At 44.1% G+C, this 288,358-nt stretch overlaps 6 protein-coding genes and 1 long non-coding RNA gene across 22 annotated transcripts in view; 3 read left to right on the top strand and 4 right to left on the bottom strand.

Annotated features, from left to right (window-relative positions):
- Window positions 1-32,874, top strand: part of LOC309663016 (ephexin-1-like) — a 42,099-nt gene extending 9,225 nt beyond the window's left edge. Inside the window, exons 2-3 of the mRNA XM_082466307.1 lie at window positions 190-304; window positions 32,825-32,874. Coding sequence (XP_082322433.1) covers window positions 190-304; window positions 32,825-32,837 — 128 coding nt within the window. The 3' untranslated portion in view covers window positions 32,838-32,874. The remainder of the gene's footprint in view (window positions 1-189; window positions 305-32,824) is intronic.
- Window positions 1-34,349, bottom strand: part of LOC309663018 — a 37,432-nt gene extending 3,083 nt beyond the window's left edge. The window contains exons 1-2 of one of the 6 annotated variants that reach the window (XR_014265067.1): window positions 34,159-34,349; window positions 30,520-30,602 (exon numbers count right to left, since the gene is read on the bottom strand). This is a non-coding gene — a long non-coding RNA (uncharacterized lncRNA). Of the gene's footprint in view, window positions 1-30,519; window positions 30,603-32,811; window positions 32,948-33,056; window positions 33,189-34,158 lie in introns of those variants that run through there. The other 5 variants (XR_014265068.1, XR_014265069.1, XR_014265070.1 and 2 more) reach the window with 5 other exon arrangements.
- Window positions 32,992-76,708, top strand: NGEF (neuronal guanine nucleotide exchange factor). 2 transcript variants are annotated; one of them, XM_082466284.1, is made up of 13 exons: window positions 32,992-33,642; window positions 34,356-34,498; window positions 39,796-40,091; window positions 62,309-62,469; window positions 63,740-63,892; window positions 65,180-65,309; window positions 68,175-68,249; window positions 70,407-70,496; window positions 71,815-71,978; window positions 72,439-72,594; window positions 73,332-73,411; window positions 74,181-74,285; window positions 75,705-76,708. In XM_082466284.1, exons 1-13 carry the CDS (start codon window positions 32,993-32,995, stop codon window positions 75,893-75,895), a joined length of 2,394 nt encoding a protein of 797 aa, XP_082322410.1. In that variant the 5' UTR covers window position 32,992; the 3' UTR covers window positions 75,896-76,708. The 2 variants fall into 2 exon arrangements, with proteins under 2 accessions (XP_082322410.1, XP_082322411.1); XM_082466285.1 differs by lacking the exon at window positions 68,175-68,249.
- Window positions 76,709-77,234: 526 nt separating this feature from the next.
- On the bottom strand, window positions 77,235-85,941 carry SNORC (secondary ossification center associated regulator of chondrocyte maturation). Of its 2 annotated transcripts, none has more exons than XM_082466301.1 (3): window positions 85,528-85,941; window positions 79,000-79,470; window positions 77,235-77,838 (listed from the first exon to the last, which is right to left on the bottom strand). In XM_082466301.1, exons 1-3 carry the CDS (start codon window positions 85,682-85,684, stop codon window positions 77,702-77,704), a joined length of 765 nt encoding a protein of 254 aa, XP_082322427.1. In that variant the 5' UTR covers window positions 85,685-85,941; the 3' UTR covers window positions 77,235-77,701. The 2 variants fall into 2 exon arrangements, with proteins under 2 accessions (XP_082322427.1, XP_082322428.1); XM_082466302.1 differs by lacking the exon at window positions 77,235-77,838 and having other exon boundaries at window positions 79,015-79,193; window positions 79,288-79,470; window positions 85,528-85,932.
- Window positions 85,942-95,931: 9,990 nt separating this feature from the next.
- GIGYF2 (GRB10 interacting GYF protein 2) lies at window positions 95,932-221,775 on the bottom strand. Of its 7 annotated transcripts, none has more exons than XM_082466258.1 (30): window positions 221,675-221,775; window positions 216,368-216,433; window positions 197,920-198,003; window positions 187,985-188,114; window positions 186,872-186,967; window positions 180,640-180,751; window positions 176,301-176,412; window positions 175,415-175,451; window positions 163,603-163,675; window positions 152,709-152,888; window positions 149,053-149,270; window positions 148,798-148,960; window positions 148,518-148,706; window positions 145,318-145,514; window positions 144,182-144,341; window positions 137,874-138,040; window positions 134,980-135,071; window positions 133,822-133,929; window positions 132,716-132,816; window positions 130,970-131,070; window positions 128,916-129,077; window positions 127,566-127,724; window positions 124,207-124,443; window positions 109,649-109,771; window positions 105,766-105,963; window positions 105,430-105,635; window positions 104,106-104,260; window positions 102,411-102,595; window positions 101,478-101,625; window positions 95,932-96,995 (listed from the first exon to the last, which is right to left on the bottom strand). In XM_082466258.1, the coding sequence occupies exons 3-30, from the start codon at window positions 197,958-197,960 to the stop codon at window positions 96,928-96,930; spliced, it is 3,918 nt and encodes a 1,305-aa protein (XP_082322384.1). In that variant the 5' UTR covers window positions 197,961-198,003; window positions 216,368-216,433; window positions 221,675-221,775; the 3' UTR covers window positions 95,932-96,927. The 7 variants fall into 7 exon arrangements, with proteins under 7 accessions (XP_082322384.1, XP_082322379.1, XP_082322378.1 ...); XM_082466253.1 differs by lacking the exon at window positions 163,603-163,675 and adding an exon at window positions 219,992-220,092 and having other exon boundaries at window positions 175,411-175,451; window positions 221,675-221,715; XM_082466252.1 differs by lacking the exon at window positions 163,603-163,675 and having other exon boundaries at window positions 175,411-175,451; window positions 221,675-221,774.
- KCNJ13 (potassium inwardly rectifying channel subfamily J member 13) lies at window positions 152,896-175,404 on the top strand. 2 transcript variants are annotated; one of them, XM_082466299.1, is made up of 3 exons: window positions 163,579-163,638; window positions 168,589-169,064; window positions 171,198-175,404. In XM_082466299.1, the coding sequence occupies exons 2-3, from the start codon at window positions 168,605-168,607 to the stop codon at window positions 171,818-171,820; spliced, it is 1,083 nt and encodes a 360-aa protein (XP_082322425.1). In that variant the 5' UTR covers window positions 163,579-163,638; window positions 168,589-168,604; the 3' UTR covers window positions 171,821-175,404. The 2 variants fall into 2 exon arrangements, with proteins under 2 accessions (XP_082322426.1, XP_082322425.1); XM_082466300.1 differs by having other exon boundaries at window positions 152,896-168,828; window positions 171,198-171,384.
- Window positions 221,776-231,497: 9,722 nt separating the features above from the next.
- On the bottom strand, window positions 231,498-273,817 carry EFHD1 (EF-hand domain family member D1). 2 transcript variants are annotated; one of them, XM_082466324.1, is made up of 4 exons: window positions 273,426-273,817; window positions 250,558-250,705; window positions 243,464-243,598; window positions 231,498-232,803 (listed from the first exon to the last, which is right to left on the bottom strand). In XM_082466324.1, exons 1-4 carry the CDS (start codon window positions 273,716-273,718, stop codon window positions 232,669-232,671), a joined length of 711 nt encoding a protein of 236 aa, XP_082322450.1. In that variant the 5' UTR covers window positions 273,719-273,817; the 3' UTR covers window positions 231,498-232,668. The 2 variants fall into 2 exon arrangements, with proteins under 2 accessions (XP_082322450.1, XP_082322451.1); XM_082466325.1 differs by lacking the exon at window positions 273,426-273,817 and adding an exon at window positions 272,203-272,221.
- Window positions 273,818-288,358: the final 14,541 nt, after the last annotated feature.

The following is a 288,358-nucleotide window of genomic DNA, read 5'->3' as shown; positions in this document are numbered from 1 at the left end:
GCAGGTCACTGAATACAGCACAAAAAGTGGCAAATTCCCCTTTGGGGGCGTGAGAGGAAGGACATCCCTCTTCACTCCACTTCCTTCCCCTCTCAGGGTGACAGTGCTACCGTCCTAGTCTCATAGAGAGAACTGCCTGAAAAGGGGAGATGCACATTCCTAACTCCCTACATGTCTCACATGTCACAGATACACTGGAAAATGGGAACTCTGTAAATGAACCCCTGAACTTGAATCTCCCCCAGAGCAGAACTCGACCCTGGAGAATACCAACAGGGACAGACCTAGGAGCCAAGAGAGCAAGGTGAGAGACAGCAAATCATGCGGGGTTGGTTCATGAAACAATGTAACAAGGGTCGTTCTGCAGAGTCTTGACGGGGCTACAAGGGTGTCTTGTGTTTAAAAAATAATAATAACTTTTAGTTGTTCATGTTTTTAAAAACTCCATTTTTTTTTTAGATTCCATATATATGCATTAGCATAAGGTATTTGTTTTTCTCTTTCTGACTTACTTCACTCTGTCTGACAGACTCTAGGTCCATCCACCTCACTACAAATAACTCTATTTCATTTCTTTTTATGGCTTTTAATATTCCATTGTATATATAACCTAGAGAGGTGGGATAGGGAGGGTGGGAAGGAGGCTCAAGAGGGAGGGGATATGGGGACATGTGTATGCATATGGCTGATTAACTTTGTTGTACAACAGAAACTAACACAGTATTGTGAAGCAATTATACTCCAGTAAAGATCTATTAAAAATAAATAAATAAATAAATCACTCTCAGAGCTCTGAGTAGTGCCTCAGTTTAAAAAAAAAAACAAAAAAACTCCACAATGTCCTTTTAAAAAGATAAATAGCTCCACTGTTACTCTGCTGTCACAAAACTAGGAAACTTTAGATACTAAACACATGAAGAAGTAGAAAAGAAAAATCACTGCATCACCACCACCCAGAGGTTTTTATGTGTTGTAGCTGTTTTGTCTTTTTTTCTATATGTTTTATGCATATTTTCTCTTCATAAAATGGGATCTTATATACATGCCATCTTGAAACCTACTTAACAATACAGGCAAACTTCAGACACATTGAGGGTTTGGTTCCAGATCATCACAATAAAGTGAATCTTGCAGCAGAGCAAGTAGCATGAATTTTTTGGTTTCCCAGTGCGTATAAATGTTATGTTTACACTACACTGTGGTCTATTAAGTGTGCAATAGCATTATGCCTAAAAAATATACATACTTTAATTTAAAATGCTTTACTGCTAAAAAATCCTAACCATCATCTTACAACACAGGGTTGCTACAAATCTTCAATTTGTAAAAGAAAAAAAAAAAAAAAAAAAACCTACCCAATATCTGAGAAGCACAATAAAGCAAAGTGCAATAAAACAAAGTATTCCTGTATATCATGTCACTAAATATTTTTCTACATCGTGATTTAATGGCTATAAAATAATCTATAGAATGGTTGGATTGTGATTAATTAACCATGCTCCTGTTGTTTGGATGCTTGGATATTTTATCACTTGGGACTGAATTTAGCTGCTTGTAACCAAAAAACCCAAATAACACAGGCTAACAAGGCAGAGGTCTATTTGGTTCTTGTGTGAAAGAAATCTGGAGGATTGTGACAGCAGCTTCTCATGCCGTCAGGGACCCAGGCTCCTTCTAGCTTCTTCTCTGCCATCTGTCAAAATGACTGCCAGAGCTCCAGCCATCAGAGCCTCAGTTTAGGTGGAGGGAAGGAGAAAAGAGGAGGACAGGGGGACACATACCAGCCTAGTCTGCCCTCCTTTAAGGAGTTTCCCTGAAGCCTACTCAACAATTAGTGGCCAAATTGGGTCTTATTGGTCAAAACTGGGTCACATGGCCACCTCCACCTGTAAGGAAGCTGAGAAATGTGTGTTGTTTTTAAATCAGGTCTGTTTCTGTCCCAAATAAATTGGTTCCATAGGAGAGAAGAAAGGGGAGTGGATACAAGGGAAGCGGCAGCAATCTCTGACCTGAGGGCGTTTCACATTTTTGCTATTTTTTAAGCCACACTATGATAAATATCACTGTGACAAAATCCTGAAGCCAATCCCTCATTATTTCCTTAAGTTAAATTCCTAGAAACTTCACACTCTACAAATCCCTGGGTAGTTATGAGAAATAATGTTCCCATATCTGCACTGGGGAAGCACGGACTGGGCCATCTGTCCCACCAAGAGGTGGGGAGGCACCCCTTTGCTTCCTGACATTACTTTGCCCATAGGGTCTCGATTTATATAGAGATATAGTAACAAGGACCTATTTTACTTACATGTAATTATATGTTAGGGGCAACTGCTTCCTGCTGTGTCTGATTTGGCTCTGATAAATCTCAGGAACCAAACACAACACAATCAATGTCCGACCACCTACACAGGATACTCCAAGAGAAAGTGAGGTCGCCCTTGCCAAGGGGTAACAAGGGTGATGGTACAAGTATTTGACAAGCAGGACCCAGCGCTGGAGCAAGGGTCCCAAAAGGGCAGAGGAGCGGCCCTTGGGAGCGGTGGTTCAGGAAAATGGCTATTTCCCAATCAGCACATAAATGTTTTCATATCTTAACACTCAATTAAAAAAAAAAAAAACAGGGTAGGGGTGAGGAGAGTGGCTGCTGGGTTTTGTTTGGAGGGAATTGTTGGGGTGCCCTGAGTCATCCACTTCTCCCCAAGGGGGGCTCCTCCTTGTATTTGTAAGGGTTCCTCAGAGAAACAGAGCCAACAAGATATGGAGAGAGAGAGAGAGAGAAGGAGAGAGGAAGACAGAGAGAGAGAGAGGGAGAGATTCATTTTAAGGGACTGGCTCCCACAGTTGTGGAGGCTTGCTGAGTCCAAAATCTGCAGGGTGGGCCAGCAGCTGGGGACTCAAGGAAGAGCTGTCATCTGAGTCCATAGGCGGCTGCTGGCACAATCCCTTTTTACTCCGGTGAGGTTAGTCTTTGTTCTATTAAGACCTCCGACCCTTTGGATGAGGCCCACTCACATTAAGGAGGGTCTTCTGCTTTACTCAAAGTCCACTGATTTAAGTGTTAATCTCATCCAGAAAACACCTTCACAGAAACATGCAGAATAATGTTTGACCAAATATCTGAGCATCATGGCCCAGCCAAGTTGATAAATCAAATTAACCATCACACCTCTCACCTTAATCCTGGTGAGGGGGGCTTCAAGAGAGGGAGGGCTTGGAAATTTCAAATCTGGGGGATACAAAGGCTGGAAACATCTAGAGGTGAGCTGGCTGACAGCCTGCATGGGAGGCGAGGGGAGCAGGGCCGAGAAAGGAGTGAGGGGCATCTACACCAAAGGCAAGGCAGAGGTATGTGTTTTCTTGAAAGCAAGTGTGGACCTCAAGGAAAGGAACCAGCTCTGAACCACTGTGAAAAGAACTCCACCCAAAAGACTTCCTGCTAGGGGCCAGGGGAACCTTGGCAGAAAGTGGCTGCAGAAACGTGGGGTGTCATAAGTGGCCAGCTTGAGAGCTTTGCACACGCCCCAAAACTGCAGTCAGAGACCCCTGGCAAGGTATCTCTGAGGAGCCCCTAAATTGCCCCGCTTTCAGGGCCCAAAGTGCAGCTAGGGGGACAGGGAGAAGACAGAGCATGAAGCAGAGGCTTCCCAGCTTTGGGAGGCCTGGATGTGGAGAAGGAGTTGGAGTTTTGTTTTGTTTTTTTAACTTTTGGGTTTATTTATTTATTTATTTATTTATTTATTTATTTATGGCTGTGTTGGGTCTTCGTTTCTGTGCGAGGGCTTTTCTCTAGTTGCGGCAAGTGGGGGCCACTCTTCATCGTGGTGCGTGGGCCTCTCATTATCACGGCCTCTCTTATTGCGAAGCACAGGCTCCAGACGCGCAGGCTCAGTAATTGTGGTTCACAGGCCTAGTTGCTCCGCGGCATGTGGGATCTTCCCAGACCAGGGCTCGAACCCGTGTCCCCTGCATTGGCAGGCAGACTCTCAACCACTGCGCCACCAGGGAAGCCTGGAGTTGGAGTTTTGAAATAGCTTTCAGGTGCACTTTTTATACCCAGCAAAAGAGGCCATTTGTTTATAAGCTAAGAGTGACCAGAGAAACTTTGCCTGTGGTCTGCCTGCGATTTCACCCAAGGCTGGGCAGGCAGTACCAACCCACAGAGCAGGCTGAAGTGGGGAGTCGAGGGGAAGATGAGAGCCCTTTCTGTCTGCTCCCCACTGAGTCAGTTTGGCTCACAGAAGTCACCTGTGCTTCCTTCCATCTTGGGCTTAGTGAGGACAGAGGTTTGGGGGAGCATATCTAGGTCAGTCTCAGGAGCCCCAATGTGACACTTGTTTCTATTACGTTTTCTGAGCTGGATTTCTATGGCCAGGCAGGTCACAAGGTACTTATGGAAAAGCTTTCTAGTCAAAAACCTCCTGCTGGGCTGTCAGGCTCCCACAGCTTTGAGTTACTGCTTTTATAGGTAAAGTTCCAAATATGAGTTTCTCCTGGGAAACATTACCATTCGACAGTTAATGAACCACCACATCAATATCTGCTTGACATGAGACATCTGGGGTACCATTAGTGAGTGCCATCCATCCTCTTCCGGTCACTCCTCATTTCACCAGCACCTTGGCATACAGAGGCTCAGATCTTTATTTGTGTGAAGTAATTTAATCTCTGCTCTTGCCCACATCTCTGTGTCCCTCTCTTTATACACTGTGCGCCTCATGTAAAGTGCCATGGTTCACTCTGAGCATCTCTTGTTCGGTTTCCATGGTCACTTTCCCAATGCTGTTAGCCATCCACTCCTGTTGAAATCCCCTTTGCTCTAAGCCAGGAAAATAATTCTCTACCTCCTTGCTTATTTGAGTGTATAAATGCAAGATTCTGATCTAAATTTGACCCCCCCCCAAAAAAAAGGAAAGAAAGAGAACCCCACATTGTACAAAGACTGGAAGCAATTGAAGGAGGACTAGAGTGTTATGCTGGGCCCCAAACATTTTACCCCTCTTTTTTGTAATTGTCACTATAGTAAATGCTTTCATAAAGGCAATTTTAATAGTACTTATTAAAGGAAATTTTACATTACAATAAAATGTACAAATCTTGGATATATAGCTTGATGAATGCATTAGTCAGTTGGGCTGTCATAACAAAATACCATAGACTGATGGGTAGACAACAGAAATTTGTTTCTCACAGTCTGGAGGCCAGAAGTCCTGGATCAAGGTACCAGCATGGTTGGGTTCTGGTTTGCAGACAGCCACCTTCTTGCTGTGAATTCACACAGTGGAGAGGGAAAGTGAGCTCTGGTCTTTTCCTCTTCATGGGGCCCCACCCTCCCAAAGACCCCATCTCCAAATACCATCACACTGGGGGTTAGGGCTTCAACATATGAATTTGGGGCGGTGGGGGGGATACAATTCACTCTATAGCAATGAACGTTTACATACATATACACCCACTTGACCATCAACCAGACCAAGATCTAGAACATGAGCCAAGAAGCTAAGACCCTTTTCCTATGAATACCCATCCCTCTCAGACAGAACCATCTTCTGATTTCTATCACCGTTAGATTAATTTTGCTGGCTCATGAACTTCATAAAAACGGGATCACACAGTGTGTCATCTATAGTGTCTCTCTTACTTTAATCAACATAATATTTGAGATTCATCAATGTGTGTCTATCAGATTGTTCTTTTTATTGCTGAGAAGTATTACCACAATTTGCTTATCCGTCCTTCTGCCGATGACTATTTGGATTATTTCTAGTTTCAACTAATATAAAGTTGCTACGAATGTTCTTAGACAAGTCTTTTTGTGGATGTGTGTACTCATTTCTCCAGAGTGTGTACTCAGGAGTGGAAGTGTTGGGTCTTAGGATAGGTGTTTATTTAATGTTATTAGAAACAGCCAAGTAATTTCTCAAAATGCTTGACTATTTTACACTGCTACTTGACACTCCTATCAGCAAGATATCAAAGTTCCGGTTGCTCTAGATCCTCATCAATGCTTGGAATTGTCAATCTTTGTAACTATATCCACTCTAATATATTGTGGTTTCTCACTGTGATTTTAATTTGTATTTCCCCAATGACTCATGATGTTGAGTACCTTTTCATATGTTTGTTGGCCATTCATGTACTTCTTCTGTGAAGTTCTTATTCAACTCTTTTGCCCATTTATTATTATTCTTTTAATTTGTAGGATTCTTTATGTATCTTGACCACAAATCCTTGGTCAGATAAATGAATTGCAAATATGTTCTACCAGTCTGTAGCTTGTCTTTTAATTTTCCTGTTTTTTAAAGAGCAGAAATTTTGACGAAGACTAACATCAATTTTTTTTCTTTTATTGTTTGTCCTTTTCCACTTTAAGAAAGATTTGACTACTTCAAAGTCAAAGATAGTCTCCTATGCTTTTCTTATGGATGTTTTATACTTTTAGCTTTCACATGTAGGTCTATGGTCCATATGGATATCCAGTTGCTCTGGCATCATTTATTAAAAAGAACGTCTGTTTCCCCCGATGAATTGCATTGGTGTTTTGTTTGGTTTTGATTTTGTTTTTCCGAAAATCCACTGACTGCAGACACATGGGTCTTTTCTGGACTTCTATTCTGTTTCATTGATCTAATTGTCTTTCCTTATGCCAGTATTACACTGCTTAAATACTGTAGCTTTATGCTAAGTTTTAAAATCTGGTAGTGTAAACCCTCCTACTTTGTTCTTTTTTAAGACTGTCTTGGCTATTTTAAGTCCTTTGCATTTCCATATAAATTTTAGAATCAGTTTGTCAATTTATATTCTGAAAAAAAGTATGCTAGGATTTTGGTTAAGATTGCATTATCTCTATAGATAAATTTGGAGATTATTGACACCTGAAGATTGAACAATTTAAGGTACCAATCTATGAACACGTCCTAATTTTCCATTTATTTAGATACTCCTTAAATTAATCCAGCAATGATTTTATAGTATACTATAGAAGATTTACACATATTTTAATTATATTTGTTTCTATGCATTGAATGGTTTTCATCCTATTCTAAATGTCTGTGTTTTGTAATTTCATTTTTCAATTGTTTATTGGTAGTATGCATAAATACAATTAATTTCTGCATGTTCGCCCAGTATCATGTGACCTTGATAAGTTCAGCTGTAGTTCTGTTTGTATATTCCTTTGGATTCTCCACACACACAATCCTGTCTTCTGTGAATAAAGATAGTTTTAATTCTTTCTTTCCGATCATCATGCCTTCTATTTGTTTTCTCTTGTCTTATTGCACTGGTGAGGACTTCCATTATGATATTGAAAGAAGTAGTGAGAGTAGGAATCCTTATCTCATTCTCTGGTCACAGTTACTTTGATTGCAAAGATCAGAGCCTACTCAAATTTGTTCAAGTAAAAGAGGCATGTGGTAAGGATGCTGGAATCCCAAAGAATCCAAATAAAAGAGATGAAGCCCAACTCTATAGGAAGGGAAAAGCCATCAGGAGAGCCACTTTCTCCTCTTCTCAGGGGCCACGGGGCCCCTTCCTCTCTGCTCTGTGGACTGCTTTATTCTCCTGCTCTCTTCTCAGACCAGCTTCTCTTGCTTGTCACATTGCACATGACCCAAAATGGCAGCCATAGCCGATATGACCTTTCAGCTTGGCTCTCCACAGCCAATGGGGATTTTTGTGTCTCTAAGACAGAATTTCTAAGGAAAAAAATTCTGGTTGGCCATCCTTGGGTCAGGTGTTTAGCTCTGGACCAATCAGCTAAAAGAATAGGAGGCAGGATTAATGAGGTCATTCCCACTTCAGAGGAAACTGTGTTGGGGAGAATCTTTGAGAAGTATGTTAAGGAGAGCCAGGCACCCAAAATGTATCTCATGTAATTACAGTCTGGGCTTCCCACACGAGGGAATGCCAAAGGGGTCTTGGCTGAGGTGAGAAGCAGCAGAATGGAAGTTAGAGCAGTAGGGGCTGGAGGCTAGATTAGAGGATTAACGTCTTCTGAGACCCAGATGGCCAAGGAACCAGTCCTCCATTTGCTAGAAGTTTGGGTGGTACTGATACGAAGCATGTGATGTTCTTCTTAGTGGTCAGTGCCTATCCCCAGAGGTTCTAGAATTGTCCGCAGCTCACCCAAGGGTGTCCTGCAAGTCCTCTTCCATATGCCCACAAGCAGGGTGTTCATGGTGCTGCTGGGCAGTGCAGCAGGAGGGGAACACAATTACTATAGACAGATGTGCTAGCAAGAGGAGTACCGGAAGGGAACTAATGTCTGTTGAGGGTCTTTATGTGTGCTATCGCTTTAAATTCTCTTACATTATTCCCATCTCACAGATTAGAAAACTAAGACTCAAAGTTAGTAAGTAGCCTTTGGTGGCACAGCTAGTAAGAAGAGAGCCAGACCAGGAACCCAGAGGCTTAGACTCCACAGCCCATGACCTCCCACTTCCCAGGCTGTCCTGGATGGAGGTATTGCCAGGGTAACTTGGCTGTGAGAAGGAGGGTGTTACGGTTAACCTGCCCACAGTGGGCAAAGCCCAGAGGCACCCCCAGTCCGTCACCAGATCGGTCCCTTCAGGGTCCTCTCAAGTCAAGATGTTATAAGTTGGGTCTTTACTATAGATGTAATGTCCCAGAAATCATTTCATATCATAAAAGTACCAAATTGATAAATACAGATTCACACATATGAGAAAAGAACTCAAACGTGCTTTGACGAATTGACATTTCTATATAAAATTAAACTACATTATAAAATTTCACATGGGGCAATTTTTCAGCAGGCTGATGCTTCTTAAAATATTTGTCCACTGACCTTCCCACTGAAAATGCCTTTGTCTTTTCCTGGCAGTGCCCTGAGGGAATTGCAGGAGTTTCTAATTGTTCCAAGGATTTCAGCCTGTATTAAGCATTAGAGTCACCCCAGGGTTAACACTCACGGGGCAGCCAGGGGCAGCCTCACTCAGTGTTAACAGCTCTGCTCTACTTGGTCCAGCCAAACCTTCCTAATTATTAAATATTGTGACTGTTATCCTTGGATCCATGTCCAAAATGATCATTGCCATGAAATCCCTCACTGCCATTAAAGGCTCATGCATGGCACTGTGAGTCTTTGAATGCTGATATGAGGGAGGGACCAGTTTCCATATTGGAAACTGTATATGTTTCCATGGAAATATACAAGTTCCATGTATTGTAACCCTGGGGGCAACTTGTCAGATGTTCATAAATGCTAGTTTGGGTTGTCACTAGGAGAGCCTCACAGTCTTTACAATCTGTAAACACAAGAAACAAATGTTGAGTCACTGCAGATTGGTGGCTGTCTCTTTGGTTCAAGGAAGCTGTTTTGGGTTTTGCCATTAGTCAGTCATCTGGGGCAATACAGGAGCTGAAGAAATGCAGCCTGACTCTAATCAGCCTCTAGAGCTACCAGTTTATAAGAAACACGGGAGCGAGAGGAACCAGTAAAACACACTGCAGTCGCAATCAACAAAATCCAGACAAGACAGATGACCCAATTTCTCAACATAGTACAAGGAGAAAACAAGAAAGTGAAGTAGCGATTCAAAGGTTCTCAAGGGAAAAACAAGAAAGTGAGGTAGCGATTCGAAGGTTCTCAAGCAACATCAACCAACTGCAACACGTAGACCTTACTTGAATCCTGTTTCAGACAAACACTGTGTCCCTTCTCTGGGATGGAAAGTTTCAAAGACAATCAGGGAAATTTGAACATGGATCAGATGTTTGATGATACTAAGAAATTCTTAATTTTTTAAGGCATGTTAAAGGTATTATGGCTATTTATAAAGTCCTTGTCTTTTAGGGCTACATTCTGAAATATTTTGGATGAAATGGATATGATGTCTGGGATTTGCTTCAAAATAATGCAGGCCCAGGAAGGCGTGGGTAGAGTAGGGATGAAAGAAGATAAGCCATGAGGTGGTTAGGAATCCACCTGCCAATGCAGGGGACATGGGTTCAAGCTCTGGTCCGGGAAGAACCCACATGCCGCAGAGCAACTAAGCCCATGCACCACAACTTCTGAGCCTGCGCTCTAGAGCCCGTGAGCCACAGCTACTGAGCCCGCGTGCCTAGAGCCCGTGCTCCACGACAAAGAGAAGCCACCACAATGAGAAGCCCGCGCACTGCAACGAAAAGTAGCCCCCGCTCGCTGCAACTAGAGACAGCCCGCACGCAGCGACGAAGACCCAATGCAGCCAAAAATAAATAAATAAAATTTAAAAATTAAAGGGACTTCCCCGGTGGCGCAGTGGTTGGGAATCCACCTGCCAATGCAGGGGACATGGGTTCGAGCCCTGGTCCGGGAAGATCCCACATGCCGCAGAGCAACTAAGCCCGTGCGCCACAACTACTGAGCCTGTGCTCTGGAGCCCGCGAGCCACAACTACTGAGCCTGAGTGCCACAACTGGTGAGCCCGTGTGCCACAGCTACTGAAGCCCGAGTGCCTACAGCCCGTGCTCTACAACAAGAGAGGCCACCGCAATGAGAAGCCTGCGCACCGCGACAAAGAGTAGCCCCCCTAAAAAAAAAAAAAAAGAGTAGCCCCCGCTCACCGCAACTAGAGAAAGCCTGCGTGCAGCAACAAAAAGCCAACACGGCCAAAAGTAAATAATCAATCAATCAATTTATAAAAAAAAAAGAAGATAAGCCACGTGTCTTTAACTGTTGAGCTGGTGATAGGTATTTGGGTAGTTCATTATACTTTTCTGTCTACTTTAGTGTATGTTTGAAATTTTCCATAATAAAAAGCTGACTTTTTATTATATTTTTTGAGAGCTTATTTTTTAAAAAATAAACAGGCAGAAGTGGAAGTAGAGAGGCCCTTCAGGCCCCACCCCAATCCCCCTGCCTGTGTCCCCTTTTCCAGGAGGTTGGGCAGAATCATCAGCCCCTACCACTGATCACGGTGGTCTAGGGGACGTCGACTGTAGGCTCCCTGAAGGCAGGACCATGCCAAGTTTTGCTCCCCCTGAGCACTTAGCACATGCCTGACTCACCAGGAGCACTCAATATTTGCAGAGGCAGGGAGGCTCCCTGGGCAGAGGTTGCAGCCTGGGAACTTGACGACCCCTTGAAGGCACACCTGTGCAAACTAGTCCAGCAGTGGCCCAGGACTGCTCAGACCAAAGCTCTCACAAAGCCAGGTCACAGTGTCACCGGGATAGGTAAATACTGCAGTCCTGGCAGGAATGCAGCACCTCTAACGCGGAAGGGTTTGCCTGCCCCCAGCTGCCTTCTGGAGATAACCCACTTCTCCAGCTCCCCCAGTAAGACAGGAGACCCAGTACCCTCGACAATAAAAATGCAAATGGAGCATTATTCGTTAACTTCCTCTCCGGCATCCCTCTACCTGGGCACTGGCTAAGCCCGGGAGTGCCCACCCCTTCTGTGCAACGTGAACAAAGGACACTGCCACGCTCAAAGGATCTCAGGCCGCTTGGACATGGTGACTGAAGAGGTTTAGATTTTCTGTCTCTGAAATTGTTTCTATTCTTAGACTGTCTCAGAACAAATATAACTGTGACTTATGTTTCACAGTTTATGCAGCTAATTTCATATATTTTTGACAGCTCTATCTTATTTTTAGCAGTGCTAAACTTTTCTTCCCTTTGGGAAGTTGAAGGACTGTGTTCCCCACCTCCCCACCAGGCCTTGACACGGGCTGCAGGGCAAGTGGCTCTTTCAGGGTGACCTTGGGATGGGCATGGCTCTCAGCTCTCCCTCCTCCTGCCGGGCCCAGAGGTGACCAGACAAAGGCTCAGGAACTTGCAAAGGACTCAGATCTTAAGGGGTTAAATGGACAGTCTCTTGGACTTGCTAACGCCTTTAACATTTGAAACAACAATAATAGTAATAATAATAGGCATCGGGCAGAGCCTGACACGTGGGTGTTTGTTTTTCTTGCCTGCATCGAGTGCAGCTTTCGGGATCTTATTTCCCTGACCAGGAATTGAACCTGCACCCCCTGCAGTGGAAGTGCAGAGTCTTAACCACTGGACTGCCAGGGAAGCCCCTGATGCATGGGTTTTACCTATGTAATTATATCTTCGGTGTTTTAAGCTGTTGACATCTTCTGACTTGTTAAGTTGTCCTTTTAGGTTACTTTTGCCTTAATTGAGTTATTCTAGTTTATTTTACCTATCATTCTTTTAATTTTTAGGCTTCCTTATTTTACCCTTTTATCTTCCTTCTTATTCTCCCTCTATTTAAATCACCTTTTAAATGTTTTCCTTTTAGATTTTACCTTTATAATTACTTCTACTAATTAAATCCAGTGCTTCTGGCTTTGCTCTAGTATCAAATCCTCCCCCAAACCCCGCCACTTTATTTTGTTTTTAACTTACTGTTTAACTCCCTAAGCTTCTGGGGGATTGTAGGTCTTAACTTATTGTTTTATTTCTTATTTCTTTTTAAGCTATAATGTTTTATATGTCCTTTTATTTTGTTTGCTTGACTGTTTACAACCATAACTTTTCAATAACCTGATTTTGTTCTTAAATCATTATTTTATTGGTTCTACCCCCTTATGCATGTTAATTATTCTGTTTCTTTTGTTAGTCATAAATCTGTATCTTAGTGGTTGTATTTTTCTCTAATTCTTTTGAATACTTTTATTTATTTATTTATTTATTTTTAAAATTTATTTATTTATTTATTTTTGGCTGTGTTGGGTCTTCATTGCTGCGCACGGGCTTTTTCTCTAGTTTCGGCCAGCAGGGGCCAGTTGCAGTTCACGGGCCTCCCATTGTGGTGGCCTCTCTTGTTGTGGAGCATGGGCTCTAGGCGCACGCGCTTCAGTAGTTGTGGCTCGCGGGCTCTAGAGTGCAGGCTCAGTAGTTGTGGTGCATGGACCTAGCTGCTCCTTGGCATGTGGGATCTTCCCAGACTAGGGCTCGAACTCACGTCCCCTGCATTGGCAGGTGGATTCTTAACCACTGTGCCACCAGGGAAGCCCTTGAATTCTTTTTTTTTTTTTTTTTTTTAATTAATTAATTTATTTGGCTGCTTCGGGTCTTAGTTGCGGCACACGGGATCTTTAGTTGCAGCATGCGGATTCTCAGTTGCAGCATGTGGGATCTAGTTCCCTGACCAGAGACTGAACCCGGGCCCCCTGCACTGGGAGCAAGGAGTCTTAGCCACTGGACCACCAGGGAAGTCCCTCTTTTGAATTCTTAATTTCAAAAATTTTACCTCCTGCACTGGCCCTGGGGAGGATGTGGAAGCTGGGGCAGTGGACCCAGGAAACCTGTTTCTCTCACCTTCAAGACCCGCCCTGCTCTGACCTTAGGAGGCCCAGGAGGATCCTCATACAGGCAAGAGATCAGAGAAGTTCAGAGCGGGGCTTGAGTCCTGGGTTGTCCTCCTACCAGCATGTGGTTTGCGTAAATAAATTCTCACTCCTCCCAAGCCTCAGTCACCTCATACTATAAAGGAACAGAGCCGAGTCTGAAACCAGAAAACACACAGACAGCGTGGAGCACATACGAGCAAACAATAAACTGCATCTGTCTTTGGGAGGGATCAGAGAATACATACAGTGTGATTTCATTGTGGTAAAATTCAAAAACCTGCCCAGCTAAACAAGGTGGGCAAAGCCTGAATCTAATCATAGAAAACCTCAGAAAACCCAAATCAAGAAACAGTCTACAGAATAATTGGCCTGAAATCACTGTCAAGGTTACACATGCCAAAGACTGAGGAACCATTCCAGATTGAAGGAAACCAAAGCAGCTAGACACCTAGACACACTGGATGACTCTGGATTGGGTCTTTTTGCTGTGAAGGACATTATTGGGACAATAGGTGAAATCTGAATGGAGTCTGAACATTAGTTGGCAATAGTGTATCCAAGTTAACTTTCTGATTTTGGTGATATTTTGGTTATACAGGAGTTGGTCCTTGGTTGTAGAAAATACACACTAAAAAGTATTTGGGGATGATGGGACATCAGTCAACAACTGACCCTCCAATAGTTCAGTAAAAGTTAAAAAGAGAAAAAGGTTCTTTGTACTGTACTTTGTACTGTACTGTACTTACAACTTTTGAGATTCTTTCAAAATGTAAGAAAAAATTTTAAATATCTTGAGCCTTGAAAAATAAAGGCTGCAGGCTCTTGATCTAGATTCCCAAGTTTGACTCTGGCTCCATTATTTACTAGGTGTGATCTTAAGCAAGTTACTCAGGCTTGCTTTGCCTCAATTTACACATCTTTAAATCGGGGATGATTGATAGCAATGCTTAACTCACTGGAGGCATTATGAAGAAAACTAAGTTAATATCTATAAAGTGCTGAGAACAATGATCAATACCCAACATGCATTACCTGTTTATCTCAAGGATTTAAAAGTGCTCTCACTTCAAGGCCTTTGCACCTGCTGCTCCGCCATCAACCACTGTTGCCTGGATACTTTCTATTCATCCTTCAGGTCTCACTTAGCTTCTTCCAGAAAGCCTTCCCTGACCCTCCATCCCTCCGTCACACTTCCTGCCTCAGGCTGCATTAGAAACTCCTCTCTCAAGCTCCCATAGCACCATGTACTATCCCCATCATATGTATTAATTTATAATTTCCTGATGACTTATCTTTTCTATCAGATGATACTTAGCTCAAGGCATCTTTGTTCATGGTCATATCCTCAGGCCTAAGATAGTTAATGAATGAATGAATGAATGAATGAATGATCTGGTTGCACGCCTCTCCTGTCATAGATTTGAGAATGAAGCATCCTTTGTTTGAGGATGTGATTTCAGGGCCCAAGTCTGGAGGGCACCATTCACACTGGCATCTAGGTAAAAGGGACCCCTGGTGTTGGGCAGTGCACAGCCTGAGCTGCTGTACATGGCAGCCCTGAGGACAAATCAACAGTTGCCTTCATGGATGATCTGTTCTGTTATCCATATACCAGTAGGAAGAATGAATCATTTTTATGGTTGGCTGCTCTAAAACAAAAATCATTACTCTTGGCAGATGCTTCACCCTGCAAACCAGAGGAATCCATTTATGTGTTCAGTCATTTAATGAATATTTATTGAGCACCTCCACTGTTCTGAGTGCTGATTTCTATCAGAAAACTCCTTATTTGGTGACGCAGGGGAACATTTAGCAACCACTTCCCTGAAAACTTCCCAGAAAGCCTCAACGCCCTAAAGCCTATGGTCCAGAAGCCTACTGTTGGACTTTAGTTGTGTGGCTCTGGCGCATTCCTTCTTGGAAAGGTTTCCAGGCCCCAATCACCTCAAGTCATGCTCCATGGAAAGAACTGTGACCTTGACTACGTGTCCTGGAGCATCCACAGAACAGCTCTTGCAAGGAAGATTCTGGCTCTGGGCAGATCACTGAGAAGTTTGTGCCACTTAATTTTCATAAAAGGATGTATGTCAACTATCCTCTGGCCTGATTTATTACTGTTTGTTTCTCATTCATTCATTTTGAGCACACTGGTCATGTAGGAGTAGCAGTCTCAGATTTAAACCATCAATACCAAGAGGTAGATACACCAGTCCCTTTTCAAAAGGAGATTGATCAAGGCAATTGATTATGTTGCCAAGAGTTTCCAGCAAAAAGATGGCAAAGTCAGAAAATACAAACCCCCAAAATGTTGTTTGGCAAATAATACTATTTCCTTGTAGAAAGTGACCCATGAAGTTAACTAATCTACTATTGGAAAGACATAGTAATCACCATGAGAATAATCAATAAAACAGTACTAGATGCAATGATAGGTCATCTCCCAGAAATCCTGGAACTTACGTTGGCTGGTAGATAAAGCAGCGTACAAGAAAAAAGCAAATGCCAAGCAGCAGAAAAGTTTCTGAAATTTAATAAGTATTACCCTGCTCCACAGAGTCATGAGAAATCAATGAAATCAATGAAAGAACAAATGGAAAACATTTAAAACAGTACTTGCCACATAGGAAGTGCTTGATAAATGTCTGCTGGAATCTGCATAGCTTGAATTTCCTCTGCAATTCTTATACGTATTAACAATTCTTATATTACATGGTTCTTATGTGTTGTCCTTGGATTTACATTCATATTTCCAGTTTCCATTAGCATTACTCTGGCTTTATTTTTTATTTTATTTTATTTTTACATTTATTTATTTTATTTATTTATTTTTGGCTGCATTGGGTCTTCGTTGTTGCGCGCGGGCTTTCTCTAGTTGCAGCGAGCAGGGGCTACTCTTCGTTGCGGTGCGCGGGCTTCTCATTTTGGTGGCTTGTCTTATTGCAGAGCACAGGCTCTAGGCGGGCGGGCTTCAGTAGTTGTGGCACATGGGCTCAGTAGTTGTGGCTCGTGGGCTCTAGAGTGCAGGCTCAGTAGGTGTGGCGCACGGGCTTAGTTGCTCCAGGGCCTGTGGGATCTTCCCAGATCAGGGCTCGAACCCGTGTCCCCTGCATTGGCAGGCGGATTCTTAACCACTGCGCCACCAGGAAAGCCCCACTGGCTTTATTTTTAAAGAGCTGCTTTAATCACCACGCAGAGCACACAGGTTCCAGGTCTTTGCCTGAGGTGTGAGCCCCAGCCTGTCACCAACAGAACCCTCCTGGTGGCAGCTGAAGGTTTTGCGACCCTTTTATCCTTTGGTAACCTGGATTTTGTCCCTGGACGGCATCAGGCCCTCACAGAGCTCTGTGCTTTCCCTCTACCTTTCAACTCTAGCAGCAAAGCCTCCACTAAGCCTCACTTCAATGTCCTGCCTCTGGCTTACGGTATAAGTCAGCCACAGACAGACAAATACCGTATGTTTTCACTCATGTGACATCTAAAAAATAAACAAATGAACAAAACAGAAACAGACTCACAGATACAGAGAGCAAACTAGTGGTTGCCAGGGGGGAGAGGGGGAGGGACAAGATGGGGGAAAGGGATTAAGAGACACAAACCACTGGGTATAAAATAAGTAAGATACAAGGATGTAATGCACAGCACAGAGAATATAGCCAATATTTTATAACAACTTTAATGGAGTTTAATGGAGCATAATCTGTAAAAATATTGAAGTACTATGTTGTACACCTGAAACTAGTATTGTAAATCAACTACACTTGAAGTTTAAAAAAGGAGATACCATAAAAAACTGCCACTCAAAATTTCCCGTCACACTGACCATAGCAATACCATTGAGCAAGTCATCTTTCATACAAGAATCCATGGGAGAAATGACTTCTTTTGCCCATAAACAATGTACGGGGATTTCCACTGCACATAAGGGAATTGGGGGGTTAGGGGCCGGGTGCGCCGGCTAGAGACAGTAAAGAGCAAGTGATGTGGCCCTCGGCACCCTGGTGGCACCAAGAGCAGGCAGCACGCAGCGCCCTGGAAGGGAATGTCAGACCTCCCCCCTTGCTTTTCTCCTCTCTGACGTGGGTAATTGGCACTGCCGGTCTCCTAAATCCTGACACTGTCAGTCATGCAACTATAAAACCTCCAAATTAAGATCTTGACTCCACACTGTAGGATAATCACATGCTCTATTTTGGCCAAGTTTAATTACTATGCCAGGAGTCAGGTCTTCCCAGGTTGCAAAGTCATATGCCAGCCAAGACAAGGCCATCACACCTGGCCTGGGGAGAGATCTAAGAACCTGTGTGTGAGCCAAGGAAATGAGATGCTGGATTTGGGTTCAAAGTGGAACAGCAAATCACAGGTAATTCATTTTACAGAAGGAGTCTGCTACATCTAAAGAAGCCACAGGAAGTGCCTGGGGTGATGCATGTGTGCAAAACCCCGTGCTGCCGGAGGGTAACCCCTGGTCAACCAGAGAGGGCTAAAGGGACAGCAGCTTCGGCAGAAAGGACCCAGTGTCTTTGTCCACTTTGCAGTCTTTGCTTTGGCGAGTGTCAAACACACAATGGGACAGTGACACTGGTTGTCCTCAGAATTTTCTGGCAAAAAGCTGAAGGAATGTGGGGTATTCCTCCTCCAAGACACCCAGTGACCCCACTGCCCAGTATTCATGGCCTCCTATTGAGTGTGGGCTGGACTTCATGACCACTTCTAACTGATAGGAATGCTTAATGGCATGTAAATTAGAGTCAAGGTCATAAAAGGCAGCAGGCATTAGTCTCTCCCTCTTGTGGATCACTCGCTCTGGGGAAACCAGCTTCCACGTCAGGAGGACACTGGGTAGCCCAATAAAGGCCCACATGGCAGCAGCTGGACCGCATCCCCATGAAAGAAACATGTGCTTCCTGGCCCAGGAGAGAATAAATGTTGCTGTAAGCTGCAAAGTCATGGGGTCATTTGTTACACGACAATAGATAACTAATACATTGGGAACATTCTATAAACTGGGCTAGAAGGTAAATTCTACCCATATACACAATATGCTGGGCAGAATGCTTGGCATTATATCCCTCTGACCCCATCTGCCTTTCTCCTGTTCCCCTGCCATCTGGGACACTACACACACACACACACACACACACACACACACACACACACACACACGCAGGGCCCTCACAGCCCTCAGGCAATGACTGACACCACAGTATAAAATTCCAGCTTCCTTGTGATCGAGGGGCAGTTAATGTCCCACAGCCCCTGTGGGGGCAGCTGAGACTGGGGCTCTGCCTGAAACCCTCTGCTTGGCACTTCATCTCCCTGTCCTGCTTCTCCACTCCCTCGCTCGTTTCTCCTGGGAGCTCTTCCTTAAGGAGCCATCTGCACGCGAATCTTTATCTCAAGGGAATCTGACCTAGGATACCCCACATTAAAACCCAGCCTCCTTGAAAAAAGAAAAATAAAGATGCCAAGTCTTAACTGAAATTTCCCCTTAAAGTTATCAGATTCTTAAAGAAATTCTTCCATTCCCCTAATTAAGATAACTTTTAAACAAAGAAAATCTGTTTACAACTTAAAGTGTACAATTTACCCAGTAATTTTTCAAGAAGTATTTACTAGGCCTCTATGACGGGTAAGTCAATAAAATAAATCCTTCAGCAACTATAGGTGAAATAATGGGCCCTCAACGAGCATCTTTTCAGAAACCATCAGTGTAATATTATCAGCATGGTGTTGTTTGTCGTTTGGGGGCTTGCACATAATGACCATTTAAAGTCAATAACAGGCAGCTGCATGTTGGATGCTCCCGTGGGTGCGGAGGCCTAGCCGTCTGCAGGGGCTCCGAGTGTGGATGCTCGGCTCTCGCTCGTGCAATTAATTACTGGACACTTGGCAGCTGATACACATTTGTCAGCTGTTCTCCCTTTTTTTCTGAAGCATGCGGTGAAATCAATCATCTGTTGGTGAAACAGACTGAACCAGCAGACAAGGCAAGTCTGGTTTTGATGGTGACAGTTTCAGAACAAACTGTCTCAGACGAGGGCAGGGGGATAGGCAGTGGTGAGGGGACCACCTGGAAGTGACCTGAGGTCACAGCAACTTTCAGGACTAAGAGCCTCCCCTGACCCTCTCCTTGCCCAGGTGGCCCTGAACAGCACGCGCCCATGGAGAGAGGTCCTGCCCCCTTGGCTGTCTTCTGTAAAATCGGAATACAGCTCTTCTAGCCTGGCTGAAGGCAGGGGCTGGACCAAAAGACCCTGTCAGGCCTTCCTCTGCCCCCCCAGACCCTCATCTCCTACCACCCTGCCCCACACCCCAGTGGGAAAGTGGAGCCAGGAATCCCGGGGCGGGGTGTCAAGGGAGAGCGGCTGCAGAGCCAACCCCACTGCCCATCCCTCAGCAGCCCCGGCAGCCCCGCTGATACTTACACTCACACATATCGTAGAAATGTTCTTTTCCTGCAAAATGGGCCACGGTTTTTGATTAATTTGTTTATTTATTTGTTTAATTTTTTTGGCCGTGCTGTGCAGCTTGTGGGATCTTAGTTCCCCAACCAGGGATTGAACCCGGGCCCTCAGCACTGAGAGTTCAAGAGTCCTAACCACTGGACCGACAGGGAATTCCCAGGCTATGTTTTTTAAAAAACGTATACAAACAACACAGCTCACTGAATTTACAAATCCATTGGAAAACCATAAAAACCCTAAAATTAAAACAAGCAAAAGAGGGCTTCCCTGGTGGCACAGTGGTTAAGAATCCGCCTGCCAATGCAGGGGACACAGGTTTGAGCCCTGGTTCGGGAAGATCCCACATGCCGCAGAGCAACTAAGCCCGTGTGCCACAACTACTGAGCCTGCACTCTACAGCCCGCGAGCCACAGCTACCGAGCCTGCGCTCTAGAGCCCGCGAGCCACAACTACTGAAGCCCGCATGCCTAGAGCCCATGCTCTGCAACAAGAGAAGCCACCGCAATGAGAAGCCCCCGCACAGCACTGAAGAGTAGCCCCTGCTCGCCGCAACTAGAGAAAGCCCACGCGCAGCAACAAAGACACGATGAGGCCAAAAATAAATAAATTAAATAAATAAATTAAAAAAAAAAAACAAGCAAAAGAAAAACATTACCGAACCAAGCTGGGTTCGCCCCACACACAGCAAGCCAAAACGCTGAGGCTCCGAGGTTTGCAGCAAGGAGAGGGTTTATAAAGAAAAAGGATGGGCCAAGACATGTGGGGAGCATGGGAAGCACGGGGAGTGTGGGAGAGTGGGGAAAGGAAACTGGGAAAAGGTGCAGTCATTCTCATCCTGCTCAGGTGTAACTAAGCTACAGACCTCTACACGTTCAACAGTGGAGGCTCTTAGCACGATCTGAGGGTGGGGTTTTCAGTCCTCTGACATCAAAGGGTCACCCGCTTGCTCGTGCCCAGTTGGAGGGTCAGTGGTCCTATCCAGTCTTAACCAGCCCAGCTCTAACTAGATGCGGCTGACTTTCAGCTCAGCTCAAACTAGAGGCAGCTGACTCCAAGTTCCTCGAAAACAACTCAGGCAAACATCTTACTGTTTAGGCTAAGTGCCATTTGGAAGACATGCAAGTCTTAAAATGACCTTAATTATTGAAGGCAGGTGAAATGGATTTGACTAATAATTACTCAGTTTCAAAAAGATTAGTCACAAAAGAAGAATACAAAACCATCATAAATACACACAAAAAACCAACTTCACTAGTAAAGAAAAAAATGCAAAACAGAACAAGGTTTCATTTTTCATGTATCAAATTGACAACTTGCTTAAAATTCAAATATTGAATACTGGAAAGGGTACAGAGAGAGACACTGGTTGGGTGTAAACTGGCATAACCTTTTGTAATTTCATGAAATATGTGAAAAGCAATAAAAATCTTCTTAATCTTGACCAAGAGTCTATCCTAAAAAAATAATCAGAAATCAGACAAAGGTATTTATCACTGAGCTATTTACACTTCATTGCGTCAGACAGATGCCTGTTGAGCACCTACTATGATCCAGGCTTTGCTCTAGGTACCAGGGGGTCAGATAGCGGACACAGGAGACCAAAAGCTCTGCCTTCCTGGGGCTCCCATTCCAGTAGGGCCTCCCAAGCTTGGCAAGGTGACTAGCAAAGGCCACTTCATTCCCTCAGCCTTTATACCATCCCTAACTCAATATTCTATACTTTACATCCGACTGCATTTAAAATTGATTGTTAATACAGTTTTTTAAACCAAATGTGCCCTTTCTCTAAATACTTCTTTTCCTTTCCCCCAACTTCTTATAAAGAAAGAAATTTAACCTACAGATATACCCTCAACCTAGACCTCCTAAATTATTAACACCTTGTATATTTGTATTCTCTTTCTCCCTCTTCTGTTTCCACTAAACCACAGGAAAGTAAATTGCAGGCATCAAACACTTCACCCCTAAATATCCAGTGCAAAGCTTCTAGGAATCAGTATTCTTCTACATAATCACAATGCCATTATCACACCTAAGAACATTCACAATCATTCCATAATCTATCTACTAGCCAGTCTATATTCAAATTTCTTCCAACTGTCCCCAAAATGTCTGTTTTCTTTTCTTTTTTTTTTTGTGAATCTGCTGAGTGGCTTACGGGATCTCAGTTCCCTGACCAGGGATTGAACCCCAGACCACTGCAGTGAAAGCTCCAAGTCCTAACCACTGGACCACCAGGGAATTCCCCACAAAATGTCTTTTACAGCTGCGATTTGTGAATCAAGGTCTAATTAAATTCTGAGCACTGCATTTGTCAGATGTTCTCTTTAGACTCCTATAATCTCAACAGTCTCCCCATTTTTTTCCATGACTGACTGCGAAAATCCAGGCTGATCAATTGCAGAATGGCCCCCATTGTGTGTCTGACTGCTTCCTTGTGCAGACTTTTAACCTGTTCCTTTACTCCCTATATTTTCTTTAAACTGAAAGTTAGGGCTAGACACTTGGTTACATTCAGGTTAGACATTTTTAGCAAGAATGCATCTAGATGGTGTGTACTTCAAACTGCACCCCATCAAGAGGCACTAATGTCAGCTGGCCTGCTATTCCTGAGGCTAAGTTTGATCATTTGGTTAATTCAGGAGCTGCCAGACTGCTCCGAAGTAAAGGTACAATTTTTCCTTTTGCAACTAATAGGTTATCTGGAAAGTGATAGTGTGAGAACATGTAAATATCCTCTTTCCTATTAATGTTTCACTCAGTGTCTTTTAACATCCATTAATGATCCTTCCTGTATCAACCATTACATTGGAAATTGTAAAATGAGAATGTTCTGTTATTCCTCCTACTTGTATTAATCGATATTCTTCTGTGAAGAAGACCTCTCCTTTGTTTTTGGTTCTATTTTGTTTTTGAGTTTCACTATGGATTCATGGTGGTTGATTGTTTTTGTTTAATTCAATGTGTCCAGTGAATCCATTACTGTCACTAAGTTGGCCAGTAAGAGCCCCTTTAAGATGGCTATTATGTCCCTTTGACACATTCCTTCATGTCCTTGAGCATTTCCTTACTTTCTGACACAGGAAGATACTTTACATAATTTCTACATCCCAGACCTGAAGTCAACCATTTCCCCAAGGAGCCCTAGTTTTAGTGCAGAATGATACTTAGAAACCAAGATCTTCAGGCTGTATGTGCTCCGTACTACTGGAAGGTCATCGCTTCTAGGACTTTTCAGTGGACAGAGCGAGGAAACGTGTTTGTGCTTGTGTGTGTGTGCATGCATGTGAGTTCATATGGACACCTTCAATTCCAACCCGACACACAGCATTCCTCCTCTCTCTCCCTATTCCATATTTTCATCATCTCCTTTTTCTAACAGTGAGGCCCTTGGGTCTCAACATCAATGTATTATAGGATAATGCTCTATTCTACAAATACTCAAAGAAGAATTTCACAATTAATCTACCTATACCATAACCAATAACGAATCTACTATATTAGTTTCCTAAGGCGCTGCAACAAACTACCACAAACTGGGTGGCTTAAGAACAACAGAACTTTGTTCTCTCACAGTCTTGGAGACCAGAAGTCCAAAATCAAGGCAGGGCCACGCTCCCTCTGAACGCTGCAGGGGAGAACCTGTCCCATGCCTCTCTCCTAGATTCTGGTGGTTGCTGGCAACACTTGGCATTCCTTAGCTTGTAGATGTATCACTCCAACCTCTGCCAACGTCTTCACATAGTGTTCTCCTGTCTGTGTGTCTGTGTCTCTGTGTCCAAATTTCCCTCTTCTTATAAAGACACCAGTTATTGGATTAGGGCTAATCAGTATATCATCTTAACGCCATTACATCTGCAAAGACCCTATTTCCAAATCAAGTCACATTCAAGGTACGAGGCATTAGGACCTCAACGTATCTTTTCAGGGGACACAATTCAACCCGCCACACCTACAAAGTAAAGTTTAAAATGTCTTTGCTTTTTTTAGTCCCAGAATAGATCTCAGTAATGGCACAAAGACAGAGCACTACATTAAAAAGTTACTTCAATTCTTTTGTGTTGTAATATTATCAACTTGATAATTACTTAAGTTCATTTGCTTCAGTTTATTTTCAATTCTAGGGTTTGATTTTTCCCCCCATACTTTTATATTTTTAAAAATTATTTGAATATGTAAAACATCTACATGGTTATACATTCAAAACTATATAAAAAGTACACTCAGAAAGGTCTTACTCTCCACCCCAGCTCTGGAAATAACCATCTTTACTGGTTTCTCTTCTTTCCTTCCCGTGCTTCTCGTTTGGGATGGGGTGAGGTGGGGTGTGTAATTGTATGACTTCCTCTTCTTTAGTTCACAAACTGCGTGTGCTCTTCCATACCTTGCTTCTTTCACATAGCACTGGAAATCACTCCATACCAGTTCAGAAACGCCTTCCTCATTCTCGATTCTGCTACATAGGACTTCGTCGGGTGACTATACCATGGTGTAGTCAACCAATCGTCTTTGGATGGCTATGTAGGTTGTTTCCAATATTTTGCTCTAAAAAATAATGTCATGAAGAATGACCTTGTGCACATCTTAGTTTGTATTTCAGGGCGTGTCTTCAGGGTAATTCTGAGAAATGGAATTGCTGGGTCAGAGGGGAAATGCGTGTTGTTTCAGTCTGACTGGGCCAGGCTAACAAAATAGCATAGACTGGGTGGCTTGTAAACAGCAAACACCTATTTCTCACAGTTCTGGAGGCTGGGAAAGCCAAGACCAAGACGAGGGATCTCTCCGGGGTCTCTTTTATAAGGGCACTAATCTCATTGATGAGGACTCCACGCTCATGACCTAATCATCTTCCAAAAGCCCCACTTCCAGCACCTTTGGGGGGTTAGGATTTCGGCATACGAATCCGCGGGGCACACAAACAGTCCACTGCACATACGTGGTTCTGTTAGTTAGGGTCAAATTCCCTTCCATATGAGGTTGGACAGTTCTGCTCTCCCATCAGCAATGCACAAGTGCCTGTTTCTCCCGAAGATTTTCAATTCGGTCATAACAGAAAATGTAGAGCACTCCATCTTTAAGACCCACACACGGTTGGTGGAGATTCACAACATGTGAAGTGCTGAAACGAAGGCCTTAGGTTACGGAAGGGACACCATGTATTCTCAGGTGCTCCCAAAAGGAAGGAATTTTCCAGTTCGGTTCTATTGCTTCCCTGACTCACTGTGTCTAGGAGGCTTTCTTCTCTCCTGGTAAAAATCCATCACTTCTTACGGAAAACACTCAACTGATGACAGGTTAGAGCCTCTTTCTTTTTAAAGAACAAATGCTAATTTCAAAGGGAAGAATGTATTTCTGGTGAGCTTAAGACCCTCCTCTGAGACCCCCTACAAAAGACCCTCACGGTTAGGAAGAAAAGGGAGACTAATAAGGACCATCTCTTTACCCTGAGCCTAACAAAGAAACAAGCCTCGAGATCCCACTGACACTGTGACAAATAAAAGCTACTCCAAGGGCTGAGCAACACTTTAGAAATAGCAATCATTTAGCATGCAGTCTTCACTGCGTGGAAAAAATGAGACATGGGTTTAAAATTAGGAAAAGAAGCATCAACCGGTCAGCTCGGGGGAGGGGTGAACAGTAAATAGGTAAAGAAACAAAAGTGAAATTTCACTTCTTTGCTGGTAAACTTACGTTTCCCCCGGGGAAGGGATGGTACTTCAACTAACAGTGCACTCACCTGCTAAGGCAGTAGCAAGGAGAGGAAGTTTGTATTTAGTGGGTGAAAGGAAAGGGTTTGTAAATGTTTCTATGACTGTAATTTACCAAGCACTGGGAGGAGACCAAAAGAACGCCTGTGCTTTCAAGCCTCCTCCACTCCACCTCCATTTGGTGACTATGTCTTGAGCCTCCAGGATGTACAAGGTCTCTGCAGGCACAGTGAGGGGGTGGACATCAATCAGGCTGAGTCCTGTCTCCACGAACAGTCCAGGAGGACAGAGAATTCATTCTCCAAGAATATGATCACGCCTTAGAGACAACCCTGGTGAAGTGCTACAGGAGACCCTAAGTGAGCAAATACAGCCTGCCATGAGATAGGATGCAGGGTGGGCTTCATGGAGGAGGTGGCATTTGAGCCAGCCCAGGTGGGATATAGCCATGCAGGAGGGCAGGTAAAGGCTTGTGGTGTTAGGAGAACTGCCTTTGATGGGAGGCAGTCATTTCTTTGATGACTCCTTCGATGGGACCAGGACTTCAATGGAAAAGGAAGGAGCATTCTGGTTAGGAGTTGTTCACGTGGGTTTATGGAAGGAAAAGGGGAATTTCTGGAAAAGGGACTATTTTTACAACCAGGCAGATTAGAATATCAGGTAAGTGCTTTAATTTTAGAGACTGCCAGGAAGTAATCTACTGTAAAAATTTGAATTTGTGATTCTTTGGAAACTGAAGAGCTTTTTAAAAGATAGGTTTATGTTATGAATTGAGGTGTTTTCCCCCAAGTAAATCTAGAGAACACAAAATAGCTAAGCCCCCTTTTTCAAGTTCATCAGGATTCCCTATGGTTATGTGAACACTTTAAACTCGTGTTCTAGATGTATGCACATTAAGGGATTGATTTTTTTTTAAGTAACTTTTTTCCCCTTATTACATAAGTGACACATTTATTGCAAAAAAAAAAATTTTTTTTAAACACATATGAGTAAAAAGATGAAAATTCCCTCAGAATCTGACCAATCAACCACAAGTACTGGGAAATGTTGTTGGTGATCATTCTTCCAGTCCTTTTCAAATACATATGTATGCTTAAAAGTCCATATATATAACTCCATTTACAAACAAAATAAGATCGTGCTACCATCCAGTTTGGGAATCTGCTTTTCTAGTCAATATATTATGGGCATCTTTCCAGATTATTAAAGATTTTCTAAATCAGTTTAATGATATTCCATTTTAGAGACATGTCATAATTTAAACAGTCGATTTCCTATTATTGGAATTTTAGGCTACTCCAAGTATTTCACTATTATAAATAACACTGTAATAAATATTTTTGTAGCTAATTTTTCACATGGATTCTTACAGTTCATTAGGATACATTCCTAGAATTAGAATCTCTTTGCCAAAGAGTATGAACATTGGCAGGTTTATGATATGGGTGTCAGAGTGCCCTCTAGAAAGGTTACACCAACTCACACTCCCACCTCCAGAGGCAAACGACAGTTTCCAAGCCTTGGCTAACACTGGCTTATCATTTCTTAAATTCTTTGATTGCTGTGTATCTGCTATGCTTTTGAAATATCGTGCTTTCTCTTTATTATAACACTCATTTGTTTGTTGTACACTGTGGTCACCAGTTCCCTTATTTTAGAGCCTTCCAAATAGAAATACCCAACAGTAGTCAAAAGCTTTGAATTCCTGGGAAGAAAGGCATTTTCATCAACATGATGACAGGCAGTCAAGGACCTGGAACCGGGCACTTAGAAGCACGAAGGAGGTGTCTGGTGGGATACCTCCTTCGTGCTTCTAACAGCTCTTGTCATAAAGTGACCAGTCTCTACCAAAGACATATTGGTCTTTTTATGAGACTCTAAATCCTTGAACGTTTAGTCCTGGTGACTCAACACAGAACATTGTTTCTACTGGATGTTAAGGGCGAGGTGGTTTTCTTCGGTAGGAAATGGAAAGTTGTCATGCTACTTACTTCTTGTTAAGGAAAATATTTCTCTAAAATCCAATTATTTGCAATTTTCAAAGAACAATGTGTGAACAACGTCTAGTTATTAATTTTGTTAACTACATGCTTTTCCTTCAAGTATATTTTATTTATGAATGGACATCTTTTTCTTTCTTGTTTCATATCTTAAATAGTTTTGCTACATTTGGTTAATAGTTAAGGCAATGCATTCTCCATTACAATAGCGAATGTATTTTAGCGTCAAATGTAGGCTTCCTAAATAATATCACTTTCTATTTGTATAGTATACTATAGTTTACAAAATGCTCTAATTAATATAGTACTAAATTAGATCTAACTATATAGTTTGTAAGGTGATTTAAAATGAATAAATGTTTGAGTGGAAGGAAGTGGGCTATCAAAGCCTTTACAGTTTGAGTTCCAACTAAGAGTGTATAAACCCTAATGGCCACAACTTAAAATGTAAATTATTAGATTAGGAATGTACCAAGGCAACTCCTAATCTCATTTTCTTCAAATTTCATCCTCAACATATTTTGGAAATAGCAGTATTTTCTCTTAGGTCCCCCTTATTTCAGAAATGCTCCTATTGGTCAAAAGTATATGACATCACCCATAGCCAAAATCCTCAGGCTCTATGTGTCCCCAGCTCCTTGGTTAGGAATGTTCCAAAGAAACCCACATCCCAGGCCCGCTCTCATTTTCCGCAGTTTCAGACAGACACACAACATGATAGTGTTTTATCCATGAGTTATTTTGGGGAGCCTGTTTTGAGAAATACATTTCTATCCAGGCCATACAACTGTCTGCATCTCATAATTGACGATACGGCCGCCATTTGTCTCAGCCTTTTAAGGACAGTACTAAGGACACACGAACCATCAAATTGCTTTGGAAATCCCGACATTTCACTAGCCAAACAACATCATCCAGGCTGCCTCTCACGCCTGGAAGTGGAGCAAAGCTTGGCTGCCTATTTTTGATTCTGAAAATGTATTCAGCAGAGCAATATTGAAGCTTGGGCAGCTAAGCCCTCGGACTGCAATGCCTACTTCCCATGATCACTGAAACCTGTCCAACACTCGCATATCTTCTTAAATCAGACAAAGATTTGTATGCATCTCTTCATCCCTCTGGGCTTTTCCCTATTTAACCAAAACTATAACAACTGTCCACCATAGCAACCACGTCCAAAAAGAACAAAACAAAAACAAAACGCTCCTCACTTCACCAAAACAACAAATCCAGTTTTAATGGGTTTTTTGACTCACCACAGCAGGCCAGTTACCTCCCCCACGCTTGAGGCACCAACCCCAGAAACCTGCTGGTTCCCAAAGAGGGCAATGAAAGAATTACCTTCTAACCCAAGAAGGCCAAGATGTAACACCAAGGGAGTGCTAGTGCTAGACTCAGTAACTGTAGAAGAAAGAATGAAACCAAGGACATGTCCACATAACACCTACCAACTTCCCCATATTTACTTATTCACTGACTATTTCCCGATGCCTCCTGGCTGGGCTGGATGCTGGGGATGCAGAAATAAATGACATCTTCAGAGCTGCCCCACCCCCAAATCTCAGGTCACTGGGAAGAGAAACCATGCAAGTGGGTGATAACAGGGCAGAGCTAACACAGCAAAGGCAGGGCCATGGGAGCTCTCAGGGGTGACCCAGCCCCCAAACGGGCAGCCCGAGTCCAGGCTGCACATTAACTCCATTAGCAATGAAGTGCCAGCAAGGTACTGGGGAGTCACTGAAAACAACAGATGTGCGGAAACAGATGTGCTTGAGGGAAACTAACCTGGCAGCGGCGTACGGGGCAGACTGACAGAGAGAAAAAGATACCAAGGAAAGGAAGGCTGTAAGAGGAACGTGGCCACCGTACTCTAAACCAGAGTCAAGGCTTGCAAAGTTAGGGTACAACCCACAAGACTGCCCTCAGTTCAAAAATTCATGAGAAGGACTCAGAGCTGTTACTGATGGTTATGGCGTATTACAGTGAAAGGCTACAGTTTTAAATGAGACAAGGGTAGAGATGCATAGGACAGAATCCAGAAAAGTTCCACTTGGAACTTCCAGTTGTCTCGTCCCTATGAAACTGTGGACAGAGCTAACATCCCCAGGTAACAATGTGTGACAATATTGCCAACCAGGAGCTCATCTGAGCATGGGTGTTCAGAGTTTTTATTGGGGCTCCATCAGCTAGGACTGGTTGGCCACCCAGATGGCTGACCTCAGTCTTCAGCCCCTCTGGAGGCTGAGCTATTGTCACGTGGCCCAAAGCCTCCACCTTATCTGATGTGGTCCCAGCCCCCAGGTAAGCAAAGACACTCTTATCAGACATTCCAATGGCTTAGAGGTCACCTCCCGGGAGCCCAAGGAAAAGGTCAGACCTCTCTTTGGGTAAGATTAATTCTTTACTAAACAGGGATAAATTGATTGTGTTTTAAACTTATTTCTGTAACGTGTTACAATCCCACATTTACAAATTATCCTTCTGATAATAAGTAAGGAAAGATCTCCCCCTCCACCTCACCAGTAAAATACTTCTAACCACACAACAGAAGAATCTAAGTTCGGAGAGTCTCCTTGTGGGGAAGTCTTTTTATCCACTGAGTATGGTTTCTCTTGGAGCTGCAGTGAGAGAGGCTACATCTTGCCCTTTTCCTAACTTTCGCCTGGATTTGGGGGGGTCCATTTAGCCTCAAGCCTGTAGCCTCCTGGGGACTGACTGCTGGTGCTGCCTCTCTGGTTTAAATTTGTTGATTTTCAAAGCAACTGAAAAAGTCTTTTAAGAGTGACAAAAATAAACTGTGTTTATGGATTTAAAAGCTACAGTTAATTAAAAGTTATCAAGCACCTGTTTCTAGAAGTTTTAAAATGTATATTTGAGGATTACCTTCTCACTACAAAGTCATTTTCCTACTAGATTTAAGAATACACATGTGTTTTAACCTGTAATAATCTGGTGGCATACCATGTGACCCTAAAAATATTTAGAATAAGAAAACAGAAATTTGCAGTTCCTTAATCCATACAAGGTAGTCTTGACTTACTAGCACATACTTCCAAAATCTGCCATTAGCCAGCTTTGTGCTCTTGGGCTTGTCATTTTAACCCTCTGGTTCTGCTTCTTTTTCTGTAAAATAAGAGTTGGACCAGATCATTTCTCAGCTTCCTTCTGCTTCTAGCAATTCTCCCTCAGAATAAAGTAACATTTTATAAACATAAATGAGAATGCCTGAAGGCTGAGGTTGCTACATAAATAAGAATCCACTTTGTTTCCAATATTTACCTTTTATAACCCAAAGAAAGAGATAAAGAATCTTTAGATAAAATATATAACATAACTAAATATTTTTTTAAAACATATCATTAATTCTTTAACAAATGCTTATAGAGCACCAACGATGGACTAATCAAGTATAAATATTTGAAATATTTACCTATACTTTATTTTGTGAATGATTCAGAGCAAAATGTCAGTTAAATGGAGATTTTAATAATAGCCTGCCCAATAAGCACTAAGTATGATTGAAAATAGAACATGGGGAATTTAGCTTAAGGTTATATGCCTTCAGAACGCAGTGACTTTCTAAACTGATTTTATAATTAGAAGGATATTTTTAGCTTATTTTTCAATTGGAAGGTTTTATTATACTCATCTTAATATATGTAATTCACTTGAATATTTTCTGATTAAAAAAAAAAAATGAGTCTTTTCTCCTCAGTGCAACCAAGTGTGAAAGTGACAGCTTCCATTTAGTGTTACATCAAATTTCAGGGGCGGTGAAACCATGCAAAGCAGCAGGTCCCAGTGACCGCCCAGCCAGTGCACCTCCTTGGACCCCGATGAAAGATGACTAGGACACCAGGGTGCCAACCCTAGAGGAGCCCACATCTTAGTGTAAGGATGGCCCTCTTCACAGGGAATTACAGTGCCAGGCAATGCCGCTGGTTATACAGGGTTAAGGGCCTGGTGGGGATGCTCCAGGGAGCCTCAACCAGTAACCGTGAGGACCTGGGGGGTAAGGTGGGCAGTTCTAGCCAAGGAAGATGGCAAGGAGTGGGACACCTGGTAAAGAGCCCATTACAGAGGCAGGAGGTGGCCTTCGCCCACAGGGGATGGGACTCCAACAGAGGTTTTTAAGTAGGGGAGGGACAAAAGGTTAAAAAGGAGACAGAGACAAGGATGGACAGAGAGAAGGAGAGGTCTAAATACCAAGGAGGGGACAGCTTTGAAAGCTTTTGGGGATCCAGGGGGCTCAGTGGGGCATTGACATGTGGGGTGACAGGAGGTACAGGAGCAGTTGAGGCTGTCCCTCACGTTCTGCCTGGCCTCCTGGCTGGCTGGCTGCTGGTGGTGGTGGGGATGTGTTTAGCAGGCATCCAGGTGAAGACTGCCAGTGGACAGATGAAAATGTAGAGCTCAAGGGAGGGCCGCCCGGAGATACGCAGAATGAGTCAAGGAAGGGAGTGGCTCGGGTTGGAAAGACAGAAGACCAGATGGTTGTCACGCAAATATTATGAGTCCTTAAGGGCAAGGGGAGATCAGACCTGTTCGTTCTGGCCCCTCGAGGGGAACGAGGGCTAAGAGGCAGCTTTAGGAACTGGTTTGCGTCAACCTGAGCACCTTTTCCTGGAGTCCGATGGAATGCACACGGACCGCCGGCGCCGCCAGCTGAAGTCTGGGAAAGGGAGTTCCCCTCTTGGCAAAAAGGCCCCTTCCTAAGCTGCTTTCTCTCCTTTTCCACTCCAATTCTCCCTTTACAATTGCCGCGCTCTAGACGGCTGGCTAAGGAATGCATTAAAGCCAACCTACTAACTAGTAAGTGAACCCCTCCCAGCAGGAGTATTTGCATCGAAAAACGAGGAATCTGTTAATTTAAACAAATGCCCCGTGGGTAGACTGTGCAGGGGAAGGTGCCGAGAAGATTTTCCACTTTTGGTCTGCACAACCCACCCCCCCAGGTACCCTCCGAAGAGCGGGAACTGGCTCTGGCCCGCAGAGGCAGGCCGCCGTCCCGGCACCCGGCACCCGGCACCGCCCAGGGGAGCGGGGAGCGGAGGGGCTGCCCTCAGAGAAGGCCGCCGCGGAGGGCTCCAGTTCTCTTGCTGGACTTGGAGTCGGATTTTGGAGTTGTCCCTCTAGATTTCCAAGTCACACGGGACCACTCACACTCCCCTCGACTCCAGTTTACCATTTTTGCTTGCTCTCTGTATCCGGAAGCGAGTTGAACTAGCTAACACAAAGGTGCAGATTCCGAAAGTCATTGTGACCGGGCAGGGAAACCGGGTGGAGGCTTGGGGGCACTTTGTTTCTCCTCCACTCCCTCCCCTATACCCACCCCGTGCTGCCAGGACCTCGGGGTAGCTGGGGGCAGACAGACTCGTCCGGGAGAGGCTTCCGCGCTGGCCCCCTCTGCATAGTCAGGTCAGGAGCGGACATCCTCGAGGGTCCCTCGAGGCTGGGCCCGGAGCGACAGAGGCGGGGGTCTCCGGGCGGGTCCCTGCGAAGGGCCTCATAGGATGCGCGGGGTGGGCAAGGCGGAAGTTCGAGGGCGCGCCGGGCAGAGGGTCACCTGGCCCCTACCTTCCAAGTTCGCCCCGCGAGCTGGAGGGATCTGGCCAGACGGCGAGGAGGGGGCGGGAAGACGAAGGCGAAGCTTGCCGGCCCCCACCCATCCTGCCCTCCTCGTCTCCCCTGCCCGGGCAGGGCCGCGGCGGAGGAGGGAGGCGCGGAACTGGCGGGCGGTCCCGGGCAGCAGTCGGCGCCCGCGGGGCCTGGGTCGCGCCCAAGGCCAGGCTCCCCCGCCCAGCTACCGCCGGGCCTCGCCCCCGCCGCGCGCGCCCCACCCGCCTCCCCCGTTGCCGTGGCAACCCCGGGAGCCTCCAGGCGCGCGCCGGGGCGCCTGCTGGAGCTCTTGGCAGCGGCGGCGGCAGCGGCAGCTCCTGCTCCAGCTGAGCGCGCTGCGACCCCGCTCCGGAGCCCGCTCGTCGCCCCCCGCCTGGCTCCGGGCCCCCAGCGCGGTCCCCGACCCGGCCCCAGAGCCTGCCTGGCTGCCGGCCCCCATGGAGCTGCTGGCCGCAGCCTTCAGCGCCGCCTGCGCCGTGGACCACGACAGCTCCACCTCGGAGAGCGACGCGCGCGACTCAGCGGCGGGACACCTCCCTGGCAGGTGAGGGCGAGCGGCCGTCCCAACCCCTGCGCGCCACCACTGCGCGCCTGTGGCCCCAGCTTGCGTCCCTGGCCGGGGACGCCTACCCGAACCGCCCGTCCCCCGCCCCCCGCCCCGCGGGCCCCGCAGCCCCTCACTCCTCCCGCGGCCCCCATCGTGCCCGCACGCCGCCTGGGGTCGGGGGTGCGCCCCAGCCGGACCGCCGACACCCCTGTCCCTGCCCCGGGCCGCCTCCCGCGCCCTCTCTCGGGCGCCCTGGGCGCACGCGTCCCGTTTGGTGGCCCCTCTCCGCGCCGCGTGGCCCTGGGACTGGAGGATCGCTACCCAAAGGGGGCCGGGGGCCGTGTGACAGCGAGCGGCGCGGGGTGCGCAGCGAGCGCAGGGCCCCTGGCCGCGGGACCCGTCCGGGCGGCCGGGCGGCGCCGCGAAGCGGGCAGGACGCGCCAAGTTTCCGACGCCTGCCCGCGAGCTCCGAAAACATGAAGGTTTGGGCGGGCTGGTGTGGGAATGAATTACCCGGTCGCGCCCTGGTGCGGTGACAGAAAGGGCCTGTGGGGCCTGCGTGGCAGGGAGCGGCGGCGGCCGCTCGGCCTGGACATCCCGGTCAGGGTCCATCTAGCCAGGGCCGCCTGTGCGGACGCCTCTCGCGAGCTGGCCGAGGTGTGTCGTTGCTTAAAAATAACCGGTTCCTGCCTCTCCTCTCTCTCTGGCAGCGAGTCGTCCTCCACCCTGGGAAATGAGGCCACACCCGAGGAGTGCCCGGCCCTCGCTGACAGCCCTACCACGCTCACCGAGGCCCTGCAGATGATCCACCCCATTCCCGCCGACTCCTGGAGGAACCTCATCGAACAAATAGGTGGGTGTCCCCAGCGGCGACGGGGCGTCACTGGGGGAAACGTGGGTTCCTGGTGGACTCTGAGGGCTCCCCTGCTTGTGGGATGCCCTTGCGTTTCCCCTGCACAAATGTTTCTGACAAGGAAGGTTATTGACATATTTGGTTCTAAATGGTTCCAGAGGCAAAACTGCCACGTGTATAATTGGGCTTTAGCAAATGCATTTCTTTCCTGCTCTCTTGGAGAGGTGTGCTTGCCCAGCCCTTTCCTGGGGAGGGCTCTCTGTCCTCTTGCGTCTTCTGCCAGAAAGTCCAGGGGTTAGGTGCTTATGGGCCATGCGGGGGGGGGGGGGGCTCCATGCGTCCCCCGCCATCCCCGCCCGGGGGCCTGGGGAAGACCTGGAAAGGGAGGGGACCCTGCAGAGGGGACTTCTGGAGAGAGTCAGGCTGACTGGGGCAATTCAGGAAGGGGTGGCAGCGGCAGACGTTGCACAGGGGAAGGAAAGGTAAAGTAGAGAGAAGCTGGGAGCCCCAGAGGCCCCTGGGTTAGGAAGGGAAGCCTGGCTTCACCTGCCTGTCCAGAGCATGGCCAGAAGTGCAGGGCACAGCCCGCGTGTCCAGCTCCTGCACAGCTGCAGCTGAAGCTCTGTGAAAGCAGAAAGTGGATTGAGAAGGCGTCCCCAAAACCCGAGCACTCGCATTTAAAAGTCAAAAATTGCCGATGACATCAAACTCGTTCTCATCTTCATCACCAGAGGTGGCCACGAGTGGGTGACGTGGGTTATGCGGGAATGGTACCGCCTAGAAATCTTTCTGTTCTTCAGGGTTGTCAGAGCAGCAGTTTATTCATTAAATTAAAATTTGGGCTTGAAAATTTTCTTTCCTAAATTCATCATTATTTTTCTCCATCCCAAACACTCAGACGGACATGAAGTGTCTCCAATAGAAGTGGAGCTTCCATTGCCCCGGGAGACCCGTGTTTAGGAGACTTTTTGGGCAGGTTCCCTTTTCCCTGGCTGGGGTTTATTCTGGACTGAACCCTGGGAGGAGCTGAGCCCTTGCAAAGCTGAGGGTGGAGCGCACACTGCATGCTGTTAAGCAGCGCTGACTCCAGGGATATTGTTCCTAGCGGGCCCCATGCGTGTCGGGCTGGGTGGTGATGGTGGTGGCGGCTTTTCCCTTTGTTTGCTGGCGGAAATGGAGAGGGGCTGATCTAAGGACAAACACACCCGAAAATCCCTTTCTTCCACCTCTGCCACATTGCCCTTTATAGCGAGGAGGGCCACCTCGGCCTTGGCATGTGCTGGAAGCCTCGAATTCCACCCTCTAGAAAGGGATCCTCTGGCTGAGATCGATGTCAGGACTAGGAAGGAAATCGAGGTGGGAGTGGGGAGATCCGTGCCTCCTCTCACGGAGAGAGAGGCTCCCTTCTGCAGTGTGGGCGTGTGGAGACCTCCTTCCTGGAGAGCCCGTGGCATAAGCTCAAAGCTGGGAGTGGGGAGCCCTGAGCTCTGGTACCTGCTCATCCTGGCCCTCAGTTTCCTCATTTGGTAAACAGTAGAGACTGACATTCCGAGGCTTTTCTCCCACTATCTCCTGGTGTAATGGTGACTATGTGTTTCTGGCTCCTGGGCTGGATCCATGGTCGGTGCTCAACAGATGTGCTGAATGACAGCACAGGACCGAGGCTGCCTTCTCCTCACATCCTTCATCATAGACTCGAGGCTTATGCCAAGCAGATTGCTACAGGAGGCCAGCTGCTTTTAGCTCAACGAATGAAGTGAATTCTTTGCCAGGTATCAGGAAAGGACAACGCGTTCCTAAAGACACAGTGGAATTAAGGGGGAAGGAAAGTGGGAAGACTATATGGGCATCTTGTAGACCACTGTGTTGAATTTTGCAGCGGCTCCCACCCAGGCAAGAACAAAATGATGCCAGGACTATGCATGATGTGGTATACAACTGTCATTGTAGTTGGTGGTGGCCCTGAAGATCATAGACTCTGAGACCCTGTGATTGTGTGTGTGTGTTTGTGCACACGTGTGTGTGTGTGCTGTGGTTGTCTCTGGCACCTAACAAATGCTTGGTGCATAGAAGGTGCTCACTAGAAAATAAATGAATTCTCTGCCCTTTAGAAGTTTCTATCTGAAGGATTCAAAGAAAAAAATTATTCCCTTCAGAAAGTGAGATTTTGAAGGACTCCAGGAGCTTATCCTCCTTCTGCAGGGTAGCACAGCCAGCCTGATATAGATCATTTTAATTAGGAGAGATGGGAACTGAGCCTTCTAATTCTGCATGAATATAATACCAGGTGCCAGCTTTTACAGGTAAAATTAATTTTGCTTACTGAATGTACAAAAGAGAAAATAGAAAAACATGATATCTCAACAGTATATCTCTACTACAAAAATTTAATCAGATAACATAGTTCCTCAGGTAAGGCTAATAAAAATAAACAGGTCATGAAAATGGTTACACAGTGTGTCAGATAACTCTTTGTAATCATAGTAACTCCAGGAAAATGCGTGTTTAAGTTCATATTCTGAAGACTTCAGAAAGAAGTATGAAGTTTTAAGAAAATGCTAAAATTACTTGTATTGGGAGTCTTTGGCTGAGTGTAATACAATATCCAGCACCCCCCACAAAAAAATGACCTTAAAGAATGAAAGTATTCTATCTCAGTTGAGTCCAGGAATGAGGTAGGAAATTCTGCATTTGGTCATTAAGTCAAGCAATCACCTAGTTCCTTTCCCTCCACCATTCTCAGCATTTGGGCTTCATATCACAAGATGGCTGCCAGAGCTCCATGCATCACATCCTCAAGCAACCATGTGTAAAAACCAAAAAAAAAAAAAAGGAGCAGTTTGTCTCCAAGTGTCTCCTGGGGAAGGGCATCTTTTTGAGAAGCCCTTCTCAAAGATGTAAGATGTCCCCTTAGTCTCCTTGGCCAGGTCATGTCACATGCTCATGTCTAAACCCAGCAGTGGCAAGGGGAAGGGAACCATCATGGTAGGTTTTGATCAGTCAGCATTCATCCACTTCCCTGAGCACAGACTAGGTCAGCACCCAAACAAAACCCCTCCCTGCCAGCTGGGAAGAAGGGCTGTGAGGGGATAGAGGCGAGGCAACCACAGTGTCTGCCACAATGTGATTTCAGAAATATTATTTTCAACCCAACTACCCACAATGCTGATATTTTTGTCTCTTTTCAGCATATGTATCACATCATCAGGTGAGATGTTGGAGATAGCATTTACCCATGATTTACCCATCATGCTGACCCATGATACACATGATGTGCCATGTAGCATACATAAGCCATATTTTTGAACTTTCAAAAAGATGCCAAATTGGTTAGATATTTTTGAGAAGCTTGGAAACTGCATTTTTAAAGGTGTTCAACTCAACAAATATGTGAGTACCTACTAGGTGGGAGACACTGTGCTAAGCTTTGAAAAGTGAATCCAAGTCAACTCGTGGAATCCTGGTTTCTTTAAACCTCCGTAAAAACAGTATCGGAATCACAGGAGATTAATTGGTTCGATGTTGGCAACAGTAATCATATCTTATGCTCATGACTGAACCGGTTTAGGCAGTGACTTTAAACCTCTGTCTTTTTAGATCTTCAATCCGGGTTGCATTTAGCATAGATTTAGATTTTCTTTTTCATTCCTTTGTCAAATTAACTCCATGTTGTAATCTACTGGATTGTAACGTAAAATCACAGGATCCTTTTTTTTGAAGTAAATGTTATACTTAGCATAAATGCTTTATAATTTAGCATTATGGAACATAGGAAGCCAACTAATTTAATCCACAGGTAATTTATTGAGTTCCTGTTATTTATAAATTATGAATATAATTTATCCAGCCATTTTTCAGAATTTTGAACATCATCTGTTTTTTTCCTTCCTTTTTTGTACTGTTTAGATATATTTAACAATTAAAGAAGGAATAATAGCTAATGTTTGTACTGCATTGCATGAGAAAGTGCTTTACAAGTGGTACACTTATCCCTGTTAGAACTTTCCCGGGAAAGTCATCTTTGTTTTATAGATAGATATATCAAGGGGCCCAACAGCTTTCCCAGGCTCCAGACCAGTCCAGCTGCCCACTGGTTCTCTCCACCTGCATTCCCTTCAGGTGCACCTGGATCTCACCACCACCCCATTCCCCAGTCGGATCCTCCTCCTATGTTCCTCATCTCCTTGAACAGGGCCACCGGACCCCCTTGCCAACTGGCCACCTGGATATCGTTCATGACCCAGCACCAGCCAATCACCAGGACCTGTATTCTACCTTATAACTGTCCCTGAATCACGCACATGGCCCCATCCCTCCACCACCACCACTGCAGTTCAGGCCTCCATCATCACTCCCTTAGAGAACTGGCATGGCCTCTTTCTTCCCATCCACGGGCCTCCTAAGATGTAGACCAGAGCTGTTTGCCTGAGGGGCTTCCCTTTTGCCCACAGGATAGACGAAACCCTTGGGGTGACCCTCCTCTCCTCCCAGCCTCATCGCCAGCAGGACCCCCCCTTCCTCTCCCCACCCAGCCCTGCTTCCCCTCTCCCTGGGCTGGGAGCCCCCTTGCCACTGAAGCTTTTCTGCTGCTCCTGTGTGGAGAGACCATCCCTCTGCCCTGCAGCCAGGACATCCAAAATGAATTTTTCCCTGTGGAGGTGCTACATTTTTGCTGATTCCTCTGTACCCCAAAATGTCCTTGGAGACTTAGACTGCATTTATTTCAGGTCAGGGAAGTAAGTCTGAAAGTGTGAAAGCAGAAAAGGAATGTTTCCCTTTTGAATCATAAGGTTGATGAAATATTGACTTTTTCCTTCAAAATGAGAATTTACAACTATTCCCATTTCACCAATGAATATACTTGAGTTTTAATATTGAAGCATTTAGGCTTTGAGAAGCATCCTGTTGGGATACTGAAACATAATTGGGACATTTCCATCAACTCTGCACACATTGGTTATTAACACGTCAAATTCTGGATTCTTGTTGTTTGCTAAGTATGTGTGTGAAAAGCATATATTTTTGTGACTGGATTTTGAATCTGTTCAGGGATTTCTTCATTCTTTGTTGAAAAAGAAAAAACTCATGCATGCTGATCCTTCCCAAGAAATGAAGACAGTGGCAGTTTGTTCAGTGATAGAGCCTTTTCTGAGACCTGTGCGGGTCTGGCTTTCTTTGTATTTTCATAGGCAGAGCATCTGCCCTTGATAAGAGTCCAAAGCCTTGACTTAGTGATTCCAAAAGATCTTCCTCTGAAATCTTTTTCGTGTCTTCAGTACAATTCCATTTGATTTCAGGGCTCCTGTATCAGGAATACCGAGATAAATCAACTCTCCAAGAAATTGAAACCAGGAGGCAACAGGACGCAGAAATACAAGACAATGTTGATGGGTCCCCGGCCAGCGAGGAGACCCCGGAGGAGGATGAAGAGGAGGAGGAGGAGCCGGCAAGCCCACCGGAGAGGAAGGCTGTGCCCCAGATATGCCTGCTCAGTAACCCGCACTCGAGATTTAACCTCTGGCAGGATCTCCCGGAGATTCGGAGCAGCGGGGTGCTGGACCTCCTCCAGCCGGAGGAGATCAGGCTGCAGGAGGTAATGGGCTGCCCTAGGGTGGGAGCTTCCAATCAGAACGTACAGGTGTTTTAACCAATGTGGGGGAGCCTTCTTCTGCGGGGTGAGGCTCCCTGGCTTGTTCACCAGAGGAATTACTTGCAGGGTACATCCATCCAGAACATGCAGGAAAATTCACATTATTTCACAGGCAACAAAAAGTACCCAGTTACCTTCTAGGATAGCTCAACCCCGATACTGAGTGTTCTCCACATTGCTGTTTCGTCAGATAGTAAGATTGCGTTCTCTAAACCTTCAGTTGTTATTGTGGGGGCACTTCCGTGGTACGCGTGAACGCTGATGCAGTAGGTGCTGCTGAACTCACTGTGACGGTGAACTGACTAGTCATCTGTGCTTTGCTTTTCACTCGCAGGCTTATCCCACATCTTCATTTTGTAGTCGCTTGAAGCTTGGGTGGGGCTCTGAAAGAAAGCCCTTGGCCCCCTCCTGAAACGGTGTGGGAATCTGGGACTTGCGTCTCTCCCACTTCATCCGATGGTCCAGGCAGACTGCCCGTCAGTTATGCTGAGGCAAGATCACGGAGTCACCTAATAGTTTGTTGCCAGCAAGGAGAAATAAAACATGAACAGTAATAGAAATGAGTAGCTAAGAAGTCTAGCTAAGTGTTCATTTTAGTTCAACCAAGATTGTTTGGGTATTAGAGGGGAAATCTGTGGTACAGAGAGACAAGTTGGTCAACAGCAAGGAGAGAGACTGGGGGCGAGAAATGGTGACCCTGCAGGTGTGTGTCTTCGTGAAAGTTAAAAAGTGGATGCAGAGGGAAAAAGTGAAGAGATTTTTTTTTTTTAACTTGTTCAGCCCAATTCCATCCTCTCTATCCTCTCACGCTCCCTCTCGGCCTCACCCCCCCCACTCCCCTCTACTCACGTGTTCCTTCAAGCCATGCTTGAACTTGTTCCTAGTTGCAATCCTGACTCCAGATGTTCTGTCCTTCTTTAACTCTTGGTTCTCCTGCGCGAGATTCTATAGAAAGGCAAAACTGCAGATTGTGTGTACAGGTAATGACCAAGACTGAGACTAGTTCCCGACGAGGGTTAGCTAACGCTGCCTCGGTTGGTACAATACCTTTGCTCTTCTAGAAGGCTTGATAGCACTCCACTTTTGAAGGGCCACCGAGGTTCCCTGTGCCCTGTCCCACAGACTCAGGAGGGATGGGTTTAACCTCTGACATCACGTGTGACTTGCAAGCGGTGATTTGTAAAGGATGCCACAGTTTTTTTATGAAACTTCTGATGTCAGTAGTGTCTAGTCATCCTGATGGGGCTTATCCCAGCTTCTCACAAAGATACTGGTGAGGGGATGTAAAGAACCACGCACCCCACCAGAAGTGAAGATGCATGGTCGGGGGATCTCCAAGAGGCAGGTGGAACTGGACTGAGGAATGCCACTGAAAGCAACCATGTGGAAGGTGCTGGAAGCCACAGAGAAATCCCCCCACAGGCGGCTGTCCACGAGCCACTGACAGAGCCATCATCCCTAACTTTTTGGGTTTTTTTTTTATCATCCCTGACTTTTTTTCCTTCCAGTTTTATTAAGATATAACTGACACACAACACTGTATAAGTTTCAGGTGTACAGCATAATGATTTGACTTTCATGTATCATGAAATGATGGCCACAAGAAGTTTCATGAACATCCATCATCTTGTATAGATACAACATTAAAGAAATAGAGATTTTTTTTTCCTTATGATGAGAACTCAGGATTTACTCTCTTCCATATGTAACATATGTATACCAGCAATCTTAATTATATTTATCATGTTGTACATTACATCTTATAACTGGAAGTTTGTACCTTTTAACTGCCTTCATTTAATTCCCCCTCCCCATCCCCCTTCCCCACCCCACTGTGCCCCGCCTCTGGTAACCACAGTCTGATCTCCTTTTCTGAGTTTGCTTTTCGTTTTTAAAGTATAAATGACCTACAACACTATGTTAGTTCCTGTTACACAACGTAGTGATTTGGTATTTCTGTACATTTCAAAATGGTCACCTAAACGTTTTGATTAAGTCTAGTTACAATATGGCACCATACAAAGGTATTACATAGGTATTGACTGTATTCCCCACACTGTACATTTCATACCCGTGACTCATTTATTTTGCAACTGGAAATTTGTACCTCTTAATACCCCTCATCTATTTCTTTCCTTCCCTACCCTCCTCCCCTCTGGCAACCACCTATTTGTTTTCTGTATCTATTTCTGTTTTGTTATGTTTGTTCCTTTTTGTTTTTTAGATTCCACATATAAGTGAATCTTTTATACCTGAAAATATAATATTTGTCTTTCTCTGTCTGACTTTTTTCACTTAGCATAATACCCTCTAGGTCCATCCATGTTGTCTCAAATGGCAAGATTTTATTCTTTTTTATGAATGAGTAATATTCCATAGTATATATATATACACCATATCTTCTTTATCCATTCATCTATTGATGGGCACGTAGGTTGTTTCCATATCTTGGCTATTGTAAACAATGCTGCAGTGAACATAGAGGTGCAAATATCATTTGACTTAGTGTTTTCATTCTCTTCAGATAAATACCCAGGAGTGGAATTTCTGGATCATATGATACTTCTATTATTAATTTTTGAGGAATCTCCATACTGTTTTCCATATTGGCTGCACCAACTTACAATCCCACCAAGAGTACATGAGGGTTCCCTTTTCTCCACGCCCTCACCAGCACTTATTATTTGTTGTCTTTTTGATAATAGCCATTCTGACAGGTGAGAAGTGATATCTCATTGTGGTTTTGATTTGCATTTCCCTGATGATTAGTGATGTTGAGCATCTTTTCATGTGTCGTTGGTCATCTGTATGTCTTCTTTGGAAAAATGTCTATTCAGATCCTCTGCGCATTTTTTAATCGAGTTCGTTTTTTGATATTGACTTGTGTGAGTTCTTTGTATATTTTAGATATTAACCCCTTACCAGATATATCATTTGCACATATCTTCTCCCTTTTGGTAGGTGGCCTTTTCGTGTTGTTGATAGTTTCCTTCTTTGTGCAAAAGCTTTTTAGTTTGATATAGTCCCATTTTTTTACTTTTGCTTTTGTTTCCCTCGCACTATCCCTAACTTTGACTTTCATATAAAAGGGATTATACAATGCTATTTCACATTTGGCTTTTTTCACACAATATTACCACCACGGGGCCTTTTTTATAGTCCTCAAAATAAGGAAAAGTGTCTAGTTTCTGGAGGAATACTTGTTTATTTTTTTACCTTGATAATTAGAGAAATAAATTTAAAATAATTTGGAAAGCTTAGAGATAAACCCCAGTAGAACTTAAAACATGGTATAAACCTTCTCCAACAACAAGCCAAAAGCAGAGAAAGCAGGGATCTTGTAATAAAAGGAAAGCAAACAGTAAAAAAGCACAAAAAACAAATAGCATAAAATAAGGTGGCAGGGACTTCCGTGGTGGTCCAGTGGCTAAGACTCCACGCTCTCAATGCCGGGGGCCCGGGTTTGATCCCTGGTCAGGGAACTAGATCCCGAATGCCACAACCAAGAGCCGGTGCAGCCAAATAAATAAATTAAATAAATAAATAAATATTAAAAATAAAATAAGGTGGCAGAGTTCATAGCACATGTATCTGTTATAACCACAAATGTAAATGGCTTAAATCCTCCATTGAAAGGCAGAAATTATCCAACTGATTAGAAAACCAAACCCACGATATTATCATACAGATTACAATTCAGGACAAGAAAAGTTACCAAAGGGAACAATGAGTCACTTTGCATTGTTAAAGTTTATCACTTTATTTTTTAAAGTTTTAAAATTAAATAAGCTACTCATTAATACATTTTCATTATTTAAAAAAATGCAGACAACGCACACGTGTGCAGGCCTTTTCTTGGCTCCTGGGTTCTCACTGGAGGACCAGCTGTGTTCACTTTCTCTCTCCTGGTAAATCCCAGTCATAAAGTGCGGTGTGATTTTGGACTTTAGACACTTGTGAAGACTCTTAAGTGCAAAATCCTTAGAGATCTTTATGATGTTTTCCCCCATATTTTACACTTGTTTATTCAAGAGCAGTTTGATTTTGCTTTTGGTTTTCAGCAACTTGCCTTTAACCGGCCTCTTAGAGCTTTCAGCTTACTTTTCATAAAAACAACTCTCTTTGTACTGACAATTCTTTAGTTTTTATCCAGTAAGGACATAATTGCAGAGCAAGTACGACTGGCTTGCATAAGTTTAAGGACAAACATGGGGCGCACAGGTGGGGAGAGAAGTGTGCAGGTGGCAGGTGGAGGGCAGCCTGTGCCCGGCCCTCAGCGGGTCTTCGCAGGGCTTTGCAGGGAAGCAGTGCACGTGACCCCGGGCACGTGGGTCATGTGGAGCTGGGTTAGGAGAGCTTCTGTGTGCCTGCATCTTCACGCCCGTGGGAGACCACAGCTGTAGGATAGATGCCCGGAAGTGGAATTGTGGGTGAACAGTGAAGTGCGTTTTCAGTGGTGGTGGATACCACCAAATCGCCGTTCAAAAAGGCAGTTCAAATTTCACACTACGGCAGTGCGAGAGGCCATTTTCACGCACCCTCCTAACCCCGTTAGCAAGCTTCTTGACTTTTGCTCTAATCTGTTGGATGAAAAATCATATCGTGTTTTAACCTGCCTGTCCTTGATGACATAAATTGAGCATCTTTTCTTATGCTTATTGGCTGTTTCCATTTCTTTGTCTATGAATTGCCTGTTCTTTGCCCATTATTCTATGGGGTTTTTTTTTTTTTTTTAATTTGGTTTTATTTATTTATTTATTTATTTATGGCTGTGTTGGGTCTTCATTTCTGTGCGAGGGCTTTCTCCAGTTGCGGCGAGCGGGGGCCACTCTTCATCGCGGTGCGCGGGCCTCTCGTTATCACAGCCTCTCTTGTTGCGGAGCACAGGCTCCAGACGCGCAGGCTCAGTAATTGTGGCTCACGGGCCCAGTCGCTCTGCAGCATGTGGGATCCTCCCAGACCAGGGCCCGAACCCGCGTCCCCTGCATTGGCAGGCAGACCCCCAACCACTGCGCCACCAGGGAAGCCCTCTATGGGGTTATTTATGTTTGTCTTCTTGACTGATAGCATCTTTTTACATATTATGGATATGATTTGTTTATATGTTTCAAATGTTTTCTCCCACAGTAAAAACATAGGGAGGTGATGTAGCACAGAGTTTATGCACACAGGCACAGGAGCCCAACTCCTTGGGTTTGAATCCCAGTTCTGCTACTTCTTAGCTGAGTGACTTTGGGCAAGTCACTTAACTTCTCTGTGCCTCTGCTTCCTTATCTGTAAAATTGAGCTCATACACAGGGTTGTGAAGATCAAATGCGTTAGTACAGATAAAGAGCTGGCAACAGGCTGACATTCTTCAACAAAAAGTTGTATCTTTTTCCACTTAAAAATCTTCTCTCATTTTTATGGAAAATCTGTCAGTCTTTTTATTTATTTAAACCTGATCTTCTGGATGTTGTGTTGTACGATTAGGAAGGCCGTTCCCAAGAGGTGCACTTTACAATGAAAAGATAACTATGATAAAAGTATCTTGAAACGGAAGCCAAACAGAGCAGAGTCTGTCAGAGACATGAGCAGAAGCTGTGGTACACGCTGTACTGTTTCTGTAGCAGTGGGACATAACAGGGATATAAGGAACCTGAAAAAAATGATGAGATTGACTTCAAATATTTTCACTGATCTTTGTACTCTCTAAAGCTGCACTGCCCACTTTGGTAGGCCCCTGCCACATGTGGCTCTTGAGCACTTGACACGTGGCTAGTCCTAACTGAGGTGTACTGTGTGTGTAAAATACACACCAAATTCTGCAGATTTAGTACAAGGAAAAAGCAAGTAAACTATCTTATTAATAATTTTTATATTACATGTTGACATAATATTCTGGATATATTGGATTAAATAAGAGATATTAAAATTTCCCCATTTCTTTTTACCTTTTTTTAATGTGGTTACTAGAAAATTTAAAACTGAATATGAGACTTACATTATATTTCTGTTGGACAGCACTGCTCTAAAGAGAGGCAATATTTTATTTCCCAGTGTCCATAGATACCACCAAAAAGCAGCCGTATATTAAACCATAAGAAAAAGCTCAGTGAATATTTATTAAAATTGTATAGGCCATAATCTCTCACTACAGTGCACTGAAACAAAATAAATTTAAACAATGTAAAAACCTCAAATCAGAAATGTTTAAAATGTTCCTAACTTTTGAGATAGGGAAATAAATTTTATAATTACAGATATTTCAAAGATAATGAGGAGGGTACTACATTTAAAAATATATGGAATGCCGCCAAAGCTGCATTTGGATAAAAATTCACAACCTAACATGCTTTAATTATTAAATAAGGAATAAAGGTAAGTTAAATGAACTAAGATGGCAGCTTGAGACATTAGGAGGAAAACACACACACAGACACACTCCTAAGGAAAGCAGGCAGGGTCGAGATCCGAAAGATACCGTGTAAAAGTCTTGGTGAGATGAGTGATTTTCTAGGAAAATATACGCTACAAAAATTGACTCAAAAATAAAAAGTAAAATAACCACCAAAATATACCAGTAACTTTTAAAAAATCTACAAAAGAGATGTTGCACCCAGATGACGGAATTGTCCGAAATGGTCAAAGCACAGAAGAGTCCCGTGTTGCTTAGAATAACCTGGAACACTGCTGTCCAGCAGAACTTTCTGTCATGTTAGAAATATTCTATGTCTGCGTCTTCAATAGTCCGTAGCCACATGTGGCTACTGAGCATTTGAAATGTGGCCAGTGCAGCTGAGGAGCTAAATGTTTAATTCTACTTAAACTAAAATTAAGCCGCACATTGCCAGCATATCGGTCAGTGCAGTTCTAGAGCGGGGATCATCAAACTTAAAGGGCCACTTTGTAAATATTTCAGGCTTTGTAGGCCATACAGCCTCCTTCACAACCACTCAGCTGTCCATTGTAATATCATAGCAGCAAATAGACAATGTGTAAAGGAATGGACATGACTGAGTTCCAGTACGACTTTATATAGTTACAGGTGGCCAGCCCTGACCCCTGGTCTAAAGATAGAAAGGAGGGAAACACAAATTATTTGACGGTAATATAATATTAGTAACTAAATCTGATCATTAGAGCACATATACATTAAAAACAAAATCCACAGTTATAGATAATAACTTCAACACTCCTTTCAGTAATTAGTAGAAGTAGGAGACAAAGTCAGTAAGGATCTAAGAGGAGTTGAGTGCCATCAACCAACTGGAACTAATTAACGTGTATAAAGCACTCCACTCAACCATAGCAGAATACACATTGTTTTCAAGGACACAAGGAACATTCACCAAGATAGACCACACCACACTTTAACAAATTAAAAGAATTTAAATCATACAAAGTATGACCTGACCATAATAGAATTAAACTAGAAATCAATGACATAAAGATAACAGGAAAACCTCCAAGCACTTGGAAATCAAGCAGCACATTTCTGTGGAAACCCTGAGTCAAAGAGAAAGTCTCCAGGGAAGTTAGAAATAAACTGCCCCTCTTCATGGATGATATGACTGTGCACATAGACAATCTCAGGGAATCTACAAAAATTCTTAGAACTAATAATAATAATAATACACACTGGCTAAAAATAACTAAGTACAATACGAAGTGCTGGTGTGGATGTGGAGTAACTGGAGCTCTCATACATTGCTGGTGGGATTACAAAATGGTACAGCTGCTCTGGAGAACTGTTGGCAGTTTCTTATAAAGTGAAACATACACTTACCTGCAGCCCAGCAATCCGAGTCCTGGGTGTTTACCTAGAGCAGTGTCTCCACAGCAACACTGTTGACATTTGGGCTGGAGCATCCTTTGTTGGGGGATGCTCTCCTGTGCATTATAGGTTTAGCAGTGTCCTTGGCCTCTGCCACCAGATGCCTGTAGCACCCCTACTCCCAGTCGTGACAACCAAAAACGTCTCTAGACCTAGCTGAATATCACCCAGCAAAAATAGTTGGTGGTTGAGAACCACTACCCCAAGGAAACAAAAACCTATGTTCCCACAGAAGCCTGTACATGAATGTTTATAGTAGGTCTATTCATAATTGCCCACAACTGGTAACAACCCAAATGTCCTTTAACAGATAGATGGATAAACAAACTCTGGAACATCTGTACAATGGCACACTACTCAGTAAGAAAAAGAAATGAACTGTTGATACACACAACTCAGATGAATCTCAGAGGCATTTTGCTGAGTGAAAGCGGTCAGAAAGGTTACACAGTACGTGATTCCATTTGTATGACATTCTGAACATGACAAAGCTATAGGGACAGAGAACAGATCAGTGGTTGCCAGGGGTGAGGGGCAGGGGTAGGCTGTGACTAGAGTGGGAAAGCACAAGGGGTTTTTTTTTTTGGAGTGATGGAACTGTTGTGTGTCTTGGTATAGTACTTGTTGCAAGAATCTATAGATGGGTCAAAAGTCATAGAACTGTACAGCCCCCAAAAGTCAATTTTACTGTACGTTCATTTAAAAACTAAAGCATTGTAAAAAGAGTTAGATGTCTCCATTTTGTTAAATACTCTTCTGGCCTCTCCCCCAAAATAAAACATAGATCTGTCTCACTCTGAATTAAGGCAGCAATTTACATAAAACATAAGTAAATCAAATCTGGAGATACATTAAAAGAATAACATTGAGCACAGAAATTACTGCAAAGATGGTAATGTTTGAAACCAAAATTTATCATGTTAATAAGCCAGAGGAGAAAAATACCCTGACCTTCAAAGGGGTTCAAAAGGGGAGTAAAACATCAATTTCTAAACAAAACTCAGAAGGATACTTTCTGAAATTTACAAAGAGTATCTCAGATCTATAACCAGCCTCCTACTTAATGAAGAATCTTTGGTGGCAATAAAGGTGAGAGGACAATGCTTGGTAACCCTGCGGTTGCTCTGGAAGCTGCGGCCAGGGCAAAACAATGAGAAAAGGAACAAGAGACAAACCCATAAAGAAGGAAGGTCAAAACCACCCTTACCTGCCAGTGACAGCTGCCTACTTAAAAATCCCGAGGGAGTAAAAAATACTGGATCTCATAAGGCAGAGCAGGGAGGTGGTGGATTATGAAATAAACCTGCAAAAATCAGTTGTTTTTGTATACATCAGCAAAACTCAGGTTTCCATCAATTAGAAAGCTCTATGGATAAGAAAAAGATAAGCACCTTAAAGAAAAATGGGCAAAACAATTCTCACAGAAAAAGTGGCTGGTGATTAAATGAAAAAAGGAAAAAAGTCAAACTCACTGGTAATGAAAGAGGTACAAATTAAAGCAACATTGAGGCACCGGCATTTCAAAATGGCAGAGACTTTTAAATATAAATATATTTAAAACCTAGCGTTGGGGGGATTTTTAAATGACTTCTCTCGAACACAGCTGATGGAAAGAGTATAGCAATGCTTGTATTAACCCCCTTACAAGAATATGTTTATTTACCGTCTAGTGTTTCTGTTTCTAGAAGTTATCTTGAAAAATAATCAGAAGTGTACACGAATACTTATTAGGCTTTCCATTCAAGCAAAAATTAGGGGAAGAATGGAGGAAGAACCCTAAATGCCCAATTATAGGGAATTATTTATTTAGTAAGACAGTGTACAACTATACAAAGGCACAAACATTAAAAAGCATGTTTTTAAAGAATGAAATGAAATGTTTTTCATTTCAAAGAATGAAAGAATAACATATTGTTTTTAAAATGCAGGATAGAACATTACATGTATAGAAGAGTGGGCATAGAAAATAAAGATATTTAATAAATTGTATTTTTGTCATTTCCAATGGATCAGATCAAGATATTTAAGTAAGTTAGGATGACCTAAGAATAACCGCGGTCACGTGCAGTAGTGAACAGCACAGGGCACACGGGCTTCAATGCATCTCTCTCTGAGTCTTTATAGCCTGACTTTTCATATTTATTTTAAAGAGCTTAATGTGAGTTTCTATTTTCTATTTTGTTAATATCTGGCAATGAACACAACACTGAGATCTTCAGACTTTATGTTCCAAATCAGTGACTTCTGCATCAGATCATCTTTTCATTTATCAGAGCAAGTCGGGCAGCTTGTACTGGCAGCTCAATCTGTTGTTGGAACACCTCTTTCTTTAGCTACAAAAGCAGCAGGTCCCAATGAACTACTGTTCACACAAGGAAAAGACCCCCAAATGATGGCCTTTTGGTGGGCCTGAGTCTTAATCAGTCACTGAAGAATCAGGATTTAAGAATAAAATTGTATGTTTTCCACCTCCTTTTTAAAGTAAAAATTAGGCAGCTGAAATTGCAAAGTGTTGTCTTAGATGTCGTGTAGGATTTTCTTGGTTTACTTTTTGTTTTTTAACTTACTCTGAAGCGCTTGGTTCCCACCCTCCTATTTGGAATGGTTTCTCAATTACTGTTTCAGAACACAATGGTTTGAGAAAATAAGTAGACAGATATTCAAATTATAAAGTTAGGAAGGGGGCAGCTGGGGAAGGGTCGGGTGTTCAAATGGGGGAGGTGGGGACAGTCACTGCGATAAACCTACAAACTCTCGCCACAGCTGACACCGTGAGAAACAAAGGAGAAGCTGGAGGTGCTGCCCCAGCAGCGTCCCTGGAGCAGTCGCTCCTGCCGCTGGCGTGGGTGGTGCCCCCAGATCAGATAAAGACGGACTCCACATGGTCCCTGATCTTGGGGGGCTGGCTGTGCACAGCTCGAAAAATGAGCCTGGAATGATACTTTGAGCATCTCCACGGAAACAGGGCTACATGTACACTCCTGGGGTGCGGTCCACGCAGCCTGGCACTTGTGGTGGCACCGCCCCTACGTGCCCGAACTAGACTTCCAGCCTCGTCCCCCTGGGAACGAGGAGGGAGTGACTTCCCAGGGAGCTAGCAAGTTTGGATATAACTCACAGTCCGAGTGTGCTCAGCCTCTGAAATCAGACTTGTATTTTTGTTGTTTTTCAACTTGTTTTCACAACTAACTTAGAACTGAAATATACTTACTTTTTTTTTCCAAAAGAAAACAGTCCATTTTAGAAGGAAATTACTTACGGTTTTTAACATGATATACTTCTATCAGAAAATTGAATCGTGATTGTTATTTTATTTACCAACCTTCATTGAATCATATATTTCTCTCTGTAGGATAAACCCTAACAATTCAGCACATTAATCCCGAATTCAGAGGGGACAGGGCTCTTTGCCCCATGCTTTAAGGCGGACAGGAAACATCACCCAAAATATCAGATAGCTCCCCTTCTATTTGATTTAGAAAGCAAGCGCCTATACCTACTTTAGCAAAGTGACAGTGTTACCATGTGTCATTTTTAAAGTAAATTTTTTGGATAAATAATTTATGCACCTGATATAAAGTTGAAACAGAGCAAACAGAATTACAGCGAAAATAGTTTCCCCCGCCAACCCCTGGCCCTCAGGGCCAGTATGTGCGTGCTTGTGCGTGCGTGCGTGTGTGTGTGTGTGTTACACAAATGGTAAACTCTATGTACACCGCTGTGTGCCTTGCTTTTTTTTTTTTTACTTAGCAAAATGTTTTGACAGTATTTCCAGATCAGCCCAGAGTTCCCCATTCTTTTTTTTCTTTTCTTTTCTTACTTTTTTTTTTTCTAGTTTTATGGACCTCCATTGTTTATGATGTTCCATAATTTATTTAACCAGTCCCCTGTTGACGGACTGCAACTAGAAATGTTGTGTATCAAGGATGTTCATTGCAGCGTTATTTATAGTAATAAAAGACAGAGCTGTGCGATGGAATACTATGGGAACTGCGAAGTGGAACTGTTGGGTTCAAGGTTACATACTTTTTAAATTTTGAGAAGATATTGCCAAGTTGTCTTCACACTTCAGCTGTGTGAGAGGGTGCTGGTTCCCTATCACCAATGTGGTACAGCATCCAATGAGTTTATGTTGACCAGCGTTCAAGATCATAAATGATATTGTGTTGTGGTTTTACTTTGCATTTCTCTTGTTGTGAATGAGGCTGGGCATCTTTTCAAGCATGTGTCTTTTAAAATTTATGTCTATTTTCGTGTGTACTTTTTTGTAAGTTATCTTATTAACCAGGTCATCTTGAGAAAACGTCACAATTGGCTTGTGATGTGTGTGAGCTTGCCAAGGCTTGGGTTTGGGCAGCTGGTGGTGTGGAGGCGCACCGGGCCCCCCAGGGCCTGCATGCCAACTCACATTTAATGTGTGATCCCTAGTTCCACAGCCACCCCGGGACTAAGTTGTCATCACCCTGGGTGACGCTGAGGCCCCGTGGCCCCCGTGGAGGCCCCTGGTCTTGGCACTTCTTGCATTTCCCGCACTGACTAGAGACCACGCTGCAGCAGAGCCTGGGCTCTGGAATCCGACTCCATCGTAATTATTCGAGGATGAGAGAGGGGCTCTAGAGGCTGCTTCTTAACTCAAAGCCTTTTCGGAGTCGCTTCTGTCCATCCTAATGCCTCTGGGGTATGAATTACTCTTCTAGCCGCAGAAGTGAGGGAAGCTTCGCGCATGGACAGTAGGAGCACGTGGGAAGCAAGGTCTGGCAGAGCGAGGAAGCACATCCACCCAGGGTGGCCGCTGCTGGCAGCAGAAGGGCTCAAGGCCCAAAGCAGAGGGCAGGCGCAGCCTCTGGCGGAGGACGCCACTCCCCGGCTCCTGCTGACACCCCCAGAGGAGAGCGGAGGCAGCTCGCCTGAGTGGCTGGGGCAGCCTCAGGCCCTCGGGGGCCACGGGTTTGTCTTTGGGGTCTGTGGTCTGCACAGGGCCTGAGCATCTTAAGCACAAGGCTCAGCCTACAGCCAACCCAGGTGGTCGTAACTCCCACCAGCACAAGGGCACAGAGCCTGCGCTGTGACATACCATGGCCTCCGAGGCAGCCTGAGCCCGAGGAGGGACCCCCCAATCCCCCCACCAAACCCCTCGGCATTCTGGCCCAGCTTTCTCTCCATCTCCTCCCACCCTCCAGGCACTAACAGCGAAGTCTGGCATCGGGCAGGTGCCCTAACGCTTAGCACTCAAGGTGATAAGTGCGAAAGAAAGGTACCCGGGGAGGGTTTGGGGCTGGGGGCCCCCAGCCCTGGCACCAGGGGTCCTCAGACTCTGCCATGCCTCAGAACGACCTGGGGATCTTGTTAAAGGACAGGTTATGCGGGGGACTGGGGAGGTTCCTGGGACTCTGCATTTTCACAAACACCTGTGGTCGCAGGACCAGGCTGAGAAATGCTGGGGTTTTTTTTTTTTCCTTTTTGCCTGGCTAAGTCTTATTGGTTCTTTGACTCTGACAGCCCCTTCCGGAAGCCTTCTCTGGCTGCCTGCCTCCCCATCTCCCCCTGCCATGGCAAAGCCCCCTCCCACTGCACCGTGGGCATCACTGCAGAGCTGTCATTGGCTGTGCCCAAGCCGCCGCCTCCCTGGTGTGTCTGTGTCCTTCTGTGTCCCCAGCATCAAGCCGAGCCACTACCTGGAGGTGGCTCTGGGCACATGTCTGTGGAATGAGTGAGGTGGGGAGGGCAGGACAGCATCACGGACCCCAGCCCCCCAGCAGCTGTGGTCTCCTGAGCCGGCGACCTCGCAGGGGCAGGGATCAGCTCTTGGTCATCTCGGGAATCCCCAGTGCCCGCAGCCCCCAGCCCCCAGCTCTTGGGAGGTGCTCAGTAAACACTTGGAGTTTCCTGTGTGCTGCACCCAGGCCAGGCCTTTCAGGAAGCCACCTGGTAAAGGAGATGGGACATCGGACATTCAGGCCAGCAGGAGCCAGGAAAGGAGGACGAACGACGGGCACAGCTAACAGTGTCCTTGTAAAGAGACAGCCAGCAGGAGCCAGGAAAGGAGGACGAACGACGGGCACAGCTAACAGTGTCCCTGTAAAGAGACACAGACGGCCCCGAGGAGGACAGGTCTGGGAGCCGAGCCTTTGGGTGGAAGTTGTGAGTCGTGGCACGACTCACCCGCCTGTACGACCCATCGACCCGACGCCAGGCCTGGTTCGCATTTGAGCACTGGTTTAAAGGTTTTCTCTTAACAAACGTATTATCAAGCACCTACTTGAAAGCACCATGTAAAGCTAAAAAGATGATTAAGAACCTGGAAAGAGCCTAGGGTGGGAAGGAAGGGGCTTCTGCGTAAATAACAGCAGACCAAGACCGACCTGCAAGGAGATGGGCTACCAGCCTGGCGCCACTGCAGGCCCGCAGGCTCACGGGAAAGCCTGGGCATTTCTGTGGAAGGGCGTCTCTAGCAGAGTGGTCAAGACACAGAGCCCTGAGGTCAGAAGGATGGGGTGCGAACCTTGGTTTTGCCACTCACCGGCTGTGTGGCCCCGGCCCTCTCATCCACACAGTGGGGACGGTTGGGTGACCTCCAGGATTGTGAGGACGGAGGGAGGTGACACATTGGAAGTACTCAGCATTACACCAGGCACGGGTTAGGAGTTGGACAAATGGCAGCTGTTACTATTATTTGCCCGCTGGTGCCATTTATCTCTGATAACCCTGCATAGACAAGGTGGAGAGAACAAGGACATTTATGGCCACTATTTTTTTTTTTAATTTATTTATTTATTTTCGGCTGTGTTGGGTCTTCGTTTCTGTGCTAGGGCTTTCTCTAGTTGCGGCAAGCGGGGGCCACTCTTCATCGCAGCGCGCGGGCCTCTCACTGTCGCGGCCTCTCCCGTTGCGGAGCACAGGCTCCAGACGCGCAGGCTCAGTAGTTGTGGCTCACGGGCTTAGTTGCTCCGCGGCATGTGGGATCTTCCCAGACCAGGGCTCGAACCCGTGTCCCCTGCATGGGCAGGCAGATTCTCAACCACTGCGCCACCAGGGAAGCCCCTTATGGCCACTATTTACCAATGAAGTGTCACACCCATCAATGTGTCTCAGACAGGAAGGTATTGACTAAGAGAGAAATGTAGCCAAGAGTTTCCTGGATTTGGAGAGAAAGTGATGCCCAAACTGGCAAAGGGGCATCGCGGAGTGCTCAGCAGATCTTGCAAAACAGCCTTTTTCTCCCCGGTGTGATTTTTTGGAAGCAGTACATGCTGTTTTACAAAATATTGATGAACAGCCATCATTCTGGTCTGAACCTCCCCAGTGACCTGGGAGCCTCCTGCAGAGAATGTCTCCTTTCTCTGGACTCTGGTCCCAGGCCTCGTTTACAGCAGTTTGGAATAATGTCTAGCGTTGCCTTGTTCCTTGAGGGATGTGTGTCCTGTGTCAGGAGGGGCCCCCCGCCCTCGCCCTCCAGTCCGTGACCTGGTCAGATGGGGGGTGAAGGCAGCATGGACTGAATGTCCAGCCCGGAGGATGGAGAGGGACAGAGTTCTTGGAGTTGGATGGGAAAGCAGGTGGTGCCTTAGCCAGCTTGGGCTGCCATAACAGAATACCTCAGACTGGGTGGCTAACCCACAGACATTTATTCTCATAGTTCTGGGGGCTGGAAGTCCAAGATCAAGGTGCTGGCAGGGTTGGTTTCTGGTGAGGCCTCCCTCCTTGGTTTGCAGGTGGCCACCTTCTCACTGTGTCCTCACATGGTCTTTCCTCTGTGTATGTGCATCCCTTACACAGAGGTGTGAGGTGTCTGTTCCTCTTCTTGTAAGTTCACCAGTCATATTGGATTAGGGGCCCACCCTTACGAGCGCATTAACTGTAATTACCTCTTCAAAGGCCCCATCTCCAAATGCAGTCACATTGGGGGTTAGGACTTCAACATATGAACTTTGGGGGACACAATTCAGTCCATAACAGGTGGGAAAACGCAGGCTACCTGACAAGATCCTTTCTGTACATCGGCTCAGACAAGAGCTTAGTCCCGGCCACTGCAGACAATCTGTCCTGGAAAGAACCTGGGATGCAGGCAGAGGTGAAGGTGCCTCCTGGGACCCTTAGGGGTAAGGGGATGCTTTTGCTTCCTGGCTCTGCCAATGACACACCAGACAACAACAGTAGTGAAGGGAGGTGGTGGGTAGCGTCTGTCCTCGGTCAGCCCGCTTTTGTCTCTGACCCCTGGTGACTCAGGCCACGCAACAGCGTCATAATAAAGGTTATGGCATCAAAGACCGCCGTGAAGCATTGACACCAAGGTCAGGAAGCTGAAACCAATCCAAACCAGGATAGAATGACCACACACGGGGTCCATAGAGAATCCTGAATTGTAAGAAGGAGACGGTGCAGGTAAAGGACAAGGCAAAGGACTGTTCAGCCTTGAGCTTTGCTGATGCTGTAAGAAGGAAGGACCCATACCAATGCGGACATCAGGGTGGAGTGTGGAGGCCGATGATGTGAGCTGCCTGCCCGGACCATGAGGACCCGCGTGGAAAATGAGATGCCACAGGCTGAACTGTCTTAGATCACAGGAAATTGTGGGTCAGTAAACTGAGTTCTTAACGGACAGCGCTCTTTGTGTGTTAGGGGCTGTGTTTTTCACTTTCTTTGATCAGAAGCAGACTTTTCTTGGTGTCCTGGCTTCCTCTTTCATCCCCTTGCTGATGGGTCAGGGGTCTCTTCTGTTTCTTCAAATGCACTGCTTGACTAGGGTGGTCCAGGTGGGCCTGACTCAGGGCCATTCCGGTCCCAAGGCTGCATGAGGGCCCTGAACCTAAACAGCACCGAGGCCTGGGCTGCATCGGGAGAGGGGTCCTGGTTCCGTGCGTCTGTGGGGCATCTTCTGTTCCGTGGGGTGCGGGGCTGGCCTGGGGTCTGCAGGCTCGGAAGTTTCTGGGCTCCCCCAGGGAGGGGGAGATGCTCACCGACCAAAGGTGAACCCTGTCAGCTCATGAGACTCTGTGGCGATGGTCTCAGCTGCAACTCCGGCGATTTCTCTGATACGTTGTTTCCTTTTTTTGGAGAAAAATCTAAGTTTACTGAGAAAACTATAACCCAGTTCTTCCGAAGCCTGTGGGGCGACAGGCACGGCTTCTCATCCACAGGCCGGCGGGGGAAGCGGCGAGAACACGTGCGGAGCGCAGGAGCATCGAGCAGCCCCGGGGACTCCGGAACACAAGGCTGTGTGGTTCTGGTCCACACGGCGGCCAGCAGGGTGGACTTAAGACTGTACACAGAAGCCTGCTCTGCCCCCACGTGACCCCTCTAGTGGCCTGGCCGCCAGGGCCCCTCCCCCAGCTCCCTCTCCACCACCCCGTCTCCCACCTCCACCTGGTGTCCACACCCCTGCTCTGAACGGGTCATACTTTGGGACTCAGACCCAATGTCACCTCCTGGTACAGGCCCTCCTTGACCCCTCTGGCTGGAGCTCCATCCGTGAAGCACTTGAGGTCCTGTGAAGACGACACACAGATGTCGGACGGATTACGACCCCAGACATCTGTCTGCCAGGTGCTTTGAGATGGGCCGGCTCCAGCGGGGCCTTTCCTCTGGGGACTGTGGTCCTCGTCCTGCACACGTGGAAACACGCTTAGTGGGATGAAGCCATTCTCTGGCTGACTCCAAGGCCGAAGCCTTGACAGCTCTGCTCCTCAGCGGCCTGTGGTGGACACCAGGCCCAGCACAGCCCTCGCTGGCTGCAAAACCACCTGGACTGGCCCCTCGAAGAAAGGTCCAGAGCTGACCAGCTCTTAGCCTTAGCAAAGAACCCAGGAGGGAGTCGGGCTGAGCAGTAGCGGGGTTGGAAAAAACCCAGGAAGCATATCATGACTGTTGGCAGATACCAAGCGGATTATTCCGATGGGAGACCAAGCTGTGATTCAGAAAATTCGGGTCAGTCTAACCGAGCTCCCGAGGGTAACGGTCCTGCGTGAGCCCTGCAACCCGACGGTGGGCAATGCCGGGCCTTAGCCAGCCCGGCCGCAGAGCAGCAGCTGCTTTCACCAAGGAGGGATTCTCTGCAGTAAGTAACTCACTCGCATACACTGACATATACGCACTCACGCACACACAGTCACACACGTACATACACACTCTCATGTGCTCACACGCACACACACTGACATATACGCACTCACGTACACACAGTCACACGCGTACATACACACTCTCGTGCTCGCACACACACACACACACACACTGACATATACGCACTCACGTACACACAGTCACACACGTATATACACACTCTCATGTGCTCACACACACACACACTGACATATACGCACTCACGCAGTCACATACACACAGTCACACGCGTACATACACACTCTCATGTGCTCACACACACACACTGACATATACGCACTCACGCACTCACAGTCACACCCATACATACACACTCTCATGTGCTCACACACACACACACACTGACATATACGCACTCATGCAGTCACGTACACACAGTCACAGGTGTACATACACACTCTCGTGCTCACACACACACACCGACATACGCACTCACGCACACACAGTCACACGCGTACATACACACTCTCATGTGCTCACACACACACATATACGCACTCACGCACTCACGCACACACAGTCACACGCCTACACACACACTCTCGTGCTCACACACACACACACTGACATATATGCACTCACGCACACACAGTCAGATGCATATATACACACTCTCATGTGCTCACACACACACACTGACATATACGCACTCACGCACAGTCACACGCGTACATACACACTCTCGTGCTCACACACACACTGACATATACGCACTCACGCACAGTCACACGCGTACATACACACTCTCATGTGCTCACACACACACACTGACATATACGCACTCACGCACTCACGCACACACAGTCACACGCGTACATACACACTCTCATGTGCTCACACACACACACACTGACATATACGCACTCACGCACACACAGTCACATGCGTATATACACACTCTCATGTGCTCACACACACACACACACTGACATATACACACTCACGCACACACAGTCACACACATACATACACACTCTCATGTGCTCACACACACACACTGACATACGCACTCACGCACACACAGTCACACGCGTACATACACACTCTCATGTGCTCGCACACGCCTCTTCCCGTCTGCTCGCAGCATCCCTCACACCCAGCGGGATGCATTTTACTCCCGTCTGCTCTGCCTTCACTGCCCTGGGATGGAAGCAGGGAGTTTGCTGTGTTCGCGGAGGAGGAGTGCCGGGCACCTGGACCAGTGCCCGCCAGCGCTTGCGGACGAATGAATGAACAAATGAGTGGATGAGTGAGCAGGCCCTGGATCCCTGTCGGCTCCACACGCTGTGCAAAGGCTTGAATGACTGAGAGTAAAAATGATATTGATGAGGAGAAGACGACCATACTGATGTGGCAAATAATTTGACCAATAAAATAAAGACAAACACCCTGGAAAACAAAAACCCACGGATGACTAATCGCCTATAAACGGAGAAAGAGGGGGTGAGTTTGTGGTGAATGGGCACAGCCGGGATCAAGGAGCAGTGATTCAGGCCCAACGCCCGCTGCGTGTCAGCGGCTGAGAGGCCCGCCTGCCACTGCCCGGCGGCCCCCGACCCCCCGTCCTCCCGGCGATCAGGATGGTGGTGCTGTCGGGGCTCTGGGCGCCTTTCCCACGTGTGATCCCACAGCTGTGCCTCACATTCGTTGCTCAGGGCGACGTGGTTTAGCAGACACGCCTTATCTGCGGGGCTGCGTCCTGGCCATGGTGATGTTTTCCTCTCTTGGTATCTGCAACACTCATCTGTCTCAGTTTGGGGTGTTTTGTTTTGTTTCTTTTAGTTATATTTGCTTAGAACTTGCAAGCTGTAATGGCCTGACGTTTTCTCAAGAAACTTAAATTTAGCAGCAGGAAAGTGATTTGTTTTCAACATCTGTAACAGAGATGCTTCCAGGAACTTCCTGCCCAGCGGGTCTCAGCCTTGCCAGGCAGGGCTTGGCTGGACGTTGGCAGGACAGAGGGTGGGGCTTTCCGTGCTGAGGCCTCAGCTCTGCCGTGAGTGAGGTCAGCGGGATGTGCCTTGTGTGGTTTCGTATCTTTAAGCAGACCAAGCATCTGTGACCTGGGGACAGTTACAGAGAGGCCGCCAGCTCGTTTCAGTGCCTCGTCTCACTGTCTTGAGTGAGGCACAGACACTAGGGGACCGGTGGGCTCTCCTCTGATGGTGGCCCATGGTCTGTCATTTGTGGGCCACCCTGGAGTGAGCTCTGTGTGAACTTTCTCAGTGGTGCTGGGAAGTTTTATGCTGTTAAGCATCCCCAACTTACAAATATGTCGCTTATTTTAAAGTACTTTGCCAGGTTGGCTGTCCGAGCTTTGCAGGGAAGCAGCAGAATGGCTGCCCAGCAGGCCAGGCCACCTGCAGACGCTGTCGAATCCCTGCTCTGCCTGCGTCTACGTCGGCAGGGGTGGGTACTGGTGGGCAGAGCCCAGAACTTGGAAAAACCTTGGGTTGAATCTTCCACCCTCCAGCAGTAACTTTGGGGCATTACTTAACCTCTGCATCTGTTTCCTTTTAGTGAAATGCGAACTTCTGTATGTCCTTCCTGGGGGACCAGTGAGGATGGAACGAGAAAGCGCCTTGTGTGTTTGGAACACATGCTGGTCCTCCCTTCCTCTTCCCTTCCCTGTCTCCCTTCCTGCCACCATCCTTCCTAGCCCCGGGAGCGCTAGCTTACGTGGCCAGAGCCTGGAGCCCTGCCTGGGTCAGGGTTCTGGCCAGTGGGAGGATGGAGGAGCCCAAAGGAGTGAGATGTGGGGTGGTCGGGAAGCTGGGAAGGGACCAGGGCCCCCTACGCTCATCGCTGTCCCATCTCCCAGCCCTCCTCTGTCTGTCTGTGTTTGTTTCCTGGGGCTGCAGTAACAAATTACCACAAACTGGGTGGTAATTTACTCTCCCCCAGTTGTAGAGGCCAGAAGCCTGAAATCAGCGTGTTGGCAGTTCTGCCCCTTTCCGCTTCCGGTGGCTCCAGGTGTTCCTTGGCTTGAAGCAACATCACTCCAGTCTCTTCCTGTGTCCTCACCTGGCCTTCTTCCCTGTGTGTCTGCCAGGTCTCCCTCTGCATCTCTCCTATAAGGACACCTGTCATTGGATTTAGACCCTCCATCCAGGATGGTCTCCTCACCTTGACATCCTTCACTTACATCCGCAGAGACCCTTTTGCCAAATAGGTTCACATTCACAGGTGCTGGAGCTCAGCATGTGGACACAGCTTTGGGTGGGCGCACACTTCATCCCACTACGTTGTCCCTTCTGGGCAGCCACTGTGGGCCCAGACCTGAACCCACCCTAAGCTGAGGAACAGCAGAGAGAGACGGGGGAGAGGAAGGTGAGGGTGGTCCCAGGGTGGCCTCAGGAAGGGTCATGGGTTTGCTTGAGAGCGAGGAAGGAGGGTGAACCAGCAACTACTGCCCTCGCTTCACAGATGACACGTAAGGGAACAGAGGTCCAGTTACTTTGCTGTTTCATAGGCTCAATAATCAGGTGATAAGCATGATAGAGAATGAAGGTGCCTCCAAAAAGCTTATCAGATTATGGATTTCTTTCTCTGTCTTCTTTCTCTCTTTTTCAAAATGAAAATTGCTTTATCGATTACATTATAAAATAAGACCATGAAAGAAACAATATATGCTCATTCTTCAATTTTTAGACAATTGAAAGGGTAAAAAGAAAAGAGTAAAAGTCACCCCCAAACTCCACCCTCTACTGACACCTGTGGTTGACATTATGGCCTGTTTCCTTCCAGACATTCTTCTGGGTGTGTAGAAGTGGGGTTCCTTCTACTGCTGACTCTCTCACCCATTCCGCAGCAGGAAACAGTCCTGAGTCACCCTTAGCAGCTGTCGGGAACCCAACGGATGGCTGGCCCCTCGTGTTTGACCTTGTTCCGTACTTGGACACGAGGCTATCTCCGGCTTCACTATTGTGAGCGGGGCACGCGGTCTTGGCCGCGGATGGCAGCGCCCTTGCCAACGCAGACCCCGACAGCAGCCTTCTTTCACTTTTAAAACCTTTGCCTCTGGGGACTTCCCTGGCGGTCCAGTGGTTAGGACTCGGCGCTTTCACTGCAGGGGGCACAGGTTTGATTCCTGGTCGGGGAACTAAGATCCCGCAAGCCGTGCATGGCGGCCAAAAAACTAAAATAAAATCAAACCTTTGCATCTGTCTGAGAGCGGGGGGAGACGAGTCCTGGGTGCTGACCGCTGGCCCTCCTCACGTCCCAGGCCATGTTCGAGCTGGTGACTTCCGAGGCCTCCTACTACAAAAGCCTGAACCTGCTGGTGTCCCACTTCATGGAGAACGAGCGCCTGAAGAAGATCCTGCACCCGTCCGAGGCGCACATCCTCTTCTCCAACGTGCTGGACGTCATGGCCGTCAGCGAGCGGTGAGCCTCCGCCCCGGTCCTCGTGGGGCCCCTTCCTGTCCCTCCTCCTCGCCTGGGGCACGTCCGGGGCTGGTGGCACTGCCTGTTACTCTGGCTTCTCTGCTTTCATATGTTTGGAATTTTCTGTAATAAGATATAACTAAATACACAAATCCAAAGATTTCCCAGCAGCGAGGCCCGTCGCGCCCCCCGGGACAGGACTGCTGCCTGCAGGTCCCTCCCGGCCACGCAGGTGCTCCGTGTGTGTCCCACAGTCAGGCACGTCGGTGGCGGGTGTCACGACCTGGTCCGGGGGTGTCCGTGTGAGCTGCTCTTTATCCTGACGTCACAAGGCCCTGGCTTGGTGCGTGTGGGGCCCGAGACCCTCTGAGGGCCAACGCGGAGCGCGGTCCTGGATTTACACTTTCTCTTCTCCGGTTGCGTGGTGTTTGCAAGAGTGTGTGGAGGTGGCGATTGGGACTGTACTTATATTTTGCCTAAAGAAGGATGGGATGAGCTTAAGTGGAGGAGGAATAGACATCTATTGACTGATTATTGCAAAGAAGAAATGAACTCCAGTCATTCTGTTAGGATAAAAGATCCATTTACCCTTTTCACTGTAGCCTGGGGAGGTTTGCAGCTAAAAGTGCAGAACTCAGCTTTTATCAGCTGGTCCGACCCCGCCTGTTCAGATGTGAAATAGCACGCGGGCAGCAGCAAACCCACACCGTGTGTGGCTCTCCATGGACCCTCCTGAGTCGGTCCCCCTCCACATGGACACCCCACCTTCCCGTTTGCAGCCCCCAGATCCTAGTGGCAGCCCCCCACCCAGTAGGCTCAGGAAGGCGAGAGCTGACTGAGACCAGAGCAGCCTCAGAGACCCCTCGGTCTCTGCCGCTCACCCCCACTGGGGGAGGAGTGTCTATTTATTTTTGTATTTATTTATATTTTATTATGGAAAACCCTAAACATGCAGAAGTAGAGACACCAGTGTAGCGAGCCCACGCTTCAGCATCTAGGTTCACCCCCGGGATCATTCTGAAGCAGATCCCCATCGTCATCTCACTTCATCTGTAAACGCACCAGTATGGATGTGAAAGTTGAGGTCTCTCCCTTTTAAAAATGCTCCTAATGTCACTACCCACCTAAAAAACTGAACAAGTAATTCCACGATGTGACGGAATGTGCCCACCTGGCTGGGACCGCCTCCTGTCGTGTTGGTTGGTTTGGTGGAGGCATGCCCCAGGTCTCTGCAGCCAGCCGCCCCTAAGCCAGCCACTGCCCGCCGCAGGTTTCTCTTGGAGCTGGAGCGCCGGATGGAGGAGAACATCGTCATCTCGGACGTGTGCGACATCGTGTACCTCTACGCCGCCGACCACTTCTCCGTCTACATCACCTACGTCAGCAACCAGACCTACCAGGAGAGGACCTACAAGCAGCTGCTGTGAGTATGGCTGGGCGGCGGGGCCGTCGCGCAGGCGTGGCCCCGGCGGCCCCCTCCTCTTGTGCTGACACTGAGCTGTGCTCCCTGGGTCTCTGCTTTCCCAGGACAGCGTCCAACTCCGGCACGTTCTGGGGCTTTTGGTGTCACTAGGGAAATGTTGGCCCCGGGACAGTCAGCCGTGGCGCCCACTGGACCTGTGTCCAGATGGCCGTGCAGAGCTCTGTGAGGTTTAGAAAAGGGAGCTTGAGGCCAAGAGGACAACTCGAGGCCCAAGACGGCAGGAAAGTGGTTTGAACTAGAGACAAAGGCAGGGGTTGGGGGGAGGGAGTCTTTTTGGTGGTTCTCCAGCAAAGCGCTTGAATTTACTAATCTGCCCATTTTGTAAACTTTCTTGGGGTTTCCGTTGATGAGAGAGTTTTTTCATTAACTTGCCTCTTTTGAATTCTTCACGTTTCTGTACCACGTTTCAACCACAGTTTAACCAGTGATATGTTCTTAGCACACTCATGGGCACCAAAGGACTCTCCGAGTAGTGACCTCTGGACATTATACTTCGTTGGGTCTTTCCATCAAGCCGTGTAGTTCACTGGGGATGTTTTAAAGTTTGAGTATTCAGGGGTTTGGCTGTTTTACACTTGGGGTTTGAAACTGGGATTTGAGGGAATCGGGATGCCAGTTTTGAGGACAAACATTGAGAAGACAATCACACAGGAGAATAGGATTCTAGATGTTGCAGTGCCCAGGGGTCCACTGGTGTGGCCCGTGAGAGCAGACTCTCTGGGCCTGAGTGCCGTGTCCCTAATGACGGGCAGTCCAGGGCCTGCATCTGATCTCCAGCAGTGGTTCCCACTACTCAGCCCATCTGCAGACGAGACATCCCCATCTGGCAGGAGTAGCACAGGTTCTCCCTGCAGCCGTCTCCAGCCCGCTGCCTGCTGCTGTCATTACGTGGGTTTACCTTGCCACCGTTTCCTGCTGGGTAAATCATCGAATCCTGAGTCTGATTCATAGTCTTGGCCACGCAAGGAATTCTTGCCCTCCCACACACAGCATATTTTGCTAAGTCTTCATGGGCCTGGCGTGTGAAGTCACTATTGTTATTTGACTTGTACAATAACAGTTTATTTTCCTTTTTTTTAAAAAAAAAAAAAAAGAGAAGGGAAGAAATCGACGCGTTTTCTGTGCTTGTGGGCTGTCTGGTTCTTAGGAGGCTGAGGATGGGGAGGAACCCCCTCCGATTTGCGCCTCCCACGAGCCAGAGACCTACTCTCTTGTCTGTGTCCCCAGCCAGGAGAAGGCAGCCTTTCGGGAGCTGATCGCGCAGCTGGAGCTGGACCCCAAGTGCAGGGGGCTGCCCCTCTCCTCCTTCCTCATCCTGCCTTTCCAGAGGATCACGCGCCTCAAGTTGTTGGTCCAGGTACCGGCCTCTCTCCCCTGACGCACACTTCTCCTGCTGCAGGCTGTTTCCTTTGGTCATTCCAGGCTGGCTTTCCATTTCCAGAAGTCCATTTGTTCCACAAATCCTAATTAAGCTCCTACTGTGTGCCAAGCAGTGGGGGACTCAGCCCCTGCCTCCACAGAGCCACATTCTGGGGGAGGGTGGGGAGAGATCGACACACACACACACACAACCAGGAAGTGGTCATGGCTGAGGACGGTGAAGCGGAGTGACATGATGGTGGTGACTGCCTGCCCACTGCCAGTTGGGGGATCAGGAAAGACTCTCGGATGAGTGACATTTAAGCTAGGACTTGGCTGACAGGGAGGAGCTATTCATCTGACAGGGAGCTGCTTATGCAAAGGCCCCGGGGCAGCAAGGTTCACAGACCAGGCTGCCAGTGGTGAGCTGGGGGAACATGATGGGAATGAGTGTGCAGATGTGGGCAGAGGCTGATCAGGGGCCTAAGGAGCCAGGTAAGACATTGGGTTCTATCCTCAATGTGATGGGGAGTCATTCCATCTAGTTGACGCTGCTAAGAGCTCAAAGCAGCTGCCGTGTGGAGGGTGTCGGGCAGGAGGGCAAGAGTGGAAATGGGAGAAGGGGTTAAAGAGCAATTCAAGAAAGAAAGGTGGGTTCGTGGAGGTTGGGGTGGGAGATCCTGGGGGGAAATCAGTGGACTGAGCTGTGCACTTGCTACTGTGGAGAGAAAGGGAAGGAGACTGTTTGGTTTGAGCAGCTCAGGTGCTGGTGCTGTTTCCCGAGACGGGGAGGGCGGGGTTCAGTGTTGGACCAGCTGAGCTTGGGAGGACTTTGAGCCGTTGCATATCCAAGTTTAAAGTCAAAGGGAGAAGTCAGGGTGCGAGCCCTCGGCATCAAGGTGGTATTTAATAGGAGAGACCACCAAGGATGGAGAGAAAGGGGTCCCAAAACCCAGCCTCGGGACATCGTGCCTGAGAAGGAACGCGGCGAGGGAAGAGGCAGGCCAAGAGAGCTGGAGTCGGGGGAGCCTGCAGAGGGTGAGATGTCCCGAAAGGGGGTCTGCAAGAGTCAAGCAAGACAGGGCAGAGAGCCCTTGTGCCTGCCGCGTGCTGGTGGGTAGAGGGGACCCCCGGGCCACCAGGCAGATGAAGTGGGTGGTGTGGATCCGGCTGTGGCTCAGAAAGGAATGGGCTGAGATGGTGACCTGTGACCCACAGTTAGGGGAGGTCAGAGGTCAAACAGGCGGGAGGCCAAAGGCCACGGGCAGCTAGTTCCACAGGAGAAGGGCAGTATCGGAAAGGAGAGGTCGGAGCCTGGGAGGAAGGGGCTCTCGGAGGCCTAGGACCAAAGAAACCCGAGTCAAAAGAAGCCCAGACAGGGGGCAGTGGGGGGAGGTCCATGGCACGGTGGGAGAACAGCTGGGGCCAGCCCAAGTCATAGGACACCGCGACTGAAGGAGTTGCATGTGAATTTTTTAAACTTGGAAACAATGAAACAGAAGACAGTTACATTTCCTAATTATGCAGAGAAAAAAATTTATAGGAAAAGAGTATATAGTGATACATTAAAAATCTTAACTTCTGGATGATAAAACCCAACAAAACTAAGATCAAGACCTATCTTAATGTCGCAAGGAGAACGGTGGCATGGGGTGGAGGGTGCGGGCAGGGGGACTGAGGTTCAGAGGCAGCGTGTCCGTGGGGTGAACGTGGGCGGGGTGCTGCAGGTAGACCCGCCAGGTACCGCAGAAGGTAGGGAGGGGCCACCAGAGAGGAGGCCAGCGTGGAGGGCTCGTGCACCAGGCTGAAGAAGCCACGCCATCCTCTGCCTGAGGCCAGGAGCAGGCCCTGGTCAGGTGGGGTTTCATCCCAATGAGAAGAGGTGGAGCCTGAGCCATCCTGTTGGCTGGGAGCTGGATTTGGGAGCCGGGGGATGGTTACGGGCAGGGTTGGTGACCCCACGTTGGTGGTGGGGGGAGGGTAAGGAGGCATCGGAGCCGACTGCGTGTGTCTGGCTTGGCTGGCAGGCAGAGGCGGGGCAGGTGACCGCACAGGGGAGGCTGGGGGCCTGCAGCTGGGGGACATCCAGAGGCGGGAGGGATCTGGGTCTGGTCTGGAGCTCAGGAGAGAGTGGAAAGGATGTCCAGCACCCTGGTGTCTGGGTGGCAGCAGGTGGCTGGGGACGTTCGTGCCACCACATGGGGCAGCTGGGGGCAGGTGAGCTGTGCTCAGACGCACCCAATCCTCGTCATGGAATGAGAGCAGATCAGAAATACGGGCACGGGGAGAACAGTGAGGCAGAAACCAGTGCAAACACTGTAATCTATAGGCGAAACTCAAGTAAATCCAGCTACTGGAAAAAAGACATCTTTATCAATAAGACCCGAGTTAACGAAGCCTCGGGGTCGCGGCTACTTGGCTTCAGACGGCAGCCCCACTGATGCTGCAAGCATTGCACCTGCCTCGGGGACAGCCAGCCCTGAGCCACCCTTCCCTCACCGTCGGACCTCGCCCTCCCCCTTCCCCACCGCACTTGGCTGCCCCCTTTGCTTCGGTCTTCGGTCTTCGCTGTAAGGAGACTGGAGCCCGGGTTTGGCCCTCGTAGTTAGTCCTTGTGCAGTCCTTGACTCGTGGTTATCACCTTAGAGCCGGGCAAGGCTTGTGTGCGATGCTCGGCCCTCGGCTGGTGGAAGGTTCTCCCGCCCTCAGTCCGTAACTGGTGGGGCTCTTTGCTCCCGGCTGTTGCAGCAACACGAGGCTGTTGGGACCAGTGCAGCAGGGAGGCTGCCACTGCCAAAGGGGGCGGAGAGGGGAGGAATGGCTGTACGTGACGAAACTAAATGCAGACTTTGCCTGTGCTCAGAACATCCTGAAGAGGGTGGAAGAGAGGTCTGAGCGGGAAGGCACTGCCTTGGACGCCCACAAGGAACTGGAGCTGGTGAGTTGTGCTTCCTCTTCCCACATTTCCCGGTCAGCTGTCTTCCTCCTCTAGACCTGCCTTCCCGTCCTGCCCCCTCCTGTGCCCGTGTGTCTCTGGAAGATGCAAATTCATTTTAATAGTTGGCAATCCAGAGAAGTCACCGGGTCCAAAAAATAAGTCGGGTGGGCTTCCTTCTCACCCCAGGCTGCTGACGTGCGGGGTGGACCAGGCCGGCCGGGCGCTCTTGACCTGCAGACATGTTCATGGACCTTCCCGCCAACCCCCGCTCTGTGGCCACCCACAGGCCCAGGCACTCCCCGCAGCAGCCCTCGGAGGCTCCACGCTTGTCCTTACCTGTTTCCAGTGTCAAAAGCCATGGCTCTTGCCTCCCTTGCCGCGCTCTGAGGCCGGCTCTGGCTCTTCTTGGGCCCTGATGCAGCTCTGCCCTGTGCGCCTCTCCGACCCCCCGATCCCGCCTCTCCCGGCCCTCGAGCTGCACCTCTCCTGTCCCCGCGAGAGGACTCCCCGGCCCTGCCAAGCCTGGGCTCTTCCTGCCCAGGAGTGGAGAAGGCATCTCCGCTCCTGATCCTCGGAGAGAAGAGGTTCCTCCTGGAAGCTGCCGGCAGAGCAGGGGCTGTGCGGGAGGGGTCAGTGAACGTGTCGGTTCCCACGTGTTTGTCTTAAAGCAGCGCTGTCTCGTGTGTTTGGCTCCAGTGTGTCCGCTGGAGCTGCGAGCCCACTCCTGGCAGCCGTGCAGGGGCCACTCTTTGGTGCTGGTGACCCTGAAACGGACTAGAGCCTGGTGTTGGGAAGTCTTTTCCACTTAGTGTACCAGTGGCAGCAGCTTAGTAAAAGGACAAGCCCCAGTGGGCGTCAGGTGGTGGTTCTAAGCCACGTGGAGCCACATGGAGCCATGAGGACTTCGTAACTTAATGCAGTCTTCCCCCCCAGGGGCCTCTCCTTGCATCCCTCACTCAGGCCAGTTGGCCTCCAAAATCCTTCTGGCGATTATACCCTTTGTATACTGGGAAAAACAGCACTCCCCTCCCAGCCTAGTTGGGGAAAGGCTGGAGCCTCGAGCAGGCTGGTCAGGGAGGGTCAGTGACCTGCCAGCCAGGCTGTATCTCTCGGGACCCTCTGCCCACCCCTGGAACGCACACACCTGATCAGGTGGGAGCTTCATTCTGGCCCCCACTGGGCAGCCGGCCACACTGGGCCCCAGGGGGTCTCAGGGCACCGGCAAGTGTTTTCTGTTTTCAAGTTCTTTTCTGTTTTCATCTCCTTTTCATTTCCCAGGTATACGCTTGCTTCTCATTATTTATCTTTTTAAATAAAGGTAGGTTTTTTCCCTTAATTTTTAAAAATGATGCTGAATGCAAACAAGTCCACAAACTGTTCATAAGCAAAAAGAAGATGGTAGAGATCAGCAGTTCTCCCACACCCCACTGCCCACATGCTGGCGCCTGCCCTTCCAGACCCCTTTCCAAACAGACGCCTGCACACACAACTGTACTCTTTGCAGGTGGGCTTGTGGTTTATGAGCTGGCCTTTCCCTCCATTTTAGTGCGTGTAAAATTATTGCACTTCTTCATGATTTCAGAGTACAGGGTTATGTGGATTGATGAGCGTTAATCAACCCCTGTTGACGGACATTTAGGTTGAGGACAGTTTTTCTCGCTCTGAACGCCACTGCAGGGGACATCCTAGTACGCACGTCTCTGGGCTCCTTCCTAGATGCTGAGTGCCTGCTGGGTGCCGGGCCCTGTTCTAGATCCTGTGCAGATATCGTCTCTCGGAATGAGTCCCCGGAAGTCCCAGAAAATGTGGTTTCATTCGGCCCCTTGGTACCTGGGTTGCCTCCCAGGACGGTGGGGGGACTCTGTGCTCCCCCCACAGTGTGTGACGGATCCTGACCCCCAGACCTTGGGCATTTCCAGTCTGACAGATGAGAAAGGACGTCTTCTGGTCGAAATTTGCTCTCTTAGGTGACATGAGGGGTCGGCATCGATTTACGTGTTCTCTGGAGTTCACGTCCCAGCAAAGACAAGGCCCTGATTTTCTACACTGGAACTGAGACCCAGTTGAGACTGACCAGCTGTGGCCTGAGTGGGCCGAAGGGAGCGGCCAGAGACAGCTGGCTGCGGGTGGCCTGATGTGTCCTCCTTCCCGTCCCAGGTGGTAAAAGCATGCAACGAGGGCGTCAGGAAAATGAGCCGCACGGAGCAAATGATCAGCATTCAGAAGAAGATGGAGTTTAAGATCAAGGTGAGCCCAGGCCCAGCCACATGTCCCCACCCCAGCCTGGCTGTCCTGGAGCATTGGTCACTGGCCGGGCTCGCTGAATGGCCGCCCTTGGGTCTCAGCACAGTATCACCTCCACCGAGGCCTTCCCTGACCCCTTAGCTGAAGGCCCCACCTACCCCCAGTCACCAGGCCGTCACATTGGCCTAGACCAGGGGTCCGCAACCCATGGGCCGCAGACCGGTAACGGTCTGCAGTCTGTTAGGAACCGGGCTGCACAGCAGGAGGTGAGCGGCAGGCGAGTGAGCAAAGCTTCATCTGCCGCTCCCCATGGCTCCCCACGGCTCCCCACCGCTCCCCATCGCTCCCCATCACTCCCCATCGCTCGCACTACCACCTGAGCCATCCCACCACCCACCCCCATCTGTAGAAAAGTTGTCTTTCATGAAACCGGCCCCTGGTGCCAAAACGGTTGGGGACCGCTGGCCTAGACTGTCTCCTGCAGGGAGTCGGGAGCTGCCTGCTCTCACTTACTGGCTGTGTGACCTTGTACAGTCAGCTCACATGAAGAAGGTGACATGGACTGCTCCAGGGATTCTTAAATGTGGGCGATTTGAAAATCTGACAGAAGCTACCGACCTTTCCCCCAACTTTGTGTAAAGCTTCAGGCATTAGTGACCCTAAGGGCCCCGAGGGCTTGGGTTTCTGGGGTTTTGGGCACATGAGTGCACGGTACCTGCCGAGGGTCCCTGAGGTCATGCTGGGTTTGGGAGCTGAGCCCCAGCTGAGGATGCAGACCTCCGGGCCCCCCACGTAGCTCCACCTGCGGGCCGCATGCTGGGTGCCGGGTGCCTGCCCCGGAGCCACAGTGGGGACCTGCCGGCCCAGTCTCCTCGCCCTGTGGGACCCAGTTCTCCCCTCTCTCCTGTGAACTTGGCCTCTCCTCTGATCCTGCATCACACAGGCTGAGCCTAGTAGGAGGATGACAACACACATACACACACAGAGGCACCCACGTGTACACACTCACACGTGAGTACAGACACAGGACACGTGGACACTTAGACGTGAGCACACATACATAAAAGCACACGTAGATACATAGACAACAGACACACACCTGCCCACTCAGGCACACGTGCGCATGCACACACACACACGCCCTTCCCATGTTTGCCCAGCACCCGTCCGTCCCTCCCGCCAGCACCACGCGTGTCCTGGGCCCAGCGCGGGCCTCACACACCATTACTCGCGGTCATCACTCCAGTCAGAGCGCGAGGGGAGCCTGGGGCGGGGGGTGCGGAGGGGCACAGCCGTTCTGATGCCGTCCCCCCTCACGCAGTCGGTGCCCATCATCTCCCACTCCCGCTGGCTGCTGAAGCAGGGCGAGCTGCAGCAGATGTCAGGCCCCAAGACATCCCGGACCCTGCGGACCAAGAAACTCTTCCGGGAAATTTACCTCTTCCTCTTCAACGACCTGCTGGTGATCTGCCGGCAGATTCCGGGGTGAGTGGCAGGCAGGAGGGATGGGGGGTCGCCACGGCCTGGGGGCGGCGGGCGTGGTGGTGGGATGTTGCCCAGGCTCCGGATCCGGTTTGAAGGTCTGCTCCGTTCTGGTCCAGCCTTGGGCCTTCGGGCAGGTGTATTTCAACGCCCTGAGCTTCTGTTTCCCCTCCTGTCTAGCGGGGGCTGTACCCCTAAGGACGGGGAGAGTCCAGCTCAGTGCCTGACGCCTGGGGCGGGCTCGGCAGAGCGGCCACTGCCGTGTCATGGGTGCTGACCCCTCGTCCGCCGTCCACACTGTGGAGGACGGGGGCCGGGGGTGAGGGGGACCGGCGGTCAGGTGGGGGGCTTCCGGAAGGAGGTGAGGAGTGGCAGCAGTGGGGCCGGCCCCGCTGGCCAGGGTACAGCGTTTCCTGGAAATCCTCGGGACTGACCTGCCTCTGCTGCCACCCTCGGTCCCCAGAGACAAGTACCAGGTGTTTGACTCAGCCCCGCGGGGCCTGCTGCGAGTGGAGGAGCTGGAGGACCAGGGCCAGACGCTGGCCAACGTCTTCATCCTGCGGCTGCTCGAGAATGCGGACGACCGGGAGGCCACCTACATGCTGAAGGCATCCGCTCAGTGAGTGCCCGGTGCCCCCGCCACCTGCCCGGGCGGGGCGAGGCTCCTGTCACCTGCCCGGGTGGAGCGAGGCTCCAGGCTCGGCACACCGCCCGCCCTGTTCCTGTCCTGCCTCCCCGCAGGCCCTGCCGGGAGGGCTCCTGTGCAGTGTTAGCGTCAGGGTGCGGGGCGAGCATGTTGCTGTGTGTGTGGGGCGGGGGGGGGGCTCTGGGCGGGCCCCTCTGTTCTGACGAGTTGTTGTAGAGCCCTTGGGCCCGACCGACCAGCGAACCACTGTCGCTGTGTGGCCTCAGGCCCACCTGCCCCTCTGAGCTGCCAGGCCAGCCGCCCTGCAGCCCCGTGCGGTGCCCAGCACCCCCCAACCCAGAACTCACAGGTGTCGCCCTGCACATCACGGTCCAGTTCCGACTGCCTGGGGCAGGGGTGGCGTCAGCCTCTCCCGATTCCACGGACCATGGCTCAGGGCAGCTGGCAGCTGAGGGCTCGCCTCTCGGTTAACTTTGGGGTGTCATGGGCTCACCCTCACCCACTGACTTTAAAGATGTACCAGGGAGGTTCTATAGCGCTCCGCCCCCGTCCCGCCGCTGGATTCCCGGCCCCATCCATGATGTCCTGCCGCGGCCCTGTGCCAGGCCCGGGACCCAGTGGCCAGCTTGCTGGATGCCTGGCGCAGCAGGTCCCCTCACATGGGGTCTGTTGCTCTGCGGTTGGGGCATTTGTCCTCTTCCCTGTCCCAGGAGCGAGATGAAGCGTTGGATGACCTCACTGGCCCCCAACCGAAGAACGAAGTTTGTTTCCTTCACGTCCCGGCTGCTGGGTAGGTGGCCCACTGAGGAGGGGGCACCCGCCGGGTGGGGCAAGGGAGGGTCCAGGGAGCCTCGTGGCGGCCCTGCCTGTCACAGCTGTGTCAGCCTCGGGGGCCTCTGCACTCTGCCTGAAGGGCCTGCGGGCCCGCTGGGAAGACTGCTTCGCCTGCCCGGGGGTCCCTAGCACCCCAGTGCAAGCTTAGTACCCCACGGAGGACACGGGTGTGCCTGAGCTTTGCAAACGTTTTGATGGTTAATGAAGAAATAAAAGCCACTGGGTCATAAGTGACAGATGCCACAAGGAAACCAAGAGGAATTCGGGCCCAGAAGGCAAACGTCAGTGTTCTCTGGGGTGGCCAGTTGTCTGAAAACCTTACAAAATATAAAAGGGCACAAGTCCAGCTGCCTGATAGAGACGCTGCCATCCTGACCAGCTCACCGAGTCCTGACTGTCCCCAAACTGCTCCCAGGGCCCAGCCCAGGACCAAGCAGCTCCTTCTGAAGTCTCAATAAGAGCCCCTCACAGCCTGTTCATCCCTGTATCCATGTACTTTTTGTTCAGAACTCCTGGCGCTTTAACGGCCTTTTCTTTGGAGCCACACACCCCGCCCTCGAATGAGCCCTTTCAGTTGCTGCGGGAGTTTGCGTTGTCTCTTGGACAGGCAGCGTGTCCCTGCTAACTGCTGAGGCAGAAGTGGGGGGCCAGGTTTTGCCCGTGTAGGGACCAGGGCGGGTGCCGTGGTGATGAGGACGTGCCACCCCCCTCTCTCCTCCCGTCAGACTGCCCCCAGGTCCAGTGTGTGCACCCGTACGTGGCCCAGCAGCCGGACGAGCTGACGCTGGAGCTGGCCGACATCCTGAACATCCTGGACAAGACAGAGGATGGTGAGGCCCCGGGGCTGGGTGCCTCTCCCACTCGAGGCTCCCTGCCCCCGCCTCCTGGGGCTCTGCCCCAGCCTGAGGGACGTGGTGGAGAAGCAGACAGAAGAGCCGACTGAGAGGCAGGCAGAGCCCAGGGCCGTGCGGCCTCTCTGCTCCAGTAGACCGTTCTGCCCGCCATGGCTTCCGCTGGCCTTTCCTCAGCATAGAGCAGGCATCTCTGCCAGTGCCTCCGCTCTCCTTCCCCGGAGCTGTGAGGTCCGCCTTCCCCCGCTTAGCATGAGGCCCAGCCGAGCGCCTGGCTCCATGTCCCCTTCCCCTCATCCGGCCCCGGCATCAGCCCCCATCACAGTGGGAGGCATGAGGGCCAGGAGCACGCTGACCCTGACCCCGTATTTGCAACAAGCTTCCGGATGAGCCCGTGACCACCAGGCTTGTAGCCCCACATGGGCCAGAGGGCCACCCGCCGGGGCTCCCACCCACTCCTGCTGTTGGCATCAGTGCCAGAGGTTCGCTCCCCTCCCCTGAAAAGTTGATCCCTTATTTCTACATCAGTTGTTCCTAATCTAAATCCCCAAAAGTGCACAAAGCATCTCCCCCCAACCCCGGTTCCTCCTCTTTTTCAAGACCCTGGCTGGAAAGTCTCAGGCTGGTGACCTCCAGAGAAGGCCATTTCCGCCCTTCCTAAATCCTAGGGGCTCACCCAGCATTGGGAGAACAGTAGTTCCTGCCCTCCCCCTCCCCCCGCAAAATATAAACAGCCTGACACCCCTCCCACGTGGCCTGCAGAAGGCGTGCCCCTGGCCCTCAGGCCCCAGGTCTTAGCTCTGCCCCAGGACCTGCCAGCAGGACCTGCGGTTCGGGCCCCAGGCCCCCAGCAGAGACACTGTGATATGGGGGGTGAGGGGTGGAGAGCTAGGGCACTCGGCCAGTTCGTGACGGCCACCCTCGGCTGACCACCCAGCTCCCAGGAGGCTGAGGCTCAGGGAGGAGGGGCTGCCCAGCCAGAGGGTGACAGTAGCATTCCAGGCCAGGGGACCACGCGGTCAGCTACCACCCCACCAGCCCCTCGATGCCTCGTGCTTTTGGGGGTGGCCCCTGGGGTCTCCTGGCCTCACGTGGGGCAGCCTAGGATGCGTGAGAGCTTGGGAGTGGGTTCCAAAGTCAATACACCCGGGACACGCAGTGGTTCTGCCCCCGCCCTGTGCACACACCGCACCCCCCGGGAGGGCAGCACGCGCCCAGCTCATGGGGGATAAACCAGGTCTGGGCATTTCCAGCAATGCGTCTGAGGGCAGGGGACCTCTGGAGAGGCCAGCTGGACCCCTGCGTCTCCCTTTCCTCTGCTCCCCACACAGGCCAGAGCGAGGCCCAGCCTGCGCCACCTGGAGAGCTTCTGACCCCCCCCTTCCCCTCCCTACGCAGGGTGGATCTTTGGCGAGCGCCTGCATGACCAGGAGAGAGGCTGGTTCCCCAGCAACATGACTGAGGAGATCTTGAATCCGAAGATTCGGTCCCAGAACCTCAAGGAGTGTTTCCGTGTCCACAAGATGGATGACCCTCAGCGCAGCCAGAATAAGGACCGCCGGAAGCTGGGCAGCCGAACTCGGCAGTGACCCCTGGCCCCCGGCCTGGCCGAGGGATGTGGATGGGCGGGAGCAGGTCGTGGCGGGCAGCCCCCAGCGCACAGCGGAGGGGCTCAGCGGGAAGGCCGGACGCTGCCGCAGGCAGCAGGGCGTGAGCTGGGGTGCCTTGGCAGGAGTCGCCTCCACCCCTCACCCCTGCTACGTGGTTAGCGCTCATGTGTCTCGGCCCCTCGCTCACGAACTGCAGAAAAGGTGCCCACGTCTCTCCTCTGCTGCATTTGTAAATGAAAAAGTGTATTTTAAACAGTGTTACAACCACCTCTTCTTGTCTCTTGGGAGGGGCAGACAGAGAACGGGCATGCTCCAGGGCCCTTCCCAGGCACTGAGAGGCCCCAGACCCAGGGTGTCCCTGGCCAAGGGCAGGTGCAAAGGTGATGATGTCATGACCCCTGCACGTGTCCTCTCCCCTGGAAGCCGTTAGAATTGGCCAGGTGCACAGATGGTGGACCACCCTTGCCTGATGAGCTTGACGAGCGTCCTTTGGTCTCCGACTCAAAGGACTGAGAGACCAACCGCCTCTGTCCACCTCCGCCCCAAGCCTCCGCCAGCCTCTGGCTGCACGGCCAGGCCTGCCTCATGGCCACCAGAGCTTGGCTGAGGGCCCACGCCGCCTTTGGCTCCCTGATGGGCTGGATGTAACTCGTATCTTCTGGCCCCTTCCGGAGCCCAGGTGTTATAAAGAAATAACTTGGTCACTGCATCCTGTATGGCTTATGGTTCCGAGAAAAGCAAGTATCATTTCTGGCTGCATTAAAAGAAGCATCACGTATAAAATAAAAGAGAGGAAGGTCTACTTTTTATTACCCTTGTGCGCATGAGAATGAGGTGTTTCGGTCTGGCAGGGAGAGAAGAGCCCCCCTTCAAGCCCAGTGGAGGGGGTGTGTCCCAGGGAAAGGGCTAAGGAGGCTTCCCGTGGAGGAAGAAGCAGCTGGGGTTGGGGCCTCAGGACGGGCGTGGATTTGGACCTCCCCTTGTGGAGGGACTCCAGAAACAGAATAAGCTGTTTGAGGCAGTGGGGGACACCCTTCTGCAGGTTTGAACACCGTGGGACAGAGGTGTCAGTGGGTGGTGGTCCCATAAGGTTTGGGACTGTGGCTTCCCACCTGGCCGGTCACTGGCCTGGGACACTTCTTCCCATCTCCAGAGGCGGCAGCCAGTTACCGGAGGCTGCAGCTGGCCCTCAGAGCCACCCCACACCTGGCTGTGTCCTGGAATGTGGAGGGCCTTGAATCCCACCCTGCCCAGCCCTGCCTGCCTGTGGCCATGCTCTTTCTGCCAGGACATACTTAGATTAGAAGCCCAAGATTTAGATCAACTGGGACGTTGCAGCATCTTCCCACAGGCCACAGCACGGCCCTTGGCGTTCTTGAGACCTCAGACCCTTTGAGAACTGGATGAATCCCTGGAAGAGGCATACATACACAACATGCTGGTCCAACTGGAGAGGGACCCCCCCTGGTCCCAGTGAGGGGCTGATGCTCTTGGGGCCTCTGTGCTGCAACCCCAGGGGGAGCACCTGCACCTGAGTTTCCCAGGAGTGAGGGGACGGGGAGAGGGACCATTTCGGAGCCCCATATTGCTCTTGGCAGGGTGGGGCTGGGGAGGGGAGTTGTTGGTCCTGGCCCTTACCCCGCTTTTCTTCTTGGAGCTGGGAAACAGCATACTAACTTGGGTCACCTGCTCTAAGGAGGGCTTCGGCTACTGCAGGTTATGTGTAATAATGTAAACAGTTTCATGAAAACCAGTCAGTTTCATAAGTCTTTTATAAGCAGAAACTTAAGCCGTGATGTGTTTTGGGGAGTGTGAGTGGGTACCACATGTGGCCATCTGGCGTATCCAGGAGGAGAAAACTGGTCTTAGCCAGAACAGGTGTAGGCAGGAGCTCAGAGAAACCAAGGAGGCCAAAACAGTTACTAGAGACAATGGTGGAAAAAAAGAGGAACAGCTCACTCCGCCAGCACTCACTCACGAGGATCCTCTTGTGGCCCAGGTGTTAAACCATCACTGGGGTTTGCAGACAGTGCCCCCTCTAGGCCTTAGGGTCGTCACTCCAAGGGCCCTTGGAGGGTGGGTACAGGACGCAGTTCTGACTTCTTTCCTGCTGCACCCAGAGCAGGTAAGCCACTATTTTAAATCCCTCTCTCTAAATTATAAAAGTTAGGCTTCCTGGGAAGTATGGAAGACAGAGGGCATGACCAAGGACGCAGTGCCAGGGCCAAGCTGGGGCATGGCACGGCTGGGTGCTTCCTCATCCCTCATTCAGCTGCCATAATTTCAGGGTTGAAGTGAAAAGAGATGAGCTTGAAAAGCCTTTTTGTTTTCTTTCTCTAAACAAACAGCCCTCCTGCGTGGTGTTGCCCGCTCTGCCAGAGGCTCGGTGAAGCCCCCTGCACAAGCTTACCCAAGCCAGGGGAGGGAGGCGGTCTGGGGCTGTGGGTTGGGGAGCCAGGACAGGGGCCCACAGCACCCCGGCTTCACCCCTCTGCTCATTCGCTCCTTGGGCTCCCTGGGGTAGAGGGGCCCCCAGGGGTCCTGAGGGTGCAGGTCTGGGGCTCAGAGCCCACAAATAGCGCGCTGGCTGCCACAGTCAGAAGACGCCCCCCACCCCCAAAGTCACTGGCCTCTGGCTGGGGAGCCGGGACAGCCGAGGGTCCCGCGGACCCCACCATCACCCAGCGAGGCGCAGAAAGCAGGGCGGCGGGCCCGGGGCAGGCCGCTGCCTCTCCTGCCCTCGGGGCCTCACGCCGGTCCGCGCTGGCAGCGCTCCAGGGCCGGAGCTGAGGGGGCGGCAGAGGGCAGGCCCCGGGCAGTTTGCGGGACGAGCAGGGGGCTGCTGCACGCGGACTCCGCGCTCCCACGGCCTCGCCGAGGACTCTGCCCAGAGCGCTCCGCAAGCCCCGCTCCCGCACACCGGCGGCCTCCGGCGCACGCGCATCGCGCACGCACCCACGCTCCTGCGGGGCCCCGGCGCACGTGCGCTCACGCACGCGCACGTGTGCGCGCTGTCGCGCGCCTCGAGCCCCGAGCACGTGCACGTCGCCCGCCCCCCCCCACCCGCTCGCCCACACACTCACGCGCGGACACATGGAGACACGGGGGCGCGCACCGGCGGTGCCGCCGAGTCGCGCCGCAACCGGGGCGCGGCCCCTTTATTCGCTTCAGGAGGCGGAAAACTTTCTCAGCGCGACGACCACGAGCGCCAGCACCACGCAGGTGGCCAGCAGGGCGGCGATGACGATGGCCGCGATGGCGCCGGGCCCCAGCGAGCCTGCAGAGGACGGAGGGCCGCGTCAGCCCCGAGGCCCGGCCCCACCCCCACCCCTTCCTCCCGGCCCGCCCGGCCCCCGCGCCCCAGCCCGTACCGCCGCCCTGGTCCAGATGCTCCCGCGCGGTGCTGTCCTCGGGGCTCGGCGCGGCGGTGGGCGCGGGTGGGCCGCTGACCGCCGGCTCCCAGGCGGGGCTGGTGCTCTCCACTGGGCCTTCTCCCGATGGCAGCTCGGCGGGCTCGTTCCACAGGGTGGGCACGGGCTCCTGCGGGCCCTCGGCTGCAAGGCCAAGGACAGGTGTGGGGGCCTGGGCGGCAGGGCCGACGGGGACGTCGCCCCCGCCGTTGAGCGACTGGGAAGGGGCGCTGAGTGCGGGGCTCTGGGGCTCAGCGCGGTGCTTGCCGCTTCGCAGGTGGGGCGACGGAGGCCGAGTGGCCCACGTGTGGCCCCAGAGCCCCCGCTGGGGTCAGGCCGCCCCTGCCATGAGAGGACAGGTTGATGGGGGAGGAGGGCACTGAGGGACCAACAGGCCCACTCGGGAGGAAGCTGGAAGAACTTCGGGCTGGCAGCGAGCTTCAGGGCAGGGGGGCCGGGGGAGGCAGGGCACTTCGACTCCCAGCAGAGCCTGGGGCCCCCCATCTGAACTGCTGGGCTCTGTAGGTCCTGGGGAAGTGACACTTGTAAAGGGTCCTCTCCCCGCACCCGCACAGGGCAGACCCAGGGCAGCCTTCACCCTGGAGAAGGCGCCAGGAGGGTGAGGCAGTGCCCTCTCCGGGAACCAGGGTTCCTGCCCAGCCCGGCCGGTGAGGGCCCACTGCTGCAGGAGGTGGAGAGGAGAGGCCCGCCCCACACCCCAGGGGCAGCTGACCCTGCTGCTCCTCGGCCCTAACCTGGGCAGAGTGGAGCAGCCCCCAGGGCACGGGGTCTAGCGCCCACACGTGCCTCCACACGCCCCCCGAGTGTCTGAGGCTTAAAGCGCAGGGGCCTCTCTAGGCTAAGAAACTGTGATGCCAGCACGTTGCTGCCTCCACACAGAACAGGGCCAGAGGGGTGGGCAGGGGTGTCTGTGGTCAGTGTAAGGGAAGCCCCAGGAAAGGGTAAGCCCTCACCCCCGCGCTAGCTGGGGCTCCGTCAGCACATCAGTCTCCGGGCAGCGTTTTCTGCAGGAGCCTTTCTCTGCTCATGGTTGGGGGTTAGCAGGATTTAGGGTACCCAGGGGCCCCAGAGAACGAGAGGGACAGGCTGAGAGGCCTGCATGGTAACCCCAGGCAGCCCACACCAATTTTGCTCCCCCATCAGGGGTCCTAGCCTGAGGAGCTTCAGAGCAACACCCCGGCCCTGGCCCCATCCAGCCTTGCCAGACACCCAGTGAGGTCCAACACCAGGATGGGAAGCGGGCTCCAGGCCCCCCCGCCCCAGCCCTGAGTGATCTCTGTTGTGATCCAGGGGTGCTAGAATGGGCTTAGTGGGCACCACAGCACACCGTCTCATTGATACCAGCTGCTCTGTGGTCTTCCAAGAAGCTTCAGGGCAGGGGGGCAGGGGGGCCGGGGGAGGCAGGGCATTTCGACTCCCAGCAGAGCCTGGGGCCCCCCATCTGGACTGCTGGGCTCTGTAGGTCCTGGGGAAGTGACACTTGTAAGTGTTAAGCTGAGGTGGGCACTGCGTTGGCAGTTAGGTGCTGCTGGGGATTGAAGCCCCTGAAGAGGTTGTGCTTCCCGAGAAACTTCCTGGGAAGTTGTGGTTCAGTCAGTACAACCCTGGCCAGCCCACCTGCGGTCCCTGGGGCACATTTCACACTTGGGGGCTCCACCCCTGAGAGCTCCCGCAGGGCACAGACAAGCCAGACCCACACCCTGCTTCCAGGCTCACCAGCTCCTGGAGAGGGGGCTGCTCTGGGAAGACACAAAGGTACTTCCAGGGTTCTTCTGCCAATGTGTCCACCTGAGGCAAATCATGAGTAAACAGCCAAACCCAAATTCCAGGGCAGTCTTAAAATAACTAGGCTTTCAAAAACTTTTAAGGTCGTGAGAGACAAAGAAAGGGTGAGGAATTGTTCCAGGTTGGGGACTAAGGAGCTGTGACAACACAACGCACCATGCGTTCCTGGATGGAACATTATGGAGTCCACTGGTGAACTATGAATAAGGCTGTAGTTCAGGTGATAGTACTGCGTCAGTTTTCACTTCCTGATTTGGATAACTGACTCTGCTTATGTAAGAGAATGTCCTTGTCCTTAGAAAGTATTTAGGGACAAAGGGGCATGATGTCTGCAACTTACTGTCAAATGGTTCAAGCAATCAGATAGGTAAGTGAGTAAATAGAGACAGGAAGACGGTGAGAAGAGCAAATATGGCAAAATGTTGGTGGTCCGTGAATCCAAGTGAAGAGCCTACTGGATTATTCTTGTAACTTTTCTGTAAACTTCAGATCGTTTCATGACAAAATTTTACAAGGTCCCCAGCTCCCAGGCCCTGCCCCTGGTGCCTCTCCCAGGCCTCAGCTGGATCAGTTCCGAGGCTCAGCTTGCAGGCAGGGACCGCTGGCATAGTCCCAGGGCTTTCCCGGGCCTGTGCCCCTTTTCAGAAACACCCCTGGCAAGGAGGCCTCGCAGGGGCGGAAGGCCCCTGCACCCACTCTGTGGAAGCCTCCCTCTCCCAGGGCCCAGGCTGAAGCAGTGCTGGTGTCTGGGGGCCACCCTGGTCCACCGCCAACTTCAGAGACTTCCCTGTGAGGAAGGGGAAAGTGACTCTGTCAGGCCTCCCTTGTCGCTGCCTGGGAGGGCTGGGGTCTGCAGCCTGCAGCTGCCGTGGAAGGCTCCAGGCCCTAGGCATGGGCTCTCCGGGGCTGAGCAGAGAAAAGGCCTGGGTCTACCCACCGCTTGGCAGGCCCTGAGGTCTAGGGCTCGCAGACTGCCTGCCTCCCAGATAAATGAACAAACCACTGGTCCCCACTTGTTCACCACATGCCCAAGACAGAGTGGCAGCCGGGCACCTCCCTGTCCTACCACCACTAACCAAAGCTCACCTCCAACTGCCAGGCCTCTGGCCAGAGAGGCCACCACAGGGCTACTGGGTATCAGGGCCAGCCAACCTGGTGGCGTCCAAGGAGTCAGCCCCAAGCTCAGGAAGAGGAGTGACAGGCAGGGGCTCACTCCCAGGAACTAGTGGTCACCCTCTGCCCTTTGCCAGAGCCTGGGAGCCATCTCTGGGGGAGAAGGGCCCTCTGAGCAGGGTGCTTGGAGACCCACCCAGACCTTCTCCCTGTCTGCCCCCAGTGACCCAGCCTCACTCTGTTCCTCCCCACAGAAGCCTGGACCCTCCCTGCCAGATACACCAGCCCAGGCCCCCTCATCCCTGTTGTGCGCACCCCCTCCCGCCCCTTCAAGACTCAGCCGGTCTCTGAAGCTTGAGGGGCTGAATCCTTTGGCTTCCAAATCCGGAGGGCTGGGTCCAAATCCCGGCCCCGTCACAGCCTCGCCCTGGGACCACCGCGGACTGACTTCGCCGCCTGCCTTCACTTCCCGACCTGTGGAATGGGGGTTGGACCGTGCCTCTCACAGCCCTCGCTAGGTGGCGACTGTGCTGTCAAGGCCATCGTCAGCTGCTGCCTCTGCCCTAGGGCCTTTCTGGCCTGGGCACCATGGCCCTTGCCACCCTGCGGGCTTTGCGCCTGCTGTAGCTGACCATCACCAGGAGACCCCCAGAGGCTGATCCGGGCTTCAAGGACTCATCTGCACCCAAGCAGCCAGGGCCCAGGGCCCAGCCAGCTCCCTGCCAGCCCAGGTGGGTGCCCCAGCGGCACACATGGGCCAGAACCGCAGCCTGCGCTGTCACCAGCCCTCCGGCAAAGAAGGTGCAGCTGCCAAGGAGGGCCAGGCGTTTTCTTGTCCCCATCTACGTGCCTCCGTATTCTCTCAATTTGCTGTAGTCAGAGGGGGAAGCAAATCTATCCTTCTGGGGAGCCATGAACAGAGGCCGTTGTCAGGGGGCTTCCGCACAGCAGGCCCCATCTGAGGAGGGGGAAAGAAATGCCAGGCGGAGGGACTGGTACGAGGGCAGGCGTGGAAGGCGAGCAGAGGTGTCACGTGAGGACGGAGACGGGGGAGGGCAAGGACCAGCGTGAGCAGTGACCCGCGGCTCCGCGCGCTGAGAAGACCAGGAGAAGTGGGGGCCTCGTGACCCTGCCACAGGCCTGGGCACCGTGGGCTCTCCTCCAGCCCCACCGCCTGTCAGTAAATAAGCTTGTTTAACGCTCAGTCTGACCACTGGGCCCGGAGGCCAGGCGCCCGAGCTCACAGACGGCCTTTGTGCGGCCATGAAGGGCCTTTTCATCCCTGCCCTGGCCTCCCGCCCGCTCAGCCTGGCCTGCTCCCCCCTCACCTCGGTAGCTGTGGCCACGGGCGACCTGCAGGGGGGGCAGCAGGCCGCTCCCTCCCCGCCTGCCTGCTCAGGACCCCAGCCCAGGGAGCAGCGGGCCGGGGGCCCGTGGGGCCTGCTGCACACCTGCTCTGAGCCTCCAGCCGGGGGTGGGGCGGCCAGGGGCCTCCCGAACCCCCTCCCTCCCAGAGCGGCAGGAACCCCAAAGACTCCGGGGTGGGGCTGCCTGCCTGCCCTTGGTAGGACACGTGGAGGGGACTCGGGAGGTGAGGCCAGGTGAGGTCCTGCTGCCGCCAGACGCGAGGCTGTCCCCAGGCGTTCCTGCGGCGGCAGACGCAGCCCACCCGCCCAGGCTGTGTGTGCAGTGTGATCCCGCGCCTCTGGCCGGCAGCCTGGCTGGGAGGGCTGGCTGCGTGGGGACCAAGAAACCGGACAGAAGCTGCCCACACGGCCCCAGACCCCGGGCAGACGGACGCCAGCACCTTCACCTCCACCCACTTTGACCACCAGGCGGGAGAAGCTTTCCACTGGGGTGGGTGGGGTACAAGGGAGCCACGGGGGACGCCACCCCACTTTAGATCACTTCCCGAATTCCCTGGGCACCACACCAGCCCCCAGGCTTGCCCAGCTGGCCCCTCTCCCACCAAAAGGGAGGCTGGGTGCTTTCCCAGCCGCGTGAGGAGGTGCTTCTGCCAGAGACTACCCTGCACCCAGCAGAGCGGCTGGGGATGTTTTTCTCCTAACATGCGCTGAGCGCTACCAGCTGCCTGGCCCGTCCTGAAAGCTCACGTGTGTGAACTTGGCAGACCTACAGTCTCCTGCGAGAGAGGCAGAGGCGCTATGGTTATCGCCAGGGTACAGCAGAGGAGAGGCACAGAGAGGCTGAGAAACAGCGAGGAGGACAGAGCCAGAAATGAAGCCAGCCCGCAAGCTTCTTCCTAGGGCGTCCAGAGGGAGGCCGGCAGGCCCACAGCCTCCTCGCCGCCCCACCCCGTTTCCTCCCGTGTTCGTGCCTGAGTGTGTGACCGCAAGGGTCCCCCCAGGCCTCGCATCCCCCAGCAGCTCTCCCAGCACCACGTCCACACGATGGCATCACAGCCTCCCTCAGATCCACAGACACTCCCCCGAAACCCATGCCGCGGAGGGTCTCCAGGGGCCCCCCACCCGCACATTTCTCCAGTCCCAGGACTCCCCACAGGAGCCCTGAAACACCTCCCTCTGGCCCACCTCGCGGCCATCAGAGGTGGCTTTCTTCCAGGAGAAAGACCACCCATGACCCGTCTGTGCCTTTTCTCGCTCAGGCTTTGAAGCCCCACAGCTGTGCCCAGGACGGGGGCTCAGGTCCCAGGAGCCTGCCGACCCAAGCCTGGCGGGACCCTTCTCGCCAGACCCCGGACCCGGCCATTTTCAGCCTCAGTCCAGCATCCTCATGGTTTTACAGAGGGGTCTCTGGCCCTGTGCTCCCTCTGGAATTCTTCCCAAGATGGAAACAGTACCTGGGTCTTCACTCTCAAAGGACATTTCAGAAAACCAGCAGAGAAGGGCTTGCAGGGCTTGACAAATAAATGGTAGGGCTCTGTGGTCTTACATCTAGGGGCCTGGGGCCTCTGCCCCTCAGCTGCTTGCCTGGTGCCCCCTCCTGTCTCCCAGATCTGAAGGCCTTCAGATTTTAGGGTGCTGGAGTAATCCCCATGTCCCCTAGGCAGCTAATGTCCCTGGCCCTGCTCCCCAAGTCACCCTCCTACTTCAGAGGTCACTGTCTCTATAGCTAACGATGCCCTGAGGCCTCTGACGCAGCTGCTGCCAGCCTGTCTTGGGGGAGCCCTTCACAGAATCACCCCAAGCTGCCGCCCCATCTCCTGTGAATGGCCTTGCCGGTGGGCATTAGAGATTCTGGCCTAAGGTACTTCTTAGCCTTGGGAGGCTGGTGGTAGCAGAGCCCAGGGAGCACGCTTACCTGCGAGCACCGCAGGGGCCAGGACCCCGGAGAGCAGCAGCAGCGCCACGCGCAGGGCCAGACGGAACGCCATCCCGGCCCGAGAGCGAGCGCGGCCGGCGAGCAGGGTGCACCGAGGGCTGAGCTGCTTAACTTCAGGGCAGAGGGAAAGAGGCATCAAAGGGCTGGGAAGGGTTTCATCAATGCAAACTCTGTCCTCCTGGGACACCGTGCCCGCCCCCCACACACGAAAACACACACACACAGACACACACACACAGCAAAGCTTACAGAACTGACTGCTTTCCTGAACTCTGGAGCAGCCCCACCCTCAGAGAGGGAAAGAGGAAATTGCTCTTTCCCGCTCTCCTTCTCTCTCTCTCTCTCTCTCTCTCTCACACACACACACACACACACACACCTGGGCCACTGGAAGTGAGAGAATCTCAACCTCCATGTGCAAGACTCACCCAGGGAGCTTGATAAATGCAGATGGCCCTGGCACTCTGTTTCAGTGGGTCGTGGATGGGCCCAGGAATCTGCATTTTAGTGCTCAAGGCCCAGGCTTGGGAGACTCCAACCCTAGGCTGGCAGCACTGATGAGGGCCAGGTTCTGCTCACATTTGGGCTCTCGATGCCTGGCGGGGAGTGGGCACACAACAGCGCTTGTTAAAGCAGCACTTTTAAAGCAGTTTCCATCCAAACCTTCTGGCAGCTCTAGTCTCTCCAGAAAAACTCACGTCATAAAACGCCCTGTGTCCCTTCTTCTTGCTCTCTGTTCTCCTAGGCACCTGGGACTTGAAATACCACCTGTGTGTTCATAACACACATTTCTAACCCAGTTCTGGCCCAGAACTTCAGCCCCATCACCCACTGCCTCCCGGACAGCCCCAAGGGTACCTAATGAGCATCTCCAACTTAACATGTCCAAAACAAACCTTGACTGCACTGCCTCCCCAGCCCTGCACAGTAGTTAAATCCCAGCTCCCCACCTTCCAGATGTCGTAGCCACATAATTAAAATTCATCAGAGGTCTCTCTCTTTCCCTTGTCTAAGCTCTCAGAAAGTACACCCCCCTACTTCAAACCCTTCATGGTTTCCCACTGCTCTTAGAATAAAAAGCCAAACTAAGGACTTGCCTTGGCCCTGCTCACTATGTTCAGCCTGCTGGCCTTGACGAGGTTCCTCCAATACACCAAACTTAATCCTGCCTCAGGGCCTTTTCACTCGCTGTCCCCTCTCCCAGAAAGCAGTCTCTCAGCTCATTACATGGCTACCTCCTAATCACCATTCAGGTCTCAGCTCTGATCATTCAGTCCCCCATCCACCCATCACATGGCTTTAAATTTCTTCTTAGCATTTATATTTGTATGAAACTCTCATTTCCTTTTTTTTTTTTTTTTTGTTAATTTTTTGAGGGATGACCTATATATTGTGAAGTACACAAATCTTATATTTACAGCTTGATGAACTTTCATACATGTATAAACACCACCCAAATCAATATAGAACATTTCCAGCACACCAGCAGGATTCTTCCTGCCCTTCCCTAGTCAGTACCCCCAAGGTGCCGATCTGTCTTCTATCACCATAGATTAGCTTCCTCTACTCTTGAACTTCAAATAAACGGAATCATATGACATGAACTCTTGTGTCTGGCTTCTTCTCAACATTCTGTGAGATTCATCCACATTGTTGCACGTAGCAGTGGCTCAGTCTTTTTTATTGCTGAATAGTATTCAATTGTATGACTGTGCCACAATGTATCCACTTTTATCCATTTTATCCATTTATTTATGTCAATTTGGGTTATTTCCAGGTCTGAACTTTTATGAATATAGCTCCTGTGGGTATTCTTGTACCTGCCTTTGGTGAACATATACACTAATTTCTCTTGGTTATGTATCTGAAGATAGGATTGCTAGGTGAGAGTATAGTGTTTAGATTCTGTAGATGCGGACGAGCTGCTTTCCAGTGTTTGTTCTCATTCATACTCATCAGCAGTGTGAGAGTTCCAGTTGCTCCACCTCCTCACCAATACCTGGCATTGCCCATCTTTTTTATTTCTAGCCGTTCTGATAGGTGTGTAGTGGTGTCTCACTGTGGTTGTACTCCCATGACTAATAAAGTTGAACACCTTTTCATATTTATTGACCACAGGAATATCCTCCTGTGTGAAGGGTCTGCTCAGTTTTTTTTGCTGATATATTAGGGTGGTCTATCACGTTGAATTTATTTTTAGGATTTTTTCGGTGTGCGTACCCAGATAAAAATTCTTTGTCAGATATATGATATGGTGCCTTTAAATGAAGTGTCCATTGGTTGTCTGTCTCTACTCTGTGACTAAGTCCTAGACAGCTGGGGCTGTGTTTAGTTCACCAGTGTATTTCTAGAACCTAGCACATGATAGGAACTTAATACTGGAATTCAATCAGTTGGGATTTCTGGGATAGAATTAACATCGAGCATCTTCTCACTTGTTCACTCGTCTGTTGGTGCTGCTCGTTTGCTCTATCTCCCGTCCTCACCGTTCCGTGCCCTCAATGTAATGTAGAGTCAGGCTCCCAGAGCACACTCCTGAGAGATTCTTGCCAGCTGACTCCCTGTTGGCATCTGCAGTGGAGGCACTGGGGGGAGATGAAAGGCGGGAGAGAAGTGCCTCTCCTTCTGATTCAGATTTCTGACAATGTCTCTGGCAGCAGCAGCAGCACTGGCCACAGCAACTTCAGTAACGAGGAAGTGTGGCTTGCAAAATTACAGTCAAATTGAATTCACAGCTGTGTCAATTCTTTAGGTGAAATTTATGGCACTGAATGGGAAGGAGTGAGACCCTGAGACCTGGAATGGGGGTATTTGGGCAGACTCAAAACAAATCTGAGAATCTTCCACTCACAAATCCTCAGGCCTCCCCTGCAGAAGCAGCGGGCTCCTTAGAGAAATGGCTAATTCCAAATCTGGAAAAGTAAAAGTAAATGATGAGCCTGGAATATCTTATGCCAAATTAAGAAAGTGCTCAAAGGATGATAGGGATATGGCAAAAGGACACAAATGTCAACTTGGAGGGGCTCCAAATGGACAATTTGTGTACAATAGTATCCGATTATAACCTACAGTGTGTGCATGAATGCATGCGTGTGTGTGTGTGTGTGTGTGTGTGTAAAGCTCCTTATAGTAGAATGCTGACTAAAATTACAGGAAAGCTTGACAACCACTAATTGTTCAAGCAAGAATCATCAATGACTGCTAAAACAAGTGGATAAAAGTTTGATGAGAGCTGGATATTTACGTAGTCTCAAAGTATCTCCCATAAAGAGAAAAATCATTACAGTGGAAAAACCTGGCAGATACTATCTTTAAGTAATTAAAGTTAACATCACCAGTAATGGTTCAAACTGACATCATGTACCTCCTGATATGACGCATCAAGGACATAACATCACTTCTGTAGTGTTCCTGCCCAATTGCATAATCTCAATTAAACCATGAGAAAAATACCAGACAAATGCAAACTGAGTACATTCTACAAAATAATTATCCTTTAAAAATCTCAAGGTATGAAAGATAGAGGAACTGTTCCAGATTAGGGAAGACTCAAGAAACATGACATCCAAATACAAAAAGCAATCATGATGGCATCCTGCACCTTTTTGTTTTTCCTTATAAAAGACATTAGTGGAACAACTGGTGAAATATGAATGAAGCCTGGATATTAACTAATAGCATCATATACTTTATTTCCTAATTTTAATAACTGTACTGTGGTTATGTAAATGTTCTTGTCTCAAGGAAACACACCCTGAAATGTTTAGGGATAAGGGACATAATGTCTGCAATTTGCTTTCAAGTGATTCATAAAAAATAGTTACTGAGAGTCATTATTGTGAGTGTAGTTATTGAGGAAAAAAATGATAAAGCAGGTATGGTAAAATGTTAGCAATTGGAGAATCTGGATGAAGGATATGTGGGAGTTTTTTCTACTGTTCTTGCAAGTTTTAAGTCTGAAATTATTCAAAATTTTAAAAATCCCCCTTCTCCCCAAAAAGAATCACTATATTTCAGTGACTAATGAAATAATAGACCTAGGCAATGATCATCAATGAATGTTAAAACTGCTACATGAAAGATCAACAGAACTTTTATAATGGATGAATCAACCTGATAGCAACAGGACTGATGAATTTTGACATAGTGAAAATGGGACAACCAGACAGTGCTGCCTGTGGTGCAACAGGACGTACAGCAGTTAAGTATTCTTGGAGGGGGAGGGGAGAATCTGAATCCAATTAAGTTTCCGGACCTGACTACTCATTCACGGAAGATGTGGGGGAGAGTAACAGATTGACACTATAAGGACGCTCCATGCTGAGTCCACATTATGGGATGTTCTGTGGGTAAATGATCTTGCTTCTTCATTTTTTTTTTTTTTGGAGGGGAAACTGGTTAGACTAAAAGAAATGTAAACAGCAACCAAATACGATCCGTGAACCTCATCTTGATTTTGATTCTGATTCAAACTTTTATAAAAAGACATTTTTAAGATAATCTGAAAAAATCATGCTGTTTAGATACTAAGAAATTATTAATATTCTTAATGTGGCATTGGTAGGTACTTTTTTTTTAAAAGGTATCTGTGTCTGTTACCATGCACATTAAAATATTTACGAGTGACTCAATGATATCTAGGATTTGTTTTAAAATATTCTAAAGGAAAAAAGGTGAGATTAAAAAAACAAAATTGGTAAAGCGGTAGGAGTTTGTTACATTAGCTGCTGTGACTGAAAGTTGTGTCCCCCAAGATTTGTATGTTGGAAGCCCTAGTCCCAATGGGATGGTATTCAGAGGTGGGGCCTTTGGGAGGTGGTTAGGGTTAGATTAGGTCGTGAGGGTGGGGTCCGCATAATGGGATAAAAAGACGATTTTTAAGAGGTAAAAAGATGGGATAGAAAGAGAAAGACCTGAGATCTCCTTCTCTGCCATGTGAGGACATAACAAGAAGATGGCCATGTGCAAACCAGGAAGATGACTCTCACCCGACACCTGATCTGTCAGCACCGAGATCGTGGGACTTCCCAGCCCAGACTAAAGACACTAGTCTACTTCAATGTATGCTTAAGTTTTTTCAATTAAAAAGAAAAAAACTGAACTCAGGCAAAAGCTAATTAAAGACGAAAGCTGCAATAACCTCAGTACTGTTAAGGACTCAAACCCCTTGGGAATGAAGGTCTAAGTCACCCACCAGCTCACAGGCTGGTGGAAGGCAAAAAGAACATGAAATGGGAAGTAAATAAGGAAGTTGTACAAATATCACCCACAGCCTCATGACAAGGCACAGAAACAAAAACTGATGTATATTTTATTCCTTGCTGTATATATACATATATATATACACTAATTTTTCATATATATCTGTGTGTATATATATATATATATGTAAAATAAAATTTAGTCGTTAAGATACTAATTATCCAGGTGAGACTGTAAGTGAATTGAAGAGATATTAGTATCACCTAGAAAAGGATATGATAACTGACCATCAGATAAGGTATTAGTGATCTCCCTAGTTACTAATCCTTCAGTAATCTTACCTTCCTACTCTTGCAACGCCAATTCTTTTGTCTCCCCTGCCCTCCGCCCACATTTCTTTTGACTGAATATTTAGGACGGTTTCTGATTCATGATGGGACCCTGACCTGCTTAGGGCTTAACTTTATGTTATCAAAAGTCAGAAAATCCAAGTCAGTGACTCGTTCCCTTAACTGAGGCTCACCATGCTTACATTTTGACCTGGGTCTGCTTTAGTAAAACCACGACGGGTATTTGTCAAAGACTCACACTAAAACACAAGTGCTAAATCTGCAAACACCAAGTGTCAGCAATATGCTGCAAAGATGTACAGATGCACACACAGATCACGCTTGCACATATGTACTCAGGAGGTGAGAGCTGAAGGAAACCTCACAGATCAGCTAGGCCAGTAGTTCCCCACTCAAGCTGTCCATTTAGAGTCACTTAGGGCACCTGAAAAATAATTTCCAGGGCTAGGCCCCACCCTAAATAAGAAACCATGGGACATGGGGCTCAGGGACTGATTTTTGTTTCAAGTTCATCATTTGATCTGGGCCAAGCCCCTCATCTGACAGGCAAGGAAACTGAGACCCAGAGACAGGACAGGAAGGGCAGGTTAATAACGAAGCTGGTGCTAATATCCAGTCTCCTGGAACCCAGGCCACATTACCTCCCTGAGGGGTACTTCTTTACACTGATTTTCGGATGCCTAAGAGGGAGGTTGCCCATTTTTAATACGTTCCACTGCACCTACACATGAGCCCACAAACTCCCTTCTCCCTTGCAAAATGGCCTACAAATATTTATCAAGCATTTATGCGCTGGGCATGGTACTATGCGATTACATTTTAAGTTACTGATCACAGCTACCTCACAGTTCCCATTTCACAGATGGGGAAACAAATACTTGCCTAAAGGAGACAGCAAGATCAACATTCAAATCTGACAGCTTGACTCCAGTGTCCTCACCCACAAAACCACTCATAGGTTCATGCCACAGGGTACCTTTAAAAACACACACACAAACCAAAACCTAGATTCTGTATAGAATTGGGGGTTGCTAGACACAGCAAGGTTGAGCCCTTGGAAATCACTCCAGGTTTCCAGCTCTGCACAAGAATGGAACAGAGCCTGTTCTGAGCCCCCTCGTCAGGGTAACCATTAGGATTCCTTTCCCATGGTGGATGTGCACAAACTCAACCATCACAAACTCTTCCAACTTCAAAGCAGGCTAAAGAGAATGATTGTGGTAGAGGCTGCTAACTGCCAATGTAACATCCATTCCCCGTGTTTCTTCGAAACAGAATCCCAATGGTATTTGGGGTGGCAAACCACTCAACTAAAACCCCCAAATTTCCAGCCTTTCTTGAACTAACTATAGTTACGTATCCATGTTCCAGTTGAAAAGACTTAAGATGTTTGGTAGAGCTCCCAAAAGAGCTCCTCATGGAGGGCTGACTGAACAGGGAGGTGTGCTCCCTGAGCCTCACCCCAATCCTTCCTCCTGCCTGGAATATAGGCATGATGGTTGGTGCTCTAGCAGTCACCTTGGACCATGAGTGACCTTGAGAATGAAAGCCGCAACCAGGAGGGTAAAACAGAAAGAACCTGGGTCCCTGAGCCACACCAGCCTTGGACTGATGACCTCCAGATTTCACTTGAGAAATAAACTATCTTTTTTAAGTCACTGTTACTTTGTATCTTGTTATATGCAGCCAAACCTAACACTGACCCACTGACCTTCAGGACTACTTCTCATGCTAAAGGAGGCATTCAAAGGAGAAAACAACTGGCTACCAAGGGAAAATAATCCCCCACTCCTAGATTTGGGGGGACAAGTAAACAATCTTTAAGAAATGATGTCTCTGCTTAAGACCAGCTGGACTGAACTGAGTGTTGAAGCTACGGTGAGTTCCATCCCCATGATGTCATCACTTTGCCAGCAATGAAAGGGGAGGCAACTGCAGCTTTTAGGCTGCAGGTCAGTTGCTGCAATTAGGGAAGAGCCCAGTTCTCTTCTCTTGCTTCCGACATCTATGTGATGTTTCTCCCATACATTGAACCATAGCAGTGTCTGTTACTTTAGCTGCAAAACATTCCCACTGACGAATCCCTGGAGGGAAACTCTTCTCTCAGAGGCTCCAGGTGCCCCGTCCAGAACCAACACTACCAAAAGCTATGCAGGTCCGTCATACTCAGGGCATCTGACAATGTCTGTAAAATGATCACACATCTGGCTGCCTCAAGGTTCCCAGGCTCTCCACAGTCCCAGCAAGCACTGCGGCTTCATCAGGAATTGCCTGCGCTCACAGCCATCCTCTAGAGCTGGGCTTTTTTTTGTTCCCAAATAACCCATTAACTATGAGGCCAACTTCCATTTGGAACGTGCTCTCGGCTGCACCTTACTCTATTTAGAACGTGCGTGCCTGTTGCTCTTTTAATGAAGCTCTACTTCCCACACGGAAGCATAGGAGAGAACTAGGTTCATTTCACATCAGGATCATACACAGACTTTTTCATTAATAATGTAGAGAAGACATTCTGTATAAAATAAACTTCAATTTCTTCACCTGATCAATTTAAAATAGGGTGTAGAAAATGGCACACACACTATTTATGTGTGTATATATTTGTATGTATGCATTATTTAAAATAAAGCCTGAAGTACCATTATCCTGAAATTAAAAAGAAAAAAAATAATCCCTCAATTTAGAGCCAAGGAAGAATTGAAGTTCCTTGATGTATATGCATAAACTAATTTTATGCAGCTATTTCCCCAAAACAGCAACAACAGTACCTCCCATCCCACATGCTCTTCTATAAAGTGACCTTACCACTCATTCCATCAAGGGAGATGTTGGAGGTGGCCACGTTCCCCAACCCCCTGAATCTGAAATAGCTCGTGACTACTTTCACAAAGTGTCACAGGAGTGACACTACGTGACTCCTGAGTCCAGGTCAGAAGAGGTGATGCAGCCTCTGCCTGGTTCTCTGGGGGAAGCCAACTGCCAAATAAGCAGTCCACCTACCCTGAAGCTGCCATGCTGGAGAGGGCACACGTAGTTCCTCCAGCCACCAACCCAGCCGAGTTCCCTGGCAACAGCCAGCATCAACTGCCATTCACACGAGTGAGCCATCGTGCCGGCCAACCTATCAAACCTTCCTAAGATCGCAGCCCCAGGTGACCTCTGACCATAACCAGAGGAGACACCATGGAAGAACTGCCCAGCTGAGGCCTCCCCCCCAAAGTCCTGACTCACAAAATTACCAATAAAATGCAAGGGTTGCTGTAAGCCAGTTTGCGGGTAATTTGTTATGTAGCAACAGTAACCAGAACACCAACTACCTTGGGGAAAGTATCCATAATCAAACCACCTTGTCTGGGTATGTTTTTTAAATCTCTGACTTAACACAACTGGAAGCAAACAGTGTACAAATACTTTAAGACTCAGGAAGAGTTTAGATAATCTGCAAGTAAGTTCACAGAAAGCGGTAAGAACGCGGTCACTGGAAGTAAAAGAGTGAGCAAATGAGAATGTGAAAATTGGCAGAATTGAGACAGAAACAAACATTCTTAGGAAAGAGTGGTTTCTTTCCACCATGTGGGAAATTCCTCAGGTAGAAGCAATGCTCCTGGTTAAGCAAATGGAATGTTCCATGAAAAAAACGACGTTGCTCCCTGAAATCTGCCTACCCCTACCCCAAATGTTTGTGTTTTATTTTTAAATTTCCCCTGAACAAGCATACAATAGAATCTAGCTTGGAAGGTGTGGGCAGGCTCTGGAGAGGGCACCTTCAGGGGTGTGTGTCTGTGTTGTGAGGACAGGAGACGATCTGCAGGTCTGCAGAAAGGGGCAAAGGAGGAAAGACATTTAATCAACTTACCCACGTTTACCTTGACCTCTACATTCTCAAATACAGAACCAGTCAGCGTTCCATAGCCTGCCAGAGAAAGCCAAAGCTGCCTCCATGTCTTGCGTGCTCACGTGTCTGGAGCTTTTCCATGGTGCCAAGAAGATGGTTTGGTGTAAAACTCAGCCTTGACAAGGGTGAGTACAAGAAGTGTACTCAGATAGAATACCACCAGGTTTTATTTAAGTTCCTTTTTATTTTCCTCCACACTGGCAAAAGTTCCGAGGGAGCTTAAAGTTTTGTAAACATTTTAACTATCCCTCTTCCCCACCCCCCCCTTTTGAATTTACAAAGCAAAGGAGAGCAGGAGCCCCAATTTTTAATGGTTCCCCATCTCCTCATGCTATTTTGATCCAAAAACTATGTACAAGTCTGTAGCAGTCTCTGTATAGTTATTGTACATGTTTAAGAGGGAGGGAGGCAAAAAGGGATAGGGAGAATGGTGATCCAAAAGAATAAAAACAGAAACCCAAATATAATCATCCAAAACCAAACTGCTCTCAGAGCAACTCCAGCCTTCTTCGGGCAATGATGACAGAAAGAAAAGGCGCTCTACCAGGAGCCACCCGAACCACAGCACTTCTTGCACAGGGACGGACGGTCCAAAGGCTCCAGACCAAAGTGTGACTGGCAATTCCAGGTGATGTTCTGTGGGGGGTTGGCAGAGGCAGGAAGAGTACTGTTTATAAATAGGGCTTGAATACATTTGTATCTGAAGTGAAGGGGTATCAGGAGGCCACAACCAGAAGCCAGAACCAGGCTTCTCTCTCCTGTTCTCTCCCATCCCCTCCATCCCACTGCAATCTCCTGTATAGTGGTTTCCATGGATGAAGGTCTTAAAGATGGTCAGGTTTTATATGTTCTTTTTTCAGAAAAGGCAAGCAACTTGCCATTCCAGAATCTTTAAACAAAACCTTTCGGGGCCACAGCAAGACACACACGCAATGCTCTGAGGAACCAGATGAAATTCCGGGCTTTTATCAGAAGCAGAAGTTTATCCCTATGCAAAATGAAATTACACAAATTCATACATATGGTAAAGATCCTAACTGCCTCTTAAACGAGACAAATTTTCAGCAGAAAGGCCCAAAACAAACTGGTCCTAGTCCTCTGAAGTAAAAATATTTATGGGAAAAAATCCGTTTTTGTAAGAAAGAAAAATTAAAAATAAGTCCCTCTCCCAGGCCACAGGGCTTCCTTTGTCCAATCAGGCTGGAGTATGCCAGGGGAGAAGTCAGCTTGCTTGGAAGTCACTATCTAATGAAGAAAACACAAGAATCCTTTCTCTGAAAGGATGCTCAGAAAGAAGAGGCGAGGGGTGTGCAACATCAAACCAATCAATCTAAACTCCATCCCACTCAGGGCCTCTTTGACGCAATCCCAGAGTTAGCGGTGGCAATGCAACCTTCAGACTGGAAGAGCTCTCACTGTCTCTGTCGGACACTCAAATCACAGTCCGTGGGCGTTTTTGTTGCTGGCCAATGTCTGTTACCATTAACTCTCTTCATGATTGCAGTCAGACCCCATGCCCATTTTTTTGGGGGGGGTGGGGGAGAAGGAGAAGAAAAACAAAATAGAAGGAAAAAAGTGACAAGAGAAAGTAAATTGCTATTGGCAGATCCCAACACACTTTCTGGGAGACAGTAGGTGAAATCACGGCACAGTAAACACGTCTGCCCAAAATCAGCCTTGTTGGGGAGTAATCCCAACTGCCACCCCCAAGACACAGGGTCTGGTCCACTTATCTACAGTCTGAGATGCTCACCAACAAAAATGGTTTAAAGAATCTTGGACACAAAGGGCTGGAAGAAAAAGCCTGAGATGATCGGTTCTGTGATTTGTTGCAGTGATAAAGAGTATATGGTGAGTAAGTGTCGTGTCCAAAGGTGCAGAATCCATGGTCAGCAGAGAAAAGAGGGAAGGCCAGGCCGCTCTGGCAGGTGCTCAGTAGTCATCCAAAGTCTCGATTTCACCCATATTGAGTCGCTCCGATGAAGCATTGACTGAAAACCCTGCAGGGAAAAATTGGCAACAAGTGACTGACCACACCCAGACAACCATGTGGCTCAAATTCTAGGCAGGCAGCTGGAATTTTAGTCTCCTGTTTCTGAGCACACAAACAGGGATACTAAAAGGAGGGAGAAGAAAGGATAAAAGTCAATGTAATGGTTCTTTTGCCCTTCCAATTAGACATTCTATTTTTATATGTTTTATCTTAAGGTTCTGATATAATTTAATTAGGGAGGAAACACACACACACATACACCCAGCACCACTGCTTAAAAAGAATTGCAAACCCACTGCCTTAGAGAGTCCTGAGTAGAGCCTGGGTTGTAACTGTGTTTTAAGGCCAGGCTGGCTAGGGGGGAAAGTTCATTCAGAAGGTGTACCTTAAAAGAATGGGGCAGGGGGAGGACAGGAGTAACACACTAAGTACTTTGTAACCACTCGACCAAATGATTGTGAAATGTGAGTGGGAATAACACTATCGGGTTGGCCAAAAATTTCGTTCAGGTTTTTCCGCAAGATGTTATAGAAAAACCCAAATGAACTTTTTGGCCAACCCAATACTTCAGCCCCATTCGCTATCGGGAATACTTTGGGTCCGAAAGTTTGTCAAAGTTCTGGTCAAGAGATTTCGCTTTCAGTGGTAGGAGGCTCCAGGGAAGACCCACTACAAGATCCTTAGAGCCCGCAGATGTTCCTCCTATCACACAGCAGATAGCATAAAAACATTAAACTACTTTATTCAACTCCATCTACTCTAAGTAGACCAGCAAAGGCAAGGATTTCATTTAGCAATATTAATTGACTGAAATGCAACCTGGTTTAGAAAAAGCAGTACTAGCACAGCCACTGAAGGCAACAAGCAGCACTTACAAACACTACTGAGGTTTGAAAACCTAATGCCATCAGCCACGTGTAATTTTTCAATAAACTCCATGATCAGAGATTGATAAAAAGTACTATTAACAGGGCCTCTTTGGAATGAGTGATTCTCAAAAAGCTTTCAGTTCATCCACCCTAAATGAAATCCCAAACTGTTTCAGCTGCTATTTGAATATCAAAAAGTAAACAGGCGATGCTCTCCAGTCTAAAGGCAGTTCTGTTAATATTGAGTTTTCTGCCCCCTCCTTTTTGTTCTTTAATGTTCAAGTTTTCAAATACACATTTTAAATGTACCAATAATAAACAAAAAATGTCTTACATAATAAAAATAGCTTAATTACATTACATTCTTGATTCCAAAATATCATGATTTGAAAAAATAAACATGCCTATTTATTAACCAAGGAAGCTGTGGTACAAGCTGCTTACAAGGCCTCCTACTGGGAGAGGCTAGGATTCCAAATCCCAACCTGAGTTCTACCCCTCAACTATGTTCCCATAACCTGCAAGATTTTTTTCCCTTGAAAATAATGAAAGGCTTAGTGTTCATATTTGAAAATAACAGTTAATTAGGTAAGTGTAAAAACCTAAAGACCAAACAGTTTATGAAATGAACTATTACTCTATTCCAAAGCAGGTTTTTCTTTGACTTCACATATATCTCAAGAACAAATAAAATGTGATAAAAACAATGAGCTACATGAAATAAAAGTGGGAATGTAACAAAAACACAAACTAAAACAATTTTAGTCATACAAAGACAGGAAGGGAAAAGAAGCCTGGGGCCAAAAAAAGTTAAGTATTTGCTGCTATAATATGACGATTACCGGGCTGGGCTTTTAGCAGACATGGTCTCATTTACCTGTCAAAAAAACCAGTAAGGAGGGCACGTCTCCTCCCCACTTGACCGAAGGGGGAGCTCTGGGATATAATGAGACCCCATGCAATACAAATGAGGATGTAAGCCCAATATGCCCAGCTCTAAAGACTATATTAGGTTCAGAACAACAGACTCCCACTCACATAATTTCTTTAAGGTTTGGGAGACTGTTTCTATAAGGAAAGTATGACTGGTGAAAAAATGGTATTGTGTGTGTATATTTCTCATATCCAAGTACAGGATGCTGGCTCACAATGGCACTTGGTAGCTCTAAAAACTAGAGGAAAACACAAGAGTACAATGGAGGACATGATCATTAAAATGAAGCTGGGATCTCTCTGAAGGTTTGTTTTAGAAGCAAAATTCTCTTTTGATCAACGACCACTTTCTCAATGGATACTTCGGGGTCAAATTTGAACCTGTTTTCCCATTATGTGCATGGGGAACTTGTGACTGATGGATATTTGTTAATTTTTCTTAATCTATAAGTCAATAAGGCATATACCAATTAAAAACAATAATAAATGGATATGAGCAGGTAAGGGGCAGAAATTACCAGAGGAATTTCCAGAGGAAAGTTTAGTTGAGCAGAAATTCTCATTAAATGGTCCAAGCAAGAGCCCACGCAAGTGAGCTTCTTCACTATTTTGTTGAACAGTTTTACTTCCCTTATATTTATTTATTTTTTTCTTCTCTTTCAAGATATATATTCCTTAAAACTCTATTCCTAGAATGACCTATGTCTCATTCCCTTGAAGGGGGATTTTAAGTCCCTTTCTTTCTTAGGTCTATAATAGGAGATGGGGTCAGATCAGATATTTAATCCAAAAACCTTTACCTCATTTTCAGAGGAACCTTTTCCCTGAGAACCTTTTCCCCCCCTCCCCCCGCCAAGTACCACAGCTAAATAGCGGGGGATTCTTAGCTAGAACTCACAACCAGAACTGAAGGAACACTCTTAAATCTACATTCACCTATCTCTGTCAAAACTGGATAAAATTTTGGACTGTTCCATCCATCCTTAACATAAACTTCCAAGACATGCAGAAGAAAATGAAATTTCGCCAGATCTCTAGGTTTCCAAAGCCAGCTTGCAGAGCGCCGGTTCCAGAGGGCAATCCTCAAAGCTGGGTTTCTGTTACTGATACTTTGATTTCTCCAGGGCAGGAAACCTCTGAAGTATGGATCCTACCAAGGGCAGAGCAATCTACCTCTTGCTGTGCTATCAGCTCTTTCACCTCTGCATCATGCCTCCTAGTCACTTCACACTCAATCTACCCAGCGCTGCAACGCTGCGTCATTCCCCCGTAAGCCTGCCTCCTAGTCACTTCACACTCAATCTACCCAGCGCTGCAACGCTGCGTCATTCCCCCGTAAGCCTGCCTCCTAGTCACTTCACACTCAATCTACCCAGCGCTGCAACGCCGCGTCATTCCCCCGTAAGCCTGCCTCCTAGTCACTTCACACTCAATCTACCCAGCGCTGCAACGCCGCGTCATTCCCCCGTAAGCCTGCCTCCTAGTCACTTCACACTCAATCTACCCAGCGCTGCAACGCCGCGTCATTCCCCCGTAAGCCTGCCTCCTAGTCACTTCACACTCAATCTACCCAGCGCTGCAACGCCGCGTCATTCCCCCGTAAGCCGGCTCCACTTTCCAGGGCTCATCATGTTAGCAAAAGGGCAACTCTTTTCATCCTGCTGCCTAAACCTTTCCATTCTCCTTGTCCATCCCCTAAATTCCTAAAATCCATCTAACTCCTCTCCATCTCCACTGCCAAAACCCTATTCCAGGCCACCAGTATCTTTCACCTGGTCTATATTGCAGCCTCCTAACTGGTCTGCCTGACTTCCCAATCTGCCACCTTTGCCAATGTAACCATTCTATTCCAGACAACACAGTTTCATAATAGCCTATTCTACATCCATAAATAGAGAATAATTTTAAGTTCATCATTGCCTGTGAGGTTGTTAGGCCAATTTAAGAAACACAGGTGGCCCATCAGCTTTGCCTATGCTGTTTATTATTCCAGAAACACCATTCCTTATTCTTCCTGTCTTTCAAAGCCCCAATTCAGGTGTCACCTTTTCCCCAAGGCTGGCTGCCCTGTATGAAGACACTGGTCCTCAATGTTAGGTAAGAGTAGCCATGGGTAACACAGAAGAGTGAAAACAGGCCTGCTCTGAAACCCCAGCTGCACTGCTAAATGCTGTGTGACTCTGGGAAACGTCCTCAATCCTCTAGGCCTTGGTTTACTCATTGGTAAAGCTGGAACATCACCTCATAATGCAGGATAATTATGAGAACTGTATTATACATACAGTGAATGTCAACAGATACTGGTTCTTTTCTGTGAACATCTGATTGGATTTATGGTCTGCTTCCACACAAATCAGCACTTTAAATTTTAAACAACTTTTACTGTTGTCCGTTAGCATTATTTTCCAACTAAATTGAAAGTTTTTTTTAACGAAATTCATATTAGATATGAAAAAAGACTTTAAAACTGAAGGCACCGTACAATGTATTACTTTTCTTACTCCCTATAGCACATGAGGCATAGCCCTTGCACTGAGATGCCCGGTAAATACTGACTACTAATTTTGAACTGGTCAAAAACGTTTATTTTTTATAAGAAGTATTTCCCTTCATGAAAAACACTCCACCACGGGACTCGCATATCATCTCCCCCCAGCACCCAGCTAAGATATTAGGCCTGTGCTCACCTAATAAACTCGGATCTGCTCGGACCATCTTCTGCTTTTTCTTCTTCTTGCCACTTTGTACAGCTTCAAAATTGGACTGTTGGTTGTTGCTTTGATTGGTCTGAAATACTGAATGGAGTGCACTGTGGTTCATCCCCCACACAGAGTCCTGTAAAATGAGACAGCACAGCTGAGGTTACACGGTGGATACAGGCTTGGCCCACCCTAAGGAAATGGCTGATCTGGCCTCACCTTACCAAGGATGAGTTTAAAAACAGAAAGCCAACCATGGATTTTGGTAATAACGAAACTAAGAACAGTCCACTGAGCCACGCTTTCCCTTCATTTAGATTCAGACATCCCACTTAAGCTCTGTCTCCACAAGGCCCGTCCTGCTAAACTCCAGGTGTCCACACTGCTGTGACAGCACAGCTGTCAAAACCTCTCCAGATATACATGGAATCTGTATCATCCACTAGGAATTGGCTCTTTGGCAATCCACACCTCTCACCTACTCAAAGTGGAAGGTTCCTTTGTTCTCCGGGGCCCATGAACACTGTGTGAAATGTCTGGCAGGTTACAGTACTGTCAGTACTGGGTACCAGTGGATCCTGAGCAGCAGAGAGCTAACATTTGTAAGTTGTAACTATTTAAAACCAAATTTATGGTCTATGACAAGTTGGAATTTGCAATTTGACAGAGGCACTTGTATGAACCAAGAACAATGGGGCCGATATGCCTAACAGAGAATGAATGGCTATATTTGCTAATTGGGAAATTCACAAAGGTCTCTGGACCCTGTTTGAAAATATCAAGTCCACCATGTTTTAAAAGGTTCCAGTCATGTGATGTACAAAAATGGGAACACTGTTCTAATTTTCATTTCTCTGGCTGCTCAACACTTCAAGACATTAACACTCACAAGGGCACTGCACTCACTCTGCTGCCTCATACCTGCTGCTGCGGCGGCGGCTGTTGCTGCTGCGGCTGCCGCTGGCTGGCTTTCTGTTTGGCGCGGCGCTCGAGGAACTGCTTGGCAAACTCCTTGGCCTCAGAGGTATCTCCTAAATAGGCCCTAATGTAATCATGGACCTCATAAGGAGATTCTACTTCTTTCAGGAAAGAAACAAATGTGGGAACTGTAATATGAGAGGGAACAAGACATAAAGAGTAACAATGAAATATCACACAGAAGAGATCAGTTTCAGTTTTTAATATATTTTAACACCTAATACAGACATTAATGATGGAAACTTGAAAGGCATGCAGCTATTATGTTAAATATTCTTCAGTCTCCTCTGGAGTAGTAGTCGGGGGGGGACCCACTATCACTGCAATGCCCCCAAATCATCTGAAATAGCACAGAGACAAAGATACCATGCATGTTTAGTTTCACTAAACGTTATTTTGGTAGAAACTAAAAGTCATGTTGATCGAAACAACTGCTTGCCTAAGGCTAAAGTCATCTGGGGATTCATTTCTTTTTTCCTTAAATTCAGTCAGTATTTATTAAGTGTGATAATGTGGTCAGGCACCACAACAGATACTGAAGATATAGGCATAGCCTCCTTTCACCTCACTGAGATATCCTAAGTTTACAAGAAAAACGGAACATGAAGCAGTGTGGTGCAGGAGGAAAGCACAAGTATCAGAGTTAGACAGACATGGGTTTAAAACCTGATTCTGAAATTTGCTGACTGTGTGACCTTGATGAGTTACTTAACCATTCTGAGCCTCCGTTTCCTAATTTATAAAATGGGGATAACATCACCTACATTGTAAACATATATCATAAAATTACTGCAAAAATTAGATGCCTAGGATAACACATGTTAACCCCTAGAAAGTGCCTAGTACAAGGTAGGTGCTTAATGGATGGTAGCCATTGCTATTTTTCACTACTGTTTCCTCTGGCTCAGGCGGACCATTAGCTATTGTTACAATGCTACAAAGGAACCCTTCAATTCCTTTACTGCTCTGTTTTAAAAGACTCTTGGTTTTAGAAGAGACATCAGAGGTGGACTAGTTCAACGAAGCCCATGAGCTATGGGAACCCCTTCCACACCGAGCTGGCGGGTAATGGAAGGACTCACTTCCATCTAAGGCTGATAATCCTCTTTGTGAACAACTAACAATTAGCAAGTTTTTCTTCAAACTGCGCTGAAATCTTTTCACTTGCATACATTATGGGTCTTAGCTTTATCCTACACAAAGTAAGTCTACTTGCTCTGTCACATGATTCCCACCCCTGCCCCCAAAGGCAGGAAGGGAAAAACCTCACATCACCTCAGCCTTGTATTGCCCAGGCTGACCTCTGTCCCCACTATAACAGTTACTCTCCTTTGTCCATCTGGCAATGCCCCCCAGAAAATGAGCAGTATGGAACTATGACCTCTTCTGCCCTGTACATCATAAGACAGCCTAAGATAGCATCTACTTTTTGGTAACCACTGATAACCTATTTCAGCACAGTATTATAGAACTTTTCTATAATACTATTAAAGAGTGAAGTTCCTACGGTAGGTGCAGGACTTGACCTCCATCAGATTTCACCTCCTGAGTGTTGGCCCATCATCATTCCAATTTTCTAACTCTTTGTGGGTCCTGCTCTGCCATTCCACATGCTGGGTTTCCCTCCCCAATTCTTACCATCCAAGTTATTTGCCGTATTAAGGGCATGAAGCATCTGTTCACACCACTGGGTAAATCCATCTTGGGCTTTATTTACTCCCTGAAAGAGCTTCAGCAATTTTTCTTCTTCTTCTACTTTCTTATTCTGCCGGTTAGACACACCTACAGATTTACTAAAGCAAAACAATAGGGCGATATTATATTCCCAGGAACTGTTACTGTATGATTATACTCTAACACCATAAATAGATAATGTCTTGGCAACACTGGATGGCTGCCCAGCAATCCAATTCTTGGCTCCAAAAATGAAAACAAACAAACAACAACAACAAATCTGAAACAAAAAAACTGAAATATTGGGGGGGGGGAAGGAGGGGTTACTCAATACCCCTTAAAATCTAGCCTCAGTGAATACATTCTAGTTTGTGAATACAGGGCTTCTTTACAGAGAAATTATTAAATTCTCCCCTATGTGTCCTTCAGTAAGATTTTAAATTTTGCTAAGCCTCAGTTTCCTCATCTGTAAAATGGTACTAATACTTCTTTGGGTTATCAAAAGGAATAAAGACACTATATGCAAAGGCCTAGAGCATAGTGCCTGGCAAAAATGCTCAATAAACTGACAGTTATTTAGTGTCCTATTCATAACACATTAAGCCCTCAATCAAGAAGAAATATTCTGACAACACTACCATTTATTAAGTAGTTACTATGTGCCAGGCACTTTACTAACTACTTCACATGTATTCATTTAACTTTTAGAACCACACCCATGAAGTTATCATCTTCATTTTACAGATGAGGGAACTGAGGCTCAAAGAGGTTCCCTCTTGCCCAAGGTCACACAGCTAATAAGTGGTACTGCTGGGATTTGAGTTCATGTATTTAACATTAAAACCCATGTTCGTTCAATAAAACTGTATACTGAGGAAAGAAAGATGAATGTAAAATGTGACTAATTTATCATAAAAATAAAATGGTTTTAGTGTTTATAATACTCATAGTATAAGTAACTTAAAAATATAAATTTAGAGAAAAATGCTAAAATCTAGAGAATACCTTGGTGAAATATTCCACAGCAATAACAAAAATATTAAGTGGTTACCATGTGACAGGCAATGGACTAAGTGTCCAGCAACCAAAGGAGCTCCTAGTAGTAATACAGATGTGTTTCCACAGGGAAGAAAAGCAATCATCAAACTATGACCTCACGTGCTAGGATAGAGGTGAAAATAAGTAAAAACTACATAACTACCTTTCTCTGGCCACCCCATATTCTACTCCTCACACGCCGCTTCCCGCAACCCACCAAAGAGCGTAGGTTGATCATTTTGAGCCCTACCTGAGACTGGCGTTGTTTTTGTTTTTGTTTGTTGAATTCCTGGGTCCCACCTCTTTCACTGCATCATCCCAGAATCCCATGTTGGAGTTTTTAGTGTCAGCATTACTCCAGATACTACTGACTAGGTCAGATGCCCACTGGTTAGGGGGACCAGCATTTATAGAGCCCCAAACAGAATTCCCAAGGCTGGTGTGCAGGTTGGAATGCTGTTAAAGAAAAGGAGACAGATAATTACAGTTAACAATACTAAGAAGATAAAAAGGGAGACCACAAAAGTTAGGGAAGATAACCTCTAACACCAGTCCCTACAGTGGCCGCTGAGGGAAACGAACCCACCGGATTATTCCGGGCTCTGCTGGGCTGCTGGTGCTGCTGCTGCTTCTGCATTTGCCGGGCTTCTTCCTGTTGTATCTCCAGAAGGGACTTTGCAGTACCTGCGGGTTTGCTGACATTCCCCCACCCTGAGAGTTTCTGCTGTTGCTGCTGTTGCTGCTGCTGGAGAGCTTTCATCAATTCCCTCTGCTGGCGCCTTTGCTGGAGGCACAGAAACAGAAGGTACCTCAGGATTCTGTTGTTTAAAACAATGTCCAGTATACTAAACGGAATGTGAATACACAGCAGCTATAGAAAACTAAACACCATGACAGGGTTAACTCTTCTACTGCAAATAAAGATGTAAACTGCCAGAAGTACTAACAGGAGAATAAAAAGAAATTAAGAATTACTTCTTAAAAATTAAGTAGGGCTTTTGGTTAAGCATAAAAGCGAAATATATGTTTACTTCCAAAGCCCTACCAAAATGACAGAAAAAAATTTTTTTCTAAAGCATAAACCTTAAGGACAAAGAGAATAAAATAGACTTTAAAAGCTGGAAAGCAGGCAGATAAAGATAGCCAATATAACAGACCCAGTAAGTTGAAACCTAAGTAAAGGAAGCTCAGAAACAGGCCAATTCACAGAGAAAGCTCAGGAATTAAAGGGAGGGGTATCTCACACAGAAGAAGACAGGCTGAAGGTCTGTAAGAAGCAGCACGGAGACCCTGGCGACCTCCCCAACCCAAAGCAGTTAACAGCTATCCCTCTCTCCCCAGCAGAAAATTAAATCTTTCCTTTTTAAAGAGGCTGAACCAGATTAGCGGATTAGTCTATAGGAAAGCTGACCCAGGACAAGAGAATACACCTACAGATACCAACAGATGGTGGGACTCCAACAGAACAGACCATTACAGAGACCATTACAGCAAAGCCCAGCAAGGTGCTGTATATACCAGAACCTCCAAACAGCTTTTCTGTGCCTTATTCCTAAATACGAACGAATAGCCCAGGATCAACAAACACCTGACAGAGCTTCTAAGATGAAAGCCAAAGACCAAATCAAACAAACAAAATTCTGTGGAAACAGAAACAAGACAAGGGAAAATAGGAGCTAGCTTTTTAAAATGCTATCAGTAAGTAATATTTTTAGAGGTAAGATAGTGCAGTCAGTAAAACAAGAATAAGAGGCTATAAAAAGAAACACTTAGAGGAAGAACATACGGACTCAGAACTTCAAAATAAGAGAACATACATTAGAAGTTCAATAGAAGGACTGAAAGATAGGACTGAAGAAATACCCCATCAGAAAAGATAAAAAAGACAGAGATGGAAAGCGGGAGAGAAAATATGAGAAAACCAAAATCAGTCCAGGAGGGCAACATGCAGATGACAAAAATTCGAGAAAAACAGAGCACCTGTGCAGCAAGCCAAGCACGTTCAGATCTGAACAGGTTACAGGGTCCTGGAGAGGACACCTCCAGGGAAAGAATGAAACAGAACCGTCATAGGTTTTCCCTATATGAGAAATATCTATGGAGTGGCATCTTATACCTTTTGAAGAGTGTAGGAAGACTTAACAGTTCAAAGAAAATTAATCAAATAAAAACACAAGGCAATTATTAACTTCTAACAGACAAAAATATGAACAAGAAAAGACCTGTGATTTCAATTCTGATGACTATTATTTTTTTTTTATTTTTATTTATTTATTTTTGGCTGTGTTGGGTCTTCGTTTCTGTGCGAGCGCTTTCTCTAGTTGCGGCGAGCGGGGGCCATTCTTCATCGCGGTGCGCGGGCCTCTCACTATCGCAGCCTCTCTTGTTGCGGAGCACAGGCTCCAGATGCGCAGGCTCAGTAGCTGTGGCTCACGGGCCCAGTTGCTCCGTGGCATGTGGGATCTTCCCAGACCAGGGCTCGAACCCGTGTCCCCTGCATTGGCAGGCAGATTCTCAACCACTGCGCCACCAGGGAAGCCCCCACTATTATTATTTTTAAGCAGAGACCAAAATTATTGGAACAATTTCTAGCCTTGAAGGAGGAAGATATGCTCTGCTCTGCATGCAGTTGTTAACCTTTTAGGAAAGAGAGATGATTTCAGAGAAAGTTCAGTCTTTTTTTTTTTTAAGAGGGTGGGAAATAAGGTAATTTTTAAGGTGAAGCAACATTTTAACCTACTGGATGACGTCACGCACACTACATGGTAAACTTGTATAGACAATTCCCATGGCCTTCAGTGAACCACACCACCCAGACCAGAATGACAGCTTGCATTTGCGAACAAATTGACTGCTCTGTCTCAAATTATATCCACATAAAGCACTTTCTTCAAGACTCTGCTACACTTCATGCCACCTTCACCTTCATACTTCACCTCAGAGATGCCTTCCCAGATAGCACTACCTAAAACTAGACAATCACTACCACCACCAATACTATCCCCAACTCCCAACCCTCTCTCTATGCCCCTCCTCACTTTACTGTTCTTTCTGACACATATTGCCTTCTAGAACTCCATGTTTTACTTAATTTTTATTGTCCATGTCCCCTCAACTAAAGGTAAGCTTTATGAAGGCAAAGAATTTTGTCTGTTTTAGACTCAGCTATATCCCCAGACTAAAACTGTAACTGAGTAGCAACTATGTGATGGATAGATGGATGGATGGGTGGGTGAATATGGCACCTAATGGCATGCTGAGCCAAACCATTTTACTTATTTTCTCTTTTCTGTCAAGAACTGTGTTCTGGGCTTCCCTGGTGGCGCAGTGGTTAAGAATCCGCCTGCTAGTGCAGGGGACATGGGTTCGAGCCCTAGTCTGGGAAGATCCCACGTGCCACGGAGCAACTAAGCCCGTGAGCCACAACTACTGAGCCTGCGCGTCTGGAGCCTGTGCTCCGCAACGGGAGAGGCCGTGACAGTGATAGGCCCGCACATCGCGATGAAGAGTGGCCTCCACTCGCCGCAACTGGAGAAAGCCCTCGCACAGAAACGAAGACCCAACACAGCCAAAAATAAATAAATAAATTAAAAAAAAAAAAAAAAAAAAGAACTGTGTTCTGCTGCCCGCCCCCCCAACCCCTTTCAGTCTTTTGTATCCTTCCTATCCTAATGAGGAACTACAGGATATAGACTTACAGGCAGAGAGGCGTTATTTCTGTCATATTTTAAGTTTTTCTAGGTAGTCAGAAAACCCAATACCCTTTAGGGAAAAAAGTATTCTGCATTCTAAGCATCAAATTTACAAAAGGATATCTGCACAAAACTCACCCCCAATTTTGAAACACCCAAGTAACTTTTATTTACGAGCTATTCTCTCAAGAGCTACGGTTAAAATGTTTAAGGTAACTGAACATTTATGTACCCAATCTTAATGTTATTCCTATGAGATTCTTCATACTTGCTAGAGACCATATTACAGGATAAAGAGTTGAATAACAAATATCCAATTCAGACACACAGCAGCTCTGACAATAATAGTTATCTTTAGTAGCCACTCATCCATGATACACACTAGCTATTCTGAAACACTGATTGTCTAGATCACTGTTACTTTTTTTTTTTAAAGTGTATGTCTGTATTATTTAAAATTTTTGTTTATTTATTTATTTATTTATTTATTTTTGGCTGTGTTGGGTCTTCGTTTCTGTGCGAGAGCTTTCTCCAGTTGTGGCAAGCGGGGGTCACTCTTCACCGTGGTGCGTGGGCCTCTCACTATCGCGGCCTCTCTTGTTGCGGAGCACAGGCTCCAGACGCGCAGGCTCAGTAGTTGTGGTTCACGGGCCTAGTGGCTCCGCGGCATGTGGGATCCTCCCAGACCAGGGCTCGAACCCGTGTCCCCTGCATTGGCAGGCAGATTCTCAACCACTGCGCCACCAGGGAAGCCCCACTGTTACTTTAAAAATTTACCTCCTCTCGAAGTTGCCGTTCTCGTTCCTCTTCTAGTTTTTGGATTTCAGCCAATGATAGCGTTGCCTGGGACTGACATGCTGTCGTATTGGACTGCTGGCCCCATGTTGAAGAAGAGGGAAGCTAACAAAAAAGGAAGGCGGAAGAGTTCATGAGGAAACACGGACAGGAGACAAAGGGGCAATAGTGCATTAGGTACAGCCAGAACATTCATGTTTCTTTCAACTCCATTTATGACACTCAATTCAAATTTCCTTCTTTAATCCTTTTACGTACTACTCTCCCAGTCAGTCTGCTTCTTTTACATAATTTTTTTGTCACAAGATTATTTTAAAACAACTTAAGTATATCAATACACTTTTATTTTTACCATTTTATTTTACCATACCACTTTTACCATTACGCAACTGCAAATTTGTTACACCTGGCATTGACATATACAACAATATACAACCATAAAGAGAAAGAAGTAAACAAAAGAATCACTAAGTTTTTAATCCAAGGAGGTAATAAAGGACAAGATATGCTACTTTCCAATGAAAGTAGCAAGGGCAAGATTTCTGAAGGGAGAGCTGAGGTGGGCAGCTGATGAAAGATGCCAGGCACAGTTTTCAGTCAGTCTTTCATGAAAGGGAGTTAACCAGGCTGTGCCTTCTAGTAGTGAGCACTAAGCTGGTTTTAATCAATAATTCTATTTTTCCTATGCCTTAAAATTGTCAACTAAAATAAAGTGTAAATATATGAGTCCTGAATACTTTAGTGTTCTCAAAAGCTTGATTATTTCTAGGGGAATCCCCTGGTCTTTCTGGGCCAGAAAAAAGATACACTCTAATTTTGAGACATCTTATGGCTCTTAAAAGCAACAAAAACCAAATCTAACCAGACTTAAAATATGTTTAATAAAAACAATACATGAGCACGGATGGATCAAAACAAACAAAATACCAAACAGTCCCAAAAAAGAATGGCTCTTCAGTAGGAATCTCTAAAACTGGAACTGATGGGATAAGAGTAAAAACAGTTTAAACTGTCACTGATGTTACCAGACAGCTCTCCAAATGAGTACCCTCAACACTACCGAACATAATAGATCCTTTAACATTTTTTGCCCAATGATGGGTAGTAGCGGCATTTCTCTCAAAATGCACCTGCGCTAGGGTAGGAGAGGGGTACAGGAGGCAGCTAAGAGAGAAAGATGGGGGACTAAGTAGGCAAAGTCGAGCACAAATGAACTCTTTTTCTCCACAGGAAATGACACGTTTGGGAAAGCACTATCAAGATCAAACCTGGCAGCATCACCTGGAGGACCCGTAAAAATGCAGATGCCCCGGCCCCACACTCAAGGAATCAGAAGACCCAAAGGTAAAGCCAACCAATTCGCATATTTTTGTAATTCTGATGCAGTCAGAACCAGCATCCACTGATGTTGTCGAAAATCTCAGTGGCTGTATCACCCCACCGTACCCAGAAACCAATCGCCAGTCCTCTCAGCAGAAACTCAGCCAGCACCAAGAACAGATTCACTGCCTCCTGAAATGGCCTATTTCTCTTTCAAGAACCTCTGAAATCCTCCTATATTTTGTGCCAAAGTATACGTCACTGTACTTTTCGCTCATGATTCATGAGTCTGCTCTCTGGAGTAATGCAGAACAAATCTAACTGTTTTTCACATGACAGACAAACGTCTGCAGATAGCTATCAATTTCCCTTAAGTCTTATTTGTACATAAGAAATAATACCCCATCACTCCATCAACATTGCCTCAGGGCATTTTCCAGTTCAACCAACATCCTGTACTGCCCACTCAGAGAACTGAAATTTGTCAATCACGCTTTTCAGAACAACTCTCTCCCAAGTCAGAAGCAAACAGTTGGGAATTTGGTACATTTTCTGCCCCCTGAATGTCTAATTATACTTTGCTGATTTAAAACACCTTACTTTTTTTTTTTCCTGCCCTGACATTGCTACCTTAACTTTTTCAACACTATTTTTGATAACATTTCTTTAAGAAAATCTGCTAAAACTCAATAAGAACAGAGAGTCTGCGGTACTTGCACCATGACCCACTCTCTCCCAACTCCTAGCTCAGCCAGACAGAAACACTACTTCAGATGAAGGCAGCAAAGAACACAGGCCTCCCTCTCTCACCATTAGCTGACAGTCAGTGGGCTGGCTTCCCGGAAAGAGCACAATATTAGCAATTCTCATCCTGGCTCCAGCTACCTGTTGCAAAGGCTACGTTACGGACAAATACAGCTGAGAGGTGGGGTGGCTCCCTTCTTATGCCTAGCCCCGACTTATGGGATGGAAACTACACAGTGCTACAGAGACTACTAGGGCCCTGACTGCCACTTTGAAAGGCAGAGGTTCCACGCCACCAGGAGAGGCAAGCCAAGAAGACCTGAGGCTACTGCCCCTCCCCCAAGGCTCAATTCATAAAGCAGGCGCCACTGTTCCCAACTCCAGAGCTGTGACGCTGGGACTTCTGCCTTGAAGCAGAGGTGGGAGGAACAGATTGGAATAGAGAGAGCTCCAGACCTCTTCCCAAAGGAATTGACTTCATTTGCAACAGAGTGTGGAGAGTGAGGAGTTCAAGCCTAAGGGCACTGTCAAAAACAGCGGATGTTGCAGTGAAAGGCAAGGGGTTAACTGGTAGATTCACTGGAGATACAGGCTAAACTGTACTCTGCTTCTTTGTCTCAGAGAACCAAGCCAGAAGAAGTCTGCCTAGGGTCAGAACAAATCTCAAATATAAACCTCAGCAAGTACCTCTTCAAAAGAGCCTGAGTTTGATTGGATCAGCCTTTTGGAACATTTTATGCCCGAGGGTTCTTCTGAGAATACAGTAATCCAGTTAGCAACTAGTGGAGTTTAACAGCTAAATGTGGAACAAGACAGTCAAAGAGAGCCCAGCCCAAACGACTGTCAGCCCAGAGTGACTGTGAGCATACCCAATGCTGCATCCCCAGAGAAGCTGCAGCAGAGGCTTCACACTATTGGGGAGAGGCGGGGAAGTTCACTAAATTAATCTAGCTAGCCACAAAACAAATAATAATAATGAGTGGGGGTGGAGGGAGGACCAGAACCCAGAATTGCTACAATGCATTAGCAAAAAAGTCTAGTTTCCAACAAAAAATTATGAGACATGTAGAAAAATTATGAGAAAGAATATCTATATACCAGGAAAAAAGCTGGCAATAGAAACTGCCTGTGATAGTGAGTGACCAGATGTCAGATTTAACAAAGACATCAAAGTCTTATAAATATGTTCAGAGAAGGAAACCATGATTAAAGTAGTAAAAGTAGACATGTTAACAATGTCACATCAAATAAACAATATCAATAAAGATACAGAGATTATTTTTTAAATAATCTATGAGATTAGAAAACGCTATGAGATTAGAAATCAATTACAGGGAAAAAAACATAAAAAACACAAACACAAGGAGGCTAAACAATACGTTACTAAATAACCAAGAGATCACTTAAGAAATCAAAGAGGAAATCAAAAAATACCTAGAGACAAATTACAAAAAAAACACGACGATCTAAAACCTATGGGATGCAGCAAAAGCAGTTCTAAGAGGGAATTTTATAGCAATACAAGCCTACCTCAAGAAACAAGAAAAATCTCAAATCAACAATCTAACCTTACACCTAAAGGAACTAGAGAAAGAAGATCAAACAAAACCCAAAGTTAGCAGAAGGAAAGAAATCATAAACGTCAGAGCAGAAATAAATGAAATAGAAACAAAGAAAACAATAGCAAAGATCAATAAAACTAAAAGCTGGTTCTTTTGAGAAGATAAACAAAATTGATAAACCATTAGCCAAACTCATTAAGAAAAAGAGGGAGAGTACTCAAATCAATAAAATTAGAAATGAAAAAGGAGAAGTTACAACAGACACCACAGAAATACAAAGCATCCTAAGAGACTACTACAGGCAACTCTATGCCAATAAAATGGACAACCTGGGAGAAATGCACAAATTCTTAGAAAGGTATAACCTTCCCAAACTGAACCAGGAAGAAACAGAAAATATGAACAGACCAATCACAAGTAAGGAAATTGAAACTGTGATTAAAAATCTTCCAACAGGGCTTCCCTGGTGGCTCAGTGGTTAAGAATCCGCCTGCCAATGCAGAGGACACGGGTTCGAGCCCTGGTCCGGGAAGATCCCACATGCCGCAGAGCAACTAAGCCCGTACGCCACAACTACTGAGCCCACGTGCCACAACTACTGAAGCCCACACGCCTAGAGCCCGTGCTCCACAACAAGAGAAGCCACTGCAATGAGAAGCCCGTGCACCGCAACGAAGAGTAGCCCCCGCTCACCACAACTAGAGAAAGCCCGGGCGCAGCAATGAAGGACCAACACAGCCAAAAATAAATAAATAAAAAAAAATTTATTAAAAAAAAAAAAATCTTCCAACAAACAAAAGTCCAGGACCAGATGAGTTCACAGGTGAATTCTATCAAACATTTAGAGAAGAGCTAACACCCATCCTTCTCAAACTCTTCCAAAAAATTGCAGAGGAAGGAACACTCCCAAACTCATTCTATGAGGCCACCATCACCCTGATACCAAAACCAGACAAAGATACTACGAAAAAAGAAAATTACCAGTATCACTGATGAATATAGATGCAAAAATCCTCAACAAAATACTAGCAAACAGAATCCAACAACACATTAAAAGGATCATACACCATGATCAAGTGGGATTTATCCCAGGGATGCAAGGGTTCTTCAATATACGCAAATCAATCAATGTGATACACCATATTAACAAACTGAAGAATAAAAAGCCTATGATCATCTCAATAGATGCAGAAAAAGCTTTTGACAAAATTCAACACCCACTTATGATAAAAACTCTCCAGAAAGTGGGCATAGAGGGAACCTACCTCAACATAATAAAGGCCATATACAACAAACCCACAGCAAGCATCATTCTCAATGGTGAAAAACTGAAAGCATTTCCTCTAAGATCAGGAACAAGACAAGGATGTCCACTCTCGCCACTATTATTCAACATAGTTTTCGAAGTCCTAGCCATGGCAATCAGAGAATAAAAAGAAATAAAAGGAATCCAAATCGGAAAAGAAGAAGTAAAACTGTCACTGTTTGCAGATGACATGATGCTATACACAGAGAATCCTAAAGATGCTACCAGAAAACTACTAGAGCTAATCAATGAATTTGGTAGACTAGAAGGATACAAACTTAATGCACAGAAATCTCTTGCATTCCTATATACTAATGATGAAAAATCTGAAAGAGAAATTAAGGAAACACTCCCATTTACCACTGCAACAAAAAGAATAAAATACCCAGGAATAAACCTACCTAGGGAGACAAAAGACCTGTATGCAGAAAACTATAAGACACGGATGAAAGAAATTAAAGATGACACAAACAAATGGAGAGATACACCATGTTCTTGGATTGGAAGAATCAATATTGTGATAATGACTATACTACCCAAAGCAATCTACAGATTCAGTGCAATCCCTATCAAATTACCAATGGCATTTTTTACAGAACTAGAACAAAAAAATCTTAAAATTTGTATGGAGACACAGAAGACCCCGAAGAGCCAAAGCAGTCTTGAGGGAAAAAAATGGTGCTGGAGGAATCAGACTTCCTGACTTCAGACTATACTACAAGGCTACAGTAATCAAGACAATATGGTACTGGCACAGAAACAGAAATATAGATCAATGGAACAGGATAGAAAGCCCAGAGATAAACCCACGCACCTATGGTCAACTAACCTATGACAAAGGAAGCAAGGATGTACAATGGAGAAAAGACAGTCTCTTCAATAAGTGGTGCTGGGAAAACTGGACAGCTACATGTAAAAGAATGGAATTAGAACACTCCCTAACACCATACACAAAGATAAACTCAAAATGGATTTGAGACCTAAATGTAAGACCGGACACTGTAAAACTCTCAGAGGAAAACATAGGAGGAACACTCTTCGACATAAATCACAAGCAAGATCTTTTTTGATCCACCTCCTAGAGTAATGGAAATAAAAACAAAAATAAACAAATGGGACCTAATGAAACTTAAAAGCGTTTGCAAAGCAAAGGAAACTACAAACAAGACGAAAAGACAACCCTCAGAATGGGAGAAAATATTTGCAAACGAATCAATGGACAAAGGATTAATCTCCAAAATATACAAACAGCTCATGCAGCTCAATATTAAAAAAACAAACAACCCAATCCAAAAATGGGCAGAAGACCTAAATAGACATTTCTCCAAAGAAGACATACAGATGGCCAAGAAGCACATGAAAAGCTGCTCAACATCACTAATTATTAGAGAAATGCAAATCAAAACTACAATGAGGTATCACCTCACACCAGTTAGAATGCGCATCATCAGAAAATCTACAAACAACAAATGCTGGAGAGGGTGTGGAGCAAAGGGGACCCTCTTGCACTGTTGGTGGGAATGTAAATTGATACAACCACTGTGGATAACAGTATGGAGGTTCCTTAAAAAACTAAAAATAGAATTACCATATGACACAGCAATCCCACTACTGGGCATATACCCAGAGAAAAACCATAATTCAAAAAGACACATGCACCCCAATGTTCACTGCAGCACTATTTACAATAGCCAGGTCATGCAAGCAACCTAAATGCCCATCGACAGACGAATGGATAAAGAAGATGTGGTACATATATACAATGGAATATTACTCAGCCATAAAAAGGAACGATAGTGGGTCATTTGTAGAGACGTGGGTGAATCTAGAGACTGTCATACAGAGTGAAGTAAATCAGAAAGAGAAAAACAGATATCGTATATTAACACATATATGTGGAACCTAGAAAAATGGTACAGATGAACCGGTTTGCAGGGTTGAAACTGAGACACAGATGTAGAGAACAAACGTATGGACACCACAGGGGGAAAGCGGCCAGAGGGTGGGGTGGTGGTGTGATGAATTGGGAGATTGGGATTGACATACATACACTAATATGTATAAAATGGATAACTAATAAGAACCTGCTGTATAAAAAAATAAAGTAAAATTCAAAAAAATAAAAAAACAGAAAAGAACCAAAAGGAAATTCTGGAGTTCAAAAATGTAATAACTGAAATGAAAAATCACTGCAGGAGCTCAAAAGTATATCTGAACTGGCAAAAGAATTTAGTGAACTTGAAGAGAGAGCAACAGAGATTATGCAATCCAAAGAACAGAGAAAAAACGAATGAAGAAAAATGGAGAGCCTTAGAGAAATGTGAGATACCACTGAGTGCACCAACATGTGCATAACGCCAAGTATCAGAAGAAGAGGAAAGAGGAGCAGAAAAATTGTGACCTAAATCTCAAATTTATAGAAAAAACATTAATCTACATATCCAAGAAGCTTAACAAACTCCAAATAGGATAAACCCAAAGAGATCCACAAATAGACATTATCATGGTAAAAATGCTGAAAGCCAAAAACAAGGAGAAAATCTTGAAAGCAGCAATAAGGAGGAAAAACAAATTGTCACTTACTAGGGAATCCCAATAAAATCAACATCTGACTTCTCATCCGAAACAATGAAGGCCAGAAGGCAGTGGGATAAGATATTCAAAGTCTTCAAAAGAACAAAAACTGTCAACCAAGAATTCTATATTCAGTAAAGCTACTTTTCAAAAATGAAGGCGAAATAAAGACATTCCCAGGTAAAATTAGAAAATTTGTTGCCAGCAGACTCACCTTACAAGAAATACTAAAGGAAGTTCTTCAGACTAAAAGCAAGTGACCCTAGAAAATAGTCTGAATCCGCATGAGAAAGCGAAGTGCACCAATAAAATTAATTATGTAATTATAAAAAACAGTAGTACATGTACATTTCTTCCTCTTTTAACTGATTTTAAAAGCAACTGTATAAAACAATGTATATATATTGTTGGACTTATAACATACAAAAATCTAATATGTCAAAAATGGCACAAAGGAGTTAAGTGAAAACAAAGCTGCATTAAGCTAATGACTCGATACGGTAACTTGAATCCACAGGTACAAATTAAGAGAAGCAGAAATGATAAATAAGTTTATATAACAAAAGCTATACGTCCATACTTGCTCTCCTCTCAGCATCTTTAAGAGACAATATAATATAAAATAATAAATATAACATTTTATCATTGCATTTATAACATTTATAAGATGTGATACAACAAAAATACTACAAAAAGGAGAAAAAAGGAACAGAGCTTTAAGAGAGTAGCATATCTGTGTCAAACTGGAATTAAGTTAGAGTAAATCTGAAGTTGATCCTGGTAAGTTAACATGTGTATGGTAAGCCCTAGATCAACCACTGAGAAAATAACACACAAAAAATATAGTGATGAAAATCATTAAGGATATTAAAATGTTACATTAGAAAATAATTTATTTAATGCAAAAAGAAGCAGTAAAAGAACAGAGAAACAGAAATGATGTAAAAAACAGAAAGTAAAATGGCAGATATAAATCCAACTATATCAATAATATCATTAAATGTGAATAGGTTAAAGAATCCAATAAAAAGGCAGAGATTATCACATTGGATAAAAAAATAAGATTGAACTATACTGTTTAAAAGAGACGAAATTTATATTCAAAGGTATAAACAGATCAAAAGTAAAAGAATAAACAAAGATTTATCAGGCAAACAGCAACCACAAGAGAGCTGGAATCACTATACCATTATCAGACAAAACATACTTTAAAACAAAAAAAATGTTAATAGAGATAAAGAGGAACATTTTATGATAATAAAAGGGTCAATCCAGCAGGAACACATATAACAATTATAAACATATATGCACCTAACAAGAGAGCACCAAAATACATGAAGCAAGAAATGGCAGAAATAGAAGGAGATATACACAATTCAACAGTAATACTTCGAGACTTCAATACTCCACTTTCAGTAAGAGGCAAAACAACTACAAGATCAATGAGGAACTAGAAGACTTGAACAACACGATAAACTGACTAGACCTAGTAAACATCTATTGAACACTCCACTCAACAAGAGTAGACTATACATTCTTCTCAAGTGAACATGGAACATTCTTCAGGATAGACCTAAAGAAGGTAAAACTTTATGCCAGAAATAAAACTTTATTCTAAGACATAAAACTAAACTTCAATAATTCTTTTAAAAGAATAGAAATAATACAAAGTATGTTCTCTAATCACAACGGAACAAAATTAGAAATGAGTAAGAAATAAATTTTGGAAACTCTCAAATAAGTGAAACTAAAACACTCCTAAATAACCAATGGATCAAAGAAGAAATCAAAACTTACGGGTAGCAGCTAAAGCAATTTATAACTGCAAATGCCTAACTGAGAAGATAGATATCAAATGAATAAAAAACTAACCTTCTACCCTGAGATACTAGAGAAAAAGAGCAAACTAAACTTACAGCAAGCAGAAGGCAAGAAATAATAAAGATTAAAGAAGAAATTAATGAACTAGATAAGTGAAAAATAGAGAAAAATCAATGAAACCAAAAACCAGTTCTCTAAAAATATCAACAAAACTGACTTAATCTGATTGTCCATGAGGAAAAAAACCCAACAGACTCAAATTACTACAATCAGAAATAAAAGAAGCACATCACTACTGATCTTACGGGAACAAAAAGAAATATAAAGGAATACTATGAACAAGTGCTTGCCAATCAATTAGATAACCTAGATGAAAAAGACAGATTTCTATAAAGATATAAACTAACCAAAACTAACTCAAGAAGAAACAGATGATCCAAACAGACCTATTAGAAGTAAAACATGGAATTAGTAATCAAAAAACTATCCACAAATAAAAGCCCAAGCACAAATGGTTTCATCACCACTGAATTCTACCAAACATTTAACAAAGAATACAAATTCTTCACAAACTCTTCCAAAAAATTGGAGGGAACATTTCCCGACTCATTCTTCAAGGCCAGCATTACCCTGACACCAAAACCAAAGAAATCACAAGGGGAAAACAAACAAACACTACAGACAAATACCTCTTATGAACATGGACATAAAAATCCTCACCTCCTTTAGCCTAACGAAGGGCATCTACAAAAAACACACAGCTAACATTAAATTTAATGGTGAGAGACTGGATGTGTTCCCCCACATCAACCCAAGATCAGAAATAAGACAAGAACATTCACACTTGCCATTTCTATTCAACACTGCACTGGGGTTCTAGCCAGGGCAATTAGGCAAGAAAAAGAAATAAAAGACTGGGGGAAAAAGTAGTAAAACTACCTCTATTTGCAGATAACATGATCTTGTGTACAGAAAATCCTAATGAATCCACTAAGACACCATTAATTAACCAGTCCAGCAAGATTGCAGAATACAAGCTCAATATACAAAAATCAACTGTACATCTATACACTTGCAAAGAACAATCTGAAAATGAAATTTTGAAAATTCCATTTACAATAGCATCAGAAAGACAAAATACTTAAGAATAAATTTAACAAAAGAAGTACAAAAGTTATACTCTAAAAACTATAAAGCACTGAAAAGAAATTCAAGAAGATCTAAATAAATATAAAAACATCCCATGTTTATGGATTAGAAGACTTAATATTGTTAAGACGTCAAAACTCCCCAAACTGATCTACAGAGTCAATGAAATCCCTATCAGAATCCCAGTTGGCTTCTTTGTGAAAACTGACCAACTCATTCTAAAATTCATATGAAATTGAAACACAGGAGAGCCAAAACAATATGGAAAAAAAAGAACAAATTTGGAGGACTCACACTTTCTGATTTCAAACTTAACTACAAGGCAATAGTACTGTCAAAGCGGTGTGTTACTAGCATAGCGATCATACAGATCACCTGACTAGAATTCAGAGTGCAGAAATGAACCCACATGTCTAATTTTTAAGACGAGCACCACAGCCATTCAGTGGACAAAGAACAGTTTTTTCAACAAATGGTGCTAGGACAACCAGATAAATCACATGCAAAAGAATGAAGTCAAACCCTTACCTCACATAATTTACAAAAATTAACTCAAAATGGATCAAAGAGCTAAAACTACAAAGTCTTAGAAGAAAACATGGGATTCTGTAAAACTTTATGACCTCAGATTTAGCAATTCTTAGATATGACAACAAAAGCACAAGCAACAACAACAACAAAAATAGGTAATTTGGACTTCATCAAAATTTAAAACTTTTGTGCATCAAAGGACACTATCAAGGAGGTGAAAAAAAACAAATAATAGGAGAAAATATTTTTAAATCATTTGATACGGAATTTAAATATCGAACATATAAAGAACCCTTAAAAAACTCAGTAATAAAAAGACAACCCAGTTTAAAAATAGGCAAAGGAGGGCTTCCCTGGTGGCGCAGTGGTTAAGAATCCGCCTGCCAATGCAGGGGACAAGGGTTCAAGCCCTGGTCCGGGAAGTTCCCACATGCCGCGGAGCAACGAAGCCCAGCCCATGCGCCGCAACTACTGAGCCTGCGCTCTAGAGCCCGCAAGCCACAACTACGGAAGCCCGCGTGCCTAGAGCCTGTGCTCCTCAACAAGAGAAGCCAACGCAATGAGAAGTCCACACACTGCAACAAAGAGTAGCCCCCGCTCGCCGCAACTAGAGAAAGTACACACGCAGCAAGGAAGACCCAACACAGCCAAAAATAGATAAATAAAATAAATAAATTAATTAAAAAAAAAATAGGCAAAGGATTTGAATAGACATTTCTTCAAAGAAGATATACAAATGGTCGATAAATACATAAAAAGATGCTCAACATCACAAGTCACCAGGGAAATGCAAACCAAAATCACAAGTTATCACTTCACACCTACTAGGATGGCTATAATCAAAAAGTCAGATAATACAGGTTGATGAGGATGTGGAGAAACTTGAACCCTCATACACTAAACGTAAAATGGTGCAGCCACTTTAGAAAACAGTCTGGCAGTTCCTCAAATCATTAAACACACTGTTATTATATGACCCAGGAATTCCACTTCTAAATATATATATGTGTGTGTGTGTGTGTGTGTGTGTGTGTGTGTATCCACATAAAACTTGTACATGAATATTTATAGCAGCAGTAGTCATAAAAGCCAAAAGGTAGAAACAGCTCAAATGTCCATCAACTGATGAATGAACACACAGAATCTGGCATATCCACATAACGGAATATTATTCAGTTATAAAAAAGGGGGAAAAGTATTGATATGTGTTACAACACAAGTGAACCTTAAAACATTATGCTAAATGAAAGAAGCCAGTCACAAAAGACCACATATTATATGATTCCATTGATCTGAAATGTCTAGAAATAGGCAAGACAGAATAAAGACAGAAAGTAGATTAGGGGTTACTTAGCCCTAAGTTAGGGGAAAATAGGGGCTAGGGTGTGATAGAGGGTTTGGGGGGTGGTAATGAAAATGTTCTAAAATCTATTGTGTTGATGGTTGCACCTATCTATAAATATGCTAAAAACCATTGAATTGTATACTTTAACTGATTCAATTGCATGGTATGTGAATTATATCTAAATAAAGCCATCTTAAAAAGCTTTTTTCTCATGAGAGCCTTCAGCAGTTCCTCATAACCATCTCGAGCTCTTTATCTTCAATCAGAATGCTTATCCATAAAATAGCTCTACAGTCTTCATGGGAGGATAGGAGGGCAAAACCAGACACACAAAAGACACAGAAAAGTTAGAGATCTGGAAGTTACCCCTGCCTTTGTCTTCTCTCTCACCCCCATATTCTGATCAGTCACCACATCCTGTGATGTAGGGCCTCTTAAGAAAGTCTTTTGACGGCCTTTTCAGGGCCCTGGAGCCATAGACACATGGGTTCTAATACAAGGCTGTGCTATCAACTCTCAGCTGGACCCAAGGCAAGCGACTTAGCTTCTTAACATTTCTCCTCTTTGGTAAAACACAGGTATTAATACCTAAGTTTTATAAGGGTGGTTGTGGAAAAAAAATGGAGAACTGTCAGTACGTGCCTGACACAAAGCAAGCACTCAGTTATTAGCAGTTTCTCCAACTCCTCCTTTCTAATCTTGCCACCACTAGGCTTAGATCAAACTTTTCTATTCCTTGCCTGGACAATTCCATCACCCCCTCTCAACTGGTCTACTGACCTCCAGTTTTGTTCAAGTCCATCTCCTATTTAGCTCTCAAAGTGACTTATTCCCTCCTGTAAATCTAGCAGTGTTATTTCCTAGCCGAAAATTCTTTTTACCACTCTAGGTCCTAATTCCTTAATAGAGTATATACAGCCCATGGTGATATGAACCCTGCCCACACTTATCTCATACCTCACTCTCCAGCAACTTCATTCTGCTCTCACAAACACCCTCTATTCCCCAAACTGTCTGTTTGACTTTTTTTTTCTTTGAATTTAATTTTTCCCTCCCTTAACGACTCAGTGTAGAAGCTATCTTCTTTCAGGAAGCCTTCCCTAACTTCTCAGGTAGACAGTGGTTCTCACGTATTAGTGAGCATCAGAATCCCTGGAGGGCTTATTCAAACAAGACTGCTGGGTCCCATTCCTAAGAGGTTCTGATTCAGTACGTCTGGGGTAGGGCCCGAGAATGCACATTCCTAAGGAATTCCCAGGTGATCACACCCTGAGAATTACTGCTCCGTGCCCCCTCTCTCACTACACCCAGCCCCCGGTCTTCTAATTTTCTGTTTATGTCTTTATCCCATGAGCTCCCTGAAGACAGGGGACACTAGGCCTTATGGCTAGCCATACACCCCGTGAGAGGTTCTGCAGACCCTACCATAAACCTGCTCCTCCTCCTCCTATTACTCAGAGTTCACCAATAGTCCCACTACCTTCCCAGTCACTGAAGGCTTACCATCTAAGAGCCATTCCAACTTCTGCCCTTGTCCCTCAGACCCAGAGAACCACTAAGTCTTGCTGATTGCTATTAGGCCAATTCTCATCCTCTGGCCCTACTCATTCTTACACCACCATCACACTCTCTTTACTGGTCTCCCAGTCTCACTTTCTACTTATTTCAAATAATGCTTTGAATCCTCCTAAAACAACACTTTGCACACATCACCTCAATCCAACTTTCAATAAACCCCCATAGTCAGCTATGTTTCAAGCCCTGTATGATGGTTCCTACTTACACGTCCAAATGTTTATGTTTCCTGCCCTCATAAGTCTATGAGCTCTCTGAGGACAGTTGCCTTGTCTCATTTATCTTTGTCTTAGCAGTGATGAAATGATACAGAGTAGGCACTCCAGTGTTTTAATTTATGAACCATACAGACTTACTTGGTTTTGCCTGCATCACTGCTCGTGTCCTACCCTCTTTTATTTATTCTTCCCTTGTTTAAATGCCTAACACAAAGTACAATGCATCGTATTGTTTCCTTGATCAAAAAACGAAGGTAGCAATGTTTAACATAAAAAAAGTACACTGTTTCACTGCTACTGTACTGCCAGCATCTACTTAACTAAAAAAAAAAAAAAAGCTAACAAGTAGCTCCTACGGATGGTCTGGTCTGGTCCAGCTGCTGTCTAGGCTTTACCTTCATCTGCGCCAGCTGCTGCTGCTGCTGTTGCTGCTGCAACCTCCGGAGAGCCTCTTGCTGCTGCTGCCTCTGGCGCATTAACTCCTTCTGCCGCTGGAGCTCCAGCTCTTTCCTCTTCCGTTCCTCCTCCTCGTGCCGGAGTCTGGCTGCCTCCTCTTCCATTCGCAGCCGGTTCTCCTCTAATCGACGCTGGGCTTCTTCTTCTTCCCGGGCCCATTTCGCAGCCTCCTCTTCCTTCCCAGAAGGAAAAGTAAATGATAATAAAATTTAACTGTGTTTAAAAAAAAAATCTGAATCACTTTTCAAGGCTTCAGTCAGAGGCATGCTTACAGGATAATTATCATGTTTAATTTATTTGCTAATTTCTACATGAAAGGAATGTCACTTTGAACATCTATGGTAAGTGCTGATCTCTTAGAAATCACCACAAACTGCAGGCAAGTCTCTTGGAAACTGTTCCAACACTGAGGCAGAGACAGCTTTTCAGGGTGCTGAGCGCAAAGAGCTGTCAGGACCTGCAAGAATACGGATTACCAGGAAAGCCTCAGCCAGTTCCGGACCCAAAGCAACTTTACAAAACCACTTAATTCCATCCCAGGTTCTCACCCGTTTTGGCTCACAGGCCCCTTGGAAGGTCTCTCCTTGACCCATCCTCTACCCCTCTACTACTTTCTGCAGTACCTTGGCTCATTTTCCTTCTGCTTCCCTCCCTCAAAACCATTCCATGTGCCCCGTGGAATTTTCTTGGCCTTCCTCCATGCAGTCTGATTACTGCACCTGCAATGCTCTAGAGCTCAGCAGTCCCCAACCTTTTTGGCACCAGGGACCGTTTTCGTGGAAGATAATTTTTCCAAGGACTGGGGGTGGAGGTGGGGTGGTTTCGGGATGATTCAAGCTCATTACATTTATTGTGCACTTTATTTCTGTCATTATTATATCCACTCCACCTCAGATCATCAGGCATTAGATCCCAGGGGTTGGGGACCCCTGCCTAGCTTATCCAGACAGCACATTCCCCTCCATTCTCCAGAACTCAGGGCAGACACCAGCCACTCTACGAGTACTTCTCTAGCCTTCAGGAGGTAGACTTCCCCTCTGCCTTTTGATTATGCCCAACTACACCTTGTCCTCCTCTCTCTGTTTGCTCTTAGCCCATCTGTGGCAGCAACTGTTACTACCTATCCAGCAAAAATTCCTTTCAGGTTGCTTCTTTGCAGACAGAACCTCCTGTCATATCCGAGGTTTAAAATGCCAGATTTTGCTTTTTAAACTTCCAGTGTAAACAGGGACAGCCATGTGATCTGATTTAGGCCAAAGGGATGCTTCCAGAAAAGATATTCTTCCCAAACAAAAGGAAAGAAGCATGAGAGAAGGGCCACTCCCTTTCTGGGTACAGGGTATGGTATGATATCCAAAACTCCTAACCATGAGGCAAAAAATGTGAACTCATAAGTCAATACACCGGGACTTCCCTGGTGGTCCAGTGGTTAAGAATCTGCCTTCCAATGCAGGGGATGCGGTTTCGATCCCTGGTCGGGGACCTAAGATCCCACGTGCCGCCGGCAACTAAGCCTGCGAGCCGCAACTACTGAGCCCGTGCACCACAACTAGAGAGAAGCCCGCGTGCCGGAACAAAGAGCCGGCGCACTGCAATGAAGACTCCACATGCCACAACTAAGACCCAATGCAGCCAAAAAAAAAAAAAGGTCAACATACCAAGAAATGGTAGAGCAGAGCGTGCACCATGAGGTGAAAAAATCAACACACCAGGAGACGACAGAGGAGAAGCATGCAAAGGACCTGGATCCTTAATGATATCACTGAGTCACTGAAGTTCATGTTTAACTGCCTTATTTCCAAAGAACACCTTGTTATGTGAGGCAATAACGTTATCTACTGTTTAAACCATTTTTAGGTGAATATTTTGATTTTTCAGCTGAAAGCATCCAAAATGTGGCATTTATTTCTTGTAAAATCATCACCTACATAGTCTGTGAGCTTCTTGAGTACAGAAACAATTTCTTAAAAAGTTCTGGACTCTACCAGCAAACAATCATAACAACTGGCATACGGTGTATTAACAAAATCTATTAACTGTTAAATGAATAAACCAAAGAATCTAACCTGGAAGTTATCTATCTAACTCTAAAGAATTTAGATTTCTCAAAGAGTTTCAATCAAGAACTTAAGCAAAAGCAGGTCATCTCCAGCTTCGTGTCAGTCCAACCAACAAACAAAAACCTACACCCCTAAGTGTGGACTGCTGTACACGGTGACTTCCTTCCAAAGAGTACAGTAAGGGGGAAAAAGAGTAACTTTACAGTGGAGACACCTGACAAGCACTACTGCAGCCAGATGATCAATGTCAACATCAATAACCATAAATCATGTTGGTAATATGTACCCTTGGTATGTGATGAAAATGGTACTTAACTTCTGTGATCTTCTTCTGAAACACCCATAACTCGTCTGATTGTGAGAAAAACTTCAAACAAACTCCGATAGAGGGTTACCCTACAATAACCTGACCAGTATTCCTTAAAACTGCCAAAGGCATCAAAAACAAGGGAAGTCTGAGAAACTGTCACAGCCAAGAACAAGCTAAGGAGACATGACAACTAAATGCAATATTCTGGATAAGATCCTGGAACAGAAAAGGGACACTGGGGAAAAGCTGAAGAAATGTTAATAAACTATGGTCTTTAGTTAATAATAATAACAATAATAATACACCAATATTGACTTATTAATGTGTCAATATTGGTTTATTATAACAAATGTACCATACTAATGTAAAATAATAATAGGGGAAACTGCAGTATCATCCCAATTTTTCTGAAAATCTCCAACTGTTCTAAAAAGAAAATCTACTAATAAAAAAAACCTACCTCTGTTCTTAAACATGAAAAGGAAACGCTTCAGGGGTTCCGGCTGCCTGGAACGGCAGGATGGCACGGTTACAACAGCGTCAGATAACGGTCATCGCTGCCATCATCTTATGCATATACTAAGCAGCAAGGAACTGTGCACTCTAAAAGTGTGAACCGGGGAGTGCCCTACGGCAAAAAGTTGTCAATCTCCAGATCTCACGTTTGGTTTTTTAAGAGCAGGTCTTCTTCAATTTTTCTCTGGTGCCCTCGTTTTTTGTTTGTTTTGATTCCTTGACATTTTGTTCAGCTTTTATAATTACATGTGGGATGGTTATCACAAAAGTAGTAAGAGCCAGTTAGATCTCTTTTGGTAATTTGCAGCAACCTGAAAAAGTTTTAGATAGGCTCTCCTAATATCCTAACACTTTCTTAATCACTAATTCCTAGCTTCAAAGAAGCAATGAGAAGAGCAAACCATCTGATCACCTGCTTGCGTAACAATTCTTCCTGCTTCCGCCTTTCTTCCTCTTCTCTTCTCCTTTCCTCCAGTCTTCTAAGAGCTTCTTCTTGCTGCTGTCTTTCTTCCTCTTCTCGTTGTCGCCGTAATGCAATTTCCTGCTCCCTCTGGCGTCGCAGAGCCTCCTCCTAAATTAAAAAAAAAAAAGTGTGTGTGAGTGTGTGCGCACGCGTGCGTGCATCTCAATTAATATATTACATCATAATTTGGAAAGAAATAGGCTATGTGCTGCTAAGATCCTGTTAACAGTATATATAAAAAGTATCTAACCAGGATCTAGGGCAAAAAGGATATACGTAAGCTGGGGAGTAGGTATATTAAGAGTTAAAATAATTTGTATTTGAAATATTAATAGTTTAATAGCACTACATGCAAAGTCCATCCTGGTTTCTACATTAGCTACATCATTTCCTGATTAACACTAAAAAGGACACAGGCTTTGGTTTCTCTGTTGCTACCATCAGTCCCTATTTTTTTAATCAAATGAGAACCTAAGGCATAGAGAAGTCAAACCAACATAGCCACCAAAAATGCCTGGTGAGGTAGAGAAGTTTTCCAGTCAAAAGTATTGAATAAAGCCATGTGTCTCAGAACATGTTCCCAGAACTAAAGTCCCACGGATATTAAATATACAGAAACGGGTCCCACTGTCAAAATAACTTAGGAAGAAATAACGAGCAACACAGAATTAAACAGATTTCTTTACTGCAATACTTCCTAAGGTCCTTACATTGCTAATGCAGAGTGTGATTCTAAGAAATACTAGCAGTTCTAATCTAATCTCAGCATGGACATGGATGCCTTTTTTCAGAGTTCTTCTTAGGGCAAAAAACAAGAAGGAAATGTGACGCAAAGGCTAGACACTGGGGCTGTTACAGAGTGGATTCTTTCAAATGGGATCTTAAAAAATCCCAGTAGAAAAATGGTCCAAGCACATAATAGAGAATTCCCAAAAAAGAAATACAAATGGCCACAAAACATGAAAAACATTCGGTGTCACTGGTTATAAATACTTAAGGACTTAATTACTTCTGAAATCTAACTCGTTTATAAAACCCCAGGAAATATGTAAAAGCAATCAATTCCAATGAGTTACTAGGACTGAAGAATATCCCTCCAGTGGGTGTTAGTGGATAACAGACATTTTTCCTAAAGGGAAGTGAGTCTCCTAAGATTCTAATCCCAATCCTGCTAACTCCCTGATGCCTTAGGGAAGCCTTCTCCGGGAGAACTATGACCTGTGAAATGACGGGAGTGAGCAAGATATCCCCCAGGCCCTCCTTCAGCGCTAATCGTATGAGCAGAGTTCTCAGACATACCTGCTTCCTTCGGGCAAGCTCTTCTTCCTCTCGCCTTTTCCTTTCTTCCTCCTGCTGTCTCCGAAGAATTTCCTCCTGTTGTCTCCGGAGTTCTTCTTGCCTCTTTCGATCCTCCTCTTCCCGTTTTGCCCTCATTTCTGCCTCTCTTCTCTCCTGCTCTAGCTGTGGTTACACAAGGGTGCGCTTAGAAACTTGAGGCCAAGCACAGAACACTCCAACATCACTGACCAGTACTGTTAGGAGCTGGTCAGTGCAGACACTGGAAGGTGGAGACACTACCATTCACTCAGTTACGTGTAGTGCAAGTGGGTGATGAAAGCAGCTCTGTGAGAGCTCTAAGCTCTGCTATGTCATAGTAACCAGAAAGTTTTACGCTCTTCTAAGCTGGATGCACTCACCCCTACTTTTACCTGTCTTTTCGCTCCATACTACTACTGCACATCTCCTATATGTGGGAGAGTGGCCTGTGTTGAGAGTAACATCAGAATTCTCTTGGGATGGCATTTCTTTGTTCATCCCTACAAAGGATTTTCTGATTGAAGATCTAACAACGTGTCTAACAAGGTTTCAACCGCAATGTTGTTGAAAAATTACAGAAATTCTTTAAAATCTGAAGACCAACCACTTAACTAACTCTATCATGTATAATTCCCCAATACTAGCCAAATCCAGCCCCTAGTCTCCAGTCCTATTGCCACACATATAATTCAGGCCTTTACTTTCTCATCCACATTCCTAACAGTCTCTTACCTGGTTTCCCAACATCCTGTTTTGCCCAGAGTCCCCAGTTCAACATCCAACCTGCACCAAAAAAATCACTCCCAGGCTTACATTTAATACCATCCTTCACCTTGAAAATAAATCCTAAGTCTTTAACGTGACACGGGCAAGGATCCTCCTGATTGGCCTGCCTCATCTTCTTTAATCTCTCTCATCATTTATTCCTCAGACACACCAGCTCTAGACTGGACCAAATTATTTAACTGTTTCCTGTGCCAGGATGTTCTCATACACGTCTAGCCTTTACAGGTCTTGTTTCCTCCAATTGCAGTTTAATTTTCACCTCCTTCTACTCCGTCAACCCAAAACCCTTCAACTGAGCTAAATCCTACTACCCTTCAAGTGAAATCAGCTCAGGTATTACCATCCATCCAAAGTGTCACCCAATTCCTGATCCCCACCTCTCCTGCTAGGTAGCTGGCCCACGTGCTTCCTTGTGTTACTTGCCTGTGTCATCATCTTCCCAACACCCTCAACACACACACACACACACACAGACAAGAATGCACACTTTCATCATCTATGTGTTCCCAGCACAAAGCGTTATCTATGGAACAAGAACAACCTCAAGAATTGTTTGAATTATGGTCTGTCACTCATATGGAGACAGATTCTGACTCTGAACTCATTTCATATTCTGGGCACTCTAAGGATACTGTCACTACCTCGGGATAAGAATGCACTAAACATAAAATAGGAACAAGATTCTCTCGGAGGCATGAGAACCCAGAAATCATTTCAATAACACTAGGTGTTCACAGACAACCTCTTCTGACAAGTACTAAAACCAAAATTCAAGATTCCTAGCTCCTCCAGAAGATGTGAATAGAACACAGAATGTAATATTAATGTTGAGGTTTTCAGCTGTATGTCTTAGGCACTAAGAAGCGTAAACAAACACCACCATAAAGATTCAATGTGGGAACTCAAGCCTCAGATCAAGGGTCTTATAATAAGCTATGCAGTGGATATTTTCTTATGATCTTGTAACAAGCATTTATACCATGAATAACATACCACCGTGATCATTAATGTGTCGACAAACCAATTTTAATTGATTTAATTTAAACTTGTTACTTTAAATTGTTGTGAGGTCTTTTTGGGGAGAAGGCGGCACAATAATGACAGAGTATGAATGTGCTTATACCAGCTACATAGCCGTGAACTAAAAGGAAAAATGTGTAAGTAGCTAGAGAAATAGAGACATCAATAAACAAACGTCCATGACCTGCAGTTGGAAAGCATGCACTGCTATGGAAGAATGAGTTTCAGACCTTTGCAGCTTTGGCCTTCTCCATCTGCTGAAGCTGTTCAAGGGCAGGTCCTGGAGTTGTGGTGTCAAGGGGAAGATCCCATACACTACCACCTTCCCAAACTATAAGACATGAGGGGAAAAAAGTGAGGGATATCAGACTTTATATACATGGCTAAATGTCCAGAAGAATAATGAAAAAAGCTGTTTCCCTGTCCCTGAATGAGCTCCATCACCTATATCTGTTCTGCTTCTAAGAAGACTTAACTGGGCTTCCCTGGTGGCGCAGTGGTTGAGAATCTGCCTGCCAATGCAGGGGACACGGGTTCAAGCCCTGGTCTGGGAAGATCCCACATGCCGCGGAGCAACTAGGCCCATGAGCCACAACTACTGAGCCTGCGCGTCTGGAGCCTGTGCTCCGCAACGAGAGGCCGCGATAGTGAAGAGGCCCACGCACCGCGATGAAGAGTGGCCCCCACTTGCCGCAAGTAGAGAAAGCCCTCATGCAGAAACGAAGACCCAACACAGCCAAAAAAAAAAAGAAGACTGAACTACCAGTGGGCTCTAGTTTATATCAGTACCCTTCAACACATCTAGAAGAAAGTACCAGGCATTTATTGGGAACTAATTTCATCCTCAAAAAAAACCGTTATCTGTTCATATCCCCATTTTTACAGATGAACAAGCTAATAAGGGTCAGAGGTAGTTTTGTAACATTCCCATGGGCCCTGCTGACCTGAAAGGCAGCACAGGGTCTGATATCAAAGTAAATGAACAGATAAAGGCTTCTGAGCCTGTTTTCCTATTGCCTGTAAGGTTTGCTGACACCACTTTTCAGCATTCTCTATTTCCTACATTCCTATTATAGTCTATTTATGGACTATAAATTATTGTCTGCATAAAACCAATGGACTGTTTGTAAAGGACCTTAATTGCATACCTGAAGAGAGAAAATGTTTAATAAGGTATTCATAGTTTTTTAAAAAGTGAAGACTATTTTAACATCCTAACAACTATAAATGACTCCCAAGAAAAAATAAGGTACATACAGCATGGGAAGTTGAGTTGATAAGAGACAATAATCAGTCCTTCTCCTGCCATAATCCCCAGGCTCAATGTCAGCAAGAGAACTATGACATGAATGGCTCAATGGCTCAAAGAAAACTCCATCAGTGCCCATGGTCTTTACCTCTTGTAAGGACTATCCATGGTTCAAACTACCCATACCTCTGCATGGATCAGACCTTAAGAAACAGAAGCGCTGCACCAATATCAAAATGTTTCCAAAACCCCAGCCCTAAATTTTCCAATTTGATGCAAAAAGATGAGCGAATGAGGTAAGGGTAGCCTTTTCTATTCCCCAAATTTCTGGGTACCTGCAGTGTTAAACTACTCATCAACCCTCGACTCAAAAGAATACATCATCATTACTTATGTTTTTAACTTACGCTTTTTCTCACTCTGGTGAAGAGAATAAGAACAATTCAAAAGACTTTTCTACAGTGGTTAGAACAACATAAAAAAAGAGAGGCTGACTCAAGTTCAAGAAATCTATCTACTAAGTAATTTCTAGCAACTCCTTAACAGCTATTTTCAATAGCTGGGGTCTATTTAAAACAAAACAAAACAGAACAAAAAACTCACTTTTTATTAATATTCAATACAAAACATGTCGAAAAACTGATATATTTTTAAAAAACTGAATTATAAAAGTTATACAAGTCTAAATCCTTTAGGAGCTATCCTAAAGGCCAATCTAAGGTTTTACCTGTAGGCTGTGAGGTTGTTGGCTGGAGTTCCCAGATAGAACCAGTATCTGGCACTGACACAGACCTAGTTACTGAGGGAATGACGTTCTGATCAGATATTCTGCAAAAGGGAAATTAGAAAATTAACTTGTTCTTGTCATCCACGAAAATAAAGAGATATTTCCAGATTATCTGTAGGTTTCTGAGGTTATTTGGCCAGAAAACTTCATTGTTTTAACTAAAACATAACACTACCAAAACATTTAGGAAAGGAAAAAGGATAGAGGCAAGGTAATCACACTTCTGGACCTTCAAGGTATTAGCAAATTTTGATTTCCAAATAATGGATATGCCTACTGTCTTTAAAAAATCCAGAATATCTCAATAAGAGTCACAGAGGCAGCATGTTATCATGAAAAAACTCACAGACCTTAAGTCAAAAGGTCTGCGTTTTAATTCTGTCTCTGAAGTGTTCCGTGTATTATGTCAACCAAGTCCTTTAGCCGCTCTGAGTCCCAGTTTGCCCATCTTTAAAATGGAGACCTGAACACCTAACCTGCCTACCTGCAGAATGGGTTATGGCTCAAAAGAGAAATATAAAAGGTTCTGGTTAAACTAGACAGTAAAGTTTTTAACAGCAGTGACTGACACCTCTGCAGGAGGTGTGCAGGAGACCTACCACCTTGCCCATCTCGTAGGAGACAAAACACATACTACCCTGAATGTTAACTTGAAACAGCAGGAATTTAAGACTTTTTGCATAATTTCCTTTTCCTTAGACCTACCTTAATGGCTTTTGGGTCTGGAAAATTATAACCCTGTGTGGCATTGTTAATATCTTTCTTGAGACATCACAGGTAAAAATGAGATTAAATTTCTTGACTACATTTTTTTGTTGTTGCTGATTCCATGAGCCTACACTGCTTTTCAAGCGTTCTTAGTATTCTTTGGTTATTATTCAAAATTTATCCTCTGAGTATAAAGACCAAATAAATGCTTTACTTAATTATTATTATTTTTAAAAACTATATTCTATTTTTACACACAACACAAAAAAAATTTCCTTTCCTCTCTTTCTTTAAAACATACACACACAATGTGACACATCATGGAAACGACCACCAACCTCATCTTCAGTGCCTGGAACTGCTGGAGAAGAAGTGCCAACTGTTGCTGCTGCTGGGAAGACAGTGCTGCTTTCTGTTGCTGAGCCAGAACTTGTGCGTATTGTTGTCTTCAAAAAGTAAAATACAGTATAACCTTTCTATCCACATTTAGTTCACTTTACTGAGACATTAAAACACAAAGTTCAGGCCCCCCCAACAAAAAACACCATTAGAAATAGCTATCAAATATATTTTACACAAATAGTTCTGTAGTTTATTCTAGAAAGAACTGAACTAATAGATGGCATGTTTCTGAGTGAAAAGAGAACAGAAAAAAAAAAAAAAATTAATGAAATGCCCAAAACTGGAAAGTTCCCTTAAGATGATAGTAGCCTTTTATCAGAAGACAAGTGAGAAATAAAACAGATTCAAACTAACAGCTATTTCCACATGAAGAACTCTTTGCAAAAATAAAATCACTTGTATAAAAATCCTCAAATTTATATGTTTCAGCTTGGAAAATTTTAGGTAAGATTTTTTTTCACTAGATCAGAGGTGGACAATTTTTTTTCTGTAAAGAGCCAGACAGTAAATATTTTGGGCTTTGCAGGACATTCACAACTACTCAATTCCGCCTCTGTAGTGCAAAAGTGGCCATAGATAATACACAAACAAATGGGTATGACTCTGTTCCAATAAAACTCTGCTTATGAAAACAGGTAGCCGGCCAGTTTGCCAACCTCTGCACCAGATGATAGCAAATCTTACCTCTTCTATGAAAGGGACCCATAACCTAAGTGACTCTACCATCATTCCATACCACTACTAATAGCATAAACTTTTACTTCTTTCCTGCCCTCTCATCTGTTTTTTCTCTGCAGCATTCAAAGTTGACCCATTTAGAAGACACTTAGTTCTTAAAATGTTTGTTGATTCTTGCTTTAGGAGCTAAAGATCTTGCAAAATTATAGTTATGTGTCATCTTCTACAAACTTCTGGTATTTAAGAAACAAGGTAAGACCAAACTTAGAATGTATAGTGGTAACATGCCACTAGCTGGATTTGATGACTGAAGTATCCTATTTAGTTTTCTGCTGTAAATGGTGAAATTTGGGAGCAGATTACATCTAAAGGCCCTTTTGGTGCTGCAGTACACCCAACCGCATTACTGCTCTTACTGTATTAAGAACTGCTGATACTGGAGGTGCTGCATCTGGTATAAGGCTGTGAGTTCCTGCTGCCTGGTCAGTCGTTCCTGGTCCAACTCTCCCTGGGAGTAAAGGGGTGAAGGAAAGAAATACCACTGAATAAACTGAAAGAGCCTAAAAGCAATTTAGTACTTATATCTGAAAGGAAAATGAATCCTAGACCTTCACATCCCGCCCCACCTTTATACCCCAAACCCAAAACACCTATTAAAAAAAAAATCAGGCATCTTAGAAACTAGTGCCATCTAGCGGAAGAAGGTGGTGTCAGCATTATAAGAGATTCCCTAAGGTGAGAAAGGTTCCTTATTTAGCTGCTGTTCTCCCCTCCTGCCCTTGAAGCTGAATGTTGTACTGCACTCCAGAGTTATTAGTGTAACTAAAAAAATGTATAATTCTCCCAATCTTAAAAGTGATTTATAAATTTGGAGATTATGGAGAAATTAGAGAAGTAGGACAAAACAGAAAGGAGTAAAATTAAATCTTATGGTAGGATTTTATAATGACACATAACAATTACAGGGAGGTAGTGTATAAGTATGTCTTCTTAAAGGGGATGAGAAATTTAAAATTAAATGGAATATAAAAGAGCTCTGAAAACTGTTTAACTATCCAAAAATTAGGTGTTTCTATTGCTATTAATACACCATGAGTTTAAAAATAAGCTGTAGTTGGGACTCCCCTGGTGGTCCAGTGGTAAAGAATCTGCCTTCCAATGCAGGGGACATGGGTTCGATCCCTGGTCGGGGAAGATCCCACATGCCGCGGAGCAACTAAGCCCGCGCGCCACAACTACTGAGCTCGCGCACCTCAACGAGAGAGCCCGCATTCCGCAAACTACAGAGCCCACGTGCCCTGGAGCCCGCAACAACTAGAGAGAAGCCCACATGCCTCACTGAAGATCCCGCACACTGCAGCTAAGACCCAACACAGCCAAAAAAAAAAAAAAATTTTTTAAATAAGCTGTAGTAAAACCCTGTTTTTTAGCTTATATGTCAAATAACACGGCTGGAATTTATATTTTGGAAAGCTAATAGTGGAAGAAAAATGAAAAGTGAAGTAAAGATAGTAGAAATAAAAGCATAAGGGTGACATAGACTAAATTTAGACAAATCATTAGTGAACAGTTTATATCCTTACTGCACACTGATTATAGTTTGGAAAAAAACATTTGATATATGATTTCTTGGGATGAGGTTCATCTGAAATTCAAGGACATTCTTCTTTCTTATTAAATATTCATGGATAGAAGCTACACTAGGTTAGTCTAAAATTAACTTAAGGGCAAAGGCAATACCTGACAGGAAGCAGAGCTTCCCATGGATTTTCCCCTTAAGTGGGTCTGACTGAGGCTCAGACCCTAAAATTGGAAGTCAGGAAATGGATTAGAGCAAGCATGCCAAGCTCCAAGTGATGAGCTTTCAGCGCTGAAACATGCAAGATAAAAACCCATCCCAATTTCTGAGCAGGTGGTAAAAATACAATTTATATACAGTAATACACAATATAATTTTTCTTTGGATTTACAACAGAAATGTCAGGAATAATTCTCCTCACCTAGGAATTTTAATTGCTCTCCAAACTATACGAGGTCTCAACCCATCAGTGGATTGTGAAATCAATTACTGGATTGTGAAATCAATTACTGGATTGTGAAATCAATTACTAGGTCAAGATCAACATTTACATATTGGAAAAAAAAAGAAAAGAAATGGAAAGAAAATATGTACATGGCACCAAATGTTTTGTGAAACTTGTTTCAGATATACCTGCACATTAATAAGTGTACAGAGTAGTGACATAAAAATCTTTTTTTTTTTTTTTCCTATGGGCTGTGGTCATAAGTTCGATAGCCATTGTTCTCACTTATGAACTCTCTTGGCTACAGATGTTGTGACTGACTTATTCATCTTCGTCGCGTAAGAACCTAACACAGCCCTGGCACAGATCTTCAATATATAATTGGTGAGTAAATCAATGGATATTACTGTAGAAATCCAGTGTTCACACTAAAGGTTTTTGACTATGGCCACTTTTGACTATGGCCAGCAACCAGACACTGCAAGCTGGAGAAGCAAAAGAGAGGCACAGATCCAAAGTCCCCCCAAAAGGAGCTAAACAGGGAGAGGCCCAGGAGCAGCTGCAGAAAAAGACTTCCCCTTCAAAGGCACTCCAGGGTCAGCATACTAGAAGGGTTACATTATGATCTAATTTTTAGTTAAAATATCAGTAACTAATGTTAAAAAAATAAAAAAGTCTTCAAAAAATTCTGAAGCAATGGAATTTTATCTTAGTAACATTTGCTTTAAGGCAAAACTCAAATTTAAGAACTCCAGAAGTCAGAAAGCAAGAGGCAAATAAATGGAGAGGAGAATGTGCATTCTAACTAGAGGCAACAAGAAACTCTAAGTCAATTGTGCTGAAGCACAGCAGATAAAGGTAAAAGCTCTGAAATGAACTTAGAAAGGTAAGGAGCCAGAACATGCGTGACCTGGTAGGGAGGCCAGGATAAGATGTTCTTCTTTCAACACCTGCTGGAAAGCTACTGCAGGGTTCTGTTTCTTGAGAGAGAGAGAGAGAAAGAGATGGGGGGGGGGGGTGGTGCGGGAGAGAGAGAGAGAGAGTGTGTGTGTGTGTGTGTGTGTGAGAGAGAGAGAGAAAAGGATGGGCACAGTATTTGAGTTTTGAAAAGATCATTATAGCTAGGTATGTAGTCTCTGACTCAGACTTCCCATTGCCATTTCAGTTAATTACTTTCAAGGAACTAGTTTCTTCTTCATTAGATGTAACATCTGGATTGCGTTTACAAAGAGAAGCAAGTGCTTCTGTGTCCACTATGTGTTCTGGGTGAAGCATAAGGTACTTACCATATGAGGAGGGGGAGCTGGTCCAGGAGAGAAAGGAACCCTTCCCCACATTTTCATGATATCACCAAGAGGTTGGAAGCTTTCATCACATGCTCTCTTCACCAACAAAGACATAGTGAAATAGCCCGCCTGAAACCATTCCGCCATCTCCTGATTATTGAAGGGACCTACAATAGCATTAATTAAACAGAAAAGCAATAAGAATCCTTTCAAGCTAAAGAGGAAAAATATATTTCCGGGGTCTGATCCTCACCCAGAGGTAACAATTTATTTCAGGTGGCACCTATCAAATATCTTGTATAATATCTTAATTTATCACAAAAAGTGGTGAACAGGACTCAAACTAATAAAATACTACAGACACAAATTAGAAATAAGCCTATGTCTACACACCCCAATTTCTCAGCAGTGTTTTAATTATTTTAAGGAGCATAATTGTCTCCAACTCAATCTCTAAAGTTCATTTGTCAGAAAAGCATAACACTAAAAAGAGTTAGTGTTTGTTAGACTTTGTAGCACTTAGGCATAGAGAAATAAATATGCAGGGCTGAATATGCTCTTCTCTACTTTTCATTTTCTGTTAGAGTTTACTGGAGGTTAGGCAAAATATAAACAATAATGAATTAAATTAAGAAAAATTACAATTTATTTATCTAGGGTAAGATTAAATCTGGCCTTGGTAAGGGAAAAAAAAAAACTAACATTCTCTAGATGTTTTACAATAAGAAATAACCGAATATTTTATACATAAAATTAACAAACTCACTATCAATAACCATTGATTCAGCAACTATTTACTGAACACCAGTCACATAGGTCCAGGCAGGAAGATACAGCAGTAAACAAAACCAAGCCCTCGAACTTCCACCTCTGGGATGGTGGAGTAGATGTACTTCTCCCTGCTCCTCCTGCCAAATACAACTAAAAACTCTGGACATTACATATAAAACAAACAAACAAAAAGACTCCTAAAGGTAGAGAGAAGGCAGCAGACTGACTAGAGGCCTTGGAGCCTGAGGAACCAGCTGGTGGTGAATTCCCTGGGTTTTCATTTTACCTCACACTTCCCAAATTTGGAGCTGAAGAAGCGAGCAACAAGAAACATGGCCCAATGTATACAATTGAAAACATGACCCAATTATAGGCTATCTACAAGAAAGTCACTTAAAATATAACAATATAGGCAGGTATAAAATGAAAGGATAGAAAAAGATATATCAAACAAACATTAATCAAAAGAAAGCTGAAATGGTTATATTAGTATTTAATAAAGTAGGCTTCAGAGCAAAGAAAATTACCAGAGACAGAGAGGGACATTATATAATAATAAAGGGTCAATCCACCAAAATGTATGCACCAAACAACAAAACTGTGAAATATGTGAAGCAAAATCTGATAGCTGAAAAGAGACACAGAACAGATCCACAAGTAAAGTTGAAGAGTTCAATAACTGATGGAACAACTAGATAGATAATCAGAAAGACTACAGAATTCAATACCACATCAACCAATAAGATCTAATTGACATTTACAGAACACTCCAAAGACAGCAAAATACACATTCTTTTCAAGTACCCACAGAACATACAGCAAAACAGACTATATTCTGGACCGTGAATAAATCTCAACAGATTTTTAAAAACTGAAATCGTATACAGTGTGTTCTCTGACAACAACAAAATCAAACCAGAAATCATACACAGAAAGTTAGAAAATCTCTAAACACTTGGAAACTGAACTACACACTTCTAAATACTACATAGGTAAAAGTAGAAGTCTCAAAGATAAATTTTTTTTTAAATACACTCAATGAAAATACATATAGCAAAATTTGTGGTATGCAGTTAAATAAGCTCTGAGAGGGTCATGTATAGTATTAAATGCTTACACCAGAAAAAAGTCTCAAATCAATAATATAAGCACCCACCTCAAGAATCTAGAAAAACAGCAAAATAAACCCTAAGATGCAGGAGGAAAGAAATAATACAGATAAGAGCAGAAATCAATGAAATTAAAAACAAAAACAACAGTGGAAAAAATCAATAAAAGCTGATTCTTTGAAAGGATCAGTAAAATTAACAAATCTTTAGCATGACTTACAAAGAGAAAAAGAGAAATGAACAAATTACCAATATCAAGAATGAAACTGGGGATTATCACTACAGAAACTGCAGACATTAAAAAGATAATAAGGGAACACTTTTATCAAAAAGATAATAAGGGAATAAAGAAGGGAATACTCTACACACATAAATTTAGATGAAATGGACCAATTCATCAAAAAACACAAACTACCACAATTCATTCATTACTATGTAATAGATAATTTAAATAGTCCTGTAACTATTAAGGATATTGAATTTGTAACTTTTAAATTCCAAAAAAGAAGTCTCCACCTGGAGAATTCTACCAAACATTTAAAGAATTAACATCCTGTGGCAAATGTATGGATGTTTCTCAAAAAACTAAAAACAGAACTACCATGTAACCTAGCAATTCCATTCCTGGGTATATACATCAAAAAAACAAAACAAAACAAAAACAAAAACACTAATTTGAAACACACTCCCTTATGTTTACAGAAGCATTATGTACAATCGCCAAGATATGGAAGCAACCTAAGTGTCCACCAACACTTAGAATAAATGGATAAAGACAATGTGGTATATACATATATAATGGAATGCTACTCAGCCATAAAAAAAAGAATGACATTTTGCCATTTGCAACAACGTGGATGGACTGGTGAAATAAATCAAAGAAAGACAAATACTGTATGATATCGCTTACATGTGGAATCTAAAAAATATAACAAACTAGTAAATATAACCACAAAGAAACAGACTCACAGACATAGAGGACAAATTAGTCGTTACCAGTGGGAAGAGGGAAGGGGAGAGGGGCAACACAGGGGTAGGTAAGAGGTAAAAACTATTAAAAAAAAACCACACACACACACACAAAGAATTAACACCAATTCTAAACAATCTTTTCCATAAAATAGAAGGGGAGGAAATTATTGACAGTTCATTTTATGAAGCTAATATTACCCTGATACCAAAACCAGACAATGAGAATACCAAAAAAAAAACCCAAAAAAACTACAAAATATCCTTTACGAACAGAGACACAAAAATCCTTAACAATATATTACTGAGTAAGATTCAGCAATATATAAAAAGAATTACACAGCATGACCAAATGGAGCTTATTCCAAGGATGCAAATCTGGTTCAAAATTCAAAAACCAGTCAATGTAATCAACCATATTTAACTGGTTAAAGAAAAATCACATGATCATATAAACAGATGCTGAAAAGGCATTTGACAAAATCCAATATCCGATCATGATAAAAGCTCTCAAAATAAAGGTTACTTCCTTAACTTGATAAACAGTACCTACAAAAACTCAACAGCTAACATTACCACTTAATTATTATTAAAGTTTCCCCTAAGATAGGAAAGTAGGATAAACAAAGCAAGTATGTCAGCTCTCACCCCTCTTATTCAACAGTGTTGGTACATACAGTAAGGCAACAAAAGGAAATAAGAGGCATACATATTGGAAATGAAAAAAGAAAACTGTCCCTATTTGCAGATGACAATAATAATGTCTACACAGAAAAGCCTATGGACTCTAATGAAACAACTCCTAGAACTAGTAAGTGAGCTCAGCAATGTCACAGAATAGACAAACATCTAAAATTCAATTCTATATAGTAGCAGTGAACAGATACTGAAATATAAAATATACAATTGCTCAAAAAAATCATATACTTAGCTATACATTCAACAAAACATGTACAGAATTTTTGTTGAAAACCACACAGTGCTGATGAAAGAAATCAAAGATCTAAATAAACTGAGAGACATACTATGTTCACGGATGGGAAGACTCAACATGGTAAAGATGTCAATTCTTTTCAAAATGATACAGAGGGGGCTTCCCTGGTGGCACAGTGGTTAAGAATCCACCTGCCAATGCAGGCGACACGGGTTCGAGCCCTAGTCCAGGAAGATCCCACATGCCGCAGAGCAACTAAGCCCGTGTGCCACAACTACTGAGCCTGCGCGCCTAGAGCCCGTGCTCCGCAACACAAGAAGCCACCGCAATGAGAAGCCTGCGCACTGCAACAAAGAGTAGCCCACGCTCACCACAACTAGAGAAAAGCCTGCACACACCAAACAAAAACCCAATACAGCCAAAAATAAAATAAATTTTTTAAAAAATGATATAGAGATTTATCATAATCCCTCTTAAAATCTCAGCAAGATTTTTGGTAAATATAGACAGGATTATTCAAAAACTTATATGGAAAAGCAAACTAGAAAAACTAAATGCTCTTTTGATAAGAGGAATCAGTCTACCCAATTTCAGGACTTACTCTATAGCTACGGTAACCAAGACTACATAGTATTGGCTGGAGGGACAGACACAACGATCAAATAAAGAACCCAGGGAATTTCCTGGCAGTCCAGTGGTTAGGGTTCTGCTCTTCCACTGCAGTGGGCATGGGTGCAATCCCTGGTCGGAGAACTAAGATCCCATAAGCCGTGCAGTGTGGCCACAAAAAACACAAAGAAAAGAAGAAGAACCCAGAAATCGACCAACACAAATATGCTCAACTAAACTTTGACAAAAGTATAAAAACAATTCAGGAGAGGAAAGACAGACTTTTCAACAAAAGGTCCCAGAACAACTGGACATCCATAGGCAAAAAAAATAAACCTTGACCTAAGTCCCATACCTTATATAAAAATTAACTCAAAATGGAACACCAACTTAAGTGTAAAACATAAAGCTATAAATTTTTTTGGGAAAAAACCTTTGGGATGTGAAGCTCGGCAAAGAGTTCTTAATACCCAAAGCACAATCCATAAAAGAAAAAAACTGATCAACTGTATTTCATCAAAATTTAAAACTTTTGCTCTGTTAAAGACTGTTCAGAGTCTGTTCTGAATCTTGACTGTATCAATATGTCGATATCCTGGGGCTTTCCTGGTGGCGCAGTGGTTGGGAATCCACCTGCCAACGCAGGGGACACGGGTTCAAGCCCTGGTCCGGGAGGATCCCACATACCGCAGAGCAGCTGGGCCCGTGCGCCACAACTGCTGAGCCTGCGCTCTAGAGCCCACGAGCCACAACTACGGAGCCCGTGAGCCACAACTACTGAGCCTGAATGCCACAACTGCTGAGGCCCGCGTGCCTGGAGCCCCTGATCCACAACGAGAGAGGCCACCACAATAAGAGGCCCACGCACCGTGACAAGGAGCGGCCCCCGCTTGCCACAACTGGAGAGGGCCTGCGTGCAGCAATGGGGACCCAACACAGCCAAAAATAAATAAAATTTTAAAAAAACAAGAACAAAAAACAAAATATCCTGGATGTGATATTGTTCTACAGTTTTGTCAGAGGTTACCATTGGGGGAAACTGGGTAAAGGGTACATGGAATCTCTATATTATTTCTTACAACTGCTTGTGAAGCTATAATTATCTCAAAGTAAATTTAATTAAAACACACACCTGTATATGTTTTAATTACAACAGATTCTACAGGCATGTAAAGAGATCATGAACAAATATATACAGTGCCAGGTAGTGACAGATGCTATGAAGAAGAATAAAGCAGGGTAGGGGGACCAAGGACAGAAAGGGAATAATGATGTTAGAGAGAGGTCACAGGCTGTACTTGGTAAAACATTATCATGAAACTGACACTAATACAGTGAACAACCAATTTCAGGTTATAAGCAAAAACGAAAAATCAACCAATGTCCTTCACAGCATTCTCTCCCCATTCTAATCTAACTTATGCACCATACACATATTTTAAGCAATTAGTTTATAATATGGTACTCTTTTTTCAGATATTTTAAATAGTTCTTCATCATTTATGATATCAACTCCACTTCAGTGAAACAATCAACCAAGGTTTCCCAAGATGGCTGCTACCATCTTTTTTTATGGTAGGGAGACTGAAATACAGTGAACGTACGAAACTCAACTGCCTAGTTAACACCTGGCATGCCAGAAATGAGGGCGTCTTAAGCATACTGTTCACAACCCTATCATATAAGTCATCACATTCTGCCTTGTATTCAAATTGTTTTCACTAGACTCCCTCCCATCACTGAAACTGTAAAGTACGATGGAGGGAACCTATAAGCAAGCCTTCTATATATGAAGAAAGCTGGTAGCACTGACTTTTGTTCTACTAGTATGCAAATTAACGTTAAGTAATTACCATCCTACAGAATCTGGAGTTAATGGCATATTTCTGTACATGAAGTAGAATGGAACAACCTACCTTGAATTTCTCCCTGAGGATCTTTGTAATACCACTTCTGCATTGCTTCATGCATCAATGGAATTGAGACTCCCTTAGCTCTGTGCTCTTGCAGTTTTGATGCCAGTCTCTCGTCATCTAGTGCACTGTCTTGTAGATAAGCCACCATCTTCTCAGCTTGCTAAGGGAAAAATTAAAAAATGAATTGTGGAAACAAATGATCCTAAATTAATACTTGTACATATAAAAATTGTCTGCCTTTTTTGGACTACCTGATCTGTGAGAGGCATTGTACAAATAACACAGCAGGCAACAATTTAATTCGTCCAACATGCCATGAAATAGGCACTATCCCCATGTTACAGAGGGGGAAACTAAGGCTCACAGGGTGTCAAGTCTTGCTCAAGGTCTCAAAATTATTAAGCAAACCCAAATGAGACTGAAACACAAGCTGGTATGGATCAAAGCCCAAGCTTCTAATCAACACACTTTAAGAGTGCCATTTAAACAAATAAACAAACAATCCTAAGTTATACAAGGTAAACCTATAAAAAACATGAACATTATCAGATCAAAAGGTTCAATTACAAATAAAATCTTTTACAAGTTTTACTAAGACACTGTCCCCTTTCTTCCTTTCTTCAACATTTCCTGCCACCAACCACTCCACCCTGAAGAAAAAAGAATTTCTTTTGTAGAAAGCAAATTATCATTTACTTTACATATAAACAATAGTATATAAAATCTTAGGGAACTCTAGAGACATAAATACGATGGTAATATCCTGAGAGTTTAACTATTTTCCCTGTTACACTTTAGGCAAAATACAGAAGACACACTGCCTATCCACAGCTGCCTTGTATTCACCATTTTTGGCATTCCATTAATTTCCAAAAAGAAAAAAGAAAAGCAAACAGCTAAGGCCAACCTCAAAAGAGCAAAAAATAACCTGATATAATGACTCTACACAGCAGAAACTTAAAAGCATGAAATGATTTGAAAGAAAATTACTCATAAAAATAAATACTAGACATAAAAACAACTTTTTCAGTACACAAAACCTAGTGCACAAAAGTTCCATTTTTGAATATTCATTTAATGCTTTTCAATTTTTATGGCAGTTCGAGAGGGAGAAAAAAGCATTACGTGATTTATACCTGCTCCAAATGTTTGAGACCCTCCTCATCATCTGGCTCTGCGGAAACACTGCCCATACCAGGAGCACCTACGACCGGCGTTTCAACTGGCCGGAGGGCAGGACTAGGATTGGGAACAGGAGGTGGAAGGATGAGAAGAGGAGAGGCTGTATCTGAAGGAATCTGTGACAGGGGCTGCTGGACACCAGGAACCATTTCTAGAGGAAAAAAATGTAGACAGATAAAAATCCTTTAAAATATAGAGACTCTTACGAAGAATAACTATCAAGTTGGGCAGCTTACTAAATGGGCTCAACAGATATGGGAACCGTGTCATGAACACTGCTGCTACTTCTTATGGAGAAGTGTAGTATTTCTCCCTAGAATGACAGAAGTACCTGCATAGGATGACAACAAATAAGATTAAAAGGTATCCAGAAAGGCCTTTTACAGTGCCAACCTGTATCACTAGAGCATCTACCCAATAGTTATAGGTCTACCTCCTGAAAACAAACAGAATCAGTCCAATTCCTTCCTTACATCATGTCTCTGAATAGTAAAGACAGTTTAAACAGCACTGCAAATCTCCGCGAAGATGCCACATCTCAGCATAAAAACTATTATTAAAAATATCTGCAATTATTTTGAATAAGTACCTATTTCAAGTTATTATTAACATTAATTCAATGCAACACATTTTGTAGGATAACAAAAAGCTCTCGGAGTCTACCTGTACAGTGCAGGAGGTTCTTTGCAATAAGAATAAAGACTGCAAAAGAGGTTGTGTCTTGGTTCCTATTTCTAACCTCTCAGTATGCAGGTTCTTAAAGAAGGAAAGGGGGATGGAAGTAATTAGATACAGTTGCAGTTTCCCCTTTGAAACCTTGTTTGTTCAATTACAGATAGCTTCTCCAAATTCCTGTTCCTCTCACTCTATCCTTTCTTTGCCAAACTTCTTAATAGGACAGTCTATACAACCTGTCTCTACTTCACCACCACCCACACTGCTACAATGTGACTTACACTCCCAAGCCCCCAGAAAAGCTTCTCTCCCAAAGATAAGCAGTGACCCAAAGTCCCCAAATCCAATAGCTTTTCCTAGTCCCCATCACCTAACCTTAGTCTGACATTATCTTCCCAATTCTAAACGGGAACATTCTCCTTCCTTCATTTTCCTGCACTCTATTCTTGCCTCTGAAGATTTTTCTCTGGCTTCTCTATCTACCCTCTAAAAATAGGAATTATCCATGTTCTATTCTCCCAATTCGTCTCACCCCTAACAAGTGTAATCTTTTAAATTTTCATTCTCTCTGTGGCCCTAAACTCTTCCCATTGAGCTACAGTCCCCTCACTCACAACTGCTCTCTGGCCACTGCATCTCTAATTTCTCATCAACACCTCAGACTCAATGTTCATAACTGAACTTGTTCTCTCCCCTCCCAAATGTGCTCCTCAACTTCCACTCTTTTTCTGTTAAGGACACCACAATCCTCTCAGGCACCTCACTCATCTTTGACTCTTCCCTCTTCCTTGCCCTGATATACAACAGTAACTATGTCCTGCCAATTTCTACTTTGAAATCTCATCTGCCACTACCTCCCTTTACAAGCGCACTGCCTACAACACAGTGACTGCTCAGGACACCAACAGGTCACAGAGCAGCCCATCTGTCATCACAACCTACCCTACACAGAGAGTTGTCAAATATATGTTCCAACCGTGTTTCCCACCAGCCTCCTTTTCACACCTCATACTTCATGTAAATAAAAACAGGAGCTGATTTCCTGCCCATACCTGGATCAGTCCTACTTCCTCACTGTAGCTTTCACTGCTACCTAGTACTGGAATGCCCTCTCGTAATTCATCCAGCTACACCTACCTCCAAATTCTACTTATTATTCCAAGACGAGCTCAAAGACACTTGCTTCCTGAAGCATTTCAGGAGTCTGCCAATCATGAATTCCTATCATTACTTTTTGTCCTAGGTCATTGATATACACATGATTTATTTCCCCTAGAGACTATAAATCCAGAATTTCAATCTTTAATGCCACTTATGCAGCTTTCCCAAAATATACATGTCAAGACCCCACCCTAAAATCTCCTGGAGTAAGGCCCCAGGCATGTACATTTAAGAGTATGAACCACAAGTAATTTGGGGGGGCACATCATAACTGAAAAACGAAAGAGGTCTCAAAACGTACAAGTCCCATGGTGCCTTGTATATATAGTAGAGATTCAAATACTTGCTGAATTCATTCACTCAGCTTTATGATAGACATAAAAAACTGAAAAACAAAAAATCCTTGGTTCAAGCTATCAAAATAGTATTTACTGGGCAAAAAAGAGAATAAACAGATCTTTATAATATTGTATTGCTATGTTAGAAACAGTGCTGGTTGTTTAAGAAGAAAGAGAAGACACCTAACCTAGCTTGGGAACTTGGGGTGGGAGAGTTTCAGGCACAGAGAACAGCATATGCTAAGGCACAAAGGCAAGAGAACAAGGCACATTTCAGGACCTAACAGGCTGTGAAGCTGGTGAATAGAGTACAAAGTAGAGAGAGTTGGTGCTGAAACTGCACGGAGGGAGGCAGATGCCAGGTCATGCAAGGTCTCTTAGGCCATGTTAAAGGGTATAAATTTTTATGATGAACAAATCAATTCACCTTTCAACATCAGGTATTATACGGTCATTTTATGTCCAAGAAGAAACATGGGAATGAACATTAATTTTACCTACTAAGGTATATGAGCAACTTAAAATCAATATAATGACACTGGAGAAGGAGATCCACTTGAAGCTTATTCTCCAGCAAAGGTGGTGGACTTGCACAGACTCACCTTGGCCTCTTTTGAAACAACGGCATTCTGGTGTGTCATCTGGATGCACATATAGCCATTACATAAAAGGAATCTGATATGGGAATCAAACTACCACAGAGGATCCCAAACTCAGTTTGCTTGACTGATACCAGCGTGGCTATATCATAGCATCCTAGGAAATGATACTACTTTGCTGCTTCTAATTCTGTTTTGATGAATTCTGAGATAGATACACAGGGGAAGCAGTGTTTGAGAAGGTTTACTGGTAAAATAATCTATTCCAATAATTTACCACTAGAAGCAGTTCAAAGAGGCATAAACAGAAGCCTCTCTTATCGGTGATCACTGGCCCCAGCAGAGTCCAAGTTTGGCTTGTTGCCTCTCATAAATACATACCGTCCCCCCTGCTGGGTACTTTGGCTGGTAGACTATTTTCTGTCCGACTCTCTTCTTCAGCTTTTTCCATTTGCTCAGTTTTGGGTTCCTCTTTCCTCTCAAACTGCGGTGCCTCCTGAGGCTGAAGGTCTGAAGGAGTGCCTGGTCTAGCAGATGAGGTGGAGGTTTGGGGGGTTTCCTCACTAGCTTCTGTAACATGACGTAATCTTAAATTAACAACTCAGGAAACTTTTAGTTTGATTTTTTTTTAAAAAAAGTAAAGGACAAAAATGAGCCTTACCAACTCCTACTCTGTCTGTCTTTTCTCCTTCCTTCTTATTTGTCTTATCGGGTTCTTTGGCTTCTTCATTATGGCTACCTTCAGAGTCAGAGCATTCCTCCCCTTCTTCTACAGGCCGGAAGTCCATCTCCTGCTCTTCTGGGATAGGCTCTTTCTGTACTTTCTGTAGCAAGAAAATTAAGCCAAAGATTCACAGCATATTTGGATTTGGAAGAAGGGCAGTACCTGTCATAATATTTAAAACAAATGTCTCACCTTTAGAGACAGGAATGCTCCAGATGAGTCAAATGTGCCCATTTCTTCCTCGGCATCCTCTAGGCACCATTCAGGCAAGCTATCCCTGTCGTCATCTATGCTTCCACTGCCAGAGCGCACCCTTCGGTAACCCCGTTCATCATCCCGATCTCGAAAATCAAACTCAAACCTTCGCCGTCGTTCCATGTGTTCCCGCCAGCCTGCAGAACGAGGGCCATCTGGGATGAAGAGGAGGACACAAACCTTAGAAAAGTTTTATGACAGTATTTGAGAAAGAAAACCATAGCTAGGAAACAAAGGAGAAAACTACAACTGACAGCAAATTCAAATGGATCAATCTACTAAAGAGAAAATTAGGCAAATGAAACGAAGCTCAAGGCTCAGTATTATATACGATACACCATCACTAAGTGACAACAGTAGTTATCTTCATTAACTACTGAGTCACACAACATACTCTAAAGCTTTTAAAGATAAATTTAAAACACATCATTTTTAAAGGACAGTTCTTCAAAGTACATACTTTTAATAAGCTCTAGATATCTGACTGAAATGCTGATAGGCCACTCACGTGGCCCACTCCTAGCCCAGACTTACAGCACTGGATATCTTTCCATACTGAGGTCCATGCCTTCCCTTTGGCAAGTCTTAAAGCATTTTCTTTCTTCTGATGAAAATATCATTCTTTATGGATAAGACCAGCTCCCTTGATAATATAATAATATCCAGGATACTATGATATTATGTCAATTCATAATATCAAACTCATCATGTCCACTTACCAGCGCTAGGATCCCATTTGTAATTCTGATTCCCAAAAAAGGTCATGGAATTATAGCACTGACATGTCCTATTCGGCCCACTATCCTAGTTTTATAGTTTAAGAAGCAAAACCTCTGACAGCAGAAGTAACGTGCATAATGAAAAGTAGAACTAGAATCCAATTCTGCATCCTCTACTGCTTTTTCCACAATAACATGCTTACTCTCCTTTCCCTTTTCTCTCATCTCTTAACTCTCCCTAGGAGTTTTAATTTAATACCCCCAGGGACATTCCTAAATCCACCCCTGCATATTATGTAGCACATCTACTTTCCAACAAAAAATGAATGCCTAAGACTAAAAGCTACAAGTTAAGGTATTTTCTCTAAAAAAAAAAAAAAAAAAAAAAGCGGGGGGCGGGGGTTGGTTCTTGTTAAAATCTGACAAACCTGAGCCTAACAGTCTTAAGAAGAGACATGTTTTAACCTATATCTTTGACTGCTTTCTCTGTGGGAGACACCAAAAGAAATGAGGTCAAAGTTAAATGTTACTATACTACTGAGGCCCAATTTGCTAAAACCAGCAATCTAAAAATCAAACTGAAAACCAAAGGGCAAAATGTTAAAACACCAAATACAGGTAGCATCTTATAAGCCACTAACAAAAAGGTAAGAAAACATTATTCTCCCACTTCCCACACTTTACTTACAACAACAAAACACAATTTACTATCTTCTATGAAAATGAAGGAATTTTATACCCAGATTGCCTAAATGTTAACCTAGAGTCATTATCCCAAAGAAGTGCTCATGATCAAAAGCTGAATTCCAGAGTACTCTGTCTGCTACTCGCATTTCTAAGTATGCACTGTGATAGGAATCTATCCTTCTAGGCTTGTGGCGCATTCTTCCCTCTTAACTAAGTTTCTTAAGTTCACCTCCCAGAGTGGGTGCTTAGCTGTCCTTATTGCTCCCAACTCCATACATATCCAACTGTGAGCCATACTTTAATAAAACTATATACCATAGTTTTTTTGTTGTCTTAAATAGTTAATAAAATTTTATTCATGAAACTGAATTTAGCAGATAAGGCACATCTCTAGCTTATTAAGACTGACCACTGCTTTATAGACCTTATATCAGAACTAAAGTTTGATACTATTTTCATAAGTCAAAATCATGATATTTAAAATTTTAATCAAAGCCTAATAAAGGATTAACTAAAATGTTAAGAGTAACTGATAACAACTGATATAATCAGACTTATTTTTAATATGCTGGGTTGAAAAAGTAGATGGTATTTTTTTAATGCCTATTTATAGTGTTTTTTCAGCCCCCATGCATCTTTACGTCCCCCAAACTGTCTTTTTAAAATATATGTATAAAAAATTTGGAAAATTGTCAAGTTGATGACAAAACTGACATGAAAAGTCAAATACTGGAGAGAAAGATTTAGAAAAGATGGGGGGGAAAAAAAGGACTATATATACCCAAAATCTAAGCTCTTGGGTGAGAAGGGTAAGTGGTAGAATATAACACTAAAGTTTTACTTTTAACTTGCTTTAATAGAATCAACATCAGACGTTTGGGCTCAGAAACACTGTTCATCTTCCAAAACATTCACCTTGTTTGTTTTTGATCAGCTGGAATTTTTCTTCTTGCTCAGCCCAGATCCTGTCCATTCTTTTAGGGAATGCTTGTTAGGAACATAGTCTACAAACCCTTCTGCTTTACAGGCAAGCTCAGCACAAAATGCCGTGATGCATTGAAGAGAACTATAACAGTTGGCTGCCCAGGACACAGACTGATGAGAATTGCCTAAGTAACTGTGATGCAAGCAATGCCCACTCACGACAGAAAACTCGCTCCAGAGTCAGCCAATGAGGAGTTGGGGTGAAAGCATTATAACTCTATCCAAAGATTAACTTCACTAAGTTTCCACCTACCCACAACGCCATAAAGCACCCTGAATGCCTGTTATAATGTTAACTCAGACCGGGACTAATGGTTTGTTAATAACTTGATTTTAAAAAATAAATAAAAACAGTTTACATTATTATTATAACTTCCTCTATTAAAGTAAGCTTCCTTGGCATACGGCCAATAGGTAAAACAATGTTATGCGTGTGAAATTCAAAAGACATGTACACACTCTTTGTATGCTTCAGTTCTGCATAACCCCAAGATTCAAACTACAGTGGCATCTGACGATCATGAGGCATAGAATCAGCACTTGGGTAGGGAACGATCTTTGACACAAAGCACCAGTGTCTTCAACTACCAGCATATCTAATGTCGGGGAAGAACAGTTTGAAGCATTCTTAAGAGTCAAACAGAAGAACTTATAAAACCACTAAATCACGACTATTCTCTCTCCTTTTTCTAAAGTTAGAGGGACAAAAGAATAAACTTGTGATTATGTTTTTGACCTGGGTTTAAAGTTTATTCTTCGAATGAGCAGAAATCACATTTTTAGGACAAAAAGAGAAAAAAAGAATAAATCCTCTCTTATGCAGGAAAAAAACCTCATTTTAGGGGGAGCCCATATTCCTAAGTAAGCATATAATAATCACCTAAGAAAAACGCACGCTGAAAAAAGATTCAAAAATTTAGGAAAACTGAATGAAACCCTCTCTCATTTTTGCAGTTAAGGGCAGGTGCTTCCCGTTAAACCACACTGCCCCCAGAAAAATAAAAGTGACTTTAATCAACTAAATAGATGTGGGGAATATTTTACGTTAAAACTTTTTGTGGGAGCAAGACTCAGTGTGACAACATAAACATGACCCGTCTTGTTTTTCTTTGCCAGTTTATGTTTTCCACTTTATCCCTAACAATTCCCACCAAATCCTCACTATTTCGGCCCCTGTGTGCTTGTACTCAGCAGAATTCTTACCAGGACTGTGAGGCCGCCACCTCTCTCCATCCCTCCTTGATCCAGCTAGTCGCCAACCTCCATCTTCATCTTCTCCATTCTGTTCCTCTCTAAAAATACGCCAATTTTCACTTTCTGATCGTATAAATTCATGCTTTCTTCCCACTGATGTTGGCCCACCTTCCTCAAAATTTGGTCTCCCTGTAAAGAAAATGAGTCAACATAAGCCTCAGCCAGCAAGGATTTTGAACAGACTTGATTGCTCAAATCAAGCTTTTCTGCAAATGTGTCCATTTCAACGTTCAGGCAGTATAAATAACTGTGGATATATGTGTATATTATTAGGCACACTTCTCAAAGCTGAATGTTCTAAGATTGTGAAATTATTTTTTTAAACAAAATAATATGCGCATTTTTTAAAAGGTTATGCAATGAAAAGTGAATCAACCTTCCCGCTACACAAGAGCCCCCCAGAGTCTTGCTCCCCAGAAGTAACCACCATCAACAGCTTCTTATAAAGCCTTCCAAACACTGACCATGGCTATACTTATGCATACATATACAGATCTCTCATTCACACTCACAAACACTACCCTCAGGCTGTTACATATGTTGTTTTGTACCCTTGCTGTTTTCACTTGGCAGTCCTTCCTTACCAGCATATACTTCTTTTTTTCCATTTTTAAGTCATACAATATTTTTAACTATATGATTTACTAAATCAACTTAATTTATTTAATCAACTTCTACTGGTGATTCTGTCCAAATAGGATATCTGTAAACTTCAACCTCTCTTCTATTCCAAAACAGATTGTAAGCTCAAAACCAGACAGTGGAGGCACTCTACTTTTCCTTTACTCTAGCACCTAGTACACTACAGGCGTACAACAAATTGCTTTGGAACAGAATTCAAAGCTAAGCTATGTCTGACCTGATGCAACTCAAGAGCTACATTAACAGTGAAAGAGAGCCTGTTATGCCAAGTAAACTAAGTTGGTTTCAAAGGACAAGAGAATTCTGAACTGTGCAAATTCTTCAGTCACCATACCACATGTGCTACCACTTACAATTCACAACAAATTACCCAAAATCTCACATTAAAGTATGTAGCTGAATATCCGAAACATACATTGATATCTTCAGTTTATAACAATAAAATATACAAATTCTCACAGTAACAACCTCAATTCTTTTCATTAAACCATATTAAAAGTGAAAAAAATTGTACATTTGAAAATGAGGAAATTCTAATTTCTGGTCATCCTCTTATATTCAATTTCACATGTATTAAGATTCCATATCCTGTTCACCCAAACAGTTATTAGGTTGTTACAAGATATTATTCTATTACAGAATAATCTTGGAATGGGGGGGTACAATTATTTGCTGGGCAAAATACCCTTATTATGACAGGCAGCCTCTAAGATAGCCCTCAACAATCCCTGACTCCTGGCCTCTGTGTAATTCCCTCACCTTAAGCGTGGGCTGGACTTATTACTGACTTGCTCCCAACAGAATCCAGCAGAAGTGATGAGATGTCACTTCTGATACTAAGTTAAAAACTTCCATCTTGGACGCTCTCTCTGAGGGAATCCAGCGGCCCTGTTGTGAGGCAGCCCTGTGGAGAAGCCCACATGGCAAAGAACTGAGGCTTGCCAACAGCCTCGTGAGTGAGCTTGGAAGCGGATCCAACCCCAGATGAGCCCTGAGATGACTGCAGCCTCATGAGAGACCCAGGCCAGAACCACCTAGCTAAGCTGCTCCATCCTGGCCCACAGAAACTGAGAAAATAAATGTTTGCTGCTTTCAGCCACTAAGTTTTGGGGTAACTTGTTACATGGCCACAGTTAATAAAAACACCCACTTAACTGATTTAATCTTCGTAACAATACTCAGTGTTAGAAATTATTCTTCCCATTTTACAGCTGAGAATATTGAGGCTCAAAAAGATAACCCAGGAGAATTGTCCAAAATCACACACCACTATTTAAATGACATAGGATTCAAATCTTAACCTTCTGACTCATTTAACAAATACTTATTGCATATTGCACTAAGTGCCAAGTTTTATGAATTCAAGTATAGATACATTCCATGTCTGCCCTTGGGTTAGAAGGGTCAGAAGACATTCCAGGTTCTCTTGCTCAGAATAAGAAGGGATGAGACATTTTACAAAGCCCACATCCATTATATGACTTGATGAAAAATATATAGCTATACTCACAGAAGAAAAATTTAAAACAAAGAAATCCCTAATGTGTATAAATTGATAAGTGATGGGAAATGACTTTTAAGACATGTAAATCATTCAGTCACAAGCAGTATGTGCCAGGCATAGTGAGAATACAATCGCCTGATGGATGAGCAGGTCAAAACACTCATTTTCATCTACTTTTACACTACGTCTTTGAGAAGTAATGAATGTACCAAAATAAGCAAAGGAAACCCACCAATGGCAAAATGCTTAACGCATCAAAAACTGGTCATTACAGTTTTTTCTAACAGATGATAAGTTGCAAAAAATTAAAGATATTAAAAATAAAAATCCCAGTAATTCCTCAACCATAGAAATAGAACTCTATGTATCTGTGGTTAGCTTTTACATAACATCTTTAAAATGTAGTTTCAATCAGTGTACCCACTATTTTGTAATCTAAATAGCAAATACTTCTCTGTGATTATACACCTTACTGATAATATAAATGGATACATAGCAGGTATACCTTGCAGCTGTTGCACTATCTAGCAGATTATTCCCCACTGGACATTTACATCATAACTAACTTTTTGAGAACTAGATAACAAGGAAGAAATATCTGTGTGCGTATGTGTTTTGTTTTTCTGAACTACTACTTCTGAAAAAAAACTTCAAAGAGTAAAATTACTAGGTCAAATGACAGACTTCATACATTGACATACCTTTCTCTCCTCCTCAAAAAAAGGGTAGGTAAGACCACCAGACCATTTTAGATTATCAAAACTAAGTGCTGCTATCCTTTTGAAGCTTTTCTACTTTAATGGTTGTAAAATGGTATACTAATGTGGCTCGAATATGAATTTTTCACATCAAAGATTTTTCATATTGTTTGATGACTTTATTTCCCTTTATGTGAATAATTTGCCTGCATTTTTTCCTAAACTAGCAGCTTCTATAACCGTCATAACTGTCAAGTCCTACATATACTTTTCATATTGGTACCTAGGAATAAGAAAAATATAAAGGACAGGATAGGGTAAAAATAGGGAAACTAAAGGAAGAAAAAAATCTGGCTTTTCTGCTTACTGCAAACTCATAATTCTCAACCTGCTGGAAAATCTGTACCTCATAAAGTTTAACTGACTATTTATACCATTCTTTGTTCCAAAAAGGATTTGTGACAGAAATTTTGAAGATATAGAGGAGCACAGTACTAAAGGAAGAATGAAGATCGTGGAGTCACAGACCTGATTTTAAACTGTCTCCAATTCTGATCTGTACACCTTGACTAAAGATCCCATTCCTAATATGAAAGAGGGTATGTGTGTGTGCGTGCGTGTGTGTGTATTACTGAGGCAGCCGTCTGAATTTACACAGACACTAGCCAATTCCAGTTCAAAAATTCTATAACAAAGGAGTTCAGATCTTGTTACCAAGTGCTTGTTTCTACAAAATAATTCCTAAAAACTGCAATATATTTTTTGATATATCAAATGTTGCATAACGAATAACTGAAACAGAAAGATCTGGGTGACAACTTCTCCAGTAAACCAAGGAAAACCAGAATAATATAATTCTGACATGCCAAACATATCCCACACGTAAGTGCGAGGTAAAGAAAGTTTTGCGTTCAGTCATCACTGTCATTTTCATAAGAGAAGGATGAAAAGGATTCAAGAACTTTTAAATGTACCATACTCATCTCCTCCCCCTATCTTTAAGAAAACTTACTATTGGACTTCCCTGGTGGTGCAGTGGTAAGAATCTGCCTGTCAATGCAGGGGACACGGGTTCGCGCCCTGATCCGGGAAGATCCCACATGCCACAGAGCAACTAAGCCCGTGCACCACAACTACTGAGCCTGCACTCTAGAGCTCACAAGCCACAACTACTAAAGCCCGCGCACCTGGAGCCCGTGCTCCGCAACAAGAGAAGCCACCGCAGTGAGAAGTCCGCGCACCGCAACAGAGTAGCACCCGCTCACCACCACAAGAGAAAGCCCGCATGCAGCAACGAAGACCCAATGCAGCCAAAAATGAATGAATGAATGAATGAAAACTTATTATTGAAGTATAACATTCATATCAAGAAGTACACAAATCATAAATGTACAATTCAGAGTTTTCACAAAGCAATATATATCCACCTAACTACTAAGATTTAAAAAAAAAATTTATCAGGACCTCTCAAGTCTTCATGTCCCCCCAATCGGCCCTTACCAAGGTAAACGCTATCCTGCCTTCTATCTCCAAAGATTAGTTTTGCCTATTTTTGAACTTTTTTATATAAACGGAATATTAGTTTACGTCTGGCTTTTTTTTTTACTGAAGTATAGTTGTTTAATTAACACTGTTGTGTTAATTTCTGCTGTACATCAAAGTGATTTAGTTATACATATATACATGCCCTTTTTTTAATATTCTTTTCCATCATGGTTTATCACAGGGTATTGAATATAGTTCTCTGTGCTGTACAGTAGGACCTATTGTTTACCCATTCTATATATAAAAGCTTACATCTGTTAATCCCAACCTCCCACTCCTCCCCTCCCCCAACCCCCTCTCCCTTGGTAACCACAAGTGTGTTCTCTATGTCCATGATTCTGTTTCATAGAAAGGTTCATTTGTGTCATATTTTAGATTCCACATACAAGTGATATCATATGGTATTTGTCTTTCTCTTTCTGACTTACTTCACTTAGTACGATAATCTCTAGTTGCATCCATGTTGCTGCAAATGGCATTATTTCATTCCTTTTTACAGCTGAGTAGTATTCCATTGTATATATGTACCACATCTTTTTTATCCATTCATCTGTTGTTTCCATGTCTTGGCTATTGTGAACAGTGCTGCTATGAACACAGGGGTGCATGTATCTTTTTGAACTAGAGTTTTGTCTGGGTATATGCCCAGGAGCAGAACTGCTAGATCATATGGTAATTCTATTTTTAGTCTTCTGAGGAACCTCCCTATTGTTTTCCATAGTGGCTGTACCAACTTACATTCCCACCAACAGTGTAGGAGGGTTCCCTTTTCTCTTACCTCTCCAGCATTTGTTATTTGTAGAGTTTTTTTCATGTTTTTTTTTCTGGCGGCACCTCATGGTTAGTGGGATCTTAGTTCCCCAACCAGGGACTGAACCCAGGCCCTCGGCAGTGAAGCCTGGGAATCCTAACCACTGGACCACCAGGGAATTCCCTGTTATTTGTACAGTTTTTATGGATGGCCATTCTGACTGGTGTGAGGTGGTACCTCGTTGTAGTTTTGATTTGCATTTCTCTAATAATTAAGAGACATCAAGCATCTTTTCATGTACTATTGACCACTCGTATTTCTTCTTTGGAGAAATGTCTATTTAGGTCTTCTGCCCATTTTTCAATTGAGTTGTTTGTTTTTTTGTTGTTGAGTTGTATGAGCTGTTTGTATATTTTGGAAATTAAGCCCGTGTCAGTCGCTTTGTTTGCAAATATTTTCTCCCATTCTGTAGTATGTCTGGCTTCTTTCATTGAACATTACGGGAAATTCACCCACGTTGTTACAGAGAACAGAAGCTTGTTCTTTTGCACTGTGGTATGGGATCTCATTGTATGAACAGACCACAATGTATTACTCTACTACTGATTTAGGTTGTTTCCAGTTTTTTGCTATTATAAACTGCGCTGCTATAAACATTCCTGGATGTGAAATTTGGTGAGCCTATGTTTCCAATTCTGTTGGTATTTACCTAGGAGTGAAACTGCTGGGCCATAAGGTATATTCAACTTCAGTAAGTACTACCAAGTATTTTCCCAGAGAAACAGTACTACTACACCATTTTTTGCTTGTTTGTTTACTCATACCTCTAGCACACATTAAGATGAGTGCTTTCTCCATGAACAAATACAGTTAAAGACATATGACTGAAAATAAAGAAGAGACTTAGACATAGCACCTACCCTCCAGGTCCACAGTCCAGGGACACACATGTAAACAAATGACTTGATACATTACAGTTGACAAAATGCATTGATATATCTCATCCGATACTCATAATAACCACAAGGGTTGAGTCAACCTTACCATCTTTTTTTTTTTTTTTTAAACACCCAAAGATTTTATTAGGGGAAATGCCTGCATGAAAGGAAGGAGGGAAGAAGCCAGGGAAGGCTGGGAGAGCCATCAGACCAAGATGCAAGGCACGGTTAGATACTTGATAAAGATTTATTGAAGAAATTAGGAGCTTCTTTAAGATCTTTGAAGTCAGGGGTCAGAATGATAAAAGTTACATTCACATAACTTCTTACAGATAGTAACATGAAAGAATTTTAGGGCAAAAAAAATCTTAGATATAAACTAATCCTGGGTAGTGACTGTGAGAGCCAAGGACTTCACAGGGTCCTGGGCTTCACTCTGTGCTGGGACCAGCCACTGGATTGGACTGGAGCAGGGAGCTCATTTACCTTCAACCTTACCATCTTTATTGTTCCCGTGAGGAAAGGGATACCTGTAGGGGGGATCTCCCACGGTCACACAGCTGAGTAGTGACCAAATCAGAAATAGAACATAGATGTTCAAACTCCTAATCCAGGGTTTACTCATAAATTAAACCCATCAGAAGCAGCCAGAAATTCTACAAAAATAAAGTAGAAAAAGGAAGTTCTGTGATCTAAGTCTAAAGAGCTCTAAAAAGGCAACAGACATATCATGCATAGAAAAGCTTGGGGATAGAGACTGCCAAGGTGTCTAAATGGAACTAAATTTGTTAACCTTCCAGCAGATAAACGATAACAAAATGTGTACCCCTGAAAAAAATGTTAAGATCAACTTAATATACAACAATATAAAAATTTTACTCAAAATTATTTTGAGGGGTAAAAAAAGACTTCAAGTACAATCTAATAGAATATACATTTCCAATTACTACTAATATAATTTACAATATAAATTATACTATATGCAAGAATTGCTCTAAAACATTAAAATAAATCCTTTATAACCTAAATGATTACAGCAGATTTGTATGTATATAAATTTGGGTGGGATGTGAGGGTGCCAAAAAACTTTATAATGAGTTAACTCATTACAGGGTTAAAAAATATATATATATTTGTGTGTTACTGACATAATTTAAAATAAATGATAAAGTTGTTCATGGGCAACTCAGAAGATAATAGCTAAAGCTCCTTTAATGTCTAAAAATTACATGACTCCAAAGTGACCAGGGCTAAAATGAATGAGGGACACCCACACCCACATGGCCTTTCTCAGCACTTAAAATCAGTCTTCCTCTTTCCATAACATCAGCAATATGTCAAAGCTGAGTAGCCAAATATTTTAGTTGACTTTTTTAAAAATCTTAACAGATTAATATGTAAACAAGATGATTTAAAGGTAAACATAATTAAATAATTTACAAATTAATGCCTGAACTAAATATTTCTAACCTATAGTCAACAAATGAGCTTGGGGCTATGAATCCTTAAACTGGAAGCACATATCACGCTGGCATGCTTTTATCTTTTTTCAGGGAAAAGGGTCTAAGGTTTTTGCCAGGGTCTTAAAGGTGTCTATGACCTCTAAAAGGTAAAGAAATATAAATTTAAAATATATTTTTTTCTATTCAATATGGCAAACATGACAGTCTTATGAGCAAACTACACTACCTGTATAACAGATTTTATATTCTTACATCAACAATTCCTCAAGATGTATAAAAGGTGCTAAAATACAATTGCACTACATATATAAATACTTTCCCCAATGGCAATAAATACTTGGTTGTTTCTGCCTGAATGTACTGTCTAAATAGGACTCTTCTAATAATAAAATAAAATTAAAATGCAGTATTGGTTTTAGTCTGGTGTAATTGAGTGGACTTCCTAAGGAGAAAGAGCAGTAAAAGGGCACCTGTGTGCATGTTTGACTTACAGCCAGAAATGGTGTTTATGGAAAACTTCAGATGGAGCAAAAAGGCACTCAGCCAACAAAATCTACAGCTGTGAAACTTGGAACTCAGAAGCGCCCAAACTCCAAAAGCAAAAGCGGAATTATGGGACAGACTTTGAAGCTTGTTTATGTGCAAATTTTTCTAGCAAGTAACTTTGTATTTCTCTATTCAGATATATATTCTCTGATTAACACTAAAAATATTTTCTAATACCAGAGAAAACAGTGAAAGGGAATCCCATCCAGGTATTGATATTTACTTGTCCCCCCAATTGTAAACAAAACTCAGGGTAACTAGGATGGAGTAGTTTAAATTCTATATCCAGAGATTTGCAACTTTTCTCCCATCCTAACCCCTGAGGAGGTAACAAATCTGCTCCACTGGTTACTATGGTCCTGAAAACACAGCAGCTCCTGGCTGGGAGAGACTGGAGGGGCTGCTGTATATCAGACTCTGAAAAAGCACCTCATGTGGTCTAAGTATGCCCCATATTCCTATAACCTTTATGCTCAGTCGTCTGCTGGTATATACCCAGACGCTGCCTGAAGTCTCAGGGAAAGATGATCAGTAGAGGGCTTCAATGCAGAACTGGAAAGAGACTAGGCATCTTCTAAAGAAAGCTAAGTACACTGTGTAAGAAAGAGCATTGGAGACCAGGGCTAAAGGTTAAAAATTGTGAGATTATGTATATACATAGGCAAGACACTGCACTCCAACTAAAGGTTTTGTTGTTTTCAGGTACAATGTGGTACAATTATGGATTATATACTGGATTGCTTTAGCCAGAAAGAAAAGCAAACAATTTAGGGATACAGAACTGAATTTAATAAAGAATAATGTACCTGATTCTTGGCATCTTGCTTAATCATTATAATTTGGAATAAAAAATAAATCAATCAATGAACAGATATCTAGCAGCATGTATGTTCATTTATAGAAGAATGTTTTAGAGCCATCTCCAACTGAAATCATTAATTCTGTTTAGATGGAGGGCCCATGTATTTTAGGGTGAAGTTGGTTTATCATCTGTGCCAATAGCAAGTTTCATCTCAGCTAACCGGGCAACTTCAAACAGAAATGAATTTATGTGCTCCGGCTATTATAATGGGAGTGCTATGCTCCTAAGGAGACACTCCAGAACTGGTCTACGACATCCATTCAGTTAGCAATTAGGAATCACTGTTTACAGACCACAGCAGACTTTCACAGTGTGAAATCCAGAAACCAGAATACTTCTTCACTTGAGACATTTCTTTCTTGACAATCATCTGTAAATCATTTCTGTCTGAATATATTATGGAAAGAGGCTTCTAATGTTGGTAAAATCCTTTACTATCTTGCTTACTATAATGTCTATTCAAGACACATGGCAGGTACACTTTCAGTACTGCTTTCTGAAAGGCAGTGTTACACTATATTTACTCTGTCTTCCCTCTTCCACCCCCAATCAGTAAACTAGCAATTGATATAAAGTATAATTCCTACCAGAACATGCAGGGAAGGTGCATCACATCACAAGTCTCTCCTTTATGCTTTTACCTTCTCTAGTTCTGAAGGTCAAAGTTTGCAGTGCTGTGTCTGAACTTGTATTGAAATGTTTGGCATTAATAAAACAAAGAAGGAATTAATATATTTTTTAATTGTGGGGGGAGGAGAAGGAATCTACAAAGGCGGATTTCACTTTCTAAGCAGCATTATATTGGTCTAGATTAATAATTTTCCCAGCAGGCCTTCAATGATTTTACTATGAACAATCGCAGCCTTTGTATCTCAGATCCCCTTACATGTGACATTTGATCAAAGTTTTCAAATCAGCAGCTAATGGAGGTGGAGAAAAGTTCTGCTCAGTAAGGCATTATACAAAGCCATCCCACAGCTCATTCTGAGGTTGCTACAAGCTGGATCACAGAGGTTTTCCAGCTAAACATTATTTAGATGTTAAGTTAAAGTTTCTGTACCCTGAACACTATATTTATTGCATGTCATCATACTTCTCCGGGAAACATCCCCTAAACATCACTAAAGCATGACTTAAGAAAATTCTTCAGTTCTTTCACACAGGTGTGTTTTTTAGAGATAAGTGTAAGGAACCAAACAATTAAATGTATTCTTATTCAAGGTTTCTGTACATAGCCTTAAAAAAATAAGGAAGTCTGCCTCCTTGCCCCCCCCAAAAAAGATTTCAGGTAACTAAATTACCTCTATTACTAGTTCTAGAATTAGTGGTAGTCATTCTGATGAGATGGGATACGAAAAGAAAACTAGTAAAATCAATTCATTAATTTCTACCTAAAAGTCCTTATCCAAGGAAATATTCCCCAAAGAAATGGAGGAAAAAAAGATTAGTAAAGGAAATATCTCACACTTAAACATGCTATATAAGGAAAGACGGCTGAAAGGAAATCTTGCAGGGAATTTTATCCCTTTGAACTTTTAAATAAACTCTTAAGTAAGATTATGCAAACTTACTAAAGACCGGTCCTGATTAGAGAGAAAAAATGCACCCCTTCTCCAAGTCAGTTCTGGAGGCTTTCTCCAGAGTTGTTAAGGTCTGTGATGGGTAAAGAAAGACCTCCTAACAAACCAGCATTCTTTTCCACAGGATCAGAGCTAACTGGCCCCCCACAGACTAAGTGACCAATCACATCAGCTTCAGCTGAACCCAGCCCCCACGACATTATAAACAGAGCAATGTGAACCGTAAACCCAGTCCAAGAAGAGAACCTACAAGCTGGACTTGTAGATTAAAATTACCTCACCAAAAAGACAGGCTCTGAAAGCTTCCTCCAGACCTACCTGTGTATAAGGCTGGCCCAGCAAAAGAACTGGTGAGTACATGAGAAAATATTCAATCTTATTTCTTTCCTTAAGGGGAACAGAGAAAAAAACTGACTGACAAATAGGGACGGAGCTAGATATTGCCAATAGAGTTTTAAAACAAAGACATTACCTACAGGGTCATACATTAAGGTTCTTTATTCTTTTTCCTTAAATTTTGGAAATAGAATAATAGTCCTCTTGAAAGCATTATTGGAAATTTTCTTCTTAATTGTTTTACTAAATGTATACTAATTCTCCATTATAATATAGAAATGAGAAGAGAAAGATCCTGGAAAAAATTCAGTGGCTTTTAAAAAAATGTATCTTTTTCTTTTGGAAGGGATTAAAGAAACCCAAAATGAGCAAACAAAAACAAATGACCCCCCCCCAAAAAAAATCATTTTGTTTTTACTTTTTTAAACCATAGGAAAAATGATGAGTGTCCTAATTTCTTTTTAAGCACGAAATTATTGCTGAAATTAGGTGCTTCTACAAATAAGAAATTAAAATACAAAAGAATCTCTGAGCTTATATAACAGAATTAGAGCTCACACTATTTGCCCTAATTATAGAGGGCAGGAGAGATGATTATGACTCTCTTCACAGTCTTTAACTGTTTACACCAGAAGTGAACAAATACACAGTAATACTGCAATCATTTAACATTTGTAGTTATTATAACTTACATCTTAACTGTTTAATATGAACTATACTACTACATTACAACATGACAATAAAAGACATAATTTTGAGTGCTACAACCTAATGAGTAAAATGAATCCGTTATTTTGATGACCAATGAAGCATTCAAACTATCATTTTTATAAAGTACTATTTTTTCCATCAAATGGTTTATAAATGGGCAAATATTTCATAGCCCACACAGAGAGGTACAAGCAAACCATCCCAATTCTACTGGGATCAATTTACAAGAATCATATAAATACAGACTAGGAAAAACACATTCAAAAAGCACTTGTGTACCTGTAGAGATATGAAAATAACCTGGAAATATAATAGCATAAACATAATGTCTGTCCATCAGACACTTTTAAATTTGATGGAAAGAAAATCTACATATATTGGGCAACAATAATTTAATGTTTTAAATGCCATACAAGCATATATAAAATTATATAGAAAAAAATCACACAGGAAACCTGTATCAGTGGAGGGAAATGGTAGTAAGTTTACAAACATGTAGGATTCTAAAGGATCACATTATTTAATTCCCTCTTTTCTTTCTTCCTCTTTTTAATATAAGGAAGCCTGGCCAAGGGGATTGGGTGGCTCGCCCAAACTGACACAGCTATGTAACCAACAGAGCCAGAACCCGGTCGGCTAGATTTCCCACCCTGTCTTCGTTATGCTAAACCACACTGACTACATGAGTGCAAAGAATGGAGTTATTCAGGGTAATCTGTTAAGTGGGGATTGAAATCTTACCTCTCTCAACTACTCCACTTTCCAACACCATCTAAACAAGATTTAGGAAGGTTTTATATATAAAAAGGACAATGCTTCACTGTTTTGATATTAGCCTTCTGACTGTCCTGTTCACAGGTTTTTTCGCGTATTTACTTAGTTGCAAGAGAAAAAAAAACTGTAAAAGCCTAGAGCAAGAGTGCTACAAAAGCTATAGGTAAGAAGTTACAATCCTGAAAAGGCCCAAATGAAAATAATTAATTTTGTTAGCTATAGTATGTATACAAAGACTGTCTCCTCAGGTAATGAATTTTAGAACTTAATGAAGCAAGCTGAAAATCAAGAAGAACCATGGACCTTTCCGCCCACAAATTACTATGACACAATAAGCAATCAGTGGTTCCATAAGTGGAACAGCACTAGTGTACAGCTTCATCATGGGCATTTTCACATAGGCAGGAAGCAAGAAACAATAAAGGTCAAAGCCACGGACAAGGCAAAACCACACAGTGGTTCACAAACTTACTGAAGGCAGCCAACTACTCTTTATTGCTATATCCTTCTTCTTCAAGTGTCAAAATGTCTTTTCTTCTATAAAATTATGATGAAAGTATTATATTTTTAAAATTATTTTCTCACCTGGCAAAATACAAATTTGGCAATGCTTTATAAGAACTCTCCTCTCCACATTTTGTTTTAACTCTGCTGGTCTATAGAATCTAAGACTAGACTATGTACAATAATTCTGATTGCACTCATCTTCAAATCTTGCAAGATGTTTTCCTTAACTGAAAATATCCTTCTTGCCTACAAATCATATGTCTTAGCCTAAGCATTTCTGAAGAACAAAGATTCTGTAGGGGCTCTTGGATAGAACTAGTCAAATGTAACGTGTTATTCACAAAAGCTAACTAGGGTCAAAATGTCTATTTTTGAGGCAATATAGCACCGACTCTGGACTACGGACTGAGCAGGAACTGACCACCACTTACTACCTCTGTGATCTTAGGAAACTCACTGTGGCTCAGTTTCATTATCTATAAAATGGGCATTAATAATGGTACTTATTACTAGGAAAGTTAAGAAACATTATTAATACCAATAAGGCATGTAATAGCCCAAGAGGTTACTCTGTGCCAGGCATTGCTATTGGCTTCACATGAGTCAATACATGTGAAGTGCTTGGTATGATTCCTGGCACATAATAAATAATATATATTAGCCAATATTATTAATCATTATTGGCATAAAAATTATGCATAAAGTTAACAATGATTTAAAATGGATATTTGAGACATTTCTGGGGACAGGAGAGTTCTAAAGGTGCTAAAAATCAGGCTGCCAAAGACTATTTTGTGAATGCAGTACCAATCATCTTGGGAAAGACTTTTATCTCACCAAACTCTAAATATTAGACAGCTTCTTTTAGTTAAAAAAAAAAAAAAAATAACCAACTGTTAAGTTAGTCAGACTTGCAAAATAATCCATACGCCTTGTGAAAATGTCTTTTATCTGCCTGATCCTCAGTGATCTCATCTGAAAAATGGGATAAGAATCTCTATCTTAAAAAAAAAAAAATGAATGTCTGTCTTGCTGAGATACCAAAGAATTAGAGACAATGCAGTAATGAAAGCACCTAGCACAATGCCTATGAATATTTTGTTGTTATTATTATAATTTCCAAAAGGGCAGAGATCAGGTCTTCTAAAACATCAAAAAATCTAGCAAAATGAATCATTAAATAGCTGTGCCAAGAAAAAAAAAAAAAACTAAATAAAATGATAATGACAACTTGTTAGGATAAATTATAAAACATTAATGCCCTAAGATTTTTTAAAAATTTATAACATGAAACAGAAATGACTATCTAATCTAAATAAAGTTAACAATCAACCCAGTGTTCCATCAGCAACTCATATGTGAAGAAAATATACGAGAATGTCTCTAATCTCACCAATAAATGTTAAATCAGCCTTAGGACAAAAGGGAAAGTATATACCCAGCTGGCCAATGTCCAATTCCAACAACACAGGAAGCCAGTCTCCAAAGCCCCAAAGTCCCTAGACATAGGAGGGTCCATCCAGCAAACTCAAGCAAAGCATCATTGTCATTCAAAAGGTAGGAAGGTGATATGCAACACTTCCAAGGGCATCTACTTCTGAAGGAGGAAGCATCGAAAAGAGTCATGTATAAACTCCTAGTACTGGATTGTGGCAAAGGCGGCAGATTCAGGGGAAGCAAAGTTGCATTTCCCATTCTGTTTCTGCTTGCCTCTGCATAGAAGTCTTTGACACCTTTGTCATATGCAAGGATGGTCACATGGAAAGTGCACATTAGATTTCAACTCACCACACAGAGAAAAGAAGAAACACAGATGAAAACCATTTATAGCTAAAAACTAACTTTACTAACGTTTCTAAAATTGACATTTAATGTCTTAATGATTATTTTAGTTCATTAAACTCGAAGGTTTTTCTTCTGGTTCATTTACTTCTTTTTTTTCTTTTTTAAGGCATTGCCTTTTTTTTTTTTTAATTATTTACTTACTTATTTGGCTGCATCAGGTCTTAGTTGTGGCATGCAGGATCTTTAGTTGTGACACGTGAAATCTTTAGTTGCGGCAAGTGAACTCTTTTAGTCGTGGCATGTGGGGTCTAGTCCCCTGACCAGGGAACGAACCCGGGCCCCCTGCATTAGCAGCCACTGGAATCTTAGCCACTGGACCACCAGGGAAGTACCTGGTTCATTTACTTTTCAAAATTAATATTACCTTGGAATCTCTACCTGGAATTTCTTATTTTGCCAAGAAAATAATTTTCTCTCTACCCCACAATCTAATCAGCATCTAGAATATTCAGAAGGGCGGCAATCCATGAGCCATAGAAGGAAAGACTCCATGAAAATGACCACAAAGTAACAAAAACAAATAAAACCTAATCATAGAACTTTCAACAGGCTAATTATAAAGCATACAATGGAACTATGGATCTCTAAAAGCTTACTCTTATCCTAGCAATAAGTGTGGCTTCAAAACATTTTCAGACAGTTCAACACTACACTTCTAAATGATTTCTATTTAACAGAGGAACACATATTTAACGTTCCTTTTCATTGTGAATTATTCATAGTTATAAATTATTAATTAATTATGGAAAGTTGTTACACACAATGTTTAGTCAAATCAATACATACTTGAAGCCTCGACTTGTGCAAGAAAGATACAGGAGTGTCAAAAAAGACATGAATCGTAATCCCAACCCTTGGGGATTCGTTAAAATGCCAAACAATATTTTAACAGTCATTAAAGGAACCAATAAGAGATATCCTAAGGCAATCCATGATTAGCTATCAAATGAATGACTTAGTCAGTAAATGCTCCCTTATGTAAAGAGAAAAGAGAAAGAGCTATCGGACTGGGAAAGCCTGCCCAGCAGTCAGGGAAGCATTCCAAAAAATTACAAAACAAAGTCTCAGAATTTATTAATATTACCTGAAAAACAGTTAAGGGTTTACTAATTTACTCTTGATTTCAGAGAATTACAGCCTGAGATGGATGGCAGTAATTGCAAAGTTATTGCTCCTCTCCTAACTCAGAGATACCGGAGGATGGTCACCAAGGATGGCCATAGCACACTTCAAATGGATGGCGCTCAAAGAGGTCTTGCATATCTTCGAGACGCTTGGGGAATCCTAATGGACATGCGCTGGCGCTGGATGATGTTGGTTTTTTCTGCTTCTTTTGTTATCCACTGGCTTGTCTTTGCAGTGCTCTGGTATGTTCTAGCTGAGATGAACGGTGATCTGGAACTAGATCATGATGCCCCACCTGAAAACCACACTATCTGTGTCAAGTACATCACCAGTTTCACAGCTGCATTCTCCTTCTCCCTGGAGACACAACTCACAATTGGTTACGGTACCATGTTCCCCAGTGGTGACTGTCCAAGTGCAATCGCCCTACTTGCCATACAAATGCTCCTAGGCCTCATGCTAGAGGCCTTCATCACAGGTAATTGTTTTTTGTATTTTGTTTGTAGTATTTTTGGCTGCGGTGGGTCTTCGTTGCTGTGCGCGGGCTTTCTCTAGTTGCAGTGAGCGGGAGCTACTCTTCATTGCAGTGCACGGGCTTCTCACTGAGGTGGCTTCTCTTGTCGTGGAGCACAGGGTCTAGGCACACGGGCTTCAGTAGTTGCGGCACGTGGGCCCTAGAGCGCACAGGCTTCAGCAGTTGCGGCGCGCAGGCTTCAGTAGTTGTGGCACGCGGGCTCTAGAGTGCAGGCTCAGTAGTTGTGGCACACAGGCTTAGTTGCTCCGCGGCATGTGGGATCTTCCCGGTACAGGGATCGAACCCATGTCCCCTGCATTGGCAGGCCGATTCTTAACCACTGCGCCACCAGGGAAGTCCCCACAGGTAATTGTTTTTGTTCTTAAAAAAAAAAATGTATGAATGTTTTGGAATGGGTATAGTCAGTTATAAGCAACTGTATTACAGAATAATTTATTTGCATTATTGGCAGGTAATGCCTGAGACTGAAAGGAGGAGCCTAGGGTCAAACAATAGGAGAAATTTTAAAAAACCTCTCTCTATACTTAAATTTTACATATTGAAATTTCTTAAGAAAAAAGGGATCATTATGCTACCAGCCAAAAAAATATTAACAAAAAATCTAAAAGGAGTTTTTCAGAGAAGCTAAATATTTTGTTAAATAAGTGAATAAATATGTTCAGTGCATATTTTGACAGTCATTTTACCTAACAGAGGAATTTGATTTTTTTTTTTTAACCTTTACTGGGCTAGAATTTTCTCCTCTGAGTTCATCTTTTCAACATTTACTCAATACTAATGAGCCCAGAGCACCACAGTCAGCATTGCACATCAGAGAACAAGTATACATATCCTGAGCATGTACTGGAAATAGGCCACAATGATTATGAAATTTTGCCTATAAACCTGGCAATGCATGATACTCTTTGCTCTAATAAAGTAGGGCTAGTGATATATACAATTAAAAAATAAAAAACAAAACAAAGAGAAAACCTTGTTTTAACACACTATGGGCGATATTAACAGTGGTCTGGAATAAAGTCCCAGTGCGCTACCACCTGGCTTTTACAACCTGTAGCAAATCACTTAATCTTTACAAGAAGAGTTCTTACACTGGGCCATTCGATAAAATTTAGAGGATATGTAAACTTAGACAGGAAAAACTTGCATCTTTTTTTTTTTTTTACACTAACCTCTAACTGAAATTTGGTATTTCCTTTGGTTATAAATGTAGGCAACAAAAAACAAAAGCATCAGCAAAACCCGTAACTTTGTTACAAACAGAAATCCCAGATATTTTCATATCATACTATAATACTTCAAAACTACAGTACTAAACCTCCACTGTATTTTTTTTATTTAATGCATTAAAAAAGCACATATAGTACACATTGTAATTTTTTAAATGTTCAACTGGATTTCAGTGTATTTGGTTTCCTTTTTATATACTTTATTTTAATGCATTTAAAGCATAATTCTAATAAGAGGTCCATAGACCTCACCAGCCTGCCAACATCTGTGGCACAAAAGTAGTTAAGAAACCCTGATCTACCTGCTGGGGGGCACATGGAGGATGCACTTGAAGTGTACACGGAAACCACCTTAGAGACAGAGCCTTCTTAAAAGAAAAAAGGTTTGTATAAATTTCAAAGTTAAAAATTCTTCAATGTCACTTGTTCTACAGGTCCCCTCCCTACCCCAAATCATTCTACTATGAATTTAATCTCTATTTAAACTTGAAGTAATCTGGTTGCAACTACATTGCATTTATTTTCTGTTACATTATTTTTAAAGCAGGGGCAGGAATACAGGAAATGACCACTCCTCCACTTCATAACAAACTAAAGTTTTACATTTCTATGTAACAAAATGAATTCTGCTTACCCATTTTGAAATTGCAGTTTTAAAATAAAGAATGTATGTACCGTTTTGCAAAATCCTTCAGGCTAATGAGAAATAAACAAGTTCAATTCCTGACTCATTTCGAAGGCATGACACCAAGAAATGTATAACAATTTGCTAGATCCTTCTCATTCAGAAAAGGTATTGATATTTAAACTGTTCATTCTAAAAAAAATTCAATGGTTTCTAATTTAGGTGCCTTTGTGGCGAAGATCGCCCGGCCAAAAAATCGCGCTTTCTCAATTCGCTTTACTGACTTAGCAGTAGTAGCTCACATAGATGGCAAACCTAATCTTATTTTCCAAGTGGCCAACACTCGACCTAGCCCTCTAACCAGTGTTCGGGTCTCAGCTGTACTCTATCAGGAAAGAGAAAACGGCGAACTCTACCAGACCAGTGTGGACTTCCACCTTGATGGCATCAGTTCTGAGGAATGTCCATTCTTTATCTTTCCACTAACCTACTATCACTCCATTATACCATCGAGTCCCCTGGCTACTCTGCTCCAGCATGAAAATCCTCCCCACTTTGAATTAGTTGTGTTCCTTTCAGCAATGCAGGAAGGCACTGGAGAAATATGCCAAAGGAGGACATCCTACCTACCCTCCGAGATCATGTTACATCACTGTTTTGCATCTCTGCTGACCCGAGGTTCCAAAGGTGAATATCAAATCAAGATGGAGAATTTTGATAAGACTATTCCTGAACTTCCAACTCCTCTGGTCTCCAAGAGCCCAAACAGGACTGACCTGGACATCCATATCAATGGACAAAGCATTGACAATTTTCAGATCTCTGAAACAGGACTGACAGAGTAAGAAATATCCATAGCGCCCTATTTTTTAATGTATTAAATATACTCAGCCAGTTATGCACCTATTTTTCCTTCATCATATCCCACGTTTTCTTTTTTCCAATGCTGATTACATCTTTCTGATTACATCATGGTGATCAAGCCTCTGCCCATTAAAAAAAAATGGCTAGCAATACACATTGTGGAAATACAACATTATACAAAGTTTGTATCTGTGGTTATCTGCTGAAATCAATGCATCTGAATGTAACAAATATTTACAATAACAGAAATGCTGTTGGTGAGTTTGTATGGATGTGGTATGATACCAGTAATGAAGGTAAAATGGACAGTGAAGTTTAACACAGCTGAACGCTAAGAAAATCAGCCATAAATTTCTCATTTTCATCTGCAAGTTGAAGCAGCAGCCTAATTTCAAACCTAGCTCCCTGGATAGAACAATGATTTAACAATATTTAGTGAATACCCTTTTAAAACTGTTATTTCTTCAAGGCAACAAAGATCAGTCCTTTGGTTCTTTATAAAACAAAACTAGGGTAAATATTACCCCCTTAATTTTTAACAGCTAAGAACAAAAGTTCACAAGAAAACAGCAAAGAATAGATTTATACATAACTCTAAAAGCATCTGAGCATGACACCCAAACACATACACATATTCACACATTTGTGGCAGAAAGTGATCAGAGCAAGTTAAGATAAGCTCTAGGCTGAAGGAAACTGCAGGGTGGTATTTGAGCAAGGAGATGCAAATTTGTATCTACTTTAAAGCTACCATGCATACTAATCAAATAGTGATTTAAAAATTAAAACCAACTATTCATCTGAATAACTTCCGACCTAAGTAAACACATTCCCTTTCTACTTAGGGTCCACTCAATGGTATAAAAACCTCATAGATGCAAATATATTTACGTTTTTGTAGATATAAAGGTTTAGATATAATTCAACTAGGGGAAAAATCTCCAACAGAAAAAGCAAAAAATAATTAGGCAATGAAGTATTTTCAAACCCAAATTCCTGTTTCAAACTTCAGATAGTTTTTTCTATAAACACAAAATGAGTGTTTATTCACCAGTAGGAGGTTGGACTAGATGAACTCTATTATTTCTTTCCAAATCTAATACTCCATGAAAACTATGCTTTCTCTGCTTTTTTAATTTTGCATATACTAGCATGAACACTTTCCCTTACCTCCAGTTTAACTTAAGACTATCCTTTGTATACTTGTCATTTCAATAAAAAAATCGAACTGTCCTCAAACAGGAACCAAAAAAGTCACCCTATCAGATTTCAAATAGATTTGTTGCTGCTATTCTTTTCTGAAATTTCCCTTATCCAGGTTTATGTGAAAAAAGTGAAAGATTAACCCTCCCTACTGGTGATGACCCACACAGGAATCATCTCTTAAAATAAATACTAGCTAGTAAAGGGAAGCAGTTGTGAAAAGCAGGGCACAGCAGCAAGTCACATTTTTCTACTCCTAGACCAAAAGGAAGAGAAAATAAAGAAGAACTTCGGAGTGCTCTAAGACTAATTATAGCAAAGTATATCAAGGACACAGAAACTTAATCATTGTGAACTTCTGCTGTTTGAAAATCTTAGGCATTCTTAAGTACTAGCTAGACCAACAGGTTTTCCTCCAACCCAAGACTGTTGTAACACATATAGACAGCAGGAATTCTTATTTCTATAATAAAGTTAACAAGATTCACCTAACCTGATGAAAATAAGTATTGAAGATTTACATGGTATATTTTTTCCTAAGAGCTCTACATCACTTACATAGATCAATTCCAACAGTTCAGAGAGGTTGCCCAAAGTGATGCAATTAGGAAGTGAGCAAGACCTGTCTAGGATCTGAGTCTCAATATAGATGCAGTATATTCTCCATTCAAGTCAGAGAAGCGTCTTACTATACTATTTATACATAAACTTTGCATCTGAAAATTAGATATAACTTTCCCTACACACACACCCCCCAAAAAGAACTCCGTTGGTATACTAATGCTATTTAATAAATAGACAACTAAGAGATGCAATCAAATACTTTTGTCTAGGAGGCTGAAAGCTTCTGAAAGAACTGTTCATGATTCTTTTACTTCAAAGAATCACATCTTCTATGTTAAGGATTAAGTTTTCTGCAAAGGCCCCATTATCCTTTCAGGTGAATGGAGTACAGACTGAAAGAGGGGGAAATTTACTGGAAAGTGGGAAGAGCAGCTTTAACTCCTGGCTCTACAGCTCACTTACCTGGGCCACCTGAGAAATCAGTGATGATATCTCGGATACATAATCAGGGAGACCACGTTGGAACTAAGTTAAAAAATGCTTGTGGAAACCAATCCAGATAGCATGACAGTCCCAACAAACTGAAGACAAGTAGATACTAAAAATCATAAGGCCTACTTTTATATATGTACAAGCCCATATTACCAACTGCCAGCAGCAGCCTAATAACCAAAAATTGCTATGTCTGCTTCAAAGCATTGCACACCAAAATGCACTGAGTTGAACCTTTCGGTATCACCTGGATTTTTTTTAATGATCTTTTAATTCCATCCTCACAGAACCATACCGTAAGATGATCACCAGAACTGATCTCCCCCTATGCAGCAATCAACTTCTATTGAATAGGAATTATAATTTGAATATTACAGGCCTTTTTCCACTTCCACATTCTCCCACGGGTATTCACAAGGGTCATGCACAATTCTAACCCAGATGCCTCTAATTCCACCCATTTCTCTACACATAAGAAGCAAATACATGATAAGAACCATCTCTAACTTTAAAAAGAACAAATCATTCTGGAACCTTCAGTACTCAAATTATCTTAATTTGATGTCATAGGACGTCTCACAATTGATCAATATGTCAGTGTGTCCCAACAAACTAGTTAAGTACTGCTGTTCTTGGAGAGAGTAAGATACAGTATGAGCAATTTTTTTTAATCTACAGTATTTTCAACAAAAGTGGATTACTTATAAAAAGAGAAGCTCAGAATCATTAACACAGTTTAATAACCTGAAGTGAGCATCTTATTTAAAAAAGCATTCAATAAAAGCCACTACAAAATATTTTTATAGATCTATGTGGACACTGCCCTGAAAAAAAGAAAGATTATACATCAAAAAGACCAGATGAATAAACGACATTCATAGTAAGAACATTCACAGTTTTAGCCTTTGCTCTCTAATACAAAAGCGAACATTCTAGTATTTTCTCTATTTCTTCTCACCTGTGACATACTATCTGCACTGGAAAAGGAGTTAATAGCCTGCTTCCTAACTTGAAATTTCAATTCGTAAGACAGCCTTAATAAAGAATGTATGTCCTGCAGAGAACACACAGGCCCAAAACGTTACATCAAGTAAATCCTAACGGTTATATTTATCATCCCTGGTTTCATGCAATAAAGCCCTCAAATAACCAGGGAGCTCTGAATGCAAGCAACGCTACAACCCCATCTACTGGAGAGATGCAAGTAATTGAGTCAATTTTTAATAAATGTGTCCTTATGTGTGAGCCTTGTTAAGGACCAATATCATGGAAATCCAGATAAAAATACTTCAAAACAGTAAGAAAGTCTTACCTACATCTTTTCGCCCTGGTTTTTCAAAACGTCTATCACCCCTAGAAAAGGTAAAAATAAGTTTCAAATAAATCTTGAGAGTAATGCATAGATTTCCCATCTATGACACCCATTTTCCTATCTTTCTTAATAGCATTTCTTTCTTTTTCAAATTATAAAACAAATACATTGTTATTGCCTAACCTTTGGAAAATACAGAAAAGCACAAAGATGAAAACAAAAATATCCACCATCTCACCTACCAAAAGCTAGCTTCTACAGACCCAGAAATGTTTTTTTTTTAATTAGATACATGTTTTATTTTAGGTATCTGCTGTACAGAGCTTTATACACTGCTTTTAGAATGTGTTTTTACATATCACTAGATATTTTCAAAATTATCCTAACTTTAACGGTTATATACTATTCTACTGTGTGGATACGCTATTATATAAGAAACCACACTGATATTAAGCTATTTGGTTTATCTCGCATTATTTTATATTATAAATATTATCACAGTGGACATCTTTGTACATGTATCTCTGTGCAACTGCCTTTGCTCATCTTGAAAGACTTCATATAAAGTCGCAAACAATATAGAGAAGATGCTTTGATTAACAGCAACGAACAGTAAAATGAAGATGCTTCCCACTGAGCACTAATCAAACAGCAAATCTAATTAACTATTAAATATCCATGCTGGCACTAAAATATTTATCTAGAATGCTTCTTCCTTTAAATAAGGATCATTTAAACATTTCTAACAAAATTGATATTCAATTAACAGCATTTTTTGAAAAGTGAAACCTTGTAACTCTACAAAGAGCCTTCTCCTCTGCAGAAAGCAGAAAAGAAATGTTTCTCACACCAAGAAACCTTTATACCAAGATGTGGATCCTTTTAGTTACCTCTCCTCCCAGCTCTGCGACCTATGCATTTCCCTGCCACCTCCTCGACCAAACACACCCTCTACTTCGTCAAAGCTTCTTTGGTAGAAACCACATTCACCTCTGCCCCTGCCTGAAAATAAGAAAACAGAAAAAATGATAGTCAGATGTCAACATCTGCACAAGTTCAACACCAAACATTAATCTCTGAAGTTCTGTCTATATACAAAGTAGGATGTCTACATTTAAATATTTGGCAGGGCCCACTGAATCTTTACCAGTGAGACCGATGACAGCACTGAAGGAGCTAGACCACAGGAGGATAAAAAAACAAGTTAGAAAACTGTGTAAGAGTCCCAGTTCCAGTCCTGAACAAGAAATAGTATCAACATTAGGCTCCTTAATAAAAAATTCAATAGTGAAATTCTAAGATCAGTAAATCATTACAAATCAAACCTTTTATTGTATTATTTTCAACAAAAATGGAAGATGTGGAGAGTTTGAGAAGAGAGCAGATAAAGTACAAAAGGCAAGCACAAATGTCAAATTAATTTAACTCCAGAGAAAGGATAATTTAATTGGGTTAACTCTAAACTAACAATTTTGTGAACTAACTCCTTAAAGGATATTCCACAGGGACCAAAGGCACTCTTTCCCGTTTGCTCAAATCTTGAAGAAAAATATCAGGCAGCACTAAAAATTCAAACTGCAGGGCCGGTAAGAATGTGTGGATGTAGGAATTTAGAGGCTCCAGTGGCTCAAGTGTACACTGGCCTTTACTGAAGGCAATTTGATTAGATCTATCAAAATCTGACTCAACAATTCTAACTAGAATTTATCCTAATAGAAATACTCGCACAAATATGCAAATACATATATACGAAGCTGTTCACTGCCAATTTTTAAAAAAACAGAACTTAATCAGTAAAGGATTGGCTAAATAAATTCCGATAAAACAATTCAGTAGAATACCAGGAAGCCACAGAAGATAAAGTACTGACATTAAAAGAAATCTACATTATTCTGCTGAATGACAGAAGTATGCCAAAGAACAATACATATAAAAAAGATTCCATGTATATAAATGATATGGCTGCACAGTTAGGGTCAGGAACGATATAAACACAAATGTTGCATCTGGGGGCAGAAGGCAGTATGCACTTTCAGCTTTATACTTTCTGTATAGTGTGAGGATTTCCCAACTAACCTGTGTGTTGGATACACCATTTGCATCCAACACACAGGTTAGAAAATTGGAGGGCAGGGAGGTGCCTAGGGATGTATTTATACCTAGATGAAATCTTAGCCATTATCCCTAGCTCAACTTCTCCCACGGTATAAAACCACCCAAAGAAAAATGATGATGAATCTTGAATAAAAGCATGAATGCATTCCAAAGCTAAATACAACTGAGTTAAATAATTGTTTCAAATATCCATGCAGTATTTCTACTTCTTAGTTATAATTCATCAAGAACTGACTCAATACAATTGTACTTCTATATGACATTATGGAATACAAAAATAATGCATAGCATTTTATGTACATAAATACCCTCTCAACTAGTTCAAGTATCAATTTCTTCATCTGTAAAATGGAAGTGAGGACTAGGGTTGAACTACAATAATCTTACCTTCCAGTTACCTTCCAGTTGTACCAACTTAACTTCAAGTCATCTTAAAGTCAATGTTCAGTTTTGTACCTCTATCCTCAGGAAATACATTTTATTTAAGATCCTAAAACAGTGTAATACAAACTGTTATATTACACTGGGGTGATCCCCTACAACAAGATTTTTAGGGTGAAAGAAAAAAAGTCCCCTGTCCTTTTAGAGAACAATTTCCTCAAGAAAACCATTAAGTACACAGCACCTTGAAAAAGTGTTTTATTCTGGAAACAGATGAATACGAAAAACAGCCTTCCAAAGTTGCCAGAAAAATAAGCAAACCAAAGACAAAATATTTTCTGCCAGTTACGACTAGCACTGGCACTGGTCCTCCTTATGAGCCTAAAGCTTTATAAATGGGCACAAGAAAAGAATCAGATTCTAGAGCTTTCCAGCTTGTAAAATGTAAGGAACAATCTTCAAAGTACAAGGTCCATAATCATCTATAAATGTAGTCTCCATAGGAGGAGGAGCAAGTAAATACAACGTGGTAAATCTTTCATAAAGTTAAATTTAAATGACTGTCCTATTGTCTGAGTTTTCACCCTATTCTTTGGGAGGATTAAAATACACTTCCTTTAATAATGATGAAGACAGTGGCTGACAGTTGTGTAGATATGCTTTACTGTTGAACATCTTAACCAGATAAAATAAAAAGATGACAAATTCATGTTGTTTTCCTGTTTGCTTATTTAAATTTTACTAGTTCTCATGATATTCCGAAGTCTGGAAGTCAGTCGATTTCCACATCAAAGTTTTCTCAAGTTGGAAAGGGCCAGGATAATCATCTGAGGTTAGTGCTGCCCGTGCAAAAAAAAGCCACATTAATCACTATTTATTTAACCCACAAGTTAAAATTAAGTAATAAGTGAAGAAAACAAAACCACAGATTACAGGTCTTATGAAACCATTAAAAAGAATCACAGTTGGGACAGTGGTGTTAGAAGTATTTTTCACCAAGTCAGTTCATTCATTTGACTAGTTTCACATCATTCACTCACATCAATGTTAATTAAGTCACTGCTTTTATCACAGTATCTTTTATACATGCCCCGTTTAAATTCTGAATGTAAGAGTTCTATCCTACGGGATAACCCTACACACTTCAAAGAAACCAGAAGGCAGGAAGAAATTTATCAACCCTTCATTAGTTTCTTGATATGGAATTTTTTTAAGCCTATTTAGAGAGATTGGTTGGTATTTGCAATACACAACATTGGGGGTCACTTGAGGAACAAAAAACAGCTGCTTGTGGGCCATACTTCTTAATTAACATAAGATCTCTCAATGCCATGCCCTGAAAAGCACTAGCGGCAAAGATGTGTAAGTGCAATCTCTCCTCGCTGCCAGCCCACTGCAGAAGAACACAGGAAATACCCAAGGAGCAGACCACAGCCATCCTCAAAACACCATCATCACACCGCCGAGAAGCACAGATCTCAGACGAATTCTGGACCAACGGAACCTAATCGCATGCATATGGGAGTCTAAACGGCCTGTGGACCTTCTGAAACACAACACACACATGCTTAAATCTCCGTTTTTGCAGACACCCAATTCTTCTTAAAGCACCTCTTAAAATTACAAGGTATGTTTACACTTCTGCTATGATTTAACCAACTTAGAAGTAAAAGCTCAAGTAAATATTTATATTACAAACATTAAGAATGCCCTTAAGGGGACTTCCCTGGTGGCGCAGTGGTTAAGAATCCGCCTGCCAATGTAGGGGACATGGGTTCGAGCCCTGGTCCGGGAAGATCTCACATGCCGCGGAGCTACTAAGCCTGTACGCCATAACTACTGAGCCTGCGCTCTAGAGCCTGAGAGCCACAACTACTGAGTCCGAGTGCAACAACTACTGAAGTCCGCGAGCCTAGAGCCCGTGCTCCACAAGAGAAACCACTGCAATGAGAAGCCCGCGCACCACAACGAAGAGTAGCCCAGCCCCCACGTGCCACAACTAGAGAAAGCCCATGCACAGCAACAAAGACCCAATGCAGCCAAAACCAAAATAAGTAAGATAAATAGATTTATTTAAAAACAAACAAAAAAAGAATGCCCTTAAGTAGCAGAAGATCAACGAACCCCAAATAGGGAGCAGATGTCAAAGAACAAGTAATATCAAAATAAGAATTATTCTTCCAAGAAAAGACACAAATCTACACAATATGAAACTACAGGTTAAATAAAGGATTACTGTGTAATTTTGTTGTTGTTGTTCTACACCCTAAAATAGGTCTAGTATTGATGAGACAGCTTTTACAAATGCCTCTCTCTGGCTGGGGACACTCCTGGCACACGGCCTTATATGGCATAGACCCTGTGTCACAGAGGCCTGGCAGGGATTTGGGTGCCACTCCAGCAGCCAAGGCACTTCAGGGAGCTCTGGCTCTCAAAGTGTAAGGTCCCCGGGGGATGAGGATAATGGATATTTGCCAAAGATAACTAGGACCATCTAGAATCATTCACACTCAAATCTCAAAGCTAGAATTACCCTCCTCTACTCCAAATCAGAGGTTGTGGAGTAGATATGCTGAGAAAACAGTTCAGAAAACAAATGTTCAGGACATTTATTAGGCAATTAATGTCAAAGAGCAGTCTTTTAAAAACCAAATATCAAAATATTCTTAAAGCGATCTCCCTATCCTCTCTCTCCACCGTCTCCACCATTACTTTCTTCACGTGAAAGCTCACCTCGCCCTCTTGAAGAACTTCGACCTCTAGGAGCTCCCACCACTGTTCCTCCTCCTCCTCGTCCTGTCAGTCGCAGGACAGCAGCACTGTTTACAGACATGGAAAAGTTTCTCTGCCAAAAAAGTGAGAAAGAAAAAAATGAATAAAACAAATAAAACTGCATGTTGTTCCTGGCCATCTCCCACTGCATCTATAAAATGGCATTTAATGACTACTAGAAATGAGAAACAATCACTACATGACCCACTAAGATGCTCCAAAACCTGATTTTAGCTGAAAATTTCAAATTAACATTTCAGATCAACAAACATTAATAACCAATGCCTTATACTATGTTAGGTTCTGTGAGGAAATATTAAGCAGACAAACTCTAAATGCTGTATGTATCCGGAAGCAGACAGGATATTTATGCCTCATAATATATACAGAATACTCGGTAAAAGAGATCTGGTTTGAAAGGGTCCTTTAACTACTGAAAGGTGGAAATGAGAGGGAGTCACAAAAGGTCTGAATCAACAGTATGATAAAGAAAAAAATGATCATTTTGCCTCACACTGCTCACCACTGTGAATTAGCAACTCCAACTAGTATTTAATAGAATGACAGGTATCAGGGGTGAATGGGGAAGGGCAAAGTAAGAACCTACATAAGATCAACCATCTAAACGGGTAGGGGGAGAGAATGCTTGAAAAAAATAAACAAAATCCCAATCGCTTGGTCATTAGCCTGCACTTGCACCCACAGTCAATCTGGAAAAGGGTCAAATACAACAATAGTAGCGGCTGGGCATCCTTCAAACATGAAGAGGGACACAGGAAGACAGGAGGTCTGGGATTCAAAAATATGTTTAGTTGATACTTCTGGATAAATGGAATATACAGAGCTTAGGAAAAGGTAAAGCAAGAAGCAATTATAAAAATATTGAAAAATGATCTATAAGATATCAAAATCCTGGGCATTTGAAGGAGAATTTCGTAACAGAGTTTTAAACTCGGAAAATGTTGGAATATATCCTTACCTGAATACTTTCTATAAACTTAGAACCTAACAGACATCTGTGCAAAAATGCAGGTGTGGTAACAGTGTGGCAAATCCAACTTCAGCGTGGCTGTAGCCAAGGGCCCTCCTGGCAAAGGGGCAAGAAGTGAGGCTTAAGAGCACATCAATCTGGTAGCAGCTACCTAAATCACAGGGAAATAGAATCCTGCAATTCAACTAATATTTTAAGTCCAAATTGTTCTCAACTGTGGAGTCCTGATTTGCTGTTCTGATTCAAGATCAATTGAAATGTGATGTCTAGTCCTCTTTTGAAGAAATCAACATGTAATTGGTTTTAAAAACTTCTACTTTCATTACTGAATTTCTTGTTTTAATGTATGGGTCATTTTCTCCTCATTACCTGTCATTACTTGTCTTTTTCAGAACTGTGTTCAATACAATTTGTTCAGATAAATTTTAGAAACTTATCAATGGAAGTTTTTTCCTTTGACTTTTATAGGTGTATAATCATATAATCAAGTAACTTCAACATTGAAGACCTAAAATGTAATTGATAACTAAAAACTAGAGGCAGATACCAAACTTGATTAGTACTTATTTCAAACTATTTTTTAATAAAACTTTAAAAAAAAAAAAAAGCTTGTTGAAACAAATGCAATAATTTATCTTTTAACACAGAGTAACCAGTGGAGTTACTGAATAATGCCTCTGGGATCACAATTAAGCAAGACTATGAAGTCCTAAAATCTAGATTAATATATTCTAAAATTAGAAAAACAGAGGTCAGAGCTAACTGTATTATGTATACCAGGATCTGACACTGTTGAACACCTCATTACCAAAGTATTACATGTATGAAACTCAAATGCACCCATCTATAGCGTTCAGGGAAACTCTCATATGCTTTCATACATCCTCACACATCGCAGCTGAAAGTGCAAACTGGTATAATCTCTGGAAGGCAATTTCTCAAAGTATATTTAAATGTCCATACCCTTTGACACAACAATTCCTCTTCTTACACATGTGAAAAATAACATAAGCAGAAAGATTTTAACTGCAGTACTGTTTGTAAAAGCAAAAATGGCAACCAGCTAAGAATCAACCAAAAGGAGCTAATTTAAAAATCATGGCCACCTATACAGGGAATTCTGTGCAGTTGTTTAAAAAAATGAGGCTGGAACGTCCCTGGCGGTCCAGTGGTTAAGACTCCAAGCTTCCACTACAGGGGGCAGGGATTCAATCCCCGGTTGGGGAATTAAGATCCCACATGCCAAGCGGCGCAGCCAAAAATTAAAAATTAAATAAATAAATAAATAAAATGGGTAATCGTGTTTTAAAAAAAAAAAATGAGGCAACTCTATTTATTAGGGTGGACCATATAAAATGGCTAATATTCAACCATTTCTGATCCAGAAAGATACAATTTCATACAGTCAGCCTAATATATCAATACAAAGATATAAAGAATAGCTGGAGTTAGGAGCATGGAGAGGTTAGACTGCCTGAGAGTGAATTTTGGCTCCTTTACTCAACTTCTCTGTGCCTCATTTTCCTCATCTATATAATGTGAATAGGAATCTACTTCGTGGGTTGTTGCAAGCACTTAACACATTAAGCAACAAGTGTTTAGAACAGTGTCTAACACATATTAAAAGCTAAGTAAGTATCTGTTATTATTTCCCAAATAGATGCTCAGGTGAAAACAGTACAGTGTAGAACTGTATGCATAGTATGCTACCATTTATGTGTATGTGTGTTTAAAAGAATAGATGCATAGATAGTTGCAGATGTATTAAATACCCTAGGAAGGGAACACAAGAAAATGGAAACAGTGGTTATTCCTGAGGAAGAATAATAGGTAGCGAGAGTCTGGGTTACTCACAAACTTGCTTTTCACTATATGCACTTTGTGAATTTTGTATATACATGTATTATCTATTCAACGCTGCATAAATGATTTTCTTTGATTTCAAATAAATAAAACACACCAATCTGGTAGCAGCTACCTAAATTACAAGTGTAATGTGTAGAGTCATGCTTTTCAAACTGTGATAGACATACAGGGAAATGTCAAAACAAAGAAAAACTGGGAGATCTTATTTAAGCGTTAATTTTGTTCTAAGAAAACCTTTTACCTAGTTATATTTTATACATGCATGCATGTATATATATGTGTGTATATATATGTATGTGAGTGTACTGGGGGGGGAGGGCGTGGGTAGTGAGGGAATGTGCACAAGCAGAAAATTACCTTGCAGTTTAAAGATAAAATATTCCCTTCAGGTAACTTCAGGAACTAAGATATGCAGCAAGAAGCTATTTTAGGTTATTAGAATTATTTACCTCCCCAATCGGAGTAATAGGGTGAATAAGTATACAAAACTCTAGCCTAGGAAGATCTAAGCAATTCCTGAACAGGTACCTGACCATCCAAAGTATACACTTCAAAATGTTAATGAACCTTTTGCCAGCTTTAAGTACTGTCCTACTCCAACATATTTTACAAAAAGAAGGGCTACGAAGTGTCAGGAATTCCTAAATGATGCCTTTTTAAATGCTTCCAAAAATGAACCCCTATGGTCTTCTGTGATTACCACGAAAACTTCACAATCCTTACATTAAGCCCTTGTGATTATAGCATCCAGACCTTAACACCTTAAGATAAACTTTTCCATTATAAAAACAAAATGAAGAGTTACTCCTTTAGTCATTCTAGAACAAATTTTGGAGTGTAGGTGTACTGCATACCTAACTTTATTCCTTTTCAAATTGTTAACCAACAGTTCCCAGCAGCATTTGTTGAATAATTTTTGATTTTTCAAATGATTTGTGTAGCCCTTAGTAAATACAATTTCTTAGAAATGTTACAGGATTTTTTTTTTTAAATTAAAAGTCTATCACGTTTTGGTAACTAGTAGCAAGTCCTCCTCCCTACTTATTACAAAGCTTTTCTGGCCCATGTAGTCTCTAAGAAATCCAGGCAGTCATTTAAGGAAAAATAAAAAGAAATTATTAAAAATATTCATAAACAGTTGGAAAAATAATCACAAAAGATTGAAACTGGTATACTGAGCTATATAAAAATTAGCTTCTGCATTAAAAAAATCATAAATGAAATCAAATGCAATTAAAAATTTAGAAAATTTAACAGGTTAGGGTTAGGGCTAGCTCAAGAAAAAGATTACTATCCAAAAGAAAAATTGGCAAAGACAAGAACAAAAAATTAAAAGAAATATAAATGCAAACATCTGAGAAACTCTGCACTAGGGAAAGAAATGCAAAGTAAAACAATGGAAGAATATTTTATCCAAATCTGCAGAGAATTTTTTCAATAATGTTGGAAGTATAGAACAAAGCTAAGTATACACCATCACCTGCACAAAAAGGGGGAAAACATATTTACTTGGAAAAATACACAAGAAGCTGCTAACACTGGCTGCCTTTCGGAAAAGGAGACAGGTGGCTGGGGGAAAGGATGGGAGAGAGATTTTCTATTATACACTGTTCTGTAAATTTTGATTTTTAAACCATATGATTTGCTGCTTATTCAAAATAATTAATTAATAAATAAAAATACTGAACGTGGCAAAAGTAATGGTAAAATGCTACAGGTATGGCAGCAGCGAAACAAAAGAAATATCCTCATACAAAGTTTCTTGAAAACGATTTAGCAGTATGGAGTGATTTGCTTTTATTTCCAAACTTTCAATTCTAATCAGCTGATCTATATGTCTATCCTTAAGCCACAGTTTTGATTACTGTAGCTTTGTAGTAAGTTCTGAAACTGGAAGTATAGGTCCTCCAGCTTTGTTCTTTTTCAAAATTGTTTTAACTACTTAGGGTCCCTTGAAATTCCATATGAATTTTAAGACCAGCTTGTCAGTTTCTACCCAAAAAGCCACTGGGATTTTGATGGGGATTGTACTGACAGTAGATCATAACAATATTAAGTCTTCCATGGCTTAATAAATGCTGATGCCTTTCCACTTATTTAGCCTTTAATTTCTTTCAACAGTGTTTTATACTTTTTATGTAAAAGTTTTATACCTCCTTATTCCTAAGTATTTTGGATTTTTATTTTTGGCTGCATTGGATCTTCGTTGCTGCATGCGGGCTTTCTCTAGTTGTGGCCAGCGGGGGCTACTCTTCGTTGCAGTGCGGAGGCTTCTCATTGTGGTGGCTTCTCTTGTTGTGGATCACGGGCCCTAGAGCACGCGGGCTTCAGTGTTGTGGCATGTGGGCTCATTAGTTGTGGTGCTTGGGCTCTAGGGCACGAGGGCTTCAGCAGTTGTGGTGCATGGGCTCAGTAGTTGTGGCTCGAGGGCTTAGGTGCCCTGCAGCATGTGGGATCTTCCCGGACCAGAGATCAAACCCGTATGCCCTGCACAGCAGGTGAATTCTTAACCACTGGGCCACCAGGGAAGTCCAACCAAGTATTTTCTTTTTAATACTACTGTAAATGGAATTGTTTTCTTAATTTCCCTTGTGAACTGTCCATTGCTAGTATACAGAAATACAACTGATTTTTGTGTACTGATTCTGTACCATACAACTGTGCTGTATTCACTTAGTACACTATAAAAGGACAAACACAAAATCTGCTACTTTCCAGCCCAAAACTCTAACTTTCTCACAACATCATTTAGAAAATTGGTGACAGGGCCACAACTACTGCAGCCCGTGTACCTAGAGCCCGCTCCACAACAAAGAGAAGCCACCGCAACAAGAAGCCTGCGCACCACAACGAAGAGTAGCCCCTGCTCGCCGCAACTAGAGAAAGCCCATGTGCAGCAACGAAGACCCAGCGCAGCCAAAAATAAATAAATAAATTTATTTAAAAAAAAAAAAATTGGTGACAGAAGAGCACATTTTTAAGCACATTGTGAGCTGAAGATCTACATTTTCCTTTAATGGTAAGAACTGGTAAAAAATTGGTGAGAACTCATGTTTTGCAGAAGAACTGAAAAACTACATGTTTCTGAAAAGAAGGCCCTCTCCCCCCAAAAATAACTCTTTCTCTCTCCTCAAATACATCTCCTTATACTCAACAGCTTCAGATCTAAAGCAGAATCTAGTCAACTAAGAGAGGCATCCAAACACCAAGAGTAAGAAGGAAGCAGATCTGGGGGGAATGGCGGACACTCCTCAGGGCCTAAGTAGGAACTTCACATTTTCATGCCTCAGTGGGAAGGAACAAGGGTTTGACTGAAGCTCAAAGGTAGATACAAACCTGTTCTTCTTCTGTAAAGGGTACAAGAGCCAATGGCGGCAGGGGTTCCTCCTGTAGGATTGGCAGAAATTCTTTATCCAGAAGGTCTGAAGGTATCTGTTTGACCAAACACATGACCAAGAGATTAATGCTATCCCTCCAATTACAAGAAGATATAACAAGAAAATATTCTTTGATTCACCTGTTGCTGATTATTAAAAATATGGATTAAAGCTTATTCAGACACAATTAATATTCTGAAAGGGTCAAACATTACAAACCCCAGTCACTCTCCCTGTCCTCCCATCAGACTACCACTCTCAGATTTGATATACAGCACTGACTCTGGTATTCCAGAGCGCACATTTAACTCAAAGCACAAGGTGGTAAGGAGAGTTTTACAAGCAACTGTACCTGTCCTAAGCAACCATCACTAAAATTTGATTCTTAATTCATTAATAAAATTAAAAACAAAGTATACTTAAAAAAAGAAAATGTTATTTCTCACTAGTCAGGTAATAAAAGTGTATTTTATATAAAGCAGAAACTAACGCACCATTGTAAAGCAATTATACTCCAATAAAAATGTTTTTTAAAAAAAAGTGTATTTTATACTGTTTGAGTTTTGATCATTTATAAGTAACACAAATGTGGTGTCACATTTTAAGATTTTGTCCCCACTGAAAATTTTATATTTAACTCAAATGGAAAGAACAAGAGAAGCATCTGCCCTTCTCACTCCTAACTTCTAACTGGAAAGAATAAGAGATGCAATAAAGAGAGAAGAGAAAAATTCTTCCTTTCTTAGCCATCATACTGGGATAGAAATAGAGGTTAAGAGGAAATTAGTTAGACAAAGCATTAAGTCCTGACTATTCTCCTGTTTTCACGAAGCTTTCTACTCCTGTAATGAAATGTTAGGTCTTCTCTAAAAAAATAAAGAGTACGCAACATTTAGAAGAGTCTCTGTGAACTACTGCAGGTTCCAAGAAGAGCCTCTGTGAACTACTGCAGGTTTCAAAGCAGGAAAAAAAAGGGTAGAGAGAAAAACCATGGCTGCTTCATATATCAGCACATAACTGTACATAACCTGAAATCTCATTCATAATTCTGAACTCTTTCCTACTTTCTTACCTTGTTGTCTTTAAGGAAAAGTGCTAACATTTCTTCTCTGCCATAACGATAGTCTGCTAACTTATACTTCGGCAATGCTGGAGAAAGAGGAGGGGATGTAATACTCCCACCACTGGACAGAGCTCGGAGCCTAAAATAGTAGACAAAATATAAAATGAAGTGTCAAATATTCTGGCAGTAAGGACTTTTTATTTTCATATAATATACTATAAAAATTTTATAAAATGAAAACGAACAGAAAAAAACCCCATTATCTCAAAGTATCCAAGATTTTAGCTCTAATACAACCTGCTATAATAGCTCACTAAGAAAACAGCTCATTGAGAAATAACTAGACAACCATTTGAAAATTCCTTAACTTAGAAAGTATCAGGGCTTCCCTGGTGGCGCAGTGGTTGAGAATCTGCCTGCTAATGCAGGGGACACGGGTTCGAGCCCTGGTCTGGGAAGATCCCACATGCCGCGGAGCAACTAGGCCCGTAAGCCACAACTACTGAGCCTGCGCTCCGCAACAAGAGAGGCCGCGATAGTGAGAGGCCCGTGCACCGCGGTGAAGAGTGGCCCCCGCTTGCCGCAACTAGAGAAAGCCCTCACACAGAAACGAAGACCCAACACAGCCAAAAATAAATTAATTAATTAATTTAAAAAAAAAAGTGTAAAAAAAAAATGAAAGTATCGTGGCATGTCTGTGAGAAGCTTAGGGGGTGAGATGGGGACACCTTTTTCCAAACTATAAAAATAACATATAATTAAAACAAAAGTCATATATCACCTTACACCCACTAGATTAATAAAAATTAATAAATCTGACAATACCAGTTGTTGGTAAGGATGCAAAACAATGCAAATTCTCAAGTAGTGTTTGTGGGATTATAAACTAGAACAGCCACTTCAAAGAATGATTTGCTAATATTTAACAAAGTAGGCTACACAAAAGAAAAAGCAAAATACAGAAGCTTATAAAAAAGATGATACTTTTATATATGCCCGCAATATTTCATAATTCACTTTTAATGAAAGCAATTAGTGATCAGTGTAGAGAATTTAAAAATGCAGTGAAAAAAAAATGCAGTACAAGGAGAAAAAAAATAAAAGCCATATATACTGCTAAGAAGAAAAAAAGTAAAAATATACTTCGAGCTGATAATAGCAGCTGCCTCTAAGGAATGGAACTGGGAAAAGAGTAACATTTTAATTTTATAATAAGATGTTTTATTTTAAACAGGAGCGGGGTGCAGGGGAGAACCTCAGCAAAAGAATGGCAAGAGTATGATCGTACTGCAGCACTGCGTCAAATAGCAAGCGGGAAAACTACCATCAGGAGTAGCTGATTATCTGGGAGTGGCCCAAAGTTCTATGAAGTAATAGATAACAAGGGTAAAAGAGACCACGGTACTGCAATGCAGTAGTTTAGCACAAAGGAAAATTCAACAGAAGCATTAAAATATATCCCCCAAATTGCTAAGCTTTATTGACAAAAAAGGGGAAGGGGGAATGGTCTACAAATTATACATTAAAAAGTGTGAAGGCCAAGCATAGTAAATACTTGCACATTATTCAAAAATGGCAGAAAAAACCAGTATGTACATAGTAAATATATAAAACGTGCTTACATGTAGAAAGCAATACCAAAAAAAAAAAAGGAGTATGCATTAGTAAAGTGAGACTCTAGGGTTTTGTTTTTTACGTCAATGTTTCTATCTTCTCTTTCCACTTATTTTTTAATGTTTTATTATGGACAATTTTGAACATATATAAAAGTACCAAGAAGAATATAACAAACTGCCATGTACCCATCACCCAGTCCCCAATCCATAAGGCTCCTTCTGCAGCACCATCTAACCATCCTTTAATACTATTTTGAAGGAAATCTTTGGTTTTCAAGATTTTTGAAGGAAATTATTTTTAAGTTTTGAGAAAATCTTTTGAAGAGAAGTTATCTCATCTGTAAATATGTCAGAATGTTCTCTCTAAAAGATAAGGATTTTTCTTTTAAGTCTCAATTCTGCTGATTTTATCCCTGTGATATAGTTTAACATGTTTCTCTGTTCTCTGCATTTCATGTAAATTGGTGACTGGATGCACTGTCCTGATCAGACCTGGCAAGACTACTTCCATGTGGTGGTGTGTTATTCCATCAGGAGGCACATACTGCCTGGTTGGTTTTGCGAGGCTAAGCAGTCCCTGACGACCAAAGCTTAGATCCTTAAGTTCACTAAGGTTGCAAAGTGACTTTATCATTTCTTATTTGCTAGCTTGAACAGTTCTACAAAGAGACTTCCCTCTTACACTATTTGGTATTACCTAATAGGATATAGTTCATGTAAGAAAGGAAGGAAAAAACCTTCATTCTTCCTTTTCACTTAATTATCAAAATAATGACTTGGTTCACTAACATCCTCCAATAGTAACAAATTATTTTTTATTAATGTATTTCAGTTCACTGCAATTATTCTTAGCCATACTCAAACTATCTCATCTTTGCCCAGTGGGAGAGGCTTCAGGTTGGCTCCCAAGTCCTTCTGACCCAACCCTAGTAGTCTTAACAGCTTCTTTTCTGTCTAGTAGGTCAAATGTTCCAAAATCAGCTTATTTCTTGCCTCAGACTTAGAATCAACCATTTCACCAGGGAGCCTGATCCTCTTTAGTAATATATATATTAAGACACAATCTGGGTGCTAGCAGTGTTCACTGCTACTGGGTTGGTCTTTTGTTTTCTTTCCAATTATTCTTGGACTCAGAGGTCATTGAGTCCAACTCCTACAAGACAGGTTAAACAAACCAGTAAGAAAACAACATGCCCACGAAGGAGTGATCCAACCACTGCTGAAGGACCTTCCGGTACAGTGGTTTGCATCAAATTCATGTACACTTGAGCTCTTTCCTGAAAAAGTGGAATTAATATCCACTAAGAACTGAAGCTGGGAACGTTACACATACATTACCTCATTTAAGTTCCACAACAACCCCAATATAACAGATGAGAAAAATGAAGCCAAGGAGTTAAGCAATTTGCCCACAATCACCGCCAGCAGAACAAAGAGTCCAAAGCTAGGTTTTTATGACTAAAAAGAGCAAAATCTTTCCAAATTTTTATTTAAAATAGCCAAGGTTTATTCTGCCAAAAATTAATTTTTAAATATATATACATATATATAATTAGGAATTATTTTAAAATATCTTTCTTATACTGAGTCAATATGCTCCCCAGGAGTTTCTACCACTAGAGGGCACATCTAAGCGCTCTTCCAAGTGAAAATCATCCCAGTATTTGCAGTTATTTCATCTCACCAGAGACTTTCCCTCTCACTGCCCAACATCCCTAATTTCATCTGCTCCTCACAAGGTTTCAAATCCACCCACAAACCCCACGGGCTTTCCATGCCTGTGAACTGAACACTTCTTATAGGCACCAGACCTAAAAAGTAACACGACCAGAATGCATACTCAAGAGATTCCTCTAGCTACTGTGAAGAGAACAGACCAAGGCAGGCTGAGAGTAATTCAAACTAGGAGAAGATGGTAGCCGGAATCAGGATAATGGCTGTGCTATACTAAATAATTAACAAATCCTAGCCCAAGTCTTCCTTCACCTACAGGTATCTGGAAAAGCTGAAACATATCTGGATAATGTCTTTCCCTAAAAATCCACCAGTGATCTTTAACTCCTCTAGGATCTTGCTCCGTACAACCCTCTCTTTTAGAAATTCAACCCTTCCCTATTGGCTTTCCCCTCATCTCTAAATATAAATATATCTAATAGTGATTTGTTTAAAACTCCTCTAATGCAGCATCCCCCTCTACCTATGCAGCAACGGTTATCTTTCCTCTTCATTTCAGAGACATCTCCACATTCTCACTTCCCAATCACTTCAAAACCCAGCGCAACCTGGCTCCTCCCCTACCACTCCACTGCTCTAGAAAGTTCAATAACCTCAACACTAGGCCCAAGTGAAATTTTTCTGTCCTTATCATCTTCATCTTCCCAGCCATATGGAGATCTGTTTAACACAGGAGGCCCAGTGCTACTCCTAGTAGTACTAGTAGTAAGTGATAGGTAGCAGCAGCAGGGCTGTCTAAAACCCCCCGATACTCCACAATCCTCACTTGTTAACTGTTGTCCAAAATCCAAACTTCAGCTTAAAAAAGTAATTTAGAATTTCAATGTAGATGTGTGAAGACATACGAATCAAAAAGCACTTCTGTGTAAGTTCACAATTCTCAATTCCAGCTCTGAACTCTTCCCTAGAGAGTAGGGTTTTCTTATTCAACCACTCACAGCCCTTCAAGTTTATCATATCCAAAACCCTACTCATCAGTTTATTCATCCCAACCTCCTTCATCACCTGTATTCCCAAAGGCAAGTAAGGATACCACCATCTACTCAGACACTGGATTAAGAGTCTGGAAATCATCCTTTACTCCTCACCTTCTATCCATCTCCCATAACCAATTACAACGTCCCACCAGTTTTAAATCCTCTATCTCTCAAACCATCCCCTGATCAAGTAACCTATTATTGTTCACACATTATTGTTGACACTTTTATTTCTTACCTCGACTGTGGCAACGGCATCCTGAACAATTTAATTAGGCATAGTCCATCCTCCACACTACTACCAGTTATTTATCTCAAATGCAAATCTGAATAAAACACTCCCTGCTCAGCAATTCTTCACTGGCACACAATGATCAAATAAAAGCTTCTTAACATAAAAGGGCTACCTGCAAGCTCTTCTCTCCCACACTTCACATTACAGTAAAGGCAAACGTCTTGGAATTCCCCTCTTAAACCTACACTTTCCTGTCCCCTTGTCTTTACACATGCCCTTTCTATCTGGAATATTTTTTCCAATCTAATATTTTTTCACCTGGGGTGTGGTGGGGACTGCCTGGAAGCAGAGAGGTTAAGTGGAAAGGAGGAAAGGAAAAGAACAGAGACAATGAGGAGGATGGGGGTTGGAAAGAGAGTGGTAGGAGGGAAAGGAGAGAGAAATCTACACACAAGTACCTGCCCAATGTTCATGGAACTAATTGACAAGCGGGAAAAAAAGCTAATAAACAGTCATACAAATAGAGAGCTAGTGAAGGATTCTGGAGAAAACTTGATCCAATTTACATTTTAAGATTACTTTGGCTGCAGTGGGGAGAGCAATCAGAAGAAAGAATGGAAGCCAGGAAACATCAGAAGGCCACTCCTTATAGTTTATGTCAGAGATGACGGTGGCTTACACTAGGGTGGAGGCAATGAAGATGGAGAGAAATGAATGGATTCAAGAGATATTTTGGAGGTAGAATTGACACAACACTGTGGTGGAATAGACGTAGGGATACAGAAGTAAAAGAAAATATCCAGGATAACTCCAAGATTTCTGGCTTGAGGAAAAGGGCACACTGTGGTATTAAGATGAAATAAAAGAAGAAATTTAAAAGGGCAAAATTCATAAGCTCAGTTTTGGAAAACTATGAAGGATGAGATGCCTACAGGCATCAAATGAGCAGCTGAATATCCTGTACTGGCATTATACTCCCTTTACAGCACTGACATTACTGTGAAATTATTTAGTGTCAGCTTCCCCACTAAATAATTCAAAAGTAGGTACCATGTCCTTTATCCTTGTTGCCTCAGCACCTAACCCAAGACATAAAACATATGAGGCACTTGATAAAATGTTTTCTAAACAACTTTTAATATTCTCTTCTAATATACACCCTAGGATAACATCTAATTTACCATTCCTTCAGATGGCAGTTATCTTTTACTCTTTTTGAAAACTGGGACTATTAATGCATTCCATCCTCTAGAACATCTCATTTTCTCCACAATTCCACAAAGATCATGAATAGTAACCTAGCAATCTCAGGTTTGAATTCTCTTGCCCCCATGTCCCCCACCCTAAGACTTGAATCATTCAACATTTATTTACTAAGTACCTACACTAGCTAAACAATGGGCTTACCAAAACTGAGAAATACAGTGCCTTTCTTAATGGAATTAGTTCTTTTCTGAGTAAGGTAAACACATATACAGAGACACAGTACAAGGTCATAACTACTTTAACATAGGTCTAAACAAAGTGCTTTGGGAAAAACAAAAGTGCCTCATTCATTTTTGCAAGGAAAGACCTGGGGAAACTTCCTGAAGGCCATGGAGATGAGACAGAAGAAACCCCAAATGAGGTTCCTTGGCTCCTTCCCCATAAAGCCAGGTAACTGTCTGCAATTATTCATCCCGCTATAATAAATTCCTTTATTATCCAGACTTATGTAAGTAGATTTTGAATGCTCAAAATAAAAATAATAAATAAATAAAAATCCCCAAATAAAGCAAGTTACAATGAATTTGTTTTGCTTTTTAAAAATGTCTTGAAGTATACAATTATTTGCAAACAAGAAAGAACAGGAGGATATAAACCAAAATATTAACAACGGTCCTCTGGGTGGCACGATTAAGGGTAACTCAGATCTTTTCTTTCTCCTTTTGTACTACTGCTTCCTCCAAGGTTTTATGGAATGAGCGTGAATTATTTTACTACTGGGACTAACAACAAAAAAATTGTTTAAAATCCTAAATCTACCAGATTTAGAACTAAAAAAATTTTTTCTTCAAGGTAGTACACTATGTGTTCTGTCAAGGGTGAAGTAAACAGGCAGGGGATGGGAATTAAATTCATACAATCCTTCTTGTGGTCAGTCTGTCCATACATCATCCAAAGCCTTAAAAATTAAACTTTTGATTTAATAATTCCACTTCCAAGATATTACTCCAAAGGAAATAATCAGCAACACAAAAAGAACTGTTCAAGGATGTGTATACATATTGACAATAGCAAAGTATTAAAAACAACTTTACTTTCCAACAATTCACTCATTCATTTAACAAATATTTATTGAGTACCTACTATGTGCCAGGCACTGGAGATACAGCAATGAACAAACAGTACAAAAATCGAGACCAAAGTACTTGCCCTCGAAGGAGCGCACAGTCTAGTGGGGGCTGTAGGATGGGATATAAATAATAAAGAAAATCAGTAAAATATTTGGCATGTTATATTTTGATATAGACCATGAAGAAAAAAATTAAACAGGGAAAGGGAGGTAGGGAGTAAGGGGAGTTGTTATACAGGTGGTCAGAAAACATCTAAGGTGGTAATATTTGAGAAAAGATTTAAAGTGACTCTTGTTTTATACCTAAAAAATGATTTACTCCTCCATTAAATCTATCTCACTCTTTTAAAAACTGCTTTGGTAATTATGTAATACATTTCTTTATCCTAAATATAAAGATAAGCTAAGACCTAATGATTCTTCCAGACCTACCGTAAAAAGCCCATGCTTATGGTCATTCATGGTCTGTCCCTAGCACAATTTCCAATGCTCTCCCATCCTCACTACTGTCAAATAAACCTCTTCCTTTTATACATCTCTTACCGAACATTATGTTTTACATCATTATAAAAATGATGATCTTAGTAGAAAGAATATAGTATCACTAAATGTTTCTGTATGGTTCAGTTACACACAGATTCAGTGTAATGACTCTAAACTTTGATTCTCAAGTTATTCTGGACACAGCTCCTTACATCAAGTTTCACAATGAATGTAATGTTACATGCAGAAAAAACACAGCGGTAGTCTCTATTCATACTGCAGCTTTCTAGATCAGGGTTATCAGAGTTACTTCACGGTCTCATATATTCCCTTTGCCAGAAGAAATTTTGATAGATGGTGCAAAGAAGGCAGTGTGCCTACTTAGACCTTTGCTCCTCAGTTTATCAGCATTTCAGATGACTAAGGGGAGGCTCCTAAATTCTAATGCCTGCAGGGTAACAGAGGTAACAGTTAGCTAAAGCTACTGCTTAAGCATGGGACTGGTAACTTTCCTCTGCTAAAGCTACGTCAATTCAAATTTTGTGTAAAACACTGGGCTGATCAAACAAAACACCATCAAACAAAACTTCAGAGTACCGATGAAAAGGATGTGTGAGACCCTACTGATAGACTGGGTCAATGACTCACTGAAATGCCTTTGGGAACCCATGGTTTAGGACAGGGGCCAGCAAACTTTTTTTTGTAAATGGCCAGAGAGTAAATATTTAAGCTTTTTGAGCCAGATGGCCTCTGTTGTAACTATTCAACCTTGCCACCAGTGTGAAAGCAGCCAGATACTATGGAAACAAATGAGCGTGGCTGTGTTTCAACAAAACTTTACAGTCCCATGGCCATAGTTTGTCAACCCATTCAGCATGAAGTTAAATGTGTAATGACTCTAAAACATCACCAGGAGTGCGTTTTTTTCCTTTTGTTTTAGGTAAATTCCCGGTACTGTCTCTCTTTGTTATTTCTTAATAGAGAGATACTGGAAGAAAAAAAAAAAAAACTACCTTAAATTAGCTGACAATTTTAATCATGTTTTTACAAAGAAAGATACAAGAGAGTGTGTAAATACAAAAGAGAAGCAGTTACAAAATCTAGATGAAGGCAGAAAAGCTGCACACAAAATGGCTTACAAAGTGGGCTATACGAATTTAAAGCCACCTGGTAAGATGTGAATAAAGTTTTAGCTACAAGAACGTTCATCAAAAATATTTTTATAATAATGAAAAACTGAGAACAGCCTGTATGTACTACATCTAGAAGACTAGTTAAATAAACGATGGTACATCCATACAATGCAACCATTTAAGATAATAGGAAATATTTATTGAAAAAAAAGATACTTCTGATGTGGTTTTTTTTTAAATGCAGGTTACAAAACTGAATGTACAGTATGATCCCATTTTTGTGAAAATAAATGTACATTTACACAAATAAGCATACACAAAACTACCTAGAAAGATACACCAACCTATTTACAGTGGTTACCATGGACAGTGAAATTATGGTGATTATATCTTCTTCTGGATTACTTGTAATTTCTAATTTTTCTAGAAGTAATAATAAGAACTAAAAAAGGTGCAGAATTATTTAGGTCAACATTTCCAAAATAAACTCCCAAAGTATATAAGTTGCATCAGTTCTTAGAATTTCAAATAGTGATTTCTCCTCAGTCTCCAAATGCTAGCTATAAGGGCCAGGAAAACTTAGGAAATACACATAAAAAGAAATGCACATAACAAGGTAAGTAGGGAGTTACTACAGGAAGTCTGATCATTTATCAAACCACCACCACCTAAACAATCAATAATATTTAAGAGACTACTCCAATTTATCTATTTTATATACTGCCTCTGGTTCAATGTTTGAATGGAAAAAGCAACTATCATTATTCACGCCACTGATGAGAGGATCTTCAATCACCAACTTTGGGGGGAAAGGAAGAAGAGGGGGGAAAAGTCACACTACAAGGTGATGGATCTCAAAATTCCATGAGAATTCCATATTCGGGGTCCAAACACATCTGTAAGAGACTCAAAGGTCAATTAATTGTTATTATGGCAAGTGCTAACCCGATCCTAAATGGGATGTTAATAGCCAGTGTAATTCTGGATCACCTGCCTAGCCCATCAATAAAATAAAACTCAAATAATAATTCAATAAAAACTATTTTTTCAAATGAGTCTATGAATAGCACTCACAAACATTGTAGCAGAAAGCATACACACATAAAAATGTTACAATTATATAAAATTATATATGCACCTAGATAAGGGCTCAAGCACAAACTAAATAATTTACTAGGGTGGTGGGACTCTGGGGAGTTTTAAATCCATTATCATTCCACAACCAAAACAGAAAGATTTTTTAATAAAGTATAAATGCAGTCACTAACCAAATATAACTTATTCCTAGACTAGCTATATTGTTTTCAAGCAGGCACATAAAGCAAAGTCTCAAAAACATGCACATTTTATAAACCCCCCAACACCTGCACAAATACCTTACTACTGTACTAGTCATCCAATATCGAACAGGGTGAGATTTTGAAAACTCACCATTCAGGCCCGAAGTTCAGCGTCTGCGTTTCCGCTGCCATTCTTTTCCGTATGTTTACAATAGATTTTTATATGAGGAGAAACCTGTTAAAGAGAAAAATATCTCCATACAGTTGGTCACGATTAAATGCAGAATTCCAGCCCAGAAAGTATAGTTAGGGAGTGTGTTTTGCTTGTGCTCCTCTCAACCAGTCACCAGAATGAGGTCTTTTAATCCCTATTTATAACAATATAGCAGGCAAAGTAAAAATGAATAATTCCACCTTTACATTCCAATTCACCATCTTTTTATGTTTATGTGGGGAAAGGAGGCATGGTACAAGATGATGCTGGTGAGACAGGTGGTAGAAGACCATGCAGGGCACTGGGGACCAAATTAAGGATCTCCTTTTTTAGCCTTCGAGCAGTGGGGAGGGAATGAAGGGTAACAGATTTACATTTTAATTTGTATTACTCCCTTGCAATGGCTCTCCCATCACCATGAGGTGTATCAAAGATTCTCCTTACCTATCTCACAGCTTCCGCCACAACTCTCCTCTCCCCACTGTCTGCTTAGCCCTTTACACTCTAGTGATTCTTTAAAAGTTACCTTGGACCATCAAGTTAAAATAATAAGCTAACCAATTTCATGAGTGATCCTTCAAGAGCAATTTCAAGATATCAGATCTTAAAGTGAAGTAAGTCAGACAGGGAAAGACAAATACTGTTTATTACTTATATTTGGAATCTTTAAAAAGCCAAACTCATAGAAACAGAGAGCAGAGTGGTGGTTACCAGGGGCGGGGGGTGGGGGAAATGGGGAGATATTGGTCAAAGGTACAAACTCCAGTTATAAGATTAACAAGTTCTGGGGAATCTAATGTACAGTATGGTGATTATAGCTAATAATACTGTATTGTATACCTGAAAGTTGCTAATAATACTGTATTATATACCTGAAAGTTGCTAAGTTGCTAAACAGAGTTTCTTTTTCACAAAAAAAAGAAATGGTAATTAGGTGATAGGATGGAGGTGCTAGCTAATGCTATGGTGGTAATCATTTTGCAATATGTAAATGTATCAAGTCAACACATCTGACACCTTAAACCAACACAATGTTATGTCAATTATATCTCAATAAAGCTGAAGAAAAAGGATATGAGAGTTTAGAAAACAAAATACTGTAAACATTGTAACATACTGTAAATATGTCCAAGATGTATCACATCACCCTGATTGTTGCTGTTTAAAAGATCTAAAAACAATAAATTAAAAATTGGTCTAAAACACAGAAACGGCAAAGTAAAAATGTGCTAACGTCCATAATCAGCTATTTATCTGCCCTCTTCCTGGAAAGTATTTCTGGCCCCATGTCAACCATGTGGCTTCCAAGGAGATTCCCATGTTCTTACTTAACCCTGATTACCTTTTGCCTGGCCAGACAAGTGTGCACACCAGACCCAAACTGAGATCAACTTAGTGCCCTCCCCACCTCATACTGATAATTCCAAAAAAACATAAGGCATATGGTTTTTCACACTTTAAACTCTCTGAAACTGGAATGCATCTTAATCAGTGCCATGCTACAACTGCTACTGGCCCACAACGGAAGCTGTGTCACAGCTGTCATCGTCTGCACAAGGGTAAAACTTGGTCAGAGCCGCTCCTTATCGTCATCCTTTCAATTGTGTTGTTCCTAGTACCCGATTTTAAGTGCTGCTTAAAACACCTTCAAAAAGATCATGCTATGATTCTAAATTGAAACATACTGTGTAATGGAAAAGAAAGCAAATACAGCAATAGGATATTAGTGAAGTAACTCTTCATCGCTGGAGGAATGATTGCAAGTGCTTTGCAGAACCTGAGAAAGGAAAAAAAAAACCACATGAAGATAAGCTTGTTGTGGTTTGCTAGTGAGACTTGACACTGCACAATCCATGTGGCCACATGCAGCAGCCCTGATGTATTTAAAGGAGGAAAAATTAAACAGCTTAGACTACTTTTAAGAACTTCACAAGCACCAAATCACTGAATTTTAAATCAATGAGAGAATAATGGAGCACTCTCTTAAGAAATGCTTCATCGCCAACACCCTTAATGACATGACACTACACGGGTGGGGAGAGGGAAGAAGGAGACTTCTACAATCCTAAGTTTTTCACAATTTAGAAGAGTCAGACTTAATGTGTAGAAAGCTGAAGAATATCTTAACCAATTTATTTCACTTCTATTTTCCTTTTTATATATGCACAAAATATATACTATATAATAAAAATCCATTAGCCTTATTTGCTAAATAAGTTTAAAAGAATTCTTTTTCAAAATGTAAAATAAAAAGTCTAAGTAATTAAAAAACTGTGCCAGCGTTTACTTGGCAGTATGATTTCTTTCTTAGTAATATATAAAACGAAGAATCTCACAACTGATGCATGTTAGATTCAATTAAATTATGGTACATCCCAAATGAAATCACTTGTCAAGGTAGTGATGATAAGTCAGGTAAGGTGCCCACTGTAGATTAGGACAAGTATCCTGCTTACAAATCAGCTGTGTAAACTTATTTAGCATAAATCAATTCAGTGTGCTTTAAAAAAGTACGTGGACCTACTTGGCTAACAAACAGAGCTGTAGAGACTACAACTATAAAATTTTATTGTAACACAAAATATCCTGAAGGAGTGTTTTTACCACCATTTTAAACTCCACATAGCCAAATGTTTTATATTCAAACCCCTATGGACTTTGACCACTGGAAAACAGCTCTGAATTAATAAAGCAGGTCCAGATTTGAACCAGACTGAATTTATAAAGCAAGTGAATCTCAATTAAAAACTGAATTATTTGTGATATTTGTGAAAATACTAAAATCATTCTTAGAGATTTAATATTCTTTTCCCCTTTAAATTACTACAAGGCTACACAGGTCGTGGAAATACAAACTCCACGGGCGCCATTACCACAAAGGATGCAAATGGAGCCCCTAGAGTTGTGTTGTGCAGGCAGTGGTCTTGAGTTACAGAAGCCCTGGATGCAGGCAGCACCTGAAGAACATCGAGCAAGGAAATCTTTATCACTCATTCCACCTATAAACCTTTATGTAGAGACAAAATACCATACAGCAAAAACATTAAAAGCTCAGAAGTTTTTTTAATGCCTTGAGCTGGGAGCCTGACCACCATTTACTACTTCCTATGGTAAGAGTTTTCTGGAGAACTCTTAAGAACCTAGAATAATAATCCAAGCAATTTAATTATCAACTAAAGAGACCTACGTTACTCAGAATGGTGTTCTGCTCATTCTCCTTTATGAATTAAAGCAGGAAATCTATGAGTTATGACTGAAGAAATCTAAACATTTGAAGTACTGTAACTTCTAATCCTGAACTCCCCACCCCAGATTGCTCCTTCCAAATCAATTTAAATGAGCCCAGTTCTAATGTATTTATTTATATGTACTGGAGGGATTGTCTTACACGATGTCTTTGAATTATAAATTATTTGGAATGGAAAGTGGGACTTATTTCTCAATTGCCCTTTCTAAGGATGCAGTGAGGTATCAAAATGAGCATAGGCTTTGCCGTCATTTAAACCCCACCAAGCTAAATGTTGTCAACTCAAACCCCCAGTAGACTTGTGACCAATTAGAAAACAGCTCTGAATTTTTATAGCAAATCAGAATTTGAGCCAGACTCTGGAGGCTGTGCTCCCACCATGCTCTTCTGCCTCTTTAGACTGCCTTTTCTTGAAACTATTTCCTTCCTTTTCCTCCACGACCAGCAATATACTGATATATTTTTCCTATCTTCACTTCCTTCCTATTTAGTCACCATTCCCCAAAAGCTTCTCTCCTTTACTAACTTCCCTCAGTGTACCCATGGTTTATTTAACTATAAATTCTGTGTAGATACTGTCTTGAGTCTTACTTACAATGGTGTTCTCTACCAACACTTCGGGTAGAACTCTGCCTGCTGAATCGTGGGGGATCTAACATAGAACATGCAGTGGAGGTGCTGTCATAGCAAGAGCAACCAAAAATTCTTCCACAAATTTCTGAACTGTCCCCCACCCCTGCTGTGAATTACATATTTGACTTTTTTCTCCCATGACCTATGTGGCTTTCCAGCAGCCTGCTCCTCCCAGATAGCCATCTAACAACAACTGATCAAGGTACCACTGTTTTCACCATCCACTGGTCAGCCAGGCTCAAAAGCCTAGTCATCAGAAATTCATTCCTCTTCTCTATCCCTCATATTTAATCATTTTGCCTGAAATTTGGTCAATTCCTCCTTCAAGATTCCTTCTGCATTCTCCTTTCATTATAGCCAAACATCTGTTAACTCATGTCTGGATTATTACAATAAAATTCTAAGCTGCTTCCCTGACTCAGCCTCTAATTACATCCAATAAGATCAATCTTTCTAAAGCACTGCTCTGGTCATGCCTACCCTTCTTTATAACAGTCACTAAACCTACTGTGCATGGTCAAAAATCCTCGTATTTTCAGTTTCCCATCAATCTGACAATCTGCACCTTCTCAACTCAATCTCCCACTGTTTCACCTCCAAACTCAGAGCCAAATGATAACTTTCTACTTCTCTACTGCATTCTTCTTCTGTGGTTCTGGCTCATGCCATTCCCTTACCCCAGAAGGCCCACCCTCCCTCCTTTACAGTGGCTTATACAAAACCAAGGATCCATTCAAATAAACACTCCATAAAATATTTCCCAAAGTAGAAGAAGGAAAATCTAAACAAAGGATGCAGAAATGGAATGGAATCTATAGCATGCAATACTGGCGGTGGGGTACTTTTTGAATCTGTATAGAAAAGCTTTAAAGGAAAGAGAAGATGGAAAAGAATCAAATTTGGGAGGAAGGACACACCATTTTGGACAAAATGAATGTGAGGTGCCTGAGGAGCCATCCAAAAGACCATAATATACATACACCTTGAACTCCAGTGTAGAGTCAGGATAAGAGACATAGATTTGGAAGTAAATCTACAGAACTGAAACCAAAAACTGAATGAAACTATCCCAAAGCAGGAATCAAGAAGGGACAAGCTCAAGAGACAAGAACAAAGCCTCAGCAAACACTGTGCAGGAGGATACGGGAAGAAAAACAAGACCATGTAGTCAGGTATCTCTAGCCCTAACCTTTCACCTAAAATCAAATTCATTGACTCTAGCTTTCTCCACATTCACTTTATCTGAAGCAGAAAGGAGAACGAGCTAGGTTCTTTTTGGGGAGATTATCCATTTGCTCAATAAGGCTAAAAACTAAAGTGAAGTTTGGTAAAGCAATGGTCGTATCACAGAAGTCTTTGTATTTTATATCTCAAGAGTAGTGAAAGGCTATGAAAAGATTTATGCAAGAAAGTGTCCAGGATGAAATCTGCACTGTAGAAAGATCATTCAGGATGCCAGGAAGAGAATGAATCAGTAAGAGCTAAAGAGGAAGGAGGGGTGTTAGAAATCCAACAGATTGTATGGATCTACATACCAGTAGAGAAGAGAGAGCAGTAATGATAATAAGTATATTCACTGACATGAAAAACTGTCAACAGTATGTTAAGTGTTCAAGACAGGTTATAAATTACAAAGAATATAATTATATTAAACACATTTTAAAATACATTCTTAGTGGGTACATACAGATATGCCCACAGATGTTCATATTCTTAATGGTGGAATTATGAGTAATTCTTTTCCTAGTAAGTTACTAATTTGTGTTAACAAAGATAGCACTGGCAAAGAAAAAAAATGGACAAATTCAGAAGTTTCAAATATTGAAGTCAAAAAAGAGAAAGACTGAAAAAATCTTCATTAACTCCCACAGTGAAGTCATTGGTGACTTGAAGAGTACAGTTATAGAAGTGTGGTGAGGGACTGGCTAGAGCCAGATTTCAGTGGTTGGGACGTGAGGAAAGGAAGACTACAAATGCAGTCAACTTTTTCTAGAATCTTAGCTGCGAAAAGGTGAAAAGAAATGAAGCAGAGTAGAAAGAAAATTTCCCCTTTTATTTTAGACAAAAATATCCTAATGGAAAAGTACTAATCGAATTAAAAAGTAAAGAAACAATTTAGCAAAAATATGATAGAAATGAAGCTCTGAGAAGGCAGGGTGGATGGGGCTTCAGAGAACAAATAGAAAGAAAAACTATGCCTATCCACTTGTGACAAGAGCAAAGTATGTCCAAATGACTTAAGATACGTGCAAATTTATTTTTGTGGGGTTTTCTTTGGGGAGGTGGGGAGGAATAGTAAGCTGTGGGGAATTCACATTGACGGCCTCAATTTTCTCAGATAAGTAGGCAAATGACAGAGCAGACGACAGGGTAAGGTTTGAGAAGAATGAAGAAAAGTTAGCTGCTGTGATCTACAATAGTATTGTTTATTAAAAAAATCAACTTTATTTAGGAATAATTATTGATTTACAGAAATGTTACAAAGACATTACAGAAAGTTCCCTCAGTTTCCCCAATATAAACAACTTAAATTACCACAGTACATTTGTCAAAACTAAGACACCAACATTGGTACACCACTAGTAACTAAACTCGGATTTAACCAGTTTTTCCAACAATGCCCTTGTTCTGTTCCAGGATCTAATCCAGGACACCACACTGCAGCTAGCTACGCTAGTTCTGAAGGCCCAATCAAGATGGAGATGGCACCTATCTGCGTGGCTGTGGGCTTCTTTCTCCAGCTTTGCAGCCTGGGTAGAGGGCAGAGAGAGCTGACAACAGGACTGAACCCGGGTTAGGATTTTGTTAACACAGTAAACGGAAGAAAAAGAGGGCAAAGTGGGGGATGCTGGCAGAAGTGTGACTGAAGCACAGTGAGGAAGGAAGTAAAAACAGAAGACAGTTTACAAATTTGAGATGCTGGTAATGTCAAAAAGCAAGTATAGTAGGAATAAAAATGAAAGCACTAGACAAATTAGAGATGGAGGTAAGTCAAGGAACCAGGAGCCTAGCAAGATTGGATCAGTCATCCTATGGACTCTGAAGTAACTTCCGGATAATGGCAGAGAGAATAAAGAAGAAAATGAGGGATGATGCCACAGGGTCTATATCTGATAACGAGGGGAACAGATAGTTGTACTGTCAGACAGCATGAACTTCAGAGGAAAAGAGATTTTGCAAAAAGGAGGAGGAACAATGGCTAAAGTGACTATACCTAATCTATCATCTAAGCCAGAAAATGTTTGTGTGAAAAGAGATATTAATAACTACATAGAGACAACAGGAGCATTTCAGGCTGAATGGTCATCTGAGTAAAGAAACAGAACAGGCGTGTGAATGGAAGAGGATGAAGCTCCTGATGCTGTCTGCTGATTCACCTGCCACTGTGCAGGGAAACAGTACTGATAACCTCAGAGGGACAAAGGGAAGGTAAAATCATCAGGGCAAGATGGGCTTCAGTTACCTTAACAACACTGAAAAACATACTTTGAATAGTTTAACACATGGAGAGGTAAGAACACTCTCAACCTCCCTACTTCGGCCTCTACTCTCCTTTGGCTACTCCAATTCTAAGGATAAGGACCTCAGAGAAAGGTCTACCCTCAAATTTTAAATAGAGTTGACTTAAAAATAGCTGAGAGAATATTTCTACATACCTGCTATTTCAGACCTTGTCCATTATTCAAAATTCCTTATAAGTGAATTCAAGTAATATATTTCTTCTGCAGTTAATACCAGAAAGTTGGTCTTCGATAAAATGCATCCTGTGCCTGACAATGAACTTTATTTAATCTGGCCTTTCTGTCAACTTTTTTAAAACTCTAAGCTAAATCACTCCTCACTAGCAATTATTTTATCTCTGATTACTAGTATATAATTATTTTTCTTTTTTTTCTGTATATTTTTCTAGTTTTCCTGACATCCTCAGCTCCTCTTTGGGACCTCATCTATCACTCTGTGTGTACGTGAGTACATGTTCAAGGGTGAAGAAAGAGAAGAAATCAACCTAGCCTTTTCTTACTGCTGGGTTTGCAACAAAGAAAAGGGAGACCCTGGCCTCACACAACCTGGCACTGTGTTGAGGAGTCAGATGTCTTCTGGGCACACGCAATCACTATCAACATGAGTGAGCTACGGATCTACATAGTAAGTTCTGTCTGGACAAAGACAGCCAGGAGAAGCCAAAGCAGAATCAAAATCCGGCATAATGGCTAATTATGAAAGTTTTACTCTGAAAGTGTTCCCGATATTGCTTCCCAGGAGAAGTCTTAATATACTGATTAGCTACCACTATTATACTAACAATTCAAAACACATACTCCTTTGAAAACCCCCTGAATCTTTCTTATAAACAGTGATCTACTACTGCAAATCTCCCTTACCTGGGTATGTAAAAATTACCCAGAAAAAAACTATGGCAATCCTGGAATGAAGTCCAACCAGTATCATGCACATTGTCTGTCAAAAGACTGACACAGAATGAACACCAAGGAACCTGAATCTGCCTCCACCTTCCCAACCTCTATTTTCCCAAAAGTAGAAAAAAGAGCTACTCCTCTAGCACTCTTCACATGTACCAAATAAATAGTTCTGTGCCCATTCCAGCAAACAGCTCTTTTTATCTTAGCCAAATCTGGATTAAGGTAACACAAACTGGGGAATTCCCTGGCAGTCCAGGGGTCAGGACCCTGCTCTTTCACTGTTGAGGATGAGGGTTCAATCCCTGGTCGGGGAACTAAGATCCCACAAGCCGTGGGGTGCAGCACACCCCCCCAACAACAACAGCAAAAAGATAACACAAAATTAATAACTCCATTCCTGCAAATTAGTTCAACCACTTCAAAAAACAGTTTGGCAGAATCTGTTACATCTAAACATACACCTATCCAGCGATCGCACAATCCACTGCTAGATACACATGCAAGGAAAATTTCTACTAAGAGAAGAGTATAGGATATTCATAGTAGCTTTATTCATAACTACCAAAACCTGACATTTGGCTATTATGTTTATCAACACAAATGTCCATCAACAGATGAATGAATAAACAAATACAGGGGAGCTTCAAGGTTGGTGAAGGTGTGGAAACGATGGCACACCAAAGAGCTGTGAAGCTCTGCATCCCTTCCCACATACCTTGCCCTACGCATCTCTTCCATCTGGCTGTTACTGAGTTAGGTAACATCATTAATAATGAGACAAACTGACACCATGTGTTTCCTGATGTGATACACTTAGAAGGACACAGCATCACTTATGTTATATTCCTAACAATAATGCATAAACTGAAATTAACCTTGAAAAAAAATCAGATAAGCCCAAATTGATAGACATAAAATCAATCAACCACAGTCACCAAAAATACCAATGTCATAAAAGACAAAGGCTGAAGAACCATCCCAGATTAAGGGAGACTACAGAGATATAAAAACTAAGCGCAAGTATGATTCTTAACTCCATCCTGAACCAGCAAAAAATATGCTATAAGACACATTAAAGAGACAAATAGAATAATTTGAATAGGAGCTATGGATTAGACAATGGTATTGTATCAATGTTACTTTTTTATGATTCTGAAATTTTTACTGTGATTATGCAGAAGAATGTTCTTATTCTTACAAGATAACACTGAAATATTTAGAGGAAAAGGAGCATGAGGTCTGTAAAGAACTCTCAAATGGAACAGAAAAAAATTACATAAATTTAAAATTATATACATACATATGTGCATATAAGGAGAAAGAAAAAAATGAAAGATAAAGTAAATACGAGGAAATGTTAAAAACTGGTGACCAGGGAATTCCCTGGCAGCCCAGTGGTTAGGCCTCTGTGCTTCCACTGCAGGGGGCACAGGTTCAATCCCTGGTCGGGGAACTAAGATCCAGCATGCCGCGTGGCCAAAAAAAAAAAAAACTAGTGACCAAACTGGGTGAAGGGTATATGGAAAGTCTAAGTAATTTTTTGCAACTTTTCTGTAAGTTTGAAATTATTTCAAAATAAATTTTTTTTAATTGTAGTATATTTATACAACAAAATACTCACCAACTAAGAAGAAAAGAACCAACTACTGATAACTGCAACAATATTGCATGAATCTTAGACACTGTATCCAGCGAAAGAAGCCAGTCACCAAAGAATATATACTATATGACTCCTATAATGTTCAACAGGTAAAATAATCTATTTTGACATACGTCAGAATACTGCTCACCATGGAAGTAGGGACTACTTACTGGGAAGAAGATGACGGAATCTTTTGGGGTGCTAGAAATGCTCACTATCTTGATTTAGGTGGTGACTACAGAACTGTATGCACATGTAAGAAATTTTCCGAGGACTTACCTGGTGGTCCAGTGGTAAAGAATCTGCCTTACAATGCGGGGACGCAGGTTTGATACCTGGTCAGGGAACTAAGATCCCACGTGCTGCAGGGCAACTAAGCCCGCGTGCCACAACTACTGAGCTCACACACTGCAAACTACAGAGCCCACACGCCCTGGAACCCACTCGCCACAACTAGAGAAGAGAAAACCCTCACGCCACAACTAGAGAGAAGCCCACGTGTCACAACGAAGATCCCGCACACCGCAACTAAGACCTGATGCAGCCAAAAATAAATTAAATAAATAAATAAATAATAAATCTTTAAAAAAGAATTTTCCAACTATACACTTCAGATTTGTGCATATTTACTATATCTTATACCTCAATTTTAAAAAGGTTAACATAAACCATAAATGATTTAGCTAGGGGGAAAAAAAACAAGTACAATTAAAAATACTTTAACAGACATGAAGCAAAACTATTTTAAATGCAAATCTTCTGATAACAAATATTAAAATTCACTCCCTACTTAAATTTCTGTCATTAAAAAATTTTTGTACCACTATCTTGATAAAATAATCTGTAAATCTGTCGACTCTTTTAAGACCATAAACAAGTCCACATTCAAATGAACCAAGACTCAGTCACTAGGCTAAAGTACGTAGGTCTCAGATGCACTTTTTTCAAACTTCAGAAAAATGCTAAGTGAAACAATGAAAAGAAAAGGTCCAACCATGAGAGGGGAACCACATATACCACATCACTTACTAAGTGTATAAGACTGTAAGCAATCTTGTAAAAACAGCACATTCACTCAACAGACTACAGGTACACTAATGTCTGCACACAAGAGTATAATTATACATACAGTCAACCCTTGGTACCCGAGGGGGACTGCTTCCAAGACCCTCTGTGGATACCAAAATCCAGGGATGCTCAAATCCTTTACACTCGGCCTTCCACATCCAAGAATATGGAACCCGTCTATACAGAGGGCCAACTATATGTCATACATAGACAAAGAGAACATAAAAATAAAGAAATGTTCATGAGGTGGGATTAATGATTTTTTTCTATTTCCATAATTTGCAGTAATATTCTTCAATTACTTTTATAACAATGCGTATCTTAACACCCACAAGAAGCGTTTGCCTCCCCTGTTTGAAATACTTTTACAGCCCAAACATAAATGTCAAAGAAAGTTAATTTCTTTTGAACATTAACCCGGTTTAAAAAAACAATTTTAAGGTACAAAAATAAAAGGAAATTCTCCTCCCATCTATTACAGCAGAAAACACATTTTCCTTCTGCACCCAGCTGTATGACAATACCAGATCTCTTCATTTTTAAACATGCAAACTTTTAAAAATAATTTTTAAAATACGATCTGTTAACATATCTACTAATGATAAAACTTCATGAAACAAAATTAGGCTTCCATTATTCACTTTATTACTAAACATTTATCTTAAAGAACTGACAAAGAACTCCCCTCCCTCCCCAGGAAGCCAGAATTGTCTACATCTATCTGGATCGCACATTTTTATATGAAACTTTGCAAAATACTATTTATTTCTATGTTAATTATCCTTTTCATGGAATATCTTCAAAAAAATTATAGATGCTCTGTTGGCTTTTCTCCTCATCCTAAAAAGAATTTAAATTCCTAATTTACAGTGTTGAAATAAACACTGCAATCCAGGACAGTCTGAATCACTACCCATTGCCATGAAACTAAGGTCAGCTTTATTCCTAACAGCCCCAAAGCAAGATAAATGGATAAACACATATTATAATGACCATACCTTGGAATATCCTCGTCAATAAAAACACCTAATTACTGACACATGCAGCAACATGGATGTATCACAAATATTACGCTGAGCAAAAGAAGCCAGACCCAAAAAGAATACATACTGAATAATTCCATTTATATAAAATTGTAGAGGAGGCAAAATTATCTGTAGTCACAGAAAACAAATCAGTGGTGGGAGAGGGGAAATGACTGCAAAAAAGAAGGAGGAAAGTTCTGGGAGTGATGAAAATGTTACCTATCTTGACTGTGGTTATGGTCCCATAAGTATATACACTTGTCAAAACTCATCAAGATGTACACTTAATACAAGTATACTTAAAATGAAGGCATTTTATTGTATATAAATTAAACCTCAGAAAGTTAATTTTTAAGAAGACTAAGCTTACTAAAAGTAGACTGCCTCCCTCAAAAAGCAATGCATTTCAAGACTAACATTTTATATTTCTTTTATGTTAAACTGCCTTTCTTTAAATCTATTAAAATAGATGTTAAATAAAGTTCTGGATAATATTTAAAACTGAGAAACACTCTCTAGAACTGTGCCATCTTATATAGTACCCATTAACCACATGTGGCTATATCAAGTTAAATTAATTAAAATTTAAAATCTAGTTCCTCGTGGGGGAGGGAGGAGAGTAACTTTACAGTGGACAAACCTGACAAAGCATGAAAGTCAACCAAGTATCAAAGTTAATGTTAACAGTGATAATCAGTTAATATTAACAGTCATAAATCAGTATATGCTCTTGATATGATGTGATGAAAATGGCACTTTACCTCTGTGGTCTTCCTCCCAAAAACGCATGACCCATAACCAGGAGAAAAACATCACACAAATTCCAACAGAGAAGCATTCTACAGAATGCTTAACCAATACTCCTCAAAACTGTCAAGACTGTTAAAAACAGGGAAGTCTGAGAAACTATCACAGCCAAGAGGAGCCTATGGACACCTGACTAAATGTAATGTGATGTCCTGGATGGGATCCTGACATAGAAAAATAAACTCAGGAAAACTAAGGAAATCTGAATAAACTATGGACTTAGTTAATAAGCAATACTGGCTAACTAACTGTAACAAATGGACAACAGTAATGTAGGACATTAACAGTACAAAACCTGGGTGTGGTATACATGGGAGCTCTCTGTACCATCTTCTCAATTTCTCTGTGAATCTAAAACTGTTCTTAAAAATAAAAATAAGAGGTCTTGAGTTGTAATAAAAAAGTAAAGGTTTTTTACATTTTTAAAAATGCGATTCCCTCAGTCACACTAACCACATGTCAAGTGCTCCACAGTCACATGTGGCTAGTGGCTACAGTATTTGACAGTGCAGATTTATAGAACATTTCCATCATAGCAGAAAATTCTGTGGGACAGCGCTGGTGTAGGAGACTATTTTTATGGGACCATTTTAGAAGAGTATTTTATAACTAATTGCAACTTATGAATAAATCTGTATCTACCCAGAATTAAAAACCCTCACTGAAATCTAAAAATCCTCAATGATATGTTTATTCCAGTTTCTATTTCAAACAACTACTTTTTTTTTGAAAACTCTTTTTAAAAAGTCAACGTAATATCAATATATATAAATGTCATACTGAAAAATGTTCCACTCCCCAGAGCAGCAATTCTCCGAAACACTTTCAAGATATCCAAGATGGCAGAACTGTTAATACTAAGATATTCTTTGCATTTTTCACTATGTTGGCACTGCACTAATCATGGGTAAAACTGCTGGCACCTTAGCATCATTCAAATTAATGGCACCAAACTACAGTAGTCTTCACTGCCATGTGCCATATATTCACAAGAGAGGAAAAAAAGCCAGGTTTACTTAAGAATGCCCTTGATAAAGTAGTAAAAACTATTAATTTTTATTAATCTTGGTCCCTGTGTACACAGCTTTCTAATATTCTTAATGTGATGAAACGAGAAGTACACATAAAGCACTTCAGCTGCATACCAAAGTCTCAAAGAAAAACATTTATGTGACGGCTTTGAGTTACAAACTCAACTAACTGCTTCTGCTCATGAAACATCATATTGACTTGAAAGAGCTGACACACAAATAAAATTATCCAGACCTGGGTATACAGCAGACCTTTTTTTCAAAAATGAATGAAACAAGACTGTCACTTTAAGGAAAACAACTGATAGTACTTGTTGCCGATTATAAAACTTGAGCTTTCAAGCAAAAGTTAAAATTTTAGAAAACTTGTATTCATTACCATGAGCTTGACGAGTTTTTCTAGTACTTATACTTTCCAATAAGTAATGGCTTTTCTGATGGGTGTTGATATTAATGGATGTGTTTTTTTGATACTGTATAATATAAAATATCCATTTAATGCACAAGATAGACCAATAGACTTTAATGTAATAGAATATAAAAGTGCACTGATATAATTTCACATTGCAACTAACCTTTATAAACTACTACTTGTCGAATTTTAGTGTAATATCAAAATCTGCAATTATCTGAAAAAGCTCTTAAAATATTCCTCCCTTTTCCAGCTACATACACATCTCTGTGAGGATAAATCTCCTGCACAGACTTCAACTAATACAATAAACAGCAACAGGTTGAATGCAGAACCAGCTGTGAGAATCCAGCTGCCTTCTACAAAGCAAGACATAAAAAGCAATTTGTGAAAAGGCAAAACAGTGTCACTCTTCTCAGCAAATTTTTTTAGAAATGTTTTAGAAAATAGGTATTTTTCATTAAAAATATATTTATGTTAACATGTAAAGAAACTATTGCTATTTTTAAATAAATTAATAAATCATTTTAAATTTCTCAATATCATAAAGATAGATATAACTGAAAAACCAAAAGCTCTTTGGGGTCCTCTAACTCTTAAGAAGGTAAAGGAGTCTTAAGATAAAAAGTTGAGAACATCTATCTCAGAGAAAGAGGAAAAAATGACAAATAAAAGAAATACATAAATTACCTTAAAACGAACAAACACACATACCCTGGAAAGCATATCAAGAGGCATAAAATATCCCTGACAACAAGAACACCAAGATCCAAATATAACACTTATTCAAAGAATATCTAGGGTTTTAAAAATGTATCTTTTCCAAGGACAGAGAAACTTCCCACATTTTGAAATTTACTTATATGATTTCTTGACTGCCTCTACCACTAGGCTGTAACTCCCACGAAGATAGGTGTTTTGCTCACCACTATGGCTAGCCCAGCACCTGGAAAGAAGCAGGTATTCAAATATTTGTTGGATTGAAAACAAAACAAAAAAAAAGACAGAAGACTTAAAAACAGAACCCACCAAGGCCTCTATTCAAATTATAAAGATGACATTTTACAATCAAAATGTGTCTATTTACATAGCAATAACAATCGTAACCGCTACCATTTATTGAAGGCCTATTTACTATGTGCCAGGCATTGTATTGGGCATTTTACTTTTAATTCCCAAATCACCATGGGATATACTTCACAGTAAGGAAAATAAGCCTCCAAGAGGTTAATTTATTTATCTAAAGTTACAGGTAGTAAGTGACAGAAAATTAAACCCACATTTCTCTGCTTAATAGCCACAAGCTTTTTCTCTACATACTGACATAGTGCTCAAAACTGCTTGGTTAACCTTTTCTTCTCCCCCATTTCCTTGCAATTTTCAGGGGAATTCATTTTGTGGAAGTCCTTTTTCTCCATTTTCCAATCTCCTTCTCTTTTCCACTATCCTCCAACTTCCACCCCTCTGCATCACTCAGTTAAGCAATACAGTGAGCCCTCTGGTTGAGGAAGAGTATATCTTCTCATAACACACTATCAGAAACTTCATTAACAATGACAAAAGTAGTATGAAAGATTAAATAAAGAGTGTCAGATTCCAGAACATGAATTAAGGCTCTCTGACCCACTGATCTTGCAAGATGGCTTCATCCAGTTACTCAACTGGCCACGGTTTGGGTAACAACATCTGAATTCCCAAGGGGCTAACCATGAAATCTGGATGTAACCATCTCTTCAAGGACTGAGTCATGATTTGCCAATTATTAAGTACCAAGACAGTACCTCTGCCAATTCTCTGTCAGTCTCTGCAAGCAAAGGACCAATACTGAAGTGGCCAGAGCTCCCAAGACTTCCTCCAGGTTCAGGACAACTAGAATAAAAGGAGCTTTGTTCCCAAAGAACATACTGGCCACAATATCACTACAAGAAAAAGCTATTACTGTTACTGCCATTCTCCCCACTGCTTCTGAACAATATATAAATGTTTCTCTTTTTTTCCCCCTTTTGGTGAAAGGAGAATAAAATTAGCAACCACTTAACTATTCAAGGAAAAATTACAATGCCATAAATATTACCATATCATTTGATAATCTCACCACAAGGCAATCTTTTCCAGAGAGGGATGCCCAGAGCCTGTGAAAGTTTTACACTGACTACGTGGAAATCTTTTTAAGTCTCACAAAGCCCTACGTATGCTTTACCTCAACATCCAGATTAAAGAATATGTACAATATGAGAAAGGACTCTTCTACCTTAAAAATGAATTTAGCTGCAATCTGCTAAAGAAACCTTGGCTGGAAAAAAAAAAAATCATAGGAGGTCACATCTGTGGTCTGTCATTCCATACATCATTCTATAATAGATCACTTTGATTAGTAATTCCTATGCTTTGCATCAAAATCTGGATACACTGATATACTAACATAACAAGATGTGAGTTATAAAAAATGACTTAAGCAATTAGATGCTACCAAGTGCATACAACCTACAAACAAAAATAAAGAGAACTTCAAAATGCTCCATTAAAAAAAAAAGTTTGCGGGGCTTCCCTGGTGGCGCAGTGGTTAAGAATCCGCCTGCCAATGCAGGTGACAAGGGTTCAAGCCCTGGTCTGGGAAGTTCCCACATGCCGCGGAGCAACGAAGCCTGTGCGCCACAACTACTGAGCCTGTGCTCTAGAGCCCGCGAGCCACAACTATGGAAGCCCGTGTGCCTAGAGCCCATGCTCCACTACAAAAAAAGCCAACACAATGAGAAGCCCCCGCACCGCAATGAAGAGTAGCCCCCGCTTGCCGCAACTAGAGAAAGCACGCACCCAGCAAGGAAGACCCAGTGCAGCCAAAAATAAATTAAAAAAAAAAAGTTTGCTTCAATATTACCTAATAATTCTAGTATACAAAAACATGTAATACAAAAGTTTATACTGTCTCCCTGATCCTCTCCCAAAAGTGAAAGTCCCTGCTACCACTCAAATAATGTGAATATAGATTCATACATAGAAGTCCTACCCTTCAAATTCTCTATGGCTTCCTCATAATCAAGTGTTACTCAATACTGTAAAAAGTACACAGAAATTAAAATTTATAATAGCAATCAATGAAAAATAAATAAACAATGAATTTTTCCACAAACTAAGCGTCTTATTTGCTTATGTTCATTTACTAAACCTTTACCGTAGATGGTCCTCTGAACCCCCAAATCAAGAAGTTTTGTTAAACACTGCACTAGGAAGTTCCAAGAATGCCTGGTGAGACCTACTAGGCCTCATTCACCGAAAAGATACACATATATTTTAACTCTTCAGGACACGTAAATTGAAACTGACAAGATATATACAGGAATTTTTCTAGGAAAAGGAAAAACATCTAGAAGCTTCTGTGGGATTCTGCCTCAAAAAGGCTACATTCCACCTCCTCTGAGACCTGCCCCCACTCTTAGGAGTGGGACCTTTCAAGACCCCAACCCCACTGCCACACTAACTGGACCAATAATGGAAATTTGGACCAAGTTCAACCAATCAAATTTTCCCTCCCAGGAATGTGAAGTGGGGACACTGAGCTAGTAACCAGTTGGCTAGTGGCACTAGAGCTTGAGTTTATATGTGGCTCCAAGAATGCAGTGGCAATTTTCTTCTGTTTTTGTTAAAGCAGAAAAGACCAGAGTGTGCAAAGACAACTAAAGCAAGATATAAAGAGACAAGAGATGACACCTACTAGCCAGCAAGGAGAAAAGTGCTCTCTGGACCACCATGTCTCCTGAATGCTTCCCAGTTTCCGGTTCATGTCCTTCATGAAGCCAGCTGCTCTTGGGTGCCTTAAGGTACCTCCTTACCCTTCCCCTCAAAGCACTCCTCTTCCTGTTTCATGCCATCAAAAAATCATTATGACAATTTAAGACACAAATTCACACCAGGATCAATGCAGAAAAGGTATGATTATTCTCACGGTTCATAAGGAATCTGAGTGGTACCAGAGAAGTTGTTTCTATCTACTATCTATAACTTCAGGAGAAACAATAGGACAAAAATAACCGGAGCCTTAAAAGCAAAAATTATCTGTTTGCATAAGCCCTCAGGCTTTGTGCTTCCCTTCAAAACTCACCTGTTCAAAAGTTCTGCTGGTTCACAGCAGGAGGTTTGAGCAGACTTTATTCAGGTCCTTTTAACACTGTAAATAATAGAAGTATTAAAGTAAATAACTCAGCAATCTCTTATGAAACGTTAGAAACGTAATTTTTATCATGAATATATTTTACAAGAAATGGATTCCAAACCTGGTTAAAATAGTAGAATCACCTGATATGCTTATCATCTAGATACCCTGTCCTAACATCTAAAGAGTCTCTCTCAGTAGCTCTGGAATGGGACTGAAAAATATATATTTTTAACCGAAGTTCTAAGTGATTCTGATGAAGCTAACAAATGAGCACCACCATAGGGTTTCAGGAAATGATTATTTGGGGTTTTCATCCAACACTGCATTTCAGGGATTTGGTATTAACTTTTTTTTAACATATCTGATAGAAAAATGACAGCCGGCAAGACGGCAATACAGCATGTATCCTATGCAAATAATCAACGAGCCCCAAGATGTATGACCACTGCCAAAACGTCCAAGGAGCAAAGCTCCAGATGTGCTTTCAGCTGCAAAATCACAACCTTCTTTTAATGCTCTGATGAGACAATATCTTAAAAATCCACAAGATGGTGATATTTCAAGCGACAAGGAGTGGACTGAAACAACAGCTCTAAGTGATTTCTTAGCTAAAATCAAATGATGCTTTGAAGGCTGCTACTAAAAAGTAAAAAAACAGTAACTAAAAATTAAAGTTGACAATTTTACTAACAGCAAGAAAGCAACTTGAAAAAGCCACTTCCACCTCTGATTTAATTTTGCAAAAAAGTAGCCATGTTACAATGTCCAAAAGGTCACCCAACTATATCCACTGCACTCAACTTTTTTTTTGGGGGGGGGGCTGCGTTGGGTCTTCGTTGCTGCTCGTGGGCTTTCTCTAGTTGCGGCGAGCACAGGTTCTAGGCTCGAGGGCTCTAGAGCACAGGCTCAGTAGTTGTGGCACGTGGGCTTAGTTGCTCTACAGCAGATGGGATCTTCCCGGACCAGGGCTCGAACCCATGTCCCCAAGCATTGGCAGGCAGATTCCTAACCACTGTGCCACCAGGGAAGTCCTGCACTCTACTTTTTATAAGAGCAAGCAGAAGCAAAAGAGGGGAGAACTAGGTAATAAAAACTCTTCTCCGGGCCTAACTCAAGAGAATAAGCTCTAGGGTATCTCCTATTATTATAAGTATAAATAAAGTTCAATTTCAATGAAACTCTGTAGTTAACGAGAAAATATAAAATTGTGTTCCTTAATTACCTGAGGTAGGGAAGTGTATCATACTTTGAAAATATTTTTATAAAATTAATTTTGGCCACTTAAGAGAATATTCTTGGGGCTTCCCTGGTGGTGCAGTGGTTGCGAATCCACCTGCCAATGCAGGGGACACGGGTTGGATCCCTGGTCTGGGAAGATCCCACATGCCGCGGAGCAAGTAAGCCCGTGCGCCACAACTACTAAGCCTGAACTCTAGAGACCGTGAGCCACAACTACTGAGCCTGTGTGCCACAAACACTGAAGCCCGCGCGCCTAGAGCCCGTGCTTCGCAACAAGAGAAGCCACCACAATGAGAAGCCTGTGCGTAGCAACGAAGACCCAACTCAGCCAAAAATAAATAAATTAAATAAATAAATTTATTTTAAAAAAAGAGACTATTCTTTTGTTTTTCAAACCTCTCCCCTCTTCTCCCTCAACCTCAAATAAAATTACGGGCAATCCAACAAAGGTATTCTGTATTCCTATATAATTAATCTAATATATTTCTCAGTTATCTGAGAGCATAAAAAATGATAAAATGCTATCTGGTCAAGAAATATTAGGAGTCTAACTGTAATACTTGTCTGTGGAATAAAAATCTACTTATATTTTTAAAGATATGCAATTCTTCAGGGCATTAAAAATGAATGGAAATACTAGGACTTAATCACCATAAAATCCTACTGGGGGTTAAGGGGGGAAAAAAAAAACTTGGGTTCAGAGTTTTACAACAATGACCAAACAATGTTAAGGCAATTCGAACTGCTGAAGAAAACAGACATTGAACTTGCCTCTAATATACGTGGATTAACACCAACATAGGCTGTAGATTCAACCTAATGAGACTGGTCTCACTATAATCTATAAGAAATAGAATAAAACAGTACTGAAAATTTAGTCGTCAGGGGCTAACAGAGAACTGCAAATGAAGTCAGTCTTAAAAAATGGCACAAATCAAAGATCCTTTAGAAGGGCAAGGGTAAACAGGACAGTAATAATCTGGTCACCCAAAATGGTTCTCCCAGCTATCAATCACTTTCAATAGTGTCATCTTCCAGTGTGAAGGTCAACAAAAAAATAGACATATGGAAACTAAAACGCAGAGTCATGAGAACAAATGAGCTGATATGACATCAAAGACATTATAATTTGGAACTGTGATTTCAAAAACTCACCAAAGGAACAAGAGAGCAAAATGCAATTCGTTAAAACACTATCTCCTCACTAGCGTCACTACATCTCCTCTCGGCCAAGGAGCTCCACTCACACCCTGAAGTTGCAATTCCTAACTTCTCAGGATTTTCAGGCAAGCCAAGACAAATTCTTTTTCATATATGCAACTCACCAACAAAAGCATTTAAAGCCAAAATATTAAATTCCTCAGATGAATTAAAATGAAAGAGGACATTTATGAAAGCTCAGTAATAAGAATATGGAGATAAGCTGAAAGAAAATCAAAAAAAATTTTTTTCCAAGAAAAAGTCTACTAGTATAAAATTAATTGAAGAACTAGTCTGAAAGGTCAAAGCTGAGGAATAAAAAACTCAGCACAGAAAGTTCTACACGTGTAAAATGCTATAAAAGATATACAAACAAGTTAGTTGAACAGTCCCTGAGGAATTTAAAACTAGACTGGACAACACAGAAATCATTAAGAGGAATTCTTTACCATTAAAAACAATGTGAGTTAATACACTTCTTCCAGGTTATATTCCTTAATGACCTGTGTCTAAATTTCAAAGGAAATTCATTTCCCTACATTTTCAAATATTCTGAAGTAATTCAAAGATCCTCTTCTTAGAAAGCAATTTCTTTTGAAAAATCCTTTTATCATCAATCTCATTTAAAAACTTTTACTTTTGAGAAAGCTATTTCATGACAATTTCCTGAAATACATTATATGAGCATCCTGAATTTTACAAACTGGGGGAGGGGAAGGGTGTCATGTTGGAGGAAAGAGGTGTGGAAAAAGACTCCAGGACGACTGAATAACCCCACTCATCTTAGAACCAGTGAGCTGGGTACACACTTCCTACTAGGTTCCCTTGTGATCATGCCTCTCTGGCTAGGCTTAGCCTCCATACTCTTCCCAGCCACACCTGATCTGCTCCCACTTCAGTTTCTGCCTCAGGGTCTTTGCCCTCGCTTCCCTAGCCTGGAGCATTCCTCCTCCAGAGAGCCACAGGAATAGATCCTTTACCTGTGTCAGGTCTTCCCTCAAATATTAGCTTCTCCCTGTGGCCTTCCCAGGGCACCCCACCTAAAATTAACCCCTCCCCCAGCTCCCTATTATCCTATTACCCTGTCTCATTTTTTTCCCACATCACTTATCACTACACTATATATCTTACCTAAGTATGTATTTATCTGTCTAGGAATGAGCTCCATGGAAACAGGAATTTTTGGTCTGTTTTGCTCCCAGCACCCACCAGTGTAGCAGGATCTCGATATTCTTCAAACAAATAAATGCACAAATGAAAGAATAAATGAATGGAAGCATACAGTCCCTTCTCCCTCCTCAGTCTCAAAATCCGAAAATGCTTTGTCCAGTATAGAAAAGGTTCAAAGCCCTTTCTCTTCTAGTGAATCACCACCATCATCAGTGTATTCCGCAGTATTAAACGTCAAAGACTGTGTGACATTTCTCCAGATACATACCACTTTTACTTTTTTTTTCTACTGTCTTCTACTGATGTAACATTTGATGTAACAGGAAAGTACATATTCCAATTTGAGCACTCTGAAAGCTGCTACACTAACTAGTTAAAACACATAAAAACACCAACAAATGAGACAACGCTTTGTGTTCTAACCAAAATAGACAAACTCTGAAAGGCCAGAGCTGCAAATATTAGAAAGATGAAAGTTAATGCTCAGAAAGGATGACAATCTTTTTTTTTAATCTAGAAAATCACTAGATTCTAAAAAGGAAATACTATGTAAGGAAAGAATATCTTCCATGCATACAAACTGGGAATCAAAACTGCCTATAATCCAAGGTATTTAACATTGACTAAGTATAATCCAAGGTATACAACACTGGATCACAATCTGTTCACAGGTTCTGGCCCCTTCCTCAATTTCTTGCAAGTTATACTGAAATACTTACCTTTCTTACAGCGAAATTAGGTGTGCTTAAGTGCTCTTTCAGGGAAAGAAAAAATTTTTTAAAAAACAAAAGCAAACAAAAAACAGTGCTAGATAAATGCAAAGCAACGTTACTGCTTCCCAAACACAGTCACACAACCTGCTTTCTTGACACCCCCTTCTCTGGTCGCTTGGTTTATGTTTCAGCCACAAAACTGAAATATTCTGAGCGCTTCGTGGGGAACTACTGTCACTTAAGGCTAATGCCCATTTCAACCTGATGTGAACGTTCGGGTCCCAAAGCTGCCATGGGTTCTACCTTCCCAACCTCCGTCCCAGGTTCCGATCATGGATCCACCTGGCTTCAGGCCTGGTCCAGACCCAGTCCTCTCGCCACGGAAGGAATCTCCCCAGTGCAGATGCTCGGTGAGGAAGGCAAGGGCGCATCTCCCAGAGACCAGGTGTGGGGAGGAGCGCGGGCAGGAGCAGCTGTCTGGCCGCAGCAGCTGTTACCCCGGGCACCCCGAGGCTGGGCGGGTGGCTGGCCCCGAGGACCAGGTAGCGGAAGGCGAGCCCTCTGGCCCTAAGCAAGCCGGCCTGACACTGTCCATTCCACCACCCTCTTCCCTCCCTCGGCTCCCCCTGCGATGCCAACGGGCCCCGGAAGAAGGGGCTCTCCAGCTCGGCGGCCGAGACGCGCCCGGGCCCGGCTTGCCCCCGGCCGGGGAGTCACTCCGACCCCGCACCTGACCTGTCCCTTCGCCTGACGCCCGAGCCGGCCGCGGCGACTGCCGGGCGGCCTGGGGGTGTCCATGCGGCTGGGCCGGGTCAGGCCGGAGCGGCGGGGACGCGAGCGCGGGCGGCAAGCCCGGGAGACCCAGGCGGGACGGCGGAGCCGGGGCGCGGAGCGGAGCCGGGCAGGGGAGCGAGATCGAGTCACTGGTTACCTGCAGTCCGGGACAGGGAGTCTCTCAGAACCCAAGTCAGTCCTCAGCCTCAACAACACAAGATGGCCGACACGTCCCCACGCACGTCACGTGAGAGCGTGCTCGTTTAGCCACGCCCCCTGCTCTGCCCTCGCCCCGCCTCCCCTCCCTCCCAGCTCCTCCAGCCTCCCACGACATCCTTCCTTTCCGCAGCCTCCCTCCCCTCTTTCCCGGGCACGCCCCTGCCCGAGCCCCGGATGTCAGGCTGGAGGAGGGCGGGGCCGCGGCAGGGCGCAGGCGCCTGCTGGCCGGCGCTCCCTGCCTGCCCTTGAGTTGAGTAGAGTTTGTGTCCAGAGCTGGAGCTGGGCCAAGCGCCGTGTGACTCACCGTCGTCTGCGCCCAATCCAGAGCCCATTGGCAGTTCAAAAAGCTCTGCATCATTTAGGAGCGGATTTTCCACACCAGAACTTTTCCACAGGTTTTCATCCAGCATTTTCCTGCCCGTTTGCCATCCTAGAGAGAATTGGGAAGTGACAAAAGCTGAGGTTCAAAGCAGTTTGTCTACTTGTTAACGGTTCCGGAAGAACTGAGAATTCATTCTAGATTCTTGGAATGTGACAGCAGGGAAGGACTTTAGAGCTCCAGCTCCGTCCTAGTGCATCTGGGACTATAATTCTTTGACCTAAAAATTTCCCAATTGGGGGTTGCCAAATGAAATACAGGCCACCAGCGATATCAGGGACATACTTACACTAAAAAATTATTCATCGTTTTCCTGAAATTCAAATTTAACTGGGCGCCCTGTATTGTTTTTACATATAAATTTATTTATTTATTTAACTTTATTTTTGGCTGCGTTTGGTCTTCGTTGCTGCGCGCGGGCTTTCTCTGGTGGCGAGCGGGGGCTACTCTTCATTGCAGTGCGCGGGCTTCTCACTGCGGTGGCTTCTCTTGTTGTGGAGCACAGGCTCTAGGCGCTTGGGCTTCAGTAGTTGTGGCACGTGGGCTCAGTAGTTGTGGCTCGCCGGCTCTAGAGCGCAGGCTCAGTAGTTGTGGCGCACGGGCTTAGCTGCTCCGCGGCCTGTGGGATCTTCCTGGACCAGGGGTCGAACCTGTGTACCCTACGTTGGCAGACGGATTCTTAACCACTGCACCACCAGGGAAGTCCGGGATCCCTGTATTTTTATTTGGTACATCTGGCAACTCTATTCCTCTCAGGTCATCCCGTTCTTTCCTTGTGCCTCCAACCTCTCCCTTATTTAGGGGATCCTTCCCATTAGCTTTTAAAAATACTCAAATGTCTTTCATCTTAAAAGTTAATGTTAAAAGGTCCAATTCCCCCTCCAACAACCTCCCTGCCTCTCTGTTCCCTTTCAAAGCCAAACAGCACAAAAGAGGTGTGTATAAGCACTTTCCTGATTCCCACACCGAGCAAGCAATCATCGACCATTCTCATGTGGCTTCTATACTGACCCATCCACCAATTGCTTGCTCTAAGGACACCTCAACCTACAGGTAGATAACTGGAATGTTTCAGTCCTCATCTTGACTTAGTGCTTTCCCGTCTTCATTGTGATTGACCACTCCCTACTTTCTGAAGTACGTTCTCCCTTGACCTTTATGCTGTCTCTTGCTGCTCAAAGTGATGCGTGGACCAGCAGTATCAGCCTCACTTGGAAGCTTGTTATAAACACAGAATCTTGAACAGATCCTTCACAGTCCCATTCTGCTGAACTCTAGAATCACCCACATTGCTCCCCTCCCCTTCCTCTGTCCCCTTAATTTAATGCTCCGGATATGCCCATGTATGAAGGTCCTCAAATATGCTAATTCGTTTTAGCCTTTGCACATGCTGTTCCCTCTTGTCATGATGCCATTCCCAACACTTAGGCCATTTCTCACCAACCTGCATGACTCCTGCTCATCTTTAAAAGCCTAAATCATGTGTTATTGATGTGGCTTATCATGCCACATCTCAGATGCTATGCCACCTGTGCTGGTAATTTTATATATGTATAAAATATACATATACAAAATTATATATATGGTATAATTTACCTACAGTAAATTTAGTATTTTTAGTATGCAGTTTTGCAACTTTTGACACATTTATACAGGTGTGTATAACTACTACTAAAATCAAGGTACAGGATAGTCCTATTGCCCACAAAAGTTCCCCCAATGATCCTTTGTAGCCAGCCCTAACACCCACTTCCAGCCCCTGAAAACATTGTTCCGTTTTCTGTCCTTATAATTTTGCCTTATGATGTCATACAGATAAAACCATAGAGCATATAGCCTTTTGAGACTGGCTGCTTTCACTTAGCGTCATACATTTGAGATTCAGCCACACTGTTGCATGTTTCAGTACTTTCTTCTTTTTTATTGCTAAGTAGTATTTCCTTGTATGTATGCACTATATTTGTTCATCCATTCCCCAGTTGAAGGGCATTTGGATTGTTTCCATTTGGGGAGACTATGAATAAAGCTGCTATATTCACATGCTGGTATTTGTGTGAACAAAGGTTTTTATTTCACTTGGGTAAATACCTAGGAATGAAATTGATGGTTATGTGGCAAATGTTTGTTTAACTTTGTCAGAAACTGCCAAACCATTTTCCAGAGTGCCTTCGCCATAATTTTAGCCCTAAAATATAAGCTTTCAGAGAGCAGGAAACAAATTTAAGGCGTGATGATGATGGTGATGATGAAAGCTAACGGAATCCCATGCTTTTAACCATTACAAATACTGCATTATTCAACTTTGCATCCTCAGCAGCTGGCATTGTCCAGGTACACAGTAGATACTCAAAAAATACCATAAAATCAAATAAATTCTTGATTACCTACTCCTCAGGAAGGGCACTTTTCTTCTTTTATTCACTCTGACTCTCCTATGTTTCATCAAATAATAGTTGTAAAATTACAGCAGTAGACTCTGCCTGCCCTAGTCAGGGATAGTAACAAAGTTTCAGCTTTATTGTAACATTGATAGAAGCAGAGAAGTTGAAAATAATAGATCATTAGGGGGAGGGAGGAGTAAGAGTTTAGCTCAAAATAAATTTAATTTGTAAGGAACACCTGTTGATCGACTGTGACAGATATATTTTTCTAAAGAAAATACAACAACATCCGTTCAACAACATCTGTTCAACATACTCCTATAGAACTTGCCACTACCTTCCCCTCCCCTCAAGCCCTTATAACCAATAGACCGTGGTGGAAGTGAAATGAGATGACTTCCAATGATAGATCATAAAGGCTATAGAGCTTGTTTACTCACAGCCTCTTTTGAAGCAAGAGCTGACATATGGTAAGTCCAAATGCCCTGAGGGTGCCATTCTGCAAGGAAACCCAGACAACAAGGAGAGGCCCAAGTAACTGGCCCCATCAATAGCCCCAACTAAAGTCCCAGCATCAACAATCAGACACTTGAGTGAAAATTGCCACCAGATGATGCCAGCCCCAGCTGTCAAGTCACACCCAGCCATCCAAGCCCAAGACATCATGAAGGAGAGACAAGCATCGTCACTGTGCCTTGTCGGAATTCCTGATCCACCAAATCCATGAGCATAATAAAATAGTTGTTTTAAGCCACTAAATATTGGGATAATTTGTTACACAGCAATAGTGACTGGAACATCATTGTTATAGATTGAATTGTGTCCCCCCAAAAGAATGTACCCCAGGATGTGACCTTATTTGTAGATAGGGTTTTGAGGTAATTAAGCTATAATGAAGTCATTAGGGTGGACCAAAATTCAATATGACAGGTGTCCTTATAAAAAGAGTATATTTATACACAGACATGCATGCATAGAGAGAGAACTCCATGTGAAGATGAGGGTAGGAAACCAGGTGATATTTCTACACCCTAAGGAACACCAAAGATTGCCAGCAAACCACCAGAGGCTGGGAGAGAGGCATAGAACAGGTTCTTCCTCACAGCCCTCTGAAGGAACCAACCTGGCCAACACCTTGATCTTGGGCTTCTATCATCCAGAACTGTGAGACAATGAATGTCTGTTAAGCCACCCAATTGGCGGTACTCTGTTACGGCAAACCTAGCAAACTAATACAATCATCCAAATTTTAAAGAGGCAGTTTGAAATGAAGGAGATTAGAGGGGGTCAGAGCTAAAAATCTGAGAGTCATCCATAGAGAGGAGATCTTTGAAATCCTGGCGAATCACTGCAATTGCAGGGATTACCAGCAACTGCAGAGAGGAAAAGTATGGAGTTAAGGCAGGCTCTTGGGAAGAAAAGGTGAAGCTGGTGGACAGAGAGAAGTTACAGGTAGGACCAGGTTAGAAGCAGGAACCAGCCTCAGAACAGAGGGAGGAAGAGATTGATCGGCAATGCCAAATCTGCAGAGTTATCAAGGAGTCTGGGGCTGGGGACCAGAGGTGTCTATGGAGCAGGGAGAACAGAAGATTAGGAAAGAGTAGGTGATGAAGAAGGGAGGACGCAGAAATTTGAAAGTGGATTAAAAAGGAGGATGGATTCATCAGTGGAGAGGGCAGTGCCGCTCAGATTGGTACCCTAAATAATAGTGTTGGGTACACAGCTGAAAAGCAAAGAGAAAACACAAGGAAGAGAGTGTGGGAAGAAAGCGAGCCAGAGAGCGCAGCAAACGTCAAGGAAAAGCTGCTCAAATGATAACTATGGAAACAGATCCATTTTTATGTTTGAAAATATTTTTTATTATAAAAGTACTCGCATATTTTAAATTATTTTTTTAAATTTCCAACCTCCAGATGTATACCAAGAAAATTAAATCATAAAAACTATCTTGGAATACAGGTAAATGCCCCACGATGTGTCCCAAAATGTTATTCGTTTTCTCCTGAGTCTTGCATATTTAGGATTTCATACTTTCGCTGTCCTAAAGAGTTTCCACATGCATGTGCAACTGCTCTTCTCACTTTCTTTCTGGTCAGAGAGTCCCCTCTCTTTTTCAGTAACTGTTATTAACAGTTGCAATAGTAAAGCAGTGCATGTTTACAGTTTGAAATTTTTTTCGAGTTCAAAAACATATAAAGGAAAAAATTTAAATCCCCCCCAGACCTACCCAGGACCCTTAGGTTCTCTCCCCTTTCAAGTAACCCACTGGTGACAGTTTCTTATATGGCTTTCTCCAAAATGTTGCATAAATAACAAGCATGATGTACTTCTTAGTTCTCAGCACCACCAAGAGCTGAGGATACAAGCAGTTTGACCCAAAATCTACTTGGCCACTGACCTCATGCAGCTTAGTTGACATGGGCAGAGACGTGGCTTTATATCTCTCATGTAAAACAAAACAAAACACCTGAGCAGTATTGTGCATGCTGCTCTGCTCCGGGTCTTTTTCCAAGAATACGTCATGGGGTCCTCCACGTCCTTTTCATTGGCTGCCTAGCAGTGTATTTACATGGATGTATCATAATGCACTTAACTGATCCCCTGCTGATAGACATCCTGATTGTTTCCATTATTTTTGCTAAAACAAACAATGCAATAACAAGTATCCCTTTAAATATACCCTTGTTCATGTTTCTATTTACCTATAGGATAAATTCCCAGAGGTAAAAATCCCTGGGTCAAAGCTCATGAGTATCTCTGCAGCAGACATCTGCCATTCTTTCACAACTGTTCTGCATCTGAAGTACGTTCCCATATTTGGGGGAAATAAGCATCTTGGTGGGAGACAGAGCTCACCTCGCCTTACAGAAGACAAATGGTCCAGATCCTAACCCTTCCCATCTCCAACAGGTGGGCGTGTAACTGGACTCAGCCTCAGACTCTGAATCTGGAGTAAGCACCTGAAGAAGCAGGGCACCCCAAAGTTCTTATCAGCCAGGGCAGGGGCACCAGGCCTGGCTTGTTCCCATGGCGTGCTTTCGGCCGTAGTGCCCAGCCACCTGGCCTCCTGCCTGTTTTCTTAGCCTGGTCCCCCAACCCCGCTAGTGATTCTGCAAGCTCCTCCTTGTCTTTTCAATCAATTCTGCTTCTGCTTAAGTCAGCCCACTTAGATTCTGTTACTTGTAGTTAAGAACCCCGACTGATTCTGTAGTAGCCAACCTCCACGATGGCTCCCAATAATTCTGACCAGTCGGGCTGACCTGTGTAGCCAGTAGGATATTATGGAAATGACAGAACGTGCTTTATTTATTTATTTATTTTGGCTGCACAGGCTCTTAATCACAGCGTGCGGACTTCTCTAGCTGCAGTATGTAGGATCTTAGTTCCCCGACCAGGGATGGAACCCAGGCCCCCTGCATTGGGAGTGCAGAGTCTTAACCAATGGACCACCAGGGAAGTCCCCATAGATCATGATTTCTAAAACTTGGTCTTAAAAGACATTGCAGCTTACCCCTTTCTTGTATCACTTACTTTGAGGGAAACCAACTGCTATGCTATGAGGACACTGTAGCAGTCCAGTGGAGAGGTCCACGTGGCAAGTAACCGAGGCTTCTGGCCAACAGCCAACACCAACTTGTGAACCACGTGAGTGGTGGATGAGATCTTCCAGCCCCAGTCAAGCTTTTAGATGGCAGCAGCCCCAGTTGGCGTTTTGACTTCTCATGGGAGACCCTGAGCTAGAACCCAGCAAAACCACTTCTGAATTCCTGACCCTCAGAAACTGTGTGAGATAATAAATGTTAATTATTGTTTTAAACCACTAAGTTAGGGGATGATTTGTTAAAGCAGAAATAAATGACTAATACAAATACAATTTAAAATTTTAACAGTCTACCAAATTGCCCTTCCAAAGGACAACAGCAATGTACACTCCCACCAATACCATGTGGTAGAGTGCCAGAAGCGATTGGTTTTGGAAAGGAGAGGAAGGGAGCAGGGAAACTGACCCCCGATAAGGTCCCATCTTCAGTGCCTCCCTAAGCTGTAGAATTGTAAGTTGGCTCCCTAGAACCAGTTGGCCTCCCCCGCAACCAGTCAGGCTGGTGGGTATGTGGCCAGAATCTGGCCTGGTGTACAAGCAGGGTCAGAGAGGAGAAATCTGAGCAGGGACAAGGCCACAGGTGTCAGGTCACATGATCAGGCCAGGAGGGCTCAGCAAGTGTCAGCTGCAGGGGCGTGGCAGGTGAACAGGCAGATTGGCAGAAATCTCTCCAGGCTGGTTGGGAAAGGAGACTCAAAAAAACAGAGGAGCTGGGTGAGTGGGCATCTGGGCTTGGGGCCAAGGCAGCAGCCAGGACTGAGCGTTTCTGGGCCACCCTGGCCTGGAGTCCTTCGCATGTGACTTTAAAGACCCAGGGCTCAGAAGGAGACAGAACTGTAGCAGTGCAAGGTAGAAGACAGAGAGGGGACCCGTATGTCCTGAGCACTAAATATATGCCAGGGATGGAATCTGCCAGGTAGACAATCACCATTCCCATTTTACAGAAGAGGAAACGGAGGCTCAGTGAGGCTACATTACTAGCCTAGTATCTGATTGCAACTCCTATTACATCACGCAGTCTCCAGGGCAGAGGCAGAACTGATTGGTGTGCTGGTGTTCCCTATTTCTCAGTCAAAGGGAGGCCTCTGGGGAGTAGCCTCATCACCTTTCCAGTGAGACAGATGTCCGCGCAATCTCCCCTGTCCTCACTTTCAGAGCTGTCCTCTCAGGCTAGGCTCCCACGTCAGGTGCTGAGAAGGTCCCTGAGTCAGTGGCAGTGGTCTTCCCTCGCCCATCTCTGTCTGCTCCAGCAAACCTGGTACGTCCTTGTGAAACAAACATGCATGTGCGGTGGGAGTTTGTCACATGCGAGGCAGCATACTAGGCCTACAGCAGTGGGTAAGGCAGTTTCTGCCCTTCAAAGAGTCCATAGTCCAAAGAAGGAGGAAGAGAAGAAAAGAGAAGGATACTGCATAATGTCATAAGGATTACAATAGAGAAAAACTTAGGGTGAAATGGGAGCCCTGAGAAGGGGCACCTAGGCTGCAAGCATTAAGAAAGCTTCCTGAAGATAATCTCTTAGCTGAGTCACAAAAAATGAGAAATAGTTTGCCAGGGGAAGGGAGGGAGTGCCAGGCACAGGGAACAGCATGTGCAGAAGTCTGGAGGAGTGGCACTTTCTAGGAACTGCTAGGTATTGCATATTCCGGGAGTATACCATTTGGAAGGGAGGGGGAAGGGCAAGAGATGAAGCAGGAGGCGGTGAGCAGGGCCCAGATCCTGAAGGTGGGGAGCCAAAAACTGAAGGAGAGATATTAGCAATGGTTCGCAGTTTATTAAGATTATTCTAACGGCAGTTTGGACAGTCAGGGCAAAATGAGGGCAGGGAAACCAGTTCGGAGGCCACTGTAGAAACCCAGGAAAGAACCAATGAAGGCCATGGCCATGGAGATGGAGGATGGGAACTGTGGGTAAGAAGCATGAAGGGAACACTATCTATAGGACTTCATGACCAAGAGGGGGAAAAGAAGTGCTGCCTCTGGCCTTTGTAGTTCCATAACCCAATATTTGTCCCTTTTTTTCCCTTAAGTTCTTTGGTGTTACATTTTCTATCATTTGCAATCAAGAGGTTTTAGCTCTTACATGGCTCTAGTTGTCCACAGAGGGAAATGGACATTTGAAGTAATTACACTGTTGTCGCCATTCCTTCCTTCCTTCTTTTTTCTTTTCTTTTCTTTCTTTTTTTAAATTAATAGATTTTATTTTTTGGAGCAGTTTTAGGTTACAGAAAAACTTAGTAGAAAGTTCAGAGTTTCATATACCCCTTTCTTCCCTGCCCCTCCAGTTTCACCTATTATTAATATCTTGCATTAGTGTGGTACATTTGTTACAACCGGTGTGCTCATATTGGCACATTATTATTAACTAAAGTCCATAGTAACATTAGGGTCCACTCTTTGTGTTATACATTCTATATGGATTTTGACAAATGTATAATGACCATTATAGCATCATACGGAATGTTTCACTGCTCTAAAAATCCCCTATTCATCCCTCCCTCCCCGCCCTAACCCCTGATAACCCTAATCTTTTCACTCCCTTCATAGTTTTGCCTTTTCCAGAATTTCATATAGTTGGAATCATATACAATGCAACCTTTCCAGATTGGCTTCTTTCATTTAGCAATATGCACTTAAGTTTCCTCCATGTCATTTTGTGACTTGATAGCTCATTTCTTTTCAACAGTGAATAATATTTCTTTTTATGGCTGAATTAATATTCCATTGTATGGATCGACCACAGTTTGTTTATCCATTCACCTGTTGAAGAATACCTTGGTTGCTTCTAAGTTTTGAACTATGAATAAAGCTGCTATCAACATTCGTGTGCAGGTTTTTGTGCGGACAAAGTATCTCAGCTCATTTGGATAAATACCAAGAAGCACGATTGCTGGATTATATGGCAAGAGTCTCTCCATGCCTTTTTCATATCCACTTCCTCTGGTGGGGAGGTTGGGGTGACCCTACATGGAAAAAGGATGCCTGAGAATTGTAGGTCTTGGGTTTGTGCAGAAACAGAAATTATTCTCCCTGGGGAGCTCTAAGGGTGTTCTTTTAGGCCAGGGGTCTTTACCTAGGTCCCCTAAATACCCTGGAATTATACATGGGAGGGAAGGGTCATTGGCCCTCATCAGAGTTTCAAAGGGTCCAGGAAGCAAGAGAAATTAAGCTGCAGATTTTACCTGCAGCTGAAAGAATCCTCAGTGATGGGAAAGGGAAGAGTAGCTGACAGGCAACCTCAGTACTCAGAATGCCCCGGAGTGAAAGCCAAACCTCTAATCACCATTTCTAACTCTACTTCGGGGACTTGGTGTGAAACAGGAGCCTAGGCTGGATGTGGCCCCCACGGAAAACACCCTTCTCTCCCCTCCAATTCACAGAAGACTAGAAGCACATTGATGTGATGGCAAAGTCCATTTGCATTGTTTATTGAAAAAGAACAGCCGTAAGGTAAAAATGCAGATGTTTTCTTTTTTGTAGAGACAGCAGGTAAAAAAGAGAAGAAATAAATATGATGTTAGAAATTCTTTTATAAAATACAAAAAACCCCTAATATTTGTGAGCAATCCCAAGAACTCATAACATATAAAAAATTATGCTGAAGAACAGCTTCACCCCAGCACCTTAGAGCAGAGGTTGGAAACCAGTTAGATGGTGAGGATGGTCATGACTTTTGGGATTTTGAAAGGCTCTGGGTTTGTCACTTGGGAATGTCAGGGGTCTACTGTAATATAATTTGCATAAAGTCAGAGTTAACAGGAATTCTTCTACTCATTAATATTACTTATAATCATTCTTTCATTCTTACAGTTAAGTAGCACAGTATTTAGGGGTAGGAAAAAAAAAGGCTGAAGTGGGAAGAGGAATGAAAAGGATAGATACAGGGGGAATGCTAAGAGGACAGGAGAAAGGTGATGGGAAGGAACAGAATCTCCTATCCTTTCACTATTTTGTGTCATCTCAGCAGCATGCCGTGCCCCCTATTGGAGAGGGGATAGGGAGTGGTCCAGCCTGGCCTGCCTTAAACCTCACCATCATCAGAGGACAGAAGATGCAAAAGCACCCGGCAGGATCAGGCTAAGAATGAGAACAGGGAAGTGGGATGAGAAACAAAGGAGAGAGGGGCATGACGGGAAAAGGCACAGAAAAGGATTACCCAAGACAATGGGCAACATTAACGTCATAGGCCTCCAGGGACTATCTCCTCTGAGGACCACCAAAGAAAGTAGTATCTGTACAAATTAACACAGCAGACCACTCTTTGCTGTGGAGTTGGAAAGAGACAAGGAACAAGCAAAGGTTGCCAAGTAGAGGCACATTCCGGCCACAGGGAAGGACAGAGGAAGGCGAGCAGGAGAGGGACTTGAGGGGGGCAGTTGCAACTTCTGGGAGGGGCTCCCAAATGGGGATGAGAGCCGCCCCCTGCCACCCCATGAGGTTAAGCAGTTTGCGCTGGGTGCTGGTTGTGAAGGCTTGTTGGGGCAAAGGGTCAGCAGGGGCGAGGATGCCCGGCCAGCTCTCCCCGGGGCATCTGTGAGGCACAGCTGTGGCCAGAGGTCAAGGTCAGCCCAACTATGTACTGAAAGCGGCCTTGAGTTCCCGGAAGGCTGCCTGGCGGAGCCTCCTCTTCTCTTCCGCCTGCTTCCGCTCATCTTGCTCCGCTTTTAGCTCCGCTTCAAACTTACTGGCACAGTTCAAGGCTTGGACCTGCAGAGGAACAGCGAGGACAGACCAACAGAGTGAGAGAGGAAAGAGAAACCTGGAAAGGGAGCAGCCCATCAGACAGAATTCGCTTGTCTCCAGCCATGTGACCTGGGATCCTGGTCCTGTTGGGGACCTGACCCCCGCCCAATACTCCCTCCCCTTGGTCTTCCAGTGTTTGCTTTCTAACAGCGAGGACACCGTCACTTTATTTGCTGCTGTGTTACACATGCCCCTTCCTATCTGCTGGGGTTGGCTTTTCCACCCCAGCTTCTTTTTCAGGATTCCCTTAACATCCACGCCTATTGCCCATTTCTACTTTCCACCTTTAATTTCACAGTAATATTCTTTAGTTCTAGGGGAAAACAAAAACCAAATGAGCTTCCTGCAGGCATTTCGAATAGGATTGCATCAATCTGCCTGTGGCAAAGGGATATCTTTATAATGTACAGTTTTCCCTGAATGGCTCAGTTTTCATTCAGTACTGGTTGTTTTGGGTTTTTTTTAATGTTACCAACTAAAATCAGCTTTCTCTGAATCAATCCTTCTAAATTTGCTTCCAAATACTGAATGTTTTTTGTCGGCATTGTGAATGGATATGACTCCATCTTCAATAATACAGTATCAGAGAAATCCATCTTATCCTCTATTCTAGGATTGAGTCTTTTTTTTTTTCCTCTCTGTGTGTCTCATCAATTTGGTAGAATTTGCAAACACGTTGGGCATGTACATTATTTTTAATAAAGACTGCTAAACTGCTCTCCAAACAGCTGCTCCAGTTTGCACCCCACCATCACGGAATGCAAGCGCTCATTTCCCAACCTTACCAACGCTTATCATTAACCTTTTTCCTGTTTGCCAATCTGATAGGCAAAAAAATTGGCACCTTCTTTTATTTCCTCTTTGGTGAATTACCCATTTGTATGCTTTGCCCATTTTTCTGTTCAGTTGGTTTTTTTTTTTCCTTTAATTTGCAATTCTTTACCTAATTTAGGTTTAGTCCCCCATTATATATTTTTCTTCAGTTACTTTCCTCTAGTCTTTTGTTTGTCTTTTAACTTCAAGGTATCTCGGATCACACAAATATTTAAATTTTGATGTCATCAAAAATTTCAACAGAGACTGCTCTTTCTTGACTCTGGCAAGAAGTCCAGGTTGGAGTTTACTATCTACCCAGCCTCCCCAAGCATCCATAGAACCCTACAACCAGGGTTCACACTCCCATCCCCTAGTGTGTTGGCCTCGCCCTAGTTTACTTTCTAACCCAAAAAGGATGCCTGACCAATCTTTGCAACACACCTGTCACAGTACCTCCGACTCCCAGGACCTGCACTTCTTTTTTTTAGGACCTGAACTTCTGCCTGACACACTTCACCTCTCCCCTCCCAGTCTGCCAAGTGCTGCCCTTGGACCAAAGACTTTGTTCCTGCTTGCAGGCTGAGAACGTGTTTTTCTTAGAAGTCTCACAAGGACGGTGTCTGGACCCACTGGGAGGTGAGGATTTCCAGTTTGGGCTGGGCCTTCAGTAAAGCTCAGGCCTCCTCCTCCCATCTCTTTCCCCACAGCGGTCATCCAAACAGCTGCAGCCTTTAAGGATCCTGCCACTCTCAGCAGCCCACCTCCTCCCTCATTTAGAAAACACAGAGGAATGCAGTCCGTCCACTCTGGACTCCTCTCCCACCCATTTTATCCCTCCCCATTTCCCTGTGCTTCTGGAAGTGAGACCCTGGGCGCTTCATTGAACATCTCTAGGCTCAGAGGTGTACCGGCTGGTACCTGCTTGCAAGCCAGTTGTTTGATTTTCAGGAATTTTATGAGCTGGTTATTAAATATAGCCATTGTTAGGGACTTCCCTGGTGGTCCAGTGGTTAAGACTTTGCCTTCCAATGCAGGGGGTGCGGATTCAATCCCTGGTTGGGGAGCTAAGATCCCACATGCCTCACAGCCAAAAAGCCAAAACATAACAAACAGAAGCAATATTGTAACAAATTGAGTAAAGCCTTTAAAAATCGTCCACATCAAAAAAATCTTAAGGGACTTCCCTGGTGGCACAGTGGCTAAGAATCCGCCTGCCAATGCAGGGGGGGGCACGGGTTCGAGCCCTGGTCCGGGAAGATCCCACATGCTGCGAAGCAACTGAGCCCGTGCACCACAATTACTGAGCCTGAGCTCTGGAGCCCGTGAGCCACAACTACTGAGCCCACGTGCCACAACTACTGAAGCCTGCGCGCCTAGAGCCCGTGCTCTGCAACAAGAAAAGCCACAGCAGTGAGAAGCCCACGCACCGCAACCAAGAGTAGCCCCGGCTCACCGCAACGAGAGAAAGCCCGCGCGCAGCAATGAAAGACCCAACGCAGCCAAAAAAAAAAAAAAAAAAGTTTATAACAAAAAAATCTTAAAAAAAATATAGTCGTTGTTAAAAATTAGATTTATATACTTTCACAATTAAATAAATTCTATTACAAACAAAAGTAATACATACTTAAAAGTCATCACTTCCTGATTATTTTACTACATTTTACTACTATTTGTGTTCTTGAGGTTACCTACATCTGTTATATCTCTAAGGTGGAAATCCTATATGATGACATGCTACCACGAATCTTCCCAACTCCGCGTTCAACAGCATCCTGTTGGTAGCTTGAAAGCAACCCCAGTGGGAGTATTTACATCTTAGAACAACTATGCTACAAACAAGGGTTTGATTATTGTTTCATTGACTGTCTAGACAATCTTTTCTTTTTTTTTAATCTGAAAGTTGAATCTCAATCTTAGTGTTTTTTGGGTTTTTTTAAAAATAATTAATTAATTAATTTATTTATTTATTTATTTTTGGCTGTGTTGGGTCTTCGTTTCTGTGCTAAGGCTTTCTCTAGTTGCAGCAAGCGGGGGCCACTCTTCATCGCGGTGTGCGGGCCTCTCACTATCGTGGCCTCTCTTGTTGCGGAGCACAGGCTCCAGACGTGCAGGCTCAGTAGTTGTGGCTCACGGGCCCAGTTGCTCTGCGGCATGTGGGATCTTCCCAGACCAGGGCTTGAACCCGTGTCCCCTGCATTGGCAGGCAGATTCTCAACCACTGCGCCACCAGGGAAGCCCTAGACAATCTTTTCTTGAGGAAGTGATGGAAAAATGTTAAAAATGCAGATTAAACTTAAACATGTATAGTGTTTGTAGCCTTTACATTGTGAATAGCTCCAAGATGGAGAGAATGTTCTTCCAATATTTGAAAACTATTATCAAATTCAGTGAAGATGTTGCTCACGTCGTTGATGAATGAATGAAGTTCTGATATATGTCCTTTCACTTTTTTCTTAGAAATTAATTTTAAACAAAATACCAACCAACATTCATGTTGGAATTACATTTTTTTTTTTTTGGCCGCACCGCACAGCATGTGGGATCTTAGTTACCCAACCAGGGATCGAGCCTGTTGTCCCTGCATTGGAAGCACAGAGTCTTAATCACTGGACCGCCAGGGAAGTCCCCGGAACTACATTCTTTTGTCAGTTGCAATCATAGGCTGCCTACAAATGCAAGAGTCCAGCAAAGGGGAATTCCTGCTCTGTCCAGTGGTTAGGACTCCTCCACACTTCCACTGCAGGGAGCACAGGTTAGATCCCTTATCAGGGAACTAAGATCCCCCATGCCACGCAGTGCAGTCAAAAAAAAAAAAAAGAGTCCAGCAAAAATCAAGGAGCCATTCTTTAAGAATCAATAGGTGGGGGCTTCCCTGGTGGCGCAGCGGTTGAGAGTCTGCCGGCTGATGCAGGGGACACGGGTTCGAGCCCTGGTCTGGGAAGATCCCACATGCCGCGGAGCAACTGGGCCCGTGAGCCACAACTACTGAGCCTGCGCGTCTGGAGCCTGTGCTCCACAACAAGAGAGGCCACGACAGTGAGAGGCCCGCGCACCACGATGAGGAGTGACCCCCGCTTGCCGCAACTAGATAAAGCCCTAGCACAGAAACGAAGACCCAACATAGCAATCAATCAATCAATCAATAAATAAATCTTTAAAAAAAAAAAAAAGAATCAGTAGGTGGGCTTCCCTGGTGGCGCCGTGGTTAAGAATCCGCCTGCCAATGCAGGGGACACGGGTTTGAGCCCTGGTCCGGGAAGATCCCACATGCCGCGGAGCAACTAAGCCTGTGCGCGACAACTACTGAGCCTGCGCTCTAGAGCCCGCGAGCCACAGCTACTGAGCCCGTGTGCCACAACTACTGAAGCCCGCGCGCCTAGAGCCCGTGCTCCGCAACAAGAGAAGCCACCGCAATGAGAAGCACGCGCACCACAATGAAGAATAGCCCCCGCTTGCCGCAACTAGAGAAAGCAGCGCACAGCAACAAAGAACCAAAGCAGCCAAAAATAAATAAATTTATTAAAAAAAAAGGAATCAATAGGCTATATGGAATCTACAATTAAAATAGTATATATTTTATTATTTGCAAATTGTGTGCTACATATCTTTTATACCTGCAAAATATATTTATAATAAACTTAGGCATATATATATATATATATATATATATATATATATATATATAGTTTGTCCAGACAGCCATTTGCTTAACATATATCAACAAACCACTGTCTAAGCTTCAATTTCCTCATCTGCAAAGTGGGTCAGTAACACCTACCTCCAGAGTGACTCTGTGTGAGCATTAGATAACACAGGAATCTGAAGCACTCAGCAGAGGGTCTGGCCAATCATCAGCACTCACATGTTTGTCAGTCACCCCACCTGCCCATTCCTGGCCAGGCCAGAGGAGGGTTGGGGGCCCTTGTAATTACTTTACTTGGGCTCCTTCTTCTCCACATTAAAAGTCTACCTTGGGGCTTCCCTGGTGGCACAGTGGTTGAGAATCTGCCTGCCAATGCAGGGGACACGGGTTCGAGCCCTGGTCTGGGAAGATCCCACATGCCACGGAGCAACTGGGCCCGTGGGCCACAACTGCTGAGCCTGCGCATCTGGAGCCTGTGCTCCGCAACAAGAGAGGCCGCAACAGTGAGAGGCCCGCGCACCGCGATGAAGAGTGGCCCCCGCTCGCCGCAACTAGAGAAAGCCCTCGCACAGAAACGGAGACCCAACACAGCCAAAAATTAAATAAATAAAAATAATAAAATTAAAAAAAAAAAGAAAAGACAAAAAAATAAAAAAATAAAAATAAAGAGGCTTGGGTAGGAGGGGCGCTAAAAAAACCCAACAGTGTACCCTTAGGATGAAGGGGCGGATCTTCCCTTGCCTGAAGTCACCTCGGACTTAACAGTAAAACCCAGCTTATCACTTTTCCTCCATAAACCATTCGCATTCACGGGCACGGGTCCTGTCTTGATTTTTTTAAACATCAACCCCTGGCCACACAACTCCAATAACCTCGTGGCATTATACTTTCCACCTCCAATCAAGTGGTCATAAATACTGAGAGTTCTAGGGAGTTGGGGATTCATCCTTACCTCCTCCCCAGCCCCTCTGTCACGCTCTTCATCGGACCTGCAATTCTTCTCCAGCCACCTACGGAGGCCTCCCTGAGTCCAGCCTCCCGCGGGGCAAGTCTGTCCCCACAGTGCCCACCGCTGATCACATCAAGGCCCTGCTCTCCAAGCCTGGCTATGCACTGGATTCACCTGCAGAGCCCAGGTAGAGTTGGGTGAGGTCTGGGAAGCTGGTTGGCAGATAATTCTGGTGATCAGCAGTCTGGGGAAGGCCTGACCCTCAGGGAGCCCAGAGCTCCCTGTCCAACTGCGTCCCGTATGCACAGAGGCCAGCCTCCAAACACTCGCCCCCCCGCCATGCCTTGGAGCCTTTGTTCTTGCTGTTTCCACGGCAGGAACGCCTTCCCTTCCCTGATTACAAGGTGAATCCCCATTCACCTCTGAACATCTGTAGCAAATGTCAGCTCCTTTATGGCCTTCTCCCAAACTTGGGCAATAATTCCTTACATTCGTCATTCATGCAAACATTTCCTGAGGACCATTATTTTTTTTTTTAATTTATTTTTTAAACATCTTTATTGAAGTATAATTGCCTTACAATGGTGTGCCAGTTTCTGCTTTATAACAAAGTGAATCAGTTATACATATACATATGTTCCCATATCTCTTCCCTCTTGCATCTCCCTCCCTCCCACCCTCCTCATCCCACCCCTCTAGGTGGTCACAAAGCACCGAGCTGATCTCCCTGTGCTATGCGGCTGCTTCCCGCTAGCTATCTATTTTACATTTGGTAGTGTATATATGTCCGTGACACTCTCTCACCCTGTCACATCTCACCCCTCCCCCTCCCCATATCCTCAAGTCCATTCTCTAGTAGGTCTGTGTCTTTATTCCCGTCTTGCCACTAGGTTCTTCATGGTCTTTTTTTTTTTTTTTTTCCTTAGATTCCATATATATGTGTTAGCATACTGTATTTGTTTTTCTCTTTCTGACTTACTTCACTCTGTATGACAGCCTCTAACTCCATCCACCTCATTACAAATACCTCCATTTCATTTCTTTTTATGGCTGAGTAATACTCCATTGTATATACGTGCCACATCTTCTTTATCCATTCATCTGTTGATGGACATTTAGGTTGCTTCCATGTCCTGGTTATTGTAAATAGAGCTGCAATGAACATTTTGGTACATGACTCTTTTTGAACTATGGTTTTCTCAGGGTATATGCCCAGTAGTGGGATTGCTGGGTCATATGGTAGTTCTATTTGTAGTTTTTTCAGGAACCTCCATACTGTTCTCCATAGTGGCTGTATCAATTTACATTCCCACCAACAGTGCAAGAGTGTTCCCTTTCCTCCACACCTTCTCCAGCATTTATTGTTTCTAGATTTTTTGATGATGGCCATTCTGACCGGTGTGAGATGATATCTCATTGTAGTTTTGATTTGCATTTTTCTAATGATTAATGATGTTGAGCATTCTTTCATGTGTCTGTTGGCAATCTGTATATCTTCTTTGGAGAAATGTCTATTTAGGTCTTCTGCCCATTTTTGGATTGGGTTGTTCGTTTTTTTGTTATTGAGCTGCATGAGCTGCTTGTAAATCTTGGAGATTAATCCTTTGTCAGTTGCTTCATTTGCAAATATTTTCTCCCATTCTGTTGGTTGTCTTTTGGTCTTGTTTATGGTTTCCTTTGCTGTGCAAAAGCTTTTAAATTTCATTAGGTCCCATTTGTTTATTTTTGTTCTTATTTCCATTTCTCTAGGAGCTGGGTCAAAAAGAATCTTGCTGTGATGTATGTCATAGAGTGTTCTGCCTATGTTTTCCTCTAAGAGTTTGATGGTGTCTGGCCTTACACTTAGGTCTTTAATCCATTTTGAGTTTATTTTTGTGCATGGTGTCAGGGAGTGTTCTAATTTCATACTTTTACATGTATCTGTCCAATTTTCCCAGCACCACTTATTGAAGAGGCTGTCTTTTCTCCACTGTATATGCTTGCCTCCTTTATCAAAGATAAGGTGACCATATGTGCGTGGGTTTATCTCTGGGCTTTCTATCCTGTTCCATTGATCTATATTTCTGTTTTTGTGCCAGTACCAAACTGTCTTGATTACTGTAGCTTTGTAATAGAGTCTGAAGTCAGGGAGCCTGATTCCTCCAGCTCCATTTTTCGTTCTCAAGATTGCTTTGGCTATTCGGGGTCTTTTGTGTTGCCATACAAATTGTGAAAGTTTTTGTTCTAGTTCTGTGAAAAATGCCAGTGGTAGTTTGATAGGGATTGCATTGAATTTGTAGATTGCTTTGGGTAGTAGAGTCATTTTCACAATGTTGATTCTTCCAATCCAAGAACATGGTATATCTCTCCATCTATTTGTATCATCTTTAATTTCTTTCATCAGTGTCTTATAATTTCCTGCATACAGGTCTTTTGTCTCCTTAGGTAGGTTTATTCCTAGATATTTTGTTCTTTTTGTTGCAATGGTAAACGGGAGTGTTTTCTTAATTTCATTTTCAGATTTTTTGTCATTAGTGTATAGAAATGCAACAGATTTCTGTGCATTAATTTTGTATCCTGCTACCTTACCAAATTCATTGATTAGCTCTAGGAGTTTTCTGGTAGCATCTTTAGGATTCTCTATGTATAGTATCATGTCATCTGCAAACAGTGACAGCTTTACTTCTTCTTTTCCGATTTGGATTCCTTTTATTTCTTTTTCTTCTCTGACTGCTGTGGCTAACACTTCCAAAACTATGTTGAATAATAGTGGTGAGAGTGGGCAACCTTGTCTTGTTCCTGACCTTAGTGGAAATGGTTTCAGTTTTTCACCATTGAGGACAATGTTGGCTGTGGGTTTGTCATATATGGCCTGAGGGCCATTATTAGTCAAGCACTGTAATTACAAACATAACACACCTGCCTTTGAATCTGTGGGTGAGGAGGCAGACGTATAAACACAAAAAATTTTATTGCTATTCTTTTCATCTTTTCTCCTTGTTGTAAAAATAATGTACACACATTATAAAACCTTACAAAATTATAGAAAATAAGTTCCTCTGACATCACTATTACTAATACTTTAGTATATAATTATCCAGGTTGTACTTAACTATTTAATGAAATTGGGTTTCAAACATACTGTTTTGCCTAATTCGTTCGGGACATCTGTCCACACATAAATGCAGCTGTATCTCATTCTTTGAGAGCTGCAGGGTGTACAAATGTGTGGCTGCACCACAGTGGACTCAATTCCCTGGTAGTGGAAGTTTTGGTTGTTTCCAATTTTCCTCTGTTATAACAATAGTGTACGAAAATCCTTGTCTATACATCTATGTGCATTTTCATGAGTATCTCTGAAGGATAAAATCCTCGAGGCAGATTTCCAGAGGTGAAGGATATGAAATGTTAACAGCTGGCCCCAAACTGCTCTCCAAAAAGTTGGGTCAATTTATACTCTTACCAAGAGCGTCCAAGATTGCCTTGAACAGATAAATTATAATACTGCTTCCATTCATAATAGAGGCACCCAGAAGAGCATGGACAGTCTCAGCCCCGAGAGTCAGGAAAAGCAGCCAAGAAGAGGCAGCTCTTTAAGGTGGGTTTGATAGAATGAGTAGAGTTCTCGTGGAAGAGGCATTTGGGTGGGACATTCCAGGCAGAGGAAACAGCAGGTATTGAGGCCCAGTTGTGAAAAGACGTGGCAGTAGTTGAAGAACTGTGCGTAGGGGTGAAGAAGGCTGGAGCTGGGATCAGAGCCAGATTATAAAAGGTTGGGAATGCCCAGATAAGACATTCCCAGAGACTCCGTACAGGCTTGAGCACTCGGCATATCGAGCTACAGCAGTGTGCTGAAAACAGGGTCCTGTTAACTTTGGATTTCAGTCCCAGGCCCCTGCCCAGGGCATCTCGGGAGACCTGCAAGTGGTGACTCGGTCAATGAGTAGAGAGGACTCATCCCACCCCACTCCTCTCTACTCATCATTATCAATGCGAGTTTCTCCAGAGCTTGATTTGGTGTCTGGCATTTCTGGAACTGAGTTGAACCAATGTTAAGTCATGAAGGAAGGGCCAAACCACTTTCAGGATTGGATAGACGATGCTGGTGTTGAAGGTGCAGTGAGTGGTCCGCCTGTCCCTGAAACTGCCAGGTGACAGCAGTAGGGGATTCAGGCATAAGGAGGCCACCACGATTCACAGTTTACATACTGGCAGAAAGAGGATGGACTCTTGTCTCCAAGGCAACGTCACAGAGAAGTGAAGAGAGAGTGCTGCTTAGGGGCCTGAGCAGGCTGGGCTGTATCACCAGGACACTTTGTCTCTGGGCAAACTCCTGGAATAAGCCAAAACTCCACAAGAGGCTGGCTGTCTCCTGCCTGGAGTGGAAGGGAGTCCCAACAGCTCATGTCACATACAGAGTGCTCTCGGTGAGCCAGGAGCTTGCTAAACACTTTATACACATGAGTGCATTTAATCCTCATGGCAATCCCATTATCAACCCCATTATACAGATGAGGAAACTAAGGCACAGACAGGCGACAGGTAAGTGGAGGAGGCAGAATCTGAACCCAGGTAGCCTTATCCACTGCACTCCACTGCTGTGGAGGGGGATTCGGAGGGCTCTCCTGATCGCTCTTTCTGCCGGTGTGCCCTGCGTAGAGGAAAATGACAGCACCCAGCAGGGGTAAAATCACCATAAACGTTCAATGACTGTATGAACTCGTGAATGAATGGAAGCACCCAGAAGGGCTCCAAGACCAGGCACTGGAGATTCCTTCCCAGCTCCCAGCCATTGTCAATGATGCAAATACTTTTTCTGATTCAGGGCAAGCCACCAAGGCACCCTCCTTGGGCTCCATTATTCACTTGTTTACGCACAGGTGTCTACGATGCAAATATGCAGGTAGCTGTTCAAGTAACTCAGCTGAGGTTTGGGGTAAGGAGGGATTCTTTAGGAAAGTCTGGATTCAGAGTCCATCTGGCAGCATTGCACCAGCAAACCTGTTTGAATCTGAAACCAGGATCAAATGCATTTGCCATCTGGCAGTTTTCCTGTTTTGTTTTTAATTTTCAGATGGCACACAAACGCACTCTCATTTCCCTACAATCTCACACGATTAAGCGCTTGCTGTTTCGCTTGTCCTGAGGGAGTTGATGAGCTCGTCGCTGGCTGGGAGCTCCTGCTGGGCAGGGTGCGCAGAGGGAGGGATCGCCCCGCACAGGAAGGAGGCACCTACCTTGGCTTCAAAGAAGTCCTTGGCACCTTTGACGCCCTCCAGGGCAACATCGATCTCAGAAAGCTTCGCCAGCGCCATCAGCCCACTGTCTTCCTGTAGTTCCCCCGCTGCGGCCTTGTGGAATATGAGCAGGAACTACAGGGGAAGGTTGATTAGGGTCAAAGTCAGCATCACCGAGAGATCTGCAACAGTCCCCTCTGGCCTGAGCTAGGGTCATTATAGCCAAGCCTATTAAAAGGGGTGTATATGTGTCCGTGTGACAAATTATTTTGTCAAAGCTGAAAACATAAGGAATTCCCTGATGGTCCGGAGGTTAAGACTCTGCCCTTCCACTGCGGGGGGCATGGGTTCGATCCCTGTTCAGGGAACTAAGGTCCCACGTGACCCGTGTGAAAAAAAAAAAAAAAAAAAAGAAAGAAAGACAGAAACCAAACCTGCCTATTTTTCCACAAGGATGTAGGGGAATGGGCACCCTTATATCGAGTTGATGGGAGTGTAACTTGAACCAAAATTTTTGCAGGGCACTTTGGAAATATTTACCAAAGATAAAATGTTTTCACCCTACCAATCATTAATTCCACTGCTGGGAATCTATCCTTTAGAACCATTTACACAATAGTTTAAGAAGCATTGTCTGTAAAAGCAAAAAATTGGCAACATCCTAGTTAACAGCTATGAAAGAAAAAATCCAGTAGACCTGTATGTACTATTTTTTAAAACTAAATAATTCAATATTTCTGACATTTCTGAACCATTCCTATTTTCCATTTGTGTCCCATTTTTGGCATTAGACTATTTACCTTTTTTGGTGTTTTCTAAGAGATCTTTATAGAACCTTGTTCCAAATACTTTATGTTTCAAATACATTAGCTCTGTCACTTCCCTTTCAATTTTGTTTACAGCAAAATTTTTTCAAAAATTATCAACCTTTCCTTTTCTCTCACCAATGTTATGCTTCGAAAACCCTTCCTTGCCACCAAGGTTACAGAAACAATTGCCTGTGTTTTTGTCTACTGCCTTTATGACTTTTTTAAAAGCGTAAATATTTAATCTCAAATTTATTCTGATTTGTCATGTGAAGTTTATCATTAACCTTATTTGCTTCCAAATGGTTAGCTAGTAATCCCCACATCATTTATTGAATAATCCACCCCCTTCCTCCAGATTCAAAATGTGACCTGAATGAATTTGTCTTTAAAGCCAACTTGTACTAAGACCTCTGCAAAATAAATTTTTAAATAAATAAATAGGCCAACCTGAAAGAGCTGTCCCTGCCCCTCCCCACCCCCACCTGCACGTCCTTCCATCAACCCCAAGGAAGTTTTATGGCTTTTTACTTCTCTTCTTTAAAAAATTTTTGTGAATTTATCTATCAGACATTTTCTATCCAACTTCCATAATTTATTTTTCCATCTAGAAAGAATAAAAATTGATGTATTCCAAGTCATCCCAGAAAGAGGCTCCTCCAGGTTTTCAAGTGCCTAAAATATGTGTGAAATTTCAGTTTTCAGGGGTTTTTTTCATGACCATCTCCTCTAAAGATTGTCTTCCCCAAGAGGAAAGAACATTAGCTAAAGCAGAGTGAGAGGTAAGACAACTTCAGCACGCTTTTTCCAAATTCCAACTTGTGTCTTTTACTGCCAATGCTCTTAATCCCTAGAGGGAAGCGTGTTTCATTAAGTGAAAGTCTCGGCTTCCACCATCACCACCCCAAAACGCCTTGCCAGAAAGCCTTTCTTTGTAATTCTTGCTTCAGGGGTCCTAACTCCACTGTGGACATCGCCAAATACAAAGCAATCGGTGAAGCAAGATGCTCCAGGACTTTCAGGTTCACGGAGGCCACCATGGTCAGCTTGACTCTACAGAAATGCCACGTTCACCCACCTGCAGCTTCAAACTCTCTCACTAGAGGCCGACAGAGACTCAGTTTGCTGCAGACTATCTGAGCCAGAACACTGGCTCCAAAGAAGCCTTGGAAATCAAGCCTACTGAAGGAGGTGAGGCCCCCCAAGAATAGGATGGGGGACAAGGGGGCAGGGGGACGGTTGTGGTCAGGCTCTCATGGAAGAGACTGAAGTAGCCAAGACTTCAGCGCTGCAAACGTGAGCCTCGGGCAGAGAGAAGGAGTAAAATACCTATCCATCCCTCAGTACCCTGCCCATCCTTAAAGCACTTAGTTACAGAAGCCACCCCCCTCCCCATTGCTCCATACGGTAAACACAAAACAGATAGCTCCTCCATACCAGGGAGGCAGCTTAGGAAAGATGGAGCACTGCCCCCAGCCTAGCAGCAATCCAAGTGACCTGACGGGGAGGGGGTGTCTCTTCATCTCTGAAACTCATTTTTCTCACATCTGCAGCAGAGATGACAATGTTGGTATTTACAGAAGGACTTAAAGTATTCCTCAAGGGTCCCGGCTACGTGTGCTCACTCTCACTCTGCCAGCTCAGCGGATGACCACCAGCAGCTCTGTCCTAACTTAGGGGTCCCCCCAGCCCCAGCCAGTTAAAAAAGAAAAAAAAAAATCCAGCTCAACCTGAAAATGTTCAGCCTTCCCTAAAGCATGCCAGACTTTCCCATTTAATGTATTACAATCACCAATCCCTGAATGACAATTTCTCCAACTGCCCAGCCTTGTTTGTCTCCCTATTTATAGTCCACAAAGACTGGTATGTTGTAGAGAATTGGAAAGTGTCCTAGCTGTGACTCTGAGCAAAGAGGGGGGAGGGAAGGAGAAGCAGAAAACAAAGAAACAGAGAGAACTAACAAAGCTAAAAAGCAGTTTCAGACACAAGCTGTCAAACGCTTCTGATAAATTTAAGGAAATTTTTTTTTGATTGAATTTTTTTTAAAGATTTTTTTGATGTGGACCATTTTTAATGTCTTTATTGAATCTGTTACAATATTGCTTCTGTTTTATGTTTTGGTTTTTTTTGGCCGCAAGGCATGTGGGATCTTAGCTCCCCGACCAGGTATCAAACCTGCAGCCTTAGCAATGGAAGGCGAAGTCTTAACCACTGGACCGCCAGGGAAGTCCCAAATTTAAGGAAATTTTAAATTTCATGGCTCTGATTGATGATGTAAACACTTGCCCACATTAGTTGGAGCTCTTAGATGGCAAGTGACAGAAACACACTTGTTGGCTTAAGTAAAAAGGAGGTATTCGTTATACAAAAAGGATGTCTCAAAAACCCAAGGGTAAAATGCAGTGACCTGGAAGAGGAATGGAACAGGGAGAGGCAATGTTCTCAGGATTGGAGGCAACATTCCCTCTCGAGCTCTTGTGTCTGGACCACGTGGGAGAAAATGGTTGCCCCACACTGAGTTATTCTTATGGGAAGAGCCACCTGCACAGCCCACGTGCAGTACTTCAGCCCCAGTTTCAAATTCCCAGAGAGGGAATCCAACCGACCTAGTCTAGCCAGAGGTCCATCCATGGTCCAATCAACCATGAACAGGCAGGGGTGCAACCCAGTACAGCCAGAGCTGCCAGGGACCCACCCCAGAGAGGGTAAGGTGGGAGGAGAAAACAGGACCTACAGTTCTCAGTACGAACATGTAATCTAGTAAACCCCTTATCCAGCCTTTGTACAAAACTACCACACATCTGGTCTTGGAGCAATTCTGCTTTGAGACAGATGTAATGGAATTAGTAAGGACTACAAGAAAAAGAGGGGAGGATATTAAGGCCTCGCTGTCTGCCTCCAAAGGAGAATGAGGTGGTGAGTGCCTGGAATCGGATTCTAGATCCCTACAGCTATGGACATAGAACTGCTGACTCTGGTCCATCCTTATGACTTCTTCTACATGTCTGCACACGTACATAAACCATAAATGCAAACAATTATATTTTATTTTTTAATTAATTAATTTATTTTAATGATTACTTCTTTTTTAAAATATTTATTTATTTATTTTTGGCTGCGTTGGGTCTTCGTTGCTGCGTGCAGCCTTTCTCTAGTTGCGGAGAGCGGAGGCTACTCTTTGTTGCGGTGCGCAGGCTTCTCATTGTGGTGGCTTCTCTTGTTGCAGAGCCACGGACTCTAGGCGCGCGGGCTTCAGTTGTTGTGGCTCGTGGGCTCCAGAGCGCAGGCTCAGTAGTTGTGGTGCACAGGCTTAGCTGCTCCACGGCATGTGGGATCTTCCCGGACCAGGGCTCGAACCCATGTCCCCTGCATTGACAGGTGGATTCTTAACCACCACACCACCAGGGAAGCCCTAAACAATTATATTTTATATACAGTTTGGAAATTTGCTTTTATCCCTGCTTTTTACATTGTCAACATGTGTTCTCTGGTCATCAAACACTGTGCTATTGAATACATCATCATTTTTAATGGTTCTATATATGCCATCTTCTAAAATGCCCCTCGTGTGCATATATTATTTTCATAATTGGAAGAGAAATGGTTTAAAAGAAAGATCGATTTCCTTGTATGTTGGGGGAAAGTAGCTTTTATTTAGATGTAACTCACTTCAGTTGAGTTAATCCAAAGAAAAAGAAAGGGAATACAAACTCACCAAGCACCTACAAAGTGCCAGGTCATGAGGACACCTGTGATGATGGTGGAGCTGTTGACTATGGTGCCTCGTGGCACATGACCTGGGTCTAGCCAATCACAGCACCCTGGATGCAATGACTGGTCCAGGAGGTGGGCGTGTATCCCTATTAGGGCCAATCAGAAGCCTTCTCCTGAGACTGGTAGGGACTCTGGGATAAAGAAGCCCTCTATCCCCTGGGACAATGTAGCCTGGAGCTGCCAGCAGCCATCTTGTCATATGCCAGGGACAACACCCTATTTGGAAAGAAAAGATGAGGTGGACACAGAAAAAGGCACATTCAACATACGGCAAGAGGAAGACTCTGAATTACTTGTGACTAAAGCACTTCCACTTCTTCATCTCCCAGGTATGTAAGCCAATAGTTGTTTGTTCTTTTCTTGTTTAAATTAGCTAGCATTCTCAGTTGCAATCAAGAGTTGCAATCATTCCCTCAGTTGCAATCAAGAGTTCTAACTGATGGAGGCATAGAAAGAGAACTTGGTTCTCGAAACAGTCCTGAGCAAAAGCTATTAACAGCCCTATTTTAAGGACAGAAAAACTGAAGCTGAGAAGTAAAATAACTTGCTCCAGTTATGCAGCTCTGTGTGGAAGATGGAGGTTGGGCTGTAAGCCTCTTCATTACACAAACACAGCATCGGCCCACTAGTGGCTTACAACATGTGCAGAAACCAGGAGAGTGAAACACTAAGAGCAGGAGGTTAGGCTGTGGAGTATTAATGGCAAATGCATCTACACGTCCAAATCCTGTACCTCTGGGTACAACTCCTAGAGCTGGGACCACAGTGGGGCTCTGAACTGACAAAAGACTGAATGTGAATGTCACCGAAGGCCTGTAGGCAGGTTGAGGGCCCACAACAAAACCCTTTGGAGATGTCCAAGCCTCTGATGTCCACCGTCTGCGCGAAATGGCCAAGCCAGCAGCTAACCAAAAGCTAACTGAGCATCTTGGATGCAGAGAGGGGCACATTTGGGTGGCTCCTGGGTAAAACAGGGGGAGGGATTGTGTCTTAGCTCAGTTGCTGACTTGCACAGACTTTCTAAGCACCCTCAATTTCTGTTCTCCAGAGGTCACAACTTTGCCGTAGAAGTTCTTTCCCCAACCTTGCCTCCAAAGCTTCGCCAAGGCATGATCCTTTACCTTCTATACTCCAGGGGTACCCAGATTGGAAAGAGTCAATGCCCAGCCTGAATGATACAAAGGAACCAAATGAGAGGCGAGGGAGACAGAGAGGCAGCTGGGAAGTTGAATGTGGTGAATGATGGGGAGAGGCTGTAACCCAGGCCCAGCCCTGAGCTGGGACCTAATTTCAGGCAAGTGCTGACCCTTTTGGTCTTCTAGCTCCTTAGCCTTGAAATGAGAAGTCTGGCACCAGATTATCCTGAGCGCTATGCCCAACACAGGTTTTCGTGATCCATCTCCATATCCGCCAGTTCAGGAAAGGAAGAGATGGAAGATTCTGGAGTTGATCTGTGGGCAGTGAGAGGCAAGGCCAGCTGGGGAAGGGACTCATGGCTGCTAGGTCAGCTGCAGAGACCCCCAGGAAGAGCATCCAAAGGCCCTATCTAGCCTGGAAAGATGACCAGTATTTGGCTAAAGTTCTCACTCTCAGAAACCAGGATGCCTGCACTCCACTCTTTCTGGAATAACCGAGGTTAAACACTAGGAGATAAGAACAGTCCTCTCTTCTCTCAACTCCCGAGGGCCCCAAAAGAGACACGACTGAAAATGAGACCACAGCAGCTGGGCTAATGTCCAAGCCTTTAGCCTGGATGGTGTCGCTAAAGTTATTCTAATAACAGGTCACTGACATATCTAAAAACCTTTCCGCAAGACTCAAACACACAAAACATGGAATCCCCTTCCTTGTGGAGCTGCATCCTTGTCATGGAAGAAACCCAATGGCCTTGAGATTTATTCCCCACAATAAAAATGGCTGAGGTTTTCATCCATTGGGGGATCAGGTGACACCATGTGCTCTTCCAGGAAGATATCTGTACGAACACAATTTCAGGGTTTCAAAGACTAAAAAAACCCATCCTTGGACCTGTTTGGAGGGGAAGGTCCATGGGCACAGAGTAAGACCCTTTGTATAATTTCTTTTTTCTTTCTTTCTTTTTTTTTTTTTTTTTTTTTTTACTATTTTTAAATGCTTGTTATAAAATTAACAGTTTAAATATATTTTTTAAGTATAAAATTATAAAACCACCAACACTTTGCACCCACAAACATCCACAATGAATATTTTGGTGAACATCCCTCCAGATTTCTCAGTACTTACCATTTTACCCAAATGAGGTTATCCTACCCACACTGACTTTCAATCTGCTTGCTGAGCATTTTTTCATGCCAGCACTGTGGTTCACTAGCTCCTTAAATTTATTTTAAAAAGCAGAACTGTAGGTTAAATATCCAAGAAGCACTCAAGAGAGGCCAAAGCCATTTTCACTCCAGGGGATGGTAAATCTGCAAGTCCTCTCACTCAGGGCCACCCCCCTCCTCCAGGGGCTCAGGGCCAGCAGGACGCAGGTACCTCACGGAAGCTGAGTTTGCCATCAAAGTCCTCGTCCACCTCCTTGATCATGCTCTTCAGGCCCAGGTGGGTCTGGGGGGCCCCGAGCTTCTCCATCATCAGCTTCAGCTCCATCAGGTCAATGAAGCCATCCCTTCCGGCATCATACCTGTAGGTCAAAGGCAGGGCGCTGGTGAGGGATGGCCATGGCCAGGACCAAAGGACACTTGTTAATCTACCAAATGTGTAATGCTTTTGGCCTTATTTACTGAAAAATGACTCAAAAGACTCCTGCCTTGCAGTGCCCACCCGGGTCACTGCATTGGAAGGGTCCCCTCTCTCTCCTCCAACACCTCTGGGGCTCTGCGGGATATGACTCAAAGTGGGTCTTGTACTGCAGGAGTGTTTTCATGTCTTTCAACTCCTTAATTAGGCCATAAGTTTCTTGAGGATGAAAAACATGCTCGTCTGCCTTGATTTTTCCCAGTTTGGGTCAACGAACATCAACTGAACCTCCTGATGCTGGACCATAGAAGAGCTGCTGCAGGGTGCCCCACGCACCCACTCTATTACGTGGAGCAACTGACAGTTCTGGAAGCCTCCCCTTGGTCACCGGCCCCTGGGTCTCCGCCGCTCCCAGTTCCACCAACCCCTCCTCTCATCCTCTGGTCCCCTGTCTCTGGAAACTGCTTCCCGCCCTGGTGCTGGGCTGTGAGTCGGGCCTGGCCCCAGCACTGCGGTTTCATGCTTTGCCCTCCAGCTCACAATCTAGTCTCCAGGTCTGAATGGTCACACCTGTGTGTCACAGATGAGCGGGGTGGTGGCTCTGCCCTCCTGGCCAAGTTTCGACACAGAGCCAGCACCTCTGCTGGCTGTCCCCCCACCCCCCAGCCACATGCAGGAAACGACCCCAGCCTCCCCATGGCAGGGGTCCTGGTCCTGCCCTCTACTCCCGAGTGCCTGGTCAGCCCCGTGGAGCCCTCCTCAGCCTTCTGTCCTTCTGCCCCGGTCACTCCACCACCCCCGCCCCTATACACTCGGGCTATTATGGAGCTTCCTCACAGACTCGCTGGCTCTTTTCCCATCAAGTCCATCCCATTTTCCGCTCCCCAGAGATCACCTGTTGCTCAGGTATGAACATCATGCTTTCAGAAACAAATCCGTTCATAATAGCCCAAAGGCAGAAACGACCCGAGTGTCCACTGACAGATGAACAGGTAAACAAAATGATATATCCATACAGTGGGATATTATATATTTACACAATAGAATATTATTCGCCATTTAAAAAATGAAATTCTAATACATGCTACAACGTGGATGAACATTGTCAACATTATGCTAAGGTTGAAATAAGCCAGACGCAAAAGGACAAACGCTGCATAATTCCACTTATATGAGGTATCTAGAATTCATAGAGACAGAAAGTAGTTACCAGGGACCAGGAGAAGCGGGGCGTGGCGGGGGGGGGTTATTATTTCACGGGTTCGAGTTTCAGTTTGGGATGAGGAAAAGGTCCTGGAGATGGGCGGTGGCGAAGGTTACACAAGAATGTGAACGTACACTGATCTCAACACTTACACGGTTAAGATGGTAAACATAAAAATCAAATACATGAACAAACAAACAAAACAGGCTTCTTCACTGTCTATCACCCCCCAGCCCCAGCTCCACAAAAGAAACCACCATTGTTAGGAACCGCAGTACCAGCCGCCAAGAAATGTAGCCTGTGGGCAACTAGAAATCTAACCCTGTGGGCTGGTGGTATTTTGAGGCCCATGTGGTCACGCTGGAGATGAGGCCCGGTAGTCCCCAGTGTGCCCTGCTCCAGCCACAGTGGCTGACTCATGCCATTCCTCCCACCCAGAACATACCTCCACCCACCCTCCTCGGTGGCCTTTTCTGTCCCCTGGAGCCGCGGAGCCGCCCCTTCTTCCTCTGATCGCTGGCAGCCCTCTGTGCCTCAGCAAACGCCACCTCCTTCAAGCAGGTCTGCGCTCCCGCTGGGCTCCCACTCCCTCCCTGCCTGGAAGGATCACGTTGTGAGATGCTAAAGGACACAGACAATACCCCTGGAATCCTGTTGGTGAGCTCTGAGGACCCTGAAGGACAAGACAGGTGTTCCAGTGTGGTTTCCAGGAAGCGGGCAGAGTGTATGAATCACAGATGGACCAGCCCAGGATCTAGTATTATCAAGGGATGGCACTTAAAAGAGGAAGCAATGATTGCTACGGGTCGCCTAAAAGTGATTCAAGGATTGGCCTCATTTACTTGGTTTTTAACTTCTTTTTATGGATTTTTTTTGCTTTTTTTGTTTTTGGCATGCATGAGGGATCTTAGTTCCCCGACCAGGGATTGAACCCATGCTCCCTGCAGTGGAAGTGTGGAGTCTTAACCAGTGGACTGCCAGACAAGTCCCCACTTCTTTTTAAAATAACAGCTTTATTGAGCTATAATTTACATACCATAAAATTCACTCGTTTAAAATTGCACAACTCAGTGATTTTTAGCATATTCACAAGGTTGTGCAGCCATCATCACTATCTAACTCCTCTACATTTTCATCACCCCAAAAAGAAATCCATGCCCTGTAGCAGTCGTTCCTCATACCCCTCTCCCCAGCCCCTAGCAACTACTAGTTTGCTTTCTGTCTCTATGCTTTTGCCTATTCTGGACACTTCATATAAATGGCATCGTACGATATGCGACCTTCTGTGTCTGGCTTCTTTCACTTAGCATAATGTTTTCAAAGTTCACCCAGCTTGTAGCACACATCGATCAGTACTTTATTCTTTTTTTATTCATTGCTGAATAATATTCTATTGTATAAATATACCATATTTTGTTTATCCACTCACCTGCTGATAGATGTTTGTGTTGTTTCCACTTATGGCTGTGACGAATAATGCTGCTATGAATACTCACATACAAGTTTTTTTGTGGACATTTGTTTTCGTTCCCCTTGGGTATATAACCAAGAGTAGAATTGCTAGGTCATATGCTCATTTGCTTTTGAAACAGGGTTGTCAAGCTGGTCCAACAGAAAACTATGATGACTGACCTATTATCTCTACCAGAGTCAGCAAGCCCCCTCTATTAGGCTTCTGGGGAATGCCAGGGAATGCCATACAATTCAGCGGCTTGCCTGTTAGGTGTAGGGCCACCTAGGAAGAGTGCTGACTATCAAATTTGCTGGTGACACAAAGCTGGGACAGAATCTAGGCCCAAAGGATCTCAGCAAGCTGGTGACGGCCGGAACTGGGCTCTGTGTGTGGACATGACAGAGATGGGTATTAGCCAAGCACAAGGAAGACCTTTCTGGCAAAAACAGCTAACACAAGACCTGAGGTGAGAAGAGCTCTTACAAACAGGCCGGAGGGACGGTCTCTGTTACAGGGAGTCCTAGTCAAAGTAAACAGGCTTCTTTAGTGTGGAACTTTCCAGAGCCTTCCATATGGTCACGTGTCTGAAACTTACCAGAGGGAAACAGCACCCAGACTCATCCGACCACACAATCCTCTGTGTTCAGGGATTTTCCACTGGAGGAGGCACGTCTAAGCAATCGAGTGTTCCAAGGAAAACACTTTGGGAAGCGCTCCTCAGGGCAATTCTACCTTAGGCAGGCGGCCCGTTAAACGGCCCCTATGTTCCCCTCCAGGCCGAGATTGTGAATGAATGTCCTCTGCCCGCTGCTCAGCGAACAGTGCATGTTCCTGCGAAGTTTGCAGAGGAGACTGAAGCCACGAAGGCGGATGCATTCAAGATGTGGATCTTTCGGAGCAAAGGCAGAGGTTTGGTGTCTGAACTCAGAGAAGAAAGGAAGGAAAGTGAAGGGAGGACGAGAGCCGCTGAAAAGCTCAGGGGTAAAGAGAGGGGAGGGGGTCCCAGAACAGGAGATGAATTGGGGCAAGATAAGAAAAGGTCAGGGAACAAGGCAGGAATTTGTCCTCACCCAGCAGGGGCAGGAAGGACCAGGGCTCCCCGCTCACCTGGACCCACAGCTAGCTCAGCCTCCCCAGCACAAACGGTAGTCAACATAGGGTCATGGCAGAGAGGGGCTTGGAGACCTTATCCCTGGCATTTCTCTGGGGTTCTAACTGAGAAGAGTCAAGAAGGGTTGGAAAACCTCTTTTAGGCCCTCAAGCCGAAACATTCTCCAGGCCTAAGAAAGAGGACAAATATGTGAGAAAGGGCCTTGGCAAAGTCTGGGTGACAGGTTAAAGGAATTCCAATTTCTTTCAATAAGCAGGAAATTTTGGTTTGACCACTTTGGTGAGTATGTGCCTGGGAGCAAAAGCACACCACCTCGGTGGACAAATCCCAGACAGAAGAAAGGGCCAGGGGACTTCCATGGTGGCACAGTGGTTAAGAATCCGCCTGCCAACGCAGGGGACACGGGTTCGAGCCCTGGTCCAGGAAGATCCCACATGCCACAGAGCAACTAATCCCGTGCACCACAACTACTGAGCCTGCGCTCTAGAGCCCGTGAGCCACAACTACTGAGCCCACGAGCCACAACTACTGAAGCCCGCGCGCTTAGAGCCCATGCTCTGCAACAAGAGAAGCCACCGCAATAAAGCCACGCACCGCAACCAAGAGTAGTCCCCACTCACCACAACTAGAGAAAGCCCGCTTGCAGCAACGAAGACCCAATGCAGCCAAAAATAAATAAATAAATTTTAAAAAGAAAAAAAAATAGAAAGAAAGGGCCAGGTGTCCTGCCGGGAGCACCAGTTTGGCACACGAATAAAGCCAGTGTGTGGACTGAGAGGGGATGTCTCCAAGGCAAGAAGGGCAGGAAAGAAAGGGGTCACGAGTCAGCCACTGCCTCAACTCCCAGGGACTCAGCAAAGACTGCGTCCCTTTGTTCCTGCCTGAAGCACCAGCCAAGCCCATAGTTAAGTCCTGGGAGGACCATAAGTTGACCACATTAGCGGTGTCCTTGCCCCTCCCCATGGAACTGGGATTTGTAATCCAGAAGTGCATCCTTCCCTCTTTAAAGTGACCATCTCCGAGGGTATGTCCACAGCCACTTCCTCCAGGGCCTGCATAGGCAAGACAGGCAGGAAAACCCTCCCAGGTCCCCCTCATCAACTTCCTGTTTCATCTGCTCCTCTCAAAGAATCCGACTACCATATGCGTTCCGCACACACAATGGGATTCAAAGCCCCTAATAACTACAACTAGCCTGCTTTGCAGTTCCCAACACATTGTCTCATATACTAACCCTTTCATCTTCACGACAGTCCTATGAGGAATTCGTAATAGCCGCCTGCGTTTACTGTTTATCGCGTGCTCACTAAGTGCCAGGCACTGTGCTAAATCACCTGATTTAATTCAGCGGTGCTGTGAGGTGGTAATGAGTCACCCCCTTTGACAGGTCGTGAAAGCTGAGGGGTGCAGTGAAGCCAATTGCTGTGGATCAGAACTAACCTGGCGCTTTCAAGCGGGTGCTCGGCTTCACGTGGGAACAGGGAAGGCAGGAAGGACCACGAACTAAGCTTCTACTATGTGCCCCTTAACTCAGTGGGGAGCCAGGGGATGGGTAGAGTGCATACACAATGTCCCAACAAACAGACCACTAGTTAACTGTGCGATTCACACCTTTTACAATTTATATCTGATGACTTCGGTAGGAATAATTGGAGCCATGTTGCTGAGTCCCACACGTGTGTGGGTTCTGATTCTGGTCTCGGAGTGCGGTATCGCCAGCTGCCCACATACGCAACATTATTCACTTTTGCCCGAGAGAATACCGATGTCTCACAAACATTTGAAGAAACGGTCTCACCGACACAGCCCTTCAAATAGATTTGATCTGCTTTAACCCTCCAACACTCCTTTAAGGAATGTCACACTGTCAGGCTGACGAAGAAACCAAGCCCACCTAGGTCAACCAACCGAAGGTCACTAGGCCCAGCGAGGTTAGCCCCGGGGCATCCCCACTTGATGCCCAAGCCCACAGCCCGACCGCAGGGCCGGGCAACACCGCCACCAGACGTAGGTTTGGGGGAAGAAAGACTTGATAGCAGGTCGGTCCTTACAGGATGCCAACGTGGCCCCTCCAGTGACAGTTGACAGAGACAAGCCAGCCAAAGCTGAGGCAGAGAGGTGTCCTGGGGAAGCAAGGTGTTAAACGGATAAAGGCCCTTCTGAAAGCTGTAGGACAACTTCAGCAATGCATTCCACCGTGGGTGCGCTTGAAGGACGCTGGAGGTGAGGACCCTAGCAGAGGCCTCCAAGGCTGCACCGGGGGCAGAGCACGCACCCTCAACCTGCTCAGAGCCCCTCTCCTCAAGTAACTGCAGCGTGAGGACCCCCTGAGACAAGGCCGTCTGCGAACAGGTGACCTTACGCCAAACTTCTGGGCCCGTGGGAGAGATGAATGCGGTCGGATTTGTTTTCTTCATTCTGGAAACCCCTTTGCTTCCAGTCCTTCCACGAAAATTCCATCACATTCTTTGCAATTTGGAATCCAGCCCCTCGCAATTTGGAATCCAGCCCCTTGCAATTTGGAATCCAGCCCCATGGAAAGGGAGCAGCACCTAGAAGAACCTGCCCAGGTCGGGCCCACCTGCACTGCCCAGCTGGCAGGGCCACACACTAGGTGTGGGACCAGGCCCCAGGGGAGTCAGGGAGGGAGCTCCATCCCTAGGCTCATCTGGGGCTCTCCTTCTCCCTACAAACCTGGCCTAAGCTGCACCGCTCTCCCCCTATTTCTTTTTCTTTTTTTTAAAATAAATTTATTTATTTATTCATTTATTTAATTTTTGGCTGTATTGGGTCTTTGCTGCTGCACACGGGCTTTCTCTAGTTGCAGTGAGCGGGGGCTACTCTTTGTTGCGGGGCGCAGGCTTCTCATTGTGGTGGCTTCTCTTGTTGCAGAGCACAGGCTCTAGGCGCGTGGGCTTCAGTAGTTGTGGCACACGGGCTTCAGTAGTTATGGCTCGCGGGCTCTAGAGCACAGGCTCAGTAGTTGTGGCGCACGGGCTTAGTTGCTCCGTGGCATGTGGGATCTTCCCAGACCAGGGCTCGAACCCATGTCCCCTGCATTGGCAGGCGGATTCTTAACCACTGCGCCACCAGGGAAGCCCTCTCCCCCTATTTCTAACCATCAAAATATTTCCTTGCCCCACCTCCCAGTAGTTTATATCTTTCAGATGCTTGCAGGCTCATTGGAGTTCCCTTAAGCCCTTGGCTCCTCCCCTTACCAACATCTTAGCTCCCTGTACCAGTTTTTTTCTATAATTTAAATTTTTTTTTTTTTTTTTTTTTTTTTTTAGTTAATTTATCTATTTAATTTTGGCTGTGTTGGGTCTTCGTTTCTGTGCGAGAGCTTTCTCTAGTTGCGGCAAGCGGGGGCCACTCTTCATCACGGTGCGCGGGCCTCTCATTGTCGCAGCCTCTCTTGTTGCGGAGCACAAGCTCCAGACGCGCAGGCTCAGTAGTTGTGGCTCACGGGCCTAGTTGCTCCGCGGCATGTGGTATCTTCCCGGACCAGGGCTTGAACCCGTGTCCCCTGCATTAGCAGGCAGATTCTCAACCACTGCGCCACCAGGGAAGCCCTATAATTTAAATTTTAACCAAGATTTTTCTTATTAAAGGCAATCCAGGATATTAAAAAAACAAAAAACAAGAAACCTCACTCATAACTCCAAGACCCCGCATCCTTGTTTGTTTCCTAGGGCTTCCTTCTAGCCCTCCTCTGAATTGGTGAGCTTTTTCCATGTCTTTGCTTTAAAATGTCCTCATTCCCTTCATCTTCCTAATCTCCAGGATCTGTTAGGGGGAGATTCCAGTTCCATCAGCACTGCACATGGCCCCGCAGACACAGGCCTGGGTGCAAAGCCAGCCCTACCATTCATTTGGGAGAGACGGGCTGCCGAGCCCACTGCAGGCTGACTATAACTGAGCTGTCTGTGCCTTGCAGAGCTGTAGAGGGGCCAACAGGAGATAACACGCCAGCACTGGCCCCCGGCACCCAGTAAGCAAGCAACGGGAGGGAGCTATATTTAAAAGTAGGACCTGTCTGCAGCCGTGAAGAGGAAGCAGACATCTTCCAGGGCTGCTGCTCTGAAGAGCTGCCCACACCCACTGGCCTCAAACAGCCTCTACCATCTTTAGCATTCTGGGGGAAACCCAAATCCACAGGCTGCTGTGGCCCCTTGGGCTGAATTGCCAGGAAGCCCTTGATGAGTGACTCTCATCGCCCCGCCTGTCCTGTACGAGAGCATCACAGCTGTCTTCCAAGGGCGCACTTGCAAAGGCTTCCCAACTCAACTGATTGGGGTCATCACAGGTCAAGGGAATGGGGTGGATTGAGGCAGGATAGGCTGAGATCCCTGAACACTGGGCCCACCACCCTGAGTGCCTATGACCTGGGAAAGCCCCTGGCCTGGCCAGAGGTCCCAGGTGACCCCTAATCCTCACCCCACCGAAGGCCTGCCAGTAAGGAGACAGCAGCAAGGGCGCAGGGGCTGGTCTCCAATGTCCGCCCAGTGCTGGTCCATGAATGGCTTGCTCTCTCAGCTCCACTGTGCAGAGCCCCTGGGTTTTCTTGGTTTTCACCTCCCCAGAATAATCTTGCTATCAAGGAAGAAAGAAGCAGGCCAGCCTTTGTCTGCCTGAAACTCAGCCATCAGAAACTCCCCAGGGATCCCCAGGGGGTAGGGGGGTTCTCAGGAGGATTGCCCCAGAAAATGCCTTACTCTTAGTGTTGGGGGGAACCACCTATGCCTCAGAGACCCAGAACATGGGAACACACCGGCTTTTCTCCAGAAAGGCCTTGTATGGGAAACACGCACTGCCTTTTCAGACAGGCAGGCTCTGGCAGCCTCTCAAAGTGTGGTCCCCGGACCAGCAGCATCACGGTCTTCCAGGATTATTCGAAATGCAGAATTTCAGGTCCCTTCCCAGACCTGCTGAATCAGAACCTGCATTTGCATAAGATTCCCCGTGCTGCCCAGGCTCTTTCAACTAGGAGAAGGGCACTGTGCCAGACTATCCCCAGAGCAGGTAGCCCTTCCTGGGGCTTTCCTGCTTCTCCCCTGGGTGTCCCTAACTGTGCCTATCCAGATGAGCCTCAGGGTCTCCCGAGCCCATAGGACTGTTGTTCCTCCGTGCTTCCCTGCCTGCCCCTTCTCTGAGGTCCTGGTTTCCTGTATTTTGTGTAGGTCCCCCTTAGCTGTCAAATTATCTGCCCTTTCTTTCCTCCCTCTCTCCCTCCCTCTCTCCCTCTCTTTCTCCCTCTCTTTCTCCCTCCCTCCCTCCCTTCCTTCCTTCCTTCTGATTTGCTGCAGACTGAGAAACCACATCTCCAAGTGTGTTACAACTGCATGCAAAGTAAGAGAAAGCAGGACCCAGGAAGGGGGACTCTGAGGAATTAAGTACAAAAGCTTGAGCCCAGAGTCGGATCTCCAATCAGGCTGCTCCCAGCCGCCTTTGTGGGATGAACGTCTGGCTCTTCGAGTCACCTGGCTCACTTCTACCTGGGGCCTCTCCAGAGCAGAAGAAAAGCACAAAGACCAGTCCCAGCGGGGAGGCAGATGTACAGACAGTTGAGCTGTGATAAGGCCGGAGCATGGGCAGAGCTGGTTCTAACAGGAGTGAGTGTGCAGAGCCCTGGGAGGGAGCCCCTGTCACCAGTGCAGTCCAGAGGTGCCGGGATGTCCCAGAAGGGGGGAGGGGGCCAGCTCCCACAAGGCATTCTGGGAGAGCTGTGTCCTCTTATGGGTAAGAAGGGAAACCACCAAAGAGTGTGAAGCAGAGAAGTGACATCAGGTGGCTGTTTCAGAAAGACCCCTCAGCTCGATGTGCAGGATGGATTTAGGGGGGCAGTGGTGGGGGGATAGTGGAGTGAGCAGTTGGGGGGCATGCAGTAGTCCTCGCTGTGGAGAGGTGCAGGGAGAGAGAAGGTGAGCTGGGAGTGGCAGTGGGTGCAGGTGAGCGCCAGCTTCACCTGTCCTGTGCACAGCCAGTGCTGCGGGGACTCGCTCCTGGGAAATATCTTTCTTTTTCTGGTAAGGGGCCAACATCTTTACAGGCTGCAGGAGACCAGTTGGGTCTCCCTAACCACAGCCTCCTATAGTTCTGCACATGGTGTCTGGAAGTTCACAAAGAAAGGGCAGGTGGCAGGGCAGAGCTGAGCGGCCATCCCCACCCCTACAGAGCATCCACTGTGTGCTCGGGGCCCCGCAAGACAGCAGAGGGGATGCAGAGTCAGGCAGCTGCTACCCAGGCTTTTGAGACGAGCAGGGAAATCCTCTTTGTCCCAAATGCCTGCAGCGGGAGTGCACTGCACCCGCCAGGGACTCCCACGCGGATTCAGCAGGAGAGAGAGCACCAAGCTCCCCCAGCCTCGTGCTCCCAGACTGGCTGCCGGAGCTCAGCAGCGGAAAAGACCTCAGACTGGGAGGTTTCAGCTCCACGCAAACTCTCCCACTGATGCCAGCAGCCCAGTGTGGAAACAAAGCAAGCCAGCCCCCGTGACCACCCTCCAGAGGAACGTGCCGGTGGCAACCAGTTAATGGGCCAGGAGTGCTAAGTGCTTCAGCCACACTGAGGGCACAGATGCCAAGAACCCGCGAGTGACCAGGTAGAGAGGGACAAGCCTTGGAAAGCTTTTGACCTGGCAAGTGTGGCAGGGAACAATTCGTCTATTGGAGCCTTGCTGGGTTCCTCCTGAGGAAGGTGGAGGGCAGCAGGGGCTGGCAGTGCGCTCCTGGGGTCAGACTGTCCTGGTTCAAGGCTCCGGTGACATCCTGTGCTGTGTGTCCTTGGGCGAGTTACCCTCTGGGCTTTGTCCAGTTGCTGCCAAGATTACAGGAAGACAGATAAACTCTCAGCTTATCCGTAAGCTCATCAGTAAGGGCTCACTTTTTTAGTTTTGGCTCATTAAGAGAAATTTCTCATCAAGAGAAGGACCCTAATCCCGGGGTCTCCCCTTGGTCCTTTTGAAATCGGGGCACCTTTGCTGGGTTTGGATAAGTGCAGGCGGCTGGGGACTCGCTTGGGAACAGGGAATGGAGCAAGTGGATCTGGGAATTTAGAGTTACCGGCTATCCATCCAGGAAGGAGGGGGAGAAGGGCATCCCAGGGGACGCCCGCCCTGAGCACACCCTGATGGAGGCGATGGGGAGGCCACAAGGGCTCTTCTGATCAGGGGTGTCGAAATGAGCCAGGGTGGTTCTTTGCTGTAGTAATGGGGTGTCTTCCCCTTGGCTCCCAACACCTCCTATAAAAGGCCTGATGGGCTGGGAAACTGGGCCAGAGGTGCCTCTGGAAACCTAGTTTGCCTGGGAATCCCCAGGAGCCCTGTGGATCTCCGGGGATGGGTGACCCCAAACAACCCGGGGTTTCCACCCCCAGACCCAGTTAGGCCTGGTGTACCCCCAGTAGTGACCCACACTCCCTCGACTCCCAAGCCCAGGAGCCAGGGAGGGAAATGGCCAGGGGGAGGCCCTGAGGGAGGGGGAGGTCGGGGGCTACAGGCCCAGGGGAAGCGGACTGTGGGGGGACTCAGCCGTCCCTCCACATGGAAAGGAAAAGCACCTGGGCTGCCAGCCTCTGGGTCTTCAGAGCCTCCACCCACAGCTTCCCTGCCAGTGGCCCCTTTCCAGTGTCCTTCCTCTGGGCTGGCACCACCTTAAATCCAGCAGCCCTGCTAGGGGCCTGGACCTGCAGCTCTCTCAGTGGAAAGAACCTGGGGCTGGAACTGGAGTGACCTAATTAAGGCTGCGACTGCACACCAAGTGGTCACGCGATCTTGGGGACAACCTGAGAAGGTGGTCACTTTCCTTTTTCCGCATCTCACTTACAGGCAGGTGCCCTGTGTCACGCGGTTGGTGGCACTGCCGGAGGGTACTACACAACCCCACCGAAGGCTCCTATTCCTGACAGCCCTGGGAGCTGGGAAGCTCCACTGGGGCCATAATTAGGGCCTCAGGGCAGCTCCAGAAGCAGAGCTCAGGCCCCTCTACAGAGGTCAAGGTAGCCCTGCCCTGCCTGTGGCCCTGGGTCCAGCCCTGGGGACTGAAGGAAGAAAGAAGTCAGCCACACTCCACCTTAGAGAGCGGACCCTGCTTTCCCAGGGCAGACACCTGGGAGGAGGGGGAGGGGAACCTCCTAAGAATCAACAATAATGGACAGATTGGAAACTGGGGGTTATGGGAGAGAGACTGTGGGGAACCAACAGCCCAGCAAGAATGGGGCCAGGCTGGGGCAACCAGCAAGAGAGAAGAATGCAGTAGCCAGCTGTGACCAGCCTTGAGGGTCAGCGTGAAGAGTCTGAACTTCGTCCCATGGTCCCCACCTGTAAAATAAGGGATGATAAAAGCACCCATCTCATAGTGCTTACGATGTGTAAATGCCGAGAACGGTGCCTGCACACAGCAGGTGCTCTGTAAGCAGTGGCTGTGAGCAGTGGCTGTGCTCAATACAGTTGGCCCTTGTAGGGAAGGGTGTGGGGCGCATGAGCCATTTAGGGAGGGGACAGAGACCCTGTCACTGAGGCCAAGATGGACAGAGCTGCACAGGATCGGGGGCCAGCACCTCTCCAAGGCTGAGACAGAGCCCACCATGTCCCTGTGGGCGCAGAGCTGAGCCTGTCAGCAGCCAGATCTTGTTGGTAGAGGGTTGATGACCGGGGACCGCGGTCCCAGGCACAGTGTTCGGTGAGAATTGCCAGGTGGGGCTGGGGGTCCCCAGGAGCTGCCTAATCCCAAGGCTAGGATCAACTACAGCCCTGGGGTCCCTTGCCATTCTTACTAGGAAGGGGTGGCAGGGCCAGCCTTAGGCATGTGACAGTTTATGAGTCCTGAACGACATCCTTCTACTTCCTGCAAACCTGATCCGAGCTGGCAGAGTGCTAAGGACATAGTGTCAGCCAGAGGCAGCCTTGTGTGGAGACAGACCACCAGTCCTCGCCTCCAAAATCAAAGAATTTACCTTCATTCAGCAACACGGGGGGCAGCTAGGCGGAGACTGAAAGAAAATAAAACCAGGCCTGGACACCCTCCAACACACACACCTACCCACCCACGACTTGTACAAAGGCCTCCACACTGAGAGAAGGGCCGTTAGCAGCAGAACATCAGGCGGGCACTGAAAGGAACCAGACCCATCAGTGCAGGTGACGCGCACCAAAGATGGCGCTGGCCACATGCACTCCCGCCTCTCCACCTGGAGACCCTTCTAAAAGGAGAGGAAATCAGAGGCACTCGACTCATGATGATAAAGGGAATAAGGGAGGTTGGAGGGTCCAAAGACTTGAGATGAAGAACCCCTGCTTTAACCACAGGGCTCAAGGAGGCAGACACCCAAGGCCAAGGTCTCTGTGCAACCAAGTTAGTTTTCATTTTCCTTTACATCTGGAGGGCTTTTGTTCTTTGTTTTTTGTTGTTGGTTTTTTTTTGGCCGCACCACGCAGCTTGTGGGATCTTAGTTCCCAGACCAAGGATCGAACCCGTGCCCTCTGCAGTGGAAGCACAGAGTCCTAACCACTGGACCTCCAGGGAAGTCCCTAAGCCCTTCCTGGCCACAGCCCGGCTCAAACACACCTTGGACCACCTCTCAAAGGAGGTAACACCAAGGCAGCCCTTCCAGGGTGCAGAATGTCACCCAGGGATCCCAGCGGCAGGGCACCAGCTGCCCAGCCCTCTTAGTTGGCAGGAGAAGCAGATACATATGTTGTTCCTGCTCCAGCAATAATCTTCCAGAAGCAACTCTGGGGTCCTAGAGCTCTGGGATCACTCTGCCATCCACTTCTGCTTCTGCCTCTTTTTCCCCTGGGGGGTCCCGGTCTGCCCCAGCCAGTGAAACCCCAGGCCACTGACAGGGAGAAAGGCCGAGAAGTGAGGAAAGGGATGAGCAAGACCACCGAAGGCTCACAGGGCTCAGGATTCAGAAGATTCCAAAGCAATTGCCTAGAACAGGGGCCGGCAAACTACAGCCTGCAGGCAAATTCTGCTCACCAAGTCTTATCCGGACACAGCCATGCCAGTTAGTTTAGGTTCCTTGACGTATTGTCTGCGGCTACTCTCGGTCACAGTGGCAGAGTCAGTGGCAACAGAGACCCTAGGGCCCACAAGGCCAAAACAGATTTACTACCTGGCCCTTTATGGACCAAGCTGGCCCAACCTGGCCCAGAAGGAACTTTGACCGTCTTACAGCCTATCCCACAGCCTCCCAAGAGCCTCCCAACCCTTCCCTGCTGCAAAACTCTCACTCCACGAAGACAGACCACACCTTCCAATGGAACTCCAGAGACAAGGGGCTTACCACCTTTAAGACCATTCTTTTTATTTCTCAACAACTCCAACCATGAGAAAGTTCTTTCTTCTCTACGCTGAACCAAGGCCGTGGCTTCCTTTCACTGAACCCTCATTGCCCACCTTCTGCCCCCTGAGGTCGAGCAGATCCCCACCAGACTTCAGACTCTCAGCTCCCATCCTCTGGCTCCAAGAGCCTCGGCCCCAAGGCCTTTGACCCATCGAGGGCCTGAACCCCTTACCAGTCCTGGCTGGCTGCTCCCCCCTGGTTGTGTCCAGGAAGACCACCACCCCCTGCCCTGAATGCAGCATCTTCACAGTGTCTGCTAGGCTAGCCGGGGTTTCTTATACATGGGTGGTGGATGGCTTTTCCAGGATTTGCATCCTTCCCTGTCAAGCAGCATCATGTTAAATCCAGCCCATTGTTCAGAGTTCGTAGAGCTTCTCGAGGGCAGAAACCCCTCCAGATCAATCTGTATAATCCCAGTACCTGGCATGTGCTTCACTGAATGAATGAAAATACTGAATGAATGAATAGCTCATAGACAGCAGGTGAGAAAGAGGATCATCATTATCATCATGATGGTATCACAGGGGCAGACATTAGCAAATGTACAAACAGTGTTGGCCATGGGAGCCCAGGGGTGGGAGCGCTGGGAAAGGGGTCACAGAAGGTCCGTGCAGCCTTGGAACCAAAGAAGGATTCAGTGCGGGACTTGGGTCTGTGTCTTGGCAGGCCATTGAGCACAGGTAGAGTTTCATCCTGCAGGATGGCACAGTCCTCGCTCCAACAACTCAGATATCCCTGTATGTAGGCCTTCCAAGGACCATCTAGCATTTAGGACCAGGGGAGCCCTTCAATCACCAACACTGAAGGGACACAGAAGCAGGGGGAGGCTGCAGAGTGTGAGCCTGCAAGAGTGCACCTGATACATAGATATTCATGAAGCAGGAAGCTAATAATAGCAAGCTGTGCAAAACCTAGCGTGTGTGCTGGGATCCTACACTGAGTATCTCTTCCCCAAGTCACGGACAGGCCTGGCAGCCACTAGCTCCAGAGCCTGAGACCTGATTCATTCGACACATCCTTAAAGATCACTGGCTCAGCCATGCCGTGAAACCACACATGATGTAGCCCATGTCCACCAAGCCCCCCAAATTCAATGGAAGATGGTATTTCTATTTACTAGTTAGTCTGGGGGGTGGGGAGGTATCACAGGGCTAAGAGTATAAATAAAGTTAGAGTCCCCTGGACCTTAACGCTTTGAAACTAGGCACTTAACCAATTTTGCAAGAGAGAAAGGAAAAAGAACTTTTTTTTGTTTTGCATTATGTAAGATTTTAATAAGTCACTCGAATTCTTACAAAATGTGATTCTCTGTAATAAGGAGGGTGGAGGAGGCTTCCCAGAGAAAGGTGAGGAGCAAGGAATGAGGAGAAAGGAAACTCTCTGCAAAGATAAAACTGCCAGGGCTTCCCTGGTGGCGCAGTGGTTGAGAGTCTGCCTGCCAATGCAGGGGTCACGGGTTCGAGCCCTGGACTGGGAACATCCCACATGCCGCAGAGCAACTGGGCCCGTGAGCCACAATTACTGAGCCTGCGCATCTGGAGCCTGTGCTCCGCAGCAGGAGAGGCCACCGCAGTGAGAGGCCGGCGCACCGCGATGAGGAGTGGCCCCCACTTGCCACAACTAGAGAAAGCCCTCGCGCAGAAACAAAGACCCAACACAGCCAAAAATTAATTAATTTATTTTAAAAAAAAAAAAGATAAAACTGCCAGAAATGGTGGCACCTCCTTCCAGCTCCCCCAACATCACACTCTGGGCAAAGAAAACCAGTGCTTAAACCTCTCTCTAAGAAATAGTTCCCAGTTACAGCGTCTTTCTGCCGGAGACCAAGGCCCCGAACAGAAGCCGGCCTGGGTTCTGGCTGACTGCCCGCCAGGAATTCAGACAAGCCCTGGGTTCTCCTGCCCCACCTTCAAGCAGAACAGTCAAATGTGCAAAATCCAGTGCAGGTGAGGGAATTTCAACTCTAAGGTGGATCACCGTGCACTAAAGAGACAATCAGGAGAGTCAGAAGCCCTCGCCTTTCTCTAAGGGGGAAAAAATCACTTAACTTCCAGTTATTCCCATCCACCTTTCCCTGTGTATAAGGCAATTCACTCAAAAGATACAGATAAAGATCCACCTCCCCAGTAAACCTCCCTAACGGGGCTCCCTTCACCCCTTTGGCAAATTCCCAGCCCTCCAAGTCCACACCCCTTCCTCCCTCCCTCAGAGAAAAGTCTAGCGAGGAGAAAAACTGGGGGTGGGGGAGATGAGAAATGAAGAGTTCCAGGGCAGCCCTGCCTTTTCGGGGTTCAGCAGTGATGGGGAGTCAGGTCCTGGCAGGGAGTCCATGATGTCATCATTTCCGATTCTGATAAAAAGACAACTTTCCCACAGCCAAAGGCTCCTCTCCCCACCCTCTCTCTGGGGCACTGAAACACAAGCTTCTAGTATGCGGCAAGAACATCACAGCTGCATTTTAAGATGCTGTATTTGGGTCCGCCCTTAAGTGGCTGCCCTCATTACCTCCCTTTGAAAGGGGCCTCTGGATAAGCCCAGGGTAATTAAAATTTCCTGTCTAACCTTGACCGCTCCACCAGCTCGTATTACAGCCCTGGACACACACTGTAGAGTCAGTTTCTTCGGGGCCTTCTCACTCTCCGTTTAAAATCAGGCCACTATTCTCTTGGCCCAGCCTATCCAGTAACACTCTTGGAAACGGAGAGTGAACTTTCTCTGGCGGGGCTGGTGACGCCTCTGGCTTCCCACACTCATTAGAAAATTCTCTCTCTTCTATAACACACCAGGCTCATTTGTGGTAGGTCCCAACAATACAAAGACAAATAAATGACCCCCGCTCCAAGAAACTGATGTGTTCACAGGCTGGAAAGGATCCAGGGTTTTTTAAACCTTGAAAATGTAAGAGATCCCTAAGCGAAATACTTTTAAATAGGAAAATCAAATTTAAAAGATCAAAGCACGTTTTGCAGTGTCCGCATGAATCTATATAGCCCCGGACAAAAAGAACAGGCGTACTTTGTTCTGGTCAAGTCAGGTTCTGAGTGAACTCTAAGGCGACATCAGAATCTGGATCTAGAAACGGATTAAAAGTGAAATTCTTGCTGAAAGTAAGTGCACTCCTGGCACAAGTTGGGGGTTTTCTATTGGTTTTGTTTTTTGTAGTTAGATGGCAGCTCCATTTGAGATAGGGTTAGGCTTTGAGAAGACTGATCCCCCTTCTGTTGAGGGTAGGAATCATTCTGGCTTTGGTTACATCTCAGACCTCCTAAATCACCTAAGCAATCTAAAGTGGTTAAGACTCTGACATGTCATGATGCACATAGACAGAGCACCTCTACCCAGGGACAGTAATGGGTTGAAGACGGTCCCCCCCGCCAAAATTCATAGCTATCTAGAACTTCAGAATGTGACCTATTTGGAAATAGGATCTTTGCAGATATAATAAATTGAATTAAAATGATGGCATTCCCTGGCGGTCTGGTGGTTAGGACTCAGCATTTTCACTGCCGTGGCCCGGGTTCGATCCCTGGTCGGGGAACTAAGATCCTGCAAGCCACGCAGCGTGGCCAAAAAAAGAAGTCATACTGGATTAGGGTGGGCCCTAAATCCAAAGACTAGTGTCTTTACAAGAAGGCCGTGTGAAGACACACACACACAGGGAGAACGCCATGTGACTATCAGGCAGGGACTGGAGTGATGCGTCTGTAAGCCAGGGATGCCAAGAATTGCTGGCAACCATCAGAAGCTAGAAGGGGCATGGAAGGGTTCTTCCCTAGAGGCTTTGGAGCGAGCGTGGCCCTTCTGACACCTTGATTTCAGATTCCAGCCTCCAGAACGGTAAGAGAATACATTTCTCTTGTTTTAAACCACCAGCTTGTGGTCCTTATTACAGCAGCCCTAGGGCACTCATCCACTCACCCAGAAGTAGAACGAGTAAGTCCCCTCAACAGAGCCCTGGGGGCAGTCCCAGGGGGACCAATTACCCACCAAGCGGCCACATCTCCACTCCACAGCTCAAGCTGCAGGTGAAATCAACTTCAAAGGAGAAACCAGACATTGCAAAGTGTTTGTAAATTATTTAACAAAAAGGACAACGCACAATTTGCACATCCACCAAAATTATGGCTGTGAAAATTAGTGCCTGAAACTTACTGGCCTCACCATGGGCCAAGCATTGAGCTAACTGCTTCATATACATGAATTTATTTAATCCCCACAGTAAACTCACAAGGCAGGTCCTTTTCTATCCCCACTTGACATAAGGGGAAACCGAGGCACAGAGCTTTTCAGTAGTAACCTGCCCAAAGTAACCTTCCAAGTAGCAAGTGGTGGAGTTGGGGTCTGAACCCAGGAAGCCCGGCTCCCAGTTCATGCTCTGAACAGCCTCACAACACTGCTTCTGCAATGGATAGAATGTGGAAAGCATGGAAAACAAGTTGAGATCTTTCACATGATTTTTTTTTTTAATTTATGCATAAAAACCAAAGGAAAAAGAAAAAGACACATTTCAGTTGGGGGCAGATGTGTGGCAACGAGCAGCTGCTGACTGGACAGGGTGATGGCAGAGTGACACACCCACAGGGCAGGGAGACGAGTCGGAGAGGGGTGGGCATGCCCAGGGCTTCTCCAGGAAGAAGAGGCAGCTGGGAGGCTCCCACAAAGGGGTCTGCTTGCCCAGCCCTCAGAGAGTGGTCAAAGCATGCGCAGAAAAGTTTCGATGCAAGAGTGCGCGTGGGGAGCGGGATGTGAGCAAAAAGTAGGTTTTCAAGAGGACCTACCCAGATGTAGTGTTGTTTTTTTTTAAACTTTTTTAAGTCATGCCGTTTTTTTAAAAAAGTCAAGTAGGACAGCAGGAAGAGGAAAACACGAAAGAGGGCCAGCAGAAAAGCTGGGCCGGGCTGTGAGCAAAGCTGGGACCTCATGAGTTCGTCAGCTGCGGAGGGCCAGCTACAGGACAGGTGGTACTGCCAGGCCAACGGGTGGCAAATCCCCAAATGCCAAGCCCCACAGCAACCTTCCCGGGTAGGAGGGGGCCCACAGCCTACCGCAGCCTGGGCAAGGGCAGTGGGTGCAGGCAGCCCCCAGGGCTGGCGAGATCGGCCGAGCAGGTCCTGGAGCCAGCTGGCCGCCTGGAGCGAGCTCAAGGCAGCAGGACGGCAGAGAGACCAGGGGGTGGTAGGGGGGCTGGTCTGACTTAGTGACCATAGGGGGCCCTCCATGAGATGAGGGGTTTGTCTATCGACTAGAGTCACTGCCACGTGCCCGGCACCGAGGATGGATGAGGACCAAAAGCAGAGCTGTGTCAGAGATGTCCAAGTGACAAAATCTCCCAGACTGGGGAGTGCCTGACCCTGGTGGGGTGGGAAGAGCAAAGTTTCAGCTGCCTCCCAGGTGAGGAAACTGGGTGGAAGCACCTGAGGGGAACCCCATCGGGCTCAGCTGGAGGAGGCTGGGTCTGGAAGCTCGGGGGGGACCGGGTGTGGGTAGCAGGGCAGCCTGAAGGCACGGCAGGGCGGGAAGGCTTCTAAACATGGACATGGGGCCTGGAGCCAAGGGGTGGGGGGACAGCCTTCAGCAAAAGGCCCCTGTTCCATGTCACATGCTGACTTGGCACTGGCCACCCCCTCCTCTCACTCAGTTCTCACCAAACCCTTGAAAGAAAGGGTTGCCCCCGTTTTACAGATGAAAAGACAGAAGTGGTTAAGCAACTTGCCCTTGATCACAGCTAATGACCCTGGAATGAGGGGGCTATAGCCCCACTTTCCTCAAACTCATGATGGATAATTGGGTCTCTTTTTTTTTTTTGGCCGCACTGTATAGCATGTGGGATCTTAGTTCCCTGACCAGGGATGGAACCTGTGACCCCTGCAGTGGAAGCGCAGCGTCTTCACCACTGGCCCACCAGGGAAGTCCAAAGATAATTGGGTCTTGATACTAGGTTTAAGGGGTGGGGGGGCCTTTACCTAACCACTGTTGGGGGAAATATCATTCCCCGAGTGGCCCCTGCCCCTGGCAGCCACAGCAGCTACCTGGCCCTCATGGGAAGGTGGTACTTTTACCAGCAAGAAACTAAGGCTTCGAGGGACTGTGTAGCTTGCCCAGGGTCACAGGTCCGAGGCTCTGTCTGACCCTACGCTTGTGAGGCTCCTCCTGCCACACTGGTGTCTCCAGCCACCACTGGGCCGACTCTAACTTGAGCAGTCTTGCCTCCCCTGCCTTCTAGGACATGGGGGGAAACCCCCAGGAAGGTTTGTTTGCAATGACTCGTGGCTCAGATGCCACTGCCTCGTGACCGGAGCCGCCGTTCGTGCCTCAGGACACTGGAGGCTGAAGGCCTGAGCCTGCCCACAGTCAGGTCCGGGATGGAGCTGTGAAGGCCCTTCACAGGGTCCAGCGCAAATCCCCCCTCCTCAGCAAGAGCCCCACCGCTGGTCCCCCTGCCAGTCTCTGCAGGGGTGGGGCACGTGGCTCAGGACTGGCCACAGCAGTTGGTTCAGAGCCAATAAGGAGCAATAGCAAAGCTACAAAAGACACACGCACAGTAAGGTCTTTGCTGTGGTTACTCTTCCCACTGGACTTGCTGGAGCTGCTGTGGCCACACTGCCACCACCAGGGATAAGCCACCTGAGAATGGGGACAACACAGAGAGGAAGCTGGCTTAAGAAAAAGAAATTAAGCTCTGATGGCATCATTTGAGCTCCCTGATCCAGCCATACCTGACACCAGTCCTTATTTAGTTTTATGAACCCATTAATCCCTTTTTTGTTTATGCCAATTTTGGTTGCAAGTGACAGAAAACCCAACCTTGACTTGTGACTGACACAGTAGCTCTGGAGAAAGAAGTCTCGTGCTCAGGCTGGACTGCCAGCTCTGTGGGACCCCAGACCACACACTGCCTTCCCTTTAGCTTGACCCTCTTCCGGGATCTGTTTCCTCACCAACGCCACCTTGCTTGGTCTCCCAAGCCCCTCTGATTGTGTGGACTCCCTTTATTACTCTTAGGCAGCCAACAAACAAACAAACAAACAAACATCCTTTCAAAGATTGTTCTGCAGAAAAAAATAATAGTAATAAAAATAAATGAAAGAAATCTGAATCACCCCAAAGTGATTGGAATAAGAAGGTCCCCAAGATGCCCTCTCTGAAACCAGCTTGACTGGGAGGAAGTGCTGGGACCTGGGAGCAGCCAGAGGGGGAGCAGTATGCCAGGAAAGGCATAACCCCAAATAAATCAAAGGGGCTGTGACACACCATTCACTATTCTGTCTCTGCCCCAGTGCATTCTTTTGCCTCAACTCAGCCTTCCTTAATGGCCCAAATTAGACCTACCTGGTGTTAACACCAGAGATCAGTGTCTGGAAGCCAGGGACGGGGAAATCAGCGTGTCAGGGAAGCGGAGAAGATGCGGAGGCTCCGGGTACCAGCCTCTGCTGACCTCCGCGCAGGGGCTGGGGCTGGACAACAGCCCAGCCTCAGGAAGGGGCCCAGGCTCCCGCCACACAGCGCCAGTCAGAGCGCCTTTAAATAGAACCTCCACGCGGGAGGACAAACACATTCCAAGCGCATTTTAAACCGCCCCAAGCATGACCTGGCCGGCGGCCTCCGCTCCCCCAGGCATTTTTCCGGTCTTGGCCCAATTCTGGAACTAATATTAATAGCTCAGTTAGGAGCTTACGGTGTGCAAAATACTTTCTGGCCTTAAAAGGCAGGGACGATTACTTCCCCCACTCTCCAGATGAAGAAACTGAGGCCCAGGGAGCTGCCAAGCTACAAGGCCGACTACTGGGGGTCTCTCTACGCTGCCTCCACCGCCCGATGGGGCTGACACGGCAGGACCGGAATGAGCCCCCGCCGGACCAGCTGCCAGCTGCCTTGTCCGGTTCCGGAAGGGCGCCTCCTGCCCAGAAGGCAAGAAGGGGGAAAACAGCCAAGGCGACGCTCCCAAGAGGCTCCCCGAACGTGCTCGCTCCAGGAACGTACTGATCTTTCGTGAAGAGTTTAACAAACTCCCAGTTCTCAGTCTCTGTTGGTACATCAAACCCCGCGCGGCAGCCAAGGATAAGTCTCCTCCTTTGTTTTAAAAGATAAAGGACAACGAGGCTAATTTCTCCCTCGGGAGATAAACTTGGCAGGTGAGGCGCGGCGCGTCTCCGTTTCCTAGAAGTTGCGCCCTGGTCAAATCTCGGAGCCAGCCCGCAGAGGGGGCGGGACCCGCCGTCGGGACCTGGGAGCCCCGGACTCGGGCTCGGCTGCCCGAGGGGAACTTCTGACCTGGGTGAGGGAGAACGGCGGCTCCCGCTCTCGGTGTCCCAGACCCCGCTGGATTCCCCCCACCGCGCTGGGATCGGTCGGGGCGCGCTGGATCTGGGGGGCGTTGGGTTAAATGCTAAAGACACCCTTGGAACCCCTGCACTATCCCACCCTGTGTTCCCCCCCCCCCAAGCGGGGCCCGGGACTCCCAACCAGAAAGACCAACCCACCGCCACCTCCCCCTCCCTCCCGGGCTCAGGGTCCCCGGGGGCGCACGGCGCAGGACGCGGCGGAGAGCTTACAGTTTGAACATGCTCTCCAGGTCCTTGATGAGACGGCGGCTGAACTCCGGGAACTCGGAGTAGGGGTGGAAGACCTTGCAGAGGCGGGGTCGCGCCGCGCCCTCGTTGATGTCCAGCCGTCGGTTCAGCTGCGCGCTCAGCTCGGCGTCGGCTCTGGCGGTGGGCGCCCAGGCGGACGGCTGCGGCTGGGGCTCGGGGACTGGGGCGGCTCGGGGCGCAGGCTGGAGCCCGCCGTCCACCTCCTCCCACTGCAGTCGCCGCTGCAGCTTGCTCGCCAGCTCCTCGCTGGCCATGGCCGCGGTGGATCCGGGGACGCAGGGACTGGGCTGACAGCGCGCTCCTCGCCGACTCGCGACTCTGCGACACTTCGCCAAGACGGGGACCCGGCGGTTGGGTGGAACCGTGGGCGGGGGCGGGGGCGGGGGAGGGGGAGGGCGGGGCGGAGCCGCGGCTTTAAGGAGGCGCTGGGGCTCGGGGACCGCCCGCCCGGCCAGAGGCCACAGGCCACAGGTGTCGCCGCGTTCCGGGGACGTCGACCCGCTCTCCACTACCCGGGGCTCCAGACCGGGAGCTGAGCGCCTCCCGGGACGACAAGTGGACCCTCGGATCAACTCTGACTTTGCCGCCCTCTCCCAGGGAGCCCAGGGACCCTGTGGTCCCCGGGGGAACGGCACCGGGAAAAGTTTCAGTACCGTTCTGGCGGTTCCTTTCTCGTCCACCAGAAGTGCCCAGACTGGAGCCGCTCGCGGCGGGGGACAGACTGGGGGTGGGGGGAGCCGAGCGCCTCCGGATGACACCTACGCGCTCCCAAGGCTGCGGGTGGCACCCACTGGTCGCGAGGTCTGGGTGAGGGAGGCACCCGCAGGGGGCGCGGGGAAGGGGAAGCTGAGTTTCACTCACTGAAAAGAAATGTTTCCAAAACATACTAAAAATACTAAAAACAAATAAGCAAACCAAAAAAAGAACAAGCAAGGGAGAGAAACTCGTGGCTCTCCTGGTGACAAGACACCAGCGCCACTTCGGGGGCTCTGGCTTTTTCTGTGAAACGCAAGAAAGAAAAGAAAAGGAAGCTTGAAAATAAAGAAATAAATCAGCCTTTTTAACAAGAGGGTAAAAACAAGTACAGTCGTCACTCCCCTAAGGATGGCTGTTACATCAGCCAAGCCTTGAGAAGAATCTTGTAAACACTGATCCGCCCCTGCTGGGACCACTCTGTTCTGACTGCCTCAGGGACTGCTGACCCAGGGCAGGCCTGCATCACCCGGCTGTGGGTGCCTGAGACCCAGGACCAGCCTTTGGCACGCAGGCATGCAGGGCCTGCACAGGTCCTGCCAGGGATTCTGAGCGTCTGTAGAGGCCTAGTGAAAAAAAAAAATATATATATATATATATATATATATATATATATATATTTTAATTAGGGAAAATATTATGTTTTTAAATAAAGTGATCAAATAGAATCTTTTTAACATCCCTACTAAACAATTTTATTCGGTTTTATAAATGGCCTTTTTTACATCAGATTTTATGCTTGAAATGGCAATTGATGGGCCCCTTCAAATACACCACAGGGCGCTACCCTTCCGGACCTGGTGATGGTGACTAGATTTGCTTTTTTCGTCATTTGTGAGCACTTTATGTGACATTATTTCACACACATACACCAAAAAAAGAGATTTAAAATTCTTAACACTCTACTTCAACAAGAAACTTTACATGAAGAGGCATTAAAAAATGTCAGCAACCGTTTTATATGCTAAAATTTACCACAGTTCACATTAAATTTAAAGACTCTAATAGCTCTTCCTTTTCTTTCATTTATGATTCAAGTATAATGTTGAAAATTCTCATGTTCATGAGAATGGATTTTGAATGCAATTCGACTTTTTCATTTAAGTGCCTCCAAATGAGACAGAGCTTTTAAAAAAAAAACAGTTTTATTTAGGTACAATTGATATACAGAAAACTGCACAGATTTAATGTACACAATTTGATGCACTTGGACATGTGCAAACACCCATGATACTATCACCACAATCAAGGTAATAAACATTTCCATCACCTCCAAAGGTTTCCTTGTGTCCCTTTGGTTTTTGTTTGGGGGATATCTTTGGCGAGAACACTGCACATGGGGTTTACCCTCTTAACAAATTTTCAAGTACACAAGACCATATTGTTAACTACAGGCTCTGTGTTGCACAGCGGATCTCTAAGGAAGCACTCTGGAGTAACATACACGTGGAATACGAGCTGTCCCCCAGGCACCACTCAAAAGGCACATCACCTACAAGGGGCAGAGTTTGGGGGCTGTGCCCACCAGGCATCCCCAAGCCTCTCTGCCCTGAGGTAAGAGTGGAGGAGGGAATGCCTCCTAACCCCTGGCACCAAAGCAGCAGCTACCCAGAATGCTCACCAGGCAACAACTGGCCTCCCCTAGGGAGAAAATTTCAGTATCTCACTAGTGACCCAAAGTGAGTCACAGTCACGGCCAAAACTGGAAACCCTGCTTCCCATCTCACTTTTTCCAGTGTCCAGCTGGGTGCCTGACAAAGAACTCAAAACATGATTGCTGAATGATGGGCCAATGTCAGTACTACTGTGCAAATATGACCCATGTTTTATAAAATACATTTCTGTGTATAGAAAAAAAAAAAAACTAAAGGGAAAGGGACCAAATTATTAACAGCTGTAAATGCTAGGAGTCGAACCATTTTCATCAACTATTTTAATTCTCAGTTCCCTGACTTTTCTACAATGACTATATAAAACTGTTATAGCAGAAAACAAATGTTATTGCTTGCAATGGTGAAGTACGAGAGGGTGGATATTTTAGCTGTAGAAAGTATTGGGTTGGCCAAAAAGTTCGTTCAGGCTTTTCCATAAGATGCTACATAAAACCCGAACGAACTTTTTGGCCAAGCCAATATTTTTGTCTGTGTCATCCCATGAGCACGTTTATTTCACTAACATTCCTCTGGGATGGCTATAGGAGCTTTTGCATTTCATAGGGAAAATCAAACGTGTTTTACCTGCAAGATTTCTTTTTCAGTTCTATATTGCTGTGTAACAAACCATCCCCAAATCTATGGCCCAAACAACAAATTTACTTTGCTCATGAATCTGCAATTTGGGCAGACCTTCATGGGGAACTCTCTTCTCTGATCCACTTGGCGTAAGCAAGGGCAGCTCTGAGGCTGGGGTCGAGAATCATCTGAAGATTCATTCCCTCCCAGGTATGGGATTGATGCTGGCTGATGCTTGGCCCTTGCTTGGAGCTGTTGGCTAGAACACCTACACGTGGCCTCTTGATATGGCCTGCGCTTCCTCACAACATGGTCACTGGGTTCCTAGGGTGGGCTTGCAAAGAGGGAGAGTCAGGTAGAAACCGTATCACCTTTTATGAAGTAGGCTCAGAAATCACATAGCTCAACTTTATTGGTCAGAGCAGTCGTGAAGGGGAGAGAACACAAACCTCCACCTCTCAATGGAGGAGTGACAACATCATCGAAGAACAGCCTGTGAGATGGGATATGTACCATTGTGGCCATCTTTGGAAAATACAATTTGCCAGTCCTCCCTCTGAAAATCCCTAAAGGCTTGAGTCTATTGTGGTACTGTGGCATCCAGACAAGAACAGGTATGTCCTTCAGCCCTGATGTGTTGGCACAATTCTCTGGGCCCTCCGGAAGTGCGGACCTGCAAGTCACAGAGAAGTCAGAATGAAATGAAGTCCAGAAAGGGAAAAGCCCTTCCAAGAGGGCAGAAACCTGGGGCTGCGTCCATCTCTGGAGGCATTCAGTCTTATCTTCGCATTATCAACTTCTTTAATGAGTCAGAATCTCAGGGCTTTGATATGTTTTAGAGGAAATGGTTTTGTCCTTTAAAAATGAGGTAAATGTTAGTGCCAGGTGCTCTTTCTAAGTCTCTTCACGCCCTAGCTCACTGAATTGAGAATATTCTAAAATTGGAGAGTGGAGGCGGAGTCAAGATGGCGGTGTGGGAAGACGTGGAATTAGCGTCTACCCACAGCTAGGGCACCTGCCGGCCGCTGTTGGGGGACTGATGCCCAAGGAGATGGGAGAAACCCCACAGTGCACTGGTAGGGGTAGAATGTAGAGGGACTGAGGGGGGAGGAGAAGTAGAGGCCAGACAGGATGGACATCCCCGAGGCTGGGGAGATCAGCAGGCGGGAGGGGCCCTCCGGGAGGAGCAGGGCGGGAGAGGAGTGGAGGGCAATTGCCCTGCCCACTCGAGCCCAGAAAGCCTGCTGGGCTCCCAGGTGAGGTCCCCTGCCCTCTGAGACCAGGGGTGGGGGGCACGCCTGGGCCCCTTCTGTTCCTTGAGCCTAAGCCCCACCCCCCCAGGCCCCCAGGGCCTTTTCCAGCCCTGTGGGTCCTGAGCATTGGCTCCGCCCACTGCCCAAACCTTGCCCTTGCTTAGGCCCTGCCCTCCACAGCCAAGGCCTTTTCCCCCTCCTTTTTTTTCTTTTTTTTCCCTTTTTTATTTTTTTCCCCCTCCTCCTCTTCTTTATTATTGTGGTACTGTTGTACCTTCTGGTTGTTGAGTCATCTATATTTTTATTTTTATATTCTTCCTAACATATCTGTTAGTTTCCTAGTCTAATTTCATTTTTTACTTTGTTATTGTTTTTTTTGTTGTTTCTTTTTTTGCCGCCCCAGGCAGCTTGCAGGATCTTGGTTCACGAGCCTGGGGTCAGGCCGATGCTCCTGAGGTGGGAGCTCCGAGTCCGAACCACTGGACTAACAGAGAACCTCAGACCCCAGGGAATATTCATCAGAGTGAAGTCTCACGGAGTTCCTCATCCCAGCACCAAGACCCAGCTCTACCCAGTAGCCTACAAACCCCAGTGTGGGAAGCCTCAGGCCAAACAACCAGTAAGACAGGAACACAATCTCACTCATAAAAAAATAAATAAAAAATGAGACAGCAAAAAAATATGTCACAGATGAAGGAGCAAGGTAAAACCCGACAAGACCAAATAAATGAAGAGGAAATATGCAATCTACCTGAAAAAGAATCCAGAGTAATGATAGTAAAGATGATCCAGAATCTCAGAAATAGAATGGAGGCACGGATTGAGAAAATATAAGAAATGTTTAACAAAGATTTGGAAGAACTAAAGAAAAAACAAACAGATGAACAACATAATAACTGAAATGAAAAATACACTAGAAGGAATCAATAACAGAATAACTGAGGCAGAAGAATGAATAAGTGAGCTGGAAGACAAAATGGTGGAAATAACTGCCAAGGAGCAGAATAAAGAAAAAAGAAAAAAAGAATTGAAGACAATTTCAGAGACCTCTGGGAAACACACCAACATTCGAATTATAGGGGTCCCAGAAGAACAAGACAAAAAGAAAGGGTCTGAGAAAATATTTGAAGAGATAATAGTTGAAAACTTCCCTAACATGGGAAAGGAAATAGTCACCCAAGTCCACGAAGCACAGAGAGTCCCATGCAGGATAAACCCTAGGAAAAACACACCAAGACACAAATTAATGAAATTAGAACATTACCTAACACCATACACAAAAACTCCAAATGGATTAAAGACTTAAATGTAAGACCAGACACTATAAAACTCTTAGAGGAAAACATAGGAAAAACACTCTTTGACATAAACCACAGCAAGATCTTTTTTGACCCACCTCCTAGAGTAATGGAAATAAAAACAAAAATAAACAAATGGGACTTAATTAACTTAAAAGCTTTTGCACAGCAAAGGAAACCATAAACAAGACAAAAAGACAACCCTCAGAATGGGAGAAAATATTTGCAAATGAAACAGACAAAGGATTAATCTCCAAAATATACAAACAGCTCATGAAGTCAATATCAAAAAAACAAACAATCCAGTTAAAAAATGGGCGGAAGACCTAAATAGATATTTCTCCAAGGAAGACATACAGATGGCCAAGAGGCACATGAAAAGATGCTCAACATCACTAATTATTAGAGAAGTGCAAATCAAAACTACAATGAGGTATCACCTCATGCTGATCAGAATGGCCATTATCAAAAAATCTAGAAACAATAAATGCTGGAAAGGGTGTGGTGAAAAGGGAACCCTCTTGCACTGTTGGTGGGAATGTAAACTGATACAACCACTATGGAAAATAATATGGAGGTTCCTTAAAAAACTAAAAATAGAACTACCATATGACCCAGCAATCCCACTACTGGGCATATACCCTGAGAAAACCATAATTCAAAAAGAGACATGTACCACAATGTTCATTGCAGTGCTATTTACAATAGCCAGGTCATGGAACCAACTTAAATGTCCATCGACAGATGAATGGATAAAGAAGATGTGGCACATATATACAATGGAATATTACTCAGCCATAAAAAGAAATGAAATTGAGATATTTGTAGTGAGGTGGATGGACCTAGAGTCTGTCATACAGAGTGAAGGAAGTCAGAAAGAGAAAAACAAATACTGTATGCTAACACATATATATGGAATCTAAAAAAAAAAAAAAAATGGTATTGATGAACCTAGTTGCAGGGCAGGAATAAAGAGATAGAAATAGGAAATGGACTTGAGGACATGGGGTGGGAGGGCGAAGCTGGGGCAAAGTGAGAATAGCATTGACATATATACACTACCGAATGTAAAATAGTTGGCTGGTGGGAAGCAACAGCATAGCACAGGGAGATCAGCTCTGTGCTTTGCGTTGACCTAAAGGGGTGGGATAGGGAGGGCGGGAGGGAGGCTCAAGAGGGAGGGGATATGGGGACATGTGTATGCATATGACTGACTCGCTTTGTTGTGCAACAGAAACTAACAGTATTGTGAAGTAATTATACTCCAATAAAGATCTATTAAAAATAAATAAATAAATAAATAAAAATAAAATTAGAGAGTGATGATGGCTTTACAACTCCATGAATATACTAAAAACCATTGAATTGTACACTTCATAAAGATGAATTTTATGGCATGTGAATTATATCTAAATAAATCTGTTATTTTTTAAATGATGACAATAAGCCATTACATATTAACATGAATAATATAAGTGAGAAGAAAAACATTGTTTTACATTTTTGCATGTCTTTAATCTCTGCCTTAATAGAAGACACTTGGATATCACATCTGCTTCTACATTTGATTTGCTGCAATTTGTTGCTTTGTTTGCAGTATGTGAAGAAAATCCAGGCTTCCACAGATGTCTGGGAATTTAGTTGGATATATAATTGGAAAAGGGAGGAGTATTTGTTCAGTCTTTTCAGATAATTGTGGTTATCATTTTTCTTTGTTACTACACCAAAACTGCTAAGTGATAGTTTCCTGATGTTTAAATGCAACATGGAAAGTGGAAGCATCCAAGCCAAACTGTCCATACTCTGTTACATTGAAATCCATCACTCTACCTTGCACATTTAATGGGGCCTTGATTTAGGCATAACTTTGTACCATTATGCATTGGTCATGTTGACACATTTCACTTATATGATAAAGTCCAAAATTCTAACTTTTGCTTGGAACTCAAATGTTATTATTGATAGCATATACTATCAATTGTTTCCAGAAGGCCCTCAATTACTTCTTCCTTTTCTCCAGGGATGTCTCCTTGAGGGCAAGTTTTAGGTCTTTATTTTTATTTGGGAAACCCTTAAAGTGACTCACCTATCTGTCCCCAGGCTGGCTGCATCTTCCTAAAGGAAAGCCCACAGGCACTACCTAAATGGGTTTTCTCACCTTTCTCTCTAGCCCAGGCAGTACAAAAAAAATCCCTAACCACTCCTTGCCCTGGCACAGCTGCCAGAGAAATTCCTGGCAGAGAATCAGGCAGAAAAGCTGGGGAGTATTTTAAACCTCAGACTCCAGGCCCCAGGGTGGACCTAGAGGCTCTGACCCCCAGGGGAGGCCTGGTCCCCAGGCCCCTTTGGCTCCAGGCGTCCACATCTGTGGCCTTGGGGACTTGCCAGGGAGCTCCCAGGGGTGTCGATGAGCTCAGACCCAAGTTCCCTCGGTGGCCTCAGCTCCCTGTCTGCTCAGAAAGCAGAGACGCCGGGCTGTAGTAGATGCTGCAGAAAGCGAAAATAATTCACTTTCCTATTTCTCACCTGATGGAGCAGCAAAGAACTATGAGTGGGCGAAAATGAATTCTACAGGGTTGGAGGAGAGGCAAGCCAGACCCTCCCACGGCTCTAGGGACCCCTGGCTGTGACTGTCAGATCACCCACCCTGCCCTCTCTTCTCCCTACCACGCCCATCAGGGATGGCCTTCCCTCCCCCTGCTCACCTAGTCAATCAAGTCTTGGTTCCACCCCCTGAGGCCGTTCAGATCTCTCCCCTTCTTCCTTGAATCCAGCCAGAGCTCGTCTCTCCGGAAGGGCGATAGGGGGCAATGCCATCCTGTGAAGCCGACTTACCCTCTGCCCATCTGTCCTCCATTCGCTCACCCAGGCAGGAGGAACTGGTCTAAAACAGTGCTGTCCAATAGAAATAGAATGCATACTTTTATTTTAGAATGTGTATTTGGTATTTTAAATTTTCTAGTAGCAACATTTTAAAAAGTAAAAGTAAAAGAAAACAGGTGAAATTAATTTTCATAATATATTTTCTTTTACCCAATATATGCCAAATATTATCATCTCGACAGGTAATCAATGTAAAAAATGTTAATGAGATATTTTACATTATTTCCTACCAAGGCTTTGAAATTTGAGGTGTATTTTATACTTACAGCTCATCTCAGGTCAAACTAGCCATATTTCAAGTGCTTGATAGCCACGTGCAGTTGGTGGCTACCACCTCGGATAACTCAGGACTAAGGCAAATCAGAGGGGTCCCTGCTCCCTGGCTCTGACCCTCAGCTGGTGAAGAAGTTCTGCTACTGAGAAGTTCCTGTCTGGCCTCACCTCTGGCTTGTACTCCCTCTGATTTGAAATAAAGCCCCCAACACCCCCCCACACACACTCAACTTGTCCCTAACACAAGGTACTCGGATCCACCCAGATCTGACCCAGTGCTCCGTGGACGCTGGACCTGAGAATAATATCCTAAAATAAAGACCAAACTGTGCCACTGGTCCCAGTTCCCGGTCTCCTTATTTGTTCCAGTCTGGGGCCCTGTCAGTGGCTGCAGGAAGCTGGTGGGAGTGGGTGGAGCTGCCCTGCCCCTGCAGAGGGGACACCTCTGAGGTTCAAAGGTTTGCTTGGTTGCCAGGCACCTGATGATAAGAGCATTTCTTAAAGAGTTTGGGGATATTACACTTCATTTGATCCCCCAAGTTCTCTGACAGTCTTTACATGTAGCACAGGGTAAGATAGGCTTTTGGTTATCTTATCTAATAATAATAAACTATTTTGGCTCTTCCGTTTAGACACAGAACCAGGAGCCCTCAGTCATGGGGGCAGAGGTGGAAGGAGGAGAGCAGTTGTATAAATGCTGGCTCTGTCACTCAGCGGCTGTGTGACTTTGAGTTAGTTACTTAACTTCTCTAAACTTCTGTTTTATCATATATACAACAAAGATACAGCCATCGTCAGAGATATTGCAGGTTTGGTTCCAGACCACTGCAATAAAGTGAGTCACATGAATTTTTTGGTTTCCCAGTGCATATAAAAGTTATATTTACATTATACTGTAATCTATTAAGTGTGCAATAGCATTATGTCTAAAAAAACAATGTACACACCTTAATTTAAAAATACGTTATCGTGGGAATTCCCTGGTGGTCCAGTGGTTAGGACTCCATGCTCTCACTGCTGAGGGCCCGGGTTCAATCCCTTTTCATTCTCTTTTCTTTATTCTGTTCTGAGGCAGTGAATTGCACCATTCTGTCTTCCAGGTTGCTTATCCGTTCTTCTGCCTCAGTTATTCTGCTATTGATTCCTTCTAGTGTATTTTCATTTCAGTTATTGTATTGGTCATCTCTGTTTGTTTGTTCTTTAATTCTTCCAGGTCTTTGTTAATCATTTCTTGCATCTTCTTGATCTTTGCCTCCATTCTTATTCCGAGGTCCTGGATCATCTTCACTATCATTATTCTGAATTCTTTTTCTGGAAGGTTGCCTATCTCCACTTCATTGAGTTGTTTTTCTGGGGTTTTATCTTGTTCCTTCATCTGGTACAAAGTCCTCTGCCTTTTCATTTTGTCTATCTTTCTATGAATGTGGTTTTCCTTTCACAGACTGCAGAATTGTAGTTCTTCTTGCTTCTCACACCAATGTTTTTTAAAAAATATTTCTGACGTCATTAGCTAATTAGCAAGTCAAGCTTCAGTTATTGATCCAAGATATGGGTAACAGGAAGACCTGTATTAGCCACATCTAGAGTGAGATCCTTCTGATATCGTGTTGGCTGGTATATCTGGACTGTGTGTTCTTTTTTTAAAATTAATGTAAAATTCACAAAACATTTTGAAGTGTTCAGTTCAGTTCAAGTCAAGCAAAAGTAACCTTTAGTGTCAGAAGTTGGGGATGAGGGTAGGGGGAGTGACTGGGAGGGAGCCTAAGAGGGGTTTCTGGTAGTGTTCTATTTCCTGATCTTGTGGGTTACTATAATATATGAGAGGTTCATGTTGGAAAATTGCCTCAAGCAATACCCTCATGATTGGTATTTATGTGTTGTAATTTTTTGTATTTATGTCTGTGGTGGTTTAACAACATGGCCACAAATGATTTGACACACCTCCCATTGAGAGGGTCTGTGTCCTACCCCTTGAACTTGGATGGGCTCGTGTGGCTGGTGGACCGAAAGAATATGGTAGAAGTGATAGAACATCTCTTCTGAGACTAGGTCAAGAAAGGCCATGCTGCTTTCACCTCACCTGCTGGGAACACTCGTTCTTGCAACCCTGAGCCCCTGTGCAAGAAGCCTTGTTACTTTGAGGCTGCCAGACCGGAGGTGCCACCCGTAGGGCTATAGTCTGCAGACCCAGAGGAGCTTGTCCATCCCATGTGCCACACATGTGAGTAAAGAATCATCTTGGAAGGAGACTCTCTGGCCCAGCTCTTCCAGCCCCAGCCATTGGGGTCACCCCAGCTGAGGTCCCAGATATCTTGGAACAGAGAAGAACCACTTCCCCTGTGCCCAAACTCCTAATTCAGAGAGCGCATGAACATAATACAATGATGGTGGCTGTTTTACATCGCTGTTTTTTAAAATTGTGGTTAAAAAAAAAACACACACACACACAACATAAAATTTATCATCTTAATCATTGTTAAGTGTATGGTTCAGTAGTCTTAAGTATATGTGCAACGGATCCCAAAATATTTCATCTTGAGAAACTGAAACTCTGCACCCATTAAACAACTCCCCTTTCCCCCTCACCCCTGTTCCTGGCAACCAGCATTCTACCTTCTGTCTCAATGAATTTGATGACTCCAGAAACCTCATCTAAGTGGAATCACACAGTATTTGTTCTTTTGTGACCGGCTTATTTCACTTAACATAATATCCTCAAGTTTTACCCATGTTGGAGCATGTGCCAGAATTTCCTTCCTTATTAAGACTAAATAGTATTCCATTGTACGTAGAGACCACATTTTGTTGACCCATTCATCCATCAGTGGACACTCGGGTTGCGTCCACCTTTTGGCTATTGTGAATAATAACGCTGCCATGAATGCCACTAAGTTTTGAGGTGGTCCGTTACACCATAGCAAAGAGCTGGAACAACATTGCGCCTCAATAAAAGTGTTTTTTTTTTTTTAAAAAAGACAATTAAAGATGACTACACTTTAAAAAAGTATTACCCAGCAAAGCATTCTTACAAGGATTAGGCAACATGCAGACGCTCAAGAAATGCAGCCCTGTGACTTCTTGAAAAAACAAAACCCTTCCGTGCTGGACAGCAGCATCCAGAGATAAATCCAAATAAACAAGGCTAGGCATGAAACGCTATAGAGGAAGGTCCGGTGGAGAGCACCAAATCTACTCTATTATAGACACTAAAGAAGAGGGGGAATCATGGTTATTCGGTTGAATATGTACGCTATAAACCTGGAGGTTTTAAGAAAAATTATGTAAATAATCAAATGATTTATAGCCATATAATTATATATGTAACACTATATATAGTTATACATATATATACATGAAAAAGGTGGGATTGGGAAAGAGCTAATTTCTTCCTCTAAATATCAGAAAATCAATCCATTGTATCTACTACCAAACTATGCAGGGTTTTGGTTTGTTTTGTTTTTAATAATTACAAACACAACAACAACAACAAAGAACGAATGATTTGTTTGGAAGGTGCTTTCTGTACAGCACTGTCTTCAAGCCCACACCACCCTGAGGTTAGTGGTATTTGCTCACTTTACTGAGGTTCAGAGAAGGTAAGCGCCTGCCCAAAGGCGCACAGCTGGCGGTGGGAGGGGCCCAAACGCAGGGTGTCTCATGCCTGATCCTGACTCCAACCCTCCAACTCCATCCCTGCAGGCTTGGCCGCCCCTTCCCCAGCCTTGGAAAGCTCTCTCTTCTGCTGGAGTAGGGAAAATGTCCAGGACTAGGTCTTAGCGGGCTGAGTCAGCTGCTAGTTTGAAAGAACTTGGGAAAACGGCCTTCTAGCTTCAGCTTCATCTCTAAGACAGAAAGAACGATCCTTTGCTTTTCATTCATCAATAACAACAATTGAGGGCATCCTCTGTGCCAGGCCCTGGGTCACAATGGGGCAAAGTGCTGTGATGGAGACAGCCCAAGGAAGTGCTGACACCTCAGGGAGACCTCTGGAGGGAGGAGAGACACTGGAGCTGATAGCTTGGCAAGGACGGGAGGGCGTGCCCACCAAGGAGGGCACAGACAAGGCAGAGAAGTGAGACCCTCGTGGTGGGTGGCAAGTTACCCCTGCCCCTGGTAATCTGGATCCGTTTTCTGCCACTTTCCATTCATTTGCCTGTTCTAGAATTTTATATAAATGGAGCCATGTAGTATGTACTTTTTTGTGTCTGGCTTTTTCCATTCAAATTGATTTTGAGATTCATGTGTATAATCAGTCTGGGTTTCTTCTTACTGCTGAGCGGTAGTGCATTATATGGATACACCACAACTTACACATCAGTCATGATGAATGCTATAGACTGAATGTCTGCGTCCCCCCAAAATTCATATGTTGAAACTTGACCCTAATGTGATGGTATTTGAGGGTATTTATGTATTCTGGATACAAGTCCTTTGCCAAATATATGTATTGTGAATATTTTCTGCCAGTCTGTGGCTTGCCTTTTAATTTCCTTATTGGTGTCTTTTGAAGCTCATGCTTGTTTGTTTGTTTGTTTTAATAAATTTATTTATTTATTTATTTATTTATTTATTTATTTATTTTTGGCTGCGTTGGGTCTTTGTTGCTGTGCACGGGCTTTCTCTAGTTGTGGCGAGCGGAGGCTACTCTTTGTTGAGGTGTGTGGGCTTCTCACTGCGGTGGCTTCTCTTGTTGTGGAGCATGGGCTCTAGGCACACGGGCTTCAGTAGTTGTGTCACATGGGCTCAGTTGTTGTGGCTCGTGGGCTCTAGAGCGCAGGCTCAGTAGGTGTGGCGTACGGGCTTAGTTGCTCCGTGTCATGTGGGATCTTCCTGGACCAGGGTTTGAATCTGTGTCCTCTGCATTGGCAGGCAGACTCTTAACCACTGCACCACCAGGGAAGTCCCTCATGCTTGTTTTTATGTCAATAAAATATCCAGTGGTGATCATTTTGTGATGTATAGAAATATCAAATCACTATGTTGTCTACCAGGAACTAACATTGTATTGTTGGTCAATTATACTTCAAAAACAAACAAAGAAACAAAGTCATAGAAAAAGAGATCAGATTTCTGGTTACCCGAGGTAAGGCGTGGGGCGAGGGAATTGGATGAAGGTGGTCAAAAGGTACAAACTATCAGCGCTAAGATAAGTACTAGGGATGTAATGTAAAACGCGATAAATATAATTAACATTGCTGTATGTTATATATGAAAGCTGTTAAGAGTAAATCCTAAGAGTTCTCATCATAAGGAAAAAGGTTTTTTTCTTTTTCTTTTATTTTGTATCTATATGAGATGTTGGATGCTCACTAAACTTATTGTGGTCATCATTTCACGATGTATGGAAGTCAAATCATTATGCTGTGCGTTTTAAACTTACACAGTGCTGTACGTCAATTATATGTCAATAAAACTGGAAGAAAAAAATATCCAAAAGAGGGAGAAATTCAGTGCAGGGGTGACGCTCCAAGCCCAGCTGATTTGGGCATTACTCAGAAATGAGAATAAAGCAAAGCTTAAGTGACACAGACTCTGACGTCCTAACTCATGTCTGCTGTTAATGTTTCCTCATTTGGAGCCCTGGCAGGTAAAGGGTCAGGCAGGCTGGTTTTTTACTGGACACTGACCGCTGCCGTCTGCTCTGCTGGACACCTGGGAGCTGGCCTGAGGAAGCCTGCACCCGGTTGGGAGAGCATGGCCCCCAATTTCCCAGACAGGCTGCCCCCTGCTGGAGGTCATGGGGAACCACATGGCAGATGGTTCCCTGAGTCACCAGGCTGGTTGGTGGGAACCCCCTGGGCATGGAGGCCTCCTACCTGACCCTTCTCCGGATGCCAGCAGAGGCTTCCTGATGACAGTACATTGCTGGGACAGTTCTTGCCTCAGGGGTTTCAGGTTTAGTTCTTGGAATCTCTGAGGTTTAAGAGGACAAACAGAACTGCTCTGCCCAAGGAAGGGAGATTCAGATGCAGAAGTGGCTCCAACCAGCCAGTGAGTAGCTGGGAGCACGGCTGGCCCAACTGCCTCCCTGAGTTCTTTGCCACTGCATTCCAACCGACTGCCACAGGGTGTCTGCATCTGGGGCCTGGCCTTGACACGATTTCTTCATCCCCCAGGTGACGAGAGCCCTCTAGCTATGGAAGATCTTGCCACGAAGGTCATACATGTGATGGGGGCGGGTGGGTCCGGGGGCAGTGGATGGC

The sequence above is a fragment of the Balaenoptera physalus genome, assembly GCF_965194825.1.
Source record: "Balaenoptera physalus genome assembly, chromosome: 6".
Lineage (NCBI taxonomy): Eukaryota > Metazoa > Chordata > Mammalia > Artiodactyla > Balaenopteridae > Balaenoptera > Balaenoptera physalus.
The sequence above is the reverse complement of the archived record's forward strand: the minus strand, read 5'-3'. Positions and strand labels throughout refer to the sequence as shown.

What these genes read in the sequence shown, in the direction of transcription:
- NGEF (XM_082466284.1), top strand. Translation starts at nt 32,993, where the DNA reads ATGCGCGGGGTGGGCAAGGCGGAAGTTCGAGGGCGCGCCGGGCAGAGG. An exon ending in GAACCTCATCGAACAAATAG is followed by an intron (nt 34,499 to 39,795) that starts GTGGGTGTCCCC and finishes ATTTGATTTCAG; the next exon opens with GGCTCCTGTATCAGGAATAC. An exon ending in CTTCACGTCCCGGCTGCTGG is followed by an intron (nt 73,412 to 74,180) that starts GTAGGTGGCCCA and finishes TCCTCCCGTCAG; the next exon opens with ACTGCCCCCAGGTCCAGTGT.
- SNORC (XM_082466301.1), bottom strand. Translation starts at nt 85,684, where the DNA reads ATGCCTCTTTCCCTCTGCCCTGAAGTTAAGCAGCTCAGCCCTCGGTGC. An exon ending in GGCCCCTGCGGTGCTCGCAG is followed by an intron (nt 79,471 to 85,527) that starts GTAAGCGTGCTC and finishes TTGGCCTTGCAG; the next exon opens with CCGAGGGCCCGCAGGAGCCC. An exon ending in GTGTCTCCATGTGTCCGCGC is followed by an intron (nt 77,839 to 78,999) that starts GTGAGTGTGTGG and finishes CATTGTCTCTAG; the next exon opens with TAACTGTTTTGGCCTCCTTG.
- KCNJ13 (XM_082466299.1), top strand. Translation starts at nt 168,605, where the DNA reads ATGGATGGCAGTAATTGCAAAGTTATTGCTCCTCTCCTAACTCAGAGA. An exon ending in GCTAGAGGCCTTCATCACAG is followed by an intron (nt 169,065 to 171,197) that starts GTAATTGTTTTT and finishes TTTCTAATTTAG; the next exon opens with GTGCCTTTGTGGCGAAGATC.
- GIGYF2 (XM_082466258.1), bottom strand. Translation starts at nt 197,960, where the DNA reads ATGGCAGCGGAAACGCAGACGCTGAACTTCGGGCCTGAATG. An exon ending in TCGCAGAGCTGGGAGGAGAG is followed by an intron (nt 175,452 to 176,300) that starts GTAACTAAAAGG and finishes TACCTTTTCTAG; the next exon opens with GGGTGATAGACGTTTTGAAA. An exon ending in AAGAATTGTTACGCAAGCAG is followed by an intron (nt 124,444 to 127,565) that starts GTGATCAGATGG and finishes CCTTCTGGGAAG; the next exon opens with GAAGAGGAGGCTGCGAAATG.
- EFHD1 (XM_082466324.1), bottom strand. Translation starts at nt 273,718, where the DNA reads ATGGCCAGCGAGGAGCTGGCGAGCAAGCTGCAGCGGCGACTGCAGTGG. An exon ending in GCAAACTCAGCTTCCGTGAG is followed by an intron (nt 243,599 to 250,557) that starts GTACCTGCGTCC and finishes CTTCCCCTGTAG; the next exon opens with TTCCTGCTCATATTCCACAA. An exon ending in AGGACTTCTTTGAAGCCAAG is followed by an intron (nt 232,804 to 243,463) that starts GTAGGTGCCTCC and finishes GTTCCTCTGCAG; the next exon opens with GTCCAAGCCTTGAACTGTGC.